The sequence below is a fragment of the Chaetodon trifascialis genome, chromosome 1 (assembly GCF_039877785.1).
Source record: "Chaetodon trifascialis isolate fChaTrf1 chromosome 1, fChaTrf1.hap1, whole genome shotgun sequence".
Taxonomy (NCBI): domain Eukaryota; kingdom Metazoa; phylum Chordata; class Actinopteri; order Chaetodontiformes; family Chaetodontidae; genus Chaetodon; species Chaetodon trifascialis.
The window spans coordinates 16,217,240-16,435,641 of record NC_092056.1 but is presented as its reverse complement, the minus strand read 5'-3'; the positions used below and the strand labels follow the sequence as shown (position 1 = coordinate 16,435,641).

Here is a 218,402-nt window from a genome sequence, read left to right as displayed (position 1 = left end):
CATGCATACACACATTGAAGAAGCATACACAGTGTCTAGTGAGATTATGTAAGACACAAGAAAAAGGCATTAACGCAAAGTCCAATTTGTATGTCAGTGCAGCATATTTGATGAGCTAATAAGCAATTAGAAGTCGGAAATGCTTGGACAAACAGTGACTTAATCTCCTCACTAAACCTGAACCATATTAAACAGGTGAGCCACATGCAAACAGAAACTGAAGCTTTCAATGCAACTCCGGTGGTACCATTAGGATAACAAAAAAAATTCCATCACTGAGATCTTGATTATACTTAATGCAGCATCTGAAAACATACCTAGCGGAATCACTTATTGCATATTGAAAACTGTGCATGCTGTCTAATCGTTGTTCCATTTATGTGGTGCCGTAGTTGGAGAGAATACACCTGAGGGTGTTTAATCTTTTTGGCTCCCGAGGAGAGTCTTTCATGTGGGTTTAATTAGCTTCTTTAACAACCAACACAGGGTAAGACTGGCTGTAAGCCAGACTTTAATCTTAGTCAACTCTGAAATGATTATTACCTCTTTTCACACTACACTTAACCCAGGCACAATTGCATTATTAAACTGTTAACCCTTGGATAACTGTGCCCTCAGCAGTGTGACAAGGAGCTAAATTATCCCTGGGCTAAATTATCCCTCAGTCTATAATGTGCAATAACACAGAGGTATATATATATATATATATATATATATATATATATATATATATATATATATATATATATATATATATATATATATATATATATATATATATATGTGTGTGTGTGTGTGTGTGTGTGTGTGTGTGTGTGTGTGTGTGTGTGTGTGTGTGTGTGATGTTAACACTAAGGGCTAAAAGTACATTCCGCAGCTGTTTTTGTTTGTTTGTTTTTTGTATGTTTGTGTATGTAAACTAAGCTACCATGTGAGTCTCTGACAGCATATCTCAACCCAGATGAACATAAAGCCATACTGGCATAGTGAGAACATGTTTGCATAAGGAAACTAATAATATATTGCAATATATTCCTCAAACACAGGTTATAGCTCAGCACTCCCACTGCCATGTGTGGGTGCAGCCTTCTCAGATGAGATGTATTTGGTGAGGTATGCATTTGGTCGGTGTTGCTCTTTGATACAATGTGTAACGCCTGCAACAAGAACACGCAGATAAAATGACAGTCGGCTTTTCTTCTGAGCTGAATGAGGAGGGTGAACATTTGTGCTTATATATCTAAATCCTGTAAAAACAGCTTGATCTGTGGAAATGCTCATTTGTGTAGACTGTGATCATTTTGCCATACCACAACCAGTTTTTCACTGTTTGTGTATCTCTGGCTGAGCCTGGTAATCAGGCACATGTACAGCACACTTATCTACATATGTGCAAGAAGACACTTCAAACATACTGTAAATGCACTCACTATTCATAACTTTCTAGACTATGGAGCATCTGGGTTCACTGTCAGCTATCAAAGGGAGTAAAAAGAGAAACAGCAGAGAAGTGAGGGGGCTGAGAGAGGTACAGTAGGAAGAGACAGAGTTAGTGGAGCAGAATCCAGCTTGATGCAGCCCAGCTGACTGACTCACCTACACAGAGAGGGCTGAAGGGGAGGGTGCAATCAAAGAGTGAGAAAATTACCCTGCAGGCTCAGGAAGTGGTTGGAATGAGTTTAAAAGTACAGGGAAAGGAGCATATATGGACCCAGAACAACAGAGGGAAATAACAAGGAAAAATGAAAGAGCTCTGAGTGCAGGAGAAAAAAACAAACTGGAGCTGAAACACAGGCGCCTGGTTGAGGAATAGATTTACATTAGGATTTAATAGATGATTTGGAAATTAGCAGAATATCATGCATGTATGGAAAGGGTTCCTGCTATATACATAAGCCTTTTGTTGAAACAAGGCTATAGGTCATAAGAAAGAGGTTCATTTTAGTTGACGCACTCAAGCCGTGCTTATCCAGCTGACAAATCAACCACACAGCATATAGGCTGTGGGCTATATCCTGTGGATGAACTCTCACGAGGAAGCAGACTGAGGTTCAGCAGGCAGCTCGTAATGACTGAAACAAACAAAGAAGCAGTTGATGTGTAGACCCCCCAGAAAATGTGAACATTTTCCCTGCCTGGAAACTTAAGGGGAGAAAACAGGTAGGGTAAGTGGTTGAGGATCTCGAGAAATCAGTACTAGACTGATAGCTACAATTCTTATGTCCCTGCAGGTAAAAACAAGAAGACAAAATGAGTAAATGCAAACATTAAAATAACACTCTGGTATCCATAACTGAGGGCTGAGAAGGAAAGCGTTTGCTCCTCCCTCATGTGCTTTATTTTGTATTAACCATACTGGCTTTTTCATGCCATTTTTTTAGGGTTTGACTCATGTAATTCCTGAATATTTATTTTTGCCCTGAGAGAAAATGAAATGCACTTTTATTCTTCCAATATATTATCTTCTGGTTATTTTTTAACCTTTGGTATCAGCTGTAGCTGTCCTGACCTCAGGAACGCTCCTGGCATTGGCTCAACAATAAAACAAAACCTCAAACCAATGACATTCATACAGAGCAGGATACACTGTGGGTTATTAATGCTGCTGCACTGTCAGAATGAACATTTATCCCTGTGCTGTTATGAAACAGCTTACACTACAGCAGTTTGCTCTTGAAATACAGCAGCATTTTAGCAACAGCATTGATCACATGAAACAAAAAGAAGTGGCAGACATATCTCATGGTTTGTTCAGGCTTGTTTCTCTGTGTATCTCATCATCATCATCATCATCATCATCATCATCATCATCATCATCATCATCATCATCATCATCATCATCATCAGTCTCTGACTCGCTGCTTTTCTGGTTTATCAATCAGGAGAGAATTAAGTAAAGATATTATGCCAGATGATATGTGATAATTAGGTCTTATCAAAAAGTGCAGACTCTACAGGGACATCTCGTAATCGAGGGGCATGAGGTGGAGGGGTGCGCATAACAGCAGCTTGAAAGAACTAATGCTGAGAGAGCATCGTATCTAAAAAGACAGCAGCGAGATGATAGACTCACAACGAAGGTGTGTCGCTGTGCCATTGGATAGATGTGACCAGCTGATGAGAACAGCTGAGTGAGCATGTGTGAGAGGAGTGAACGCAGGATGGTGATTGTGAAAGAAGGGACAGGCCGAAGCACGTAAAAGAAAAGTCCTCCTGACTGAACTTTCACTGGAGCTCCATTACTGTTTGTTTTTTGTTCATGTTGTCATCATTTTGAACACATGTACAAAAATGAATGTGCAAAATGGTTGTTTTTCCTACAATATAGCATCAGTGTAGCAGCCAAAGCATGATTAATGTTTTTATGGTTTTGTTTGGACACTTACAGGTTAGGAGATGGAACCCAAGGGACCAGTTTCACAGGCTCAGGCAGCACAGACATGAGGATGTTGTAGGGCAAGTACAGCATGGACATGGGGAACTTCAGCTGAGCATAGCACAGTCTCACATCAAAATGTATAATAGCTACATTGGTCAACAGTGTATTAGTTTCACAATAACGACTCTAAAATTCTGAGATATGCATTTAAACGTACATGTTTTTTCTGTCTCCTCTTTTCTATTGTCCTGCGTCCATGCAACCCAGTCTCACATTTGGCATAGTGCAGCCTTCACAAGGCAAAGCAACAGCAGTTTGTAGGAGGAAACTGTTTGTAGAGGAGATTCAGAAGGAGAAAGAGGCTGCCAGATGAGTCTCTCAGGCAAAGCAAGGTCAGTGGATGAGTTGGGAAAGTGTAGAAAAGAAGCTGGAGGAAAGTATGGAGTGTGTGGAGGCAGGCAGGATTAGATCCATGCGGTGAGTAACTTATGATGTGCTTCCATCGCTCCAAAATATCAGCAAATAGGAGGGCGAGGAGCAAACGTGGCCTTTATGTTCAGGTTCAGCTTCACTTTGGCACATTCTGTACAGGAGTAAAACAAGCCTTTCATTAGTGCGACACACCTGGACTGCTCAAGTGTCCAGCAGCAGCTTCTGAGAGCAGGCAATTAGAAGTAAACTCACTGGATACAAAAAGAAAAGAAGTTGAGATTTTGTTTGTGTCTTTTAAGAGGACTGTGGCCTGTTAGGGTTTAGCGTCCACAGCTGTGTTATTGTTTAGTTTCACCATGAAGACATAAGGTTTATCTTAACTACTCTGACATAACATCCAAACTAACCAGAATATTGTTGCAGGAAATGAGGTTTTCACTTCCTGTGGCCGGCCAGTGAAAAGCACTATTCTTAATGGAGTGTGCTGCCTGATTGCTGTAGTGGGCTGAGCAGCTACTGCCAGTGAAAGCAACAAGCTAGTTAGTTGACATGGTGTTAGAAGAAGAAGAAGAAGAAGAAGAAGAAGAAGAAGAAGAAGAAGAAGAAGAAGAAGAAGAAGAAGATGAAACAGTACTTTATTTATCACCACGCTACATGCACACACTACATGCACACGCCATGCTTCTTGTGAAATTAATTCTCCACATTTGACCCATCCTTGGTCTGTCGTTCCCCCGCGGCAGACCAGGAGCAGTGGGCTGCCAGCCGACAGCGGCGCCCAGGGACCCATCATTTTTGTCACTACTGGTCAGGTGGTGATCCTGTGCATGTTTTTAGTGGGGGTTTTTTATGGAGGATACCCCAGGTAAACACGGGGAGAACATGCAAACTCCACACAGAAAGGCCCCTTTCTTCGAGCAGCAGGCACCGAAGGCATGGTGGAGGACACACCACCAGCGCCCACAGCGGGAATCGAACCTGGACCTTCCAGCTGTGAGGTGGCAGTGTCACCACTTGTTCCACCGTGCCACCCTAATGCTAGCTGTTTTTAGCTAGGATGTTGTTAGTTGTGGATGAAAACATGGATATAACTTGCTGTGGAGGGCTGTGACAGCATAGCCTGATGCACACTGGAGGGCTTAATGATAGTTAAAACACCATTTAACAGGAATACTGGGCTTTCATGGGAACGCTCGCCAGACTTTTGTCACATAAAATAAATTCGACGGCATAGGTCGATGAAACACAGAGGAAACTATCAGTCGTTGGTTCTTGTTTTAACTCAATCAGTTTATGAGATGACTTGGACGTGTCCCACGCACACCCTCCTCTCCTGATTATCCACTCTGAGCGTTCACACCCAGACAGACGGAGCAGAGCGCAAACACCCAATGAAAATCAGTGTTCACCGAGGTATTACTGTATCTTGACATGATAATCTTCTTTTTAAATGCACCACCGCGCTCTTTTCCCCGACTGACGAGCACTGCAGACAGCTCATACATTATCATTGAGTGCCTTTTCTCTTTCCTTTCCCTTCTCTGTGTCACACCCACTGACTCCCCCTCACACCGTCCTGCCCCACCACTCTCTCTAGCTGGAGTGTCTCAGGGTGAAAACCTCATTATGTTCTGCTCATGGACCTGCAAACTCAATTGGACAGAGAGCTACAGTCTGGGTCATAGTCAGTTTGCCTGTGTTTTTGTGCGAGTGTGGATGCGTGCCTGTTTGTGCGTGTGTGCACATACCTGTATGTGTGATCAGCGTTGAATAAATCAGGAAGGGCTCTATCAGTGTGACAGCGCCCAGGTGGTGAGATTTTCCCCGTTTTCAGGCATTAGGTAACTGTGGCAGCAGTGCGATTTGGCCAGGCTGATGATAACAGGCCTGCGGCCAGCTACACATTTCACAAGGCTTTAACTGGCAGCTCATTCACTCTGCCTTGCTGCCGGCCCTCAGCTATTACACTTAACAGACTCTCTTGTTCAATAAAAACCATTCTTTAGCACCACTGCATCTTTTTTCATCCAGTATGTGCAAAGATATACATTACTATGGCAACTTATTGTTCCTTTTTTTAAAAAAGTGGCAAAGTTTCAAAATCTGGATATAATAGAGTTTAATCTACATCCTTGGAGTCAAATAATTTTTCTACTTTGACTGAAAAATGTGCACCAGGGCACAGCATTGTAGAAAATAGAAGGTGTCTTTGCTGTTAAGGTTTTCCTTTTAATGCTGGTAATTTGAATGTGAGATAACAGCATCTCTTCTGTCCAGCTTGATCTCACTTTTGGATGAGGCTGTCTGTCCCTGGAGCATCTCTGGGATACAGAACACACACACTGACTGTTTGCCGTTTCCATTATTGTGATGTATTGACAAAAAGAAATCTCTCTCGAGGATGAACGGAGCAGGTTCCTCAGAGGATGATCCAATTTTTATTGGCCAGTCTCTGATGAGCAATTAGAAGGAGGATTCAATTATGCTCAGAGTGAATAGTGAGAGTGTAAAACTCAGTTAACTTTGCTTCAGCACCTCTTTCCTTTCCTCGTTCATTGAGACAGACACAGTGGAGAGTGTAGCTGAACTGAGTAGCATTCTCAAACAGCCCCATTCATCATCCTCCACCTTGCTATCTTTCTGCGTCAGGGATAGCCTTGTTCATTCGGACTGCCCAGCTGTGACGAATCCCCCCCCCCCCCAACTAACCACACATTTCTGCATCAGCCAGAGAGTCTGACAGAAATCAGAGCAGAGAGAAACACACAAAAACCCACAACAGCAAAACACTACAGAGGAAACATGAAAGTGAGTCTGATAAAAAAAAAAAAAAAACATTAGGCGGCACGTTTGCAAGATATTTGTCCTCATGTATGTTGAATTCACTGTCATTTTCACTGACTAATTATCCAATCTGTCTGAATGCAACAGAAATAAATATGTTTATGCAACAGCAATATTTTCTGCAGATCATAGACGGTCCTGACTGATTATTATATCATATATCAGTACATCAACTCCTGATTCTAACTGGAGCTGAATAAACTACATGTGTACATTATATCGCAAAGGTAAATGAGGAGTGGAGGTAAACACTCCACTATGTTCACTAGCAAGTTGCTAGCTTTGCCTGTCTGCTGTTTGGTGTGGAGCAAGTAGTGCACAGTGGGGGTTTAAAGCTTTTTCACACACAAAAACAGCTGCGTGCTTCAACCTGAAAAGAAGTTAAAGAGAGTGAAACAGCAGAGCTGAAAGAAACTATAAATGTCCACCGAGCTCAGGTAAACTGCAGAGTAAGGTGATAATGATTTGTTGGTTCATCACTAGAAAAAGTGACCCCCTTGCATGCTCCATTGCTAAGACAGAAATATTGATTATAGCTGCTTTAATACACAAACGGTATAATCAAGTCTCTGACTACCTATCTGCACTTTTAAATTAAAATTGTAAATTTCATTGTATATAGGTATATGTAGTTCTGCACAATTTAACTTATTTTTCAGTTTTGTTCTGTTTTTGTTTTGTTTTTTTGCCCTGGGCTTGGTTTGGTTTTTTTGGTCCTGGTTGAGCTTATGTCTTTTTTCCTAAGCAAGTGCATGGAGTGCAATGTTTAAACCAGAGTCCAATTCCTTGAGATTGCACACACACTTGGACAAAAAAGCCGATTCTGATTCTGATTCTGATTCTGATTCTTTGATTTCATCCTTTGAGATACTCTGCAAAGCACAAACTGCATCTGATGTTAGCTGTAGGGCAGATTATGCTCCATTTTACTTGTGCTGTAGAGAGAGGAATAAATAGATGAGATGGCTATTTCAGCATTCAGCTTCTGGTGATTTTCTCTGGCCAATAACTGACACTTAACTAGATAATTACTGAATATTATAGTTATTTTGTCTCATCTCTGTGTTCTCTCTAAAACTGCATGTGCTTTAGGGTGGCTGAAGGTCATGCCTTGTTCTGCACTTACCTCATGTAGCAACATTATGCAAGCTAATGGTTTTGGGTGTTTTTTTTGTTTTTTGTTTTTTTGAGGTTGACATCATAGGCATGAGATTCTTGCAAAGACAATATTCAGAGTGCTGTTGTGAATAAAGGACATACAAGCTGATCAGAGGGTATCTGAGGGCAGCAGGATAGTTGGAGAAATCAGCCTGTTAGTGTAGCAGAATATGAAATCTGAATTGGAAAATTTGTGCAGAAAATGAAGGCCCGATCCCCCCCCCCCAAACAGCTACCACTGAGGGTAAATAAGGTTGTTGTCCAGAGAGGAGTGGGAACAGTAGCTGGCTTGGGAAGTAGTTTTCCCTCTTATCAGTTGCATTTACAACATAACTTAATGATAATCTCAATGTTACAATGTTTCAATCCTGGATAATTTAGCAACATTGTACAATTAGTGGTGGTTAGGCATGTTTCACCTTTGTTATTGATAAAATTTAGTTGTTACTTGTAAGTCTGGCGTGTTGAAATGCACTACATGACTCAAGAGCTCCATCACTTTTTTGATGCAATAAGGAACAAAACACTGTGATATAGCTGCAAAATTAATTCAAAATGCAGCAAAGATCTAAAAGGGAAACTGTTGAATCTGCACAGCAATATTTCACAATGCAGATTCACAACAATGAAGACAGCAACTCAAAGTATTCCCATTCAGCTAAAAACCTAAAAAATGTGACACGTGCATTGATCACATTTGGCTGTATTGTCATCACTGCACTTGATATTTGCAGAAAGTCCTTCAAATGTCTCCTGCAGGTTAAGAATGAAACAGTTTGGTTGACTTTATGAATGCAGCTCTTTTTGAGATGTCACAGAAACAGATAAAGGGACAAGATAGAGAATGATGTAAAGACAGGAACACAACCTGAAAGGAAAGGAAAAAAAAAACAACAACAATTAAACACGTGAGTTATTAGATGTGCACTGCTTTGGCTGTAGGGAGGTGTTTTCTTCTTCAAAGAACTACATATATCCCTTCAATCACTGAGCTCCTTAACTGCTGCCTTTGGACATTAGAGCTAATTTTAAGATATTATCTCTCTGGTCAGATTTATCATAACAACTCTGTTATGCTGTGTGATGCCAAAGACTCTCAAATATTTTTGAGGACTGAAGTCAAATGAACCTTTGCCTCCAAAGCCTGGGCTTTGAAATAATCTGATTTTAGTAGGTCACTGCAAAAATGCTTTACTTATGACGCAACTAAAATAATCTATCCTATCCAAGTGTTACAAAACAGGCATATGTATGACATTGTCTGCTGGAAAAGTGAGTAAGAGGTCCACTGCTGTCCACGTCTCTCCTCTGTTGCTTCATTGGAGATGCTCAGATGACTGTGGCTGGTGGTTTGTATCTGAATGTATGTGCAGCAGAAAGGATTTTAAAACAAGAGCAAACAAGGTCAGCAAGCCTTCCTTGGATAAATAAAGTTTTGAGAAATCAAGAATAACATTTAGTCCAGTGTAGTGCATCTATTTAAATATGTCTTTAATTTGACACTGATCAGGGGCCCATGGCCTTATTTTGGTCAAGCTCCTTCCATAAGAATACACATGCTTATCATACTATACTGCAACTCTCTGTTGCAGCTATGGATTTTACAGAGCAAAGCAAAAATCAATATGTTGCTTTTATATGTGATAAAGAGGTGACTGTTAAAGGTATTAGGTCTGAAACGCACCTTTTCATGACGATGGAAGTGTCTCAGCATATGCCTGCTGGTTCCTGTCAGACTGTGGAAGACAGACCAAGACTAATGTTACTGGAAGAAACCAACGCAACCATGATTCATCCCAATGGCTGGACAAAGTCCCTTCATCCGTATTTTCAGTCACAAACCATCTTTTGTGTGTCTGTGTGTGTAGGTGCGTGCGCTTACACGTGTTGTTCATCAATGCTACTGTGTCTCCTCTTTATTCAAATTAATATTCTAAACAGGGAAATATCACATCCTGTATTAGCTTGACTGACATCTGTAATTGTCCTTACAGATGGAGGCTTTTCAGGCTTTTTCTCGGGTTTTCGGTTCCATTCTCAGCCCCTTCTTTCAGCATGGTGAAGTGCCCTTGGGCAAGACACTTATCACAAACTTGGAGGAAAATGCACCATGTGTAATGATGCTATATAGTTTTCATACTCATAGTGCATCTGTCCTGACAGATGATGCTAATCTGGTTTTTAACATTTGAACTGTGTTGTTGTCGTAAGCATGTCTGCATGTTAGTTTGATATTGTTGATGCTGGCTGCAGCCATTACACTTCTGTTGGAATCTGTTATGCTCTACTCTAAGAAATGATTTATGGGGTTAGTGAATATGGCTTAAAAATAAGAGCTTTTGGGCTGCACGGTGGCGCAGCAGGTAGTGCGCGTGCCTTGCAGCGAGAAGGTTCCTGGGTTCGATCCCCAGGTTGGGCAGGGGCCTTTCTGTGTGAAGTTTGCATGTTCTTCCCGTGCATGCGTGGGTTCTCTCCGGGCTTCCTCCCACAGACCAAAAACATGCTCATTAGGTTAATTGGTGACTCTAAAATTGGTGTGAGTGTGAGTGTCAGCGTGAATGGTTGTTTGTCTGTATATGTTGGCGACCGGTTCAGGGTGTACCCCGCCTCTCGCCCAATGACAGCTGGGATAGGCTCCAGCCCCCCCGCAACCCCGGAAAGGGATAGTCGGGTATAGACAATGGATGGATGGAATAAGAGCTTTTTCCACATAAGAAAATATGTTTGTTACATACATGCTTTAGTTAGTTTAGAACTTATTTCAAAAAGTTGGTCAAAATGAGAATAAAGAAAACTGTCTTATACTGATTTTTAATAAACATTTCTGTTTTCACTTAACAATAGAAAAATATTGTTAGTTCAACCTGTCCATGAACTCTCTACAGAGGGTTTCACCTTGCTGATTTGCTCCAGCCCACTGTTTTGGTTCACTCCCACCACTCTCATGAGAGTCGTCTACATCTGCAGCAGGCAGCTGATTTCAGCAAAAAGCTCTGATAAATCCACTGTACGGTAACTGCCTGCTGCAAATGGCAGCAAGCCAAAGTTAGCAACTAGCTGGTGAACACAGTGGAGCATTTAGCAGCTCAAGAGCCAGATATTTCCCTCAGGAGTTGGTGGAGAGCAAAACAGAGCTAAAAGAGAGTGAACACTGGCATCTCCAAATGAATGAATGTTGCTCTGTATCTGATGGCTGTCAGCCACTGTTTGCTGTTTCCCCACAGCAACTCCACAAAGTGATGTAAATGTGGCCATAGCTTAGCTGTATTTATAGTAACTTTTTCTTCTTCATAAGCCAAGACCACACACACACACACACACACACACACACACACACACACACACACACACACACACACACACACACACACACACACACACACGCCTCACCGTTGTTCTCACACACAGCAAAAAGCCTCTCAACAGGTGGGCCGGACCTGAATTGGCCTCCTCCTGATGACACTTCATTTCTGCAACTGAGGTAATGAGCATGAGATCATGAGTGTGTGTGTGTGTGTGTGTGTGTGTGTGTGTGTGTGTATCTGTGTGTGTGTCTTCTCAGCTTGAAGAAAACGTTTGTATCAGCGTTGGCTGTATTAGTTCACAAAAACAGTAATGATGAAGAGGCTGCTCTTTTTTAAATACAATTGTCACTTTCTGCTGTGAGCCCTGTGCTTTTTTGTCAGGTCGAACAACCTTCATAACAACACTGAATTGTCGCTTCTTCTCCCATTTATTGTCATTTAACCATTTATCCACTAACCAAGGGCTGAGCCTCTCTCTCATAGAAAGTCACTATAGACAATTATTCCCTCTTGACGCATCAGTCCTCTTCATCCTTTGCACTGCTTCTCGTCGGCTCGCTCCCTCTCCATTCAGCACATGATACACTTCCCCCACTCAGCCAGGCTGCATCACTCTTTGAAGTTAATGAGTCAAAACTATCAGTCGTTTCGCTTTTAATTAGAAAACGGACAGAATGATTACATTTATAATTGAAGCTGTCATTTTCAATTAAGATATGACATCCTTGAGAAGCCCTCTCCTCTCTCAACTCTTTATTTATTCATTTATCAGCAGCCTTCTCAAGATGTTCCACTCATTTGCCTCCTGATCTCTTTCCTCTCCTCTTCTCTTGCTGTTAGGGACCTTTCTCGTCAAATAGGATGACGGCAGCCCCTCTGTTATAATGCAAAACACTCCCACTGCTTTACATTGCGTAGTCCTTAATGTCGTATTCTGACCACTGCTATTCAGTTTCTTTTTATGCCCCATTTCTATAATATTGTTTTCAATGTCTTTTTGTTGGTTCTCCTCCTTATTCTTCTGCTAGCATCCCTCTCTATCTGTTCTCAGATATGTGGGTCCAATCAAAGGGATGAAGATGTGTATTTAAGTCTCATGGCTTGATAAACTGAGTTATTTTCACGGCATTGCAGCAAAATATGTTATAAATTTGTTTTGTGGGCTCTTAGTACAACACAAAATACATACACAAAATACACCACATCCCATGAGCGCCAAGGGAACCATCTAGGTAAATCAGTAAACACTAGGAAGAAATAATGTGTTCAAAATACTGAAATAATTTAGAAATTAAATGCAACTTTGTGAAATGCCTGAAGTTCAGTGTGCGGAGGTTCAGCAACTCTAGGGCAAATACTTCTTTAAAATCAATACATTTTGAGCCAAAGTTGCCTCCCAGAAGCTATTTCCTCAAAAACAGTTTTCTCTTACAGTGTTCAAACTCAGAGGCGAGTTTCAAAAAAGGAGGAAAGGAACAATTGGGAATAACCAGTGATTTCGGATGCAGTCGTAACTATTTCCTCTAACAGATTCTTGTCTGTGCAGAATAGGCCAAACCAAACTTTAATGGGAAAAGTTATCACCCTTGCCACAATTGATGCAAAAAAAACCCCCCCAAAACAAAAAAACCCTTCCTCAAGATACCCCAAATTTCTCTGAGCTGCTACAAAAATATAATCACCGGTGAGCTATCATTGTGATTTTTGTGAACATTGCTTTCCTGTTTAAGGCTGGTGGCAGATTGTGAACACACAATGCTCTCCAGAAAGAGACTGTGGTGATTAAGGCAGGGAATTAGCAGTGTGTATCTTTCTTGTCAAATGTAAGCTTAAAAAGATCCAGGATGGCTGGCTTCCAAGGCACACTGTCAGTTTGTTTCATAAGGCTTGAACTGTGACATGTCTGTGTGGATTCTGATAGTAAACATCCCGTTCATTTCATTTTCCCTCCTCATTTTCTTTTCAGAAGTATTTTATAATCATTTTTAGCCATGGAAGCATTGAACTGCGATCCATGAATATGTCGTGCTCTTCAACCAGCTATAAGATAGGATGTTATAACAACAGATTAGAGGCATTGAAATATTAGAAAAATGCAAACGTATAAGACTGTGTACTTAACAGGGAATTAATCACAGACACCATAAAGTGTGTGTGCAGGGTCATAGCTGAAGCCCATCAGGAAACACAGAGCAGGACGCTCAGAAGACAAGGACAGAATTGCAGTTGTTCATCACCTTTCTTTTATTTTGTTGCCAATTGCAAGAAAACCTTGTTCAGCCCTAAAAGCACATCATGTCTGACAGGGAAACAATGGTGACCAGGTTGTTAACCGATGGAGACAGCATTGTTTGTGCTGTTTCTGGTTGTCAGCAGAAACAGAAACACATCTAAGTGGTGGAGCTTTGAGGATTGGTGGATAGTGTCGTATTTCACTGAGAATACGAAAGAAAATCAAACAGCTTGTAAAGGAAGATGCTATAATATCATTTCACATGTCACATTTATAATTCAGTGTGAACCATGTTGAAAAAAGCAGATTCTGTAATAATTTAGCTTTAATTAATAAAAAGTAACTTCACATCAGGGTTGAAGTTCTAAAGAAAGCAAACGACACCTGTAATACATTTTTAAGATAAGTCAGTCTCTACCCCCTAAAAACTCTTAAGATTCAATGAATTCAGCAGAATCAGTTTCACATATCGCCTTTGTGCCAAGCTGGAACAAAGTGGCTCCAACAGGAGCAGCTGCAGCTCGATGTTCTTTGTGTGAAATAAAAAATTGCTCTTCAAACTCTTCAAACATGCAAAAAGAAATCAAATTTGTCTTTAATGTTTGTCAGTGTGACTAAACATATTATAAACAATGTTATCAATATTATAAAGTTGAGTTAAGTCAAAGATTTTGAAACGCTGGACAAACTTAACCTAACTTTATATTTTTATGTTGAACCAACTCAAAGCGTTTTCAGTGTTAGGTTCTTTTTTAATTGAGCAGTATAGAGTTTGGGGGGAAGAGTGAAAATGCACTGAAGCAAATATCGACATTTTAAAATGAATTAGAAGTTTGGATTTGTGATCGATAAAATGTTAATGCAGTAAGATTGTTTAAAATACCGTAATTACCTTTCAGTATGTTCAGAGGTGGACTCAGGCTTTCTGAGATGCAAAAAAAATGAGATTGTACATACAACTACAACACCTCCGTGATTAAAACCTATTAACCATTTAACCATTTAGAGGCAGACAGCAACAAATTCTGGGCAGCCAATGTGGCGATTAACCCTAACCCATCATGGGCAAACAAGAGACCACTTTATCACATTTTCTCCACTGGAAGGGCAAACTAGCAGTCATTTTATCACCTGTTCTTGCACACTGAGCAACTGTAGGTGGCGCTTTATCATGTTTTATCTGGCATAGGGCAATTTTTTCAAACAAAACAAACCTGCTTATTTTAGATTTCATTATGTTTGCCAGCTATTAGTCCATTTTTCTGTGCTTGATCATATATTTCCTCTCCTTCCATTCTTTGTCCTCCATGCCCTTTCTGTCCCGTCTTTCCCCAGTCCCTTCTATTGTCTTCCTCTGATTCTCCTCTCGTCTTCTCCTCCTCCAAACCCGGAGGAGTATGTGGCTGTGGCTCTTTACGGTCCATTTCCTGGTGAGGAGGCTCTTGAGTGTAGCCTGAGCCATTCTTTCCCCGTACAATGCTGTGTTCTCATTAACTCTTATCAAAGTTCATCTTGCATCCAAATGCTGTGGGCGCTCAATACTGACTGGCTGAAAGGAGAAAATGAAAAAAGACAAAGCAAGTGTGTGTGTGTGTGTGTGTGTGTGTGTGTGTGTGTGTGTGTGTGTGTGTGTGTGTGTGTGTGTGTGTGTGTGTGTGTTTAGGGGGGTAGATAAATGTAGATAAAGGATGGAGAAATAATGGTTTAATGGTGATTGCGGACGCACAGAATAATCACTGCAGTCCTCTGACTAGACCGTATATTGGTTTGATGTAAAATTAAACTGTGTTCATATCTGAAACCCAGATAAGTGCGTTTTATGTTTCTCTCTAGTCTTAGTTATTTAGAGCTGGAATAAAAAGTTAGAGCAACACAAATGGCTCGGACGAATAATTAAATAGAATCCATAATCGTAATTCAATCTTACTCACACAATAGCTGCTCTTTGAATGTCCTAATGTCATTTGCATTCAACCCAGCATCAAAAGAGAAATGCCGGTGCCAATACTCACAAACCACAATAAGGAACATGGCAGAGATGAAATACTGTCCCAGTTCCAGTAAGTACACAAGCAGTCGACACATAAAGTGAGTACTTAGTGCAGTCCTATACTTGATTTGTTCTGGTGATTAGAAATCAGCTTCTAATGCTGTCTGTAAGTATCATCTGCGTCTCCTCAAAAGCATACACGGCTGCTCCTCCTCCTGTGTCATCAGATCCTACAGTGCAGCTGGATTTCCTCATTGAAATGTAAAGAGTGATAATTGGAGACTGATTGCAGCCTTCAATGACTATCATAAGATGCTTAAGCACAGGAGAGCCCGATTTACATTAAGAAAAAAATCCTGCTGGCTGGTGAGAGCTCTCATCTAAATACAAGTCTTGTAATATCATCTGAGGGGCAGATCCTTTCTGCTTAGTGCTGAAATGCGTATTATTCCTTGTAAGAGTCAGTTGCTCTATTTTCATGAAGATGATGATGGTGTGGTCATATTTTCATCTGATGGCAGCAGACATGTCAACTTTTCCAGGACTGAATGACGTGTTATTAGTGTGGCCTTACCACGATGATTGGCAGCTAAGTCTAACAAAGGAGCAATTCATGTTGCAAGCTCAGAGGTTGTACTGTGTTACAGCTACAAATGGATATAGTATTTGGTCTTATATGAATGGAAGATTAAAGGATAATATTAAGACATTATTCTATATTTTTCTCCTTGTCAACAAAATCAACGTAAAGACCAAAACTAACAAGGTCCCAACATGGGTCCCAAATATACAGCTTTCTTGAAATTATTATTATTATTATTATTTATTCTTTAAGACTAAATAAATTCCTACAGCAGCTGGGTATAGTGATTTTTGGCAAACGTTACTCAAACACAAGCAATTAGTGAATTTGCCTGGGGCTGTTTTCAGCTGCATACAATATTTCTGAGAATGTAGGACTGGCTTGAAATAAACTACATGTTCATGTTCACAGCGGTGTCAGCTAGTTCAGCAGTTTGGCTGACTGATTTGTTTTTGGACAACGGTGGAGCTTTATGGAACAGAGCAATAAGCTATATCAGGCTCGTTAGTGGGATCGATTCAGCTTTGGTTTTGGTCTTTCCAGGGGATTTGTTGACAATTACAGAAGTAGACAATAGTGTAAGTTCCAGTTCATGTGGTCAGGAGAAGAGAGCTAATTCAGTGCAGGACTGGCAAACCAAGGTTATACAGGTCACAATGTGGACAGAATACAGGAAGAGAAAAATCTGTATTGTTACAGTTTTTTCTTATGCATTTATAATATGCAAGACAGCAGGTTCAATTTTCTTTGTATACCTATTCACTGTAGTCAGACAATATGTTATGTAAACTTTTTGTAGTAGAGCCCGGCCTTCATACTCCTCAGGTGATAAGATACTGTATATGTGCTGGCAGTTGACAGCATTGCCCAAAACACCTAATATTGCTAAGATGAAATGAAATGCAACAGTTTGGCATCGTAAGGTTTAAGTCAGAAAGGTTATTTAAAAATGAGATAATCAATGCCCAAACGGGACATTACAATTCTATAATTAGGCCTCCAAACATTTAAATGGTTAAAATACAGTGGTATATAGTGCGGTTATTTCAAATAGGTGTTCGTAACAGTGTTGGTGATGACAGTTATATAGAATGTTTTCGGATTGTAAAAACTGGGGAGCGTCTAAAGAGGATGTAGAAACGTGTCTGAATCAGCAGCGGAAATAAAGACAGAAGATGTTTTGAGGAAAGGTGGCCGCAGAATAAACGAGGCATTTGAGAGGAGTGTTTTTGTTTGCTCTGAGGAAAATCTCTGAGTAATTGTCAGCGCAGTGAGAGATTATTAGAGGTGTTGCTTACTACAAACCTATCTGGCTCAATAGGCTCGAGGCTATCGGAGCCCCACAGCACACATTCACTTTACTCACAGCTCAGTAGCGTGAACACTTTCGAAACTCTTCGCCCTTCATCGTGACTCTGCCTTAGCTGCCAGATAAACACCCAGAGGAGACTGTCTGATACCATAAACACCAGCGAAGACGTTAACCATGATGGATGGTGTTGGAGAGTATCTCCGCTTTGCTCAGGAACTCTGTCCCCCAACTCCAATACTTAGGCATTTTCAAATCGATAACTCATGTTCCTGAGTCTGTGTACATATTGTGCTGAATAAACCTCTTGAGTTACTTAATACAAACTGCCTGTGCCCCCAAAAGAAAGGAAAAAGGTAGTTGAGGGGATTAGATGTTCTTTGTAAAGGGAAATTACAGTGAGTAATGGTTGTGTGTATATGTATGTGTGTCTTGGTATTGCTTAATGTGTGTGTTTAGAGACAGCCTTAGGTCTTTGGGATGGCGCTGTTCTGCTGCTCCCACTTTAATTGGCTGCTGGCCCCTCAGCCTCGCCTGAATGGAGAGTCATTTAGGGACCTTTCACTCTCATAGAGGATTGTCGGTTGCCGCTGCAGGAGAAATTGCATTCCTGTTTCCATACAATGGCTGGTCTGAGTCGGGGATGGGGCAAGAGTATCACTGTCATTATCATGACAATGGAAGCTAATTCCACTGCCACTGGCGCCGTTCTGAAACCCTCTGCAGCACCAGCTTATCAGAGGGCACCATGAGACCAGCAGGAAACTACACGAGCGCCGTGTCTGAGGCGAAGATTCACACACATACAACACACACTCACAGACAGACACGCAAACACATTCAGGACACACTTTGTTTAGAGAGGCTGCCTTAAGCATGAACCAGCACATCAGCAAAAAAGTTTATTAGACAGCAAACCTCACTTAGTGACACAGTGTGTGGCCAAACTAAAACTACTTGGTTAGGTACTACTACTTGGGCATATGCTGTTAAATGGGTGCACAGTATGACCAGTGATGTGATCTAAAAGGTCATCTGGGCTTTCATTTCATCTTGAATTTGAGTGTCAGAGAAGCTGGTAAGCACATTTTATTTACATGGCTGTTTCCCCCTTCTACCATTGAGGCTATGCTAACCCGCTGATGGCTGTAGCCTCATATTTACAGTAAGTATTCTTTTTCTTCTTGTCTAATTCTCAGCAAGAAGGAGAATAAACTGAACTGAATGCAGTGTGAGCCAGATGCATGTGACAGTTGTTGGCTGTTAAAGAGATGTGTGAGCAAGGTTTCACTTTATGCACTATGTAGATGTACTGTACATATACTTAGCTTGCAGAGCTAAATAGAAAATGCTTTGACTAAAGTGGAAACTCAGTAGAGCTGAAAGTCAATCGGTGTGTTGGTTTGCTCCCCTGGTCCGAGATGTTTGACCATGTGACCTCATCCCTGTCTTGTTCATTTGCTCTGTTTCACAGCAGCTCTGAACGTCTGTCTGACCCCATTATCTGTAGCTTTTATCCCTCTCTTCCTTCTGAGTGTATCGTCATCTACCATCCAGCAGGCTCCTCCTGTGTTCACCGAGAGGGCAGCATGATGTCTGACCTCGGAGCCGTCATTAAACACTCACCGACCCGATCCACATTTTAACCACTCACTCACACACAAAGCAAAACAAGGCCGCAAATGTGCACACACACACATCCACACACGCACAAATGCAAGCACACTCAAGCAAGCACCTGCACGGACAAAATTCCTGTGGCGCGTGATGTTAACACAACTCTCTTGAATCAGGTTTGAATTCATTTACTTCACATATTGACTACTTTTAAGAAATGAAAATACAAAAGTATAAAGCATGTTAACTTACTTATATACTACTTATACTTATATATTGACCAAAGATATCCCTTGTTGAATATCTTAAATGTTTAGTATATTATATAATACATACATTTTTTTGCTGTCATGCTCAGCATTGTTTTGCTGTTGTTACATGTCCTCTCTTCTTTCCTCTGGAGTCTTGTGGCCTCTACATGCAGGCAGATCCACATTTGCTGCTCAGTCACTGTTTAGGGAGTGCTGTGGGCGAATGACAGACACATGAAGCACCTTGAGGATTTACCACCTCCCTTCAGGTTCAGATTTACTCTTAGACTGAGGACATCCTCAACATACCTGATGCCTCCCAGACACTTAACTGATAACTAAGTTTCTGAAATGCTTCATGGCATTTGTAACAACATATGAGTTTTTGGGACATTTCCATTGCAGTTCTTCCACAAGAGAGACATCAGTCATCATCTTGACAAAGGCATTAGTCTGACAGAAAAGTTTGCTGTCCGCGGTGCTGAATCAATCTTTTGGAAAATAGAAATTTCCTTGCAAAGTTTTTCATTACTATCTGGACCAGGATTTAGACACATTTACACACACACACACACACACACACACACACACACACACACACACACACACACACACACACACACACACACACACACACAAAAGTGTAATAGTCATAGTCTGTTACTTATTTTGCTACTTTGTTAGTTCTCTCGTTTGCATTTTCTGACCGTTTGTTTTGGTACTTTTTCCCCGTTGCGGTGATTTTGTGTTTTCTGTGCTTTCTATCTTGTAGAGTCACTGTGTGACTTCAGTTTGGAAAAGAACTGATGCTTTGATTTATCCTTATTCAATAAGGAACATCATGTTACTCTTTTATGTGTATTTATATTTATATTGGATGTGTATTTTATATATAGTCTATGGGAAACTGTCTATCTGATGACTGCAACATCATCTAAAATCATCATTTATCTACAATGATTGAAATTAATGAAATTAATGAAAATTGAAATCAATGATGCTTATGTTTTGTGTTAATGTTTAAATAATGACCGTGGATCTAGTTGAATGTGATAACAATGTGTAGTGGTCAGTGGAATAACTATTGGTTTCCGTTTGTGATGACTGCTGACTGAAATAAAGGATGAGATTAAATAGATCCTGGAACTTAGCCTGGTCTGGAGCAGGCTAGCTCCACAGAATATATCTCCATGGTAATTTTTCCTTTAACATATCCCACTTTCCGCTATCCTGCTTTTGTGCAACCGGATCACGGATAAGTTGAGCCAGGATAACCAACATATCCCAGCTTAATCCCCTATCCTAGTTTTGTGCAACGGGTCCCTGGTTCAGGTGATTTTTTGTTTGTACTTTGTTCAATAAATATTGGTTTTCTTGGTCTCTGTATCTCGGTCCTGGCCTTCCTTAGAATGAACCGTAACACTGTGCACTGTATTTTGCTCACTTATTGGATATTGTCTTTCTCTCTGGTGCTTATCTGGTATATGTATAATGCCAACTATGCTGGTGTGACAAGACAACCAATCTCTTCCAAAAATACCTCACATGCTCCCAACTAAACTGCATGTTCTGTCTTAACTGGTCATGTTCATTCTTTAAAAATACATTCCCTCTTTTTTTAGGATTTCTCTTTTGCTTGATTATTTTAGGGTCAAAGGAATATATTCTGCCAGTCGGACCATTAATGCAGGAGCTGAAGGTCATTCTTCATTTGAACTCAGGTTAAGAGTGTCAAATAACAAGATTAAGCGTCTTCAGCAGTGCTACTGGCTATGTGAGGCTCTACTGAGGCACAGCAGTGCTATGAACTGGATGTTAACATCAGCATGCTAACATGCTCACAGTGACGATGCTAACATACTGATGTGAAGGAGGTAATATTTACAAGGGTCGCCATCAGAGTTAAGCCTGTTTGCATAACTAGCATTTGCTATCACTAAACACAAATTCACAGATTCATCCTCTGAGAACCAAGAATGTACAAATTTGGTGCCAATCCATCTAACAGTTGTTGAGATATTTCAGTGTAGAATAAAGAGGCGAACTGAGTGACACACCAGCCCTCGAGCTATGCTGCTAGCATGGCTCTGCATGGTGCATCGTTTGCAGAAACTTACTCTGAAAAAACAAATTCCAGATTTAGAGAATGTGTGTTGTTTTTAACATACCCAGAATATACAGGACATCTGAGCTTTAATTATGTAGTTGTTTGCTGTGACCTGTTAATGTGTCAGTGATGTGTTAATGCTATTTGTCCTGTCCCCTCTGTTCTTTGACAAATGATGTAATTTTCAGGCAGCACACCATCATAATCGTGAAAAGGTTTCTCTTTTCCTTCTCCTCACTGCTCCAAGCAGCATTAAGAGAACTGAAACATTCTTTAATGATGGCGGACTAAATCGATTTTGAGGTCACATGAGGGCAGAGGATGAAGAAGATTCAAGAGAAGAAAGCAGGGATATATGGCAGCCTTTCCACTCAAACTGAAGCTGCTCACTCGGGGTATATGCAAAGAATCAAACCATGCATTTGCTAAGTAACATAGAACCGTTTAATGATAAAACATTTGCATTAAGCATTCAAACATGTGCAGTATATACAGTACATCTAAACTACATTGGTCCATTGGTACAATTATTGACAAAACATATACCAACAACAGCAGCCACTGTCACAACCAACATGTGACACATATGGCACACCTTGTTTCAACTGCCATCCTCCCACCTGGCAATGTGCTCTGCAGCTGTGAAATACACACAAACACACAAATTATAGAAACAATGCGAATATGTGCATTTCAAATGTTGAGCTAAAAATCAATCACCAGGTAAGTGATTTTAAAAAAACGTGGTTTGTGCCTTAAATCCCAGTAATCCTTCAATTCATAATGTAAAACATAACATTATAATAACATAAGAGACATGAAACTGCAGTCATTTGCGTGCTAAAGAAAAGGAACATGCACACACACACACACACACACACACACACACACACACACACACACACACACACACACACACACACACACACACAGCCAGCGCTCTGGAGAAACATAGCTTAGCATGTGCCTCAGGCTGTGTGATATCCACTTATCATTTTATTACCAATTAACAAAACACAGCAATGAAGGAAAGAAATCACTCTGATGGGATGGAGGGATCAGTATGCTTTTAATCACCTGAATTTATGCATTTTACTCTGTTGCTTCAGCGAAGTGTTGATCTTATTTTGAGAGGAAATGTGGTAAAATAATTGACTGAGGAACACTCATTTACACGCATTTAGCTTTGTTAACGACCTCTGACTATACTACAGTAGCTTTACTGCTGCTCATATACGACCCTCAAGTCCTGTTCTACACTGACAGAAACTACAATGGAGATACATGGAGATATTAAGAGTTTTTCAAAAAGCAGGTTGTAAAAATGTGGTCCTCCCAACGTTTACTCCATTCAGAGCAGATCACTGTGTCAGCTGCGAGTGATCAATACCAGCACCAGCCACTTGCAAAGACACAATCATGTGGGCAAAGCTAAACATCTGCCACCATCTTATTCCTTACGATCAATGTAAGTGGTATGTGTGTGTCTAAACACTGCAGGCCTTTGTGGAGCTGACGTATATTGATCGTTCAAAGGCTCTTGACGGTGAGCACTCAGTGCCATTGATTTAGACTGAGTGCCACGTTTAAATGTGTAGGCAGGATAACACAGAGATTTCAATGTTGTGCTCACATTGTTCATGGACACAGTGGATTAGCATTTCACCCTGCTGTGACAGAGGCTGTGAAAGACCTTGTGCTAATAGCCTGAACACTGTAGAGCATAGCAGGTAGGAGGGAAAAAATAGTAAAGAACAGCCAATATTTTTTAGAAAACAGCCCTTCTACTACCCAAACAAATACAAAATGTTGTAAAGCTCCATAAGTGACTTTTTAAATAATAAATATATTATTAATTATTAAAGACTCAATCAAGTCATTCTGTGCAATGTGAAAGGGTCACCTGCAATGCTGAGCTGACCAGATTTTAGCCACTTTTAGCTCACTGTTTTAGTTTCTGGCCTTCACATGAGTCTGAGTCTTATCGCTCTCATAAAAAAAAAAAAACCTAGAGCAACCCTTTCCGGTAAACATCAAAATATTTCTCCGGGGTCTCGGTGGACTGGTGCACTCCCTTGTGTTTTGGGTTAAGCACAAACCACAACATGGCACCCCTGGTATTCTCTCTACCATCACCTGTAATAAAGGCATAATACTCAAATATATGATGCGTGTATGAATGTGGGAATATTAGGCTTGAATCATGCTGTAGCATAATAACTTGAGAAAGCAACATTAAGCTTGTGTTTCGGTCTGTAAGAATAGCCTAACATGATAGTTAAGAGGCTGCTGGAGTCACTAAGAATCACACGTACTGAGGAATAGGACTGATGTCGTGACATTACTGTAACACAAAAAGACATAAAAAGGCCGGAAGTCTTTCCTCTTGCTGTCTCTCCCAGAATGGCTAGTCACTACCATCTCCACCAATCATAGACAGCCAAAGAAAATGGATGTATTTGGTGTGTTTTTGCATCCACAGACAAGTTTTAGGAGACATACAAGAGGACAAACGAGTCTCCCTTGCACATCATCCGTGGACGTGCTGCTGCATTTAAAGAAAACCAGCCAGATCACATTTATAGGGTGACACAGTGACTCGGTGATGAGCAGTGCAACCTCTTAGCCGGAAGGTCCACCAGATGGTCATTTATAGAAAACCTTCACCCTCTCAACACTTTCATCGCCCCTCTCCCAGAAGGAGCCTTACCATGGAGGCAAATGTATCGGTTCTGTGTTTTGCAGCGCTGGTCGTTCCAGTTAAAAGCACTTGATGCCTGCAGCTCGACGCAGTTTCCAAAGCTAAACGGAGAAAGAGAGGGAGTAAGTCGTTCTTATTTTTAAAGCTGCTGATTAAAAAGGTTTACTGTGAAGAAAAAAAACTTTGAACTTTTAAAGCAGGGGATGCTGCTATCTTGAATATAATAACTCATTTATTCTGATTCAGATATGGAAATGATATTTAATTTACAAATGACTACATGACTAAAACTAAAAGATAGATAGATAGATAGCTAGATAGATAGATAGATAGATAGATAGATAGATAGATAGATAGATAGATAGATAGATAGATAGATAGATAGATAGATAGATAGATAGATAGATAGATAGATAGATAGATAGATAGATAGATAGATAGAATGGAGGAGCCACGGAAAGAGAGAGACATCTAGTGGTCAGGGTGGATATTGCAGTCTTTCGTTGGCTCGTCCTTGTATAAAAATGTACATAAAAACGTCATTTTAAGTGCTATTTAAGTGGTCTATTTTATTCCAGAGGTAAAAAGAAATGAAAGATCCAACTACAGCAATCTCACACAATAACCTTTAAGTCATACATGTTGTAGTCCCACAGGCAGAAGCCTCTATATAACAATAAAGATAAAACATGGAGCCTGGAGCTCCAAAAAAAAATTCATTTTCTGTCTCTCAGCAAATTTCCACCTTTACTGTACCCTTTATTTGTTTGTTTGGTGTTTGCTTGGTTGTTTAGCTCCACTGCACTCTGAAGTAGCTAATGTCTGTTGGTAAATGTGTCTCTTACCCTTGGTTGTCAGGTTGCCCAAAGGCAAAGCTGCTGAATTGAGGGATCTCTCCTGTGTCCCAGCGAAATGAGTCTTTCAGAGGCTTATATGTCAAACCTGTGGGGCAAAAATACTGCTGTTTTATCCACGAGGCACCTCCACAACCTCCACCTGGCAGCACATCTGATCAGATGTCTGCCATCTAATCTGGTGCTGTCCAGTGTTTATTTGCAGGACAAAGATGAAAAGTTACCAATCCAGAAGTTTCGTGTCTCAAAGTCAGTGTTGGTGACCTCATTGCTCGTCTCCAGCAGACTGAGATAAAAGGCCAGGATGTCCTGAACCTTCTGATTGTGGATGTGAGCTAGAATACCTCCTCGTTCCTGGTGGGTTAAACAAAGGAAAAGGCCACACTGAAAGCAGAAAGTCCTTATATAGAGATTTCTATGATGAACTGTGGCTGGAGAGCTTGTCCCACTTTCCCTGTGGGCAACACACACCTGTCTCTCACCTGACAGCGATTCTTGGCGCCATAGTAGGTGTCAGCTTCTGAAGACACCATGAAACAATCACCATCTATCATCACATCACAGCTCTGAAAGGGAAACTGCACTTTCTCTGTTGAGACACAAACCACCAATAACGCGCTGAAAATGAGCAGTAATGATACTGAGCATCAGGTTCTGTGAACAGACTTAAATTTATTGTAATCTTTTAAGCCAGTGTAATTGGAAATGTGGATGAAATTTGCAGAATTATGTCCTGGGAAACTAATAAGAGAAAACCAAATCAATTTACGGGAAATAATTTTGCATCCTGAAGATATGAGTTAACAGGAATACATTGAGACAATTTATACTCAGTAATTAAAGGTATAGAACTGTGCCTTCTACTTGATATACACTGTAGCTACACACCAGCTTTTCATCGTGTCACCAGACTTGACACCCCTCACAATAAATGCAGAATGTATCAGGAACCAGATGGATTTTCTCAGCATGTGTGCATGCTTTTCAATTTTAAACCAATCTGTGTCTCCGAGTACAAATTGCTGAGGTGTATGAAAACACAAAGAAGCATATACTAAACCATGCTGCACTTACCTGCACACTCAGCGCCACCATAGCCAACATCACACAAGCAGGAGCATTCTTCTTCTTTGAAACGACCGTGCACACACTGCACGCTGCATCGTACTGAAAAACAGATCCACAGTACAGTGAAATCCGCCTCTCCACTGTGAATATCAAGATGCTAAGACGTAATGAGGCTTGATCCCAGTATGTATGTGAATGTGCTGATGAGCGGTACCCTGGCAGAGGCGTCCAGTGAAGTCGGGGTCACACTTGCACTTGCAGGATGAGACATTAAGATGACCGTGCTGACCACAGCTCATCCGGCACGGATTCCTTGGGATCTCTGATAACAAATGTGAATGCACACCAACAAACATACGCACACACAAACAGGCAAAATGAACAACTGGAAATTGTACATCTGATCATTTTTAAAGAGCTGTCAACATCACTGCAGCACAGGTGTGATTCCATTTGAATGATATTAGCAGGATACTGTGCAACATTTAACATTCATAAATACATGTATGTATATACATACACGTATATACACACACACACACACACACACACATACATATATATAGATAGATAAATAGATAGATGTACTGTGTATATGTATATAGTCTTACCACATAATCCACCTACATGGTCCCACAGTCTGAAGCAGCCCGACATAGAAGAGGTGCAGAGAGAGCAGTATAACCCCGTCTTATAGGGCATCACCAGCTGACCATTCACCTCCCAGTTACCCCTGCAGCAACACAAATATACACTGTAAACCACACACACCAAGACCAAGAGTACGCGCTTCCAGTGTTTTTAACACTCGTTGGAAAAATGTATTGATACAAACTGGGTTATCCTGGTTTCAATCTGAGTATCAAGTGAAAAATATTGAAGAGCCACATTTAAACAATGCTTTTTTTTTTCAGGTGAATTTAACCTTTTCTGTCTTTTCTTTTTGGGGGTAGAGGCGTGTAATTGTTACCCAGGGAAATATGCACAGACAAATGTCTCCCAGAGGTCTTGCTCTCTCAGACAGAGGTGGCTGGCACAGCCCACGTGACTCGAAGTGGCCCACACCAGCTACACAACAACAGATACACAACATCAGCACGTCCACAGGAAGAACTCTGACATGTCTGTAAAAGTAGGACTCCACATGAACATATGTGACGACAGTTTGTATCTGCTGGTTAATACCTGTGTATAGTGTTGACAAGTAGCGTTCTCTCTACATTTCCCACTTAAGTAGAGAAAATCTTTTCCCTCCTCGAACCAAGAGTCAATGACGTCAGAAAACGAGGTGACACCGTGGGCAGAAAGACCTGCGTTCCAGCCAATGTGACTGGAAGATGAGGAGTGTTGAGGGGGGTCGTCTGCATGACACAACGCTGCCCTCTCCTTTGCAAGTAACGCCAACTTGTCACTCCACTCCTATAAAGACAATTTAATGTCATTACACATCTTGAATATTAAGGAATCATTTACACATATTTTTGCCTTCTCTGGCAGGGTCTTACATGCACACGGGAGATGCTAACCAGCACCAGTCACAAGAAGCTAATGTTAAATTACTTTACTTGCCCTTTAGTTTTCATTATTGGGGTCCAACAAACCTCAATTCATTTTCTTTTTGTCAGTTCATTTTAGAATTTTTGCAAACTGATACAAATGAAGGAATTCTGATGTAAAATGAAAAAATAATTATCAATTACATTAATAATTACTAACACGAATTTTTCATCACAAACTCATTTAATTATCAAAATATGTTATTGGGGTCTGTTGGGCTTGAAGCTGCACTTTTAACCCGAAATAAAGCTCATATTGTACTTTACATAATACTGATTAAAACTGGATGAAAGAAAAACCCTTTGGCGTGAAGGTCATTCCTCATAGTACCTAAGTGATTTTCTTAACCCCCTTTAATCCTCTTCAGGGATCAGTGCCAGACGTGCAGCGGGCACCAGGCAGGGAGACACCTTGGGCAAGCTGCCAGCCCACGTCAGGGCCGGCAGACACAGAATGACACTCATTGTGCGCTACACTGGTGTAAACACTTCACTTAGTGGTGCATTTTCCAAGATTTGCAGCGGCTGATTCAAGTAAACAACTGGTTTCCACACAAACTTTCCACAATCACTCATTTGCACACATTTGCTGTAGTGCAAACATCACTTCAAGTTCTCTCACTACTAATTTAGCTAAACTCCAGTGATTGCAGTCCTCAATGAAAAAAATGATAAAACTCACTAATGCATGCATTCATAGATTCAAGCTTTGCATAAAAAAAATATTAATCAAATTAAAGACATTAAGTTAACTGGTCAGTTCTTGGGCAGCACATTCTAATAAGAGATCCTGTATTAAAGGGTTTTAAGTTGTAATTAATGGATTTATCTTGGGTTAATAAGTTATTAACTAATGCTTTGATCATTTATTGCAGTATTTAGCAGTAACACATTACTTAGTAACCTGTTACAATAATGCGATTACTTTTTCAGTGTCAGGTAGTGTAAGGGATTACAATTCAGTAGCTGCAGTTCTGAATCCCCGTACCACTCTTCTGCTTTGACACTTTGTGAGATCAACTTGTTCGTGTTCAGAGAACTGCTTCTGCAGACCGTGTTTGCATGTTGTGTCTCCTTAGCTGGCTTGCTAACATTAGGCAGTTATCATCCTACAGGCAGGGATTCTGGGGATAATGTTATTGTCATTACTACTTATAAACCATGAATAACTGTGCTACATTTGAAAGTATACTGAAAGAGGCAAATGTTCACAACCATTTTATGAGCTCAAGTGACATTTCCCTCTTTTCTCAGAACATTCAGGGCATCCTGTTCGTATTTTCTGTCACATAATAGAATGTGGGACACAGACATCAGAGGGACGACAATGATGTGTGATGGAGGAAGGTCGAGCCCCCTTGAGTTCATTGTTCATCTGCTCTCTGATGTCAGCCCGCCTGAGCCATCAGCTCACACTTTGATGTTACCAGAGGGGTATAAGGTCACCGGGCAATATTTCATCTAAGTGGGCAGTGGGATTTCAATGTCTTGCTTGTGAATGTCTCACTAAGACAGATTTGTGTTCGTATGTTACTATATTCTGAATTAGCTAAACTGATGAAATTAATGTGAAGTGCTGGTGTCCGAGAAGCTCTGAGGGAGATTAATAAAATACAATCTCACAAACAGAAGTCATGATTCACATATAAAAAGTAAATACTTGAACTTCTGGCTCTGAGAGTGATGGCATGACCTCATTATAGTTCTTAGCCTCTTCAAGCTCAATGAAAACTTGCAGACAGGGCATTGGGTAAGAAAGGGAGGAGAATCATTCATTGCTAAAATATTGGTATTTTATCTCACCGTGAAAGCAAAGCCTAAAGGACTATATTATAATCACTTCAACACAATCTCACCACAATGCTTACTGTGTGAGAAAAAAACCCTTATTCAGATATTCACAAACACAGCAGAAGCCTCGAGCCTTTTAACGTTTATCAGTAAAGCTCTTTAATATGCCTCTTCAGCTCAGGAAAGCTTCCTCTGAGGGTTTTCACAGGGAAATTACCTGTAATACCAGAGTTGTGAATGCAGAATGATTATCCACATCCTCTTTTTCTCATTACGGTCTTATCAGCTGAGAACAGTTCTCGGAGGCTGAAGAGCAGTCGAAGAAAGAGGCTCAGTCTGTATGGGTGGCTTTGACGATGTAATCTACGACAAAGCGACAGTTTGCCCTGGCACAAATCTCATATTAGGCCCGGAGGATATCTAGTTCATTGTGACTTTCATAATCCATCATTACGTCTTGGTCATAATCACTTGCAGGCAAGACAGTTGTGCAGATAAGCGCTGTACGGCTAAGCAATAGATGGAATAAGATAGGGACAGGATTTAGCCAGGATGTTTTGGGGAAAGTGGGATCAGAAAAACCTGAGTCAAAAAATAATGTTAAGAATTGCTGCATATTCAGCAACACCTCACAGCGAGCCTTTACCTGTTTTTATCACTCATGTCTGCTTTTGTGCACAGTATTTTAACAATGTGCGGTGATCAGCAGTAATAAGAGACAAAGAAATTACAAAACGTTGCCTTGATTCTTATTCAGCTAAAAACAGACAAAAACAAAGAGATTCACTGGTGTCATTTCATTGTGTGACACTCACAAGACTAGACACAGATAATTGATTTTGGCTCAGGTCTAACATCCACACTATCACTCAGCCTGCAGCAGGGCACAATAAATGGTGCACTAACTCCAGTATTTCACCCTGTTGAGACTATCAGCACTACAGAGGAAGACGGCTCAACTAAAAACCTCTTTTAATCCATGCCGTCGTTTAATGATTTCACTTTTGAAGTAGCAAATGGTCACATTTTGTGGGAACTGTGGGCATTTTGTTGATTAAGTGCTTTGTGTGTGTGACTGTCCTGTGACTATCCCTGCTGTAGTTAGACAAACAGTAAAAACCGAGCTCTGAACCAAGTTTCTGTACTGTCGTTCTCTGCTTCTCAGAGCTGTCGCCTCGCATGCAGATCAACACATCAGAGCATCATGGACACCATCATCATAACTGTTTTTCTCTCTGCAGCTGCCAGAGTGAGAGTAACTCTTTCAAAGAGACAAATGTTTACTGCAGAGAAAAACTAAAGTTTGGTGTGAAAATCAGCACATTGTACCACGTCCATTTTTTTACAGGTTGAACAATGTTGAAGTGCCTTAAACTCACATTCAGGCAACGGCATTCATACCATTCAAACACACACAGAAGAAACAGACAATGCATGCCACAAACCATTTTTTGCATGTTAGCTGCCATGGGTTGGACCCGGCTGCGCAGCCTATTGTGCTGGACAACAATCTGCGAGCGCTCCTTCACCCCGAGCCCTGGAAGAAAACAGAAACGCTCATTTAGTATACCTCTTATGGCCGTCACTGTGGCAACAGAATGCAAACGTTTGGCGGGATGTTTGAGTGTGTGTGTGTGTGTGTGTGTGTGTGTGTGTGTGTGTGTGTGTGTGTGTGTGTGTGTGTGTGTGTCTTTCACAGTTTCACTCATAACTCAACTCAAGGGTTAGTCAGGTTAAACACACATTACTCAAGACAATATTTTCTTGAGTTTTTGTTATAATTGAGTGAACAAGCTTCACCTGAAAGCAGATGCAAAATGCCCTAATCACCTGTTAAAACACAAACACATCATACAATTGAAGGCTGTTTTACACCTATATCACAAAAGTCCCCTTAATAATGCCCTAGTAAAAATGTACAATAGAAAACATGCTTCTATAGGATGTTATAAATGTTACAGATAAGGTACATTAAGAAACACTTCAAGTGTCCTTTAATCTTAGAATAACTACAATAGTTTATTATAAGTTTATATACTGCTTATAGACAAAGAGGTTAAAGTAAAGTCACCTTACTCTGTAATCTGGGAAGCCATACCTGAATCAACCCGATATCACACTAAACTGGGCCTGAAATCCTTAAATCGTTCATGTAAGATTGTGGATTAATAACGTTTAGCAGTCACAAAATGCTGCTAAATTTACACATCACACCTGAGCCCATTTGACAACATCAAAGAAGTCACGGGATCCAGCTCCACAGTGATGGGCTAATAATTTGGTGTTTGTCGAATTACCATCAAAATAGCAGTTTGATCAAATGCTGCCAAACCTGTGTAGCACAGCGGTTAGTGACAGAATTGGGCTGTTAGTGCTTTGCCAGATGGATTTGGACAGCTCGGTGTCCACAGCCTAAAGGACAGACACCTGATTCAGTCCTCCGCCAGTAAAACTGTCTTCTCTTTGGCTACTTGCTCTAACTTTTACACGGAGAGGAAAAATATCTAGATTCTGTTGAGTCTGAGTGAGTGCGAGCTGATGAAGTTCACCCTGCGCCACGAGGGCTCGTGGACAAATTGAAGTGTTGTTTACCGGTGGAGGTGGACTTCAGCAGGTCCGGTGTGTCTCTGATAATCCGATGCGCGGAGATAAGGAGAGGCAGCAGAGACAAAACGGTGAACAGATCCAGACACCGGGACGCTGAGACAGACTCCATCGTGAACCTCTGAAGAGTCTCCAACATCAGCGGCCACTTGCTCCACTTATGCTGCCTCCATCAGCTTCTCCTCCCTCTTTCCACTTGAGCAGCTTTCACCTCGGGCTGCAGCGCATGCAGAGCACGTCCCTACTCAAAGAGAGTTCACTCTCCCTGCAGGGACTGTAGACCTACCGTAGAGTGTCGTTAACCTCTCATTATATTATTAGATCAGCAGGGTATTCCTCATATCCTTCTCTTTTTGAACGTCATTCAGGCTACATGACTAACGCAAATGCCCCAAGCGATTCCTGCACGTTTTGCTTTGGAGGTGGATGCAATCAGCGAAAGGTCCTCATCATCCACATGGAGGTAGTGGTGGAAGAAGTATTCCGATCCTTTCCTCGAGTAAAAATAATAATATCACACTGTGGAAGTACTAAGATAAGTCCTGCATTCAAAGCCTTACTTAATATAAGTATATAAGTTTTCAATAAAATGTCCAAAGCATCAAAAGTAAAACTCAGTATGCAGTAAAATGATCCCCGTCAGTGCTTTACTTATGATGGTGGATTAATATTACTACTCCATGTCCTGTTGGGTAGTTTAAGCTGCAGCAATGCATCATATGCTATAGAATATATATCTGTGTCCCATCAGAACCACGTATCTCCAAAAAGTCAACTTTTCATTCTCAGAAAAACAACCCTGTTTCAGCTTTGTGACAACGCGTTTTACAGATAAAGTTTTATTTTAATGATTTATTTAGCTTGAGAAGTAGGCAGAATTTGTCACTAATAAATGAACTGTTTATTAGTTTATCAAAACAAATCAATTTCAAAATCACCAAATTTGGACAGAAGAGTGTGATAAATTGTAAGCTGAAATTAAAGAGTAACTAAAACTACCTCACAAATGTAGTGATGTAAAAAGTCCAATATGTGGCTCCAAACTGCTGTGGAGAAGAAGTACAATGTCTTGAGTAAATGTACTTCTTTACTTTCCACCACTGCTTAGTTACAAATATTTCCAGGAAAAAAAATACTGTTCAACTACTGTTTAATAAATCAAAGAAACGTTCTCATTACTCTAAATACACTTTTCTTATCTCACTTTTGCTTTTGAATATCAGAACCTTTGAAATAGATTTAAAAGTTTCATTTTTGTATGTTATTACTTCACTTAATAGTGCAGACATCACAGCAGATGGTGCTACAGCAGCTTCAACACATCAATCATGAGATTTGTGTGCAAAATCATGTTCTGTAAAGTAAGACAAGGCTGTAAAATACATGTATTAGACTAAAAAGAGTTCTCTCTAAAATGTGGTGGATGAGAATACTAAAGTAACATAAAATGGAAATACTCAAAGAAAGTGCAAATATCTCACTGCTGTACTTAAGTACATGAGTACATTTAAAGTAAATATTTAGCCCACAGCCAGCAAGTGTGTTACTAGTACCAGTCAGCCACTGAGGACAAATTGTTTAATGGTCTCTATCATCATGTCCCGATGACAAACAGAGAGGTTTACTCTTGGCTGAACATGAATATTCATCACTGTTAAACGAGGGGACGTTTGTTTTGAGAGACTGGTGTCCATCATTCAGATGAATCACAGCAGATGAAGACTGATGCGCAGGCTGAGATGCAGGAAGTTGTTGTAGCAGAACATGAGGTGGCAGAACTTTAAGCGGTACAAAATGTCCACGTAGGTCTGAGTGTGGGAAGGTACAGGACAGAGCTGTCTGGGTGTCTGTTCAGACATGGGGACAATGTTATTTTTATGGACCCAGTGTGGGAAGCATGAATCATGATTCACACACAGTGGGGATGATTCAGAGTCTGGAGATGACTGCAGCAGAACACAATAGACTCCCACTCTTCTCTCTCCCCTGTGGGCTGAATGGATTTTGCACTGAGGACTCAGTCCCCAGGCTGCCCAGTTATTTCTTATCTCTTGGATTTTGCTGCATCAGTCAGGGACTGTGTGACCCCGCCGAGCCAAATGACAGCTGCAAACACTGTCTGTTCTGGCCTCAGTCAGACGCAGCCACCCACTAAGATGATTTCTCAGGTGAATCCAACAACCGAAGGAATCATTGTAAGCTCCTTGCTGCTTGAGCTCAAAGCAGTACTCAAGAGCCTGAGCCCCCTCATTAGTCTTTGAACTGCAGCGGTGTCGGCTACACGCACTGAGGACGAAAGTGCATTCACACAGTAAATGTTTTCTCTTCGGCAGCATACCTCAGTTGCAAACTTAACCGAGACTGAACGATTCACATATTTCCAGTTTAATTTAAATGATCTGATTTTCCACAACGGCAGTTTTGTCTGTAGAATCAATGTGATTTTACTTCCTCTATAACTAAGAACAGAGAAGAAGATGCTGGCAGTACAGACATCTTGCAGAGAGAAAGTCACAAAGTAAATTTGAAAGTCTTGTATTTACTTTGCTGGCTTTGTCAGCCTGGACAGATACAACCTGATTACCTGACAAACATTTCTCAAGTGTCACTGCCCCAGCTAACGTGCACCTTTATTGTTTTACCATAGTCCTGACAAATGTAAGAATGGTATTACTGTTTACATGCACTGACTGTTGTACCACACTTTCTCCCACTTTGTACTACAACTGCTGCTCATCAATTTCTCCTCGGGAAAAATGAAGGTCTGTCTGACCGTGAAGAGCGTTGAATTTCAAAGAACAATAGCTAGTCAGGCGCTAATTTTCTGAGTTAGTGATGTGCTGAGAAAAATAAAGGAATGAGTCTTTTCATAGCTGTAAATCATCATGTTTGGCCTGCAGGGATAATATATATAAGGAGAAAGCAAACATTTACCACCTGTCATCTTCATCCATCTTGTTGTATTCCCTGACCTCGCTGTCAGAGCTATATCGCCGCTCAGAGCCCATTACCATGATGTACGCAGGTCAGGTTTGTAACCTGGGAAAAATGTGTTTTTTAGTTCAGTTCAACTAATAAAGAGTACAGTAATGCATGTGTGACTATAATCCTGCAGAGGGCACAGCCTCACTGTCGCTTGTCTCCATCACTGGTAATAAACATTATGTCTGATATCAAGTTGAGCTGACTGATCTTAATCACATGAATGGATGTATAGTAATGTCATTATTTATTTAAATATAATTGACAATATTGGCTGAGTTTACTCTTGAGCTTACAAATATTATTGCTGTAAACATGCCTTTAGCAACGTCAAACATTAAAGCTAGTGATAGCATGTTCTAATCCTGTGTTTTTACGTTTATCCTTTTGTTTGCAGTTTGCAAAGTGCGACATGTCTTTGTCCTTCAGAATCATTCTCATCTGGTGTTTCTTAGCAGATTGTGCACGATGCATCTTTTCTTGCATAATTCAGTTTTCTTCCTCCTCTACATAAACATGATATAGGGAGAAAGTGCACACCGAGTCAACCAAAGGGATAATCATGTGGTCACATTTTTCTTAAAATCTCTTTCCCTGATTGGTTCCTGAAGAGAAAAACCCAACATTCCTCAGCGGTTTGCTGCAGCAGCTTTTTCCACTGCCAACTGTGGTCAGTCTCTCACCTGGAGTCCCTGCACACACTCAAAGTTCCCACTGCCTGCAGCTTCTCTTGGAGGACTGATCGTCGATTGGATTGGAATCAGCTGAAACATGCTTGCGTCAACTGCGATTGTCACCACCGTGCTGTGCTTCTGCTTGTCCCATGCAACTTTTGGACAGGTGAGTGAGCGCAGGCTAATGAGCCAATCAATGAATTACAGCCACAGTTTGGTGCCTTATCTTATTTCAGTTCTACTCTATCTATTGAATTGATCAATTTACTTCCATGCCTGGCTTAAAATGCAAAATCTGAGTAAGCTCTCTTATCGTAAGTAGAACAGGCCCTGCTGTGAATGTCCTTGCCTTGCATCACATAGAAAGTTTTTGACAGAGAAAAACTTCATTTTGGATGCTAGCATCAGGAACAAGACTCCAGAGACTCCAGTGAATGAATGCCCTCAACATATCTATCGTGTGCTTCACTGCATAACCTGCTAGATATTTCCCAAAAGCTGCATCTGTCTGTCAGTGTTTGTCGTCTGGGCTTTACATGCATGTCTGTGTCTGTGCATGTTTGTTAGTGTGTTACTACTGAGAGATATAGCATGTTTATGTGTTTATGAATATCCATAAGAATGTGAGTGTGATGCTTTCAGTCTATGTGTGCATGTTGTTGAAAGTTGCATTTCAGTGTTTGAATGTTGTTACACACTCAATAGTTTGATAAATCAGGTAGATTTAACAGTACTGTACTGTAATCTTTAGCTCCATGCTGCATGCCTCCTACACACCCAGTTAACATGAAGCCATGTGAAATGTAGCTTAGCATGGGCAGAAAGAGGCCTTTGACAACTACACTATAAACACCAGCCAACCCCCCCGACCGACTGAAGTCTGTCCAAACCCCAGTTCAGTCCAAATCAGAAAGGTGTTTTCAACAAATATTGACTCTTCTTACATAACTCTGGCTGGATGAAAACACTAATTGGTTGTCTGAAAACATGCATGAGAGGACAGGGCAGAAGGTGGAGAATGACGCTGTTGAACGAAGGAGAAAACAGTGCCACTCCCTCGCCCCTCCAGCCAATCGAAAGGGAGGCTGTAACACAGGTGATGTTTATGCTGAGGGCATTTACACATGCCTGGCTTACCCCACCACGTTACAAAGAGCAAGCTAAGTAGCTTTTGCTGATTTCATCCCCTCTCCGAAAGTGACGGTTACATAACTTGATGTAATGAAGATTTTAAACGTCCACATGGGGTCACACCTAAAACCACACAGTAACTGGTTACTTTCAGAGAGTGTTCCTGTGTTTATGACTGACTTACAGTATCTAACTTTGAGGGGAGGAGGGTCATGCTTGCAGATACTTACAGTGACCAAACATACTCTGATCCCACTGCATTTACTCGCTCATCTAACAGCTCGGCCTCTGTGCTGCACGGGGCTTCGAGTGCACTCCTTCAGCAGACTATCATTTGTTGACATGCAGTGGAGCTGACTTTGGTTTTACTTTTAATGAAACCATCTGCCTGCACAATTCAGTAACAAAGCAATGGATTTACTTTGGTAGAGAAACCTCAGCAATCCACAGGCATTTGAGGGGATCAGACAGTTTTCCCTCGCAGCCATTTTCAAAAATAAATTCTTAATTAATGTGAGATAATCTGGTAACTGAAATTTTAGTTGTAGACGGAATTGCAGTAGTGAAATATAATGATGAAAAGGTGAACAGAAAACTTTTTGCACGAGGTACATTTTCAGACACTTTTTAAAAAGATGAAGATATTTTGGTTGTAAAAACCTTTAGTGTCATTTTGTCTTGTGAATGAATGGATTTGTTGGAATGAATGGAAAGTTAGTTCTCCAGCTCACACATCAATGACATCACTGGCTTGTGGAGCTGCGGTCTCTTTTCCATGTTGACAAATATTTATTTTTAACTTACCGGAGCCAGAGGAATATCAGCTCTGTATTCATTAAGGCAGCAAAACAGACTTTATCTTTAAGAAAAGTTGCAAAGTTTTAAAAGTTGCAAATATGCAGCTTTCAAGATCCAAATAGTAACACTATGTATAATGCCATACACTCTTAAATGCCCCTAAGGCTTAGAGGAATACTGCTTTAACAAAAAACACAATCTTCTCACATCAAAATGATTGAATGAAAGCACATTTATTTGCGAAAACAGCAAAAATTTAAGATTCTTGGTTTGATACACTCAAATATATATTCTAGTGATCTTGCCAGTAAGTTGCAAATCAGCTTTGAACCAGTTGCTGTGAAATATTAATTAACACTTATTGACATCAGTCGTCTTCTGATTTGTTCCAGGACTGTCCAGGTAGACAGGAAATACAGGGCTCTCTGAGGCAGGTGCAGAAGCTTCTCTCAGCCCATGAAGCCTCGTATTTGCAGAGTCTTCGCAACCTGAAGAAGAAAATAAATCTTTTGCAGAGCAATGCAGGGAAGCAATCAAGAGCCATCAACAGTAAGCAAAAACCCTCAGACAGTCTGATTTATTCAAATGTTAGATGCTGAAATACCTGCCATTCTCCTTTTTTTATTACCTTCTATTTTAACTACAGGTACCTGCCCAAAACTAGACGCACCGGTCAATGGGAGGAAACTTGGCAAGTCGCACAGCGTGGGCCATGAGGTTCACTTCCTGTGTGACCCTGGTTATGAACTTGTTGGATCAGAGAGCAGAGTTTGTCAGGAAGGCCTGACCTGGAGCGGCCAGCAGACTAGCTGCCGAGGTTAGAGAGCAGCTCCGGTCTCCTGCCACCTGGCCTCACTCTGATTGTCACTTTCTCCACTTCCTCCTCATCATCCTCTTCCCACTAGTGTCTCTCCTCCTCTTCTCCCTGACCATCCACAGATGTTGTTATCTAAACCACTGATCACATTTTCAAGCCTGTCATCGTCCTCTTTGTAACCTTTCCCTCTCCTGCTTTCTATTGCCATTCCTCTTTTTGTGCATCATGCATGTCACCAGTGTTTTTCCATGCGGAGATACATTTCATATGTGACCCATGATCATATTTCCTCTTTATGTACGTTGGTCATTGTCCAGAGAGCTGATTGAATGCTGTGACATGCGATATTCCAACCTCTATGTTGTCTGACAGCTCGCTGACTTTAAGATAACAGCTCAAAGGCTGTTTGATCAAGATAGGCTTTCCCCTACACTTTGGCTGCACCTAACATCAACTCATCTGCTCCATTTTGTCCTCACTCCTGCTCTAACATACATACGCCATGATGTCACATTGTTTTATCTTTAAGCATCAAAGATATTTGGTTGCACACGTCCTCGTATCTCTGGAAGTTTCCTCGTATAACCTTCCTCTCTGTCTTTCCCTCAGACATCAATGAGTGTGCGTCCTCTCCTTGCATGAATGGTGCGACATGTATGGATGAACTGAACCAGTTCTCTTGTGTCTGTGCCAAAGGCTGGTCTGGAGCCACCTGTCAGAGCCCTGTGCCAACATGTAGGTATACTACACACACACACACACACACACACACACACACACACACACACACACACACACACACACACACACACACACACACACACACACACACAGTTTTACTTCTCAATCTTACCATGTTTACACTTACACTTAACATGTAACAGTTCAGATACCGATAGTTTGGGTGGCACCAAATGTTTACTTTGCTGCTGAGCACATTTTTATAGGCTACAATCCAAATGCTCCCAGTCTGCTGAAGGAGATTACACTGACCAGTGGTTTGGCTTGCCAATACAAGCCAGTGCTACGTACCACAAACTGGGTTTTACTGAATTCCAGCCTGAAGTCCAAGACAGTGCTGGTTGAGTGGCAGCAGATGTGGATGGTGGAGTTAATGCACAAAGACAGACTGTGAATCTGTTGAACCCAATGTGTTGTTTTTCTCAGTCTATTTAATATTTCATGCATGCCATTGTAGAGACTATAGCTCAGCCCATACCAGGTGTCAGTATTAGAGAGTTCTGATAATGGCCAATAATAATTTGACTGAATACGTAATACGGACAAAGATTTTTGATAAGGATCCTTTTTATAATTAAAAAAAATACTCTGTATGCTAATCAGCACAAAGCCTGTGTTGCTACAGCTTATTTGGTAGTCTAAGTCTAGCAGAGGCCAATCGCATTCATTGGAAATCACATTATATCACACATTATCTTTGTGAATAGATGAAGGTTGAGTGATGCCAATAATTTTACATGGTGAATTTAAAAAAGTACTATATAATTGTTGCAAACCCTGAAAAAAGATTTCTAACTGAATTACATGAATCATAAGCAAACTGCAGCTGACATCTGGAGGTATGTCATGAAAAACATGGCAGGATGATATCTGCACGATAATCCAATCCAAGATGGATTAAAGGCACCTTTTCTGCCTCATACCAGCATTTATGAGAACTTAATGTTGATAAAACCCAGTCACTCTGCTCTTTAATTCAGTTTGAAACTGGCAGTTGTGACTGTCTCAGATCACACTGTTCTACACATCAGCAATGTCTATTACACATTGTCTGTTAATGAATGACTGATGAGCAAGGAATGAAAACACAGTGCTTATTTTACCTCCTTCCGGTTCTTTCAGTCTTTGTCACCCTGACAAACACCTCTGCTGCCACCTCCCCCGCCACTGCCGCTGCCTCTACACTGCCTGCTGCCACCACTGGACCCTTTGTTCGTCCATCGCGCTGCACAATAATGCAGGGGACCACCCACTGCACCTGTGAGCCAGGGTACACCATCTCTGGCAGGGACAGCAGCACTTGCACTGGTATGACTAGTATCTGCCCTGTAACTAAATCAGGTGTACACATTTATTTGTCCTTGAATGTTCACTATGAATGCATTGTTCACTTCAGATATAGATGAATGTGAGCTGTTCCATAATGGCCAGGCTGGAAGACTGTGTTTACATGCTTGTGTTAACACCCCTGGGGGCTACCGCTGTTCCTGTCCCGTTGGATACAATGTGACCCGTGATGGACGCAGCTGTAAAGGTGTTCTTCTTTTTCTGTGTTTTGTTTTTGTAAACACTTTTCATTTTAATCTCAATAATCTGTCCTCAGCATTTCACATCCAAACCGCAGTATTCAACCATGACCACCTCTGATCCATTTTTACATATAACATACTTACTAAGCCTGTTATGTTTAAGACTGTTACTTTTTCTGGAAGTTCAACAAAATAACTGAGAATTTGATTCTTGTACTTTTTTGTTTGAGTAAATGTCAAAACTGTGTTTATGTTTCCTCACAGACATTGACGAGTGTGCCACTCGACAAAACAACTGCACAAAGGACCAGATGTGCATTAATACTTATGGTGGTTTCCAGTGTGTCCGTGTGGACTGCCCCAAAATCCCTCATGCTACATATGTCAAGACATCACCTATGTGAGCATCAGCTGTAATTACTTTTTATATCTAAGTTAACTCCCCATTGTGCAAACAAGACTGACTCTTCATTCGAGATGCACGGAAACAAGGACGTTTTAATGTAGATGAAGTCCACATTAAAACTTTGGATCCATATATTGAACGATTTCTCACTCTGGAAATAAGTCTTTCAGCTACATCTTACCCAGTTTTGACTTGTGTTTCCAGGCGCTGTGAACGTAACCCCTGTCCTGTGGACAATAAGGCATGTTCTCAGGCCCCCAACTCTTTCTCCTACCATTACCTGGCTGTGGTGTCCAACCTGTCCGCTCCTCGTGTCATGTTCAGGGTCTCAGCGCTACGTCCAATGGGTGACACACTTCGTTTCTCCCTGCTGGGGGGAAGGCAAGCTCGGCGCCACTTCACAGTCCAGCGTTCAGACCGTGTGACGGGTCAGCTGATGCTGGTGAGCCCCGTACAGGGCCCCGCCACACTGGAGGCAGAAGTGGAGATGAGCGAGCTGGAGAGACGAGTCCAGCTGGGGAGGTACATCACCAAAGTCACCATGTTTGTTTCCCAGTATGACTTCTAGAAAGAGAAGGATGACAGTGGAAACACATTGAGCACAAAGGCCAAACAGGAGTCTGGTTTGGTTTAGCTAGGTACTCTGTATTCGGTCATGGATGTGTAATAATCTGATGTATTGTGGCGACCATCTTTGAAGTCACCTATACTGTTGCGAAAGGAGTTGCTACAGCTCAAAAGTGTAGAAAATAAACACGAGTCAGCATATTGACTCTCAAGTGATGGACAGATTAGCACTTGCCTTGCACACCTGCGTGCAATGATTGTTTTAGAATATGGGTTCTTCAGGGGCATAGCTAATAAGCTATAGGAACATAAACGTGTGATGTATATTTGGGTTGATTTAACCGTGAAAACAAGAGTTTTGTATGGATTAACTACAATATATTTATTGCACAAAGATAATAAGAATAAGTGTAGGAGATATAAAAGGTGAATGACTTGATGTAGCAGCATTCAATGTCCAAAGTCCACCCTGAAAGAAAGTGCTATTTTTCTAAATGACAGTCCTGCTGTGTTGACGTTTATGTTATGTATACTGGATATGTAATCATGACATGTGACGTTTTTGTAATTCTCTTTGCTACTTTACTACTGTTTTATTTATATTCTGGTTTCACTACAACTGTAATGTCTTTGCCTCCAATATACAGTCATTAAAACACCATGTAAACCCCCAAAAGCTTGATCTTTTATTTGCACATACATACAATGTTTGGTACAACAAGAATGTTTAAACTTACTGTACTTTCTACCTTGTGAACTATGCTGTAAGTGCACACACACACACACACACACACACACACACACACACACACACACACACACACACACACACGTGCGCACACACGTGCGCGCACACACACACACAGTGGTTGTTTGGGAAACACTTGAGTTCTTGCAGTACAGAGCAGTGCTGTTCAGCAGCAGCAGCCAAAGACAGGCTGCTCAAAGAGCCACTGTGCTCTTACAGTGGACGAAAAACGTTAACTTTTAACTTCGCAAAACAAGCACGCATACAAAAACGCAGGAGTCACATGCACCCTTCAGGTAATGTGTCCTTTCATGTGGAGGTGTGTACCTGGAAAAACTGTGATGAAATGTGTCACCTCTGTGCTGCACCAGCCATCTATCTACTCCTTGGTGTTACACAACTTTCTGAAAGGATGTCTTTAGTTGCAGAGGGGGCTCCGCACTGTAGCTGAGACTCACTGATGACTCCACTGAAGGGGATTGGGGCGGGGGGGGGGGGGGGCAGCTTCAACCACAGGATACTAGAACGAGATTGCATGCTGAGTGAAGAAAAAAGATGCATAGAGATAGAGAGGCAGACAGAGAGTGATGGCTGAATAGAAAAGGCTGAATAGAGGACAATTCACGCCAGCCAGTCAGTCAGTGGCCGAGTGGTGCAGGCTGAATTAAAAACTGCTGTCTTTATTACCAGCACAGAATAGACCTCTCACTGTTTTTCACCCTGTTGCTGCCTCTTCTGTCTTAATGGAAGAATAAGCAAAGGGAGAGGTGAATGGGAGGCCGTCCTTATGTTTGCCCCTCAGGGAGAGGTGATGATTCAGTACCCAGACTGCTTTTCTACTCCTGTCCCCTCATAGCTCCCATCCCAGAACACATATAAAACCCTCCTCCGCTCATCGACAGCTTATCTTTTCTCTGTTTTACCATTGCATTGCTTGCCGCAGGTCCAGACTGGTGCACAACAGCCACTTACAAATATAAATAAACTAGACTCTGAGAAAGAAATCTGGTGTTTTGTCTGTGCTCTTTCACCCCTCACTGTCCTCTCATTTCCTCCTCCCTCAACCATATCATATTACATCCACCTTCTCATCCCTCTAACCCCACTCCTCCACCTTCACTATCCTTTCTCTACAGCTCTCTCCAGTGAGTCACACCATACAGATTAAAAAAAAAACAAAAAACCTTCTAATGAGTGCTGGCAGTGTGTTCGGGACTGAAATCAATATCCCGATCTCACTCTGGTTGTGAGGTACGGTCATAAGAAACCAGCACTCTCTCTTCGACAGCAGGCTGGGTTATCACTGGTACTTACTTTTTGAAAGGGAATACCTCAGTCTCGTCTGAAGTTTAATGGAACAAAGGAGAGTGTGATGGGGTCTGCTGGGGCTCCAGGGAGAGCAGACAGGACTTCACAGGCAGTTTGGCTCAGGACTGTTTGATGTGGGCATGCAGGTGAGAGGATGATGGAGGGAGAGGGGATAGCAGGCATGCCAGCCTTGCCCAAAGTAGTTCAGCTCAGGCCTGTGCTGCAGGTCAGTACAGTACAGAATGGTAAATCAGTCACCCTTTCTGCTCTTGCACTATTAAGACACTGATGTTTTCTTCTTTTTTGTGTCTTAGCACAGTGCATATTTGATTATTGTCCAGTCAAATGTCAGTAACTGTTTTTGTTGTGTGTTTATGTCTTGAAGTCATTGCCTAAGTAAACTTGTGTACGGTCATCTGCATTTTCAAACCATGGTGTTACACTGCCCCCTGCTGGTCCCAGAGGAGACATGCTGCACACTCACAGGGAAGCCGTAACGCAAACATTGATCATTTCTGATTACTGGCCTTTATTGTGAAATGGATTTGTTGCGTTCATCACTCTAGAGTGCGTCATCTCAGTTTGTAACAAACACAGCAGGTGATATGTGATATAACAGTGATATATGTATATTTGTCTGATACAGGTTTGACAAAAACAATTGTTGCTGGATATATTAAGTATATGAAAGGTACAATGTGATCAAAACCTAATAAATGGCGCATGCTCTTTCAGTTCAGAGTACAGGTTTTACATTGAAATTCATATGAAACTATGATTAAATCAATAAATTCACGCTCTGCATATCACACCGCAAATGTCACTTTATTGGCTGAAACTAACCAAATAGCAAATTCTTTGGCCAACAGAAGGACACATATTTGTTAATCACCTTCCTTATGGGGACAAAACACAAGTCTCCACAACGTAAATCATTAAATTTTAGGGTGGGGGACTAGGTTAAGGTTCGGGTAAGGGTTATGGCTAGGCAGGTAGTGGTTATGGTTATGGTTAGGATAAATTTCCAGGAAATGAATGCAGAACTATGAAATGTCCTCAAAAGTGATGGAAACGCCTTGTGGTTGCAGTGATTCAGCATTGGCAGATTTTTTTATTTTTATTTTTTCAGTAGATTAGCTTTGAAATTGAAATTTTACATTGCGGGTGTTTTGGAATTGTTCCTGTCCAGCCTGTCCACTCTGGTTACACCTTGACAATGTAACATATGCATTGTCTTCCCTTCATTACACCTGTTCTGGACACACTGGCTGTACCGCACTCCCTGTTCTCCACCCACATGCACCCAGACACACCTGACAGGGATGTGCTCTCTACCAAATGCAGTCATTTGGTATTCACAGATACATTTGGGATAAGATTTCGAGTTGGCTCATTCTTTTGCACACTTTCATTTTATCTCTGAGGTTATTTTAATAAGATTATAACATTTTGGCTTGCAGCCTCAGTTCTTTAAACATCAAAACATTGCCTGTTCACAGTCCCAAATAAGATACCTATGTTCACCTGTCTTGGTGCTTCAGAGAAAACTGCAGAGGATTAGTTATATTGGGTGTTGGTGTCACTGCTCTGTACGCATGAAGGCTGTCCTTATTGATCATTGTCCTCTAGTCTCTTTAGTCACTCTTTATATTGATCTCGCTTTAGACTTACATAAACTCCTTGAAGATTGACATAAAGTGTATTTATTGAGCTTTCCTCATGGATGAGATCCCTCGTATTTTTGGCATTGTGGCACAAGTGGTAACACTGTCGCCTCACAGCTAGAAGGTCCCCGTTCGAATCCCGCTGTGGGCGCTGGTGACGTGTCCTCCACCATACCTTCGGTGTCTGCTGCTCGAGGAAAAAAAGAGCCTTTCTGTGTGGAGTTTGCATGTTCTCCCCGTGTTCACCCGGGGTATCCTCCATAAATATACTCCCACTAAAAACATGCAAGAAGATCACCACCTGACCAATGGTGATGAAAGGAACTGGGTCCCTGGGCACCGCTGTCGGCTGGCAGCCCACCGCTCCTGGTCTGCCGTGGAAGAAGGACTTTCCAGGATGGGCAAATGCAGAGAAATAATTTCACTAAGCATGGCGTGTGTGCAGTCTCCCTCCGTAACATGTGTGCTGTGATAAATAAAGTAAATCTTAATCTTAATCTTTTTGATTTTTCATCTCATCGACATCATTGTTCTCTTATACAGTATGTCACAGTTTTTAAAGTCTATGAAATGGTGCTGTGCACAAGTTCACACCAAATAACAGATTGTTGTTTTTTGATGAAGGATCACATCACATCACATCACATCACCTAAAAAAATTACTAATGATGTGAGAGGAAGACACATGAGTTGAGTCAGTCAGAACATAGCTCTGATAATGAAATGAAGTCTCAGTACAACTTCAATTTGATGGCCGATGGATGAACCATGCTGGGACTTTGATTAACAATATTTTTTGTGGTCTGAGGCCTGACTTTAATTTCTAACCCTCCACATTCACAGTCTGCAGGCTGTATCATACTGCAGTATGTCACTCAATCTCAGCTTGAGACTGAGCGCTACACATATCGTTGTGTGAGAATATACCTGCCCTCAGGATAAAAGTTGAAGGTGAAGATTGAAGGGCAAATCAATAGCTGAGGTGTGAACTTTTGTGAAGATCTTCTTGTTCCAGCATAGACGCACTAAAATTAGAAAACAGACAATAATCAAAACAGTTCTAAAGAAGCTCATGTTCATGAATACTGAATACACACACACACACACACACACACACACACACACACACACACACACACACACACACACTACATGTATAATCAGTATATGTAAGGTGATGACAGAGGACCAAAGCACTGATTGGTGAAGACACCTAACTTCCATACAGCAGTCAAGCTGACACCCGTTAGAGAGTGTGAAATAGTTCTACACAAACAATATACTTTACACATATATTTTTGGAGTACGGTATAGAAGCACTTAGGGCTCTATAGGCTCGTGACGTCAAGATGTCGGGCCACTTGTCACTGAGCTTCTCTATAAAGGACACAACACCAGACCGCTCAGTTGATAGGTGACTGACAAACAGCTGACTAGACAGAGGAACAGAAGAAGGCAGGTGAGATAAAATGATATCAAGAGATCGTATGCACAGAAACTGAAGGCAGGTAAGTGACCTATACCAAAAGGGGTAAGTGAGCATAAGTGTGTGTGCTTATATGTGTGTGAGAGAGCGAGAAACCAGCATGTAAGGCAGGCTTTATAAACTAGTATCTTGATTTATACAACAGGGCTGTAAATTACAGTCATTTCTGTACAAAAAAACATTTGGTAGTGAACTGGTGACATGGTGTGGCTACCTGGGGGTTTGGCAAGGCTTGGCAGTTGTTTGTCCAGACCGGCTTGATATCAGTGGACAGTAGCACCTGCTCCTTCTGCTGCTCCGTTTATTCCATTTCTTTGCAAGATATATAACCGTTGTTTAATTTGGATTTGAACATAATGTAAAACCGTTGTTTAAATATCAAAACAACAAAACATGTGCTTGGTAATTTTAATAAATCCATATTATGCAGCTAAAGCCAAACATGTTTTCAGAGAGCCCTGCAGGAGTGAGTCTTAGCCAGCACTATGATTGAATATCGGCATGAGCAAATGCAGAAATCTGCATGTAAAACAGCATCAAAAACATGTTGTGTGGTGTCCAACTGAGGGTTCACCACTTTCCCCCCATTGTTCAAGAGATTAGAGTCATTGTGATGTATGTAGATGGGGCCCATGCAGATGCAATAAAATGCATGAAGGAGCTGTATTCAGAGACTGTTAGAGCATTGCACTGGAAGATACACCAGACATGCAGTAATGTGTCGAGATAACTGCATTTTACTGGTAATAGTAGCATCTGCTTATAGAACAAACAGCAGGTATGAGGGCACTCAGCACCAGGATGTATTTAATTATTATTTTGTGATGTCATTTTCTGATTTTTGCAGTGTGTATAGGATACAGCTGCAACATTAGTTATACTGTCATCTTTTGTTTCAGTTGACTGTCCTCATTCTCATGCAGGTGAAAATGGAAACTGAATGGATTTTGGAAGCTCTGACACACTGAGTGGATTTAGAGCCTTATTGCATCATTAACATGGACAGGTTTTCAAGAGCTGATTGAGTATTATATTTTAAACAAATCCTATCAGACTGATTGATGAGTTTGACATTGTGTGTCTTGTGTTGCATTAAGAGGAATAAAGTCAAATATTAATGTTAATGAATGTTTTGCTAACAAGTTGTTCCCTGTTTTCTCTTTAGCAAAGGATGAAGAGTTTAATGTTTTGAATGCTTTGGAGGACTGCTGATGTTGTTGTTGTAAATATAGTATTGACAGCGTGTCATAGTCCACTTTAATATTCAAAATGCACTGCCCAGCAAAGACCACGCTGGAAACTTTGTGTGGATGCTTACACAAAGGGACTGCTATCTGAAAACAGGCTGAGCTGCTTCTGACCTATTGTATTAAAATTCTCTGAAAGTTTGTGTTCACAATTATTGCAACAATTGTTTTGTGATGGTGTGTCTTTGTGATGATAATGTAACTTTACATGCAGAGCTGTGCATTGATCCTATAACAATAAAGTTATTTGCTAAATCACAGTTAAAAACTGCTTTCAAATATTTCATAGCAAGAAGGCTGATTGCCTGCATGCTTATAGATATTGAAGCCTCTGTGATCGACATTTTCTGGAGAAAATAATCACAACAATTACATCATCACATCATGAAAATAATCACTCGCTGCAGTCCTATTCAAAATCATTCAAAATGAGCTCAACTTCAACAGTAAAACACATCTTTTACATCTTCTTTAATGCATAAGTAATGATAATTTCATGATATAATATATATTTATATATAAATGATATATAATTGTACTGTAACTGTCACAGGAGATTTTTTTCTGCACTTAGTACTTTTACTTTTAATACTTTGAGTACATTTTCCTGATTATACTTCCATACTTTAACATAAGTAGCATTTTCACTGCTTTACTTGTAACAGAGTATTTTTACAGTGTGGTATAAGTACTTTTACCTAAATGGAGAATCTGAATACTTCCACCCCCACTCTTTGAGACTAACAGCTCACTGTGATGCTGAAGTGTCAGCTGCAGCTCTGCAGACTGAAGTCAAAGGTTTTCACCTCTCAGCCATGATGCTTTACAGACCACACCCAACCCTGAGCCCAAACCTCCGCGGGCTCCTCCTCTTGGCAGCTCCTCCACTTCCATTCTCCAAAAACACCCCACAGTCATCCAGAGTCCATGGAGGAGCTTCTGCTACTTTGAAGTAAGTATGTCAGCTGTCCGTGGTTTCGAGGACTCGCCCAGTCTCTGCATGCTGTTTAGAGTTTGCCTTTCATCTGGGAAACGTGTTGAAGCACCTCCAGATAACGACATCCAGCCTCATCCCATGTTTTGATGTTCGGGCTGCAGGCTAGCTGGCTAGCCTTAGCTTAGCTGAAGTTTTCTGGCCAACAGGCGACCAGACGAGCGTGTGAAAGTTGGGAAGATCCTAGTTACAGAAGATGAAGAAAAAAGCCGACTCGCGTGTTTTTCTCGTGGTTAACGTTAGCGTTTGCTGTGTTCAACGGTGCTAAAGATAGCGAACTAGCGTCACTATGCTAACATGGTTAAAATAAGTTAACTCTAACTTCTTTGCTTGCTGCTTTAAGATGCTAACGTTGTTTAAAATGTTGACGGTAGTTAACATTCTCACCTGGATTTATGGAGATTAATCAAAGTTAGAAGAAACTTTCCTAAATAAGGTAGATTGATGCACCTTAATGTAACGTTTGACCCTCGTTACTTACAGTAACGCGGCGTAACTTTTACAGAATAAGGCTCAACTCAGCGTAAACTAGCTAACATTGTATCCCGTAACGTTACAAGATAAGGTGATCCTACCGCCAGGTTTTGTGAAATATAACTGAATTGAAAAAATACAAACTCAGAAAGTTGAAAGTTCAAATCAAATGTTTGTACATATTAGCAGTAAAGCAGTGTATCGCCTCTGTGAGGCGTCTGCAGTGCCACCACAAAACTGAAATAGTTTTCTCTGAAAGGTTTTTGGTACAAAGCAGCTCCAGGATGTGCAGAGTTTGCATCAGCAGGGTATGAAGGTAATAAACACTCACATGCCTGCAGTCAGACAGCTGCTGTTCTTGTTGTTTGTGCTCAGGTTTTTAAGTTGTAAGAAGAAAGGAGCATCCAAAAAGCCCTTTTAAGTGTAAAGTTGCTCAGAGAAAAGGGCACATTGACGAGTTATACTGCAGAAGTATAGGGAGTATTGATATTGCTTTAATGAAGTGTATGTTTATCCATATCTTCCTCTCCAGCTGTAGCTTTAAGTGAAATGGTTGTACAATGAGCCACTTGGTTGGTTCTTTGCATTATTGTGTAATAAATCACATCCTCACTTGTGGCCATAATACATCCTTAAGTCAGATGGCCTGAGATGTTGGAGGGGAAAAAACTTGGTGACACATGACTTTTGTCCCCTCCAGTGGCCCAAAGATGATCCATACATAGCAGAGGAACTCAGAAGAGCTCCAGCGGTGCAGTAGAAATGTCTCCCAAAGTGCCCGGTGGCCAAAGCAGAGGGGATTATTCCGCAGTGCAGGTAGCTGTTCGAGTGCGTCCGCTGCTGCCTAAAGAGCTTCTACACTGCCACGAGAGCTGCATCACCGTTGACTCAGAGCTATGTCGGGTTACGCTGGGCCACGACCGGCACTTTCTTTGCGACTACACGTTTGAAGAAACTTGCTGTCAGGAGGAGGTTTATTCTGCGTCCGTCCAGCCACTCATAGATGCCTTCTTTCAAGGCTTCAATGCTACAGTCTTTGCATATGGGCAGACAGGCTCAGGCAAGACTTACACTATTGGAGAAGCAAATATTTGTAAGTTATTAATTTTATCTTTTCTTTCATTGTCCACAACAGTTCAGTTTATCTTGTATTAATATAATCTGGACTCAGCTAAATTTAAGGTTAGACCGTTTTGCATAAGACGGTTAAAAAGCCAGCTGCATGAAGTTGAGTGTTGTAATTGTTTTTGTAGGTTCTTTCAGAGATGAGGAACAGGGTATCATCCCCAGGGCTGTTGCAGATGTCTTCAAGCTGCTTGATGAAAATGATCTTGCAGACTTCTCTGTCCGGGTCTCCTATCTGGAGGTCTACAAAGAGGAGTTCAAGGACTTACTGGAGGTGGAGACAGCCAGCAAGGACATCCACATCAGGGAGGATAAAGGAAACATTGGTATGGAATAGGCAGCTTAATCGGTCTTGAAGCATGTTTTTTTGGCTGTGATTTCAAATGTTATGCAATATTATACTTTATGTTTTAAGTATGTGTGTTTAATTTTTTTGTCTTTGTGAATTCCTAGTTTTGTGTGGCATAAAGGAGTGCGAAGTGGAGGGTCTGGATGAGGTGTTGAGTTTACTAGAGTCAGGAAACACAGCCAGGCACACGGGTGCAACCCAGATGAATCCAAACTCCAGCCGGTCACATACCATTTTCACCGTGTATATGGACCAGCGTCGGGGAAGCTCTCGCCTTTATGGGACTGCCTCAAGTTCTGGACCACAAATGTTGTCTTCCAAGTTCCACTTTGTTGACCTGGCGGGGTCAGAGCGCATCTTAAAGACAGGGAACACTGGAGAGAGACTGAAAGAGAGCATCCAGATTAACAGCGGCCTTCTGGCTCTGGGAAATGTTATCGGGGCACTGGGGGACCCCAAGAGGAAAGGCTCTCACATACCATACAGAGATTCTAAAATCACAAGGTACATTTTCAATAAGTTCATGCGATACTTTAACATACAAGTTTATCAGAAATTGGTGTAAAATGTCAGTTTGCTTTTATAACATTGTTTTTTTTTTTCACACAGGATCCTAAAAGACTCTTTGGGAGGAAATTCAAAAACACTGATGATTGCCTGCATCAGCCCATCCTCCTCAGACTTTGACGAGAGTCTGAATACACTAAACTATGCTGCAAGGGCCAGAAACATTCAGAACCGGGCCACAGTCAACTGTAAGCGAGAGCCAGATCGGGTGGAAGGGCTGGAGCAGCAGATCAAGGCCCTTCGCAGGGCCCTCGAAAACCGCCAGCGTTCAGAGACGCGCATCATTTCTCACGCTGATCCAAACAGGAGACCACGACTTGGAGAGGGCGAAATCAACAGACTGCAAGTTCAGAGCGCCCACTATAGGACATGCACAGACACGGCTTACAGGTGAAATCACTCACATTGATTCTTCACTTCTCATTGATTGATCAAGTTAAATGAAGCCTGCATTATTTCAAATATGCTAACTGTCTCATTGTGTCCTCTGTATGTCCTTGTAATTAACAAGACATTGGTGTCCCGTACACAAGTTAACAATATGATAACTAAATTAGGGATATTAAATGATGGCCATTATCACTGTTTTATGCATTACAGTCCAGGCGTTCATTATTTGCAGTCATTGATCGTCCATTTTGTCAGTTCATGCAAACTGCCACCATAATATGAAGCATCCAAAAGATGGATGTGAGCCAAATGAAATCCAATTTTTAGCATAAATTAGATAAAGTTCATTCAAGAATAACATGGTGTTTCTTTATCTTTTTATTTATATCTACAGATCTCTAAAGAGACCAAACTCCACAAGTATTATAGTATCTGTTCAGCCAAAGCTGAACATACGGTAGCCTTTATTGACATATACTACAGCTCTACTCTAAAACTATAAAAAAAAATACATCAAAAACATTCTTACACTGACATATTTGCAGTCAACCTGTCAGCGACTGTCAGAGGCAAACTGTGACGTAGCTCAGGGACATCTTTCTGTGTTTACACTGGTTTGCTAGCTAAAGGAGCGGTGGAGTGTCTCTCATCATGAGCTTCGTGTGAACTCTTCTGGTACTAATGCATCACAGGCTGCTGCGGGAGCTGCAGAGTGAAGGCGCTCTGACTGCAGAGCAGAGTCTGAGAGTGAAAGAGTGGCTGTGCTCAGTGGAGGAGGAGCGGAGCGGACTGACCACCGCCTCAGGACCGGACAGTGGTATCGAGAACAGCTCCACCGAGGACAGTGTTGCATTAAAGAGAGGAAGGCCTTCTGTAAGGAACCAGGTGTGTCTCTTTCACACTCCCAAGTCAACAAATTGTTTCTGTCACATTTCAGGAATTGTAGGTGTCCTGATTGGTTTTAAATGTGTTTATATGTTACCCAGGATACAGAGGCTGCAGAGGAGAGTTGGGGCCATGAGCATGAAAGTGAGAAAGATGGAGAGAAAGAGGACAGTATTGTCCATCTGCAAGCACAGATCCAGCGGTTGGAGAGAGAGAACACAGACTTTTTAGCTGCTCTTGAGGACGCTATGGAGCAATACAAGCAGCAGGTGAGATGTAGTGGAATTCTAGTATTGTTTTTCCATTAGTGCAGTGAGTCATAGTTCAGTCACGGCATGCCACAATCAGTGATGGTGAATTTGCTGGGTCACAGCAGGGTTAACCAAGCTGAGCGGTAATATGAACCACTTTGGGAACAGGGTCATTGCTTTAGATTATATGTTACTTATTTGATTGCTTTTCTTCTGTCTCAGAGTGATAAGCTGAAGGAGCAACAGGACTTGATAGCAGAGCTGCAGTGTCATCTGTCCACTCCAGGGCTGATGGGCCTGGGCCTTAACTTGAGATCGCGGCCACACACGGCCCCTATGGGCTCCATGCAGCACAGTCAGAATGGCGGCACATTCAGACAGGTAACCAACCAGCTGAGCTACTGTTTCAGCCTGTGGTGCTGTGTGGGTTTTAAATTTAAGAGTGGTGTGGTTCCAGGTCAGTCCAGTGGGCTACCTTGGCAGTGGGCCTTGTGCTGATCAGGATGGTAGTCTCTGTGAGGAGCAGGAGATCCCAGGAGGAGGAGAAATGCTGGACACGGAAGAAGAGGGCAGTCATTTCAGCCTGAGCCGGGAGAGACGCAGGTATGTTGTGTTTATAGAAATGATTTCTTGCCGCATAACACCGTTGAAGTATTATTAAAATAAATCATGTATACACAGTGTTAATGTCATTGGACATGTGCTCATGTTATTATGTGTGAAAGACTAGTGAACCTGACTTGGACCAAGCGGGACATGCTGTCAGGAGGATTGGCAGCTGGTGGTAGAGGTCTCACAACTCAGCTGCTCGAACCAGACCAGCACCCCTGTTTAGCCAGAAAAGCATGTAAGTCATTCAACTTTAGATGTCCCTGTGTGTGACGAACAGTTTTAGGATCATTGATTGGAGAGCCAAGTCAAAATAAAAGGATCCACCGGATTTTTGTTGTTTGTTAAGACTCAGATATTTACAAAATTGAGCGACCTCAATATTCAAACCATTAATGCACAATGTTGTTCATACAGACACATTGTTTCTAAAACTACCACTGTTTTCTGCACATTTGCAGATTGAATTTGCCCAAATTCACTTTTTGATTTATTGAAAAACATTCACAGTTTCAGTTCCACAGAAAACATGAAACCCCGGGCTGAACATTTCACGTGCTTCAAATCTTTTGGGGTCCTTTTTGACCACACGTGTGTACTCTCCTGTGTTGCATCATGTGCTTGTGGTGAAGTTGCTCTGTTTCACCAGTGTTCAAATCTCTAAACTTTCCACAACATCTCAGCACACACAGCGATGCTCTGCTGATGTGTAGGTATGTAGTCCTGTGGAGAAATACTGGATTTATTTATTTTATTTTATTTATTTGTTCTTGCACAGAAAGATCTTAAAGTAAATTTTAGTGACACCAGCTGCGTATGGGATCACAATGACTAAGTTTTGTACCGCATTCTGGTTCCTTTTGCCCTGAGATGTTTATGTGTTGATCTGGTAGAGGCAGGGTGACGTCAGGCCTTTTAAATCTGTTCACTATGCTTTTCTTGCCTGATGTTGACTTGAAGCTCTGTGGCCTCCCTCATCATACCACCCTAATGACCTGTGGTGTCCTCTCTCTCAAATGTGTAGCCAACTCCAGTAGCGGGGAGGCATCTGTGCGTGAAAGTCTGAAAAGTTTTGAAGGCGTTTCAGAGTGGGGGCTTCTTCAGGCACAGCAGAAGATCAGGGAGCTGTCTGTCACCATCCGCATGAAGGAAGAACTCATCAAAGAGCTCGTCAAAACAGGTAGCAGTTTAGATCTCTGCAGCTTTTCTGAATAGTTCTCATCTGTGTTTTTTAGATTAATTGTTTTGGGGTTTGTTTGTTCCTTTTAGGTAAGGATGCTCAGGCCCTGAACAGGCAGTACAGCCATAAGATCACGGCTCTGGAGAGCGAAGCTGTTCAGGCTCGACAGGAGCTGCAGGAGGCCCAGCGGCAGCTGCAGGATCTAGAGAGGCAAGAGAGGGAGATCAGCGCGACAGACAAGACCAGAGCACAGGAGTGTCGCAGGAAGATAGCTGCTGCTCAGAGCAAAGTTCAGGTTTGACTGTCACGTCTCTGTATTCATGCATAATAACACAACAGACAACTAGAGATCGGTTCACAACAAGCTGACTTATAAAACACTACACATTTAGGTTCTCAGTCAGCGTCAGAGGGATACCGCTCGCCTCGCCAACCTTCCTGCCCAGAGCGAACGCCGTGTGTTAGAGCTGGAGCGTAGCGTTCAGAGTATGAGGCAGCAGCAGGAGCAGCTGCAGAGGCGACTGCGCCAGGAAAGTCAGCAGAAACGACGTCTGGAGACTGAGATGCAACGAAGAACTCACAGAGTCAAGGTAACCTCAGGCTAATACAGCAGAGGAGTAGCAACGAGTCAAAAATAATTGTGTTTTCTGTGTAAATGGGGCCACTTCACCAAAGAGCTTCAAAAAAGGACCACTACTCTCCATTGTACATGCTAAAGTCCAACAGTGACTCAAACATAGACCTTTAATCCAATTTATTTGTGCTCATTCATTCATTTGTTCATTTATTCATTTAATCCAATCAATCAACATAGATTGGAAAGGAGCAGGGAGAAGAAAACGTATTATACCTGCCTCTTTCTCAAACAGTTACAATCAGAGAAATTGTCATAATTCAAAATATATATCCAGCCTTTTTTTCAAAAAGAGAAAAAAAGAAGACTGTTTTCCTTTTTCCAGCATATATAATGCAAAATAGAAAATAAATACTACACATTTTACAAGCTCCTTTGCTATTCCACACTCCCATATAATGCACTCAGCCTGTTTGCACATTTTCTTAAACTGAGAAATATTTGTACAACTTGTCTCTTTCTTTGTCAGTGAGTTCCACCTCTTAACACCAACAACAGCAGTACACATTTGCTTTAAGTGGTTCTTACAAATCTATGCTTAAAGTTATACCATCTTCTATTGTTTATATCCAATGAAACCGATAAAAACAATTTTTGTAATTTTGCTGGTACTAATTTGTTCTTTGCTTTAAACATAAATAATAACATATGTTATTGAGCTTTGAGCTTCAATAATCCTGATATTTTAAACAACCTATTGGTGTGTTCCCTGCAATCTATGTTATGAAGTATTCTTATTGCTCTCTTCTGTAATAAAAACAATGGTTTTATGTTATTTTTATATGTGTTACCCCAAATTTCAATGCAATAAGATATGGTAAAATAATAGAACAATACAAAATCAACAAAATTAACTCCATTGAACAATTTGTTCAGATGTCAAAAACAAAACATGATGTTGCAAAAGCTTAAGTTTTAATCCACATTGCCTCAAGCATTACTGTTGCAGTCCCAAAGCTTTGGTTGGTCTTGTGGGTCATGATAATCCCACCATCAGCCCCTGATGTAAGCAGGTGTTAGTTCTAGACCAGCAAAGTGTCTGTGCTGCTCTCAAGCCAGTTGTTCTGGTTCTTTGGCTCTCGAAATGCGTAGAACTGCTTCAGGGTCAGGCACTGACTCCGAACTGGCCCTTGAGCTGGAATTTCCCTTTGTGGGACTAATAAAGGTATATTGAATTGAGCTGCCTTTGTGGAAGAGGGTTATGTGACTGCAGGAGTCACCTTAACCTGCAGTCTGAAAACAAAGTGTATGGCCAGATAGCTCACCAGATAACAATTAGCTGTGCTGTGTACAGATACTTTAATAGAGGATTCAACTTGGCAGCAAAGTTTCAATCAATATTTTTTCTCCGTTTTCAGATGTTTTAGATGAATCCAGAAGCTCAGTTAATTCAGTCACTTAGGTAGTTCCACACATTTCTCAATGTGTGTATTTACAGTTCCAGGGAACTACTAGAAAGGGTCAATGAGTGACTGCTGAAACAATTTAAATTTAGAGCCGAGGTTTGCCAAACCATAGATTTCTGGTTCTAGTCTTTGCTTCTAATTCTGAATGAGAGAAATGGAACCAAACTAGCCCCAGTTTATCGCAAATGACATGTTTGTTTTTTCATGTGTGCAAAAAGAGTCTGTCTTTATTTGGAATAAGCAACAATTCACTCTCCAAGCCCTCTGCAATTGTTTAAGGAAAATGTTACTGCTACCCATCAAAACCCAAATGTCTGGCAATAGTTTAAAGGAAAACACATCTGTATACCGTATATTGTATTTTTTTCTTTAAGGCAGAGATTGTTTTGTTGTGTACTCATCCTGTAATTGACCGTTATCTTCTTCCATCCCCTCTGTAGGAGCTGGAGATAAAGAATGAGCAGCAGCAAAAGATCCTGAGAATAAAGACAGAGGAGATTGCTGCCTTCCAGAGACAGAGGCGCAGTGGCAGTAACGGCTCTGTCATCTCATTGGAGGAGCAACAGGTGGGATGAAAACAAACTGCCCTTAAACTCCAGAAGGAAATTAGTGGCATGGTTTAATCTAAAATGCAGAATCGAAATTTTTGCTTGCGTCACTCTCCTGTTGCCTCAGTTTACCTGTCTGTGTCTCTATTTCTGCATGATGTGTGAGCAGAAGATTGAGGAACAAAAACGCTGGCTGGATGAGGAAATGGAGCGGGTACTGGAACAGAGGAGAGGGCTGGAAGATCTGGAAGGAGAGCTCACCAAACGAGAGGAGATCCTGGCCAAGAAAGAAGCCCTGCTACAGGGACGCAGCGGCCTGGAGACCAAGAGGCTCCGCTCCAGTCAGGTATTAACCATCACAAACATCTCAGCCTGGTGACACAGGAAGCTGTCAAATACTGAAAAAATGTTTGCTTCATCTTCCCCCCAGGCCCTGAGTAAAGACCTGGTGACGCTTACAGGGCGTATCGAGTCACTTGAGCGAGAGTTGAGTGAGAGGAATGGTCTTCTTCGCAGCAGCAGCGCTCAAGACTCACAACAGATTCGGCAAGAGATCTCCAACCTGCGTCAAGAGAAAGACTCGCTGCTCAAACAGCGAGTGGAGCTGGACGATAAGCTGCGGCAGGGTAACCTGCTCTCACCCGAGGTTGGCCTTACTCTGGGCTTCAATACTATTGTTCCCTTTTATGTCTTCATAGCACTGACAGATGACCATACTACAGAGGAACAGAGATATTTCTGTGCTGCTAACATGTATTCAGTACTCACAGGGCAACAATACAAACTGTGACCAGACAGCATGTAACAAATCCTCACTGGTAACTGTAATACTAGCTGTTTGTGACTGAATCTTCATGCTCACATTCCCATTAAGACCATCTGTTCCCTCTGACGTTTCTAGGAGGAGCGAACGCTTTTCCAGTTTGACGAGGCAATCGAGGCTCTGGATGCAGCTATTGAGTACAAGAACGAGGCCATCACTCAGAGGCAGAGGCAGCTGAGGGCTTCTGCCAGTATGCTCTCCCAGTGGGAGATGAACCTTATGGCTAAGCTCAGTTACCTATCTGCCTCTGAGACCAGAGCTCTGCTATGCAAGTACTTCGACAAGGTCTGTGTAAAACCATTCTTAACCACGTTCTCATCTACTTCAGCTCTGCAAAAATGAGGTTGTGTGTAACATGTGTACTGAAGAGAACTGATTTGATGCTTCCTGAAGGTGGTGTCTCTGCGTGAGGAAGAGCGTAAGCTACAACTTGCCCTGGCTGAGCTGGAAATGCAGTTAGATGATCAGCAGAGGCTGGTGCAGTGGTTGGAGAACGCCCTCGATCGCACACAGCTAGACACAGATCGGCGGCTCACACAGCAGCAGAAGGAACATGAGAGGAGCGTACAGCTCTTACTGCAGCAGTGCCGAGGTTTGGATCACACAGACTTTTTACAAATACAAAAATGTATTATCTCTCTCTAAAAAAAGGTCGTCTGCTTGTGTTAATGGACACTGCACTGCACCACTTACAATACATCATAACATCTGTGTGTTGTGTTGCAGAGATATCTATTGAAGTTAGTGTGCTAACCAGCTAGCTCTGGCACTGGACAGACTTTCCACTGCTCCAGCAGTCAGAAACTCCAGTTTGGTTGAAATAAACCCTTAATTGACAGAGATAAAAGTGAAAATATTGTGGCTCTACATGTTTCTGATACCCGACCTTCCTCAGAGTCCTGGTCAGAGCCACTGTTTTTCCCTGTCATCAAATAGTCCTCACTCGGTCTCGCTCTGACTGTGTTCACCTTACACCCGCTGTGTGAACACCAGTGCTCCGAGCTCTTGGTCTTGGCAGGCTCAAGTCAGCTGATAGGGCCACTAGCTGCACAGCTAACTAGCTAACAGTAGCTAATAGCTGCAGCCACACTACTACTACTTGACTTACTCTGGTGAAATGCTGCCCCCTGTATGTTTGGAGTGATGCCCCACTGGTGGCCAGTTCTTACATATTGCTTCTTTGAAATGAGTGTTTGTATATGCTCATGTGTGCGTTCTCCCTCCCACACAGAGCAAATAGACGAGGGCCTAGCAGGAAGACAGCGGCAGTTTGAAGGATGGATCCATAACCTGAGCAAGGAGCTGAACTACTACAAGGCCACAAACCTGGAACTGAGCAACAAACTGAGGGAGCTCTGTGGTTCAGCCACGCAGACAAAGGAGCAGACTAAAGGTATGAAATCAAGGTGTTTGCTGCATTTAATATTTATGATTAAGATAGTTGTTGTGTTTACAGCTTGCAGCAAGATGGCTTCAGATATTAGATATTTAACCCTACATACTACTTCTTGCCACATTAAGTGACTTAAGTGCAGATATCCCTCCACACATCCCCGGGAGAATCCAATTAAAATCATTTGTGTCGACTGTATCTTCATTCTCCTCAGTTGTACTGCTGAGCAAGCAGAGGGTTTTTTTCCACAGTGTGTAAATGCCGCAATTAATAACTTTTTTCATTATCAGTATGTCCATTATCGATTAGTAATTTGGCGTTTAAAAGGGCAGAATAAGTCAAAGACGTCACAGTTTCGTAGAGACTGAAATGGACAGTTCAGCCCAGACATTCACTTTAGTCACAGGGTCCTTTCACACTAACTTCCTTAGGTCTGGAGCTTTGGGCTTTTCAGTTTCATCTAAACCAAAATTGGAGGTGTGAAAGTTCCCTCAACCAAACAGCTGAACTTTGGTCTGAAAAAAATGTATTGTTTCTCATACTTTTGGATCAGTTATGGGAATTTCCGGCAGGCTGCTGTCAGAACCAGAAAAATGGAAAAACAAAACAACAACACAAAAAGAGACCAAGTGTTTCAATCACATTTGATCCGACAGCTTTATTAATGCCATAATATTATTATTACAGTGTCGAAGGAATGTGTAATTCCCCCCAGGCACGACGAACACAAGTAGTTTTCTTGAACTGGTTTAATGAAGCCTCCAAATCTTCATCAACACCGTGAAAACTGTGCAGAACAATACATTTAACACAATTAGCAAATTAACTACCGACCACATTGTCAAACCACACAATATGCATTGCATATAGCTAGCTTGCAACAGGACGAAACAATATACAAACAAATGATAAGATACCTCGTTGGCTGCATGCCACAAAGAGGGAACTGTCCATGAGACACAGAAGCGATGGTCCCTTCGTTGTCCTCCGCTTGACGAATGCAAACTTAACGTGATCCAAAAAGACGGCGGGCCATATAACAGTCCATCCATATTGTGAAGAAGACGGCGGCAGAGCTTGACCCGGAAATAAAAAGAAACCACATCTCCTCGAAAACAGCGCGAGAACAAGCTCACAGACGCAATCATTGGAATAATCACAAATAAATCAAACCATGTGTCACTCAATGAAATAACATGAAACTACAATCATGTCTCCAATTACTAACATGAAATGTAAATAACTATATATACAAACTGCATATCCACCAGGCATCAATGAACCATATCAACAAACTGTATGCACCATTATGGATACATTTACAGAGAATGAATCTGTTATTTCTCTCCATTCAGTCAAACTGCACTAGAAGGCCACCTGCCAAACACATCCCAACGTATGGCTCACACAGGTGATGATGGAGGGATGTTCGTTCTTTAGTGCACTCTCATAAATGAAATATGAAGCAAAATGTGAAGCGTTTATTTCTTTGATCGTATATTTTGCTCTCGGATCTCTCTCGACGTTTGTTTTGAAATTCAGTGTAATACTCACAGTGAAGTGTTGTGTGTCGTCTTCCAGTTGTGGCATCTGATGGAAAACCAGCAGTTATGGGCAGCATGGAGAAGCTGCCCCGCTGCACTGAGGACAGCCTCGGAGGCAGGGCAGCGGCGCAGTCTGACAAACCTCCCAGGTCCAGGGAGGAAATGCGTGAGCTGGTGAACACCCCGCTCCCATCCACGTGGAGACGTTCCTCTCTCCCCACAGAGGAACCCGCTGTCATGGAGGAGTTGTGGCTTCGAGCGGCCGGGGACACTCCTGTCAACCGTGTGGTTCAAACTGGTCTGGGGTCTTGGGGTGCGCCTACAGCCCTGCCTGTGGTTAAGTCTCGCCGAGAGTCCCGCCGCTCCAGCCTCAACGTCGGACCACTGACTTCAAACAATGCATTCATTGATGTACGGAAGAATCCTGTCTGAAAATCAGCGCATTGTGTTGCTTAAGAACATTCATATTGATTTTTTTCTGTGGTCTCTGAAATATTTTGTCGGTTATCCATCTAGTTTTTTGCATTTCAATTTTTGTACTTGTATATAAAGTTTTTTAATGAACAAAGACACCCGCTGATTTTATATGAAGCACTTTCACAAAGGTAAAGTTTATGCTTCCATTTCATACAGTTATTGGTAGGAATATGGTCCTACCAGCCATGAAAGCCAGTAAGTGGTGATTCTATTTCTCTCTCAAATCATGTAGCCTTTCTACCTTCACAGTATTTTATATTAAAATGGTTTTGCCCTACACATTCATATGCCATGTGATTTCTCTCCAGTCAAGGGTTTTCAGAAAATGTCTACATGAACAGCAAGAAGAGGGAAATGATTTCTTCCGTTTGGCCTGTAATCCTTTTTAAATCGATGGTGAGGTTCGATGTTATCACAGTCGATGTAGATGAGGCATGAAAGCTGCTGTGAAATGTCAGATTAGCGTCGACGTGAGGTTTTAAGTGCAGCTGTGACCGGCCAGGCTCGTTCTGGGAGGCCACAGCTGACTGCGGAGTCCTGCTCGAGGAGGAAAATTCATTCAGTGCCTAAAAATTCTCAAGGAGACAGAAGAACAAGGCAACTGATTGCTAATTCAACATTCTGCTCTCTTGTGACGCCCCCCCAAAACCCCTAAATAATAGGAAGTGTAGTTCCAAAATTCAAAACATGTTTATCCTCCAAATAGAAGTAAGACCAAGAAGCTACAGTACTCGGTCTACAACCATTCAACTTGCTGGTTAATACTGACCAAGCCTGAACATAAGCTATGGAGATATTAACTTTCATTATACATACTGTGTCTCAGGCTTTCTGATCTGCATTTAATTGGAGCATAATTCGCTGTCATCAAAGTTTTTCCTCCACTGGCTTTCTCAAAAATAATCCTGGTTCTATAATTGGTGAAGAAGAGCTCAACAGATCTGTTCTGTGACATACAAGGAAGACAAATCAGCAAAAAAGGCAGGAGATATCTTCAGGTGGTCATCTCGCCACAGTGAAGCACAGCGAAATTGAGTGTCTCAGATGGGAGTGCGCCATCTGGCCAGTAGAGGGCAGTATATCCTCAGTGTTTCACAGGAGTCTGTAATAATCCTGGAGACATCTCTGAGGGTCAAGCAACAGTTTTTGTCGTTTTGTTTTTTGGACCGATGCTTTGATTCTATGAAAAATGGAAAAACTGCCCCTTTAAAAACAAACCAGATTAAAAATAAGTTCAAGAGTTGTTGCTGATTCTGAACCAAGGAGCAAATTTAAAGGAGTGATCAATAAAACATCTGAATTGAGCTCAATGACTACCATTAATGGGAAATGAAAAAATAAGAATCCAGTATCTGTTGGAGGACGAATGATATATAAGAGATATTTAAGAGAGCAGCAAGGATCTCTGGCACCAAGAAGATCCAGCTCATGTGAGGAGAAAGGGCAGGTTTCAGGACTCCTGTGTAACAGAGGAGGTGGGGTACTGTGTAGCAGTTTGACATTTTTGCCTTAACTGCATCATCACAAAAAACTACACAATTGCTATTTAACTCACCAAAGTTGAGCTTGGGTACATCTGGATCAGTCTGAGCTACACTTTACTGCAGAGATACATTTAATCCCACCAGCACTGGACAGCTATGGACACTTGTAGTCCAGTGAGAATAAATTTAAGTCTACATTTAAAAAGCAACTATCACAGAACAAACGTCCTGACACAGTCTTTATTCAGTGTACACAGAAACTTAATTGTTCTGGAGGCCTATGAAACATATTCTGGATTTATTTATTTATTTATTTATTTCTGAAATAACTGTGGAGGTTGTGACCACGAGTGGTACCATAGAGCAAAGTTTTATTGAATGGGCTTCTGTATCATTTGAATCTTGTTTCCCACCAGGTCAGTCATGAGAACACACAAAGAGTGACCTGATGCACAGATGTCTGACAGAGGTCGCGTGTATGAGCAAATGAAAGATGAGACAACCAGGTGTGAATACAGGCAGGCACTCAACATGTTCGGCCTTCATATGTAACACTGACCATGTCTGTGCACTGATGTCTGCCACAGTTTTGTACCACTGGGGGGCGCCAGAATTGGACATTTTCAAATTTTATATAATGGCTTTATTGGGGAACAGATAAGAACACATCACTTCTTTTTAAGAGTTAATTAATGAACCTTTCCTAATTTCATTCTTAACAATGTTATATGCGGTACCATCCTTGGAATCAAATGGAATTAACCCAAACTATTTAATGACATGAGCCATAACACTATAGCTGAGCGACTGATCATGTAAAAAGAAAACCAACTTGACTTAATAATCAAGCATAGCTGTTAATCCTCACAGACACCGAGTTAAAACAACCACGTCTGTAAAATAACTGACTCTTAATTTAATGCCTATATCGCACCCCCAAAACGCGCACATGCACACAGGGAGAGGACAGACTCTATTGGTTATCAGGAAAACTACCGTCGGTGTGACGTCAGCGCAGCCGCCGGGGGGGGAGGAAGCGTTTGGAGAAAAAGGCGGAGAGGAGGTGAGAAGAGATCAGTGGGGGCTCCATCAGGGGACACAACACATCCTCAGGAGCTCGGACACACACAAACACACTGCGGATGAAGGGCCATCACACACACATCTCTGCTCGTCTGACGGACATCAGCGCACGGACCTGGAGCCTGATCACGGATACAAACACACAATTCAACAAGGATTTCTCCTCCACAGCCTCGGCGGACGGTGTGGGATTTATCGATCTGATCCACGCGCTCACCTGTTTGTCAGAGCGAGGCTGCACACAAACTCATGTGTCCTGCACATCTGGAGCCCGAATGATGCTACCGAGCCTCCTCCATCACCACATGTGGATGTTTCAGTCTCCATGGATGCAGGAGGCATCCTGCACGATGTCAAAGTGAGTCTTGTGGATTCAATGGTTTTGATTAGTTTCCTCAGATATCATCTGCAGGCATGTTTCAAAGAATGCATCTCATTCTCAGCCTGCAGGCGCACTGGCCTGATGTTGCACATATTTTAGGAACAGGATGTTGAATAGACAGCCTGCAATCATTTAACCGTGGGAAATTCAAGTCTAATGTTTCAAATAGGGTTCATCGTCAAAGGTACAACCAAAAAAGTCATAGTGGGCTCTTATTGTCTAGTTTCATTCACGTTCCTCGCCTTATAATCGCACATTGAATAAATCAATTAAGCTCAGGTTTGACCCATTTGCAAAAGCCTGTTTATTGTGGCCATGAGGCTGGAGCACGCAGGCCTGCTCTGATGCACCGAGGGCCCCTCACAAACCCCCAGTAACTGAATCAATAAAGGCAACTTCCTACATGATGTGAGGTGCGTGAATGTGTCCTGCTTCTACAGTCACAGTGCACACAGGCTCCAGTCTGCTGCCCCTTCGACGTGTTAATTAACGAAAGACTGTGATAATTGTAGTAATATGTGTGAGTTTTCTCCCAGATGTACAAAGAAAGTGACGCACGCCTTGTCAGTGCATCTACTCCCAATTCTAACAACTGACGTCACACGTACTGACAAAGAAAAGCGCGAGTTCATCACGAGGTTATTATGAGTTTAGGTATAAATTATAATGTAAATATATGATATACTTTTAAGAGTTAACAACAGCCAAATATACTGGGAAGAGAAATTATACATACACGAAGTGTAAAAAAGTGATCCACTATTATTATTGTTAGACCACTAGTGATTCACTATCTCAGTGACAGCATCATAATAGAATTACATCAATAATAGAAATTCAGCTATATATATATATATATATATATATATATATATATATATATATATATATATATATATATATATATATATATATATATATATATATATATATATATATATATATATATATATATATATAATTTAGTAAATTACAAGAGTTTGGGCCTACAGTGTCCACATCCCAAATATTTGTACAGTTTTATAGTAAGTGCCGAATCTTTACTGGAGCTGAGGCTAATCCAACATTGAAGCACAGCAGAGGGAGATTTCTTGAGGGAGATTTGACAGGCTGTCTGGAAAGTGTGGGAGGTAATTTAGAGATGAAAGCAGGTGCATATGCACAGGCCAGACTGTGTGTTATATCTACAATTAATAAGTTGCAGTTGGCAAAATGCTTGCCACATAGTGTACAGTCACCCTGCATCACTTTTTCCATATCGTTGGTTTGTTAGCCGTCTGTATTTGCCTAAAATTGGAATTAATTGCAGTTAGGCCACATAGACCCGAGTGCTGTTGGAGTGCAGGAGGAATAATATATTTTAAAGGGTTTAGTTGTGTATTTTGATGAGGAAAGTGTTTCACTGGAAAGCTCTAAAAAGCTGGTTTTGGTTGGTTGCGGAAAAGTAATGGAGAAAATTTTAAGGCTGATTTATTTAAGCTTTAAAATTGCCAGTTGAAGCCCCTGCAGTGTTAAATTAAGCCTGTAATTAGGCATGCATTGACTCCATAATAATTTCCTTTGTTCCCAGGAAGCTTCAGGCCTACCTTTTGCTGTTACAGCAAACAACGGAGCCTGTTCCTGTCTTTGGTTATCTAGCTGTATGAGTGTTAATCATCCATCATAAAGCTAGATAACCGAAAGTAGGAATGACCTCCAAACTCTCAACTTCCTGCATTCATGAGCTTAAACGAAAAGAAAAACAAGAGGACATGACGTCTTTTCAGGTAGGTTCTGACAAACTAAGTTTTATTAATCTGAACTTAAAGGCTTTTGGGGTTTTATTGTCACAATTAGAGCTGCTATAAATAGTCTATTACTTGATTCAGTCAGTTTACAGAAAAAGAAGCAGCTATAGTTATTAAATTAATTGCTAAAAACTGAAAACTTTTCCTTGTTCCAACTTCTCCTCTGTGCTGCTTTTCTTAATCCTCTATGATACTAAATTGAATATCTGTATTTCGTACTGTTGATCAGAAAAAATAAGTGATTTGAGGACATCATCTAAGGCTTTAGTAAATTGTTTGGGGCTTATTTCACTGTCTGATATTTTATAAAGCAGTTCGATTAATCTGTAATGACAATAATCATTAGTTGCAGCCAATAGTCACAATGAGACAGACAAGCATCAAAAAGAGATCTGTGTGTTTTTATTTCACTTTCTGTGCACAGGCTTGCTGATAAATATCTCATTTTACAAGTTTCTTAATGTTGGTCTCTTTCTGAGGCGTTCAAGGACCAATAAGTATCACAGACTCCATGTTTAATTCCCCACCAAGAAGGCCAGACACAAATACAAATCCTGACACTGTAATATTTACCCTCTTTCTGCCTTTTGATTTCACATATCATAAGACAGCACTAACTTTCCTGAAGCATGTGTCTGTCATCTGTGACTGCGGGGCACATGGGAATAATTATTCAAACAAATTAGACTCTTTGAGAGGAAATATATCTGACAGCCGAAAGTCCAAAAATTTCCCCTGCTGTTTGCAACTGGATTCAAACACACATGAATGTTGCTGTCCCACATTGCTTCACACACACTCACAGTACTTGTGTAAACAGTCTCCATACATTTAGCACGTGAACTCCTGCTCAGTGCTCCCATTGCTTTAATAAACTCAAACACTTTAAATAATCTGCTCTATCCTCTCAACTGCTATTATAGATAGAAATAGAAATTATGCTTCAGTCTTTATTTATAAATTCCTAAATTGTAATTAAATCCTTAATGGATTGAAATGATTGTATTAAAACAGCTCTCTATACTTTTTCTGCCTTTAACCATGCTGCTGAAAATGATGCATAATGAGTGTGTATGTGGCTCCATATGTGCAGATCTTTGTATGTTTTATACAGTTGCTCAAATGTAGATTTTACCTGAACTTACTGAGGCTGCAGATTTTAAACACTCACTATTTCCACTGTTCAAATCACTAAATAAAAAACACAGTCTCACATTGCTCCCTGAGCTCCCGTCCTGCATGTTAACAATCAAATAAAATATCTAACGGATACAAGAAACTGGTCTAAACTGTCAACCTAAATTCTCTTGTCTCATACGAAAAATGTTCCGATGAACCAAAACATCTCTCTTCGCTGTGTTAAAAGGCAGAATTTTTATTCCTGCAACAATTTATTTTTGAACAAAACATCTCATTTCCTTCTGAAAGACACACAATTTTTTTATGTAATTTCAGGCATTATTTGATTTACAGCCACAGATTATACAGCAGTTTGATACCACCAACAACTTTACAGCAGGGGCTGAAAAGAAGAAGAAACCATATATTTTCCTGAATCTAAACGGAAAGGCCTTCTTCTGTGGCGAAGACACGCGTCAAATGGTGCAGGTTGAGCTCAGCCTCTATCACTGCCAGAACATCATGTTGTCTGTAAGGAAGCCATCTTGACGGAGTCTCTCTGCTGCCCCTAAAATGGTTGTGTTGGCACATAGAAAGGCTGAATTAATTGGTCCATCGTTAGCTGTCTATCGCACCATAATCAGGCTGTCTTTAAGCCTTCCTGTGTTAACTCTTACTGTAGTTAGATCAAGATGAAGCTAATCAGTGAGGTCACATTACTGAGACCTTTTAAAGGCCAATAAATGAGTCAGTGTACATGTAACTGCTACTGTAATTGAACAGAGGATGAATACATCAGTGATTCGTGGAGGACAATCTTACGACATTTGATTACATTAAAGCTGCTGGAACATTCCTGCACACCTGACACCTCTGAGATCCCTCTAATGTCACGAGGGGGGAAATGAAGTCCTGTGAGTCTAACCACACCTTGTAATACACTGAACCTGCTCTCACATAGAAACACCTCTAAAATTAAAACCCTGATTCAGATTCTACAAGCTTCCCTTTATGGAAAGCATGACTGATAAAAATAAACAAAAATCTTCACAGATATCTAATTAGACGTTATTTTCCAACTCTGGACTCTGGATTAAAAACTGTTGAGAACTATGTGTGATCACTTGTCACACTCAGTGGCATCATTTACCCCTTGTGATAAACTCTACATAAAAATAGTAAAAAGAAAGAAACCTAAATCAATCATTTTAATGAAAAAGAAAAGATAACATTAAAAAACACTGAAATAACACTAATATGCTTCCAGATGCTTTTGTGTAATCTGTTTGTTTCCTTTAAAAATACACACCATTTTACAATTTATTACTCCAAAATAATTTTATCTTATATTTACAGAAATTATCGAAATAATAGTTACCTGAAAATATAGCAGATAAATAAGTCTTTTTAGGCCTTAAATAAGGCCATAATATGAATCTTTTGTCTGAGAGCTGCATCTTTTTTTCTCTGTTTTTGTTAATCTGGCACAGAATTAAAGGCCAAAACGACAGGCCTTAATCCAGAAATCTCCTGTAAAATCTTGAGGACCTTCAGAACTTTTTCATGACTGTATTCATTATTATTTAGCAATTTAGGTGTAATGGGTAGGCAGGTGCCCCAAGATTAGTGAAGATGGAAAGAAATCTGAATGTATTTTTCCAATAAAAACTCCACCAAAGCGCCAGGATGAGGAGCAGAGTGGTGCAGATTCACCTTTTATTCAATAAACATTCATTATAGGAGAGAAGTCAGAGCCAAAGACTGGATATTCTTAACTTAGCATTTAGCATAACTCAAAGGCTGATTAATAAAGATTTATAGGAGAGAAAAGAAACGGAACCTCCTCCTCCTTACCTCCATGTGAAACGTGTGTGTGTGAGTGTGTGAGTGAGTGTGTGAGTGAGTGTGTGTGTGTGTGTGTGTGTGTGTGTGTGTGTGTGTGTGTGTGTGTGTGTGTGTGTGTGTGTGTGTGTGCGCGCGCGCGCTTCCTCTGCTGTGAACATGAAAAACAAATGCCTCCTTTTTGCTTTCAGTCTTTCGATATTTGAAAGTGCCTCCATCTCACCGTGATGCTGCTGAGCAGACAGGACTGATGTTACACATGAGGACAGATTGAAGCTGAGGTCCTCCAGCGAGCCTCTTACTGTCAGGCGGACTTCCACTCCAATACAATTAAATATCTATCATGAAACAAGAATTAATCTGGGTAGCATCCTACTTACTTATGCAGCGCTGTTTTATCCGCAGTGTTGAAACTGAGAGAATGAAGCTCGCGGAGGACAGTGAGCTGCACATACAAACGCTTTGCACGAAGTCCCTCTCCGACATCAGCGCTCCCTGTTGGTCTCTCCGCCAGACCACGGCTGTGGGATAAAAGCAGGCCTGCCAAAAACCCAAGAGTGGCCATACAAAGCTGCAAAATAAAGGAAACAATCACGCAACTCCAGTCGATAATGAATAGGAGCCAGACAAGCTCTGCATATTAACATAATTGCATAGAAACGAGGGGAGCAGGGAGAGTGTTTAAAGGCGCAGCAGCGCGTCCCTCCATCTGCTGTTATCTGCGTCTGCAGAGCAACACAGCTCTGTATGACTTCAATTATGGACGGAGAAAACCAACAGTTCCTTCTTCGGTTCCTCATTTTTATTTTCATGATACTTTTTTAGAAATGTGTATCATCTTTTATGGGTCATTTTTAAATGAAGCCTAACATGAATTCATCTTTTAAGGTGGTGTGACTTCAGAGAGGCCCGCATTAGAGGCAGAAAATGTTGTTCTGCCTATAAGAAAAAGCACAGAACTAGTTAGCCCACATTTAGTACATTGAAATATTCTCAGCTGCAAAACAGGGTTTCAGAAACAGTGCGCTGAAGTCCTGTGTGCCTTCGGTGGACCCTGCCACCCACCTGCCCTCAACATGCTGACCAGACACCAACAGCTGTATAATTCTTCATTCTTTCTGAAACATGAAGTAAAATCTTATTAAAAACTCTCCTTAAATTACCAGGATTTAAATTCTACTGAATTTATAGATGCTTAAATATATAGAGTTTAAAAATCCTGAACTCAGCCTGCAAAAATCCACCATGTGTGCACCTTTTGATTGTTGAACATAAATTTCCTTCCAAACATCTAAAATCTCTGGAGAAAAATCGGGCATGACCTGCTTTGAACTGTTTGCCCTAATATCATTTAAAACAACCAAGCATTGCTCAATGTGAACATTTTGGATAAGACTATTGAGTTAGAGACAGTCAAAGCACGTCAATGTTCTTAGAATAAACTCACACAATAAATTATCTGACTTATAATGCTGTTCGTCTGTTGGTGAGTTTCATGCAGGCTTGCTGTTTGGTCATTATAGCAAAGATAAGTACTGGTTTTCATAATCAGCAGCAGGCTTGAAACATGAAAGGGGAACTGTTCCTTTATTAGACACCAGGCAGTAATTAGACCAGCAGCTGGGGGAGGGGCAGGTGTGAAGCTGGGGGATAATATGAGCTCATACAGCCAAATACAATGTGACTACCAACACTGAGCACATGTGTAAATCAGCCTTATTAGCCTGTTTAAAAATGCAGTTTATTCTTTGGTTAAATTATAAATTAAAGTAAGTTAATTTAAAACCACCAGAGGAGATTTAAATCTGGGGTTTCTAAAAAAATACAGATTTATTTTTACATGATGTATTTGTTTCAGTGGCAGAAAAACTAAATATAGTGATAGTCTGATAGTTAAAATGATTAGAGGAGAAATAACAATATCAACAATAGTCTCTAATGAGGCTGTTGTAAACTGTTTCTTACATAATTGAAGTAATTCTTGAAGACGTTTTTTGGGGCAGTAGTAACATTTTATTTCAGTCAGATCTATGAGCCATTAGAGTGCAAACACAAGGTGACGACACCTGATACACACCTGTGCACATGTAAAGATCTGAAGTGATGCACAGGCCCAGTGCAGCCCAGTCAGAGGCTGCAGGTCGCTGCTGTGCTCTGCAGCTGCAGGACACCCTGTTGGTAAACAGTAGCCAGAGTCCACATTATCATTCTGATCGTGGCTTTGCTCCACAATGGCTGCTTTGTGAAAGGAGCACTTGACAAAGGTCCGCCACTTCTTTTTCCCAACATTGTGTATGTGAGAGGCTCGCTGCAGTAAACCTTCAGCAATGAGGGTGGAACATCCCGCCAGACCAGACAGTGGCAGATGCCTGCATTAGCACTGCAGCCACAAGAGTGTCTCCTGGAAAAGTTGTCCCTTTGTCTTCCTGCAGCTTTATGTCTGTGAGTGACTCTCTCACAGTCTGTGTGTAGTCTCATCCCAGAACTAATGTTAATGAAAAAGACTTTGGCCTTTGTGTCAAATGTGTATCATTCCTCATTGATATGAATAGAGGGAACCCCAGTTCTGCTGTTTGCAAAGATGTGGCCTCCCTAGTCCTAGACAATCAACACTTGTCCAAAAATTCACAAAACAGGAAAATAAACCAAAACTAAAAACACAAATGCAATCCAACATGGGATCTGGACACAAGGAGACAATACGATAAAATGAAACAAAATAAATCAAGACATACAACTGGAGCATCACACATGGCCCAAAACACCAAAAGTTAATCTAAATGTTTGATGTTCTTGATGTGGGAATCACATCAATAATAACAGGGACTCACCGTCACCTGAAAGCAGGTTAACAAAAAAAGATGACTACCACAAATCCTAGATCCTCAACATCTCTAACATCCAAGATACATTATATCTGTCAAAATGTTCTTGTCTGTAAGCAAGACAGACAGAAGACATACAGTATAAGATTACTTCAGGGTCAAAGACACTGAATGGACACTGACACTAAAAGAGACACGTTTAAAAACTGCGAGGATTTTAAAATTTAGAGATGAGTAAAAGCAATGCAGCTAAATATAGAAACACTAAAACTGGCAGCATCAGTAAAAGACATTCAAACACATGAATATGCTGGTCTTCACTGTAAGTGTCTAAGAGAGACAGTTGACTGAAACGGTGTGTTTTATTAGGGGGTAGATGATCTTTTTAAGAGAAGCAGATTTTATTAAAGTATAATACAACAGTCAGACTAGGCCGAGGGATTAAACCAGTGATGGATCGCTGTCAGCTTGCATTGCCGGGTCTCCTCCTTTGTGAGAGCTGTTTTAGTGAGACTCAAACATGTCTTTGCTGGTCCAAACAGCCTCATGCATCAGCACCAGAATCTGTGCAGGACAGGAACGCCTGTGAGCTCTCCTGAAGGCAGGGCATTGTATGTTTTACATCCTTGCTGCCTGCTTTCCCTCCCACAAGGATACCGCAGCTGTGATTCTGTCTTAATCTGGGGATACACGCGATTATCCTGCTATGGCTTGTTCGTGGCTTTGTAACAGCGACAGGGGACCTTTCACAGCTCCCTTTTTCCCATGGTCGAGTGGGTCTGAGCTGCTAAGACCCCTGATGTGGACCAGTCGCCATTCATTGGGCTCTAGGCCGGAGCACACAAGCACGACACAGCAACCCTGAGGCAGATAGATGAAGATCAGCACTGAATGTTGAAAATATTACACACTTTATTACTGAGCTGCAGATAAATAATATGTCTGGTAAAAAGATTTCGTGATGTGTGTATGCCTGGCATAGTATTAGATACTGTTTGTAATAATATAGTGAGAAAAATTGGAAAAAATATCTTACTCTTCCTATCATCATCATCATCATCATCATCATCATCATCATCATCATCATTATTAAATTATTGTAATTATTAGTTGCAGTACTTAAATGTGTAAGCAGAGGTTAGTATTTCTTTTATTATGAAGCTGATATTATTTCTTGTTTTATGTTTAATTTCATTATAAGAGAATCATTTGTAATTACATTTTTAAAAGTGAAACATTTTATTTTTGTTTTATTTATTTGACTTTACTTCACTCAAAGTCAGCTTTTGAGCCTCTTCTTCTGGAGCTTTCAACCACATGATTATTAGCTAATCTTAATTCAAATGATCCTAAACAAGCTGCAAATGACGATAAACTCATGTTGTTAAAACATTTGTTTGTTCATGATTCACATGGCTGATTTTTATTGTAGCATGTAAAAGTATGACAGGAAGTGAATCACAGAACAAAATCTCTAAAGAGTGGATTTCCATTTTGCCCCGCCAGTCGTTCAGACTGTCAGTCAAGTTCAAGTTCACAGGGGTAGAAACGTCTCGACTCTTCATTCACTCCTATCCTTCCTCCCCCCGAACTTCACCTCCTCCCTCCCTGTCCCCCCGTGCTCTGCGGTGACTGCATGGCGTTACTATGACAGAGGGGCTGTGGCGTTGTTATGGCAGCAGGCTGGACGGCCCGGCAATGTGCTGGTGAAAAGGACAGCCTGTCAGAGAGAGAGAGACTCAGGTCCCCCCAACAGCTGGGTACAGGCACCCCCCTTACAACCACCTCCCCCTTCAGGCCTTTCAGACACCACCCAGACCCTGGGAACACCAAACACACACACACACACACACACACACACACACACACACACACACACACACACACACACACACACACACACACACACACACAGACTTACATTCATTTCCTAGACACTCACTCTAACTGTCACTGTAACCACTACTTCCCTAACCCTTATTTTAAGTCTTCACCCTAAAATTTAATGATTTACATTAAAGAAAGGAAGGCATTCCCCACAATGCAACTGTGTAAACAAATTTATGTCTCCACCATGTGAGGATGCACAGACACACACCCACACACATACACACACACACTACACTCCTCTGTCAACTTCCTCTCACCCTTGCATTCACCACCACTTAATATTACTTTTCACCTATACCTCCAGCCACCCCCCATCCCCCTCACACACACACACACACACACACACACACACACACACACACACACACACACACACACACACACACACACACACACACACACTCTTTTGCCTTGCTGTCCTTGCTACACATCACTTCATTATGCCCACCTGTGTTGCGCAATCAAGTAAAGGATTTCCAATTAAGAAACAAAAACTGAAACAAAAAGAACGATGATTACTGCGTAGATTTTCAAACAACCTGTGTGTGTGCATGTGTGTGAGAGTGAGTGTGTGTGTGTGTGTGTGTGTGTGTGTGTGTGTGTGTGTGTGTGTGTGCATGTGTGTGAGAGTGAGTGTGTGTGCGTGTGTGTGGGAGAGGGAGAGAAATTTTGTTGAGGTCTCATTCAACTTTGAGCATGAAAGGCTGATCATTTGCATAAACTGCATGCTGTCTGAGGGGTTTGGGGGTGGCAGCCATACTGAGAAAAGATATGAGAGAACATGAAAAAAAAAAACCCAGAAAGTACAATCCTGCATTGTGGAGCTGCAGGAAGAAAGGGGAGGTTTGAATAAGAGAGAGGGTGAAAATTGGCAAAGAAAGGGTCTTACCATGTCTCCCAGTGGGATTAAATTGTCCAGGAACCTCTTTATGTATAATTTGGTGAATCTGGCAGCACCATGGCTGCAGGACGGATCGCACATCGAGCTCCCTCCTGAACTTCATTAGAGTTACATATGCTGTAAAAAAAAGTGTAAATGTTCAGTTCATCTGACTGTACCTGCTCAAAGGAATTACCTGCGTAAATGTTACGTTACAGAGCTCCTTTTTTTTTCTTTCTTTTTTTTAGAAAAGGATGGTAATGTTGTTGATGCCACCATGCTGCTGAGGACCTTCAGAGCTTCACTCTCATGGACTCACAGGCCAATGCATGAGGCTCTGTGCAGCCAGGCTGCAGAAATGAAAGGGTTCTCTGCCACGTGTATGGACTTCAGATATAAGGAACAAGAGTTTTAATGTTTTGCAGAAAAACAGCAGGTTTGAAATTGAAATTCCTCAGATATACTGGCATTTGAGTGTCTTTAGAAAACAAAGTATTTTGAGTGATATGTGATCTTTAATTTGATTTTGTCAAACTAATATTGAAATAGTCTCTGTACATCATTATTTGTATTATCTGGATGATTTTTTAAGGCATTTAAAACAAGATGTTGAAAGGTTGCTGTTTTTATTCCTTTACAAATGCCTAATTTATTCATACGCCATTTGAGACGATCAAAGCAACATGAATGAAATGTTTTTGCTAATTCAATAAAATAAGTGTTGGAGAAGTGATGAATGTGTCATTATTTACCGAGTTCATAAAGACAGGACTAAAAACAAGCGCTGCACGTTTTCAGCCATGAATCAATAAAGTTGCATATTGTTTGCATTGTATGGATTTTTTAAAGGCTTACGCTACATTTTCACAAACACCAGACTATAGTGGGAGAAGTCAGGTAACAGTTCTGTCTTTTTGTTATTATAAAAATAATCAAAGCCAGCCAGTCAACAGGTAAATAAAAGGACAAAAGAAAAGTCAGCTCACATAAATGACAAAGAGCATAAAAAAGTGATGATCTAATGTGAACTCTTTAGTCACACCTTGCTGATTATATTTAAAAAAAAAAAAAAAAAGCTTAATTGTGTCACAATAGTTTCTGCACATCTCAACAAATTCTCTGAGATCTAGATAAAAAAAAATCTGACCTCATTGTTTTTCTCTATATGATGATAATTAATACTAATAGGATACCATCTGTTGCTTTACGATTCAACTGCAGCCTGTCTATGTTGTTTTGCTGCAGACTCATAAACTGTCTGTGAAGATTCTCAGTCATCCAGGTCATGGTTATTCAAGGAGGGCTAAACCAGTCCAAGGGGCTTCTTCAGTGGGCAGTTCCAGGTATTTACCCTCTGTGGGATCGTTATCAAGGTCAGTGATGCCACTTAGGATGACTAAACTGCATCCCACAGTGTGAAGAGCTCGTGCCCGGAGAGCGTCGACCTGCAGGACAGAGGGAGCCATGACCTCTCACTGTCCTGGGACTCAAGACAGGCACAAGCCGACAGATGAGAGTGTACCTCTCTGAGTCACTTCTCAGCAAGCTCCCACTCTGTATTTAGTTGTCAAACAGCCATGTAGCTTGTAGGCCTACATCATAAAACTGAGCATGGGTTATGCTCAGTTTTCTCTCTTTTTTCAATCCCAAAGGGTAATATAGATAATAGTTTGCACCAGCATTCCTTCAGTCAATGTAAACGTGAAGCAACATTCCTCAATGTGCTGAGAGTTTACATTTTTTTTCCATTGTGCTCCTCCCTTTGTGCAACATTACATCCCTACAAATAACATCAGAAACATTTTCAATCAATGCAATCTTCTCTAAACTAATTTATTTAAAAAGACTGTACTATTAAAGTTTGTGGACACCCTTGTTTGGCTCTGAGTTGTGGTTTGGCCTGTCAGGTCCAGTTAAAGGACAGCTTTCTGCAGAGTGCAGGGATATTTTAGACAGTTTCTAACTCTGTGGCATCAGTTTTTGTCATTATCTCAAATGTTTCAGTATCACAATGAATGAAGATCCATAAAGAAATAGCGTTCAGCGTGGTGTGGAAGTTAACCGACCAGGATCCAAAATGTTGTGAGTGGAGGCTGTGAGCAGCACATTAAAGCCTGTGGACAACACACTTCTCAAGATTGCACGTATCACATTTGAGCTTCAAGCCTGATTTATCTTTTCTTTTTTTTTTCTTAAATGAAGTATCTGACTGTGTATCTTATAGCTGACAATTTCAGCTCACAGGCAGCTTCGCACGGAGTCAATGAATCACTCCTCATTTCATATAAAACAATAATAAAAGAAGAGCGATGCATGTGAAGCTGCATCACACAGAGCTGAACTCATGAGCTGCTGGCTGCAGGTGTTCTCTCTCACGGCACTCACTGTGTCTTCATTCATTAATTCAGCTCAGATTTTGTCAGCAGATAGATGTTGTCTATTGTGGTAGGAGTCACTGGAGGTCACATTACTCACCAAAAGCTGAGAAATTAATTTTCAGGCTGTGCTGCAGAGAACAAAGCACACTTTTATGTACTGCTACTATACTTAAACAAACAAATATGCATCCTCACGTCTCATTCGTGATGTTGTTTCAAACTGAAATCTGGAGTTTAGACAACATTTTCCATGAGGCAGGACTGACTTTAATACTTATGTGTGTCAGAGCTCTGGTGTCAGAGTACCGAAATGTGGCACTCAGTAACATCATCATGAACATGTCTGTCAAAGTAGGAAGTGAGACGCTCAGGGTGAACTCAGACGTCGTCGCCCTGCCTCATGAATGACTAGCAGGCAGCTGTAGACCAGGTTTGTGTCTGTGGAGGGCTGCAGATGATTGTCCAGTCATTTATATCTTCCAACTCAGTGAGCTTTAGGTCTTGTTCTCTGCGTTTGCATAAGAATAGAATCAGGTCCTGTGAACTTCCCCAACCTATTGACCCAGCTCCCCAGACATGAATAGCTGTGCTTTGAGGCTCCCTAGCCTCTCAAACAGGCTTTAACCATGCCTTAAGTCCCAATCATGGTAATTTAATATATCTTAAGCCCCTGGCTGTTTTGCTGGAGCCCCTCTACAGTTTGTTTTAGGCATTCTCCGCTCCTCACCTCATAAGCACTACTCCTTATTTGGCAAATTCAAGTGACTGCTGTGGCACTACAAGGTCCTTTGCAGCAGCTAAATAAGCCTCAATTCTATATAATTAGACAAAGTTTTTATCCTATTATCATTCAGTCTTTAGATTTAGAAGAAAGATGTAAATTAAGGATGAATAGCTGAAGAACAGCTTGGTGAAACAGACTGAGGCTGTCTCAGATGTATCAGGGCCCCACAAGCAGCAGCTCCAAGTCCAGAAATCTGGAGTGTGTCATCGGTGAATTTATAGTAACACAGTTATTTATATATCATGTAAAGACAGTCTGAGAAAACCAGCAGACAGTGTTGATGTGGGGCCTTCACACAGTATTAAACTGTGAATGATCACCAAAGATTTGTGCACTTTCGCACCTGTACCGTTTCACTGACATTTTGTGTTCCTGGCAGCTTTACAATTTATCAAATTGTAATAATAAACCAGACTGAAAAAAAGGATACCAGGCATGTCGTGGAATAACATGTTGAGGAGTGCTAAACAACGACAGAAACGCATACAAAGTCGGCAAAAACGAACCAAAACTGACGTTGTACTCCAGAGGGTTGAACGCCTCCTCTGGTGACAGCAGCTCAAGAGTCAGAGAGCCTTTCTTCTTCCTGTCCTCCTCCACTTTTTATTCATTGATATATTTCTTTCTTGTACTACATCATGTCAGACCTCTCTTTTCAGGCACAACTGACCACGACACAAACAGTTTCCGAGCGTGGGCTGAAGATGCTCCGCTGGTACAACAAGCAAAGCAGCAGCTTACATAACACACAGTGAAATACATGGTGAAATACATGATGATCTGAGGAACGGATTTTCATCCTCAAATATTATCCTAAATTAATACTTTGATGAAATTGAGATGCTTTGCTTGTATTTTGTTCAATAATGAAGAATGTCTAATGTAACTGAATATATATTTCAAAAAAGTTTTAATACTCTAGGTTTTACCTGAATTTTCCCATCCAGACAGTTGCTTTTGTAGAACACTGAGTTTTTGGAGGTATTTTTGATGACGGAGCTAAATGCAAGTTTGGGCTTGCAGCATGATTATGTGTGAGCCACGTGAATGCTAATTGGTTTACAAATTAAAATTCTCATCATTTACTGAAATAGACAATTAAAGTGATAATAGTCCAGAAATATAAGAGGGCTCCTGGTACTTACTAAAGATTCATTTCCTATGATGAAATTTAGAGACAAAAGTAATTAAACATAAAAGCCACTGACAAACAGTAACAAGATGCTGCCTTGTTTCCATTTATTGTTTCACTGGAAATGTTTTACAAAAGATTTGTGTGTAAACTTGATGAAAGTAGTGTGACTTTACTGTTAGCTTGAAGACAGTGTGTGTGTGTGTGTGTGTGTGTGTGTGTGTGTGTGTGTGTGTGTGTGTGTGTGTGTGTGTGTGTGAGTGAATGTAGGCATTGCAGCCTCTATGGTTTTACAATGAATCTACCCACAAAAGCTGTCGTAAATTTTGTTATATTTTACTATTTTTAGAATGATTAACCTTCTTTTTCACAGCTTAAGAAACATGCAATTACTCCATGAGGTTAATGTCATGTTCATATATTTTTAATTCATAAGATATTTTTTTGGAATATTTTGTAGCTGTTCTAATTTAATATGAGTGTCCATTTAACTCATGGGACATCATTTCCTCAAAGTGTTTTTGTCCACAGTAAAATATCATTATTTTTATTTCATTACAATGTGAATTTCTCCTTTTTAAACTCTGTACTGAGTAAGATTCAAATGAAAATATCAGTGTATTTAACACTAAAATTAAGTTGTTGAACTCACAGTTCAGGAAAAGGATCTTAAGAATTCCATCACTATAATCTACGCTAATCTGTGAGGTTTTAGATTCTGCTGTGGATGCTCCGAAAAACATCAAATATAACTGGAAGATGAGAGGAAGCTAGCGTTGCAGAGTAAGACAGAGGAAGAGAGAGTGAAGTAAAAGCAGGACTGCAAACCTCCAACATGATCTGTTTCTCTGTGTGATTAGACAGACATCGTTCTGAGAGGGTCCGCAGTGTGAGGATTGAAATGTTTTGTGGGGTGGAATGTTCTCCCATATCTGTCGCTGATAACAGAAAACAGAAACAAATATGATAACCTGCTTTCGACGTTAAACTCACCACTTTTCACATTTTTCATTTCAAACTATTGTCACCTCAGGATCTCAAATGTTAGAAAAGCATCATGGCAGAAAAGCAGAGAAGTCAGCTTCTCTGGAAATGAAAAGAAAATAAAAAAGTTTAGCCTGAAGAGTGAAGTGAAAGAAATTAAACCGGGCTGCAGAGATGTGTTTGACAGGACGGATGAGCAGCCTGTGTCTTTGTCACTGTGGCACCACCTGCTGGAGTCAAAGACAATCTGCTCTGTGGCTGCATACTGAATACACAGTTCTCCTCACCTGCACCCACCTCATCTCTCACGCACGAACACACTGGATACATATACACACAGGACAAATATTATATAACAATAAAATTATGGATGCATCATGATTAAGAATTATAATTAATCATTTTAGCTCTCATATGAATTCTGTGTGTGTGTGTGTGTGTGTGTGTGTGTGTGTGTGTGTGTGTGTGTGTTTGTGTGTGTATGTGTACGTGTGACCAGGTATTTATCACGTTGTGGGGACAAAAATCTGTTTACACAGTCACATTGTGGGGACTCACATGCTTACGGAGACAAAATGCAGGTCCCCTTAATGTAAATCATTAAATTTTAGGATGCAGACTGAGGATAGGGTTACGGGTTAGGTAAGGTTAGGTTAGGTACAGGGTTAGGAACAGGCAAATAGTGGTTAGGGTTAGAGTAAGGCTCCAGGAAATGAATGTAAGTCTATGTAATGTCCCCACAAGTGATAAAAACACAACATGTGTGTGTGTGTGTGTGTGTGTGTGTGTGTGTGTGTGTGTGTGTGTGTGTGTGTGTGTGTGTGTGTGTGTGTGTGTGTGCGCGCGCGCGCGCGCGCGTGCGTGCGTGCGTGCGTGCGTGTGTGCCATGCAGAGGATGGAATAGTTTTTTATTGCAGATTAATTGAAAATCCTGGAAATAAGTTCGAAACAACATTAAGTGTTGATGAACACATTTTGTTTAAAGACCAGGGAGTTATAAAAGTTAGGCTGAGTTTCTTGTCATGTTGCCATCTTGTTATGTTCATGATTCTGTAAAATGTCAGAACCCTTTTAAAAATGAGATGCTGCATTTTAAGGAGTTTACTGTGCAAATAACAAATTACAGATATAAGTATAGGACTTTCAACCATCTATGTCATGTCTTCAATGCAGGACATTGTTTCAGTTCACTGGGATTGCTGACAAGCTTGGAGGATGGGGGCACACATGAATATTTTCCCAAAGACAGAAATGGGACTGGTCCTGAAATGAGGATCTCATCAAAAAACCTTCCAGCTCTGTAGATACATAATCCCCTGAGAGGAGAAATGTGCACAAGGCAACAAAGCACACATTTGTTTCTCTTCTCTTCACATCCCAATCAAAGCCTCTAATTAACACGGTTTCTTTTCAGATAGTGGACATCAAATAGTAGCAATTATCTGTGCAAACTTTGATGAGGTGGAATCCCATGCATTCATGGCTGCACAATCGACAATAATTTAAGTCCCCGGCCTGGTTCACTGCACAACCAGAGCTCAGAGAGGCCCACTGTGCAAAAAACTAATGAACTCTAATGAAGCTCCATACAATGATCCATGCCGTGCCAAAAATTGCAGGACACAGAGCTGACACACACACCCACACACATACACACATGCACACAAACACACACACACAGATCTTTGGTTTGTTTCTAATCATTTGGAAACTCTTTGTACTGAAGGAAATAACCGAAGTATGCAACAACCTGGACTCTCTGGTTATCCAGCAGGATGTTTAGTCGCAGGCTGTGAGTCCAGCACTCGTGTTTCACATCTAAAATGCAGAATCATCCTGTCCTCCATTGTCCCGTCTTAAGAATCAAGACACGTCTCTGCTGTGTTTCAGCCAAACCAGAAAAAGGCCAAGCAGGAGGTCATCTTTGTGCTTTAGTCTGGGAGTGTTCTTGTTTTGAATGTACACAGCTGAAAAAGATTTTAGCCATGCAAGTGGGATGCTTCTGGGGACGGTTTGTCCCTCACTCACTGACCAAGAATTAAACATCTCCTGTGTTGATTAACTGAACTGATTTACCATTTATAGGCCCACCTCACATTGATTTGTAATAACTTTGCTAACCTGACATTTCGACCAACACCAGCTGTACTTTGAGTTTAGTTTGTGTTTAGTGCTGGAGCACACAACAAGATGCTGAACATGGCAAACATTATATGCATTAAACATCATGTTAGCATGCTGACATTAGCATTAAGCTCCTTTAGCTGCTATTTTGTTTTATCCTACAATAAGCAATCGATCATGTTCACATTCAAGTCTCATAAAATCAGATTTTTATTATCTCGAACTGCAGACAGTGTTTCAAGTTCAAGTTTAAGTTGTAATATCAGGTAACATCATGTAATAACAGTGACAACACATCAGAGAAATCACAAAGCAATCAAGACAAAAACATAAGTCATCTAAAGTCTGAGTGCAGTAAAAGATTTGAATATGTTCACATGTAGTGCATAGAGCATGATAGAAATATAACAAAGCATACAGTCTAACCAGTATGCATACAGGATAAACATGTCGATACAGATAGGTATGTGCAAAGTAGCAAGCAGCGCTAGTAAAATTTACTGCCGAAGTTGTAACTCTTCATGAGGAGATGAGGGACACAACAATTTTTCCTGGCAGATTGTGTGCACAATAAATTCAGTGTGAACCAAATGTGGAATTACACCTGAAATGAAAGTCTAACCCAATGAACCTTTACATCCAAACCTACATACTAAAGTGTAATGTGTCTGCTGTAATGCGGACCTGAAAATTATTATTTTTTTAAGGAGTTCATGTCAACAAAACTACACATAATACACACGAACAGGATTCCACACACAGACATGTGCAAACACATACACAAGCACACAAACACACAAACAGTGTGTTCATGAAAACAGGATCCGTGTGCCCATGAGGCTGGGAGGGAACAGGCTGAATTTCATCAGGGGAGCACACAATCACTGGGCAGCAGTGTGCCTCTGTAGCCAGGCAGGGCAGTGTGTGCACATCAGGTTTTGTGAGGCTCTGACGAGATGTGACAGCCCAGCTCTCACTCAAAGATCCACGAATTTGGTCCATTTTTCTGCCTTTTCCGTTTACAATGCTTCAGTGGAGATTTCTTTATTTCAGAATGGACAATGGTCTCTTTCTTTCTCATTGCCTACATCTCCCTCTCTCTCTCTCTCTCTCTCTCTCTCTCTCTCTCTCTCTCACACACACACACACACACACACACACACACACAAAGGCTCGCTGGCAGACGCACGCACACTTGCTTGCTGTCATGCTCATTTTGATGGTAATTAATGACATCACCACTGTGTGCGGGTGCATGCTGGTGTGTGTGTGTGTGTGTCTGTGTGTGTGTGTGTGTGTGTGTGTGTGTGTGTGTGTGTGTGTGTGTGTGTGTGTGTGTGTGTTGGGGGGTGCGTTTGTTTGTTGAGCAAACCGTGGGAACAGGGAGCTCTCCAGGGTGGCGAGTCAGGGCCCCCAACAATACATATGCTGTTGCTTTTCACCCAAACACCCTCCCCTCCCAGGAGAATCATTCCTCTCCCCTCTTTTCCTGTCCCCCTCTTTCCCTGCTTTTTTTCCACGACTTTCCCTCCCTTTCCCACTTGTCGCAGAGTGGAGTGTGAGATTGCTGCCCCCTCTCTGTCAGTGTGTCTCATCAGCTTTAACTGAGTTGCAGCTGATGGTGTCTGGTGAAGATAAGTTGCATGCAAGAATTACGGTGTGTGATTGACAAGGCTAAGAAGGCATCAAGCAGGGATGAATAATTTGGATCTTCACGTTAGGAACATCGATGGATTCTTCTGTGCAACTAGGACAGTGTCTTTGGAGGAAGAGTGTAAAGCAACTACTTACATCCACTCATATTACTATAAAACTGTGATTCTACTTTGACAAAAGCACATTTTGCTGCTCTCGACATCTCTTTCTTTCCAAAGCTACCATTGACCAGGCTCCTCTTTATAGAAGTGATAGATATTGCTAGCCTACCACTGTTCACACCATCGCTCATGAAAGGATTTAGATTTGTTGGTAGGATGTGTTCATTTTCAAATCATTACTGTTAGGATGCCACACTGGCTTTATTTACCTGCCAGTTACTTCCAGTAGTCTGCAGAACTGTTGATTTTATATTTTTGTCAAGGTAGTTTTGTAATAAGTAATATTACTCCATAAAGAGTCAGTTTCATAAGTCAGTAGTGTCCCTTAAGGTGCACAGGGAAAAAAAGGCTGAGCAAGCCTAAATTAACCAAAAACCACACCTGGTATTGACACCTGGTATTGATAATACACTGGAAATAAACATTATTGCATCACATTATGTAATTTTTTTTATTTGTTCGAAGCGATACTACTTTATTGAAAATATGCCAGTTAGCAGTAGTTATCATGATAGTTTTTTATTCATATTTGTGGTTCATCATGTGTTTTAAGGGTGAGCTTACATGAAGAGCAGAGGAAGATCAGTCTCACAGACATCCTGCTTGTGGTCATACTGTATACACTCGAATGCATATGTCCATACATGAGTGATAAAACAGGCCTCTTGGGTTCATCTCTTAGCTGCCAATAACAGAACACAAAGACCAGTAACTTTTTCTTTCTATGTTACTTTTGAAAAAACATAAAAACTGCTGCTCAGGTCTTGTATTTTTGTTTTTTGTGGCAAAATAGAAAAATAAAAAAGATCAAATGTGGGCTGAAAAGTGTGTTGTTTTTATTCAATTCTGTAAATATTTGAATATCAGTTTCTATATTTTCTGTGTGTGTAGCGTATGAATCATGTCAACATTCCTCCAATAGGTGTCAAAGTGATGTAGTTCAGAGTTTCAGAGGGTTTATGTGCTGAGTTACCACAATGCAATATTTAAACATAAGGAAGCATAAAGTTTCAACATATCTGTAGAAGTGGACAATGCCTACATTTACTCTGGTGATCAGGTCGGATCTCACTGTGCTGGCAGACTGACCACATGCACTTCCCAGCCCACAGTCTTGCCTGGCGACCAGTCTGTAGCAAGACAGCAGCAGCATAGTAATGAGAAAGTCCTAAATGTTGTCAAAGCAGCCCTGCAGTCCTGTGAAGGCCTTTCTGCAACCAGATAACCAAACAATTCTCCTTCTCTCTCTAACAGTTGTCTTTATTTTCACTTTCGTCTATTTGAATTACAGCTGAATGTATCTTTGTGTCAAAAACCAATACGGTTTTCAGGGGAATTGGTACAAACGGTATAAAGTGTCCCTTTCTTGGGACAATTGCTATTTATTAGGCCTGAGGTTTGATAATTTGGATCTGAAACATCTGTGAGGAAACTCAGCAGTTGGAGAGTGAATTTCATACACCAGAGACAAACATTTAACCCCAAACTGTGCTTAACATTTCCTTCTGCACACAAAACACAAACTGAACACAAACAAATGTTCAAATTTAACAGATCTAACAAGAACAAACACAATTTATGTCTCCGCTGTCATGTTGCCTGTCTGAGATTTGGATTTCATGCCTTTCTGCGCTTCTTGCATATAGTGGTGATAATTAAAACTGCACTAAGTGCAAGACAGAAAGACATGAAAACCAATAATGAAATCTGCTCAGGAAGGGACGCATCTTTGCAGATAAAAAAAACAAGTGGATTTCTTACTATTCCACATGTGAACCATCATGCAAAGAAAATGTGAAATGTTAGAGTTGTGATTCTGTGTTAAATTGTATACAAATATTGGCAACAGGCAATAAACTAGCACAAAAATAGTGTTATTTATACTGAGATTTTCCTTTTATCATAATAGTCAAATACTATTGCTTATGCACTAATTAGGGCTCATGGGTAGGTGGAGCACCTTATTAGCAAAACCATTCAGTTTGGATCTCTCACACGTTTTAAAGCAGCTCTGATTTCTACTTCTCTCAATCTAGGCAGGAAACTAGTGGCCTTTGTGCCCAAATCAAAGCAGTCCCCCGCTATGAATAGTGATTTCTCTGGTTCTCCTCTTCACCAGTGCTGGCAGAGAGGTCTTCCCCCCTGAGACTTTCCCCTTTGACCCCAATAAATGGACTCTTGTCAACTGAATAAAAAAGCAGTGATTGGCCTTTAGTGATGCCCGTTGTTTGGGCAATGGATGTCTGATGAGTCGTCACAATGACAGAGGGGATCCAACAGAGAGTGGTGGAGCTCGGCCCTCAGTGGGGTGTCTTGTCATATGACATCAGCATTGCAAGCTCTGGACAGTGAGGAGGTTAATTTTGATTGGCTAAAGTGGAGGGCTATCTCTCAACACAACTTATTTCAACAACATCAAAGCTTGCTTGCTTGTCATGAGAACTAGAGGACTGCCTTACAGAAGAACAATGCACATCTTCATACAACAAAACACAATCAAACAGTCTCAGTGAAAGCTCAGTGATGTGACAAACGGCTACCACTGCCATGTGCTGTGGACCTCTTGAAGGACAAATGCTTTTCAGGAGTTTGCTGATGAGTTTTATTTAGACCACAAGAGTTCCTGATATGTGGCTCAGTGGCCCAGTGAGACTGCTTGGTGAGGACAGTGAGAAAATGTAGGTTGTTATGTCCATCTAAAAGCCCAGATGGACTCTGCAGCCTGCTCCAATCAGCTCACAAAGGTGATATAATTGCCAGGGCAGGTTGGGACAAGGCCACCGCCTTTGGAGTTCTTCAATCTCCTCCTTTTCCTATTGCACCTATTCTCTCCCACTCTATACTCACTGATTATGCTCCCCTCCCTCATTGTCCCATTATCCCCCTCCAACAACAGGCCAATTTGTCCCTCCAGCTTGGCTCCCGCCTCCCCTCCTGCTGCGTTTTTTAGCCCCTCTTCTGCACTTCAATGGCAGGTACTGATTAGAGAACTTCCACGACCTCTTCGCTATTCCTCAAAAATCCCTCCTCCCCTTCCCAGCAACCTTTAATCTGATTACAGGCTTTCTGCAGCTTTTCATAGGAGGCCAGTCCCAGGAGGACAATAGCAGACCAAGTGGTTTCACAAACACTCTCCCCAGGGTCATATGATTCACAAGAGGAGTTGAGTCCACTCTCCTCCAGCATCAGGTTGCTACAAGGCCTGTCTGCACAGTGATTTAAAAGAAACGTCTCTGTTACAGTGGACCCTGCCATTAAAAGAAGAAAAAAAAAAACCTTTTAAAATTCTGGTCATTTTGTTGTTGGATGTCAATATTCACAGTTTACAATATTACATGCAACAAATCAATCAATGTGCTTGATTCTTGTTTTCCATGAGGTCTACTGAGAAGCACCTGCTTTACTTTCAGCATGTATTTATAACATGTTTCCCAGCAGGGCTCATCTTCCTTCATAACTTCTGTGGGGTAATATGTTAAGAATATTCATGAATAGAAATTTCCATGTTTCGTCCTTAATATGAACTTTAAAAGACTCAAATATCATTACATGTTATTGCCATTGCTAATAAAGTGAACACTATATCATGAATACCTAGCTGTCTACACACTTAAATTATTTTTTTATTATTAATCTTTCAAGATTTTCAAATATTGACAGAGTTATTAAGGCCCCTCAACATGACTGATGATCAACACTCGAGACTACTGAGGGTTTTGCATTTACATTTAAAGGCGTTTTCCACATATTTAAGATAAATAGACTCACAGTGGACAGTTCTTTAAAAAAAAAAGATAAAAAATCTAAATCAATGAACCTGTGACCAGATTTTGAAATCTGTGGAGTTCTCCTGTAAAGAGCTTGACTTAAAAAGCTGTGTTGCCTTTAAGTCATTAGGAGAACATCCTAAGCTCAGTGAGTGTTGTGTAAGCATGATTAAAATGTGACCTAATATGTTTGCAAAATGGTTAGAAAAAGGTTTAGGTATATACAAGAAACGTGTGACATCCTGGATTCATATTGAACTACTGTCATAGTGGTAAATCTTCACAGTGTGTTCTGCCCAAAAGCCAAAACAAGCCCAAACACATTCAACAATATAATATCATCATGTTATTATGAACATATGAATGTTACGTCATATAAACCTACATTACAATTTGAATACCAGTCTAAAGCCTCACAATGCACAACTACATGCAGATACATAAATGAGGCTTTGCAGCAGATGCACACTTTGCTTCATTTGTATATTTAAAACAGATCTGTGGAAAATGAATACATCTAATGCAATAATGAAGTAAAATTAGAGAAGTATGACACCATATATATACATTCTGTGTTTCTCTGTACTGTCAACACAGACTCTGAGGTATATGAATCTAGAAGTGCTTTCACAGATAACCCCACAGTTAACTTGTTTGACCTCAGTCCTCTTCACTCCATAAAGCTTCTGCCACCAGCCAGCCTGACAAGACCAGCACAAAGCACATGTCCAGCCAGTGTATTTAGAGTTCATTAATGTCACAGTGACTGGTCAGGAAATGACCCTACTGACTGGCCTGTCCAGGCCTCATTACCATCAAAATAAAGGGAGCAAGGAGACCAGAGCCCGGGAGGCAACAAGCAAGCCCACGATGACCTGGAGGACCCGGTTTAACCCTCTTACACACACACTTACACACACAGTTACACAACCAAAAAGGAAGCCGTGGACTGCTGTTATAGTGATGAAGATCTTAATTTAATCAGTTTTGTTAAATGTTTTTTTAGTCACAGGCACTAAAACCTGATGCTCCATGAGAGTGTCTGAATGGTCACAGCCAAGAATTAAGGTGTCACTTAATGTGAAACTGTGCTGGAAGCAACATCACAATTCAGCAAATCTGGCTCCATATCCAACTCTTTTATAACAGACAGGCGTCTACCAAAACAAATGCTATAGCAATCAAAAGCAAATGAAAGCAAATCTGAATAACTGATACAGCTTCCTCTTTTAGTGCTTCTTCTCTCTTTGGTCACTTGGCAGGCAGTAAATAAAATTATGCTGTTTGTCTTTAATTCATACAAACACACAAATGTATATTTATTTGAATGTGATGACTATCTTTATGAAAATACTGCAACATATCTGTCAGTGTAGTCCAGCAAGTAAAAAAAAAAAGTTAAAAAAAAACAAAAAAAAAAACAAAACAGGAATATTAAAAATGACAAAATGTAGATTTGGATGCTGTTTGGTCCCCATCTGGACCAAACTGCTGAAACTGAATATAAGCATCATGATGTCTGTTGTTAATACAGTTGATACAGTCTGCATGCACTTTTAAAGCATGAGCGACAAACTAAAACATTGATTTCTTCAAGGCAGACTGCACATGATATTCTTCTTATTATTATTACTGTATGTCCAGGAAGCTACCTATTAGGTTAAGCTGTGAGTGTGCTAATTTTGGCTTAAAGACAAGACAACATCAAAACAGCAAGGTGCTTACATGAATATCAGAAACCACAAACTACACCATCAACACTGTCCTATTCTGTGCCTACAGTCCACCACCCAAGTACGAGAAAAGAGAGAGAGTAATTCAAAAACTTTTAAGTATTTAAAGGTTTAAAGTGTCAATTCAAGAGATAAGTCAGCACTAAAATGACGACTGTCCTGCTGATGTCTTTGTTTTTATTGATTTTGGATTTTGGATGAGTTCAGTCTTATATTTTAATTGGCCATAATAAGTTATTTCACTGCACACTCTGAACATCACAGCTTTCATTCACTTTGCCACACATTAGGGTCATATAAAAGATATTTATGATGCTCATGGATATACAAAGCTAGATAGTTATCAGTATTGCCATTGATGTAATGCTTTTTATGCCCTTTTGTTCATTTATTTATGCTACTTTCATGCACACAGGAAAATTTTATTTCCTGTTTTATTATTTATTCGACTTGTGTGACTATCACATGCATAGATTATTGTAATCATTTAACTACGATATGATGTTATTTTTTATCTTATGTGTGTTTTTATGTCTTGTACAACAACAATATAACTCTACTACTGTTTAATTCCAGTTACATGCAATTTATGAATGTATACATCTCAAACTATAATAGTCCAATAACACAACAAATAGACTGACACATACAATCAAGTACAGTTTATTGGAGGTAACCTTCAACACTGCAGCAACCGAACCACGGGGAAGTGTGTCATAGTTACTGTAGCTACTCAAGACTTCAACCTTAGGAATAAATGAGTTACGTACTAAACAAATAGTATACGATAAAATGTGGAATCATATGTACACACATCTTACAAAGACCTATACATAATTTAAGAAATAAGATATACAACACAAAAATCTTTAATTTGTCTGCACAAATACATTTGATTATTCACTAATGCCTTTTTTTTTTTTTTTTTTGCAGAACTGAATGGATTCAACAGACTCTTCATTTCTAAGAAATAAAAAGGAACATTATCAGTAACAATATGCAACAATTTAAAGGCATGACACGAAAGAATTCAGAATACTCTCTGGAAAAGATAAAAGATTGCAGTAATGTATTTCCAAACTCATGAGAATTAGTTTCTTTTTGTGCATTATCACCTTACATAATATAAACAAAGAATCTTTGTATCTTCTCACCATACTGCTCAGATTCAGGCCCTGACATTTTCCAGTCATCAAGCATCTGCACGTTATATGAGGTTTCTTCCAAAATGACAGAGAAAGTGAATGCAGTTTTGATTCAGAATCATGTTAACCATTAATGTGATACTTGGTGAGCGCTGTCATAATCTTAAGCTTCCAATCATCGACAAAGGTGCCAGACCAATGTAAACAAGACTGGCAGAACATGGCAAACTATTGTTCATTTCTTGTAGAACTGCCATCTTTGAGGGTTGTTCCTTCATAAATTAGTGTTGTTTCACAGCTGTATCAAGTTCAAAGTGATATGAGGGAGGTTGATCTTCCACTGAGCGGCTCTAACTTTGCTCCACAGAGAAGTTTGACTCAGATCTGTCAAGCACAAAGAAGAAAATCACATTTCAAACCAACTCAGGAGTGGGAGGAGTGAATGAGGACGCGTCAGAGTACGAGTGAGCTTACATTTCTTGGTGCTTGTGTATCATGTGGTTGTTGTACTCCAGGACGGGAGGGATGGACTCTTCATCCTCAGGAACCTGAAACAGACAAGCGGGATCAGACGGGTTTCCTTCCCACTTAAAGGGCAAGAACACCATCTAGTGGTAGAAGACCACTCTTACCTCCCAGTACACCTCATCATCATAGCAGTTGTCGTCAGCAGGGTCGCCCCAGATAGGGAACCTCAGGATGAAACCTTTGAAGAGAGCAAACAAAACAGCATGAAGCAAGACTTCGTACTTTTTTCTTGCCCATGATAATATTTACACTGACATCAATTCTTAGAACATTCCTTCAAATACTTTATCCAGAGTTTTTTAAAAAATAAATTTAAAAAAATTGTAAAGTACCTTTTAAAGTGCTCTAGACTTAAATGTCATCATTCCTCTGGATTCTCTCAATATAGACATTGAAACAGACTGATGAGTCTTATAAACACACAACACTTTTTTCAAACTCACCCACAATCGCTCCTCCAACAAGTCCAAATGCGATTGCCACACATGTGCCAGCAGCCTGGTAGCCTCCCTGGGTTCCTACAGATCTGTCCGCAAAACTGCCTTCAAAGTCAAATGTGTTGATCAACCTATAGGCAGAGAAGAAAAATCCTGTAAAGTCAATTCACTCTCGGCCAATCAAAAGTTTATCTGTAGAATTAGATGTAGACAGCTCCTGAGAACTCAGTGTGTGCTTGTGTTGAGGTCAACAAACAAAGGTGAGGTCATGTTTTCTGAACTCCAGTCTCGTGTGTGCGTGTGCCTCAGTCACTCACCCCTCTTTGCTGTAGACAGATTCAGTGGCGGCTGCAGCAACAATGGCTCCTGTAAAGCCCCCGAGCATCCCTGGCACAGCATGCAGGTTATGAATACCACATGTGTCCTGGAGCTTCAAAGATTTCTCCAAGAAGGGCTGAGAATGAGAAAAGCAGTCATATATCACGTATTGATTTGAACCGGGGCCACAGCCATGATTATAAAAATATTGAAGTCGTGAGTGCAAATTCCATGCTGTTCTAACTCAGTGCGGTTCTCCCTAAAAATGGCCATGCAAAAAAAAATCTTTTATTATTTATACTATTTGAAGTTTACAAACATTTTCAGGGTAAAAATATGAAATCCTTTCATTTCAATTATGTTTTTTGGCATAAAACAGCCATATATAAGGTTACTGTCTATATAAGAACCAGCCTTTAGAAACTCATAAAGGGTCATTCGTATGTAATTATAAACTAAAAAAAAAAACCTCCTGAGGTTGTTAAAACTGCAAATTCTCAGTACTGATGATCTTCATTTTGCCCTTTTTAAACTGTATCTGGGTCATTTTGTTTACACTTAGCACTAATGTTTCATTAGAAAACGCATTTGACAACAAAGCTGTGCCAAAATAATAGCAGGCATAAAGTTGACAGTCAGTTGCAGCTTACTGTTTGAGGTGTGTCAACGACAATGTGCAACCGGACAGTTTCCGGATTTTGTTTGCTCGTAAAACACTTAACGGTTGCTCTCTGAAATGAGTCACTGCTTCAAATAAACGTGGTATTTTCCTGTAAGACAGCCTTCAGCTGGTTTGTTTCTGCTTCTCCTTTCCTGTGACAGTCGCGAACAGACTTAAAGACTTCTCTCAGATCAAAAGATCAGTAGTGAAAGACTCACCGTGACGAACAGGTAGCCAAAGGTGGAGATGATTCCACTGCAGAAACCCACAATCAGCGAACCATAAGGAGTGATCATGAACTCGGCTGCTGTTCCCATGGCAACACCACCGGCCAGAGTGGCATTCTGGATGTGCACCTGCCAGGTAAAGCAGTGTGTTAGTCATGAGAAATACATAGATTAACATGACTAGCTGCAGATTTGATGTTTTTCAGTGACGTAGCATTACCATGTCCAGCTTTCCTCTCTTCTGAGACATGCTGGAGATGGCCACGGTGGTGAGAACAGAAGAAGCGAGGGCCAGGTAAGTGTTGATGGCTGCTCTGTGCTGTCCGTCGCCATGGTCCGTGATGGCCGAGTTGAAACTGGGCCAGAACATCCACAGGAACAGTGTACCTGTGAGGAGGGACAAGGACAATCAAACCACAGCATATTTACCATCACACGAAGGTTTGACAGCGATGAATGAAAAGTGTGTGATGTGCCAAATGAACTGCGGCATAAAGAAAAACACTGACGTGAGGTTAAGGAGTGTCACTCACCAATCATGGCAAACACATCAGAGTGGTAGACGGACCCATTAAGGCGTTTGCTTTGGTGTAGGTTTGGTCGGTAGAGGACCCAGGAGATGGCCAAACCATAGTATCCTCCAAAGGTGTGAATGACCATGGAGCCACCAGCATCTCTGCACTGTGGAGGCAAGCAGCACAAAAAAGAAACTGCAATGTTTGAAGGAAAATTCTCACCCCTCGCACAATAATTAAGGCCCCTGTGGGATGATTGTGTTTGGTGAGACTCACATGGAGGAGGCTGAGGATGATGTATTCCTCCACAGCAAACAGCGTGATGCCAAATAAGGTGACAACCATCAGCTGGACAGGGCTTACTTTTCCCAGGAGGGCACCATAGGCAATCAGAGAGCCGGCACAGCAGAAGTCAGCGTTGATGAGACTGTGGAGACAAAAAAGAACAGCATTGAGGTCTGAATGAGTGGAAACAAACAGCAATGAATGACGCACCAAATCACCTTCAGGAGTCAGAGCAGGGCTGGATTACCCACAAAGACAGACCTTGTACGAGCGATGTAGAAAGGTTTGACTGACCCATTATCATCACAGAATGGGGGAAACCCAGGTTTGTATTTCTTTAAACCAGTCACAGTGATCTTGGGCATTGCTAAGTCCAGGATGCAGCAACGGTCCCCTTGCAAAATAGTAACACTATTACCTGATGATGCACCTCTGTCTTGTAGAAAGGCCTAAAGTCATAAACCACCTCTTTCAGTTCATATTTTGCTCACATGGTTTGTATATCCTTACACTGCTGGGGTCAGATGTCATTGTCAGTGTCATTACAGCACAGGGATACTGTTTGTTCTCACCTCTACAGCACAGTTGAACTCACAATAGACAGTTTTGGAAAAAAGGAGCAAAATTGATGCAGCAGAACCAGAAATATTTTCTTTTTCATTCCACACATACTTCCAATTTGCTTAGATCTCAATTAAGTATTTTATAGACTATATGCATTAGTGGAAGTGACTTCCAACTTAACTATGACAAGAATGTTGACTTTGCTACAAGGATGCAGCATTAGACAAAAGATTTACATGTGGTGACAGTTGTGACACAAGAACCTCTTCAAAGAACCAGACGAGTTGAAACCTTGTTGCCTTTCTTCAAACTCATCTTGGTATCATCTAGAAAATTCATGACATTCCTGCACATCCCCACCTGCATCTCTGCAGTTTACTAAATGACTGACGGTGCACAAAGAGCTGCTTATTTTTCATGCAATGAAGAGGCTTACCTCTCTACTCCGATATAGATTTTTCCGGTGGTGTGGTCAAGGGAGTGGAACCAGCCTTGCATGAGAAGAGCCCACTGCAGACCAAAGGAGGCGATCAGGAAGTTGAAGCCTACACCACCAAAACTGTAGCGTTTCAGGAAGGTCATGAGGAAACCAAATCCAACAAAGATCATGACATGGACGTCCTGGAAGCCTTGAAGAAGGGAAATAAACACATTTGTAGAATGATTAAATGCAACACTTAAAAGTGCCTCAAGCTGAGACAAAAATCTCCTTCTTTCCTGCGTGTTCATTGTCTACTTGTCAATTAATTTATTATTCTCTCTCTTTAATTACAGATTTGTAATCTGTGCTTTTGTTTATGCTTAGATGTTGAGGTTTTATCAGTTTAATTTGCTGAAACTCATTAATGGATTTGAGATATTATTGCAGCTAGAGAACTTTACACTAGGTGCACAATTGCTTTCAGATTATCACAAGCAGACCTAGAAAAGTGTTGTTTTCCTTTGTGCAGCGCTGCTATTTTGATGTTACAGTACATACAACAATAAGAGAGGGCCTCTCATAAAATGTTCAGCAAGACTGTTAAATTTTCTTTTGTACAGCCACCGTCTACATTCTTGATAGAAAAACTCCTTATCATGTTGTTTTTCCAACCTTTGACATTTCATTGAAACTTTCTAGCCATGAACAGAAAACAAAGACAGAAAAAGGAGTGAAGATGAGGTAAAATGATCTGTTGCAGCAGCGAGAAATATGTTTCATTCTGAGATATATTTTTTGCACTTACTGGGATATCTAAAGTAGAAGTCATTTTCGATATCGCTGGTGATGTTGTGTTCCCTTCTGTGCTCTGCCCAATGTGCGTCTGACTCCTCATCATAGCGGATGAAAACTCCAAACAGCACAATCATAGCAATCTGCCAGACGAAGCAGACAGCGGGCAGACTAACACGGATATTGGTGTTCTTCTGCCGGCCGAAAAAATTGCATACACTCTCGCAGCAGTTCCCCATGGTGGTGACTCTCAGGTGATGATGCTCTGATCGCTCTCCGCCAGGCCCTCGCTCTGCTGTGACAGAACAGCTTCTCAGCAGCTATATATATACAGTACAGAGATGGACCTTTGCAGGGGTGTGCTCTCCAAAGGGGTGGACTGATCTTACCTGTTAGCAGGTAAACCACTCCTTCCCCACTTGCTTCCTCAGCCAGGTCAAGCTACATTCGGCAACACTCCTAGAACAGGTGCCACAGGAAATAATAAGGGCATAAAGGTCTGATGGAAATGACTCAGATATTTGATGCTGTGACTTTATATGGGATCATTTTGTGATGTTAAAACTTCCAGCTGTTATAACAGAATGTTCACAATACCCAGCTGGTCAGCACAATGAGACATCAGGCCTGGGTGTAAAGGTAAAGTTGTAAAAAATAGCTTCACTTGAATTAGTCTTGCCAGGAATGCTCACTTGGTCCTGTAGTGTAAATGGTTTTTGAGTGTCGTCTAAGTGCTCTGTGGAGGCCTTGAACTGGTGTTGGGTGAACACACGTGTCAATCAGGCTATCATCACCTGAGCTGCATACTGAATTCAGGTGTGCACACCTTTGATTAGAAGACAAGGCCACATTTTCCAGGGAACAGAAAACTGCTAATGCATCATACCCGACATTTTTTCTATGCTGTCTTATGATCTTTAACAGAAGGTTACAGAACATGAATGCATGTTTCCAGTTTTAAACCGCTGTAAAACACTACACCTGCAAACTGGAGCATGTGAAGATGAAGGACCCTTTAACAATGGGAACTGGTTCACTGAGAGTGTTGGAAAAATGTTGATCTTGAGCGTCTTTGTGTAACTAAGTACCTGTTTGTCTGTACAATGAGATCTGTGTTCGGACAATTTAAAGCAACTTAAGCAGCATCGAAGTATACATTTCCAGTGAAGGAAGCTTTGTGGCTGTGCCACTCTCTCTCCTGTTGTTTCCTGTCTGCCTCAACTGTCAATATGAGCAAAAATGGGTACTGAAGCAACAGCATGTGATGGTCACTCACTTTCTACAAAGATCACCGTTCAGGTCTGTAATCATTAGTCGACCACTGTCTGATGAAAAGAGGAGGCATGACATCATTCAGAGACAGAAAATGAATCTCAGTATGATTCAAAAAGAGTGACAGCTCAATGGGGCATCACTGTTTATTATTTTGTCTTATTTACATGAGAACACACTGAGCTTGGTCTTTCCATAGTGCACAGTGAGAGCAGAGGTGGTCGTCCACCAGGAGCAGCTCATGCCACCTGGTCAGCTGTTTCTCTTCCTGCGAGTCATGTGCGCTGTGTTGTGTTTTGGTTGTGCTTTCTTATCTTGATAATTATCTGAGATTCCATTTTAAGGATTCGTCATGTGTCAGGCCCCTGCTGTCTCTGTGCAGCACAAAGAACATTCCAGATAATATCTGTTTTCCTCCTTCAACACTTGGTAACTTCTTCAGCACGTTATGTAACACGTTGTGTGTTACTGACAGCATGTGCTGGAGTCAACCTATACACTACATACTATCACTGGAATGAGCTTAAAGATCATTTTCATTGAACTGCTTGTTGCATTTGTACGTATTTCCTAATATGACAAAGTCAGCGAGCTTTGCAAGGCTACAAGAAAAAGTCTGCAAAGATACACACACTAACACAAACACAGGTTTAGATTCTTGCTCGAGACAAGGCTGCATGATTTTTGAAGGGCAGATTAAAAAATATTTGAAGGAAACCTCTGGAAGGAAGTTATGTTTTCATCACAGACTGAATTATGGCTGTGTGTTTTCAGGATATTTGCATTGTATCGTGTCAAATTGCTGCAGCTTGACATGTATTTCAATTTGAAACTGAGGCCATTTGAACCTGCAGGTTAACTGAACTCAGTGATGGGAAACAAAAATGAAGCTGAGGATAAAGTGAGTCTATACGTAACTTTTATTGTTACTGCCACACTTGCGGGATAATGGTGACTGATAAAACATAGTGTAAGAATAGTACAAGTAAAAGGAAGTCATAGATACACAGTGTCTGTCTAAAGGAATTGGTCCAGCACGTTTTTTGCTCTGACTCTTCATCACCGATTACATAACTCACATAACCAGCTTAACCAATGGCTGACTGTTTTCTTGCTTTGTTTTTCCTTTTTCTTTTTTAAATTACTTTTAGAGGACAAGAAGAACAACAGCAAAACCTTTTTGAAAAATACTGTTTTTTAATTATTTCCGATTTTGTCAGTTATCTTCAGATTGTTCTTGTGGGGCTCCTTGACCGCTAGGTTAGCTGAGTTTACCCTCCAAGAGCCCCCGGTCACACCAGACTGAGTTAGGCTGTCACAGAAAAACCCGGAGTGCAGTGAATTATGTGCATGAACTCACATTTTTTATTTTTAGAAGAATGTTTTCCAAAGTTAGATAACTGCCCCAAAATAATCCAGCCCCTAATGTGTACAGTATATTATGACTATTATCGAGAAAGAGACTCCTGTTTCATCAGTAAACATGCCTGTAAGCGACAGAACACGGGTCAAAAGGTCAACAGTTGACAGGGAGCTGGGTCACATGGAGAGGAGGAAAAATGTTCATCTACACAACAGCATAATTGAACAAGAAGCATCCGTCCTGCTGAAACACCGCCAAGCAAAAAGAGATGTTGCCTGCGGGGAATATTCGAATGAACATAATTCAGAAATGAATACTGCAGAAAGTAGCCAACAGCAGAGAGTGATCATGCTGTTTTGTCCACACAATCTTTATAATGTTTTGTAATGTTTATAAAAGAATAGAAAATCAGCCCCCACAAATAACTGTCATTCAACCATATCGGCAGAAATGATATAATGACGCTCTAAAACATTTCACTGAGCCTGAGCATGTGACAGTATGGAGGTTTTAGATCTAATCGGCTGAAGGCATTTCAGAAATGTCCTCTGTCACATGGTGTTGTATGCTGTGCCTTAGCTGCACAGGAATGATGTAGCTGGAGATATTATGAGCTCCTGTCAATCTACAGGTAAGTGAGACACAGATCAATGCAAAGCAGCTATTCAGACAACAAAGCTTTTCCGTTTTTTCAGCCTTTTTTGTTGTTTCAATGTTGCCTTTGGAAGCTCTGTAACTGTGACATCCCGTCAGACCTGCCAAATGGCAGCACTTACTGATGGAGAAATGAAGCACATTCGGATTTCCACTGTTAATGTGAACTGTAATGTGCATATTTTTTCTGGTATTATGTGCAGAACTTCGGTCATTTGTCACAAACATCTACACACACACTCACACACAAGCTGCTGACCACTTCTACCAGTGTCTGGGAAACAATGTGAAACCAACAACTTTTAATGCTCCAAAAGGGGATCAAACAATTATTTCTTTCTCAAATGACTGAAAGCCTGTTTTCGTTGAAACTATTGTGCATATTAGTTACAACATCATTGTCTATTGTGTAATCTATGACAGGTGTATGCAAGGGGAGCACGGCATGTGAAATTGATCTTAAGGCACAGCTGATGAAGTAATTGCTTTCCTGTAACGCCTTGTTTGGATTAAAAGACATTAAACATCAATCAAGTGTTTTGAACTTTGATTGGATCTCTGCACAGCAGCCTGAGGAGTGTGACTAAGCACAGAAGAATTACCCAGAGCTCTGCAGGTGAATAGCAGCGCACACACTCAGATGTCACAGAGATATGGGCGCGTCAGGCAGGCGGCACAAAACGACAGCACACTTGAAATATGATGTGATACTCAGATAACCCCTCAGCCACAGTGTGACAGTCTGCAGGGGAGACAGAAGTTTGACTTCGTCAAACAGCATCTTTGTCTCTCACATGGTCTTTTGTGTGACTGAAAGTTCATGCACATGCACACTGATATGGAGGTGTCAAACATGTGACTCAGTCTGCCTCAAGGGTGACTGAGCAGCAACGGAGGCACATGGCTACGTTACTGTTCCTGCCACGTTCATCTTTCAGTCTCTGGTGTTTTACAATCGCAAACGGAATCTGATTATGTTTTATGAATGTGATAATTGGGTTTTTTCTCTGGGTATTGGCTGTTTGTTTGGTAGTTTTTGATGCATTAATGTTGTTTATTTGGAATTTATTCTGATAAATAGGAATAACTTTTTACACTCTAACTGCAGGAGTTTAAGTTTGGACTGATGCATATACAAGAAATCTGTTTATCTGGTTGCATATGTTTTAAGTCAGATTTCTCCTTCCCTTACACTCATACTGTATAAGATCATGATTTGCTGGGTGGCCTAGCTTCCTGAATTTTAATGCCCCACCATCCAGTTTTCTTGAATTCTTTTGAAGTAGAGTTTATAGCATACTGTCTGATATTGCATATTCTACATCAGCTTGTTCCAGCTTTTCACTGAAACCTTATATATTTATATTAAATAAAGTCATCAAAAGAAAGATTTGCATCATTCTACTGGATGGACACCTTTCCCCAAAATTCAGCCAGACATGCTCTGTGTTTCTCTGGGATGTCCACAGCTCTGCTGATTTGGCAGACAGTGTGACTGTGCAGACAGTCATTAAATTTGTGTCGTTAGCTCCACTGGCAGGACAGCAGGAATGAAGAGGTTGATCCTACTTGGGGTGATCCACTGGTCACTGATTTCTTAAACCTCATTGAATCGTTTAATCTTGTTCAATGTGTTTAAGACCCGACTCAACAGAAAGGGCACATTTTAGATTTGGTTTTATCATATGACTCACCTGTGTGTGTAACTGAAATTTGTGAATCGGCGTGTATCTCTGATCATCTGCCAGTGCTTTTCACTGTTTCAGTCCCTTGCTTTCGGGCTAAGACCCGTGCTTCTACGCGTCGTCTCCGCACAATTAACCCTCAAACTGCTTCGCAGTTTTCAGTCATGTTTAACAACTATATCATTTCTGGTGATGTACTCAGCATTCTGGATGACAATTACGCTTTTAACCCCGAAGAACTTTTAAGCAATTTTAATTCAACTTGCGCAGATATCCTTGATTCTGTTGCACCTTTTAGATTAAGGTGCACAAAAGCATTCTCAGAACCGTGGCTTAACGACTCCACACGCGCTGAAAGTGGAAAAAAGATAAGCTCCATGTCTCTAAAGAAGCTCTTCGTGAAAGCCTGTTTGTCTACCAGAGTGCTGTCAAAGCTGCTAAAATGGAATATTTTTCCAAACTTGTTTCCTGTAATAGTCACAAGCCCCAGGTTCTTTTTAATGTTTTTAACTCCCTTGTCAAAACATTGTGACAACTCTCCAACAGTCCCCTCACTCACCCTCTGTGAGAGTTTTCTCAAATTTTTCATAGAAAAAATATCTGCTCTAAGGCCATCTGCCTTCACATCTGCAGGCCCTAGCTCTGATCTCACCATTCCTCCTTTACATGCTGTTTTTGATCAGTTTGAACCTGTATCCCTCCCTTCACTGGCCAGTGTTGTTAAGCATTTGCGACCTACGAACTGTCCCTCAGACAGCATTCCCTCTCGTCTTTTTAAAGGGGTATTCAGTACGGTGCGCTCTGTTGTTCTTTTATTTATTAATTCCTGCCTTAGCACCGGATGTGTTCCAGCTGCTCTCAAACATGCCGTTGTGCAGCCTCTTATCAAAAAGAAAAATCTGGACCCATCTGTGCTGTCCAACTTCAGGCCAATCTCTAAACTGCCATTTTTGTCCAAAATTTTAGAGAAAGTGGTTTTTATTCAGATCCAATCATTCTTGGTGGCCAATGATATCTATGAGAAGTTTCAGTCTGGCTTTAAACCATGTCATAGCACTGAGACAGCGCTGCTGAGAGTTTTTAATGATCTAATGGTAACTGTTGACTCAGGAAAACCTGCTATGTTAGTGCTCCTTGATTTGACGGCTGCTTTTGATACTGTGGATCATGGGATCCACTTAGCACGACTGGAGCAGTGGGTGGGTATTACAGGCTCTGCTCTCTCATGGTTCCAGTCCTACCTGTCTGATCTGAGTTTTTCTGTGCAGACGATGAGGTGAATTCACCTCATCGTCAGCCCCTCTCTCCACCAGGGTCCCACAAGGCTCCATCCTCGGGCCAATTCTTTTCTTGCTGTATATGCTACCATTAGGGTCAATTTTCAAGAATTATAATCTTTCTTTTCATTGTTATGCCGATGATGTCCAGATATACCTGCCTTTAACATCAAAATCTAATGACTCTGTACAGACATTACTTGATTGTTTAAACGATGTTAAATCCTGGATGATCCGCAAACTTTCTGAATCTAAATGAAAACAAGACTGAAATCATAATGTTTGGAGGTGGTCCAGCAGACTTTCCAGCTGGCTTTCTGGGCCCCCTTACACCAAACATCCGGTCATCAGTAAAAAATCTTGGTGTAATATTTGATGACAGGCTGAAATTTGATCGCCAGGTTAGTTCGGTCGTGAAAAACAGCTTTTTCCATTTGAGGATCTTATCGAAAGTAAAAGGGTACCTGCCACGTAAAGACTTTGAGACTGTAATCCATGCTTTTATCAACACACGACTGGATTACTGTAACTCTCTGTATTTTGGCCTGGACCACTCTCTCTTGCACCGCCTGCAACTGGTACAAAATGCAGCTGCCCGTCTTCTCACTGGCAAACGCAAGCGTGACCACATATCCCCTGTCCTAGCTTCGCTGCACTGGCTCCTGGTTGCTTTCAGAATTGATTTTAAAATTATATTGTTTGTTTTTAAAGCTCTCAATGGCTTAGCTCCTGAGTACTTGACTGAGATGCTCTGTATCCACGCCCCTGCCAGAACTTTGAGATCCTCAAATAAGTTGCTACTGGCCGCCCCAAAAATGAGGCTAAAAACTAAAGGTGACCGAGCCTTTGTGGCGGCAGCCCCTAGGCTCTGGAACAACCTGCCCTGGCACATCCGCTCCGCGGGATCGATTGAGGTTTTTAAATCCTCCTTAAAGTCACACCTCTTCTCCCTGGCTTTTAATCACGTCTAAGTGGACTCCTGGCAAAATTTTAACTTTAATTTAATTTTAATTCTATTCTATTTTATTTCATCCTATTTTACTGCATTGTTTTTATGTTTTTATTATTGTTTTATTTATTGTAATTGCTGCATTGTTTGGGTAATTTTATAAGTTATCCTTTTACTCTGTACAGCACTTTGGTCAACCCCGGTTGTTTTAAATGTGCTCTATAAATAAAGTTTGAGTTGAGTTGAGTTGATCCTACTTGATTGGTGATTCATCGCCTGAGTTGACTTGGCAGGCTTCTGCTTTTTTTATTTGATTGTTTACCATGTTTTTCAGGGTGTAAAACAGGAGCCAGGGCCGGTCTACTCATTGCTAAGACTGTGCCACCTGAAAATTGAATGAAGTCCTCGTTCTTTTCAGAGTTCTTTTAACTGTGAATTGATTGATGCATTGATTTGAAGTGGTTGATTTAAGAGTATTATCAAATCAACAAAGGCCCTGGTACCAGTAGCAGCAGTAATACTTAATCAATAAGTGACTCTAAAAGATTTTTCCCAGTATTGCGTGGTTCTTGTGGGGGCTCTGCTCGGAGTCATTGTGCCTGTGTGTTGAAGATGTGTGTGAAAGAACTGCACAACAGATTAGACCGATGACTGACTGATAACATTTAGATGACTTATTCAAATTGCTCATCCAATACACCGTCTTTCAGATATTCTTGAATTTCTGTGCAATTTCTAATTGAATCAAACACTTGGAACTAAAGTGAAGGTCTATAGATTAATATTATTTCACCTCACTTGTGTTTTGTTTTTTTATTTTCCTAAAGTGTTTTGAGGTTTTGTTTTGAAACATTCTGAAAGGCAAAGTTAATACTAAAAAGTAACGTTTCTTGTTATTCTACATCAAATTTATGAATTTCCCTTTCTAAGATTTGTGAGCACTCTGACTTCGAATCAGGACAATATAAGCACATTTTAACTATGTGTGTTTATCAGTTAACATTATTTGTGAATTGTGAAGACAGTGCATGAACTGGGACACAAATAGAGCCTCTCGCTAACCTACTTTGTATAAAAAGTTGCATCAGGTTATAAACAACTTACAAAGGTGGTTCATACACACTATTAACTTCACATTTACAGTGACTCATCACAGATCAGATATAAAAACTGTGAGATAATTAAGATGCATATGTAGGTGAAATAAAAATTGTGGTCAGTATGCAGAATGAGGCCCAAATTAAATAATTAACTGAGGTTGAATTCCTTTCCTAATCAACCCATTAATTTACCAAAATGTCAAACTAGATCGGCAGCCAGTTAAATGCAAGATCTTTTTCAGGTGGGGTGAGCTGAATGCTACACAGACATCATGTCAGATCTACTGTGTGTTTTGTTTCCTTGGAGTCAAATAAAGACACATGCAGGCCTCAGCATCATGGGACATGCAGGTGGCAGCAAAAGTTACAGAACATGCTCGACCGGTGAGGTGGTTTGAATTACAAAACAGTTGAGCAGAAAAATTTATCACACATGACATGTCAGGCCTTCAGCCGATGAGTGACAGGTGCCACACCTTCCTCACCGCAGGTGTTTCTCGTGAAAAGATGAAGAGTGCACATTAGGGCCGTGCTGGGTGTGTGTGAAGGATTCATTTGACATAGCAAACTTGAGTAGGTCATTGTGAAGTTCAATTTGTACTTTCACTGCCACTTTGGCTGCTATTGATACATTCACTTTACACATTTGATTTTTTCTATAGTTCTGAAGAAACCTCCATTATGTGACCTTTAATACAGAAATTGAGCAACATCATTTCAAGGCTCACCACCTCTGCGTGGAGAATTCCATATTTTCATTCTCTGTGGGATTAATCTCAAATTGGTGTAGGTATGAAATCATCAGGTAAAAATGCCTTATCACTGAAATAGGAAAAGGATTAGACATGCTAATGATCCCTATCCATGTCAAAGGAGACAAACCATTTCAAGAACAATTGCAATAATCCCTCAGTACAGCTCACCTCTGACACTGAGCCAAAGATATTCAGAGCCAGACAATAACATCTGCAGCATTATATGCGTAGAGATGAGTATCAATTCAATGTTACCTCTCCATGACATGACACACCCATGCTGCTGACATGAGGAGATGTGTCACCACACGCAGCCGTGTTCACATTACTCAAAATAATCTCATCAAAAAAATTGACCACAGTGAGTTACAGTCAACATCCTGAGCAAAATGAGTCAAACAGACAGGTATTTATGTGTCAATTTAAGACAGTCATTTTACTCCGTCCTGGAAACCCTACATGCTTCCCATCAGTGTTGTGCAAGAAAAGTAGTTACAGTACTAGTTACTTCTTTCAAAAGTAATCTTACCAATTATTGCTTAATTAATTAATTTGCAACTAGGGAAAGTAACTTTTGTGTTGCTTTTAAATGTCTGCTTCAATTCTCTTTTTAATGCACAAACAGTTGGATCATTTTAGTGTTGTTGTGGCACGGTGTGGGACAAGACAGGGAGTCAGATGGAATCAGTCACTGTAGCGATAGGAGTTACTGATACTCCGGACCACCAGAGAGCAGCGACGCCTGCCGTTCGTTCCTCAAAGCACCACTTGACTTGGTTAAGCAGAGGGATTCGGTAAAAGAGGACAAACACAATGCTGGATGTACATGTAAACTGAGCTTTGTCTGCAGTAGTTGATGAATAATTGTATCTGGTGGACACAACTTTCTTCAGTTTACATTAGAACATTTATTTCTAGTTACCGCCAAAGGGAGCTGAATTACAATAATGCATTTCATAGGCTAGAAGGTTACCCCCACACTGCTTCTCACTGACTTCATAGAACTAAAATCACCAAGATGGAGGCGTGCAACTGGGTCATAAAAACCCAACAGACAACCCAACAGACACAAACGTGTTCAGTGTCTGCGCTGGCAGCCTCTACAGTCCTCAGGAGGATGCGTCAATTTAACACATCTCTCTGGTTTCTTTGAGACAGACCACGTGGGTACAACATTGCAACAGTTATGGTAATAGTACACAGTACAGTATGTTCACAGCAGTATGAATTTGTACCGCCTCAAAGGAGACAGATGTGTTGAGGACAACCTTCTGTTCACAGGAGGAGGAAGAATGAAAAGCAGCCGAGCAGAGCAAGGAAAGAAACAAGAATGCTGCCATCAACTGGTCCACTGATATTTTACAAGTCCACCAAACTCCATTATCAAGTTTGTTTCCAGAGCAGAGGAGAAGTCCAAACTTTTTAAAGCAATTTATCATTTGCTTGTTTTTCAATTTGCATTTTGTTTGGAGATGTTTTTCAGAGTTCGGACTGGATTTTAACATCTTTTCTGAGAGAAAAAGGCAATGCTAAATTCAAAACCTATCAACTGTACAGTGCGGGAATCTACAGTACATGTCCAATCCACAGACTGGCTTGTATTATAGAATTTTGTATATGCTACTGAGCTCAGTCCGAAGTTTCTTGAAAGATGGTCTGTTTTTGGGGTCATACTGCCAGCAGTTGCTCATAATCCTGGAGATTTGCATGGGGCAGCAGTGTGGAGCAGGCATACGGTATCCTGAAACACATCACACACAGGTGTCTTATGTGACAGTTGAGCACAATGCAGGAGCACATGGACAGCTTGTTTCCTGATATGAGTCTTTACCTTTCTCCACCTCATCTCGTGTCTGTTGGTTGTTCATGCTTGTGTATGGCGTCATTCCCATGGAGAAGGTCTCCCACAGTAAGACACCAAAGCTCCACACATCACTCTCTGTGGTATAACGACCTGAAAACACCAGCAGGGGGCAGCATTGACAAAGGCACAGGCACTGTTCTTCTCCAGATTGGACAGGAGAAGTGTTTCTGGTTGTGACTACTAGGCAGAGGCAGCTTATGCCTACCATAGTTCAGGGCTTCAGGAGCCGTCCATTTGACAGGGATCTGTTTGAGGCCACCCTCTGTAGAGTAGACACCGTCATCTTGCTGACGGGACATCCCAAAGTCACTGATCTTCACCACGTTGTGGTCTGCAACCAGACAGTTCCTCGCTGCCAGGTCCCTTTGAATGAAGACAACAAGACAGAGGGAGAAAGATGTGAGAGGGATGTATGCAGAGGCTGACGAAAAATGATACAAAAGAGGCACAAAGGCATCATGCAGTGAGAGAACAGACAGGACCAAAGGGAGAGAGAGAGAACAGGCGTTCTTGTCATGGCTCTGGTGTTGCATGTGAGGCAGTTTGACATGCAGCGTTATAGGCTAAGCAGTTTCCAGCATCCTGCTCTGATCTGTCCCCGCTGGGCAAATCGCACAGTGCTCCCGTAATGAGCCCGGTGTCAAAACCTCATGTTTTCTCCAGAGCACAGACAACCTCCACTGAAGCCTCACCCAAAGCCCTGCAATCACTCCCACTCAGCCACAGAAGCCATGAAAGACTAAAAAATCCTTCCCACAGTTTCATTATTTACACTATTTTCACCAACAATTAGCTGTTCAGTGTTACGTAATCTGTCTATATATTTGGATCTATCCACCTTTTCTCATTTTTCCTTGAATAAATACTTTGAAATCAAGACATTTTTGTCATGTTTTGAGGCTACATACAAAATGTTTAATTTTTAGAAGCAGTTCCAGCTCACTTAGAGATCGCAGTCTTCAGAAGCTGTCTCTGTGGCTCCAGATGGGTGGTGAGCCAGTTTCACACCCACTTCAGCAGCCTTGCACAGGCAACTGATTTTAAAATTGTATTTCCACTGGACAACAGTGTGCAAGGCTTTAACTCCTCCAGATGAAGCTGCCTGTCTCTTCTTCTACAACAATCCTTTACTCCAGGTTAGCGCAAAGAGATGCAACTTTTTATTGTTATGGACCAAAACTGTGGAACAACCTGTCTATTAACATCGAAAATGCAACTTCTGTAACTCTGTTATTCTAGTCTGTTTGGTATTTAAATATTTGCAGCTTTGCTTATTTGTTATTCTGTTTTATTGTGTTTTTAGTTCAATTATATGTAAAGCACTTTAGCTGAATCACATGTAAGAATGTTGCTATACAAATAATGGTTCATTACAAAGCGAGATTAACAATTAATGTACAAATAATCTTGATATGCACATCTATTTAAGATTGTGGTTGTATCAAGGTCAGCTCTTGAGCCATATTAGCAGCACAGCCAATGCTCCTTCACTCCTCATCCTCCACCGCATCACTTATGTCTCTTTTCCGAAAAGAAGAAGAAAAGCTGCACTGTAGCTCTCTGAACTGGCTTTTATATGTTTATTTAGTAAAGTTACAGTTTTGACTACATTTAGCTTTTGTTCCTGTTGAGTTTAAATGTGCTTATTGTGTCACCATGGTTGATTTGCAGTCAGACAGTAGAGCACATTAAGAGCTTCCTCTTCAAGAAAGCAACATCAGAAAGTTTTTAATTTCGCATTTTCAATCAACTCACTGTCTGCATCATCAGCATATGAGGAAGAGGTGTGGGGAACAAGCGGTTTGGTTCACAGGTAAGTGAAGTGAATGTTGGGGAAGCAAATTATGCTGTAACATAAAGGCTTTGAAATCCATCTGCCTGGAGCTTGTAGCCCTCTAGTTCTTGTGGAAACTACATCATAATTTATGTAAAATCAACATGCAACTAATTACTCTTCAGTGCAGCCATTATTTGCCTGACACATGGCTCTGCTGTGTTTCATATATTTCCTCTGTGTTGAGTACATGGTGGCTTTAGATCCTCCACACAGTTTAGAGAAATCTACACATAAAGTGTTAAGTGTTACATGTTTTGTTTTTACAATTAGCTTTTCCCTTGTAACACAATGGACACAATAAACGCAATAAACTACTCTAAAATCAGAGGCTGGAAATATATTTTAAAGGTGAAGCGTTGTGTTAGTTTAGGCAGAGGACTGAAATTACACTTGCATTAACTAATTTTCATGACCTGCTTCATTCATGCTTTACCATCACTGCTCATTCATTGGTGCACAGACTGATCATTACAGCCTTGATCTCTATAAACAGATCTGCATATTAATACAGAATCTTTGGGCAAGAAACAAGATTTTCATATCAGAAGTCATAACTGTCTGCAAACCATTGCTGGATTAGTTTTTCTTCCAAAAGGGAAGATTAAATACAAGTGAATGGTACAACACTGCTATTAAGGTACAATATCCTCCTCTATTTTGGACTCTGAGGTTCTTGGTCCCTTGAAGTTCAGCGCTGTCAAGATGGCTTGTTATTGGTCAGCAGCCCAAAGTTGAAACCTCAGTGGGAGCATTTGCTCAGATTCATTTTGCTTCCTCCAGCAGATCCTCTGATCGTGGTGAATGCAGTAAATTGATCTTTTGTTGCTGCTCAGACCCTTTGAGAGCTTCCTCATCCACAGACACCAACTATAAACCCACATCCATTTGCTATAAATGGTCAAATCCTTGAAGCGAGTGTGTCCGACTGAGTCAAAATCTTACCTGTTCCTGAGGAGGCTGTACAACATGACTGATTGACCAACCTGTGGATGCACTTCTTGCTCTCCAGGTACTCCATGCCAAACGCAACATTTTCTGTCATTTTGACCAGAATCTTAGGCGTCAGACGGTGACTCTCATTCCGTAAGAAGGAAAGGAAATCACCACCTTATGAGATGTGTAGACACACAAAGAGAGCGAGAGAGACTGATGATAGAAGAACAAAAGAGTGGAAGCAATAATGGTACAATGAAGTTTGAAGCTGTTGGGGAAACAACGGAGACATATAAAGGCAGAGTGCAACAAGGTCATATTTACCTTGAATGAGCTCCATGATGATATAGATGGGCTGTTTCTGAGTGCACACTCCTATCAGCTTCACAATGTTGGGATGGTCGTATTGCTTCAGGATCCTGGACAGCACAGGAGAGAGAACAGAGATGTGTATGTTTGCAGAGTGAGGATAATTTTGGAAAAGTGAGGACATTTGGGTTCCTTGCAGCTTCAAAGGGGGTGTTGAGGGGTCAGAGGGTTTAAGGGTTAGGTTAGAATTAGGTTTAGGTTTAGGTTTAGGTTAGAGTTAGGTCTTAAGTTGTGCTGGTTAAGGTAGGGTTAAAGGGCTAGGGAATGCATTACGTCAAAGAATGTCCTCACAAGGATAGAGTACGCATGTGTGTGTGTGTGTGTGTGTGTGTGTGTGTGTGTGTGTGTGTGTGTGTGTGTGTGAGTATGTACTAACCTGGCTTCCATCAAGAACTTCTTCTTGTGCTCTGGGGCCAGGCTCTCTTTACAGGATTTCACCGCTACAGGAGTGTTATCAGAGCGTAAATGACCGTTGTACACCTCTCCAAAGTTACCCTGTGGAGTGCGAATACCCACATGAGTAGCGAGAGTTATTTCCCTGTTCTCATATGTGTGCAATGACATTTTTAAATCAGCAGAGATATGGAGATACGCATGTACATCACTTCTAATCACTGTTAAGTGTTTGAACTATGGAAACATCAAAAGACAAGTCAGAGCTGTATTTGAATTTGCAAGGATGTTCAATTTGAAGGACAGTTTTACATTTTTCAAGACTCACACACACTGGACAGGCTATTGTTTCTGTAACTGTCCCTCTTGCCTGTAGAGACAACTTTATTTCACTTATTCACACTGCTGAAGCCTCAGATTAGCTTCAGATGGAACATATTTTTGCTTGAAACAAGAACTGTGAATTTTTACCCTCATCACCTACATTGAAAACTGTTTACAGCCAGTGTGGAGAGGAGGAGTCATTTCAACCAATTAAGTATTCATTCTAAGCAGACTTGAGAAATGTGAACTTGTATTCTTTAAACTGGCAATAATGTCACCAAAGTTCTCATATTTCCTTATTAATCCAATAATGAAGTGTATATGTGTACTTACAGGGGAAAAAAAAAACCTCCTGTGTTAAAAATCTGAATTAGTGACCCTTTGACCAAACTTCCCACTAAGGATTCATGCGAATATGTTGACAACATTTTGAGTCAGAGACAGACAAACAGATGGACACACTACACATGGTTGTTAATAAGCGTAATCAAAGGTAACAAAGAAAATATTATTTTTGCTCTTACCTCACTTCTACATGCCTGTTAACACATGTTAAGTTCACCTACCCGTCCAATGAGGTGTCCCAAGACAATATCATCATGTTCCAGGACCCATTTGTCCTAATGGGGTAAAAACAAACAGTAAGAGACACATAGAGGTGCTGTTTGAAACTGTGAGACCAGCAGGGAAAAGAAAAGAAAAGAAAAGAAAAGAAAAGAAAAGAAAAGAAAAGAAAAGAAAAGAAAAGAAAAGAAAATTTGAGGAAAAGATTATTAGAGAGCAAGTTCAGATTTGCATATGAGCTCATCTGTGACAAACACTTAGCAGTTAGTATGTTAAAATAAAGTGATTCAGCCCTGGGCTAATAATGTGTTAGAGAGCATAATTTACATGTAAGTCACAGAGTCTGCTGTGCATCTGTGTGTGTGTGTGTGTGTGTGTGTGTGTGTGTGTGTGTGTGTGTGTGTGTGTGTGTGTGTGTGCGTGTGCGTGTGTGTGCGTGTGCGTGTGCGTGCGTGTGTGTGCGTGTGTGTGCGTGTGTGTGCGTGTGTGTGCGTGTGTGTGCGTGTGTGTGTGTGTGCGTGTGGGTGCGTGTGGGTGTGTGTGCGCACAGCAGTACCTTCGGTACAGGATTCTTCAGCACTATGCTAGACCTCTTGGTGATGTGTTGTCGTGATGATAGTAGATGATGGATCAGCTGTGGGATACTGGGGAAGCTCTCTCCGTCCAGACGGTACAGGTTCTACTGACACACATTGGAAAAGCATTTTCAGATGTGAGCAGAAAAAACTTAATGACATGATTAAAAAAACAGCTGAACAACAAAATTGCTTTCTAAATTGTCCAAATGTTAAAATAAATTGCATGTTTTGTTCTATTGAACAGATTTCCTTACATCTGTGTTCTGAATGAGGAAATGCTTGCAGGCTCCTTCCCATTGCACAGAGAGCACGTAACCCTGCTTCTCTTGACTCTTCCTCACCAAGAAGTCTCCGTCATTCTTCAGCAGCTGCTGGACCTCCAGTCTGGGAATGGCCCCGTGGTACCAGTCCTGCTGCCCCAGAGGACGATCCACCTCCTGCACCACGGTGAGAGCCGGAAGCACCTGGAGGCAGAAAAGGGGGAAAAGCAGAATGTTTAGAGCTGACATGAATAATGAAACAATAAGGAGCGATATAGGATGGACTTTAGGGAGATTCTGCAGAGATTATCTGGATATACTTCAAAGAAGAATCTGAAATACTTGAAAGTCTAACTGAACCACCTTCCATGCCTCCAGGGTACCACCGATTTGGAAGTTGGAGAGAAGGAAATAGTTCAAAAAAAAAATTAGGCTTGAAGTGGAATTGTTGGTTTCTTTGTAGATAAAAGAGCTTGGTCTGTACCAGCTCTATATGGAAAGTGTCCTGAGACAACTTCTGTTGTGATTTGGCGCTATACAAATAAAATTGAATTGAAAATTGAATTGAATTGAAGTCCAGTGCATTATAGACAGTAAAATCTGATTTGGTCAAGATGATCTGTTACACCATGCACACAGTTGTTTTATCTTTCTGACTGATTAAACTGTTGAGACGTGTGTGCAGGACAGCGGGGTCTTGGCTGCATGTGTGCTATTGTGTGTCAGCGATGATAAATGATGAAATGGAAACTGGCTGCCTGAGAAGTAAACTTTTAGGTCAGGCCCAATTTCAAAACAAGTGACTTGACCGACAAAGCCGACCTCAGTCAGTCCAATGATGCCTTTCAGGAGCACAAGACCCTAAAGAAAGATCCAATCCTGAGTGAGCTCAGCTGTGCAAACAAAAAGTGATGAATTGTTTGCTGGGTGTTAAGAGGTTTGAGGTACAAAAACAGTTACAGTTAAGGTCGGAGGTGGGAGAGTGAGAGTGGAAATGTCCTTCAACTGGAACAAGTGTCCTTCCTTTTAAAATGTCCCCCAACAGCAACTACTGCAGCGTGGATGTTGTTTAGTGCCTACAGTGTGATGCCAAACAGTTTTGTATAAGCACTTGCACTCTAACTATCATTGTGTTATGTGTAATAATTGTGCCTTGATTGTAATCCAGTGTTTAACCTACTTCCCATTTGGGCTTAAACAGGCCACTCAGACTGCTTATGATCCCATCCATGCCCAGTTTAGAAGATGTTTGGCTCTGGTCCTGAAAAGAAATACAGAGGTCAGTGAAAATGTACTGACTGCATCTGGCATAAAGTGTCCTCTGTGCCTTCATTTCTTTCATCTCCCTACAGTTACTCTTTCAATACTTACTTATTTAAAAAAACAAACAAACAAAAAAAAAAACCACTTAATTTGAAATTTAAAGGACCAGTGTGCTGAATTTAGTTGAACACCCCTCACTTCACCCTCCTTTTCAAAGCATATAGGAGAACCTGGCTGTGAGATTCAGGAAAACATGAAAGGCACTCTCTGGAGTCAGTGTTTGAATTGTCCATTCTGGGCTACTGTAGAGACCAACACATTCTCACTCCCAACTTATTTTTCAACACGCAGGGCTCTGCGGTCAAGTTGGTGATAATAAATACGTAATGTGGGGTTACACTTTCAAGGTAAACTTTGCTGACTACTTACTCACTTACATACGTTAAGGTACATACATTACGTTACGTACATATGTTATGTTACCTCTCTAACAAAAGAAATCCATTTGTGACAAGTTGTGAGGACGGAGTGGAAGAGCACCCGCTCCCTCTCTACATATCAAAACATGATTCTTATTTTCTTATGTTTTCTTATACCTATGAATATTACATTATATTTCAGCCATATTCTGCCAAAAGATCGCCTTAAATCAAACTGGTCCTTTATGTTTTCTGCAAACAGATGTACTTAAATAGTTCTACTATCAACTTAACAGCAGCCAATCAGGAGAGAACGCTGTAGACAGACAAACAGATGAAATTTCAGATTTTGTTAATTTTGCCAGGATTATTGTTCTTTAGCTAGTCATGGCTTAGGCCTGTGTAAGCTAAGAGCTCATTACTACAAAGACAGTGTGGTAATGAAATTGTTAGCCTAATTGTCTGTAAAAATCAATAAACAAGTGGCAATGTCTGGCATTAGCCTACTGTCATTGATGGATGTCAGTAAAGTTAGCACACTCGTGCTGCTCTTTGCAATTCCAGAAGATGAGGACATGAGGTCGAACGTCTTGGTCTAGATTTGGTACTTATAACTAATATCCAGGACTTGACACTCAGGTTCTTGTTGCCTCCAGAGCGATGACTTGGAAAGCCATTCTGTGTGTTTAGGTTGAGATGGAATAAAGAAAGAAAGATTGGTTCACTGAGTTTATAGCCAACACGGCCTCTCTCTGTTTCAAACAAAAACTAGCTCTAACCGTCCATGATCATCTTTCTTCTCAACCACTTTTTTGACTGACAGAACTGATAATCACAGGAGCTTAAAAAAGACAAGGGAAGGAAAGGTTGCAAGAGACAGCATACATTGCTTGCATTGGAAGAACATGAGATGGTGTCTGGGTCCAGCTTCAGAGCAGAGGGGGGTTCTCTGGAGCCCAGCTTTTCCAGTTTGTCCTTCAGAAGAAGCCTCTGAACGTCCAGCTTGGCCCTCATGCCCAGAGACAGAGTAACCTGCTGCCGGCACTCCTCCATTGCATGTCTCTTGCTGAACTGGTAGACCCTGGACAAGGTCAGGGAAGGTCAATTAAGTTTGTGTAAGACCTTTTCAGCATGGACAACACAAAGGGTTGCACAAGTCGGTAAGACAACACAAAATGACACAAATAGACAATACAAGACCAAAGACATCAATAAAACATCTGTCTGTGAGAATAGGTTTGCAGATGCTTCCTATTGACTAAAGCAATCAATAAGAAGGCCTCTCTAGCAACAGCTTAGTCAGCCTTTGTGCTGGATTTTGAGCAAATAAGATCAGTAAACCTTTATGAGCCTGGATTCCTGCTAGTAAGGTGAACAAGACCTCTGAAAAGGTTCAACAGAACAGGAATGGACAGTGCGTGGCTGGATTAACCTCTCAGAGGGCACCAGGGCAAACATTTGCTGGTAAGCAGGTTATAGTACATTTAGACCGTCAGGTTAGCTTTTTTCTGCAGTTTTCGGTGTTTGTGATAAGCTAAGTTAACCTGCTGGCTGTTGCCTTTCATTGACCATACATACACCAGAGTGGTATTGATCTTCACATCAAACTGCCATCTGAGGTGAATAAGTGTATATTTCTCAGAACGTCATACTATTTCTTAAAACTCTGAAGCCAACTTGGAGCGCCAACAGTTTTGTACAGGCCAACATACAATTGCTCCCCCAGGAGCTTGTTAATGGCTCGATCACTCCCACAGGACTGTGAACCTCTAACACCTTCAGACAGCCTCATCAACCAGAAGAAATGAAGGAATCTAGCTTCATAACGCTTAACATATTGCTGTATTATAATTTATCAGGCACTGAGGACATGCTGGTTATTAGCTGGTGCCCAACAAGGGCTGAACACCCCCGATGGGAAGGACTGCCAACAGAGGCAAACTTCAGCGAAATGAAGTTCTCCACAAATGCTGTGTGTCTCTAAACCTCCTCTATAACCTCTGAGTATAACATCAGACCATCAGTGATTCTGACTCGAGTCTGTGGTCCGCTCACCTCTGGCCCTTCTTGACACCCTCCTGTTCTTCCTCCAGCTCCAGCTCCAGCTGTTCGACCGAGGTCTGCTGGGAGCCCAGAGTCCGAGCCAAGTCCAGCAGCTCCTCCTCTACAGTGGTCAGTCTGGGAGAAGGAGACAGGGAAATAATGTGAGAAGAGGAAGTAACTAATGCAAAACAGTCAGATGAAAAAGGAGAGGAACAGAGAGGGTCAGGAGGAGGAAGTATTTGAGACATTAAAAAGGAAAAATCAGAGTTCAGTCATCTGGATGAGATTTTGTTGTTTGTTCTCACTTGTGCTGGATTATCTCAAGCGTGAGGTCATTCAGTTCAATCTCTCTGGGATTTAGCCGCTCAGTGTCTTCCAGAAGACTGCAATCAAACTCTGCACAAGCAGGAATCTCCCCTACAGACCTCCGAACACAAACACACAGCCCACAGTGTCATCGCTCTGCAGTTAGCTTTCATGAATGCATCGCTGCCATCTGAGGGGAAAGTTTTTCCTCAGTCTACCTGTTCTGGTGGACGAAGTTCTCATACTCGCTGTGAGGATCGATGGCCGTTAGAGCAGACGACATCTCCCTGTGGATCAGCACCACTTCATGATGGAGGAGAGTGGAGATGTCGAAATACTCCTGCAGGATCTCCTTTCTGATTCAGAGGTCAGGAAGGGCAAAAAAAAGAACGAGAGAAAACAGTCAGAGGATAGCCTGTTCTGTGATTTCAAGGAACATTTTCAACATCATCTAAGTTTTAGCCTTATTCAAACCACACACACTACATTACATCCTTCCTTTTTCACAACACAACATCAGAATTTCCAGGTTGGTAAAGTTGCAGGTTGATAGTCATTTTCATATCAGTGTTGTGAGTATCTCCTTAGAGAGACTTTGCTGAGAAAAGCAGTGGATAAACATTTTATTGCTTGTTACAGTTGTAATGAAAGAGTGTCCAAACGTACTGGGACATCTGACATCTGACATCTGGCTGTCAAACATTTAAAACATGAACCTGTTCAGCTTATTTCTCTCTTTTTATCTCCACACCTTATGAAAGTAGTGATTTGGGCTTTGTTTTCTTGAACGCACAAACAAGGAAAAGCTGTCAAAACAGTCACTACTCAATGCATGAGCAGGTATTATTAACATAATGCTGATGAGAAACAAACACAGCTTATTATTCACTGTACGGCCTTAGCTTTCTCAAGCAACAACAATCAGCACATTGTTCGAAGTATTGTTCGGGCATTAATTAAAACAAATGGCTGCCCGAGAGTAAAAAAAAACAAACAAACAAAAAAATGTTGTAGCAGTTTGTGGGAAATTGATTTGTATCTAATCAGAGACAACGTGTACAAACTGTGGTATAGTTAATTAAAATGCGCTTTTGAGGTCAGCATTCTTCCCTCATATTTAATGTGAGTGAATGGAAAATAGTCCACTAAATGCAAACAGAAAAAGAGTGAATAGAACAACTGCAGTGTGTGTGATCTTACAGTATGAGCACCATCTCCTGCTGCAGCGTCTGCAGTGCGCTGAGCAGGGAGGGCTGGATGTGACTGTAGTGGTGCTGATGGTAAACTTGAGCTGCCCGCACAGACAGCACATACTCATTATGCAGCTCGTGGAGTTTCAGCGAAGCCTTTATGTAGCGCTCTTTAGCTTTGTCTCGCTCTTTATCTGCACACAGAAAGGGAAGAGGGACGCTTCATATCATGGAGGAAACACACATATGATTAAGATTTAGATTTATTAAGATAAGATTAAGATAAGATTTACACTGTACACAGCACAAACAGGCAGACTGTGCCATCAACGTGAAACTTATTCTGTGTGGGGAAGTAGGTGACACTTGGAATTCACACCTTTATTGGCCTCCTGGTACTTCCTCTTAGCATGGGCTGCGTCTTTCACAGCCTGTCTGTAGCTGCTCTTCAGCCTCTCCAGCTCTGTCTGGGTCACCTGAGGCAGCACCAACAACAGCATGCAAAGACATGAAAATACATGGCGCAATAAGTGTTACTCATCTCTCTGAGCATAAACACTACATGACACAGGAAGTGGACAGTGGCTCTTTTATGTTTCACCGCAGAGCAACACAAAACATGAGAGAAGAGATATGAGGAAATGATCTGACCTTTGTCATGTTGCTGTTGGTAAAACTGCATAACTCAAACCGACAGCTTTCTTGTCATTGCTGATCAGTTGTAATTGCAACATAAAATCTATCAGAAAACAACCACAGTCGTCTGAGCTTCACCCGCACAGTAAAGTGGGAAAACTGAAATTAACAAACTGCCAGCTCGACGGCCAAACTGCGACCCAGTATGGATCACTGGAAATGAACACATCATTTGCCTGACATAATTGGGTAATAAAAACAGTGCAGAGCAGCCACCAGTTTGAGATTACATCAAAATGCATTTGCACACACTCTTTCCAGTCTATTGAGCCTCATTTCATTTGACTGCTGTCTATTTATAAAGCTGCCACTGCAACGTTCATCTGCATGCCAAGATGATAAACTCAAGAAAAACCGACAAATCCATTTTAAAGCAACAGCTTCTACATGAACGATCGTGGCACATATCAGAATCCTCTACCACTACGACTGTCTCTTTTTTGAACACATTATTGTTATTTAATATGTTTACTTTCATCTTAAAATACCAAAGCATTCAGAAACTGAAGCAAGTTGCAGTAATGACAAACAAAAGCAATACTTCATAACAACTGAGACATGGATGGAGCTTAAAATAAAAATATAACTTCAGGCAGTATCAGTGCATGGACCACAGTAAATATGTAGTCACTCATCTATACACCAATACTGTCTGCCTTTAAGAATATTTTTGTTTAGCTAGTAGCTTGGTTTGTCTGTTTTCTGTCTGTGTCCATTTACAAGATGAAAAGGGAACAAAGTCATCAAAGTGCAATGGTCATCCCAGTTCAGCACCTGAAGAGTCAGTTTTACCACAGGTAGAAGTCTGACTGGACAAAGGTGCCCCCTGGCATCATAGTCTGCATAGTGTGTGTGTGTGTGTGTGTGTGTGTGTGTGTGTGTGTGTGTGTGTGTGTGTGTGTGTGTGTGTGTGTGTGTGTGTGTGTGTGTGTGATGAGTTTATAACCTTGTTGATCTCCTGCTTCATCAGGTTCCACTGCTCCGAGTAGGTTTTACGCAGCTGCTGCTTGTCTCTGATGAGCAGCGTCAGTTTGCTGATGGGACCATCCAGCAGATCCTCAGAGTGCTTCTTCATCACCTGACTGAGAGAGTCCGTCTGAGAGACCAGCACTGCCCACGACTGACAGACGGGGGGACAAAGGTCAGGGAGACAGGTCACACCATGGGCCAACAATTGTGTTCTTTGTCATGGACAGAGCCACTGAGTGGTTATCTAAAAAGAAACTTTGGCTCCTGACCTGTGAGGTGCAGAACTTTGTAAGATTTCATCGTCCAACCTGCTTTTATCTGCGTTGTCCACCTTTTGGATTTTTTCAAAAGTCTTTTCATCATTGTTCTTATTCATTTTAGCCAGTCTTTGTGACCCCCCCCCCCCAAAAAAAACTTTTCTGTTTATGTCATAATGTTTCCTTTAATGGGTTGCAAAATGAAGGATGATTATTTGATATGTATTTAGACGTATTTACTATTGCCACAATTCAAGAAATCACCAAATTGAGGATCAATTCGAAGCAAATTTCAAAACCTTTGCAAACCTTTCTGGGAGTTCACCTACAGGTAGCACTTTGCAGCTTGATGCTTGTAACTCAGTGATCTCTACATCTGAATCCATGCAGCTTTAAAAAAATAAAAATAAGTAAATATTAAAATGAATAAAAATAAGAAACATTATTTGATGGTTGTGTAGTCCCAGTGTTGGTACACTGTGAGTACTTTCTTATTTGGATTTGAGAACGTATTTCACACTTCCACATTGCACCCAAATGCACGCAATGGCTCCGTAGCTGTTCTACTGCTGCTAAGTGTGGTTTTTAAACCTCTGAAAATGAAAGCAACAGAAAGGCATTAAATTTACCAGCTACACTTCTGATTAGGGAAGTAATTTTTTACAAGAAATGGACAGATTCCTTATTTTTCTTTTTTTTTGGATGGATGCAATTGTATTTCAGCGGGCCACCGAAAGAAATTCTTTATATGGGAAACACTTCACCTTAATTTTGAAAACTAATCTGAAGTCACACTGTGCATTGTGCAGTTGCTGTCGTCCATTACAGTGAACGGTGATCAGCGATCAGCTGATGATTTAGCTGCAGAGTGATCTACTGCACAGGATCTCACCTTGTTGAGCTGGCTGATGTAGTCCAGTCCTGCACCGAACTGAGGCCGGTCCAGCTTCTCCGCTATGACAGTCATGTGATGCAGCTGCACTGAAAACTCCCGCTCACTCTTTGCCCGCTGACCCATCCATTTCTTCATGACCTCCATCAGGTGAAGCTCTGAGTCCAGCAGCCGCATGACAGCTGCATGTGCCTGGGGGCACCACAGGTCTTCCCCAAAACCCATCTCTGAATACTTAACTCCAGGGATTTGTTGTCAGCAGTAAGTCCAAGCACCTTTGTTCGAGTAGTGCAGAACTGAGGCAGCTGCCAGTGACCAAGAGTAGTTATTCCTCTGTGGCCACAGAGGGGTTTCATTTCCCTGCACACACAAAAAAAATGTACAGAGCTTCAAGTGAGGCAGCACTTCCTCATGACCGTTTGAATGTAGTTGTGCTTGTACTTGTAATTTTCCTTTCAGTTTAGGCGCCACTTGTGAGGCATATTAAAAGTTACTGTTATTGTAAATGTCTAAAATATCCAAATAAAATGCAGATAAACACACAGACAGGTGGAAGCTGAAGGCTGCCAGAAACAGAGCACTGAGCTGGAAACACGTTATCCTCCTTACATTATAGCCACTAATGTTCAGCCTTTGCAAAGGGAGCATGAAGTGCATTTAGCCAGCCGCTGTAGGAAATCACAATTTTGAGATAAAGTATTTTACTTGAGTAAGTAAATCAGTTTACTACTAATCCAAATATGGTACTATACATAAAATGGGGAAAAAAATCATTTAAAGATATTTCCCAATGCCATTTAACTTGGTGCAGTAGCCAGTTTGTTGCAAACTTCTGTGTGTGTTGTTCTTTTAAGTGAACAGCTTATCACTTTTAAAGCGCAACAGTCTGTAAAAACTGCTGATGGTGTTTTAATGCATAAAATAAAAAAGAGTTTTTCAATTTCATTTTTACCACACTGTGAACTCAGTCTCACTTCATTACTCGTATTTATGACTTGGTTAGTGTTGGGTACAACCTCTCTGCTGTAAACTCATTGGCTTAATTACACCAGCCATACATCATCAAATACACTCATTACACACAGTGGAGAGAAGACGCGCTGAACAATGCTGCGCAGCTCTGACAACTTTTGCAGCCTGCAGAGGAAATGTGTGCTTTTAAATTTAGGTACAGTATCTGTAGCATCTATACAAGAGTTACAAGTCATGTTAGAGCCAACCATTCACTGTGACGAGAAGCAGCAGGCAAACCAGATAAAACCGGTGGCTTCAAAGCTCTTTGTTTTATGTGAGGCTGTACATCAGCGCTTTGAGCTAAATGTTAAGCACACTAACATGTTCACAGTGAAAATGCTGCCATGCTGATGTTAAGCATGGACATTTATCACATCCACCATCCTAGTTTAATGTGTTAGCATGCTAACATTTAACTGAGGCTGATAAGAAATTTCAACGGTTTTGCAGGCATTTGCTCCAAGTATTCGACAAATTCAATTTTTGACCTTTTGATGGCACTAGATGAAAATCATCATCATAATCATAACTTACCAGGTGAGTTCATTTTAATTCATACTGGCATTGATCTGTGACATTTTTATTTCATGTTAAGATTTATCTCAAAGACCCTTTTCACAAGGACACACTTTATTTTGTAATGCCACTTTTCATGTCAGAGGTGCTCTCAATAGAGCTGTGAAGGGGAAAGTGCAAGTCAGAGGCCCTGCTTCCAGAGGGGCCATTCATTTTTCCCTTTCACAATATTACATAACTAACATGAAGCACTTCTATGGCTTGAATGGACATGAGGGTCTCTCAGTTAAATCATTAGTTAAAAGTGTTAAGAACTGCATATATCTGATCATTTTCAGGTCGATGTTCACTACAACTCCAAGGCATTAAATATTCAATCACAGAGCTTAAAGTTCTGTTAGGAGTACAACTTGCTTCTCTTTCATCTTATCTTCACCTCTCACAGTACGTACCATATTTAGATGACTCCGGAAGAGACCTTTGGGTAAATTTTTTTTGGTATCACTGTTTTGGTACCAAATCTTTGAGGGTGTGACCCGATGTACTTAATGGGCCATAACTCTTTAATGCTATATTGGATTGCAAAAAAAATTGAAAAATGTTGTAAATACAATTATACCCACAGGAGGCACTACAGTAACATTAATACATATTATATTTTTACAGGTCTGTTGAAATATGAAAACATATTAACAAAACACAACTATACTACTTACTGCCATATCGCTTTAAGATAATATTCCACAGCAACCAAATGCAGCCAAGTCGTAGAGGTGGGGATGCTGAACACGTGTGTACCATTTGATACAATTTCATCCATAGGTGACACGAAAAGATGTGAACAATTGCAGCTGTAGCAGCAGGAGCTTGCAGCAGCCATAGGTGGGAGGAGCAGCTAGCAGCCTCCAGCTTTCACACACATTAGAGGTGAAGACTTAGTTGATCCTGGAGGGAAATTCACAAACTACTCAGCAGTATATGAAGACATTAAATACAGCCTCGCCTTCACCAGCTGCAACATTAAAGTGATGGACAGATTAAAGCATCAGTGCTTATAATACAGTATTCTGAAATGGGCCATTTTGCATAATTGAATACTTCCTCTTTTTGTGCTTTTAAGTGTATTTTAATGATTTTGTACTTTTCAGTAACATTTTCAATGCAGGACTTTTACTTGTATGTACGTGCAGTATTTCTACACGGGTACCTTAGTGTAGACTCTACCACAGTGCGTCTGGTGGTGCGTCTGGAACCTCAAATGAAAAGAAGAAAGCAGAACGCTAATAAAAATACCCGAAGAAGAAACTATTTACTTCAGAGAATACTTTGTGTATAAAAAAAATGGGTGAAATACTAATAAACAGATTGTGTTCACTGAACATGTGCAATATGTAAAATCCTAATCTGTTAAATAAGTATCAAATAAAAATACACATGTAATGCACAAGTGCCTCAATATCATACATATCTGTGCTTTGTGTTTACATTGTAGATGCTGCCAGCATGGCTAACAAGCAGTTTTCTTCTTGGAGCATCTTTCTACAATAAGAGAGACATTTGTCCTCTAGACTTCTGCTGATTTATTTATTTATTTATTTATTTTAATGTAGTATTTCATAAAAATGTCCATAGAAAGATTAAAGAGGAGTCCAAAAGTGAATACAATTTTGTGCAGCAGAACTTTTTCTTCTTCTTCTTCTTCTTCTTCTTCTTCTTCTGCGGTGGTCTTCCATAAGTCATCTTGTGACTCTTCAGATGTATTTTGTGGCCTCTAGGTTAGAGACCAATGGATAACAGACTAAACTCTACCTCACTGCATATGAAGTAAGTAAAACTTCATCCAGCTATAACAGTATGAAGCTGTTTAACGGTATGATAACGTAACATATGCACACGTCACAGGGGCCAATTTTCTGCAGACTGGGCACTTTTAGTGCAGATATTTTAAGTATGTTTGTTAATAAAACGTCTGCACTGCTCATAATACATTGTTCTTCTGGTACTTTTATGCAAGGAATCTGAGTACTGCTTCCACCGTTGTGCAGTTTTTATACACTGACCTACATCTACATAAAGCTATATCTATTATATTTAAGTGCATTGGAGTTAATAAAAACACATTCAAATTTGCATAGATCTTTATTTTTAGTAGAATCTATAATTGACATCAATTAAATAAAAAGGAGAAAAACAAAAGCAAAAAAATCTTTAAATTACAAGAAAATTACACTGCACCATTCATATAGTACAAAAATAGGCCTTATTTTAGAGTTATGTCCCATGTGAAGATAGTCATTCTTGTACATTATTCATAGGTCACAAATCTGTAAGGTACTGTGTGCAGCCACAGGCCAGGAACCTCACCAAGAGGCGGGAGGAGGTCAACAGAGTCATCGAAGGCTGCTCCGCTAACCGCCCCACTGCCTGCCCCCCTCCATCACAAAGTGTTTCATTTATATTTGAACAAGCATGCGCACACACAGACGCACGCAGATCTGATTCAGCCCTTAAGTTAATGGAGATGGGATACATTCTACCTCCTCCCTCCACAGCTGCTGAACATACAAGGTGTCACTGCAGATCTTCCAAATAAAAAAAAAAAGGCAGAGATGACAGAATGATATCAACAAAACACTTTGAACACAAGTGAAGGGGTCGATGGACTGTGACAACCTGAAAGCAACACGTCGTAACACTAAACAGACAGCATTAAAATGATTGTCTTTGGTTATGCCAAAGATATTGCTCCTATAAACTCCATCCGACTTCATGTTGATCACTTCAGACTACATCCTAAGGCAGGACTGAAGCAACATCGAGCTCCATGTAAAATGAATCAGCTGTATGAAGGAAAATCCTCCATCATTCCCACGAGCGAGTCTTTTCTTTATAGCCAGAGGAGACAATTTGCAATGAACACAATTTTCTTCTGTAACATTTCTGTTACATTCTACATGAAAAGGATTCACAATTTAGTGCCAGTGAAGTGGCAGCCTTATAATAACGAGCCGCCTTCTGGCACAATTAGATAACCTTTTCTTTCTCTTTAGTGTATAGTTTCCATCACATTCTTGCAGCCGCAGTGTCAGATAGCTGCTAATGGTTTTCAGCAGTTCGCCGTGCTTTGGAAGCACTAGCAACTTAATGCTGCCTGCATGATTTTCTTAAAGTTGAACACTTGAATGCACAAAGCTCCGAGTTTATCCTTTTAAAGTTTTCTGAGTTTTCAAGTTGTAGTGAATACAACATCAAGCTAAGTGGAAAGAATCATTTTGTGTGCGCACTGGAGGGGCCACAGCAACCATAATGTTTCACTTTAGGAGAAACTTTATACTTTCTGGATGCAATATAAACCCTTTGAAAGGGAAGATGCACAATGAATAATGTTGATGAGACTGAGCAACAATTAGTCAATACTAATAGTAACAAATCGGTCCAGAGTTCCACATTAAGGTTCATCTAAAAATGCAAACTCTAAGCATCCAGAATATAAGAAAATTGTTTATGGAAGCAATTTTGATGCCACATTAGCCCATTATCTGTTGTTTACACACCTCACACCAAGCTGGGAAGTCAGTAAGATTTTGTGGCTCAAGTCTGAGGCTGTAGCTATTAGATTTTCAAATTAGCACCCTGCTTAAACTGGGGCTAATCAAAGCCTAATGGCACTAGGCACTAATGTACATCACACAAAGCGATGCAGCACGCACTCCTTATTCTGCAGCCACCTCAGCTTTGTTCCTTTGGAGGGCACTTTCTCTGAGATCAACGTTCTTGGGTTGGTGTCCAATCCAGTGTAGTGCTTCCTGGCTGAAACTACCGCGATAAGCCAAATGTGCTTCACCTGCCCTGGCCATCCGAGATGAATTAAGCTTCTGGCTCAGTGCAGTGTCTGACATACCAATCTTTCTCCATGCTTTGGAGCAGAATGTTGGCAGGTATTGGTTTGAAACTCTTCATTCTCTGCCCATTTTCTATTTTCCTTTCTTTCTCTCTGAGCATGCTTTTGCAATTTAAATCACATTTAGCTGTGCATGTTTATGAATAACGCCTTCTGAGGAGGCTTTCCAGCACTAGTCGTTAAATTAAAATCCATTTGTTTTGTGTGCAGAATCTCGCCCTCAAAACAAGGAAACACTTTGATTGTCAGTGATGCAAACTTAAGAATAAAAAGGTCTTCACCCCTGATAGAGTCACAAAACAAATGCCCCTAACAATTTGAAGTTGATTTAGCACTTCAACGCTGGTCAACAAGATCTATGGACAATCCTTCCCATTTTATTTTCAATAACAGGTTTTAAGCCCAGGTGTGCCTGCCCATGAATGCTGATCCTAAAGGCAATAAATTTCAAGAGAGATAGGAGGTTCAGGAGATTAGAATTTATACAGCAGCTTTACAGTTTCTGAATTGCAATTGCTTGTTTCTCCTCTAAAACATAAATGTGACTTACATACCTATCCTCCTAAATTGTTCCAGAGAAGCATTTTCATATCTGACCTACATATAATTTGACCACTATAATCATTTAACAGCCCCTATAACAGCATATGGACCCTTGCTGAATGATATGAGAGGTAGATAAAAGGATGAGCAGCTGCACTTTTGTATGCATGTCATCACCATGACAACCTCTCTCAGCAAGCGCCACTGTTTTTTGTACTGGAAATGAAAAAGAAAAGAAAAAAAAAACATAGTAGAAAAAGAGATCAATGGATTCAAAATGGCTACTCTGGGTTAAATCATGAGATGCATATTTTAGAAGATAACCAGCCCCGGAGAAAAATCACTTTAAAACAATCTTCCCTAAAGGTGTGATTAAAACCTCTCAGAATAAATAGCTGCTGCAGAATCATTCAGAATATAATTAATTGGCAAGTACGCCGAAAAGATAATCTGAAATTCAGATTAGATGAAGTCTGGAGGGTAAGTGCAGAGACGCTGATGAGATGTGGAGTCACAACGCCAGATTTCTAAACACAATTCAAGACTTGAAGAAGAGAGCAGAGACGAAGGAAGGAAACCTTCACATCAGAGGGCAGATAAACATTTCTCCACCTCATCTGTAGTAAACTAACTCACACAAGCACGCTCGCGCACACACACACACACACACACACACACACACACACACACACACGTACGTACATACGTACGGATGCACGCACGCATGCACGCACACACACACACACACACACACACACACACACACACACACACACACACACACACACACACACACACACAGACAAGCACAGGCGTGCGTACACACATTAACAAAGTTTCAGGTACTATGATATGAGTCGTGTGTTTGTAGTGTGAATGTTCTGTGTAAAAAAAGAGAACGTATCAAAGTTTTGTCGCCGTCTCCTCTCTATCAAGAAATCAATCAAAGGTAACTGAACACCTGCAAGCTGCTTTGAAGCTCTTGTGCTTCACATCAGCACCTTGGCTGCTTCTCTGTCAGCACCGGCAAGTGAGAGCATCAGACACAGAAATGAAATATCCTGGAAGCCTCAGGGCTGATCGAACAGCCCGTGCGTGTGTGTCTTTAAATACACCTCTTTTTGTTTTGATGTGGTTCCATGTAATGGATAATTTGTTCTGAGTGGAGGAGAACATATAGTTTCCACACTGGAATAAATGAGAGGCCATCTTGAGTCCCCAAAAGCTGGAGGAAGCTTTGACTCAGAGTTTGTTCAGCCAGAACTGAGAGAGATCTACATGTGAACAGTAGCTGGATCTCACCAGGATCAATAAGTGTACAGATTTAAGAGGAAAAAAAGTCTGTGTGAGAGATGGATTCTGTTCAAATACAAATCACTGTCTGATCATAAAAAGAAAGACGACATGACATGTTTAAAAAGCTCTCAGACAGCCTGTTTTGTTTCTCTAATGCTTTTTTTAATCATGTGTCACCAGTCTGGACATTTCTAACTACTCTGCTTTTGATCTGTGCATTTTTAAAATGCGCTTAAAAAATGTGACGCACAACGGATAAGTGGTGCTTTTCTGAACAGATCTTGGATGTTGATGTCACTAAACGACACTTCGGAAAGAATCAATGTTTCCAAATCCCATTTCATGCCTCATAATACAATTTTGTTATCACTTTTATGATATAGTACTAAATGTGACAGGACCAGCTTTAGCTTCTCTTTAAAGGGCACTACACTGTTCATTAGATTTACACGCTCACATTCACACAGACACGTGCACACACACATGCACGCACACATGCACACGCGCACACACACACACACACACACACACACACACACACATCTCTACACCTCACATTCTACAATCTCGTCTGGCTACTGCACTGAGACTGATGGAAAGAGAGAAACAAGGAGGAAGAAAGCAAATAATGATCATGTGTTTACTTGTAACAAAAAGGAGCAGGAGCTGGGTGGGGGTGGGGTGGGGGGGGCGTGGACTCTGCACAGATAGACACTGTTAACGATTGAGGGCAAGAGGAGGGAGAGAGCCAATTTAATAGAAATGCGCCCAAGTGTGAACAGAGCAAAGCTCAGGCCATCCCGAGTTCTGAGGGACGGCAGCTTCCCATCAGGTCTCCCACAGCAGAGAAGAAGACGAGATCCTGAAATAGGACTCAGACGAGAAGCCCATAAGACAGAGGCAGAAACAAAGGGATGAGAGATAAAACCAGAAAAGACTGCGAAAGGACAGTTACCACAGCCCTGAATTATCAGACAAATTGGGGGGGGGGAGGTGTTTAAAAGCAGGAGAGACGGAGGGACGTGGGGGAGGCATTAAAGAGCACTTTGTGTTTTGATAAAGGCAGTCCTCTCATTGTGGACGTCAAACTCATCGTTTTCGGAGTCTGTATTTACCTCTTCATCCCCCCACACTGTCGGGATGCCGCGGTAAGACACAACTCTATTTCCCCCAAGGCTGAAGCTGCCCCCGAGGCCGCCGCCAGCCTCCAGTGAGGGCAGCTTAATGAGCGCGCCTGAGCGCAGCTGCAGCAGCAGGAAGATGCCAGCGAAGGTGGCGATGATGGCTATGCAGCTGAGCACAGCGATGGTGATGGGCAGGCGGGAGCTCAACTGGAGCTCTGATGCTGGGCCCCCCTGGCCCACCATGAAGCTGCCAGGGGATTCGCGCATGTACTGGTTGAGGTGTAGACAGGTGCCAGAGATGGGGTCAAGGGAGCTGTGGGCAGGGCAGGACAGGCAGGCCAGAGGGCTGAGGCTGCTGCAGGTCAGGCAGGGCGGTGGGCAGGGCAGGCAGGCTGGGACGGAGGATGGTGATATAGAGTTTCCCACTGTGTAGTTGAGGGGCTGGGAGCCCACTGAGTAGCCTGGTGGGCATTGTTTCACACAGCCCTGCTGAAAGAGGTAGTAGCCGGCATTGCACTCTGTAAAACAGAGACACAAAAGTGAAGTCAACAGCTGCACACACACTTTTTAACTCTTCTGATGAGTCAGACAACTCAAAAACATGAACCAGGCCAGACAGTCAAGGCTCAGAGAGCACTACAATGGGAAAGCATTTCTGTATTTATTCAGCCATTCAGGGTTGTTTGGTATCTTAGAAATGTTGAGGCAAAGTTTCAGGGCAATTTTAGGGCTTTCAAATCACCATTTTCACTTTTGTTAGTATTACTTTTGCCAACTTTTAAAAAAAAAAACTGATGAAAAGCTGTGCAATTTATATGCTGAGTGCAGCATGTTTAAGTCAACAGACGCATTTCCATATGCAGCAGGTCCAGATGCAGACCATTGCCTGCAATGGCAATTAGCAGACTGTGGACGCTGGGGGTAACAGAGCTGAAAACAGGAGAGTGAGCCAACAGAAGGAAGAAAATGTAATGCACTGCAGGGTCTCGTCAATGTGTTTGACAACAGAGAAAATTATAGCTGTCAGTCAGAGAGTACTGTGCACTACACAATACATGCTAATCACAACATATGATAATCATATGTAGGATAATTAAATTCATTTCACCATCTAATGAATTTGTATATGATCTTGTGTGTCAGTGTGTAAGTACCTCTGCCAGCCTGTAGGGGTCAGACTGACAACATGTAGCTGGACCTCACACTGTATCTTGAGACCTTGCCTATAGCACTATTTGGATTAACTAGGAGACAGCGGTATGGACACCATTAAATTTAAATGAGATTATTAAAAGGGGACCTGGGGTAAAATTTTATTTGATCTCATCAGAAGCTAGATTTTCATTTAAAATGGAAACTGATGCTAAAGCTACATTATGGCACGATACTTGCAGGAGCTTGAATAAGATAATTGTGACTCTCAAACAAGTCTGCCTACAGTTGACATAGCGTGACACAATGTAAACGGATGCAGCTGAGTATACATGGGATCGTATTTCACCTCACAGTATCCAGGCTGCTTCACATGTCCAATTTCAACATGACTCAGTAATTACACTACCATTCCTTGGCTGTTGTGACAGCAACTTCCTGTAAGGAACAAATTCCCAGGACAGGAGAAATCAGTCTTACCGATGCATATCTGCCTCAGGTCCAAGGTCTTGCAGCTGCCATTGCCAGGCTGAGACTCATCAGAGGAGCTGGAAGATGCTGAGCCAGTGCCATACAGCACCAGGACGAACTGGGTCAGAGTGCCTGAGCGGAGAAATAGACACAGAGACAAAAAGTGAAATTAACCCGGGAACAAAAGTAGGCCTGTCAAAAACAGTCAGGCTCAGGCACTCCCTACGGTGGATTTTGTAAATGAATCCTCTTCTCATCGCAGACACTTGGATTTTCTGCATGAAGTGACAGAAAATGACCCCTTGAAATGAGTCACAATTTAAAGACAGCATGGTTTCAATGTGTGCCTAATAAGAGCATTATAAAGTGCTCGGTTGTGAGGAGTCATTGAAGGGCAGCGGCCTTGTGAGAGCTTCCACTTCAAATCACTCCTTCCTGAGGAGGGAGGTGTAAGACATTTATCTACATCTGTTTTCTGGGGTTTTCCTGGCTTCTGAATACCATGTTGTGGGTGGAACTGCTATGTCCAGATGCAGACGGTAGTCGGGGGATGATACAAGGGAAACCAACAAGAGTGAAGTATTCACTGAATCATGCACCCTGCTATATGAAAACGGGTTGCTGCAGAGCTACACCACCTTCACAGCTCCTAGAAAGAGAACAAGGGCACAGGCACTTTGGATACACGCCCTAATCTCCTGGCACTGAACCCTTAACCCTTGAGCTGAACTCCAGACTCAACAGATTAATAGATATGTTGATTAACATTCATGTGAGGTGACCATAATGCCTCCACAGTTTAAATCCACCTGAGGACTTAAGTCATACGTCGTACGCCTCTCTCTCCTCCTGTCTGTCTCTCTACTGTCAGCATCAGATAAAAGGAGAAACAAAGTCTGTAACTAAGAATAGCTACATGAAAAGCCACTTAAAATCAGTGCTGAAAGAATTTAATAGATTAGTCGGTTTCATACATTTGCTTGCAATAATCATTGTTTTCATTACTTTGCACATGAGAATCAGGATTTAGTATTCTGTGTGTTTCGTCCGTCTTATTTATTTCTAATCATGTACTTCTGTTGTTAAGCCTGGCAGTACATGAGTTATGTTTGTATGTATCTGTAAGTCAGACAAAACCAACCAATGAACAACAAATTCAACAAAATGTTAAAGCAGCAGCAAAGGTGCTTTACCATAGTCACTGGCACCAGCCACGTTCTCAATCTCCAGAGTCCACGACCCGGTGGGGTTCTCATCCCAGGAGTGGGTGGTCATGAAAGCCCAGTCATTAAAACCCTCGGATGAGTAGTCATGAGGCCTGTGGGAGAACGACAAGCAGGACTGTCAGCAGTTCCTCTTTACCAACTTGAACTGTGTGTCTATCTGTGTGTGTTTGTACCTGGGGTGGAGAAGCGTGGAGCGCGTGCCGGAGGGACTAACAAGGTGGATAGCAAGGTTTCCCCTCCGGTTGTAGGACAGGGTGAGCCGGGCCTGCACGTGCTCTAGTGACGTCACATGACTGTCTGTCCCAATGCAGGCGTCCACACTCTTGTTAATCGATAGATGGCTGCCGATGTTCCTGTCAAACATGAGAAACGACATGCAGAGAAGACACGTGAAGACAGCGGTGAGCATTAGTCGTAGGTTGCGTTCTGGTGAAATCATTACTGGCTCATTGTGAGCTTGGGATAAGCTACACACCAGATAACTGTGAGTGTGGCTTTTTGCTACTGGCTAGTGTGCAAGCCTGTGAAGGGTGAAGAGTTTGTGGCCTTGAACAGGATTAATGTCTCACAACCTGTAGCACCAACGTCCTCTATGGAAGTAAAGCACCCACCTCTTTTTATTCCTCCCCCCTAAATCCGCTTAGGAGATTACATGCATCCACAACAATTCTGAGGAGGAGGAAGGCGCTGGGGTTTTAGTGACACTGAGGAGCCCAAATTATAGACAAGATCACTGAACTGTCACGGTTTCTTTAAGACACAGTCCTTCCATGTTCAGTCTGATAAATGTTTCATGATGCATTAAAGGACTACGTAAACGCTTTCGACCTTTCCGGCAGCCTCTCATGGGAAGTCTAAAAGGTTAATTTGCAGCACTTTTCTAGATGCCACCAAGTCATACAGTGAGTGTCCACATTAGTATTACTATGATGCAAATTTTCAGCAACGCATCACCTCGACATTTGCATGTTGGGGCTTTTGCAATATGTATTTTGTGGTGCTTCTAGGCAAGACCAGAAAGCACGAGAGAAGGAAATGGAAATTTATACAAATTGCTGCAGAAGTTGATTTATCATTGCCAGTTGACCGCTGCGGCATGGGTGACTGTGATTTAATGTCTGGGAGAAGCAAAAATTGTGGCGGCATGGCATCTGTTTTTACAAGCACACGCAGAACAGACAGAGGGAGGGACGCGTTACAGACCTATGAGACAGCAATCTGCTAATCAGTCACAGTGGGAAAATCAACGAGTAAATTAGGGTAACTGATCAAGAAGGAGAGATGTGACAATGTTGGCCCTTTTTCATTATCGGCATTTCAGTTGATATGCTATGAAAAACCATCTCAGAGATGATAGTTAACATTAAAAGATGCCTGTAAAATAACACATGACTTCAGCATCACCAAAACGCAACACTAGCCAAAAGACCAACGCCGCACTCACGGTGCTGTGTTTTTGATTTTCCCCTGGCACTTAGCAGTTCCCAGCAGATCCTCTCCAAGCATCACAATCACATACAAATTACATATTGGGAATCATTTATTAAAAAATTCTTAAATTAAATCTGTTAACAGATATAACCCTGGGGAGAGACAAATGTGTATTTTTGTTCAGTGCATATAAAGCTTTTCAGAACCATCAAAATGATATTCTGGGAGGCAGCCAAGCCTTTAGAACTGCGATCCATTTTGGTAGTGAGTATGCTTGAGAAAGCACAGGGTGTTTCTAAATCATAAATCACTTTTTGAAGAGCTACAACAGAGTCTGCAACATCATGCAATACTTCAGTTTGCTGTAACACAAAATTTAGCAGTCCAGGTGGTAAAGTTTGGTAAATCTTCTTTAAGTCTTTCAGAGGAAAGTGTGCACGCACGTCCCACACTCAAACTCTCCGATACAAACCCAGCCTGTATCCTGTAAGACTTCATACTTTAATATTTTCATTTTTTTTAAACATAAGATTAGGTCCACCGCAAACGCCGCTCGCTCTGCTAGACAAGCCAAAGTTAATGGCAAAAAAGAAACGTAATTATAGCCATCACATTGTTGCACTGCACTTTTCCCTGGAAAGATGTGCTTTCTGAGCACACCATCATGATTCTGATGTCAGTGACAGTGAGAAAGACACTGAACACCTACCTGCTGACTTCTTCCATGTCACTTCGGATAAGTGAGTCAGCTAAATACTTAAAACGTAAATTGAATAACCTGCCTTGACTGCTGCTCCCAGACGCTCGAACCATCTGCTCTGAGCATCTCATAGCTGCGGTAAAAGAGAGAGAAACCTCAAACCGGGCGAGAGAAGTGACAGGGAGCGCATAATGAAGAGGAGATGTCAGGCTGGGTTTAGACAGGGAGCGAGAAAATGGCTTCGGAGAAATATTGACTCTTTACAGTGAAAGGGACGCAGGAGTTGACAAATTGCTATTTCTCTTTTAAATGCTCCCTCTCGAGCTGAGCTGAGTGCCTGCTTGCACACATACTTCTACACTTGTGAGGACCCTCATTGACATAATGCATCACCCTGGCCTTAACTATCAGAGGTAAAGGCCTAAACCTAAACCTAAATCTTAACCTTCAAACAGTCCTTTGAACCAGCCAAAATATCCTCACTTTACAAAAATGTTCTCATTCTGTTGGTTAAAAACTTGTTCTGGTCCCCACTATGTAGCACAACTACACACAGACACACACACACAAGAGCATTTCAACAGGTGCCCAGAGCCGAGCTGAAGACGTAACGTGTCGCTGCAGCAGAGCGCGACAGCTCAGTCACACATGAGCATCTCCAACACCTGCATTCTGTTAAGGGCAAATTTCTCATATCACATCTCAAACATCCAGACTGATTTCATCAAGCTGCTTAATCACAGGCTGAGTTTAAGTCAGTGTACAGAACCTTTTATTTAATGTGTTTCTGTTCTATTTGCTATATTTATGGCTGCTATTTTATCACCCTAAATGATCTTTCTGGTGACATCTGCTTTGCTGATCTCTGTTAACTCAAGTCATATTTGATCTGCTTTATCATAAGGTTGTACCATATGGTTAGTTACTTCTGTCGTCAATGTGCTGCTGATATCTTAGCCACGGATCTAATTTTTTAAGTCAGCGAAGCACTGGAGGGGTACTCCAGTGATTTAGGATTGCACTTGAATGAATTGGGGGGGGGGGCTCAAGATAGATGTAGGCAGTCAGGAGGTATCCTGACTTTTAATCCCAAGTAAGTATCAAGATCCTAAAATGCTGAAATTTCCCATAGTGCAATGCAACTGCCTCTTTCATTACAACCCCCTTGACTCCTAACCCTGCTGATGGAAAAACCTGCAGTCTTAAAAATAGACAAGCCAATCCCTTTTAATCAATTGAACTTTCTTTTGATCAACAAAGAGCAGTGAGAGGGTTGGTGTGTTATTTGATGTCTCATGTTGTTGTCCTCGACATGTTTATTGTGAAACTTGTTGATACTTCTATAGCTTGTACCAAAATGCAGTTTTATATATGTATTGGAATTTTTAGATGTATTTTGTATTGTACCGTATAGTGATCAGGGCATCATTGTAAAACAAGCTTGCTGTCTATGGGAACCCTTGTTTGAATAAATAAATATACTGTATGTTAAGGCCATTTCAAAATCCAGACCATTTGAACGTGTGAAATACTAAATATTCAACCAAATCTAAATGTGCATGTCAGCACAACAGACTGTGACTTGTTCTCCAGCAGGGGGCATTCCTAACTCACATCCATCAGACCCACTGAACGCTCTGTTGCTGTATCAGTAAAATAGGCTATGCAGAGAACAGGCTAGCTATGCTGAACAGACGTCAAACTAGGACGTAAAGTGACTCAAAATTGAGGCAGCGGAGGCACCTTTGAGCGAGGAGAACAACATAAATTCTACAGTGTAGTTTCGGTTTAGGCTACGTGAGCTGCCTTCAAATTAATCTGGACAAATTACTTGTTAGCTCTAATTAGCTTTCACCACTTTTTAAGTGACGGCTGTAATATGTGTAGACACTTGTAATCAGGTTTCTGGAGATAAAGTCAGTAAGCTGTGCGGGCGTGTGTGTGTGTGTGTGTGTGTGTGTGTGCGTCTGTGTTTGTGTGTAGTGTACTAACCTTGGCTCACTGACCATGGTGATGACACATTTCCGCTGTGGCCCCACATTGTCCCACGTCTTTGCCAGCGCTACAATTGCACTGGCATCAAGTAAACCATATCCGTATGAATGGCTAACTGCAGTGACCAAGACACAAAAGAGGAAATGTCAGCCTGATTCTCCCAGCTCCAACTTTATACATCAGCAACACAGGGTCTATCCCATTTAGGCTTTCACACAACCAGGGCCTGGCATCTCTAATGACAGTTTGGTGTCTTCAACGCATAACATATAAATGAGCCTCAAAGGCATCTGCAGAGGGCAGAGGAGAACTTGGAAGAAGTTGCTGTACCTTTACGCCCAACCCCATTGGTTCTCCAGTCGTTGGTGAGCAGGTGGGCAGGGTGAGAAGTTCGTACAACCAGATGTTGCATGTCCCTCCAGGTCAGGTTTTTACTGGAACAAGTGTATATGGCAAGCAAGCACACACACACACACACACACACACACACACACACACACACACACACACACACACAGAGCCACATAAAAACAGGAGACGCATACACACACCAACGCAGGCACGCGCACACACACACACACACACACACACACAGAGGCAGGCAGACAGACAGACAGACAGACAGGGGAATACACATGGTAAGACTCTTAAAAAGTTGAGACACTCAAATACATCAAACAGACAAGTCTAACAACACGTCCCACAGTCTTAACCTGCAGGAGGACAAACAGAATATAATGAAGCACCAGTCATATGCACCTGAATTACAGTAAATCTTCAGTCAACATGTATTTGAAATGAATTCCTGCTGATTATCCTGCCTGCGGCCATGCTGGTTTTAATGAATGCAACTCAAAAAGGGTTAAAGGAGGTCACAGTTGGGTTTAACTTCAAATGTATTAACTTGTTATCATCTTATTGTGGACTTCCTACAAAAAAACATATAACTTTGCTCAATCCCTTTCTCATCAAATGCATTCCTAATTGCAATCTTTTTCTATAGCCAGCTCTCTTTTGCCACAAGCCTAATTACTCATTTGCGGGACTGTTCTGACATTCGCGTTTGTCCCTCCATTAGTCCTCCATTAGTGCTGCCTGACTGGATAAGAGTGATTGGTGCTTACATCAAATTGTAGCATTTTTGTAAATGCACTGCAAAAATCTGTCAGGCAGAAGGGTGAAAAAGTAATTCATGAAATGGAATAATCGAGCAGAATCGATGCATAAACACACTGTGCTGGCAGTTAAGGACTGATTTAGTATGAGAGGCTTAAATTTATAATGAGGCTTTCAAAAGTCTGTGCAAAAAAAAAAACCTGTTTTACCTGTTGCTTCTTAATGACCAACTGTAGTTAGGAAACTTCTAACCACATGCTAGAAACTGATAACAGTGGAGTATTGATTCAAACTAATCTGGCTTTTGGAATATTTTAGTGTGCACGCAGGTTCTGAAAATTTTCTCTAGAATAATTACAGCAAATCTAATCATGACTTTGTTCTGAAAAAATTACATTTCGAAATTTTCTACTCCATTGGATTAAATGATTTTCATCAACAAAAGTTAGTGAAATATGTAGACAGGGAAGGCTATAATGAGACTGTGCAGCTGAAGAGAACTGCAAGACTTGGTGAGACTGAGTGAGAAAGTGAGTGAGAAAAATAATGATAAGCACTTACTTGGCCTCAAGGGCAAGGGCGATGATCCCAGCAGCAAGCGGGGCAGAGGCAGAGGTGCCTGTGTGGGAGTCTGTGCATTTTGATTTGAGGTCTGTCGTCACCTGAGGAAAATAAACATGGTGATGCTTAAACAGATGGCAAAAACGGAAAAAGGGGAAAATATTCTCTTCCAATTCAGTTTTATAACTGGTCTATCCACACCCAGCATCACACAGCCCACACTTTTACCACAACTTTTTATTATTATTCCAAATAAATTAAGGAGAACTCTTGTCTTTGCTCACTTCTTCTCTGTCTCATATTTGCGGGAGGCAGAAATCATCTAATAGTTAAAGAAGCAGGAACCTAAGAGCAAAAAAGTCCTGGGCATGACTCCCTGGATCAGAAAGAAAATGAAATCGAAAAAATGGTATAACTCCTGTTCACCCTCTCTCAACAACTGGCAGTGAGGTGAGCTACTCTTTGTAGATTGAACTACTCCACTAGAGATCTGCATGGTGACTTGTCCTGGGCGGCTCCCTGGAATGAATTTCTGCAGCTGCATGAATACATAGGCAGGCCGTGCAGAACCGGCGTGTTTGTACTCAGCAAAACCAATATTGGAAGGATAAAGGTTACAAAACTTTCCCTTGCAAAAAAAAGCCCCCAGTAACCACCTAAAGGGAAGCTCAATCAATGTAACTTAAAAAGACTTCAAAAATGGAGAATCAAAAATCTGCTTCATGTGCAAACCAATGCAGAGCCTCCAGAAACTGATCTTTTAACAGACTAAATAGAATAATAAATGCACTGGCAGAACTGACTTCAGTGGTCGGATTACACATTCAGGAGTGTCCCATATGAACCTTACTTTAAATTGAAAGACAGGGCTAATGTAAGTGTTACTAAAAAATGTAAAAAAAAAAAAAAACAGAAATAAAGATATTCACTCCTCCATAACCCTGGAGGTCCCACCACCTCTCTTCTGCTCCATCTCTTCATTCTCAGGTTCATGAGTGACAGCACAATTAAATGAGTACAGCACTGAAGCATTAAGGGACCCGCCACATGTCAGGGAGGTGTCATAAGCTGTCCGTCCAGTTGGTCTGGCTGCTCGACGCTATGCTCGAGAAGGAAAGACTGTGTGTGTGACACTGTGTTTGTGAGAAGAATATTAAGCGGCAACCGATTGCCATATGGAGTTTCAGCCGTTCACGATTCGTTATAATTTTAATGGCCCAAGACGGGATGAACGGAGGAGAAGAAGAGTGAAGCAAAGGAAGAAAGAATGAAGAAGTCGTGCTGTGGTTCAGACAGCGGGCACAGAATAAAGCTGCAGAGCCCAATGCTGCAAATGAGATTCAATTAACCACTTAGTCCCATGGAGATTAAAAAAAAAAAAAAACATTAGCAAATATTTTGATAAGCAATTAAATCATGAAGCTATTTTTAAAGCAAAACTGGATAGAAAAAAAAAACAGTCTTTGACTACAGCTTCTCAAATATGAGCATTTCCTGGTGAGAACGAGCTGGTTGGACAAAACAAACGATATTAAAGGCCACACATTTCTGGGAAATTGCAGTTTTCTGACTATCATTCTATCAAGAAAATAATTGGTGGACTAATTGGTAATTAAGACAACTGTCATTTGCAGCAATACGTACAAAATGCAATTGTGCACACACACAGGGAGGCATGCACCTGATAGGCATCCCTGTCAATGGTTTCAGGTAATATGTTATGAAACACAGCCCTGAGGAAGGAAATGAATTCAACATGTTTGTTAGACCTCAAGGAAACACTATGTGTTTTGGGGAGTGAACACTTGTTCACAAGAAAAGTCCATAGGGCACCTTCAATGAATCGAAACCGTTGTTGATTGAAGGACTACTCGATTCAGCACTAATTATAATATCAGACTGTTCTATGTCTGATGCACAGGACGGGAAGAGAATGAGAGACACTGGAGGCAAACGTGACTCACTATCTGTTTCTCGTTGAGGTTCCCCGAGCTGTAGGTGGTGGCGAGGGTGGACGAGCAAGCCTCGCTGTACCAGGGGACATTGCCGGTCTGGGTGGAGCTGCTGATGGACAGGGTGTAGATACTGTTGGTGTAGCCGTCGCAGTTGCAGCTGTCCTTCTCCCTCCCTCCGTTCCCAGAAGCCCACACAAAGATGGAGCCCAAACCATTACGACCCTGGAGAAGGCACAGTACAATCAGACGAAAGGAAAAAGACAACCACCAACCCTTTCATTCATTTATTCACTCACTCACTCATACTGTTGGTCCCAATCCCAATTATAGGAAAGCAAATTAATTCCAAAGCTCATTTGAAAAAGGGCCACTCACTCAGTAAATTAAAGAGCTAAATATCACATGACAGCAATGCAATTCAAAAAGGCACTATATGACAACAGCTCACTGTGATAAATCATCCAGCCTCTCAGCTTTTGAAGTGCAATAATTTTCTTCTAAGAGCGCTTTATTGTATTGAGTGGAACCGTGTCTCTCTGTACTGATCAAACCCAGCTATGCACCACCCACATCACCATCTGACAACGCTGTCACTGTGGCAATTATCTTAGTAGTCAGTGTCAGCAGGTCCAATCAGCTTTATGGCACATGCCTTGAATCCTGCTGCCCTGCAACACGAGTCAGTGTTAGCTGGATGGATGTGTTTATTCATGGGGTGCAGATGTGAGAGCCTGGGGTGTGATCTGTGTGCTTATCTGTTGACTTGTTCTTTATACACATCTGACACCTTCCCATGCATTAAAACAAGTGCTGCTATTAACAACGGGGCTGCTTACACAGCAGCACAGCCCCTTTTTGGGTAATATTCAGATTCCCATCCTGACAGATAGCCCGCCCCCCCCCCCCCCCCCCCCCCCCCCAAAAAAAGTCTTACTTCTTTATAGTTGTTGGGAGTGTGTTTGGGAGCCTTTTGATTAGAAATGTTTGTCAGGTCATTCAAAGCCCCACTAACTGCTTGATTGGAAATTTAAAAAAACAACCTTGATTAATTATTATCTTTTTTTTTTTTTTTAAACACTTCACATTTGAAAGGACCTCATGTCTGAAAGAGCTGAGGGATAAAAGATGAGCTGGCAATTTAAGAAGCGTCCTTCAACTAACAATGAATGTAGCAAAAAACAAACAAAACAAAAAACACTTTCTATACTTCTATTCCTTTTCCAAGATTTTCGTCCCTGGTGGCTGTTTAGAGGACGTTCTCTTTCATTCCTAATTGTCAGGGTCAAAAAACTGCTTTGTTCTTCCCGCTTGTGTCCTCTCATGCTTGAACAGTTCAATTACTGACTGCTGAAAGGAAGCCACACACAAAGGCAGTAAATAATTTCTTCTCTCACACAAACACGTACACGCACACACTCGCAAACACTCACACACCACACACCACACACACCACACACACACTCACAGACACACACAGACACACACACACAGACACACACACACACACACACACACACACACACACACACACACACACACACACACACACACACACACACACACCTCTGTAACTCCACGCAGGAAGGCTTCTTTGGCGAGTTTGGCAGGTCCGTCGACAGTTTTGCCGTCATCCTCTGGGCCCCAGCTGGCACTGTAGATGTCGATGTGCTGGGGATTCAGACTGAGAGACTGGGCCTCCACCATGTCAGTCACCTCACCGTCCAGCATACGCACACCTGCACCCACATGCACACAAACACATACAGACACACCAGATGACAAAGCAGAAAGCTTTTCTTGGTACTTGCAAGTGAAAGTTCATAGAAAATTAATTGAACATCAAACCCAAGCGAAACTCTTGAGACTCAGTCATGCTAAAAACCGAAAACATGGTGGCCAATGCAGGCAGAACAAAAAACATATATTATGTAATTTAACTATTCAGTAAAAATAGTTCTCTAAGCAAAACTGAATCTGGCATTAGCTGTTGTTGGTTAACAGTGTTAATGTGAATCTAGTATATTGGAAATTTCTGTAGAACTCAGTAAACATTGACCTTACAGTAATCAGAACCCCGGCAACATGTTGGGCATCTACATAAACAATGTTGTGTGATACTCTCAGATGGACCTGAGATGGATAAACTGCATCAAGTGATGTCTCTTAAGTCAACATCAGTTGGGTCTGAAGGCTTCACGCATAACAAAAATGTGGGAGTGTGGAGTTAGAAAGAAATAAGCTAGCAGACCATTGTAGCCCACTACTCAACTCTGCCTGAGGCTACATTAGCCACTACTAGCATTTACATACCCAAATCTCTGTTGAGTTTCTCATGACATGTCTGGATATGGATTATGAATACTGTTACAGCAGCACAGTGCAAACAAGAAGAACTCCATGGAATCGCGTAAACTGTGCTGCAGGTGGTCGTAACCTTGCACGATCCAGTTCCTTTTGTCTGCAGCTCGGTGCCTCAGTGCATGGTGCTGCAGCTCTGTAGCTTTACCTGACTGGGTGCTCATGTTCAGAAAGGTTCGACGTGTCAGAACAAAGCAGTGCTGCTGTGTTGTTGTTTGAGTTGCATATTTACACACTTGTTTGGAATAGTGTACCTTGTCTGTGTGTATTTGTACAGCTCAGGCACTGGTGCAGCACATCCTGGTGGTGTTCGTTATTTGTGAATCCACCGTAACATTTTTGTGGAACACTAGGTAAATCAACACTATCTCTATTGATGTGCTTTGGCGCTTGAGCTGGCTTGGGAAAAACAAATGAAATGAGATCAATTGCATTGTGGGTGAACTGCCTGATCAAGTGTCAGGCAGACCTCTGAGACTGAAAACTCAGATAAAAAGATGAAAGAAAACATTAATTGTCTTCCTTTTTGTGTCTGGATGAAGTTGTTTTAACAGAAGGGAATGATAGCCAGTGTTAAAGGGCAGGTTTCAACTAAGGCTTAATATAAGCTATTTCAAGTGGTCACTGATGAAGTGTTGCACCAGAGATGAAACACCAGCACACACAAAACAATGCAGAATAGCCAGACAGAGAGAGTGTGGTGCTCATCCTGACCAATTATTTCTGCTTCAAGTTCAGGTTTTCTTGCAACAGAACCACTTCTCTGTCTCAGTAACGTTCCTCCACAGAAAAGCTGTGAGAAATCAAAGACAATAACAAACTCATTTCCCCCTTTGATGCATTGCAGGTCAGGTTGCTCCATGCTGCTCTATATGGGTTAAAGCAACGAAGCACTGGCTCTTTGAAGTCCCCCAAAAGCATCAAACAGACACTGAGCTGCTAGTGTTTCCATGGCAGCCTGCACTTCAGTCAGAGAGCCATGTGATTTGCTGAGGAGACTCAAGAATCTCCAGTCCCCATCCCAAAATATCTATCCCCAAAACCAGAGGCCGAGGTCGCCAATGCATCAAAGTAAATGTATCAATGTTCGGGTCATTAATTGTCAGATCACGTTTAACTTTTGCACTGCTGGTTCAAAATATAACAGGCAGTACAATGTTCTAGATAAATAATCAAGAAATCTGATTTTTTCAAGGAATATTTCTAATAGTTTTAGGTTCTGAGAATGGAAATTATGATTTTACAACTGGAAGCGGGATTCAAACATTTGGATGACTGTAATAATATTTTCGTTCTTACAACGTCTGTCTTAGTTTCAAGGTTTTGATATGTGACCGTAATGTAAGGCGCGGTAAAACACTGGATCCTGACTGAAAAGCTAATTTTGAAACATGTTTTGTAGAGGCAGCAGAGCCAGGAGCAGCTCACAAAAGACCAGTGCACATTTCTTTCTCTTGTCTTGCTTAAGCCAACCTTGACAGTTCTCGAGGTGAGGAGGAAGAGCAAACACAAACACACTCAAGGATTCTTTGTAGTTTCAGAATTTTGCTTCAGTTCTAGTTTCTGATTCAACTGATGGAAAAGAGCCTTGAGTGTGGATAAAAGCACATGTGTAGGTCTTTCACAATACCACACCATCTCCTGTTCCGCTTACATGACCACATGCAGCACATTAGGTTACAAAGGCAGAATGCCATGTGCCATATTCTCACATTCCATCAGGAATGATCATAAACAGCAGAGTTATAGCACTATACTGACAAGGCTCAAACTTTATGAGAGCAGGATGTAGGCAGGAGGCTACGGACATAGGCAGGGAGGTAATGAGTTCAAGTATGCACTGGGACAAAATGACACATCATGATGCTACTTCATGGAATCAGCTGAGTCCACAACAGACATTACAACATATCCTCAGCACAGGAACAAGAAACAAGCAGCGGCAAATATAAACCATGTGTGAACAATGTGACCAAACCAACAGCTAACTGTAATCCTGATAGACCACTTAAAAGGTGTTTTTGGAGCAAACCGGTTTCTTTGGAGCATTCCACAGCTTTCCCAGTCTTTAGCCGCTCCTGTCTCAACTTGTTTGAAGCTTGTTGCTGCATCATATTCAGAATGAGCAGATATTTACAAAAGTTCAGTTGAGTATATTGTCAAAAAGGATTAGCAAATGATCAAATTGTGTTTTATTTGTTTTACATACGGTCCAAAATCTTAATAGAATCGTGGCTGTACAATAAAACTTTGTTGTTTTTCTTAATATGAAGAAGACACTGCAGCATCCTTTGAAGAATGGGAACAGAAACAAGAAAAATCTATTCCCTCCCTGCAGGCAGAAGCTAAGCAATCCCTTACGGTGTAAAACCCTTTTTAGAACAAACAAATTAATATTTCACAATATTTTGCCACACTCACATACTTTGTATCTTCTTTGCAGATTCTACTATGTGGTTGTTTGTCTCTGACACAAAAATGATCTTAAATAATAACAATGTTTCATCATTAAATCATGATGTTTTCAATTGACTGTGGGTCAGTGAATTCATACTGAGCTCACACCGTGACACCAGAACGGCATGCCCAATGTACAGACCTGCTTAAAGAAAAAAAAAAGAAAGAAAAGAAAAGAAAAGAAAAGAAAAGAAAAGAAAAGAAAAGAAAAGAAAAGAAAAGCATGCTTTAGTTCAGCCATGATGGCTCGCTTTCTTTCCATCTCATCCAACATGAGGGCTGCAACTACTATTTTCATTACCAATTCATCTGCCAGTGAAATTCTCTGTTGATAATCGATTATTTATCCAGAAAATCCAGTCTAGAGAATAGCAAAAAATGCTAGTTTTGTCCAAAACCCTCAAATATTCCATTTACAATCAGAAAAAAACAGAGAAAAGCAGCAAATCCTTACGTTTAAGAAGCTGAAAACATTAAATGCTAATCAGTTATCAAAATAGTTACTCTACCACGTGAATTCAGCATATGGTCATCATTTGCTTGATGAAAATGTTGATGAAGAATGAAACAATGAGAGAGAGAGAGAGAGAGAGAGAGAGAGAGAGAGAGAGAGAGAGAGAGAGAGAGAGAGAGAGAGAGAGAGATGTTAAACCAGAAACAAACAAAAACCAGCATGAATAAAAATCTCTTTTTTCCCTGGAGTTTGGACTTTGTTAAATTAAAGGAGAGGAAGGTGAAACTCAGCAACATGCTGCACACAGAAGTTTTAACAGACAGTGGGTGATGAAATTTCATTAGCCAGAGAGACACAAATATCAAGCGTGTGTCGGTCAGGAACTGTGGGGGGGGGGGAGACGCGTCTTCGAGCCCCTGCCTAACGTGTACTCTGACGATTTGACTTCAGCCCGTCTCTGCCATGGCTTCAAAAAAAACTTTAAAGTGGGCATTTCGCCTTCAACAAACTATAAAAGGCAGCGCTTTCAAGTTGCAGAACCACAGTGACACTCCGAGCCACCCTTTATCTCTTTCTTTGACTTCTTTTGAGATGCCACCAGCACAACCAGATGTCTCTGAATAAATTGAGTTAGCAGTTTATTAGGCACATCTGTACAATCCAGAGCAGCCCAGCACAGCAGCACTGGAATAAGCCCGTCCCCACGAAGCCCGCAATGTTTTTGTCGTTCAGGTGTTAAATCAACTGTGGTATGTTTTGTGGTCGTAGCTACACGAAGGGGTGGGTTCGTACTCGAGTGTATATTGAAGGGTGTGTATAATGGTTTGTCTGGACCTATTTACAGCAGAATAATAATTCTGAATAATTTAGAATAATGTATATTATATAATTGGATTATGACTATTGATGTATTCATGTACGTATCACTTTAATGTTGTAGCTTGTAAAGTTGCAGCTAATTTGACTATTTTGACTGCATATATACTGCTGTGTAAGCTTAATTTATATTACTCTATCATTTTATTTGCTGGTTATATTTTGTATTAACAGTCTGAATGTGTGAAGTGACTACTAATTAAAATTTTAATGAAATGGAGTAAAAAGTATAATGTTTCTTTCTGAAATGTAATCAAGTTGAAGTATACAGTAACATAAAATGGAAGTGCTACTGTAAAGTACAAGTACCTCAAAAATGTACTTAAGTGGAATACTCCAGCAAATGTACTTTGTGAGGTTCAAAGACGGTTTTTTGAATACTCTTACAAAACCACGACATTTGCAGCGCATTGGCAATCCACATCACAACTGTGGGAGACTTAGTGGCATGCTGTGCCCGGGAAATGAACTGAAAATAAGACTGCCGCTGCTATTCTGGTAGTCAAAAAAGAAAACAAGGGATGAAACCAGTCTACTTGTTTTCATTTGATCATACCTCCAATCTTGGCATTGTAGGCCACACCGACTCCACAGATCCCATTGTTGGCTACTGCTGCCACCTCTCCTGCACAGCGTGTTCCATGCCTGGAGAGGAGGAAGAATGAGAAAGTGAGAGGTATGTTTAAGGGAAACTGTTAATCCTTTTGACTGTCATACACCTAATGATACAGCAGTTTGCTGAATATATACCCACAGGTAGTGTACATGTAACAACGCTTGCTTGTGTGAATAATGTGCTCCCCTGTGCACCGTGGTCGAGCTGTAGACGGAGACAAAACAAACTCATGGAGACAGGTTCTTGGCTCTGATTCCTTCAAACAAATCTGAATTCCCATTTGTCTGAAAGAAAACATTCAGCCAATGAGTGGAGGCCACTGTACATTATCTTTGGCCTTCTAACATCAGTAACCTTGGAATGCTGCCAGGGCCTGAATAAAGTTGGGGGGAAAAGGGGAAATAAGATGACATGCTACTGTCACACAGGGGGAAATTGTGAATTAGATTTGCTGTTTTCACAATGAGTCCTTCACTAAGCCTGAGCCTCTGTAGTAGGATCTAGCTCCAGGCACTGCAGTGAAGAGATCCAAGAAGCCGCTACAGAGAGACTGATCATCACATTCCAGTCAGGTGCATTCTCTTGGTCTGCCAGATGGATATGCACTCTTAATGCCCTTCAAACTGTGGCGCAACCTCACTGGAACACAGCCATTCCCAGACAGGAATGCTGGAGCCTGGGTAGCACTGTGCCAGCCCAGGAAACAACAGAAACAGTGAACATTCACTACTGAAGCCACTATCTACTCAAGCAGGCTTCCATTAAGGCACTCTGGGTATACAGCCAAACCAGACAACACAAGAATCAAAACAACAGCAGTAGACATCCTTTCCTGACGCAGCAGACCATATCTGCTGTCAGGATACGGATGTTTAATCTGAGGGGAACCCACCAAAGCTACTGTTATCAGTTATTAATGAGTATTATTAATAAACTGCAATTTAAACTGTTCACAATGGAGAGATCAGAGATCACAGAAGCTGTAACACGTTTTTAATTGACTAATTCTAATAATACTTCTGCTTTTATTAAGGACACAGGTATACCGACAGAAGGTCAGAATATTGTAATGTAATCCCCCAGAGATCTCTCCTGGTACTGTGTCTCTACTGTGTCTCTAAGACGTCAGTTAGCTGGAGCCAGAGGTTACAAGGACTGTTCCAGAAAAAAAACATCATCTACACCAAAGTAAATACACAAGCGTAAGTCATGTGGACAATTTTCCACAGGACTTTATCTCAACATTCCTGGAAGTGACAAGTCTGTTGACTTTGGAGCCATATGTCCTACAGCATCCGTGTTTGTGATGCAGCTGATAACAAAAAGCAGCTCAGGTGTCTGCGATGGGATGCCGGGCATGCACAGGCCTATACCTCCACCGTTCAGCTGAGCCATTTTCCCTAAACCTTCCTTTGACACATTCATTACAGTCGCTTTCACGGTAGACTGATTCATAGCATACAAATGCTGTTACAGAGGTGAAGCTCTTGGTTTCTGAATCTGATTAGGCAAGAAGTACTTGCATAATCAGGTTTTTGGGAATGATTTTCCTGGGAGTGATGAAATAGATACAAGGGGATATCCTTTTACTGCTCCCACTCAGTGTTCGGGTCAATGAGAATGTGAAGAAGAGTGCATCTGAGGGTCAAACACTTTTGTGAAATGTTCTTGTGCAAGCAGTTGGCTCCCTGCTCTTTATTCAGCATGACTTACACGAGTCTCTAACATTTTCACTCTATCGATTTGCAGGTAGTGAGCAGAGGTGCTCACCAGTCAACAATGTTTGGTCTAGCAAATGACACTCAAGGTCAAAAGTTATTTTAATAGCTATAAGACATTAGCAGCAGTGGTCTATTGATCTGGAAGCAACTCAATGAAGTATTTAGCAATTTGAAAAAGCTGGCAACACTTTCTTTTCTAGCATTCGAAATTGACTTATATGACTAATCATTTCATCGCCACCTATGATACAGCCAATCAGCCTAATTAGTTTTCAGGGATGTCTTAACAAACGCTCCAAGACAAAAGGCACAAAATGCTGGAATAATTTAAGATTAAAACAGTCCAGCACCAGTACAAAACAACTCCCTAAAATTAATTTGGTGATCTACACAAACTAAACTAAAATCTTGATTCTTCTCTGACCTTTAATGAGACATTATTCATTGCAATAACATTAGGTGCACACATACACACACAACCCCAAAGCATTAAAATGCCTCATTAAACTTACTGTAGTATTACAAATGATTCCCATGGTAAAGATCTTAATAGTTTACAGCCCGAATCCCCAAACGCAGAGTTATACAACAGCTAATTAGAAACCTCAACTCTGTGAATTCATCTGTCAACAGGACGATCAGTCACGATGAGATGCCTGGGGGAGCCCCCAATCCTCTGACAATGAGGCAAGACTGGACTGAATGTCCTCAATTTGTCTGTATGCACACTCTTCGACTGATCTGACATCCTGGCGAGTCAGACATCACACGAAACCAAACCTGGATTCATCCTCCAGGCTCAGGGTTCACAGAGGAGACTAAAGAGGTGACAGCAGAGCGCAGCAGATCATCACATGAAGTGAAACCACAGACGCCGTCTGCAGGAACAAAGAGCTGTCTGTCACTGGAAGTACAGCGTTGTTCCATCAGTTGTGAACAAGTCACACATTAATTATCAGTGCTGTAAATATCTGCCTGACACACTGGCCCAGTCTCTCAGATGTCTTCACTCTCAACTGCTCGCACTCCTTAAAACAAATTACTGCTCTCCATTCTGATGCTATAAACCTGTTCAATGACTCGTCAACAATTATCTAAACCACCTGAAGCATGCTGTTATGACAGATACGCAGATATTACAACCAGTCATACAAGATGTTTTAGAATTTCTCAAAGATTTACTTGCATGTAATGACCATGTGATAATCTTAAAATAAAACACACTCGCTGGACATAAAACTTGGTAAGTAGTATGGTCAGCTTGTGTTTGTCGTCCCACCGCAAAACATTTTGTATTGTTAGATGCAGTCTGGATATGAAGAGTTATATGGTATATACAAATTACATGAATGAAAAATCACTGTAAAAAGGCTTTTAATTCAGCACTAGCATCATCAGGTTGTTCTTTTAAGTCATAAAACCTGACCCACTCATGTCTACACACACCACACTAAGGTACAACGAATACTCCGGCGGTCTAACTTAGACGAGCTTCCAGTCAAACAAAATAAAACTCAATGACGCAACAGTCATTACCAACATAAAGCAAACTGTAAAGACTTCAGGGGTACATGCCTGTGAGCTTTCATCTTATCACACTTAAGCCAGCAGTTTCAGGGTGGACCACATCTGCTTTTTATTTAAAACACTTTGATGCCTTCACTAATCCTTCTCGAGGAAATCTTGATGTGGAAAGTCATTCACTTAGAAAAAGAGAATTTCGTAGGAACTCCAAAACACCTTTTGTATCCAACACATTGTGCAATATCCCAGATTCCATCGTCATACGTAATAGTGATAATAGGAGATTATGGTGAACAAAAAGCAATTTCACCAAAGTCTTGTTCAGATTATGGCCAGAACAAACCCCATGGCAGATTCTATGTGCGGAGACCAACTCAGGTTACAGTGAACTACATTTGGCTGCAGGCCCGAGACCAAAAACATGATCAGTATTCACACTCACAGCTGGCAGAACTATTATCACTGTGCACAGCCTAAACCGAGTCTCTCTGGAGACACGCTATTGTCATGCACATGTATCCAAGCTATGTCTGTAGACGTAGTCCCAAGATGGGAAAGGGGTTGACCCGACAATAGCGGCAAATTATGAATTACAAAAAAAGAAAACGGCACAAAAGCAGCATTTTGTCTTATCGTATAAAGATCTGTCACTGATGCTGCAGGTTTTCATTGCTGTACAGACAATGACAGACAACAATCCTCTAAAGACGCCACATGTGTTGAGCAATACTTGACAAGTTCTGCCTTTCCTGTAATTTGTGGTACATGCAAACTTTTACAAGATGACTAAAAGGAGGTGACAAAAAAGAAAAACCTATATAGTGAAATATGCACCTAACCAACAGCACATTGATCTTTTTTTTTATCTTCAAAGTTCCACTTCTCACCAATACTCAGTGTGGAACACAACATCCTTCATTCACTTGCTTTTCTCTCCCTTGCATCATCCTAATTACTTTGAAAAAAAAATCATTGAGGCTCTTGAGGCTGTGGATAGCACTGCTTGCTGTTCATTAGTCTCTGGTTTGCACTCAACCTCAAAGGTAAATCTGCACAACTGTTTTGCTGCTGCTCATTCTTAAGTCTGTTAATGGTTCTGCCAGTTTACTAATGAGCTGGCCTTCAGGACAAAAGGCCCAGTGATGTTTATAGAGCATGGTAAAGAGAAGAATATAAAGAAAATGTCAAGAGAGAGATTAATGTAGGATCAGGTGAAAATTAATCAAGCTGCTGTTTGGAGCACTGTTAAATATGTCCCTTCATCCATCGTTATGCATTAAATATTTCTGAATTTACATGTGCAGTCAGCCTGCACTGCCCACTTGTTTCCTGAAGTAAGTTTATGGGGTTTTTTTTCCCCCATGCCTCATCATCTTCGAGAAAATATCTGCATGTTTATTGCACATGTTGAAAAGATTGATTTTGACATACAGTAGTTTAAATTATATCAAGAGCTAGCCTTGCTCGCCATCAGGAGGCAATAAGTCCATGCCAGTCTACCCAGGTTGAATCCAGAAAATGCACATTTGGAAATCATCCTGATAGGAGTCAGGAAACCCTTGAAAGGGAGCCATCTATATCACATGCCGACTTAGATAAACATGAGTGTGAATGGTCACATTGCTCCTGAGCCATCCTCACTGCTTCCCGTATGCTGGGAAAGAAAGACAGCTTTATGGAGGTGAACAGAGTTGGGCTTTTTGCAGGGAACAGACACTTACAGTCTTACACAACCTTACGCATTTTCATGCCCGCCCACAGGTTGTTTACACATGCATCTACAACAACCCACTGTAAAAGTACGAAACACACACACACACATGCATAAAAATATGCCCCCTCTCGGTTAGGACTGCCACAAGGAAGACACGGAGAGCTGGGTGGCAAGAGATAAGGGCTGAGGTGAGCGAGGGTTGGAAAGAGGTGCAGTCCAAATGAAGGAAACATCAATACTCAGTGTCTCAGCTGGGCTCTGGGCCACTACGAGCCACCAGAGGAGCTTAAGCGTGTCTTGGCATAGATTGTGAATCTGTGGAGCTGCACTGGAGGGATGTTCTCCCACATTCCTCCACAAGAATTTGCACCATTTAGGGAAAACAGTTTCAGGCACTGGCACAAAACACTCCATCGGGCTGAATTAGAAACAACAGCGATGTTTGAATTGTTTCTATGTTTATCAAAACTTTTACTGATAATTGCATGTGTGTATGTGCACACGGGTGTTGCTCTGCCCTGATGTAGTATATTTTAATTTGAGTCTGAAAATAATTACACACCTTCCACAATAAGCCTCCACCTCTTATATGTTCCACAAAGCCTTTAAGTGCTTGATACAGCATTAGCTTAGTTACAGCATGTTCAGGCCATTCTGCAGCTCTGACTGTATCCCTCCAGCCTCCACATTCATGGTGCCCACTCCAGGCCCCTGTCTCAGATGGGATGTTTGACTTCCATCCACCCCTCCAACTATAATCTTCTCTGCCATCACCAGTAATCGCGGTGAGCCTCGAGATATATAAAAAGCCTCTCAGGCCAGTGGCCCACAAACAGCAGATTACAGCAAATCAGAAATTAAAGTCAGAAGGGAGGCGGGCAGTGGGAGTGAAGGAGGACAAACATGGGCCCTCCAGAGCCAAGAGATTTGCTCTGTTTCATTAATGCTGATAAACTTAATTCAATCAATTATGTGCAAGACATCACTGTGGTGGTAAACAACTCCTAATGCCATCTGCAGAGGCTACTGCAATAAAGCTGTTTTCTTCGCACACTACCTTAATCCTAGTGTAGATCTACTCTAGTTACCCAGACTATAGAGATGCCTGGGTGGCGCCTCTGTGATTTAAGAGGTCAAAACAAATTCACAGACTGTTGAGTTGGGGGCAGGACTCATATTAAGAAGTAATTGCCCATTTGTGGAGAGAAAAAAGGCATTAAATGCCGGCGAATTAAAATGTATTGGACAAAACAAACTCCATAGGCTGCGGCCTTTAATTAGTTTTGTTCCCTGACTCAACAGTGGATGAGAAACAGCCATGGGCCTATTTACATGTCAGCTGTCAGCTATCAGGCAGTGAGGGAGACTAATTAATGAACAAGCGCAGTTTAATCCTGACATGTCCTCCACACACAGCCGGCGTTTAGGGAACAAAAGTGGGTGGTTCCGGGGCAGGCCAAAAGACACGGAGTGGAAATTAAGCTGTTATCTGTGTAGATTTCTACCTGTTGTCATTAAGCTGCGTGTATCGAGGCTGAGGATCTGGGTCGCCATCATTCACGTCGTAGCTGGCATCCGCATCCTTACAAAACACAGATAAGATATCAGATGCAGAGACAGTTTGGTTCATTCAAATACTAAAAAATGTGCAACACATAAAACCTCAAAATCTATCTGCACAGATTCTTAAAACCCATCAGATGCTCAATTTTAGCACGATGAAGATATCATCTTTCATTCAAAATCTGCTTTATTTCTTCTGTTCTTGTCTTTGTTTTGTTTGCTCCTGCAACTTCTCCACGTAAAACATTATGTTTCAGCTCAGCTGGGAGTTGTACTCACATAGTTCTGCTTCAGGTCTGGATGGTTCTTCTCTATTCCATCATCCAGGATGGACACCACCACCCCTTTACCTGTGTAGCCCAACTGCCACGCAGCTTTGGCATTCAAGTCACGGTGGTTGCTGTTGTACTGTGGATGGAGAGAAAATAACTTAGAAGGAATCTAATTATCTGAGAGACACCTGAATACTGACAAGAAGGCGCTTTTAACCAAAAATGGAAGGGCTTTAAAAAAAGGCAATCATTTAAGACATTTACAGTAGACGGGGACTGAGCTTTTCACTAAAGCATCCAGGAAAAAAATGGTGCCTCTTATTGAATTTCAGTCAGGGCTTCCATTTTCTGGTAATTGCTGTGTCTTTACCGGGAAAATCTATTGAAGTTGGACATTCTTAAATATCTGTTGAATGTCCCGTGAAAATAATTCACGGTTTAGATGTGAAAATATTCTGGCTCTCCACACTGATTTCCCCCCTTTGCCTCTCCCATGTCTGCCCTCCCTCTCGATTCTCTGCCGATACTTTCATGTCTAACTCTGTGAGTTAAGTGTTTATTGTTGGAAAGACAAACCATGAAGGTTTTGGTGAGTTTTATTTTGTTGCTGTCCAATTTGAATAAAGTGTGTTTTACGATGAGAAAATGACTGTTTCTGTTCATGGCGTCTGGTGGCTTTGTTGAGAGCGATATAGCTGCTGTTTCTGGTGAAACGAAAAGGATTTTACTCTTAAACAAAACCTTTCTCTGTAGGGATCACTTCTATAATGTTATTACACAGAATAACAACAATCTGAGCCTGTCAGTGACAAATAACGAGCGCTTTCAGAGGACGTATTTTGAGTAAATGCACAGAGGGATTACATTGCAGTCCGTTTTGTGGCTGCTGGCTACAGTGCTCTCGCTCAATACTCGACCACTTTCAAAAATTACTCACCCATTTCTCTCAAAAATTATGGGAAAATAGGGTCCATAAATACAGATAATATTTGACTGGAATTTCTCCCATATGACAGGACCTTGAAATCTTCTATAACATGTGACCACCACCAATTTGCTCTAATTGCTATGTGCTAAATTACTGTCTTTTACTGGCTTCCGTTTTTAATTTTCCTTTAAATGTATTTTATTTTATTTTTGTTTTTCTATTCTCTTCTAGTTTCTTTCCTTCTTTCTCTCTTTCTTTGAAATGTATTTTCTATTTATGATTTTAATGTATTTTTATGCTTCTGTAAAGCACTTTGAATTGCCTGGTGTATGAATTGTGCTATACAAATAAATTTCCTTTGCCTTTGTCTAATGGAAACCCTGATTTCAGGCCTTAGCTTATGTTTCTCAATGAGGGGGAAAGGCAGTATTGTAAGGTTCCAAAAGTATCTCTATTCTGAGAGCATCGGTGCCATGCTTGCATTTATTGCATTTATTATTAATACCACGGAAAGCACCAGTGAACTGGATGATGGCAGACCGTAATGATTCTGGATGCTTTGTGATGTGTTTTTGACATTCAACTTGACCTTTGGTCCAAAGCCATGTCTGACATTCATCGAGTTCAAAGCTCTTCTTTTTAAAGCATATTGTCGTGTATCTGATGTGCCATCCGCCATGTTCACCTCTTCAATGTCAGACCATTCTAAGTGCATTCTATTACACAGGATGAGGTTTGCTCTTCGGACTTGTAATTGACAAATGACATGTAAACCATCAAAAAGATAGTCAATGAAAGCTGAAAGTGCAAGGCTGACTGATTGAGAAAGGCCTCTTGTGGCTGACTCGCTGAGTGCATAATAAATCTGAGCCAGGCTTGTGCAAGGTTTCACATTGAATACTGCTCATCAAGTAAGCCATTTTCTTTCTACCTTAATGTCAGCATTTCTTCTGTACATGAAAACCTGAGAATGTGAGCATATAGACAGCTCAAAATCTCTGCTTTAAATCTTGCTAGCTGATATATAAGAGCCCATCATTTAGATAAATATCACAAAATATTACATTTTCATTTCAACAGCAGATCCTGTCTATTAGCAACTGTCCACCAAGGACACCCTGCCAACAGTACCACCCACGCTCTCCTCTGGCCAGCCGGGTTCATCTTTAATGAAGCACAGATTTTTTAACTGCTGGAGAGAAAGGCAGCACATATCTACAACCTGACAACCTTAGCTACACTTGTGAAAAAATATTACCATAATTACTTATTATCTGTAATACACAGAATGTATTTCCATGAGAGAAAAACATGTTTTTTTTCTATAACTCTGCAAAGGTTGGACAGTTCACAATCAAGAGCTCCGTGTTGAAAATTAATCACAAGCGCAGAAGCAACCAACAGGCAAGTAAAACCGATGAATGGAACTACGAATGAAAGCAACATTATCTGAAGCCCTAATCCAGAGTCTAGGAGTTCACGGTAAACCAGACAAATTTGAATTTTTTAACATGTTAATGCATTTTTTTGTTTTGCTCTATTTTCTCTCCACAGAATTGCTTAGCAAGCTTTTATCACCGCTTTTATCACCGCTCAGACTACGCTTCTTTTTTAGCCATGCTGTTGGTGTGGCACCTGGTACGTCAGCCAGACGGTCAGTGGGTCCACAGGGAAGTATCTTTAGATATACTGGACTGAAGTGGACTGCCATTATATTTGGTGCAGTCACTCCATGTAGCCAAAGGATGAATCCTGGTAATCCTCTTACTTACATCCAGCCCCACGAACACACTAACATTTCCACTTGTCCAACACTTCACTTTGTTATACAACACTTCTCAAACAAATGCTATGATTCCTATGAGCTTCATGTTAATGCTAACCTAACTGAATGGAGCAAAATGGTCATTGTTTGGTGTCTTAACAGCTGACACGGTTTTTCCTTTGCCAATGTTGACATGGTGACATTTATGTTCTACTCGAGGCTCAGCTGATCCCAGCAGTGGACGGGATCTGAGAACATCAAAGGTGTTGCACCAGTTTTTATGTCTTTTGTTGTTTAATGAGCTCTGAAACCTCATGGGCTGCCTACAGATTTATTTCTATGCTTTATAATCATACAGGTTCAGCTTTGCCTTGAAAAAGAACCACAGAAAATGCCATATTCATAAATTGTAGTTTTAGCAATATTCTCTCCCAGTTTCCCATGAGAAATAATCAATGTGCCATTTCTCTAAGTTATATTATTGGAAAATGTGACAAATATAACAAAGATAATATAACAAAGATACGAAAGCTGCAACAATTAGTCACTTAATTATGCATGAAAGACAATTAATCTGCAACTATTCTATGGTTCAAGCTCCTCAAATGCTGCCATGTTTGTCATACAAACAGTATTAATAGTCATTGAAACATCTTTGGGTTTTGGACTATTGGTGGGCCAAAATAATTTAAAAACATCTTCTGGCTCTGGGAAATTATTATTTGTATTACTTTCTGACATTTTAGAGACTAAAGGATAAATCGAGGAAGCTTTATCGATAACGAGAACAATCATTTGTTTCAGCCCTAAAAGATAAGAACGCTATTACATTTTGTACTTTACCATATCCATATGTATCACAGGCAGCTTTTACTTTGAGTGGAATACTTCTAAGTGTTGTGGATGTATGGCAGAATCTGTTACATCTAGTCACACTGATTTAACCAGGCAGCAGGCTTTTATCTGCCTCATTTGCCTTTCAAGTTGCCACTAACTACTCCACCGCACTAGGGAAGTGAGTCTGTCTCTGTTAAAGCACAGACATTTTGAACAACTGGTGATGCAAGTCTGTTTTGCATCACCATGAATCTTCTCCCGCCTGAAGCATCCTCACAGTAATTGAAGGAAAAGCGGAGCCGAATACAGAGTCTCAGGGGTTGTTAGTGCTGCTTTGAACAGGCCAATGTATCAGTGACATTCTTCAAGTCAAACGTGAAAATCAATCAAGTGAAAACAAGAGAGCTTCAAGGTGAATCACCTCTGTCTCTTCCTCTTTGTTGCTGTGCTTTATGGACTAAAGTAAATCATCAATTGTTGAAGAGCATGCGATTCAGAATTCAAAAGGCACTCTGTTTACGCATGCATGATATTGTTGAAGTTGAATCCTTTAGGAGAATTCGCTGAGACTTAAATGCTTGAACAAGACTCACAACAGCATTTCACACAAAGACGGTATATTGGATTCATACAGGCTTGTCTTTCCACTCCGGGGAAACATCACAGCCCCAGATTTAATTACCTGTATTGACTTTGGGCAGATAAAAAGCTCAACCAGCGCGCAGAGCTGAAATATGTCCACAGACACACAAAAACACACACACACACACATCCTTTAGTTCAATGAAGTTTCTGTTCAGCGGGGTTCATACTCACCAGGTACCACTGGTCTCTGAACTTGGGATCAAAAGGTTCTACGTAGACGTCTCTCTTTTTCCTCCGTTTCGACACCTGTTGTTCTGCCCAAGTCACCTAAACAAGAAGTGCACAAAAACAGAAATACACAAATTAGCTGAACAAAAAAACGATGACGTGATGCACAACAAATATAAATACTCCATCTGCAAACTGCTCAGCGTCATATTAAAAACAGAAGGAATAATTATGAGCTGGACACAAGGGTCACCACGTCAAATGAATTAATAGAGATCCAAATTCTCAGCGGGATGACAGGAGACAGAGTGAGATTAGAGGCACAGGGGTATCGCGGACCCCTCACTAATGAGACTCGCTGATGAACTCCACAGCAGCCCAAGACTAATTAAAATTTCTGGATCGGTGTGAAATAGGATGCACCAGGATCTGTTATTCTTATGGGTCCACCTAAACATGTATGCACACGAACAATGCACACACACACACACACCCGCACACACACGCACACACACACAGGGGGACAAATTCACTATAAACTGAACAACACAACAGTAACTCAGTCTGCAGCAGGCTTTTGTAATGTTTCCACAGAAAGTGTTGACGGGAGCAGAATGCATACAGTGAAAATAAGCCTGTATCTTACTTCCTCTGCAGAACCGTGCTCGCTGCACAGCAAAACGCCCGTGTAGATGAGAGTAGGGGGAAAAAAAATGTCAGAGAAGGAAGACAGAGAACTGCCTGCCGCAAGGACAGAGCACCTGATGTGAAGGACAACCAAATCACAGTCTCTCTCTCTCTCTCTCTCTCTCTCTCTCTGCAGATCACAAGAGACATAAGAGTAAAAAAGGAAAGAAGTAATGAAGGTCACATTAGCTGCTACACTGAAGTGATGCCAATTCAACACTACCATAATATAACAGCGTAATGGAATAATTTCACTTCAAGATGTGTGGGGTTCGTGTAAATGTTGCTGCCGTGACCGGTGAGAAGCTCGATCTGGTCGAAGAGAGGGAAATGTTTTTCTATCAGGATCCGTCCGATTCTTACTGGGAAGATGAGGTCGGCCCTGTGAGGTGCAGCCAGGGTAGATTACACACAAAAACTGGGTGACAGCATCTTCACACTGAATATGCGCACTTAAGGATTATGGGCCTTGACAAATGAAGTCAAAGAACTACTGCTTGACAAACAGACGGGTGTGTTTGCCAATGTTTTCAGTTAAAAGCAGCCAAGGCTTGATCCAACATTCAACTGGCTGCCAGTGCATGAAAAGGTTTGGACACCCCCAGTCTAAATGTATGTTATTATGAATAGTGAATCAGTAGAAGACAGACTGATCTCCAACACACATAAAGGAAGGAGATTTGAGCCTTCAGAGTGCAAGGAAAAGGCCAACAGGCCAAATCTTTATATAAATATATTCTGCCTCCTCAAACTTCATCCCAACATTCAGCAGCCCTGGCCTCCTCTAAGCAGCTGCGTAGCACAAAATTAAAATAAATGATGTCTATACAACAGCAGTTAATAGGAAAGGTGGAGGACAAGTTGAGGTCTGGAAGACCAGGATAGCTCTCTGAGAGAAGTGCTTGTAGGATTTTCAGAAAGGCAAATCAAAATCTGTTTGAGTGGAAAAGACCTTTCAAACATGCTATCAAAGGATTCTTTCACACCACGTTCATGCCAATGGGAATCTGTCTCCTTACTGTATATGGTCAGAATGTAAATGAAGACTGGGTCTAAAAAAGAAAGAAGTTGAGAAATGCCACTGTAAACTTTTCTTTGTGCTGCTTTGTCCGCCTGTGAACCTACCTTTAGAGGTCGAAATGAAATCTGATCTAATGCATTCACAGAAGAAATGCCTGCATCCTCCTGCCTCTGCATTTTAGCCTGGTGCATTCTTTGCAGACAGAAGTGAGAAGATAAATCAAGGTGGTACATCATGTCACAGAGAAATGTGAAGCAATGAATACGTATCTTATCAATTCACCATGTTTTTAGAAGGAGAGATTCCAAACCGACTCCTATGTGACATTATTACTTGATCTAATTATGGTGAGGCAGGTTTAGAGACAGAGGCAGCTGTCAGGCTTTCTGTTCTAAAGAAAATGGCGGTGTTATGGACTGAAAAAGGATTCTGTCTGGGTGACAAAGACTCAGTTGTATGCACGGACCAAGTTAAACTTCACTACAAGAGTCCAAGTGATTTTCAGTCAGATACGAACAAGCGATTTTCTCTTGCATCATAAGGCAATGTATGGGATTTCCCCTCTTCCATTTCCTCACCACACATGAAATCCTGTATGAAACCCTGTTTTGTTTTCACACATATGTGGGGCAGGCCTCTGTCGTGGAAAATAACAAGCTGTTCAAATGTGACAGGATTCTTATTAAATAAAAAGACGCAATGTTTGCGCAATATTTGTTCTCTGGGGCAACAAAGGAAGTTATGTTTAACGAACGAGGGAGCAGATGGTTGCACTGCATCAGATGTCTTCTCTTCATCACAACGGCGGATGGTGTAACTTTGAATTCCTTTCTTTTTCTCTGCACATTCAACACAAAACCATCACATGTAAGAACTTTGTACTCTTGTGCAACGTGGCAGCTTCTATTCACACTTCAGCTGTTTGGGGAAAAGTTGCAGAAATGCTTCCAGGTCAAACTTGACAGACTGGTACAATAAATCTCAAAGAAAACTGGGAGTGTGCTCACGTCGTGCTGTCATGACATGACCAAAAACACAAGTCTGTGTTTAGCAATATAAACAGTTACAGCAGCCACAAAAGTGTCACTGTGAATGTCTACACTGCAGTTGAGTAATCAATGTTTGTTAAATAAACATGTGCATCAAAATGCAGCGTAGACGTGATTTTGCTCGTCCCACTCAAGTGTCTTGAGTGTGTTTACATACTATCAAGACAACGGCGATTCTCAATCAGTCAACCTTGGGAAAGATAACTTCCTGAAAGCTGTTTACAAGCACGATAATGATCTTGATTTTAGTACTTTCACTGTTCCCTTTGTGGGAAGCAATAAATCATTTCAGTGCACAAACTGGAGGAAAAATTAATCATTAAGCACAGTGATCAGTTCTATACAGAGTCATGCCTGGATCAGACTACACATAGCTCGATTTTGAGACGATTTTGTCACGGCCAACAAATTACCAGTGTCATGGGCGATTATGAACGACAATCTCCACCTGTGTACTTTGACATGTTTCAGCCCTAAAAGACGACCTGTTGCGCAGCATTTGGGACCCGGTCCTGGTTTATGACATAGTGACAATCGAAAAGAACAAAGATATTGTGTAGTCTGACCTCGGCATTAGAGGAATATATCAGGTAGCATCCTTAGATTGCTTATTTGCTATCTAATGCAGTAGGTCAGTGACTATTCTGTTAAATCAACCAGGTTTATTGGAATTTTAAAGTTAACTTCAGATCAAAGTCCTCATTTCCCACAAAATATTCTCTTCCCTCTCCATATTCAGAGTAAACAGGAATGAGAAACAATAGAAGTCACACTTTTCAGCACCAAACTCACATTCCATATTGAACAGAGTGTAACAACAAACGTCTCCACTTTCCACTCTTTTGAGTCTCTTGAAAATTCTTTAATAGTCTGTGACAGAACAGACTAGAGTTGACAAACAGCAGTTTCATTATAGATGAGCTTTGAAAATGGAAAGCGGTGTCTATCTCATGCGTCCAGACAGATCCGGTGCAGGACTAATGCTCAGGAGCAGACTACTCAGCTCATGTTTAGGTGGAGAGTCCTATCTGCCCGACAAATAGATTCCCCACCCGACTCATTTTGCCCACCCACTGCTTTGTCCCTCTTCATTATACAAACATAGCGTCCTTCCTCTGAGGCCAAATGGAAACCTCAAATAAAGCACTGCTACCACAGAGGAACATAATACCAATTATAGTGCAGATATGCAGCCACTCCATTTCCATTTATTCTCAAGCCTTTCTGCGCTACAGCTGCTTCTATTCTTGCCATAGTCATGAAACTGACGATAAATGCCTTGGCCACAGTCAAATGCTACTTAAATTCATTGTTTCTCCGAATCTGAATGGTTTGCTATGTGTGTCCTATTATTTCTCTAACCGAATAAACCAAATAAATCAGAAGACAGCAGAAGGTGTGGAGGAAGCAGATAGATTAAAAACTTTAAATCTTCAATAGACCCTATTAACGAGGGTCTGTTAGCCAGTCTATGAGATCTGGCAGGGGTCCAGGTGCTTCTTCAGTAATTAGACACACTTCAAAGGGAGTTTACTGAGCCTTTTGTTCAGCTTCATCTCCAACGGTTAAAAAGCTGCGGGGACAGCCTCTGTACAATTTCGCAATTCCTCCAATTAGGAATATTTCTGCAACGTTTTACCCTTTCAGAAAAACTATGCAGCTGATGAAAATGTGCATCAAATTTGCAATGATCCGCAGCTATATAAAAGCTTTGATCAGACCATTACTTGCAGCACAGTCATAGAACTGTATCGATGTTTAGATACCAGGGAGTCTCTGCATACAAATCGAGGGCATCTGGAAGAGGTTGCAAGCTATTGCAGCATTTACAAAGCTTGACCTTTAATTACATAATCAAACAAAGAAATAAAGCAAAATTTTGTGAATTCCTATTGGTCACAAGCTGATCTGACCCCTCTTGGATCTTTTCCACTTTCTCTGAGGCGTTGTGGGAAAAAAGGAATTCAACAACAGGAAATGGAGGCGCAGTGTTAAAGGAAATCCCAAAGAGGGAGGTGAACCATTTCTGACATGTACGCAAACAAACCCAGCAGAAGCCGTTCTTTTCCCAATGTGCACCTGTACAGTGTCATTGCACAGCATGTCGGCATAGCCAGTGACACCATAAGACAGGTTTCCTTAAAGGCAGCAGATTAGTTTTGACGTATATAATGCCAGTGCAGTTGCACTTCATATGGAAGGATTCACCTTTGTTTCTGTGACATCTAACAGGAACACAGCTGCTCTTAAGTGCTTAAGCTGCTCTTAAGTGCTGCTGTCAACTGTAACTTTTTATTTTACGGTGCATGAAAAGAGGCTGAATTCAGTCCAAACCCACCTGTCATCACAACAATAAACTAGCACTTCTCCACAGATGTTTTAGAAAACAATAAGGGAATATTGTTATATTGTTAGAATAGAAACTTATAAAATATGACTTAATCGATTGATTAGCTGCTTGAATGAAGACAGCTGTGGCTCACAAGGTCGTCCACTAATCGCAGGGTTGGCGGGTCTTTGGGCGAACTGAACCACAATCAACTCTGGATGGTCAGACCGCTACCTCGCATCACAGCTCGCGCCCCAAAAATCTAAACATTTTCTTGTTTAAACTTCTCAAATGTGAAAATTTGCTGCTTTTCCTTGTCTTTAAGTGACAGTAAATTAAATATTTTGTGGTTTTTGGACTTTCTGCTGTACAAAATAGACATTTGATTAACTGACTTTTCAGCTCTAGGAAATTATGACAAGCATTTTTTTGACGTGCTTTCTGGTGTTCTTGGCCAAACAATTAAACTCTAACCCGTAATTTCAGTTCCATCCACAAGGCATATGATTACTGCCATTCTAGTCAATGAGTGCATTTCCACTGAACACGTAGCGTCTCCATTTCAGAATGATGGCCAGATAATTACGATCTGAGCGAGTCAACGAAGCTCAGCAAACAAAACGCTGCACTTCTGAAACATGACTGATCGGGATTGGTGCATTTAATTTGATGGAGTGACCTATTTAACACTTTTAGCAAAGAAAAATCGTTTCAAACAACCCTACAGTATTTATTAAGGTTTTTTATATTCAGTGACTCAGTTTTTAGAAAAGCATTTTTAAAAGGTTGGAGGGTTTTCTTGATGGAAGGGTCTTTAAGAACTTTTGAGAACTAAGTACTCATACATCCCGTTTCTCAGCCACACACACTATTCCCACAACTATGAATGTTAATTTCACACTCTTTCCATTGTTCTTCCCAATGGGGACGACAGGAAACTAACCTCCAACTCTCCTGCAAAACTGCAAGAAAATACAGACATGTGAAATTTTAATTTTGTCAGTCAGGCAGGAGGAAATTGTTTCACAGTTACAGAGGAGTGTCTGTATCTGGGGAGCATCAGCACAGAAGCAGCAGCTCACCTTTGAGCGCTCAGGTGAAAGGAAGCCAGATAGTTTGAATGCTGTGGCTCGTTTGAGACAGCGATTAAAAAAAGAGGTGACATTTGACGGCTGAGGGTTTGCTTCTTTGCCCTGCTTAGCTCACAGTGTTCCTCTTTGGTTCTACTGTGCCGCTCTGCTTGTACTGCACACAATAACTTCTCATTTAGTGAAATGACAAACTGAACAATTTACCTCAAATTATCAATCAAATGAGAATAAAAGATAAGGTTTTATCTTGTACAAAACAGCTTTCTGAGATTTTAAATGAAAAATCAAACCCATTAAATTTTCCAATGAAAAAGATCAGGTTTGATATCACATTTCTAAGCAGTCATGGATGAATGCATGGCCATAATATTAAACAATATAACATGAGTTAAGAAGAAGATGTTTAGGCAAATGGTTTAAGCATCACATGTGGACTCAGAAGTAAATTTAGGCTTTCTGAATCATGACTAGTCAAAAGTCCCTTATGCAGAAAGGCCTACCGACTGCAAGGACTATGGGATGGAGGATTATGTTATGTATATGTGTATTATGTTATGTATGATATTTTCATTGTGGAAATTATGTTATGAACTTTAAGATTGTGAGATAAATGCAACTCACATGATTACACTGGAACCAAACAACAGCAAGTGATTATATGAGGAGATTACATTTCAAAAACTCCATATGTAAATTAGTGTTTACACGATTTACAAACTGTTTGTTGATCGCTGAATAAAACAAACCATCCAAATTCGTGATTCAGTGCCATTTGTTTCAGAGCTGAAGAGCTCTGACCATGTTACCTGTAGATACCACTCATGGATGACACTACAAATACAACACACCTCACACACACAACCAGTCACACACACAACCGGACACACACACAACCGGACACACACACACACACACACACACACACACACACACACACACACACACACACACACACACACACACACACACACACACACACACACACACACACACACACACACACACACACACACACTCCAAAATATCAATAAACCTCCTGCACATCCACAAACACACAGTCCATAAATTGTAGCCCCAGAAATAAAGGTTGTACCTTCGGATCTTTTTCTAGACGGACTTGTGTCCCCCTGTGATCTGACAGCGACCTCTTCACCACTGTACGATGCCGGAAGTGATAATAGTCACCAAATACCTGAAAAAGACAAAGAAATATGATCAGTTAGCACAAAATGCCATTGTTAATTCCCTCTCTGTATAATCTGATAATACCTCAACATGTGTAGCCTCAATGAAGGATGAAATTACTCTGTCATGCTAGTTGTACTTTTCTTCCACTAAAACACCATTTAGCTAAATACAGTACAATAAAGCGCTATTTGTCTTTTCAAATAGCTGTATTCACAATTAGAGAAGCATATTTCCATTTTCTTTCCCAACAACCCCCTCCAACGCCTGGTGCCACAAGTGGGAAACTCCAAACATGACCCATGATCCTCTGTGCTCGGTCCGGTTATTAAAACTGTGTAATCAAAGTCATTAATATTGAGCAGTGATATGCTTTACTTTACTGAGTATGCTGTCAGAACAAAGAAAAGCGCTCTGCATCACAGCTGAGCAGTTTTAGAGGAACAACTACACAATCCACACAAGTGCTTAAATAATTAGCCAATTCACTGACAAAAAATTCAATTTGATAACCCATCCATAATTTTAATCAAGCTGCAGTAATATTTGCTGGTTCCAGCCTCCCTAATGGGAGGACCGGCTTGCTTTTTTATTTATTTAACTGAAAATGTTAGTTGCATCTCTAATCTATACTTGTGGAACGTACAAGTGCGAGTCCAGTGCGAGTCCAAAGGAACATTTCTACAATTAGAGTTAAAAAGTGTGTTTAGCAGCCAACCAATCAAACTTCTATGCAGACAATCAGGTGGTGTTAACAGCAGTGTATGCTCTGAAATGTTAATTAATGATTTCACTAAAGAGAAAATGGGGAAAAGCAATTATACATAATCAGAATCAAAATTACCACTGCATAGAGATTTTAGATGAGTTAAATGTAACTATTGGCAGCATACATATATATGAAGATGTGGTGCAATAAAGTGAAAAAAACAAACAAAAAAAAAACAAAACATTTTTGTCAACAGACAGGGGTGCTTTGTGTCCCAACAAAGGTCAATGTATAGCTAAGCTACTGCAGATTGTGCTGTAACTTTCCTTTGGTCTAAAAGAGTCACGGTTCAGTCTCCCAACCTCCTCTGCTGCATTTAATCACAGTAAACAGCCCGATTCCAGCCGGGCTGACACAAAAAGCCCCTGCACACAAAGCCAGTGGACAATAGGGAGGCAATAACCAAGAGAGAAGACACGCTTTACAGTGTTATTCAGCACAGAGGTGGGACCACCACCACAAGTCTGTGTGTGTGTGTGTGTGTGTGTGTGTGTGTGTGTGTGTGTGTGTGTGTGTGTGTGTGTGTGTTCGCGTAAAGCCATTAAGGAACAAGACCAAAGAGAAAATGCAGGATATAACAGGGGATAAAACGCTGACATCCAAAAAGGCATTAGCTGAGCCCACGGTCTCTTCTCTGAAGACGAGTGGGTAGCTGGTCCACTGTGTTAGCCCAGACAAGAGCCTGGGAGGTGGGACTGATCACAGACATGGGTGGAGCATTCAGCAACCCTGCGTATCACGAACGCAGATGAAAACATTTACCTAAAAACAGCATTCATCGATTGTGTTCATCAAATGTTTTTGAAGATAACTTTGTAAAGCAAAAAGAAGTCACTGGTGTATCTCACAATTCAATCAGGCACGATCCCCCATAGACAACATAATGCCAGTTTTCAGAGCAGCAAGGAAGCAGTTTGAGCGAGGTTGTAGTTTTTTTATTAGCTAAACATCAGGTTTGGTGTCAGAGATTCAAAAGAAAAGAGAAACCCATTTTCTAAGAGCATCATCCTGACAACAATTACATTCTGCAGTTCCCTACAGAAGACACAGACCTCAATACGTCCAACGGCAGCAGCATCAACAGATTGTAATGCAGCCACAGCACACGACGGCTTTTTCTTCAGTGGTGCTACTTTCACTCTTTGTCAACTGGAAAACCAAAACTCTCTCTGCTAATTGCTGCCTTTGGTTTTAAGTATAGCCATCTGATAAGCTCACAAACATCTGGAGGTTGTCAAAAGTAATGCTGGGTAATGTAGGAAATCACTACCTGATGGGAAAATTTGTGGATAACACTTCATTAGAAAATAATTCTACATCACATATTAATGATGTTTGAGTCTCAAGGGAATTTATTTAGAAACTGTCAAAACTTCTGAAACAGTTGCCCCCCTCCCAATAAAAACCGTGCACATATGCATGAATGTACGCATTTACACAGGGTCACAGGTCACCTCACATAAAAAACAAACCAACTGTTTCAAAGATATGCACGCAGGCACACACACACTTCACTTCAACCAAATGAAGTCCATTCGGCTCCTACTGAATGTCCATCCTGCAGCTCAATCATCATCCAGCAATCAGCAACAACACTTAAGATCTTAGTGTTCAACCACTTAATCTGAGGACTGCGTTGTTTCTGTGGGGTTTAACTGCTTTCCACCGGAAAAAAGGGCCCATTTACGACAAAGACATTTAGATGGCAAAATTATGTGGAAAACAGACAGATCGGGAGTTGTGAGTGACCATTACTGATGCGATAAGCTGGGCACTGATAGAGCACAACAGGCTTAACTGGAGCTTTCCAAGTGGCCTATTACCAAAGTGAAGCATTAATCCATCAACCTCATTAAAATGCACGGTGACAGACAGTGGAAAATTACTGTCTGCTGGTTTGTTTGCATGTTTGCCTGCTCCCCGCCTGCCAAATTTACCTTGTGGGAAAGCACTTATCAAAAAGGTCTGGTGTCTCATCTCCCGTGACTGTTGACACAATTATGTTTTACAAAAAGCCAAACAATGTCTGGAGACAAATTGGGAAAGAGGTTTGAGGGCTGCAGTAAAATGATACGAAACTGTTTTCCATACGGAGCCGTGAATGTCAAGAACAAAGCCTGTGGATTTTGGTAATTCCACTTGAGGAGAGACCATTTATGCATTTAAACTATGGACACATCAATCGTGACACCTTCCCTCTCACGTTTGACGTTTAACTGCATTTGATTAAGCAGCGTCAGGACATACAGCATTACTGTATTTGTTTGTGCATCAGGGGGTTCAGATCGCTTGAGAAAATGAGACAGCAAACTCCTAAAATAGCTCAGCATCTTGTTTATGTAATGAGGCTGGAGTCTAATTACTCAGTGTGGTGCAGGGGCAGGATGGGGGCACAGAGCGCCACAGTGGCAGCTGGACATAACCAATAGTTTCTTTTAAAGCAGGGCAGAGCAGACTGAGCTACCCCCACACCTGAAAATGGGTTTGCACAGCTGGCCTGTCGTTCTACCACACTTAGTCACTACATGTCCTCTCCTCATTGTTGCCTGCCCTCACCTCCATTATTTGTCCTACAGCAGTCATTCTGTCTCTCCCTTCCCATTAACCTTTGGTTTTATTTGTCGTCTATGTTATGCATGTACTTGACAAGAACCATAAACCAAATCAACAGTGCTTGTAGCCTTCACACTGCAGTCACACAGATGCAGGCGAAGTGGTGGCAACTAATGTAGAAAATGTGTCCACGTGCATCTAAACCATGCAGGAATAAACAATGAAGTTTATAAAGCCTTATAAGGCAAACTCAAGCTTCCCTGTTTATCAACACATCATCCATTCTTAAGAAAGTGCCGGCCACATTCCTCTACTCTGTGTATATAGTAAATACAGATTATGACTCTTGGCACGGTGCACTGTTTACCTTGATTATTCTGAAGGAGTTAATTAATTCAAAATAACCTAATACCTCAAAATCATTGTGGGCATCAAAACTGGAGCAACAGAACAAGGCTCAGGACCATTGCCCATATTTTCAACAGGTGTGTAAACTGAAGGGGTACCAAATCTCAAAAAAAGTTCATTTTAGCATAATGTTGCTTTAATGGTGTAGACAAAAACAAGTGGATTAAATGGGATGGTAAAATACGGGGCATATGAGTAGGATGAACAACTGGAAAATACCCCAATGACTTCAATATCTACAGAGGAGGGGGGGCAGAAAGTTAACAGTAAGGCCAGAGTAATCATCAGATCATCATCATTCAGCCAGAAGGCATCGATTCAAGGCCCTATGACATACAGAGCAATATCAGTGTTCTGTAGCTGACTGAGGTTTACAGCGGACAGAAGCCATGATTGTCTCTTCTGGGGATCGTTGTGTATCATGTGATAATCATGTCTCTGTCAGCAAATAATAAAACAGACATTCTAAACCATTAAAGACATCTTTCATATTTTTTTGCACAATGATTTCTGGACTCCTTCATAACTCATCTTCGTCTTCTTCTGCTATCTATCTCTTCTTCCTTCTTGTTGCAAATAAATTCTGCTGAGATCCGATTACCTCGTGCTATGTGCTCTGCTTTTTGCAGATGATTAGCTTTCCCACTTTTGCAACCTTGCTATCAGTCATCCAGTGGAAATTTCTGTATATAACACCCCCCCCCCCACCCCCAGGTTGAGACTGAAGAGTCCTTTCTCTTCAGGCAGAACCCTTCTGCTCCACTCCTCTCACTCCCACTTCTCCATCTTCTCTTTGCATCTGACCTCACAAGAAAATAGTTGACTTCTTCATGAATAGGGACTCAGCAATCATTTTTAAACCCAAACCACAGGAACTTAGAACCTCCAGATGTGGCTACTGTCACAAGTTTTGCTTGCAACATTCTCCAAGGGGGGTGCTGATTCTAAATCCAATGGAAAGAAATGCCACAATTAATAACGCAGGACATGTATATTGATTAGCACTGTTCAGTAGGGATGTCCCGATCACGTTTTTTTGCCCCCGAGTCCGAGTCATTTGATTTTGAGTATGTGCCGATACTGAGTCCCGATCCGATACTTGTATAAAACATTATGAAACGAACTAAGAGCAAAGAATAAGATCCAAAGAATCCAAAGAATAAGACTTTTTACTTTTTATTTTTTTTATCAATGGCTCTTATATTAACATGTAACACTTATGCACAATTGTGCATGCACGCAGTGCAGTGTATTGTAAACTTCTATGAGGTCGCTTGAATTACAGTCTCAAGTCAGAACAGAACACAGAAATAAAATAAAATTTCCTTCACATTAGAAATAGTGCAACATTAAGTAAGGGATAATGCCCGACGAGGTCTCCATTATCAGAAATGAATGGACTACGTGGAGGCGTGAACCGTCCGACGCGACGTCACCCCACTGTTCAGCATACAGGCGAACTACGCAAAACATTCTGGTGGAAAGTGGAAAACAAGGCAGAACCGAGACCTCACAGCTTCAGGTTATGGGAAGCTCCAGGTTACGGGTCATTAAGTTCCTGTAGTGGGAAAAAACTGAATGGTGGTGGCATTGAGATGATGAAGTGTGTGCCGTGAGGTGGGGTGAGGGATACGGCGCTGCCACACTATCTGTCATTTGGATGGAAGTTTGTTAATCATTGGTGAAAGAGTGCCTGCATAATTTTAGGGAACATGATGTTTACTGGCAATACTGACAGAGCTTTACTGTTGACAGACATCTTACTGTGATGTGATGTAAAAAATGTGAAGGTAAAACCCATGACATTTTTAATACTTATTAACTTGTAGGTAAAGAGTAAATGTCAGTGTTGCAGAGACAAACACTAAATATACCGATGTACTCAGATAAAACACTGATTCTTGCTGCTTATCTTTATGGTAAACCTGAGACCACAGTGTGATAGAAATAAAAACTACAAGGAGAAGTGATGATGACCATTATTTTTTTTCTTATTTCTAATTAGTAATAAAAAATAAAGAAATATTATCTTATTCTATACTCCATTCTCCTTGGTTCTCTGCATTAGCACAACAACTTGTCCACTGCAGCACACCTCGACTTTATGGAGTGGATGAGCGCGTAAAAAAAGTTTACAGTGCCATGACAGAACTGCTGCAGGGCTGTTAGCTCACAGGTCGATGAGAGCTGTCCTCAGATGACTAACTCCTCACAGCAAGGTCTTTATGGTGCTACGAGAGTAAAGTCACATGAGCACAAGACTGCACACACACACAGTGAAGTAGGCCTTACAACCCCACAGGCCCAGCTGTACAGATTTCATGCAGACGACCGTGATAAATTATAGAAAAGTCAATACATTTGCGGAAGCAGATGCGCTCCGATGTTTCCAGCTGACAACATGGCCGGTGACCTGATTAGCCAAGTCATAGATATTTGGTCATATTAATGGATCATCTCCCCTTTGGCTATTTAGTCTCAAATGTTTTATTTTCTCCATATCTGCCTTTGACAAAAGAAAAAGCCTATTGACGTAGTAAAAGGAAAGAATGGCCGAGAGCCGCAGGCCTAAGATTGAATACTCTCACTCCTCCAGCAGACCAGAACCGACTGTGTGAGATGTGACTTTTAGCCTCAGGATTGAGTCAGGCGGCATCTGAAAGAATCGGTCAGTCCAGAGCAGAGTAACAATCTGCAGGTGCTGCACTTAAAGGGTGTCATCTGACTGAGTCGCTCTTTCTGAGAATAACCTCTCAGAGCAGTGACGTGCTCCTTTACACAAGAGGCAAGTGTGATCAGCGGGGATCTCTTCAGCATGTCGAAACAACACCAGTTGACTCGGCTCAATCTCTTGCAGCATCTTCAAGATGAAAGTCTGGTACGCTAAAGCTTGAGTCAGGTGTTGTTCTGATTGGGTCACATTTGTGGGAGTGAATCATACTCAAAGACTTTGTTTCAACACAGCAAACAGCTAAAAAGGTCTTCATAGTCTTGATTGTGGTGTTATTCACTTTACACTAATGGACTTGAATCACTTCTATAAGCTGAGGCCCTAAAGGCCCTAAATCATTTGAAATATCCTTTCTGTGTCTTCAGACAGAGCTGTTAGGAAGAAAGCAAGCCATCAATTACTTGCTTCATCAAGTATAATTGACGCTATATCTGAGGAAGAATCAATTCCTCAGCTACCATATGCAATTTGGTGGAGGTCCAATGAGATGGGTGACTTTGTAAAAGGGAAGTCTGGGTTTAAATGCAACTGATGCAGTTTTCAAAGAATTAGTCTCCAGGTCTTGATATTCATCATGTTTCCTCTGAAGGATGCTTTCTGAATCTGGAGACTCAGCTGAAGGTTTTCATGTATAAACAGTCTTCAGTGGTAACAGAAAAAGTCATGTTTGTCCTCACCCAGTCACAAATACAGTATATCTGTATGTTTGTGCTACAGCTTATCGCTCTTTGTGTATTACTTTTCAGATGGCGGTGGTGGTACTGCAACACTGGTCATCACTCTCCAAGTAACATTTTTTTTTCATTAATATTTAAAACTCTGTTTAATTTCTTTTTTCTGTAATCACCTCCCAAGCCGCTGCAGTGCCTCTGCACTAATCCAACACAACGTAGCGAAGTCTCCAGGCGTAACCTGTTCAAACAACGACAGAAAATCTAATTCACGTGGTCTTCAAAAGGGAGTTGATGCATTAAACCTTTCAACCTTAAATAAGAGAGCAAAGCTTCTGCTCAAGATGCACAAAGAAATACACAAAAGAAAGACTGACAACAAATAAACCAACTCTGTGTCAAAAATTAGACATCAAGTCTTAAAAACTGGTTTGAAGTTAAATTCTTCACCAAAGTGAGGTGATGGTGATTATGAAATAAATGAATAGAAATCAGGGGTTAAATTAACCATATGCATTTGTGGAGAAAACAAGAAATTTAGTCTATTTTGTTGGGTTGAAAAAATAAAGAATGACACTTCATAGAGTGTAGATAAATATCTGTTAACTCAGCAGTATGAGCACTTTGAACACATCCCACCCTTCAAAGACTACAAAGAGCCTGATCCCCATTTATGCAACAACTCCACTCACGGTGCCCTACTTTCCACGTCTTTAAACAGAGATAAGAACAGCAGAGTTATTTGTTGTATTGTGCAAATCTATTGAGATTTTCAGATGTTTTTCATTAAGAGAAGCTGAATTTTTAACTTATGGACTTTCAAAGACAATGCATCATTAATAAGTGGAAAATGAAAGGAGCCGGTCCAGCAGTCTGCTGTGTGATCAGTGTCGCAGAACGTCGATGAATCTCTGATCACAGAGACTGGTTAGAGATTCTGTTGGACAACTTTTCATGATCAGTATGCTGGAAATGAAGGTCGCTCCTATTAGAGTCATATTAACAGTTCAGAGATAATCTCTCCAAGCACGTCGTCAACGCTCATGTACATGCCCTGATGAGCTCATCCTCATTAGTGGAGGAATTCAACTGTATCCATCACTAGTCACCCAGTTGGTGTGTGTGGAGAGAGGGAGACCGAGAGGGAGAGGGAGGGAGAGAGAGAGACTGAGATGGAGGAAATTGGAAGAGGGACATGGAGGAAGCAGGTTTTTATCATAGGGGAGGCAGATCTATCCCAGGGAGTGCAAACTGTATGATTGCTTTTGACACCATGAGGGAATACTAAATCTAATCTGAGAAAAAAAAAAAGAAAAGCAAAAATGACCAACATATGGGGGGAAAATCTACTCTTTAACACCGGGGATGCTGGGGAGGCATTTTGCACTCCAAGTTTAATTTTACTTCCCTTCAGTTTTTCCACTTCTTCCCCCTTTTCATACTGTGTAAATATTAAATTATTACCCATTTTGGGGTACTGTTAACAAACTGGGGCTTTAAGAGCATAATGGTTGACACAAACAACACTCTATATACTCCACATACACTGCATTTGGCCACATATCACCAGAGCAACGCCATCACTCAAAAAGAATTGCTCAACATTTAGAGAAACAGTCACTCTCTTGCAGGGTGTGAGATAACAGGATTGATATGCTCTCCTGTCTTACATGGGAAAGATGAAGTTAAATAGCTAACTGGCACTGTCTAAAGGTAACAAATATATATACAAAAGTTTTTTTTTAATGTTAGCAATTTTCAAATTTTCATTTAAAGTTTCAAATTGTGATGCACAGTAATCCTTGTGTGTGTTCATATAAATTTTCAAGGAACTGTAGAAAAGCGCTGTTCAAGTCGTGGGTGATGACGCTTAAATAAAAAAATCCTGGAAAGCCCATATTTAATGCACATAGTATATCCAAGGACTGGATTTGGTATATTTGCTCTATGTAGGATGAAGTAGAGTGACAGTGATGAGAGAGACGAAGAAGATTCACCGTGAATTCATTGGCATTTCAACTGAGGTAGTTTGTCTCTCAGGCCCCAGGGGCCCCCTGCCAGGAGTGCTGGAATAAACGGCATTATATAAGTAGACATGAAAGCATGCTGCATAAAATCCTGGGCTGGACAGAATTAGTGTGCACTGATGAATAAGCATGAGTGGTGATATTAATACTGCGGTGAGTCTCAAAATACAGAGCTCAGATTACAGCGCTGAATTAAATGATGAGGCAGAAATATTTTTGCCTCATCACCTGATTTCTATAATAATGGACCACTTGAGAGGTTTAAACGCATTCTTTTGAGGTCAGTTTAGGCTGTGTGCGCGGTGGTCATGTCCTTGACGGAGAGTTCGAATCTGAAGCTTTCTCTATAAAGTTAACAATGTGTTAAATTTGCTAAAGGACTACCTGGGCTATAAATTCACAGAGGGCAAGGACACGCGTACCTGAGAGAGACTTCATTTCAAATATAACATCTCATTAATAACCTGTTGCGTTTCACCCCACCGTCCCTCTCTCTCACACACATAAGACAGCACAAACGGTGATTGCCAGTGGGACAAGGGCTAATAAGATTTAAAGCTGGCGTCTAATTTTATCTCCCCTCTTTACTCTCAGAGCACTGATAGAGCTGCTGCCGGACAGAAATACCAAACAGGTTCTTCTGACCCCAAATGAAGGACCGTAGGGGCCATTTGAGGAAACTGCTCTCTCTTAATTTGCTAACAACTCTCCATCTGAAACATTTCAATCACTGTCCTCTCCCTCTAGAGGACCGGGCACTTTTGTGTCTGCACCCACCACAGGTAGCCAACCCATCTGCACTTCAATTTAATGGACTGTCACGAGGGTCTCCCTGAGGCGCACAGTAGCAGCAGAAGAGGACATAACGCCTCCATATTTGTAGGTGAAGGACTTTCCCGTCAGTGAAATGTGCCTTCAGGTAAGGGAAAAAAATTGGCTCAATTTTTATTGCAGTTGGGATTTCATTTGGCATTTCTGTTGAGCAAAAACAAAGAGATCCATCAAACTGACCGGGATAATATTCATCTGTCAACTTTGCACGTCCTGGAAATACTGCATTTCTGACAACTCCCTCTCATTATTGCCGCTTTGGTTATTCCAACGTGTCCTGCAGCACACCGCTCACATGAAATTGAGCCACAACCCCACCCCTGCTGGTGCCAACGCCCGAGGCTACGGCACATCACAGCCTGTGATCCCCCCGACTCTACAAAAAGCCTCCAACTCATTGTACTCCTCCTCTCTGCACTGTAGGTGAAGTGGGGTGAAAGAAAGACAGATCAAAAACAAGCTCCACCGCACAGATGGAGAAGGGGAAGCCCTCCAAGACTGTTTGTTACTGCTGTTTCCATGGTGATCAGTCAAGGTTCAGTTTTGACAATGTGGTGTGTTGCAAGAGGATGAGAGATTTTGATAAGATTTTGGTATAGTCAGAAAAAAATGCAATAAAATGGGCGATTTGTGCAAGAGATTATCCTCAGGAAGGCAAAGCAAATGTTCTTCTGCCCGTCTTCTTTTACATCGTCACCAGCCTTTTCCAAACACAACACCGACCAGACATAACTGATGTAGATTCGGTATGGTATGTATAAGCGCACTCTAACTCGCTTGATTATGGAAAAACTGTGGCGCACGTCATTCTGGCTGAAACGATCAGCTGTCTCATCAGTCATTATTCGTCTGTGCTGCTATTGTCTTGCTCGGGGGGGGGAGACTACAAGCTGGAGCTTTCCGCTTCTACAATGTTATCGCACAGCTCTTAATTTGGACAAAATCCTCTTGCTGCTCTCTCTCCAGACTTAATGGTCAATTTGATCCAATAATGAGTAACTGGTGCCTTATAGGCCACTATGCACACGCACACACACTCTTTCTCCTCCTCCTGCTGCTGCTCAAATCTGTCCCAATATCAATTTCACAGATAAACGTGTGGCAGTAGGCGAGAAATGGATCCTGCGACTGCTCACACATAAAAGTCTGAAATAACCCCACAGAAAAAAAAAGGATGTGGAAAAAAAGTTGTGAATTAAATATATTTTTCCACAACATTTCCTTATAAGTGGCTTGGCCTTATTTAGAGGCACATTATGGGCATATCCATTTTCCAGCTATCTGCTAGAGATTACAGCCTTTAAGCTTTGCACTGTCATCAAAGTTTCCCATAAATTAACTGCGACACAACTGTGAACATTGCCGGGAAACAGCCACAGAAAGCACTTTCGATATTCATCTCTTAAAAGAAACCAAAGGACATCCTGTAAGTACAGGACCACTTCCCTGAAGATCTCCGTCATCATCAAAGCAGGCATCACAGGTGAAGCATGTCACGCCGAGGTCTTAAGAAGCATGAAATGGCTGGCTGGCTGGATCTGAGAGGGAATTTGTAGAATCTCTTTTTAGAAATCCTGACATTCAAGAAAGTGTGGAGGAGGAACAGTGACATTTTTGATGTAGATCTGCCTGTGGGTTTCCGCTTTGCACACGCAGAGATGTGCATGCTGGGTGATGCCATACACAGTCTTGCCAATGATTTTACACTATTCCACTGATCAATAGGTGGCGGTAATGTGCCAGAAACATACACAAGCAAAAAGAGGGAAGAAGCCAGCCAGTAAACAAGGACATAAACAATGCAGGGCTCAAATTTATAAGACAAAAATCAGCTTTATAAATGTTTTCTTGGGAAGAGAAACGTACTCACAACCTTTACAAGACCTCGAGGATGCACACAATGCATTTCTGTGAGAAACACGTGAAACAGAAACGCTGGTTCACAAGAAAATTCCACACTGCACCTTTAAGTTACTGTCTGCAAAAATGGACACAGTAGTGAAATTGCATGCAAGTATGAAATTGAGTTAATGAAACATAAGGTGCAGCTTGTCCTTGCTGCTTGAATCATGGGTGCCCCGAGTAATGCCCCGAGAATAATGAGCCAACAATCAGTATGGTGCTCTTTTATTTACAATGAAGCTGAGTGAAAATACTGTCAACAGCAATTAACGTAGAACTGAAATTAGCTGAAAGCATAAAGTCTATTTGAGAGAGATTGGATTGGGCTTCCAGTGGGTCATCGCAGTTTATTTCACCATCATTTTCTACTCTTAAGAGAGCAAATCGACACAGAAGTCATACGCCAACCAGTCCCAGCTGCAGCCGCCACTCCTGCCACACACGCCGCAACACTCTGCTCACCCTCATCTGAAACTGATGTGTTCATTTATGTGGGTGAATGTCGATCACAAAATTATTCATAATTTCCATTCCCTGGGCAGCATGAACAAATGAGCGCTTCCATCCAAATAATTCAGCAATCGGGGGAAGATACTGAATGCACTTACAACACAGAATTATTCATAGTAGACAGCAGCGCGGAGCAAAATAACTCAGGCCTCATCTACATTATGAGAATGAAGAGCAGTCCCTTGTCAAGGAACATTACACTCATATGACACAGCTGCCTTTATTTCAGCTCCCTGTCAAACAAAGCTACACTGGGTGAGGCACAAAAATGATATCAATCAGACGCTCATTCCCGACAGTGGAAAGTGTACACACAGTGTATCGCCTTGCATATTATATGTGATCCTGGCACAATAAACATCATGATGAAGTCCGACATCAATAAAGTTTATGTAACATAACATGAGTGGTGAGAGAGCTGTGCGTGGAAGATGAATTACAGAAAAGCTATTATGAGCACAGTATCCATCTCTCTCAGCTGACTAACTTCAATTGCGGACCACAGGCCTACTCAGGGTGCACGCGTGCGTGCGTCTGAACTGGGCTATGTCTTGTTGGTGTACGTTTCAGTCCAACAATTTTTGGAGCCAGCTGTTTCGGAGGGATTGAAGTTCTCATAAAGTGAGCACAAATAATGAATTCTTACAGTTTGGGAGAGGCGGCTGTGTGCTTGACCTGATTTGATCAATTAAAATGAACAGATGCTCATTTTCCAGCTGTTTCGTCATTTCAGCACTCTTTGGGCGCCAGTGAGTCTCAAAGCTTGTGACATACGACACGCTCTCAGCAGGTAAGTGCAGTAAACTTCAGCAAACTTGGGCCGTCCTCTGTGCTCGAGCTCTTTTCTTCAGGAGCCACAGTCTGGCTGTCAGATATTATGTCAAACACGCCTTGGAAGGACAAAACAACTCACAATAACACCATGAGGAAAGTCTAAAGTGTGTTTGGCAGAGGTCTAAATGGGACACTGTGAAAAGATGGCCATTAAACAGCACGGGATGGGCAAGACAACCACACTGCTGGATCAGTCCTCACAGTGACAAGATGTGCTGCATGTCGTCTGAGCACATAGACATGGAGCATTTCTCCATCCCCGCCTCCTCCTCAATCTCACTCACAGCAGGTGAGAGTGAAAACAACGGAGCCTCACATAACACAACGGCTGGGTGGCAGCAGTGACCTTACAGCACCGTCAATTCATCCTGTGGATACTTTATTTTTCCCAGAGGAAGTTTTGACTGTCACAGCGTCGACATAGACACACAAATACAACTCAAATCAAAATCTCTAACTCAAATTCTCCCACTGGGCAAATTACGTAATCACTATCAATAAAGGCAACATCTGACATTGAAATCTTCAGATGTCTCATTGTGTCCCAGCAAACCTCACAATGATTCACTTTACTGTAGCGTGAAATGTTCTGCATACTTACATGAAAAAGAAAAAGAAAATGTTACATAAATAAATGTTTTGCATCATATTTTATTTTGTAGGATCTAACAGTGAAGTAAATGTAAAGTAACTTGTAATTATAGTTTCCAGATTAAAGTAGTGGAGGAAAAAGCAGAATATTTCTACTTTAAAAAGTGGTGGGGGAGGAATATAAAGTGTGATGAAATGGAAATCAAGTTAAGTACAGGTGCCTCTAATTTGTATCTGAATAAATGTACATAAATTACTTTCCACCACTGCCCATAGTGACGTATACAAGAACGGATCCACAATAAAAACATAAGATGGAACCAGAAAATCTGCCTTTTCTTGTTTACAAATCAAAATAGTTGTATTTAGAGCTGAACTGCTTCGAGTAATAAAAAACATTATGTCTACTCTGACACGTCACTCACTCGTACTCTCTTGATGTTGACACACAGCCGTGTCCCGTTCTTTGTCCTCTTTGTGCCCTGTTCATCGATAAGAGTGGGTCTGTGTGCAAGTGTGTGCTTGTTTGCGAGAATCAGTTTGTGTTTTCAACCTTGAGAGCGAGAACATATTTGAAAAGTGAGGACATTTTGACCGGTCCTGTCGTTCGGACAGACCTTCAAAGGGCTGTTTGAGGGTTCAGAGATGGTTTTAAGGGTTAGGTTAGAATAAGATTCGGGTCAGGGTTTCGGTAAGGGTTGGGGTTTGGCGTGTCGTTGTGATGGTTGAGGTTAAGGAATGCATTATGCCAGTAAGTGTTCTCATAAGGATAGCAGTACAAGTGTGTGTGTGTGTGTGTGTGCGTGTGTGTGTGTGTGTGTGTGTGTGTGTGTGTGTGTGTGTGTGTCCTGTGGTGGCATGTCAGGTCACACTAGCCCACAGAGGGGAACATTCCTTTCTCTTAAGCAGTCCAGCCCGCTCTGAAGCTCCGAACACACTGACGGTGTCCAGCTGACTGCTGGATGCAGCGCTCCGGCTGCCAAAAGCAAGCTGCTGCATGGTGGCCAAGGCAACGACAGGAAGGCCAACCACAACCATTTCCTACAGTACGACAACACCGTCAACACGATGCCTGCTCCTGAAACTCTCAATGTGTTGTTATTTCTAAGATGTAGATATCAATAATTATGTTTAATATTCATCCATTTTGGGGTAAATCATGTTTTCAGTGGAAAAACATGGAATGGACAAAAACACCGTAGAGTTGCCATTTATTTCTCTCTCTCAGCATGTAATTGTGTCTGCATAAAACAAAGCATGTTTCCTGTACCCCAAAGAAACAAGTCACACCAGCCTCTGAGGTTACTGTAAGCTGGAACAACAAGAACATTGGAGAACAGTCCCAAAATAGATGAACAAGCCAACCTGGTGCCAAAATAAGGATAATAAAAGGTTCCACGCTGTGTTGTGTGCGTGTGTGTGTGTGTGTGTGTGTGTGTGTGTGTGTGTGTGTGTGTGTGTGTGTGGTGGGGGGAGATTCTTTCATAAACAGCTAGTATTATAGGTCTGGAAAGCAGTGGGAGGCTGACTACTTTCTGTGGACTAAACACTGAGCCCACTTGTTGGGAAGAGCTTCACTCAGCACAGGACTCAGCTCTTTCCGACGCTCCATAATTGCAGCTCTCCTGGCTTGCTTTGTGTATTGGAAAGTCAAGGAACAGCGGCACCAGACTCCCAGGGAAACCTGCGAGTACCTCCAATGAGGCGAATGAGAGCTGAAGTTGTCTGGACTGCTGCCCTAAGAATGAGAGCGAGTCACTGAGGCTCACCGATTATAGCCACCACAGCATCCTGTCCAAAACATTGGTAACATTCCCTGAGCTGACGCAGCCTCCAGAGAAACCGATCCAAACAGATGGACACTTCTCACAAAACAACCTCTTCAGTCTTTTCTGTGCAGTTGGTTTCCGGCATATTGTGGTGAATATCTGGATGTTTTGAGGATGTGAGAGCCCAGTTCAACGTCAGCTCTCGTAATAACATCAGGAAGTATGGACTCTGCTGCAGCTTCAATGAAGCTTTCCCTTGCAAATAGTCACAAATTTCCAAATGAATGCCAATGAATGTAATGGAAAATGGTTTGGGTGTAAACACAAAAGGATGTTCAGCAGCAGCACCTACCATAACTCAGTGAAATCACACACAGTTGGAGGAGGTAGACAGCCATAAAGAGCAAACCGATTAGTCAAAAAATCCAGTGATTAGTCAATTTCAGTGGGATTGTATGGTGATGTTATTTTATGATGTTAATTTATGTTGTCTAAATTAATCTTTCCAAGCAAATTGGTATTAAAAACTAATAGTTATTGAGGTTTTTTATCTTGCAAGTGTAAATTGCTAGAAAATTGCCAATAATTGTGGTAATACTCAAAAATACATTGTCAGATACATCAGTAATGAAAATGATGAGTTGCTCTACATTTTCCATAAATTCTATATAAATTAGTATAAAAAAGCCTCAATCATAACACATCACCCTGCCTGAATGTAAGTAACAAAAGGGAGCATAACCAAGCACAACATACAGAAACAGTGTTCAGCGTTCCTCCCAGCAGCCAACACTTATGCATGCTGTATTAATCCCAATCCAACAAACCCCCACAGTTACAAACTGTCTGAATCAGTCAGCATGGCTCCAGTCAGCAAAATCATCACACACAATGAAGAAGATGAGCTCCGTCTTCAATAGCCGGCATCCAGGGATTCAATTTTTCAAACATCTGATGAGGTGGGGGGGGGGGGGGGGACTGCAACTCATTGATGCATAGCTTACATCAGCAATAAATTATTTATGAACAGTGAAACACACACACACACACACACACACACACACACACACACACGATACTGTACACAGAAACGGGATAAATTCCACTTCCTTTGCAACATGGATAGATGACCCAGAAAGAAATCCTGTGTTTGAGAGCTGGTGTCACTTGACTGCCTGAGCTCAAACGAGCCTTTTCAACCTTAAACTTTGAGGACTTCCACAGAAACTGAAGAACACAGGGGCCTGACAAGGCTGGCCCGTCAATAAAACAGATGATATAACATCCTGGAAGAACAAACGCTACTTTTTAGAAAGGATATCAGTTTAAAAAAAAAAGAAAAGAAAAAAAAACTCTACCTCCAGCACATTTAGGAACCATTTCTGCCAAGTTGGCATGTTACCAAAACATTACTGGAAACATTCAAAAACAAATCAGCACCTACTCAGCACGGCGCTGCGAGGAGGAAACAGCCTGCTGCATGATTGGAAGTGCTGAAAAGCTCTGAAAATGAATTTAAGGTGCAACACAAAGCACGAGAGAGAGAGCTGTTTGTTTGTTTGCTCGCTTGATATTCTCACCTGTCACTTTGTGCAAAACAATATTTTGACAAGATTCTCCTTTCAAGGCAAACTAATCATGTGAATAAAAGCAACTGTGTTGACATCTTGAGGTCATTCGGGCTGAGGAAGAAAAGCCTGCAGCTGACAAGAGAGACAAGACATTCCTTACATTCTCAATTGGCAACACTGCAAAGACATAAGTGTACTGGCAGGTACACAAAACGTACTGTGCATGTATTTGTAAGCTGTACAATGTGTACCTCACAGCAACATAACAGTATAATTATCACACATTATCTAAAACGTGCTCCTCAGCAGCACACGGCCCCTCAGACAGAAACCTGTTCCTCCACCCAACCAGTCCTGTGCAGCTAAAGCAACTCTACAGGCGATAACGACACCTGATCTGAAATCTAAATCCAGCATCTCTGCTACACTGCAGCACCACCAAACAGCTCAAAACTGCAGATCTGTTACAACTTAGGACTCCTGTTACACAAGGGAAAAAAAAAAATCACTTGCAGCCATCATTAAAAGAATAGCTCCACCCAGATGCTGCACTCCTCACACCCTGCTGCCTCCATTATGACAGTCACAGGCTTTTAAACGTTCACCTCAGTGTTTTCATTGTACAAAGGCTTATCAGATCAAAGCCCTGACTCTTTTCAAACGGCACCGCGAACAACTGCTCCTCCTCCCAGGTCTGTGTGTGTGTGTGTGTGTGTGTGTGTGTGTGTGTGTGTGTGTGTGTGTGTGTGTGAGCATGTGGACAACCTGAGGAGGGAGGCCTTTTCAGACAGGAGCGTCCGGTCCTCATTATGTGGCCCGTGACATGAGATACAAGTCAAAGGCACAACACAACGGCTTCCACAGACAGATCAGTTACCTGGAACAGAGCGCTGAACACCGGAGCTCGCTTCAGCTGCCAGAAGCTTCACAATTTAAGAGAAGAATAGACCTAAAGTGCTTCATGTGAAATTAATCATTTAACAAGAAACAATGAAGGACAAATGCATTGACCAAAATAAATGTGTGTGAGTTCATTCAGCAGGTCTGGTGGTTTCCAGCAGCAGTAAGACATCCACACCTGGAAGCTGCCCAGTAAAACCACAGTCTTATCTCGTGGCCACTGGAGCAGATGGGTAAGTGCATTGTTTAACAGCCCCGTGAATTGGCTTCCTTCCTCAAAGTGATGTGTTCTTTCCCCCAACAAGATTTATTCTGTTAGTCCAGGGATCAAATTCATGACCTGCTTCTTTAACCTTTGCTTTCTTGAGCACACTCTACACCATCCTAACAGAGGACGTGAACTGAACCAGCAGCTCTTGTTTTGGTCAAACTGTAAACACTTCACCTTGGAATTTAATGGCAATTTCTTAATGTGCTTTTCCAGGCTTTGCCTTTGTTCAATAGATGAATAATAGCGAAATGACAGGAAACAGGGGGAGAGAAGTCTGGGTGGGAAAACAAAGGTCCCTGACCAGAACTGAACCAGGGACACTGCACTTCATTGATATGCATCTGAAGACCAGCAGGACACAGGGACGCCACTTTAAACGGTCCTTAATTTGAAAATATTGTCTTCAGCTGAGACTTAGAATATTTATTACCTCCTGTTGTAAAAGATCTTGAATGTGAGCATTTTGAATAAATTATACTCTAAACACGCTGTTGCGAAACATTTGTCCACACTGATGACGTTTTTAGAGATAAATCTACCAGTTATTGGTTCGGTTTTTCAATTAATGGTTGAGCCAATAAATGTCAAAAAAGCCCGAAGTGACACCTCCAAGTGTGCCGTTTTGTGCCCAAAAGTCCAAAACCCAAAGATATTAAGCCCACAGCGATACAGCACATGACAAAGAGAAATATCAATCCACTATACTTGTTTGCAAGCAAAAGTTTATCACGACATCTCGATCAGTTGAGGACACCTCGCCTGCAGGTTTAAGCATGTGAGCTACACAATAGGCATAAAACATTCAAGAAGTAGACACTTCACCCACAAGAGCTTGTTTCAGCGCTCAAGTGAAGACATTTAAACTCCAGTTTTTGTTGTATTTTGCTAGAAAAATGGAGTAAAGTTACAGCTGACTGCTATTATTCCAGCTATTATTATTATTATTATTAACACATAGGAACAAAACAAAAAGTAGTTCTTTCCATTCATCCTGACATTCTTTAAATACCTCAACCTCCTGTGTGTGCGTGCATGTGCATACACATGAGCGCGCTCATATGTAAAAGCTGAGCGAGGTGCCTGTCCATGTATTTTCATGTCCCCTCGGCACATCTGGCTCTTGTTACAGCCCCTGTGACCTGTGTGTGGTTCTGCTCCATCCCAGCCCCCATCTCTCCTCTGCGGGAGAGCGGAGTAATGACTGAGTGCTGCTGCAGTTCCCAGGACCCCTGGCAACATGGCTGTTCACTCCTTTGCTCGAGGCTGGAGATGGCCTCCTGCTGACCAGTTTGTTATTTTTTTTTTATCTTTGTCTTCAGAATGTGTTTTTTTTTTCCTAAAGGGAGAACGAGTGAAGCCAGTGGCAGCTTGATCTAGTCATCCATCTCATCCTCAGGATATGTCTCCAGAAACACTGATTCATGCACTGCTTTTGTCTTCTCAGGATGTTGGCCTTTACTGCTATCACTGCAGTCACAACACTGGCAGTTCCTCCACTAAACAGCAATTATTGTTTTGACCTCATGCAGTGTTCATTTTGATTTACGACATAATCTAAAAAGATGAACGCATAGGGGGTCGAAGAATGTTATCGGCTGTAATGAAAGTACTGACAAACAGAGCTGAGAGAACAGATCTTGCTTTTGTGAAAAGTGTTTCGGGCTATCAGCATCAGATATTGTTTTACTAACCTTTGGGAGTAAAACAGAATTATCTTAATAGAGAAATTCCACGTCATGTTTTGCACAAACATGTTGCTGTATTACTATTAACGTAATGAAGACTACAAATGTCTGCTGCCTGGAAACGTTGTTTAATAAAATACCTAAAGGAGTGGCCAGCAAATCTCTTTTATCGTAACATCTGGAAGGTTCTGGGACACCAGTTACTCAAAAAAGAAAACATCATAGCATCGCCATCATGCACATAATCACGAGCAGACTGCAGCTTTTTTTCCTCTAAGACCTTCCGTGCATGAAAATAACAAGTTTAAAGGTGGATTACATGAACTGAAGACAACTCTCTGGTTGCCCAGCGTGTTTCGCAGCTGTAAGAAGTGAGTAGGTGGGATTCTTTTTTTGTTCTGTGACTCCATGAAGCTGCCACTGATGGCTGATGACAGACTGACAGTGTGATGACAGAAGTATTGCTCAGTGCTCATTTCCCTCTTCTGCTCTTTTTTTAGTTAAGTTATTACCAAGCATGCTGCTGATGAATCATATTCACACACTCGTCTTATAAAATGTGGCACACATGTCTGTCTGAAGCAGTTGCACCATCTTATTGTTATCTTCAGATTGCGATGCTCTCTGGAGATAATGATCCATTTATGAACTGGATAATGATGAAATGCCACAATCAAGACCAATTCTTCCTAAAAATGGGGTTTTATTTCTGTAAGGCAATTTCCTCTTTTTATTCAATTTGTGTCTTTCTGCCATGTTTGCTGTTGCCATGTTCATATGCACCCAAAAAAAAGGAAAAATAAATGAGTGCAAAAGTTGTATTTTGTGTACATCAACAACTCAGATAATCATATTTTAACTGATTAATAAATTTATTGTCAAACACCATCAGTGGCACTGTTTTCTGGTGCTGACGGTTTATGATTTAATTTCAGATATACTGGCTCCAAAGTCCTTCTCAACATACAAGTCTCTAGCAGAGCTAACGGGATAAATCAATCTCTGCAGTTCATTAACTTCCAAAGAAGAGCAGCTGAGATGAAGTGAGGTCTGGGTCTGCTCAGTGAGAGAGGGGTCACGGAGCGTGGAATAAAGGGAGGCTCTCTCACCGACAGCAACACAAGGACCAAAGTCGCTGCAGAGATGCACCACTCTGCTGCTGATCAACCATACGCAGATGAGAAACGATACATTCCTCTCTGGACGAAAAGCTCAGCCTCTTGATGGTTCCGGACCAAACAAGGGCCTACGTCCAACAGTCCTGACTGTCAACTGTGTTTGTGCCGTTATCATTACTGCACTTCAAAGCAGCACCATCTCTAAAGGGACATGCTATGCTGGCTCGGCACACTCCGTTAGAGCCATCAGCTCTCATTGGCTAAAGTAGGCCAGAGCCACAGTGCACAGAGTGATGCGTTAAAGATTAATGAAGGTATTGCACAAGCAAACCAGCTTAAAACATGCTTAAGCATAATCAAATATTTAGAGGTGGCAATCTATATAGCTGGTGTGTTTGAGCCACATGTTTGACTCAAGGACCCTGGAAAGGCCCTCTGGGTATAGTAACATATCATGGATGAATAGAGACAGCCATGCTGATTCAATAGCTGGTTTCCATCCAAGTTTGGGTGAGATGTACACATACACATGCAAGATATATGACATCATATATGATTAAAAAGTGCCATTGGAGAGGGCGGAATGAGCAAAAGATGCTTTCAGGCTCACTCTGGATGTTTGCTGCTGTGAATAAAGGAAGAGTTTAAAGTATAAAAATAAAAAGGCATTCATCATATTCATAGTGATTAAGTGATGTTTGATCCAAAGGCTGACTTTAAATTATTTGTTTCTGTTCATCACATCTCCCAGATATATTAAACGGGCTGTGCTTTCCTCATTTATGGCTTCCTTTGTGTTTACATTAGAGTATCATAAAGCACGTCTTTTTTCACCTCCAGGGCATAAAACTTTGCAAATATTAGCTGACATAAATGAGCAATAACCTGCTCAATATTAATTAATTCCTGAAAGGCTATTTCCATTTTTCATGTGGGCGTGTTTACTGACGCGGCTGCGTTTTCGTCTGGGAAGCCTGATTAGTCATCTCAATGTAGCTGCTGGAAAAAACACAGCCACAGCTTTTGTGACATTTCAAAAGTTCATTTTGCAATTTGCTACTAGCAAAGAGGCATGGATTTAATCCCAAAGGGGTTTCATGGAGGTGTTAACGCATCTTGCTTCTGGCAGACGACTTGCAAGTGTGTGGTGGCAATGCAGCACATTAAAAAGAGGAAGTACCTGTGTGGGACTGTACAAAGGCAGGCAGCTTCTTCTCCTGTCATCTCCAGACCAATCATATCATCGCTGAAGATTTTCCAGCAAACCCACCCCAACACACACACACACACACACACACACACACACACACACATCCCCACAGTTAATTGCTTCACCTCTCTTGAGTCCAATTATGGACTCCATACCTTCAGCCTGTCATTTATGCTGTTTTCCAATTCACAATGCTTGTACCTTGCAATGAAGCGTCAATTGAGCGATGGGTCAGAAATAATTTAGCCCTTATCAGGCAACGCAGAACCAACAGTTTAGCACCGCCCTGAAATTGAGGTGTTGCAGTTTACACAATCATATCTCCACAGACATCTGACTGTGACAATGGCAGGGTGAGTTGTTGCAGGTGAGATACATTTCATAACAAAGTGGAGAGAATGGAGATGAGACAACCTGTGCTTGTACAATATGCATGATGCATGATGTGACTACTTCCAGGTCCACCACTTCTAAAACAAGCCAGTCACACTCACAAATCACAATATTCAGCTCATCAAATACCATAAATTGAACTGTTCAGTGCTGACAACATAGGCTAATAAAGGAAAAAACCTAGAAAATCTACTCATGCCCATAGGGCGTCACTTCTGTTATGATGTTACGACAAATACTGTGCAAAGCATGAGAAACAGAAATGACAGGAGACTTCAGAGAGAGAAGAAAAACTCAGCATAAGTCAATCAATCACAGTACTCCTGCTTCACAGTAAATATTGGATATTTTAACAATGTAATATAGCTTACATGTATCTCTTTGTGGACTTACTGGCTGTGGCAGCTCAGTGAAATGAATGATGAATCTGTCTCCTTGATGTTCAAATTACTGAAATATCAAGAGAAAAATTCTGAATTTCCTTGTGTGCTAATATGGTCTAAAAAGCAGCAAAGACAGCATGTTAATGATGCCACATTGTGTCAATATTAAGGCATTATGCAAAAGATACTGTCATGGCTGAAACCGTGAGGCTGTTTGGGGAGTTTTCATTTAAATGAGCCTGTAAAAACACAAGGAAAAACCAACCAAATGTGGAAGGAAGAGATTAGAAGTTCATTCTGCCATCATATCTTTGAACTTTTTAGAAAACTGTGGGCTAGATAAAAGTTGAACACAGAAACTGCCGTTAAGTGCAGCGCTGTGTCCTGAGTTACAGATAGGAGAGTGTCATTTCATGTACTTCGTCAGAACTACAGATAATATCCTCTTCATAAAAGGGGTCTGACCACTTCAGAGAGGAGGGAAGAAATCAGCACATTAGATAGAAGAAATAGGCCAAGATGGTGCCATGGAGTACAGTGAGGGCACAGTGTGCCAAACAATCCTCCCTCACATGCGATGAAGGCAGCCAATCTCCAAATAGAGCAGCCGTACAAACACGGCGGTTTCATCTGCGACCAGCAACAGAAACCACTGCTCACAAGAAGGGAAGTGGAAGGCTTCTTAGAAACATTCTACTTTGAAGTGAGTGTAGGAATAGATGAGTTATTCATTTAGCACCTTTCTTCTTCCACTTCCGGTTGCAATAATCAAAGACAGTTTCTGAGGAAACTAAGAGATCTACATGCATCTTCCAAGCATAGCATCCTGTAAATTTTGCATCTTTTTTGTGAATAAACAGCAACAACCTGTTTCATATTCCAGGTGGAGGAAGCAGGAAACGAACAGACAGGTACAGGTAGATATACCTTTATTGTGTGACAAAGGGGGTAATGTACTGTAACAGGCTATTTTTAAACAGCAAATTATAATGTACAAAGGCAGTAAATTGCTTAGCACAGGGTAGAGCCAGAAAGTTGTCGTGCAGCATTGCAAAGAACAAGTTAAACATTGAGACTGCGAGCCTGCGTCACTGTTAAGCGAACTTCCATGAGCTGCATAGAAGATGGAGGAGATGGTGAGAGCCTGAGGCCACAGACAGAAAGACACAATGTTTCAAAACACAAGTGACCTAAAAAATATAAAAAGAAACCCATCAAGCAGTCTCAACAGCAGTCGAGCTTAACAGATCAAATAAAAAAAAAGGGTGCTTTTGTTGTAGCTGTGACCACAACTGATGCATTTTTAAATGAAGCCTTTGATCATGTGGCCATTCGATCCCATTCACAGATTACACTTTGACGATTCTTAATGTTTATTTAACGTGTGTAAGCCCTCCTTATCAAATCACTTCTTAATACCAACAGCAATCGCTCTAATCCCATTTCACTAGATATCTAAATACCAGTGTAATGGAGGTGCAATTGAAGCAGATATAGCACAGAAAAAACGTAAGTTCGCCTTGAAAAACTGCAGTGCTGATGATCAAGTCTGATGATGTGGGCAAGAAAAGGTCTTTAAAATGTAAAATAACCATCCAGAGATGCAAGTTGGCAGTTAATACCCATTTACCACTGTGTGAGTCAGCCATTTCTTAATTTTATTACTTTAACTTAGTTTTAATTATTCCCCTTGTTCTAAAAGGGCCCTATAATCTAGACGTGGAGTCAAAGTGAGAGGTATAATCCATTTGCACACCACTTGGTCACAGCAACCTTTTACTTTTAAAACAGATAGTCCGCTTCATCCCCGTTAGATTAATATTGATATTCCTTACTGGCATCATCTATTGCATCTCCTTTAACAATGATGGGGAGAAGAGGAAAAAAAAGGGAGGAAGTTTAAAGCCATATGACAACTGAGAGATAGTGTTAAGAAGCAATGTAACTCAACTGAGGCAGTTGGTGCACTTAAGAGTGCATCAAGGTTTTACATGATTTGCTGCTGTCAGACAACATCGCCTTAAGTTTGCTCACTGACAAACGACCAACCCCACCATCACACCGACTAGCTCGCCTTGATTGATAAGCAGTGACAGAAAGAGGAATGGACTTCATGTCACTTTTGGCCTCCAACAGACCAAACCAGCAGCATCAACAAAGACAGACAGATGCATCACGTCAGCCAAACCTCCGTGTTTCTAATCTTAAAAACATGGATCAACAGCCGAAATGAACTCGCAAATCCTTTTCACATCAGAAGGAATCTGTATGAACAGTCAAAAACTTTCAATGGGCACCATTTCAGCTCCTGTTAGGCAGAAGAATAAGGAGAAACCACACTAAAGGGTTGAAAATAACTAAGCAAAAAAACAAAAGAATCCTGAGGGCCGACCAGAGCTGCACTGAGAAAACTGAAAACAACAGGCAGCCGCAGATAACAGCACCCGAAGGACAACTGTTTGCATGATGTGGCACAGCGTTCAGACCACAGGGGTCACAAGTTATCTTAATATATTCAGTGATGAACTCAGGACACTTGATTTTTTTTTTTTTTTTTTTTTTCTTATCCAGCCTTCAGTAACAAGTGATATCAACAAAAACAAAAAAGACACTTCCCATCAAAAACACTGTAAAAGATAAGAGTAATTTCATTTGATAATATGAGTATTTAAGGTGATAACTGAAGGGTTTATTTAAACTACTAGTATTTTGACAAGGGCTGAAACAATAAGACGGCTGGTCAGACAAAAAAGGTGTTCTCTTGGGAACTGTTGCAGGCATCTACCATCATTTTCTGACGTTGGATAAACCAAACAGCAAACAGCAGATTAACAGATAATAATAATCATTAGCGAGGGCCTTCATTTTGACAAGCAGATGAAGACACATATTACAGAGCAGTAAAACAAATTCTGCAGTTTAAAGCATTAAAGGAGGTAAAGAGTTATTTCATCAACAAAACAAAATCATCTCAACTGCAAGGTGCAAAGTATACTGTAACAAGCACGTTTTAAGCTGTGTTTTTCGTAATTATTGTGTTCGTTAAAATGTGCTTACATGCAGAGACTTTCATGACTACACGCTCCATGTGTCATGACGGAGGAACGTACAGTAATTAGAGTACACGGTGTATGGATGCCATAGTGTGAGGAGAATAAAAGCAACCATCATCAGAGCTGTAAAACCTGCCCAGCTGCAGTCTTTGATCCTCCCCTCAAGCTCTCCTGCCTAATTCCAACACCTGCACACAGCAGCAGAGTTACATGCACAGCCACACACTCACCATGCCTGGCCACACATAGCTCACAAAGCAACCCTCATCCCCCCCCCATCAGCTGTATGCACAAAAAAGAAAAGGCTTAAGAGATGTGTTTGTTAACAGCACTGAAGTAACAGCTTCATTTTAATCAATGTGACGTACTGGAATGCAGTCTGGGCAGTCATCACTTGTAGTTATACCTCACCTTTCAAAGTTAATGAACAGAGCCGATGCATAAATAACACACAGAGTGCTGAACAGATGCGAGCGTTCCGTGTCGTTCACTCTGACGTTCATCATGGGCCATGTCATGTTGTCAGTTGTCAGACAGGACGCCTCCTGAAGCCAGTGTCTAAAGCAGTCAACACAATTGTCGTCGCTAGCAATGATGATTTTCAGTATCGGTTAGTCTGTTGATTATTTTGTCAAAATCATCAATGCAGCATTTGGTAGATACAACGTCAGAAAACAGCAAAATGGCCATCATACCTTCCCAAAGTGAAATCTTTTTTTTCTTTTGTGCGACCAGCAGCCCAAAAGCAGACACACAAAACATCACATCTGACAGGCTAGAATTCATTCTTCATCACTGGATGCCTTAGCAGCATAAAACTGATTCTATGGTTATTTCAACACAACACAACACATACACGGTCAGGTCGAGCTTTTTTTTTTTTTGGCTTCATCTTCTTGGGGATGTGGCGGATCACAACTGGGTTATCTCAACACGCTTTTTCTCTGCACAAAAACGTGTGATCAGGGATCTAACTTATGAAGCAGGTTTAACACGAACACCGGCAGCGTTCGTTCGTTTCATATTTGACAGAGCTCAGCGCTTGATTCAGCATTTATCCAGCTAATTTTACTAAGCCTGCTCCATTAGACAGGGCCCTGCTCATTCTCCCATTTTTAACAGTGGTAGCTTGGCAAGACTTGCCTGTCAAGACTAGCTTGTCAAGCTACCTCTGGTCAGACACAAAAGTCCATTTACCCCCCCTCAAAATATCACAAAATTGTTGTAAGCAACTTGCTGGGATTGGCCAAACCACACAGCTCCTCCTCTCCAGTTTTGTAAGAACATGGGTGTAATTGCTTTGTCTGGATTCCTTGCTGTCCACAGGCAATACATAGTTTAAGGATTTCAGTGAGTAGGATTACTCATTAGCCTCCACTCAGTGATTCAGAGCACAAATAACATTCCTGGTCATGACCAGTAAGACCATATGGTGCAAAACAGCACACGGTACCCTGGAAAAGTGGTGAGACTATGAAGTGAAGCATCTGCATGACGAGCCGCTTGTTGTTCAACTATTAGTGCAACTGCACATTAAGAATAAAAACTCTCCTCACATTCATACATTACACACTGCACATACATTTTCATGCTTCATTCAGTGTAGTGGCACACCTACTATAATTAAAGGTCTAAAGGTATGTTGTGCAAGCTGCAAATTACAGCGCGACGGTTGAAATGCGTTTCCTAAAATGTTGCTTAATGTCAGCAATTATGTTTGAAGTAGTTGATCTCTGGTCATCGTTGAGTACAACATCAGCTTGTGCTCAGTTTTCCTATCTATCTGAAAACATCAGGTCAACGAGGCAAACACATTTAAAGAGTTTGTGGTTGAAAGGAGAAAGGTTATGCACAAAGTATGTACATCAAACACCAAAAATGATATTCATTCCCTAAAATGTGCTGTAAAAAGCCCAAAAGCACTTACTAGTACTGAAAATCCCTGCTCCGCTCCTAAGAGAATAAATGACCACTTAGCACAATACGATTTGGGTTATGAATAGTACCCAAGATGAACAATACTACATATAGCTAACAAAGACAAAAAACGGTCCTTCTGAAGACTAAACCTATTCAAAAACATTGTAGATTTTTTTTTTTTTTTTTTTAGGAGAGGATGTGGCGATGTAAAGGATAACTTAGCTAATTAGTTTGCACTGAGGCCAAACAGGAAGTCATAAAAGAGGAAGACGTCACTGAAGCACACAGGAAATGTTTATCCGTTCCTTGCCCACCTACTGTGTCTGCAAAGCTATGGGCGCAATAAGATCTAAATTATTTAAACTTCGCTCAAGATGGAAGAGGTAACTGGCTAACAACTTATTCTACATTAATAATCCAGCTACAGATTTACAGTATTTTTGCTTTCTGCCCTGACTCCACACAAAGTCATCCAGGTTTTAGTGCACACCCACAGCTCAGTGAAGTTCACCTCGCTCTTCCAAAGTTAACTCTTAAACTCTCCCTCTCTCTCTACAGTTTAGCACCCATGGCCATTTCACAGACATCCAGCACTTTTACCCATTGATTTTCAGCTTTTTCGCACAAACATCAAGAGAGCAAATTGTTTTATTGACAGCCGTCCATTCTCATGAGAGGATTGTTCTTCTCTCTAGAAATGAGGACATAGCTCTCATCATGCTGTATGTATGGTTCAGTGTTTGCTCGACTATTTACTCAATTGCTTAACATCTTCAGATGTGTTCAGGGTGGGAAAAAAATCTTTTGTTGTACTATGTATGTGTGATCAGTGTACGAAAGCATCCTGCTTCTTGCTGCACCACTGCCAAGTAACACTGTATATGCAACTGAATGAGCTGTCAAAGACCTTCTTATGACAATGAAGCACTGACAAGGTCTTCAGCAGTTGGTGTCCACATCACACACTACACTCACACAACTGGCTGTATATTGGTTTTCTAACAGACTAATCAGAGAAATAATATTTGTAATTATTGTAATATGATTCTTGTGTTTTATTCTTGGATGGAAAAAGTGGAGACAACAGAGAAGGTATATACCTTCTGCATTATCTCTGACAACGAGGCCAACAGGAAACCCCAATATAATGAACTTGAAGAACCACAACTACCTCATAATAGTCATAAATTTGCATATACAGATATAAATAGAATACCTCAGAAATTGGCACCTCAGATATTAGACACACTGCAAGGGCACACTGTAAAATAGCAGCAAGCTCACCTCCTCTTCTGCAGCCTCTCAGCAGGCTGAAGAGTTCTATTTTGCATAGTCAAAATGTGGTTGTGTTTTGTGCAAATTCAGGGGGAAACAAAGCTTATGACTTACATGTCCATAGTTGATGAACCCATGTTTGCTGGCAATTTGATCGGCTTCCTCCTGGCCTCCAGGTATGTGGACAGCCCATGTGTTTGTGTAGACCTTCTGACACAGTACTGGCTCCAACCCAGACACCAGCAAGACCAACAGAGGCCCAAGCAGCACCTCCAGGAGCCTGAGCCTGCAGCCTACAGAGGGAGATGGAGGGCCTGAAGCCATGGAGTTCTCCTAGTGCAGCACAGTCTCTGAGCACAGCGCCTCTCCGACAGGCCGGGGCTGCCCACGGCACATGCAGGTGCACAGAGAGAGACAAAGAAGGGGACAGTTGCAGCTCACCTGGCAGGAAACAAGAGGAAAGAAGAAAACAAAGTGAGTTTATACTGTATATACACAAAGTATTGAAATCCTCATGGTTATTCCACCGCTGAATGTTCCTTATGATCCACATGGAAACTGTTCACATGAGGCCAAACAAAGAACACTTGGTCCAAATTTGAGGTTTTGTTCTTCTCTTTGCAGTTGCTCCAATGTTTAGTGGAGTACGGGACAGAAACAGGAACGGAGGAATGTGAAAGTTTTCAGATGTACTGTAACCGAGCACAGGAGTGTTGAAAAGGAGACAAAACATATTAAATAATAAATTAATCTGTTTTGTCCACGAGGAAGAACAGCACTTTGGACCAGGCGTAGCACAGCCCAGCTAAGTACAGGCGTTTGATACTCCCACAGGAAGCAGCAAGCAGGACGTCAAGGCCAGACCTGAAGTTGCGGTCAGACACACAGCAGCAAAATTTGGCGTTTACACTCCCATGGGAGGATATGGTGGATTGCAAAAGGAAAATGCTTAGGTATACAGGGCTGGCAGCAGAGGTGGAGAAGTGTGGTTGGAAAGCTAGACTACGCCCTGGATGCTGCAGGATCACAGCAAAGCCTCACCACGAGGTGAAGCAGCCAGTCGAGGGTGGGGTTTGAATGCCTGAGGCAGCCGCTGAATGGCTGCAGCCAAGGAGAGAACATGCACACTTAAAGTGTCAGAGGAAAATGTTTGACTGCAGCATACATTCACGAGATAACGATCTCGGTGCGGGTATTTCTTTGTAGTATGCTGACTGATAAGTTATCACCGAGCTATAGGAAAACACAAACATCTAAAACACAATCTTAAAAATAAGACAAAGTAATATATCATGATGCACAGCTACAGTAGCCACAGTGAGCAGAGACACTCGGCTCACGGTGTCACTGTTTGCTGATACAATTTGCCTCTAAACTGCTGTTTTCCAGCCAGAAGTGTCAGCTGTGCCCTTAGTCTCTAGAGATTATTCTCCAAAGTGCTAACACTATTGTACCTCTGAGTCGGCCGGACTGCACTGAATACAGTGCTCCTATTCTCTACTGTTCCTACTGTATTCAGTCACATGTGTGCTGAAGAGTCAGGTCTATTGTGGGACAGGCTTTCTCATCTTTTTGCAGGTGTTACAAACTTCTTTCTTCACCTCCTCTCCTTCATTAGTCATCCAACGAACAAAATACTCAGATTTAGCTCACTGTGCCAACACGCCACACTGCAAACAAACAAAAAAGCTCTTCCCTGGACATTCTGTTGTGAAGCAAGAATGATGTGTTCAGAGGTGGCTGGGACATTCCGCCATGCTCTCCAACAGTCATCTAATATACATTATGCATGTGTAATGTATAATTGAATATATTGAGTATTTTGACTCTGTTTTGTTTATCTGCACTATCAGAAATGACAAGGCAAATTAGACACGATACCAAAGTGCTAGTTGCCAGCAAAACAGCTGTGTCCTGGGCTCTGTCTGACCAGCTACATCTATAATCAAAGGAAATTGGGGCAATGGTTACACTGATTTCTGGAAAGACTTTTAGGTACAGATCATTTGCGCAACTTGCTGCCAGCTGGTGTCTATCCATTGCTAAGTAGTCCTCAACCAACCCTGCTTAAAGCATCCTGTCTGAGTTTCATCAAGATCAACAACCTCAGGGTATTGTAACGCCTGTTTCCTTATCTCGTATATCAAATTTGCCTATACAGTCAGTGGCCACTTTATTAGGTACACCTCTACAATGCAATGCATTCCAGTAGAACAGCCCTGCCATAACATCTCTCTTTACAAAGCTCACAAAGTTCAGTTGTGGGTGGCTTTGTTGGAAAGGAATAAATTAAATTAGATATTTCTTTTTGAGGACACAGCAGGTGTTTTAAAAGCGCACCAAATCTATTCACTTAGATGGCGACACATACAATGAAAACTTGAGGTTCAGCTGTATACATTTACCTAAAGGCCACGGGGAACCTGTTCAACAGGTTTAATGTTCACATGTAACATGTACAAGGATATTTGTTTCATTTATTTACATACTTACGGATATTTGTCCTATATGTGCAACGCCAGATACGTGTTTTGTTTGATGGAGTCGAGTTACTCTTCTGTGTTTTTGTATACTATATTTGCTTTCAAATAACGACATTTTTTTTTACACTGAGCTTTGATAAAATGCTCACTGAATCGAGCATCCTGGAAAAGCAAAGTTTCAGTCATAGATCTTCGTCTGGCATTCATTCATTTGATATTAATGCCCTTAGCAGAAGAATTGCTCTTGCTACTGTAAAAAATCCTTTTGATAGATAATGTTCCCGTCTGGCTGATTACTCAGAAGTTTGAGGAGCTGTCTGGAAAAGTCACTTTCTCTTTTGCATGCATTGTAAAAATAAATACAGCTATGTAGATCCCCTCTAATTTGAATTAAAGCCATGTATCATTTATTATGCTGTTATTATATTTCACTCAGCTGTATACTGACACTACAGACAACCCTACAATGTTAATATTATAAAAGAAGCTGTTTCAGTAGCATTCAAATCAATATTTAAATAAATCCCCTGTAATTACCTGATGCATGTGTGGAACTGATAGAAAAGTTAAGTAGCGCACAGTGAAAAAACAGCATTTAAAACTGCTGGTAAGACTTGATCACCAATGCACTGTAAGCGATGAGTCAATGCCTGAAGGGTTAAGACAGACTTGGTTCAGTGTGCTGTGAAGCTACAGGTGACTGTATCAGCGGAGATCAGCCATCTTACAGTTCGGCCTGGCTGTGAGTTGGTGCAACAAGCTGCTAATCCATGCCAGGCTTTTCAAGAGTAGATTTTATAAATAAATTCCTGCATAACTGCTGACTTCGCAACAGAGACAACTATATATAAAACAAGCTCTGTGTCTATTAAACCACACAGAACAAATCAGGTGTCTCTCAAAGTAGAGCGCTTGTACAATGTGCCAACCTTCAGTAACACCCAGATCCTCAAGCTGCCTTTTTAATTCTTCCTTCCTGCTCAGTTAAGCCTATTTTATAAACACAGAAAAATCAGCCTAATTAGGTAGCAAGGATCCACACCCAACATTAACTGCATGTTTACTTTTTGTATCTCAGTTCCTACTGAAACTGAAGACAAACACAAAATGCTTCCTGTCAGAATTTGGTTCTGAAAGGCTCAAAAGGCTATTTCAGCCAAAGCATTTAGCGGATTTAATTTAATCCAAATTCTAAAATACTGCATACAGAGAAAATGAGCCAGCAGCATAGACAGGGAAACAAGAGATCTAGCCGTATAACTCACTCAATTCAGTCCTTCGTCCTTTGATGCAACAAGTCCACAGTGCGTGAACCTTTCCAAACCTCTGTTTGATTTCCAGACACACACTGACTTTAACTGCAGACGCCTGTGACCTCATTTGATCGCCAACCACTAACTTTCTTTAACGTCAGCGTGAAAACCACACGCCATGACATAACAACTGCCCAACTACTTCGCCAGAGACAAAGGAGAAGCCAAGCGTGGTGTTGTGAGCGGTCTCGAGTGGTACCACAGTCAATGATACCATATGTCACACTGTGATAATAGAGGTTATAACAGGGAAAAAAAAAACAAACAATGATACCAAATTATAATTAGCCAAGTATCATTAAACCCAAAGGATAAAAGCGGCCTCATTACCGACCTCATCGGGACTTTTTAAAAAGGAAACAGTTTACACCTCAGCAGTTTATTATTTACATTCTAATTAGATAAAAATGATCTTTAACACTTTCAGCCCGTATGACCCTTATCTCACACTCAAATATCCTGTTGTTACTGCCAGCTCTCACACAATGACACACATGAAACTAATGTCTCGCTCAGATTTCCCACAGACGAAATAACAAGCTGTGTGTATGCCAATAAAATACTGATAGCTGTTTTCCCCCATAAGTGTGAGTACAGCAAATCACTGAAGTGTACAAGAGCAAACACCTCAGCAAGCCTTTATTTCACTACATATGATCTTTAGAGTAATTACCAGCAGTAATCCAAAATTCACACCATTATTATCACAAAGACTGTGTATAAACTTTTTGATTGTTTTGGTTCCCCAGTTAAATTTTACATGTTTGCCTTGTTTACTCTCACATAAGGCTGCAGTGTTATCTGAATCTGAATCTGCATCTGAATAAATAACGTGCGAGCCTGCATCATGGCAGGCACGGGCACTTTCTCCTCTGCAAGCAACATGTTGTCTGGTTATACGCTAACAGTGCACATGTTTAAAACACAGTGCGTGAACTGGAATTACAAAAGAGCTTGTTTCAGATGTTGTAATGTTTTCAAAAAAAAAGACAGCGATCATATAAGATTCAGGCAAACAGGAGCACAAACATAGCTGCATTTTCTTATTTGCTGAATTCCCCGTGCACGTCGAAGAAAGCATCAAAGCTTTCACTATGAGCCGAATACCACACACAAAGCAGGAGTCATACATTTTTTACGTTTCTAGCTTGATAGAGACTGCGCGGAATTACAATGAGTAATTAATTCAAATACGTTGTAAAAATCAGTGGCACTGTGAGAGCTTTGGGAACACTGCTGGAAGTCTACAGGTGCTCAAAGGGAAGCGAGAAAAAAACCCAAAATGATGGAAATAAACGTACAACTCTGGAGAGTAAGAGCTGTATAAATCCATATCTTTGAACAACTGTGAGTGTAAAAGCCTTCCTTCAGGATGTTGAGAAGTAGAAAAACACCTTCACCTTTCAACTAACACCTCTTCTGCCACATTGTCTGCCCTCGAATGAAGACCTTTAATAACAGCAGTGGATTTTTACCTCTCTTCAATGGCACAGGTTTTCACTATTTTGCTTGTTTTTTTGTATCTCTGCCACTAAGTTCCAGCATTTTAAAAGTAGGTAACCATGACACGGCTTCAGCTTTTCAGTATTGAGCGTGTGTTGCTATCATCTTTGCAAATAAGTTTTTATAATCTGATTTTTATTGTAAAATCCTTTTAAGGTTTAATGGTTTGACTTCCAGGAGGCCCAATTAGGGCGCTGGCAAACAATGACAAAACCTCTGTTGTCTGCTCTTTTTCTGTTCCTGGTTCATTTGTTTCGCAAGTATTTCACCCAAATACTTCCATGAGACTTCCTGCTACACAGGTAAGTCCACAATTCACTCTGTCCTGTGATAAGCACTCGGACATGCATTTCATGATGATTGTGTAACAAAAGCAGCGCTCACTGAACTCCAGGGGTGAAACCTCTTATTATACTGCAGAAGCAAGCAGCCGGACACAGTTAATTTCAGTGCATTGTGTATTTGCTTGCTTTCATTTGGTACATGTAACTGCATGCAAGGGGCCAGACATCCCTGTTTATCCAGAATGATCAGCAGCTCAATATTGCCTCACTGGAGAGGTAAAATTATAGCGTACTGCAAACAACACAAACAACAGAAGGAGGTCAGCTCCTTTATTTCCACATCCACTGTGACACGAAACAGCTCGGGCACGAATGAAGCCTCCCAAAAGATGCGGATCAGTGCAGATCGTGTTATCAGATAAAGAGTGTACACGAGTAAAATGTAGACCACAGCAGGTCAGGCCAACATCAGCTGCGGTCTGCAGATCTGCGCTGATCTCTCCTGAAGTTCAGCCCTACATGAATCTGAGCGCCTCCATAGCCGCTCATGTTTCACACAAACCTGTAACACTAGAAGCAAAACTTTCTTATAAGCTGCATGTGTAAACAGCAACACGCACTTAGTGCAGAGAGTAGAGATAAAATGCTGTAACGTCTCAGCTCAGGAAGGAGGAAAACTTGTGTCGCTCAGGCCTGCAGCGTCAAATACTTCAATGTTTCTGAGCTAAACTTAAGAGGTTTAAGTACATCAGCTGATGGAGCGACGCTGGGAGTTTGTGGTCGGTCGACTCACCTCACGCGTTAAGTCGGTGACAGCAGCACGTAACGCTGGTCCGACGATGACTCCTCCGCTTGACAAATATGTCTGAAACTGTACCGCGCCGTGATTAACGTAAACTTGACACCGCGGAAGGCTGACCTGCTGCGTCTCTCAGGTGCCTCCCCCTTTTCTCCCCTCCCTCTGTCTCTCTCTCCTCTCTCATCCACCGCGGACTAACATTTCCCCACGTTACATTTCACTACTCATTCCGACTGAGCAGTGTGAATCACAAGCACCACAATTTTTCGCAGGAACAACCACAGTAACCGGACGCGGCGCCGTCGACGTCACCTCGGCATGCGTGCGAGTGAGCCCCCCCGCCACCGCCGCCGCCACCTTCCCCTCGCCCCCGCTTCGAGCCGACACACAACAAACTGACAGCAACCGGGATCAATTAGGCAACACGTCGTCCGCTCCTGTCCTGTGTCGGTGTCCCGGCGGTGCTAAAGCCGAGGACACGGCAAACTCGCTGACAACGCAGCCCAAACAAGTAAAAATACAAAGCTGGAGCGGACGGAAAACTTACAATCGGCTCAACTTACCAGCTTCCTTTTACATCCTGCTCGACACAGCTTGTTGTCTCTCGCCGCGGTGTTAGAACCGACGACAGCACGGTGAAGCGGCTGAAAAATTGATAACAGAGAATTGCTGGTTATAAATAGTCATGATACCCCTCTGGTGTGCCGCTGAGTGGTCCGTACAAGCCCCAGGAAATACGTCACGGCCGTGGACAAAGTAGGGACGTTAGAGCAACACCTACTTACCGACTAGCAGCGCTGCTACACCCCCACCTGCTGGCCACACGCTGCATAGCACTCCCGACCTGATCCCGAGGCTGTGGCTGGCAGCTGCCAAACAAGCTCTTTATTCCAAGATGGGAGGTTTTTTAACTAAAAACAAATGACAGCTGGCCACTATAATGCCGACAGCACGCCAAGAAACGTCGTCTTGATTTAGAAAATCGTTGTTGCCCGTACAGACACATTAAATGAATACATTTTAGAGTCAGGTTATCATGTTTTGGGAGATTTGGGCACCCATTGACCTGATATTCCTCCTGCCCACTCACCTCCAACTTTACACTAATCAAGTGCAGATTACAGATAGCTTCATTATTTCACCAGACCAACCACTAGACTGCTTCTGATCCTGCTCGAACAGTAAGATACTATCATGTCCCGGGTTTTCTGTGTGTCAGACAGTTTGTGATAATTTGACAGATAAATCCAACTTTAAATAAAAATATGCACCATGTGGCCACCAAGGCAGCAATTAATGTTAGATTCAGGTTTATTGTCCCAGAGGCAGATTTGTTTTCACAGGCAGAATATCATAGGAACATAAAGATAAACACACAACAACACACAGATATAGATGCATGTATAGATTCATACATCCCAGCTCCAACAGTGTCAGCGAGGCAGTTGGTTCAGGGCTGCTATGGGAGATGGGACGAAACTCTGCTAAAGCTCTGCTGAAGCGAGCTCTTCTCCATTTTCCAATCCTGTATCTCCAGGCAGATGGTAATAATGTGAAGTGTTGATTCACAGGAGTCACAATGCCCCTGGTTCTTGTCTATTCCCCATCTCTCTCTCAGCTCATTTTCTGTCACGTCGCTATTGGATCTATCTGGTCAGGGTGTAAAATGGTCAAAAAGGTATCACCTAAAAAAAGAAATATGCACCATGTGGGTCGTTGCTCCTGTCGCTGGTTGTTAATTCAGCTTCTTTCCTTCTATATCTTCCTATATTTTGCTGATGATCCCATTTCAGAACCATCAGGAATAATATAGACCAAGGTTAGTGTCCTGTAACGGGGCCACATTCAGATTTGTGATTTGAATGTGTCAAACTTTAAATTGTTTTCATTGTGCCAGTGTGCCAGAGACAGCATGATGTTTTCATGTTGTCCATCTGTTCCATTCTCAAGAATACAATATCTGAGGAACGTCTGGAGGAATTCGATTCACGAACGTCCACTTGGACTCGAAAATGAACTGATTAGAATTTGGTTTTCAAAAGTCAAATGTCATTGTGTCCTCACAAAAGACATTTTTGGCTACAATTCAAATTGTGCACAAATGTCTCAGGTTGAAATGATGACATTTTATATGAAAAAGGTCAGAGGTCAGCTTCACGGTGACATCATAATGTTCTGCTGAAACATTTTTCTGGTCTTTTTCAGCACCATAACTCAGGAGCAGAACTGATTGTGACATTTGACATTTGGACAGATCCTGAATTGGTGACACTAGTCTTGGGTGTCCACCTTCAAACTTTGCTGATGGTTTAAATCTTCTGTGTTGCCGACTTGAAGGTGTGTGTGAAGCATCCAAGTATTACAGTTTATAGCTTCTTTGCAGCAACATCCATATTTGAAGCATTGTACCCCACCACAGGCTCATTGGTTCTGCTGATATTGAGCTTCAGGTGACTGTAGTTCCCCCATGTGATGAAGCTCTCTGTCAGTCCTCTGCACTCCTCTGGAAAAACAGTCTGTAAGTGAAGACAGTATGTTTCTCACTGGACATTATTCACTGGAATCACACGTGTCAATACAGAGATAACTTCCATTTCACCAAAGAACACAATACCTTTTATTAAATTTCATGAAAGTCTTCCTGGCATATATGAGTCCAGACAGACTTGGATGTAAACTGCAAGTTGACTGGTTGGTGGAGTCATATAACCACGAGACTTGAAATTACAATTCAAACATATAAAGGCACTTGAACATTACAGACATAGTTTCCTTGGTGGGTTGATGTTGTAACTTGACTCATAATGCACTGATTATTTGTTCTTTTGCTCCTTAAAGCCACAAATCGCAAAGCTGAAGTTTCATTGTGTAGTAGACCAGAGCGGTAACACCACTGCATGGGTTGATTGTAATTACTGAATTCTACTCTCATCTGGAACTAACAACTTCAAGACATGAACAACGCCTGCATGCAGGAGCATCAGGAGGGTAATAGTGAATCCTCACAGATACAGCAGGTCAGTCAATAAATCATTCTTATATTAAATTTTACCTTTTACTGCTTTCAACTAATTTTTTTTTTTTTCAAAGTCTATTTGATAAAACATACAGGAAGTATTAAAGACACTACCAGAAATGACAGGTATTGTTCTTTGAAAGCATTCATACAACATTTTTTTAATGAAATTAGCAAACCAGGCCCTAACAGATATAAGGAGGTTCCCATGAGGGTCCCAGGCCCAGATGATTGGCAGGTCAACAGGAGCTTTTAATAAATTGAAAAATATTTTAAAAGGTCTCTTATAGACTCCAGTGTCTGTTGTTTAAGATAACATATTCCCAATTTTTATCTAATTCAAAAAAATGTCACTTCAAATTTGTTTCATGATCACACATCCTATGAAGTGTGGAAAGCCCTTTCTTCTGTCAAATAAACATCAGTGATCACATTGCTTGCTCTGATTGTTCCAGTAACACAAAATCACACATAGTACAACTACATGCATGTATTTACATTTTGTCAAGCTTAGAGCTCACATAAATGTGAAATATCTGCAGCAGAGCACAGCAAAGCAATGTAAATCAAAGGACCAACACAGGGGGAAAACAGAACATTTCAAAATATTTATTTGAAGTACAAATATGATGATACTAAGGCAGGTCAAGGGACAATTAAAAAGGTTGCAGCATTTTAAATTAGTTGCCATAACAAGAAGCACAGAGCCAGCGAGCGCACAGTGGAGCCGTCTGCGTTCAGGGCCGCTGGAGCCCAGTTTCTCCCTGTGGAAGCACACAAACACAGCATTTACCACCACCTTATAAACACAACATAAAAATCATATTGGTTGATGAAACCAGTACTACTATAATAAAAGTATATGCCCTCACAAAGTCTTCCTCAGTCAAATAAAATGACTATAATAGTCTCATTATGACGGAGCTTATTAAAATGAGATTTTATCACCCTCGTGTTTTCAAGGCACACCTCTCAGCTCCAGCAGCACGTCTCCTTCGTATCGAGCGAGGCTGACAGCGTGTCTCTGCTCGGTGTCCAGCTCTGCCCACTGCTCCTCTGTGACAGCCCACGCCTGCTCCGCACTCAGCCACGACAACTGAACGCCACTGAACACCACCTGTCAGACACGCAGCCAACACGAATACTAACTCACTCCTTGGAGAGGACGTGCTCTGCCTCAAGACAAAATATCCTTCTGTCACCACTTCTGACATATTCTTTAATTTTCTTATGAAATGAGCACATTTGCTATAAAATGTACATATTTATGCTTTTGTTTTGTTTTTTTCTCAACCGATTAAAGCTGAGTTTCCTGTCAGAGAGTATGAAATATGAACATATCAAACGATTCAACACACCGTATGCAAGGCATACTGTCCATATCCTCCATAAATCTAATTATACATTCTACGTGTGTGTGTGTGTGTGTGTGTGTGTGTGTGTGTGTGTGTGTGTGTGTGTGTGTGTGTGTGTGTGTGTGTGTGTTACAACGTGATACAATACAACTTTTATTTTCCACTTCATTAAGATTGTCTGTTTTAATCAGGGTCCTTTGCGCTTACTTTTAACATTGCAAAGTTGATTTCAAAGTGGGTCTCATTAAAAGGTAAGTAATAAATTAAGATGAGCAAAAAAAAAAAAAAAATCATATAGCATGTCATAACAAAGATTGCTCTGTTGTATTCAAGTGTCCCCATAAGCCATGACTGTGAGCCAGCATGCACGATATCAGGGCCCTGAAACTGAAGCATCTAAATGGAATTCAGCCATCGTTCATTTCAGTACCTACACCTGCTCTGTTCCTACTGTGACATGTCAGAAGGTCGTCCATGAAAAAAGCGTATTGGCTGCTCTCTTTAACATTGTATGAGCCTGTAATTGTTATAAAAGACACATAATATCTCAAAATGTAACAATTCAGCCGATTTTGCCATTGGTGTTATTTATAGATCGACGCTGAAGCTAAACATTGTTCTGTAGATTAATCTGAACACATGGCCTGACAATCATGACTGAAACTCACTGCCATCTTTTTTGGTGTCATCAGGGCGATGGCCTCAGGGGTGATTCCCTCCACTTGTTCTTGTACCAGAGCTGACAGCACCATATCCTCCAGACCCACTGGACAGAACACAAACACTGTCATCAGATAATTAATGTTTCTCATATCAAATCACAGGAAAAGTTTTCCTCAACTTTTATACACTCAGGGATATTTTTAATTGTACCTATCCATCCAAGAGCTGTCATTTCCTCCTCCCAGCCCCCTCCCTCTTTCAAAAAAACAATTCAAAGACATTTGATCACACAGAGTGTATACACCCCCAGAGGTATTATGTTCCACTGTACCTGCCAATGTCCCAATTTCAGTGAAAACTTCTGGTCCCCAAGTGCTGACTGGACCGAAGGCCTCAGGTCTGGACAAACAGCTTGTCAGTGTCTCCATCTGCTGTTCTGTACAAGGCAGGGACGCCTCCCGCAGAAACGGGACAGCCATACTGCAGTTTGAGCAAAAAGATTGAGGACTTTATCCTCCTCTGAGGGGATGCACAATGTTTAGTTTAGTTACTCTATGAAACCACATGCAAGTAATTCTGTTGTGGCATCCAATGCGATGTTTACTGTTGCTAATTACTACTATGTAGGTGCACAATGTACTTACTACTCCTATTATCCCCTTTGGTCTTTGTTTATGTTCATCTTTGTTTTGATGCCATTTATCTGACATTTTGGATCATTTTGCAGTGTCTGCATTTTGGTTTGTTCTCTCGGGTTGCTTTGAAAACTCTCTTATTAAATTGCTGAGTGTGATCCTTCTGTTATAACTTTTCCAGCTATTGTTCAGTGTTGGTGCACTCGAGGAAGTTGGATAAATACACATGAGGTGTTTGGCTGACCTGAGTTCATATGGGCTCAGTCTTTTCATCTCTGAGGGATACAGACCACAGATCAGATGGCCAAATGTTGCCAGATCAATGGCCGTTAACTGCTCCACTTTTAGCTTGCGCCTCCGCATCACACCTGTAATCACTGCTCTCATCTGAAAAACAAACAGGAACTAAACGCTCTGTCAAAGTCCTCACAATGAGATTCTTTCATTGACTTGAAGTTTTAAATCAGAATGAAAAATGCAAAAGTTCACCTTTTTAGGGCTCCAGCCTGTCAGCGTGCCCAGATGTGCCAGCACACCCAGATCAGTGAGACTGGTGTCATAAAGCTCTCTCTCTCCGATCTCAGTCACCACTGAGCCCAGAGCCAGCACCTGGTCTGCTCTCAGCTCTCTCACCGGACTGAAGGACTGCATTCAATGAAGAGCCAGAACATGTTTGACATTGCGATGATATTAAAATGGTCCCCATGTTTTACTCAACCGCCCTCGTCCCTCATGGTTGGAGAGGCAACTTTCTGTTTATTGTTCATATTTTTTTAATCTTTTATCAAGAGCTCTCAGACACCGCTGGTCAATTTTTTCTTCCAGTTTTAGGGATAATGCATTTTTTACCAAGTGTGTTTAGATGTTTAGATAAGATCTTAACTGGGAGGGAGAACAGAGCAAGACTTTGAGGGAATAGTCATGTTTTCTTACTGGAGGAGAATAAAGCAGGGATGTTGGTAGGAATGACTGATTAAAAAGAAAAAGATTATGTGGGACTAAACTTCTTGCAGTGTTTTACTGACCTGCCTGAGTTTCACCCACAATGCCCGGCGCTGCTCAGAGCTCATTGAAGCGTCCTGAGCAAAAACTTCAACACACTGTTCCAGATCCTCCTGTGACATTCGGCTGAGCTGGGTGGATGTCCAAGCCGAAGGAAAGGTCCCTCTGATGTCTGCACAGCTTGGAACTGGCACTGCTCGAAGAGACGCCGGTGAATTCAAATAAAAACTTACACAGATCACAGTGACAGTCACTGGTAGATTACAGCTATTTTTCCTCCAGAAAAAATGCATTTAACACAGTATTAGACACACAAGCAGCACTGAAACTTTTGGGAAATATTTACTGAACCTTTTGCCCTCCTGCTCCTTGCTCTGACTATCCCTCGAATGAGACTCTGAGTCTGCTCTCTCTGACGATGCTGGTCCATACACTGAGTAACACAGACCCCGCCCACCACACTGTCCTCCCAGCGACTCTGACCGACCAGGACCTGCTCCACTGTGTCTTTATTCAACACCATCTGCACAGGGGAAACACATTTTATTCATTCATACTTGTCATGATATGTCTTAGAAAGCCAGTTCAAGTGCAGTGAAATGACTTATTTGCGTGGGTTGATGCGTGTGGGCACTTACCAGCGGGATGGAGTTAATCTGTTTTGTTGAGAGAGAGAACACGAGTCTGCCCAAATGTTCCACATCCTCAACTTGCCATTTGGACGGCTCCCTGGCAAACGAGCACACGTATCTTCTCATTACTGCTGTTTTATATAATCCATGCCTCGCTGCATGTACAATGCTGAAATCCCTATCAGGCATTTCATGTAATATAGGATGCAGACAGACTATTCAAGTTACAAGTACTGCGTTTTGAACAGCGTATCTTTATATGTTGCTTTGCTGTATATTCACTTCTATGTAAACTTTCAACAATTGTTGACAAATTTTCATGCTCCTCAGAGTATAATTCCTTTTGACCTTCATTTTTCCCCTGGCGTCACCACCAGGTTCACGTTTGTGCTTTTCAATGAGCAACTGTTGGGTGGATTGCATGAAATTTGGTCCAAATATTCATGTACCCCTCAGGATAAACTCTAAGAACTTTGGTATCTTCTAACTTTTCCTCCCGCACATCATGAGGTCAAAATTTGAATTTGTCCATTTGCTTTATGAGCAAATGCCTACAACACTACTTACATTCCCATCAGCCTCAGCTGTACTTTCACTGTTAAGTGCTGATTAGCAAACATTAGCATGCAATATCCACTAAACATCAGCAGTTACCATTGTCATTGTGAGCATGTTAGAATGCTGACGTTAGCATTTAGCTCAAAGCACTGCTGCTGGAAAGTGCAGCCTCGCAGAGCCGCCTGCAGACTCTTAGTCTTAGAAATTGTTACACAAGTTCATGAACAGTCACTCTGAAACATTTCCTGGAATTTAAGAGCTGTGCTCAGCTTTCAGCCGTTCATCAACATTTGTAATCAGTGGGTAAACATTTTAGCATGATTGCTTTTGTCAGCAGCTGTTTTTTCATTGCATGTGTGCATGTAATAATCAAAAATACTGGTATCAGCATTTTGAAATGAATCTCTCAACATATTATTGACCCAGGTATCATAACCAAGACATGTTTTCTTCAGCAGATGTGTTCCTTTACCCGAGCAAGTCTTTCTGAGTGAGCAGGGCAGCGATGTCTCTCAGAGCCTCTTTAGGAAGGCAGAAACTCTGCATCTCCTCCAGCCGCAGAGCCAGAGCTCCTCTGTCCACCAGAGCCAAAGTGTCCCGGTCCAAAAAAGGCAGTAAAGGGCCCAGGACATCCAGAATTGCGCCATCAATCTCCCCCTCAGCCTGAGAGGAGCCCTGCAGAGCACCACGGACAGTCAATGATCCTGGATTACAGGGATTTCACACTGATATGACTTCACTTGTGTGAAAAGCTGTTGAGAGGATGAGGAATTTCTTTCTCCATCTGTTTCACTGTGTGTGTGCGTGCTAGCATGACAAGCTGAACCAACAAATAGCAGTTTGCTCTTTCAGCCCCATTAATGTATTAATACAAATCAAATATATGACTCACAGTCACTGATGCAAGCCCTGATTGAATTTAACAAGAAATAGCATCTCTGGCTTCCAGTTTGTTCTGAATGCTCATTATGTTGGTTTATCATTTTAATCACCCTCACATATTAATTTAGGATTTCTATTTTAACTTAATGCTGTTTATAAATTACATGTCACAACTTCCTAAATCTTAAAGCAATATGTAAATTCCAGCACACTTGTAAGGATATGCAAGAAATGCAGTGTTTGTATAGCTACTGTTGGTGTTTTACCAGCTCAGTTACGGCTTTCTCTGCTAAATTTGTTTGCTTGTAATGTGGCAGCCTGAGGAAATCATCAAAGTGTGCTTGAATGTGGACCATAACGGCTCTGAGGGATACATTAGAGAGGTTCTCTATCATCGTCACACTGGAAAAGAAGAAAAAGAGCTGTAAATGGAGTCATCTTTGGATAAACTGTTAAATATTTATATAAAAAGCAAAATGCACGTTCAATAAGGAGATACTTACGGTAATGTTGCAGCAAAGCCAGAGCTGAAAGCACTGAGGTCGAGTTCAGGTTGTTTCCTCAGTTCCTCTACCATACATTTTCGCTGGTAACACAGCCAAAACACATCTGAACTTGTTAGAATTAAACATGATTTTTAATTTGTTGTGGAAACAAAACAACAGCAGACTAATGAATAATGGCATCAGAGACTGCGATAAAGGGTTTGATGGGTGCTGCACTGTTTATTCCTCACCAGAGCCGGTCTCATGCCTCCAGGCAGCTCACTAACAAACTGAAGCAGCTCTGCAAAATCTGTGTCGTTGCTCCAAAGCCTCAAAAAGTCACAACTCATTCCGCTGGCAATATGACCCAAACTTCTGCAAGAAAAGGGACATCATTCATTTTTACTGAGTGACAACCTCACCTGAAACTGACTGTGACTTGATCTGTTTTGAGCCTTTTATTCAGTTTGCTGGTAAACTGGTTGAAAATTATAGATCCTAATGTTCTGCTAAATGCATCCAACTTACCTCGTCCTCATGCTGGTTATGTTTTTAAATTGGCTGATCATTTTGAACAAAAGCTGAGCCTGTCCGGACACACACAAAAAAAGGTGTTAGACCCAGCATACCAGTAATTTCATGCATGTTTCAGGCCCTTTACTTGTAATTGCAACTTGATTTTCACACTGTCCTGAAAACACCAGAAACCAGTGGTTGTATGGAAAGCCAAAGGTAAAATCTAACCTAAAACCTACTAAAACACTGGTATGGCTCTTTTTAAGAGTACTGTAATTGAAAGTGCTCACTATTGGAGCACATGGAGTACTATACCTTTAAAATAAAATAACAAACTAACAATAACAAACAAAAATTGACAAAGTCAGCTTTTCTAGTCTATGAGGAGTGTTTGATGCTCAAAAGATTGTCAAGACATTTTCACAGAAAATGATCAGAGTGCCATAAAAGTTCCTGTTATTTGGCATCTTGAATATTGTCACAGAAGACAAGCTGTTGTTCAGCTTTTGATGATCGCACACCTCTTCCTTTAAGGCTTGTTCCAGAGAGGATGAACCCTTTCCACTTTGAGCACAAAACTTCTCAGAACGCAACAGCACATAAACATGACCTTGAGCATCACACTCACTCATGGAAAACTCTGAAGAAAAGCTAAATTGTCATTGTATTGTTTGTTCTGTCCAGCTGTTTCTGGTTTCAGTGTGTGTAATGAACACTAAAGCATCAAGGATCGCTTCAAACGTTTAGGTTTCTTAAAAAGTAGCTCAACACCTACAAAGTGGAAAATAACCAGATCTGAAATACAACACTGGTGGTTTGTCACTGATGTGACTGAACCACAGTAGATGAACCACAGTAGATGTACGGTCTTGACAATGTGTGCTCCGACATCAGTTTCAGGTTGAACTCAAAATCTGAAAACTGTCCAACTGATTGATTTCAGGAACAGCTTAAAATTACACAGACATGTGGATTTAGAGTTTAATTATACCAGTAATTACACTCTGGCAAAATATTCCTCAAACTGACTATAAAAGGACTTTCATAAATGCTTAATCGTATGAATAAAACAGGGTATTGAAACACTTAACTTTAGGGTTACACACATATAATATTTTAGGTTTAGTGTTCAGTGTCACAGTATATTTCAGTGCAGCGACTAACTGAAAAGGCCAATCTTTAATGATTCGACTCGGGTCTTGTTAGGCCGAGAACAGGGGTGAAATACACTCTTGGCTGTGACAAAATCCCTTTAAGGTAGCCATTATTAATTTATGCTGCACTCCTCCACACCATTGTACTACATCCAAACTAATTAGCTTGATGGCGGCTGATGCGTATGGAGTATTAATATCCTGAAAGGCTCATCTGAAGCATATCCAATGAGGGGCAGATTAATGGGACCGAAAACTGAAGCTGGGAGCATTTTCTTTAGTCAGAGAAGTGCCAACCTATTGTTGTCTTATCACTGCAGCTTTAAGCAGCACAAAAAGGCAGGTTAAGTTAAATGTGCACCTGCTGTGGCGACCAGAGCATGTCTCTGTGCAGGCTGATATCTCTCAGGATTGCTTCTCCATTTAAGGTTTCTGTCAGCTTCCTCAGAGGGACAAATGGTGATAGACAGTTAATCTGCTGAGTGATGTTCTGCATGTCTCTGTGTAGAGCCTGTTGGCATACAACAACAAGAATAATGTAAATTTAAAGCTAGAGGCCCATTAGAAAACATGAAGCCAGTTTCACACATGCGGATCAAATGAACACTGTCTGGAACCCCTAGTGCCAGATTAGCTGGATTAATGTCACTCAGGCCACAGTTTTCTGTTTTAATGAGATATCTTGCAGTAAATTTTAGGCTACTTGCTCAAGAGTAAGAGTAAAAAAGGGAAGATGATGTTGAATCATATCAACGGGCAATATCCACCTCCATCCAACTGCGCCAATCTGCTCCTCATGTGACAACAAGGTGAGCCACAGAAGATAATAAGGGAGGATGAAAAGACAACAATAGTTATATGTGATGTATGGAAGGCAGATAATAGCAGCATCACCTCCTGCATTGCATCATATAGCATGGCTCTGTGGCCAGGCTTAAGATCAGTTAGCAGCATTTTCCAGCACTGACAGTGGGCAGCTTCACTGATCTCAGGCCACTGGAGGTCTCTGAGCACAGCAGGGGAGAGACCAGGGTGTAACGGCTTCAGTCTGCACAGTTTTTCCATGGTGAGCTGGCAGGGAGAGAGAGACACGGTGGTGAAAGTGCAGCTGGCTGAAATCCAGCAAACATATTTAAAAAATGTCTACTTACAGTGGTGTCCTTTGAAATCTTGGACAACATTTGAAAAGCCTGAGGAAAGCATTAAACAATTAACAAGCGGGTGTACAAAAATGCACAAGCGTTCACACTTTAAGACAGTTCTGTATTTGGGTTAAAGGTCACATATTTAATCGATGTTTATTCTCCTCTTTTCTTTAGAAATTTGATAAACAAGACAAAAATCCCAGCAGTGCGTGTTATCATTATGAAGGTTAGTTTGTCTTTCTTTTGAAAAGATGAATGCATTTTAGAGAAAACACCCTAAGACACACATGTTTGACATTTTTTTAAATCACATTTTTAGACATTTACAGCTTCCCTCAAAACTTGCTGCAGGAAGGAAACCAGAGAAGTTCACTAAAATCTACAAAATGGTGGAGAACATTCAACAAGTTAAGAATGACAAGAAGTAACATGTGAAGCAAATTCCCTGCTGACCTGTGCTGGGGAATATCTGTGTAATCCTGGTTGCGAGAGGATTTCCAGGATCTCTTGTGAGGGGAGAGACAACAAGAAGGAAGCTCCTAACTGAGGCAAGAGGCCACTGAGGGCAGACAGCTCTGGGGACACCATGCTGCTAATGTTCAGGTTCTGAACGGCTGGTATCAACCAAGAGGACAGCTGCCAATCAAACAGATCAACAGAGATAGTCAGACACTCAGTGGATCGACATGAAAGAAACATACTTGAGGATTTACTGAACATGTGCTGCTTACCCTGCCGCTGTCACTTATGAACCCTTTGGACATGCACTGAGCCAGCTGCTGCCAGAGAGCCAAAGACACAGCTGAGTCCTGAATAAATGAACGAAGGTCCACTGGATCCAGGTAACATGCAAGGACTCCTAACCTGCATAAAGAGATAAGATGTCACTTATCTTTTTGGAAGTGTGTTTATTGTATAGCAAACAGACAGAGACAGGCAGGAAATGAGGCCACAGAGAAAACTACGTACTTTTTCATACCTGGTATAGGACCACTCATCGATATCTAAACAAATGACCGACATCATCGATGCCAAACAGTCTTGATCTTGTATGTCAACAAATAATCTCCCAAAGAGGTTATGTTGACAGGGACAACACCTACTGTGTTGAGTGTGTCTTCTCTGCATGTGAACCATGCTGGAGAACCGTAACGTACTATAATATGTTCACAGACAAACATAAGAATAAACATAACCGGCAGACATCTTGGTCCCACCTCAATATGTTATCACTGGTCAGATTCTTCTTCTTGCCGAAGAGGGTCCGAAGCACATGGCGCCCCCTGACACCGTCCAGACTGCTGTTGCCTAGAAACTCCACCACAGGTGTGAGCTAAACGAGACAACAGATTACAAGTTGAAATGCGCTAAAAATGCAGCTGTACAAAGCTGGGTGACAAATTTGAGGAACGCACTTTCCCATAAGGAGTTGATATCTTGTGAGGGCCATAATATATGATCTACATATTTTTTATACTCATACAACCATTCTGTGATCCTTATGACCTATATGTAAACATCTACACTAATTTATGTATGTTTTCCGTTTAATCAGACATTGTGGGGGAAATACTGATCCGCAATCAATGGCTTTAATAGTGACCTGATTGTGTCTGAGATGACTAACATCTATGAAAGAGCTAACAACAGTTATGTAAAGATTTGTGAAGGTGTGAAATGGCCTCAAACCTGCTGTGATGACAGTTGCTGAAAATGACTGACTGGGAGATAAGGCAGAAGTGGGAGGATGGAACTGAGGAAGTATGGTGGCCACGTAGGGACATCTCCCACCACGCTCGACTGCAAGAGTCTTTTTACAAAGGCCTTTTTCTGCAGCGACTTCATGCCTGAGCTGTGGTCACGAATGGCTGTCAACCTGAAGGGCAACACATACGCTGTGCTATTGCTGCTAGTAAGACATATCGAGCTAAAAGCAATCGTTTCGTGGGTCAGTAACTCACACGCTGTCGTTGACTATGAGAGAGGCTGGAAAGCTCATGATGTCAGAGACCGACATGAAGGGAATGAACTGAGACAGGTCCACAAACAGCTCTGGGGTCACTCGGGGGAACTTGTGGATGAAAGCAGCAGTCATTGTTTCCATGGCCTGCAGCTCTTTTTGAGAGGCCTGACAGAGAAAACAAAAGAGCAGCACAGAAACTGATGTGCATTCAATTTGGCCCTCTTTAGCTATGCATGGGCCATGACATAGATTCAAATAAAATGGAAACAGCACAAGAGAGTGTAATAGAATAGAAGTCTGGTAATAAGGGCATGAGGGCTTTCAACTGCACAATTAGCTTAATAAAAAAGTGTCACTAATAGAGTGTTCAGTGCTAAGTTTAAGAACAAACCTGGCCTGTTTCTACTTGTAGCTGGTCCCAACTTTGATGCATATGGGAGAGAAATCTCTTAACAGCATCTTTTTCAGCAGACATCACAAGAGTGCGAATGCTGTCTCTTGGCATCTGGAGGTACTCCTGGTGAAATAAAGTGAATCACTTCAGTATAAAGTTCAGTGGACTGATCTGTTGTGAACATTAAATGTTAATATAGCTGCACAGGCAAGTACCTGCAGCAGAACCCTGAGAGCAGATGAGTTGTCGTCCCGCTGGATGAGGTCCCACAAGACAGGCTGGTGTAACCACAGAAACAAGTTATTCACTCTCAGCTCTGTGTGTGTGTGTGTGTGTGTGTGTGTGTGTGTGTGTGTGTGTGTGTGTGTGTGTGTGTGTGTGTGTGTGTGTGTGTGTGTGTGTGTGTGTGTGTGTGCGTGTGACTGTGTGGACTGTGTGCATGTGTGTGTGTGTGTGTGTTTGTGTTCGAATGTGTTAGTCAGCTATCTTACACTGAAGCAGCTCAGCAGGTCCTCTTTGAGGGTGGCGTTCTGCTCCCTGCGGAGGAAGATTCCCACAGTGTGAAGGACGCTCATGGAGGCCTCTGGCTGCAGCGTGGCCCAGGAGCTGTTGTCCAGGAGACTGGAAAGCAGGATGGCCTGACCCAAACCTTGCCTGGCCTCTTTTTCCCCTTCGTCCAGACCCGAAGAGAGGCCGACCATGAAGTCCAGGACTCTCAACACATATCCAAGCATCACTAAAAACCCTTCACGCTCCCCTCCCTCAACCTCACACACACTCAGCTTGTGCACAACTTCCACCAGCAGTGGAGCCGGATCCACACACAGCTGCGATGTGTCAAACTCATACGGTGCTGGGAGCATGTCAAAAAACCTCTGCAGGAGGCACTTCCTGCCCTCCAGCTCTGCCTGCAGGTCATCACAGAAATCAGGCAACTGTGGCATTGATCTGATCAGCTGATTGTACAGCGTGGTGTTTAGACAAATGTACTCTCTCAATCCATGTGTCTGCATACAGAGCTCTAGGAGGGTGGAGTTTGTGAAATGATGCACAGCCCAATCCCTGTACTGGCAAGTGTCCTCAGTGGTGTCAACATGGGAGAAGTTTTGTATTTTGGAGCAGTACGCTGCAGCCCAGCTGCCTTCTGGCAAGGACTGCTGTGAGTCAGGGGACTCTCTGCCGCACACAGCTGAGATCAGGGCGGAGTTGTTGGGTAGGAAGCAGTGTCTGAAAGCCTGAGCACTGAGCAACCTGCTGCCCAACTGGGCCAGACAGTTCTCATCAAGTCCTGGACTTCCTATTGCCTCACCTGACAGCTGCACACACAGGTCATCTATAGTTGTCTGGTTAAAAAAATGGTATTCTTTTGTCACTGTGGCCTGCAAAGATCAAAGTTACAATTAGTTAAGATGAAATAAAAGCAAATGTGGGTCATGAAAGAAGCAGTGCATAAATACATAAGCTTGTCCTCAGTGTCATAACACAGATATTTAGATAAGTGTTCCCAGAAAACACTCAAGTTCTCGCTCATCAAAAATGCGATCCATTACCTGATGTGCTCTCTGCAGCCAGAAAGAGGAGTTGGCACACACAGTGTTGTTGAATTCATGGACAAAGAACTCACTGCAGACATGAACCCAAAGGAAGTCCTCCTCAGCAGCAGACAGGTACCAAGCTGCATCCGAGCAGGTGGCATGCAGGTCGAGTCCTATCTGGGTCACAGCAGGTTCCACTGACCCGTTCTCCCCTTCGAACAGTTTACAGTAGAGGAACACAGTGAAGTTGGAGACACCTGTCAAGCCTGGGATGGACTCATTACACGCCGCCTCCAGGATTTCTATAGAGGTGGAGTACTCCATCTCTTTCTGCTGGTCGTTGCTTGCTCTCGTTCTCCCTGTTTGTGGGTGGTTGAACTGGGAGCGCTGAGGTGCGTTAGAGAGTTTGTGAAGGTGTTTTTGTTTGGAGACCGTCTGTGAAGAAGGGGCTGTTTTTGGAGATAAGTGGCCTGGTGGTAGCTGTGATCTTGGTTCATCTCCTTCAGTGGAGGGGCAGGACAGGAATGGGAGTGAGCTTGGGAGGCCCTGAGACCTAACGCCCAAAGCCTGAGTGTTCCACGTCACATTGTGTCTAATTCCCCTACATATACATGGACAGAAAAACAGTAGACATGTCAATCTGTTTCGACAAAAATTCACTGTATGTAATGTGGACTGATGTGATAGTGAGTCATATTCCTGAAAGATCTTACCATAAGATCAGCTGTCTCAGGTCACCTTCAAAAAGACAAAGAAAAAGCAAATATTAACAGAAAATCAAATTGAATGAGTGGTGGAAGAAGCAACTGGAAGCTCCTGCAGTACACAACTATGCCTGATGCAACAGTGCAGCTCAGCTAACAATGCCCAAGATATAATGTTACTGACATCAGTGCAAGGATAAAGAGATTAGCTGGGTAACAACAGATGCTTTCATCAGCCAGGATGATTACAAAGATTTTAAAGCAGTGGCAGTCACTGTCTCTCATGTGTCTTTCAGGTGAAACCAGGGCCAAACTCATGAGGCTCTTAACAAAGAGGTTTCTTTTGATGAATAAGACTAACTACAATCTGAACAATGTATGATTTACTTCTTTACTTATGATATGTTTGCTTGATATGTTCTCAATGAATCATTGATACACACTTGTAGTATCATTGCTTTTCTCAGAACCGTCCTCGGAAGCAAAGCATCCAAATGTGAGCGTGCATCCACATTCGGAACTGCATCTGCCATGTGAACTACAACTGGAGGGTGCCGTTTTTTAATTATCTCATGGTTATGTGATCAGATTGTGTGAATGAATGCTTAGACATTTCCGACAACACTTCTTCTCTGTTCGTGTCTGATTGTGCAAACAACCCGTGAGGCCTGCTGCTCCGCATACTCACCAACTGAGCACCGGCCCTGAGCATTGGGCTGTGGCACGTCCACCAGGCTGCTGACATCATCAAGAAGTGCCATTGTAACTCGTGACACTTTTTTCCTCAGGTTACCGTAGACAGAATTACCCACTCTGTGCAGGAGGCCCCTCCTCAGCCCATCCAAACTCTGCACGAGAGCTAGATTTTTCTGTGCCAAGTGGCCACCTCGCTCTCCTCCACTTGAACGTGATAACGCCTGCAGCAGTAAACTTTGCATGGAGCCTGGATCATCCTCTGAGTCCTCTAGAGATGCATTCCCAGACCACCCATCCTGCCTCATGGCCTCAGGAGGCAAGCTGAAGGGCTTTAAACGTCCAAATGCACTTGAGCCCTTACTGTGTTCAGCACCTTCGCCTGCAGGGTGTAAACTGACCACAGGCTTCCAGTTGCGTGTTTCTAGGAAACGCAGCAGCTGCTGAAGCCAGCTGACATTGAAGGCACAGTCATTACGACCCTTTAGCGCACAGATGAAGCCCTGCAGGCCTGCGCTGGCCTGACCATAGGTTCCACTCACTAGAGCCTGAAGCGCAGCCTCCAGCACAGCACTCACTGTCCTCCAGTTCTGAGACAAATAAGTCAAGAGGGGCCTGTGGGGCTGACGCTCTGACAGACTGATGAGACTCTGCAGCAGCCCCAGGAGCCAGTCCCAGTGAGAGCTGCCCCTCAGGGACAAAAACCAGTCCTGCAGTTTGACGCTGGGCCGTGGTGGCACCCGACCGTTCCACTGGTTCAGTGCAGCGCTCCCCTCAGACTGGAGAAAGAAATGCAGCACCTTCTCCCACAGCTGATCCTCATCTGGCTCTGCTGGTGCCTCCTCCAGCTCAGCACCCATCTCTTGGAGGTACAGAGAGATGTTGTAGAGAAAGCCAGAGAGTCGGTGCCTGTCAATTGGCTTGTTTAATGAAGGCAGGCTCTTGCTGGGAAGTAGGCCAAGTGTTTTTAGGCTCCCCATGATATTCTTCACCCAAGGGTGCACTGTCTGGTCCTTGTTTGTATCTGGCGGAGCTTTCTGAGGGTTCCATCCACTTCCTGTGCTCCACTTTGAAATTATCTCCTTGAGAATGGCATCTCTCTGGTCTTCTTTACCACCTCCTGAAAAAGTCCCATGAGAGTCTGCTTGAGCCAGCATCATGCATTGAACACACGTAATAAAAATACAAATATTTTAGTTAGTATGTGTTTGGTGGTACACTCACCTGTATTCTCTGGGGATCCTTGTCCCAATAAAACAGCACAAACTATGATGCTTGTGAATCTAAGAGTGGCCATCCCTGGCCCTTTCTCTGCCATCTTCATCTCATGCCAGCATGCACAGTGACACAGCGGTGTCACATCCTTCTCTTCAGCCTGTCTTTCCTATTGAGGCCACAACACCTTAT

General features: G+C 41.5%; 7 protein-coding genes and 1 long non-coding RNA gene across 10 annotated transcripts; 3 read left to right on the top strand and 5 right to left on the bottom strand.

The window, feature by feature from the left end:
- Positions 1-21,633: 21,633 nt before the first annotated feature.
- LOC139334187 (C-type lectin domain family 18 member A-like) lies at positions 21,634-31,971 on the bottom strand. Its single transcript, XM_070966949.1, has 12 exons — positions 31,771-31,971; positions 30,624-30,715; positions 27,017-27,250; positions 26,802-26,899; positions 26,443-26,564; positions 26,046-26,153; positions 25,838-25,930; positions 25,246-25,352; positions 24,988-25,117; positions 24,755-24,851; positions 23,919-24,010; positions 21,634-21,847 (listed from the first exon to the last, which is right to left on the bottom strand). The coding sequence occupies exons 1-12, from the start codon at positions 31,919-31,921 to the stop codon at positions 21,810-21,812; spliced, it is 1,362 nt and encodes a 453-aa protein (XP_070823050.1). The 5' UTR covers positions 31,922-31,971; the 3' UTR covers positions 21,634-21,809.
- A 3,525-nt stretch (positions 31,972-35,496) lies between these two features.
- Positions 35,497-42,029, top strand: LOC139334244 (fibulin-7). Its single transcript, XM_070967019.1, has 8 exons — positions 35,497-35,604; positions 37,760-37,916; positions 38,014-38,184; positions 38,794-38,919; positions 40,048-40,233; positions 40,322-40,459; positions 40,719-40,854; positions 41,065-42,029. The coding sequence occupies exons 1-8, from the start codon at positions 35,536-35,538 to the stop codon at positions 41,426-41,428; spliced, it is 1,347 nt and encodes a 448-aa protein (XP_070823120.1). The 5' UTR covers positions 35,497-35,535; the 3' UTR covers positions 41,429-42,029.
- A 7,575-nt stretch (positions 42,030-49,604) lies between these two features.
- kif7 (kinesin family member 7) lies at positions 49,605-61,808 on the top strand. The gene is made up of 20 exons (XM_070962680.1): positions 49,605-49,664; positions 50,049-50,441; positions 50,602-50,799; positions 50,927-51,326; positions 51,432-51,779; positions 52,472-52,664; positions 52,766-52,933; positions 53,138-53,296; positions 53,373-53,518; positions 53,641-53,762; positions 54,549-54,704; positions 54,794-54,999; positions 55,097-55,294; positions 57,185-57,310; positions 57,462-57,638; positions 57,723-57,938; positions 58,194-58,400; positions 58,509-58,707; positions 59,347-59,508; positions 61,090-61,808. The coding sequence occupies exons 2-20, from the start codon at positions 50,111-50,113 to the stop codon at positions 61,482-61,484; spliced, it is 4,107 nt and encodes a 1,368-aa protein (XP_070818781.1). The 5' UTR covers positions 49,605-49,664; positions 50,049-50,110; the 3' UTR covers positions 61,485-61,808.
- Positions 61,809-64,137: 2,329 nt separating this feature from the next.
- LOC139332664 (uncharacterized) lies at positions 64,138-75,553 on the top strand. Its single transcript, XR_011602296.1, has 3 exons — positions 64,138-64,454; positions 66,049-66,244; positions 75,070-75,553. It is a non-coding gene; the product is annotated as an uncharacterized lncRNA (long non-coding RNA).
- A 14,926-nt stretch (positions 75,554-90,479) lies between these two features.
- On the bottom strand, positions 90,480-95,718 carry rhcga (Rh family, C glycoprotein a). Its single transcript, XM_070965380.1, has 11 exons — positions 95,447-95,718; positions 94,657-94,849; positions 93,648-93,798; positions 93,390-93,537; positions 93,077-93,243; positions 92,848-92,985; positions 91,968-92,104; positions 91,657-91,781; positions 91,318-91,391; positions 91,160-91,233; positions 90,480-91,069 (listed from the first exon to the last, which is right to left on the bottom strand). The coding sequence occupies exons 1-11, from the start codon at positions 95,670-95,672 to the stop codon at positions 91,036-91,038; spliced, it is 1,467 nt and encodes a 488-aa protein (XP_070821481.1). The 5' UTR covers positions 95,673-95,718; the 3' UTR covers positions 90,480-91,035.
- Positions 95,719-105,378: 9,660 nt separating this feature from the next.
- fes (FES proto-oncogene, tyrosine kinase) lies at positions 105,379-119,870 on the bottom strand. Its single transcript, XM_070964424.1, has 18 exons — positions 119,646-119,870; positions 118,474-118,647; positions 117,211-117,307; positions 116,842-117,025; positions 115,860-115,997; positions 115,641-115,760; positions 115,348-115,470; positions 114,178-114,373; positions 112,791-112,871; positions 111,605-111,814; positions 111,329-111,451; positions 110,775-110,828; positions 109,868-109,986; positions 109,447-109,541; positions 109,173-109,296; positions 106,558-106,715; positions 106,320-106,442; positions 105,379-106,229 (listed from the first exon to the last, which is right to left on the bottom strand). The coding sequence occupies exons 1-18, from the start codon at positions 119,868-119,870 to the stop codon at positions 106,090-106,092; spliced, it is 2,484 nt and encodes an 827-aa protein (XP_070820525.1). The 3' UTR covers positions 105,379-106,089.
- Positions 119,871-123,301: 3,431 nt separating this feature from the next.
- furina (furin (paired basic amino acid cleaving enzyme) a) lies at positions 123,302-200,383 on the bottom strand. 3 transcript variants are annotated; one of them, XM_070983644.1, is made up of 16 exons: positions 200,227-200,383; positions 193,396-193,722; positions 163,815-163,913; positions 156,548-156,643; positions 152,209-152,337; positions 151,872-151,948; positions 145,348-145,436; positions 140,210-140,382; positions 138,656-138,868; positions 136,692-136,792; positions 135,345-135,448; positions 135,012-135,129; positions 131,062-131,241; positions 130,856-130,980; positions 129,672-129,794; positions 123,302-128,557 (listed from the first exon to the last, which is right to left on the bottom strand). In XM_070983644.1, exons 2-16 carry the CDS (start codon positions 193,603-193,605, stop codon positions 127,950-127,952), a joined length of 2,445 nt encoding a protein of 814 aa, XP_070839745.1. In that variant the 5' UTR covers positions 193,606-193,722; positions 200,227-200,383; the 3' UTR covers positions 123,302-127,949. The 3 variants fall into 3 exon arrangements, with proteins under 3 accessions (XP_070839745.1, XP_070839832.1, XP_070839912.1); XM_070983731.1 differs by lacking the exon at positions 200,227-200,383 and adding an exon at positions 199,658-199,931; XM_070983811.1 differs by lacking the exon at positions 200,227-200,383 and adding an exon at positions 197,030-197,067.
- A 2,971-nt stretch (positions 200,384-203,354) lies between these two features.
- LOC139331312 (stereocilin) lies at positions 203,355-217,303 on the bottom strand. The gene is made up of 28 exons (XM_070962731.1): positions 216,991-217,303; positions 216,312-216,336; positions 215,614-216,199; positions 214,555-215,442; positions 214,279-214,341; positions 214,061-214,186; positions 213,668-213,834; positions 213,396-213,582; positions 212,924-213,039; positions 212,438-212,570; positions 212,160-212,342; positions 211,713-211,751; positions 211,456-211,632; positions 210,923-211,072; positions 209,420-209,478; positions 209,143-209,266; positions 208,910-208,992; positions 208,673-208,808; positions 207,997-208,199; positions 206,973-207,063; positions 206,686-206,857; positions 206,358-206,527; positions 205,822-205,977; positions 205,577-205,719; positions 205,029-205,177; positions 204,703-204,800; positions 203,649-203,796; positions 203,355-203,443 (listed from the first exon to the last, which is right to left on the bottom strand). Exons 1-28 carry the CDS (start codon positions 217,301-217,303, stop codon positions 203,355-203,357), a joined length of 4,974 nt encoding a protein of 1,657 aa, XP_070818832.1.
- Positions 217,304-218,402: the final 1,099 nt, after the last annotated feature.

Excerpts from the sequence above, each read along its gene's own strand:
- LOC139331312 (XM_070962731.1), bottom strand. The coding sequence starts at position 217,303 with ATGAGGCAGGATGGGTGGTCTGGGAATGCATCTCTAGAGGACTCAGAG. Across the intron at positions 216,337-216,990 it reads TCAGGGCCGGTGCTCAGTTG|GTGACCTGAGACAGCTGATC; the intron begins GTGAGTATGCGG and ends GTCTTTTTGAAG. Across the intron at positions 206,528-206,685 it reads AAGGAGCAGGAGGGCAAAAG|TGCCAGTTCCAAGCTGTGCA; the intron begins GTTCAGTAAATA and ends CTCTTCGAGCAG.
- fes (XM_070964424.1), bottom strand. The coding sequence starts at position 119,870 with ATGGGTTTTGGGGAAGACCTGTGGTGCCCCCAGGCACATGCAGCTGTC. Across the intron at positions 117,026-117,210 it reads GTACCAGGAGGCCAATAAAG|ATAAAGAGCGAGACAAAGCT; the intron begins GTGTGAATTCCA and ends TTCTGTGTGCAG. Across the intron at positions 115,761-115,859 it reads AACTTCGTCCACCAGAACAG|GTCTGTAGGGGAGATTCCTG; the intron begins GTAGACTGAGGA and ends TTGTGTTCGGAG.
- kif7 (XM_070962680.1), top strand. The coding sequence starts at position 50,111 with ATGTCTCCCAAAGTGCCCGGTGGCCAAAGCAGAGGGGATTATTCCGCA. Across the intron at positions 52,665-52,765 it reads GGCCTTCTGTAAGGAACCAG|GATACAGAGGCTGCAGAGGA; the intron begins GTGTGTCTCTTT and ends TATGTTACCCAG. Across the intron at positions 55,000-55,096 it reads CTGCTCAGAGCAAAGTTCAG|GTTCTCAGTCAGCGTCAGAG; the intron begins GTTTGACTGTCA and ends CTACACATTTAG.
- furina (XM_070983644.1), bottom strand. The coding sequence starts at position 193,605 with ATGGCTTCAGGCCCTCCATCTCCCTCTGTAGGCTGCAGGCTCAGGCTC. Across the intron at positions 163,914-193,395 it reads GGTTCATCAACTATGGACAT|GTATTTGGTGACTATTATCA; the intron begins GTAAGTCATAAG and ends TGTCTTTTTCAG. Across the intron at positions 128,558-129,671 it reads CCTGAGGCAGATATGCATCG|AGTGCAATGCCGGCTACTAC; the intron begins GTAAGACTGATT and ends TCTGTTTTACAG.
- LOC139334187 (XM_070966949.1), bottom strand. The coding sequence starts at position 31,921 with ATGTTGGAGACTCTTCAGAGGTTCACGATGGAGTCTGTCTCAGCGTCC. Across the intron at positions 26,565-26,801 it reads GTCTGTGCATATTTCCCTGG|GGGTAACTGGGAGGTGAATG; the intron begins GTAACAATTACA and ends GTGTTGCTGCAG. Across the intron at positions 21,848-23,918 it reads CCGATACATTTGCCTCCATG|CTGCAGAGCACATTGCCAGG; the intron begins GTAAGGCTCCTT and ends TGTATTTCACAG.
- rhcga (XM_070965380.1), bottom strand. The coding sequence starts at position 95,672 with ATGGGGAACTGCTGCGAGAGTGTATGCAATTTTTTCGGCCGGCAGAAG. Across the intron at positions 94,850-95,446 it reads CTTCTACTTTAGATATCCCA|GCTTCCAGGACGTCCATGTC; the intron begins GTAAGTGCAAAA and ends CCCTTCTTCAAG. Across the intron at positions 92,986-93,076 it reads AGAGAGGAAAGCTGGACATG|GTGCACATCCAGAATGCCAC; the intron begins GTAATGCTACGT and ends TTTACCTGGCAG.
- LOC139334244 (XM_070967019.1), top strand. The coding sequence starts at position 35,536 with ATGCTTGCGTCAACTGCGATTGTCACCACCGTGCTGTGCTTCTGCTTG. Across the intron at positions 38,185-38,793 it reads CCAGCAGACTAGCTGCCGAG|ACATCAATGAGTGTGCGTCC; the intron begins GTTAGAGAGCAG and ends TCTTTCCCTCAG. Across the intron at positions 38,920-40,047 it reads TCAGAGCCCTGTGCCAACAT|TCTTTGTCACCCTGACAAAC; the intron begins GTAGGTATACTA and ends CGGTTCTTTCAG.